This window comes from Carcharodon carcharias, chromosome 15 (genome assembly GCF_017639515.1).
Source record: "Carcharodon carcharias isolate sCarCar2 chromosome 15, sCarCar2.pri, whole genome shotgun sequence".
NCBI lineage: Eukaryota > Metazoa > Chordata > Chondrichthyes > Lamniformes > Lamnidae > Carcharodon > Carcharodon carcharias.
The window spans coordinates 44,403,869-44,692,226 of NC_054481.1; the positions used below are offsets into that span (position 1 = coordinate 44,403,869).

A 288,358-nucleotide genomic window follows, 5' to 3' on the forward strand; every position below is an offset into this window, starting at 1 on the left:
TGTCAAACTACTGCAATAATTTGACAAGCATAATTATGGACCAATCCAATGGAAGCCCATGGTTGCCAACACCCTTTTAGGGCATGGTACCTGAAGGAGGAGGAAGGTCACATATAGAAAACTTTATAAAAGGGAGAAAGAGGATGCTAAGTGGGAGGTGAAAGAAATTAATGGAGCAAAAGAGCCAGAGAGAGCAAGGCCTTGATTTTTAAGGAGAGAGGCACAAACATGAGTGACTGGAAGAACAGCCTGCAATGTTGGAAAAGGAAAAGTGTAGCAGTAATCCAGAATTAGATAGAGGGTGATTTACATAACAAGTGAAACTATTGGATGGTCTTGAATTAAAGACAAAGTTCTTAAAGGTCTCCTTGGGGCTGGGCACTAGTGGAGTTAGGTGGAAATAGGGATGATGATAGTAATGGGACCTTGGGCCACTGTGTGCCATATATGTAGAGCTGAAGAGGGCTTTCATCAGAAGGACTTCTGAGAAATCAATCCTGGAGGAAGCTAAACGGACAATAGTGTGGAGATGAAGAAATTCAGCCTCACAATAGATGATGGTGGCAAGGACGTTGAGTTAGACACTGTCAGTACAAAACAAAAACAAAAACAGAATTACCTGGAAAAACTCAGCAGGTCTGGCAGCACCGGCGGAGAAGAAAAGAGTTGACGTTTCGAGTCCTCATGACTCTTCGACAGAACTTGAGTTCGAGTCCAAGAAAGAGTTGAAATATAAGCTGGTTTAAGGTGTGTGTGTGGGGGGCGGAGAGAGAGAGAGAGAGAGAGAAGTGGAGTGGGGGTGTGGTTGTAGGGACAAACAAGCAGTGATAGAAGCAGATCATCAAAAGATGTCAACAACAATAGAACAAAAGAACACATAGGTGTTAAAGTTAAAGTTGGTGATATTATCGAAACGAATGTGCTAATTAAGAATGGATGGTAGGGCACTCAAGGTATAGCTCTAGTGGGGGTGGGGAGAGCATAAAAGATTTAAAAAATTTTTTTTAAAAATAATGGAAATAGGTGGGAAAAGGAAAATCTATATAATTTATTGGAAAAAAAAGGAAGGGGGAAACAGAAAGGGGGTGGGAATGGGGGAGGGAGCTCACGACCTAAAGTTGTTGAATTCAATATTCGGTCCGGAAGGCTGTAAAGTGCCTAGTCGGAAGATGAGGTGTTGTTCCTCCAGTTTGCGTTGGGCTTCACTGGAACAATGCAGCAAGCCAAGGACAGACATGTGGGCAAGAGAGCAGGGTGGAGTGTTAAAATGGCAAGCGACAGGGAGGTTTGGGTCATTCTTGCGGAGAGACCGCAGGTGTTCTGCAAAGCGGTCAGTTTACGTTTGGTCTCTCCAATGTAGAGGAGACCGTATTGGGAGCAACAAATGCAGTAGACTAAGTTGGGGGAAATGCAAGTGAAATGCTGCTTCACTTGAAAGGAGTGTTTGGGTCCTTGGACGGTGAGGAGAGAGGAAGTGAAGGGGCAAGTGTTGCATCTTTTGCCTGGGCATGGGGTGGTGCCATAGGAGGGGGTTGAGGAGTAGGAGGTGATGGAAGAGTGGACCAGGGTGTCCCGGAGGGAGCGATCCCTACGGAATGCCGATGGGGGGGTGAAGGGAAGATGTGTTTGGTGGTGGCATCATGCTGGAGTTGGCGGAAATGGCGGAGGATGATCCTTTGAATGCGGAGGCTGGTGGGGTGATAAGTGAGGACAAGGGGGACCCTATCATGTTTCTGGGAGGGAGGAGAAGACGTGAGGGCGGATGCGTGGGAGATGGGCCGGACACAGTTGAGGGCCCTGTCAACGACCGTGGGTGGAAAACCTCGGTTAAGGAAGAAGGAGGACATGTCAGAGGAACTGTTTCTGAAGGTAGCATCATCGGAATAGATGCGACGGAGGTGAAGGAACCGAGAGAATGGGATGGAGTCCTTACAGGAAGCGGGGTGTGAGGAGCTGTAGTCAAGATAGCTGTGGGAGTCGGTGGGTTTGTAATGGATATTGGTGGACAGTCTATCACCAGAGATTGAGACAGAGAGGTCAAGGAAGGGAAGGGAAGTGTCAGAGATGGACCACGTGAAAATGATGGAGGGGTGGAGATTGGAAGCAAAATTAATAAATTTTTCCAAGTCCCAACGAGAGCATGAAGTGGCACCGAAGTAATCATTGATGTACCAGAGAAAGAGTTGTGGAAGGCGGCCAGAGTAGGACTGGAACAAGCAATGTTCCACATTCCCCATAAAGAGACAGGCATAGCTGGGGCCCATGCAGGTACCCATAGCCACACCTTTTATTTGGAGGAAGTGAGAGGAGTTGAAGGAGAAATTGTTCAGTGTGAGAACAAGTTCAGCCAGACGGAGGAGAGTAGTGGTGGATGGGGATTGTTCTGGCCTCTGTTCGAGGAAGAAGCTAAGGGCCCTCAGACCATCCTGGTGGGGGATGGAGGTGTAGAGGGATTGGACGTCCATGGTGAAGAGGAAGCGGTTGGGGCCAGGGAACTGGAAATTGTTGATGTGACGTAAGGTGTCAGAGGAATCACGGATGTAGGTGGGAAGGGACTGGACAAGGGGAGAGAGAAGGGAGTCAAGATAACGAGAAATTAGTTCTGTGGGGCAGGAGCAAGCTGAGATGATCGGTCTACCGGGGCAGTTCTGTTTGTGGATTTTGGGTAGGAGATAGAAGCGGGCTGTCCGAGGTTGGGCGACTATCAGGTTGGAAGCTGTGGGAGGGAGATCCCCAGAGGAGATGAGGTCAGTGACAGTCCTGGAAACAATGGCTTGATGTTCAGTGGTGGGGTCATGGTCCAGGGAGAGGTAGGAGGAAGTGTCTGCGAGTTGACGCTCAGCCTCCGCGAGGTAGAAGTCAGTGCGCCAGACAACAACAGCACCACCCTTGTCATCGGGTTTGATGACAATGTCAGGGTTGGACCTGAGAGAATGGAGTGCAGTAAGTTCAGAGAGAGACAGGTTAGAATGGGTGAGAGGAGCAGAGAAATTGAGACGACTAATGTCACGCCGACAGTTCTCAGTGAAAAGATCAAGAGAAGGTAAGAATCCAGAGGGAGGGGTCCAGGTGGAGGGAGAATATTGGAGATGGGTAAAAGGATCCGTTGAACTGGGAGAGGACTCCTGCCCAAAGAAGTGAGCCCGGAGACGAAGACGGCGGAAGAAGAGTTCAGCATCATGCCGAGCCCGAAATTCATTGAGGTGAGGGTGTAAGGGTATGAAACTAAGTCCTTTGCTGAGCACTGAACTTTCAGCATCGGAGAGGGGAAGGTCAGGGGGTATAGTGAATAAACGGCTGGGGTTGGGATTGGAAGATGGGGTGGGGACGGAGGGACAGGCAGGGGTGGAGAGTCCTAGATGGGTGTTGGTGTCGATGAGTTGTTGGATCTTGCGTTCCTTAGCACTTGAGAGAAAGAGAAAAAGTTTCTTGTTGAGGCGTCGGATGAGCCGAAGGATAAAATGAAACTGGGGGCATGCGCAGCTTTGAAAAAGGGTATGGCGATGCTGCTGGAGGGAGAGGTCGAGTGTGTTCATATGGCGGCGCATGGCACTGAGTGTGGATTTCAGAATGTGACGGGAACAACAATCCGAGAATTGTTTTATGTCCCGGAGATACCTGTAATCCTGGGTGGGTTCGAAACATGAGGGGTGGAACTTCAGTTGAAATCCACGTGGGGTAAGTCGGAGATGGAGACAGTCACTGAGAAAGGAGATATGGCTGTGAAAGCGGGTTTTAGTAAACACCTTGTCAAACACCAGGAGGGAAATGGAAAGCAAGGAAGGTGAGCAGGGCAAAAGAGAGGAACAGAAATATTGTCGCAGAAAAGAACAGAACTTCTTCAAGGAGGTAGGCATTTCTTGAAGAGCAGTGGCAGTCAATTAAACACAGAGATAAAAACAAAAAAACTGCGGATGCTGGAAATCCAAAACAAAAACAAAAACAGAATTACCTGGAAAAACTCAGCAAGTCTGGCAGCATCGGCGGAGCCTTCCGGACTGAATATTGAATATTAGGTCGTGAGCTCCCTCCCCCATCCCCACCCCCTTTCTGTTTCCCCCTTCCTTTTTTTTCCAATAAATTATATAGATTTTCCTTTTCCCACCTATTTCCATTATTTAAAAAAAATTTTTAAAAAATCTTTTATGCTCTTCCCACCCCCACAAGAGCTATACCTTGAGTGCCCTACCATCCATTCTTAATTAGCACATTCGTTTAGATAATATCACCAACTTTAACTTTAACACCTATGTGTTCTTTTGTTCTACTGTTGTTGACATCTTTTGATGATCTGCTTCTATCACTGCTTGTTTGTCCCTACAACCACACCAACCCCCTCCACTTCTCTCTCTCTCTCTCTCTCCGCCCCCCACACACACACCTTAAACCAGCTTATATTTCAACTCTTTCTTGGACTCGAACTCAAGTTCTGTCGAAGAGTCATGAGGACTCGAAACATCAACTCTTTTCTTCTCCGCCGATGCTGCCAGACCTGCTGAGTTTTTCCAGGTAATTCTGTTTTTGTTTTTGTTTTGGACTGTCAGTACAAATGTGAGAATAGTCATTTGCATAAATGCAAATTAAGTCATGTTTTCCAAGTATTCAAAATGTGAGATTTAGTTCTAATTTTAAATTTCTACCCTTTTATTTCTCTGAATTCCTTTGAAACTGTTCAGCCTCCTTTCAACTTTACAATTTTGATATAAAATAGTGAACCTGACTAACACTGTATCACACAGTGAACCCTGCTATCACACACTGTATCCCACAATCAGACACTGTATCACATGACTGCAGACTAAGGGCCCTACTACAACACCCTGTATCCACTATCATACACTGTATCACACCATCGTACACTGTATCCCGCTATCACATCACACTACCACACTGTATTACTGTATTACACTATTACACACTGTATCTACTATCATACACTGTTGCCGCAATCACATAATGTATTCCACTCTCAAACACTGCATCTGTTATCACACACTGTGTCTATTATCACTTACTGTGTCAACTATCACACACTATATCCTGCTATCGTCACACACACTGTATCACACTATCACACACTATATCTGTGGTTACACACTGTATATGCTATCATATTGTATCACACTGTCACACACTATATCCTTCATCACACACTGTATCCCCTATCACACACTGTATAATGCTATCACACACTGTAACCTGCGATCACACACATTGCATATCACACTAGAACACGCTGTATCACACTACCTCACATTCTATCCATCAGCACATACTGTATCCACTATCACACACATTATAATGCTATCATGCACAGTATCCTGCTTTCACTCACTGTATCCTGCTATCACACCAGAACACACTAAATCACACAATACACTAGATCCACCGTCAAAAATTGTATCTGCCATCACACTTTGAATCCACTATCACACACAGCATCCTATCACACACATTGCATATCACACTAGAACACACTGTATCACATGACCACACACTATACCCACCATCACACACACTATCTATCATCACACACTGTATCACGCTATCACTGACAGTATCCTGCTATCATGCACTGTATCCTCTTATCACACACACTGCACATCACAGTAGAACACAATGTATCACACTGCCACACAACTATATCCTCCATCACACACTGTATCCACCAACACACGCTGTATCCGCCATTGCCCACTGTATCCACCATCACACACTGTATCCATTATCACACACCCTGTATCACGCTGTCACACACTGTGGCCGGAATTGTCCCAGATTTAAACTAAGTGTGGTAGTGGACGGGTAAACCGACATTTTATCCACTGGCTGCGATGGTGGGTTTTCATGCCATATCGTCACAAACCCAACATTATTTATACATTCCTGGGATGCACGCCATTTCCTTAGCAGGCGGGCTCTAATTTGCCTGCCCATGCCATCACCTCACTGCTTCATCATGCTGGGTGCCATATTTAAAGTCCAACCGCACACACACATCTCAGTGCTTCCAGCTCACAGCTACTGCAGGAAAGATATCCACAAAAGGCAAAAAGACTGCAGCCCCCAAGTTCAGCAGCGCATCACTGGAATGCCTTTTGGATGTCCCCTATCCCTGCTCTGGCTGCAGTGTGGACAGTGGTGTGACCAACCAGGCTTGGGAGGTGGTGGCAGCAGTGGTCAGTGCCTATGCCTTTCAAGACAAGACAGCCACCCAGTGCCACAAGAGGATGAAAGATCTCCTCTGTTCCGCTAGGGTAAGTCATTCTTCTCATCACTCTCAACTCACACACTCACAAACCCATCATACATCCACAGGGCCCTCACTCACTGCCAGTTCAAGGGACATCACCATTCACTCTCTCATACTTACCGTCATTGTCCTCATCCCATCCATAGGACCACTCATCACCCACACATGCCAGGCATACTTATCATCCAGTCTGGCAGGCATCCTGCTCACATTCTCTCCAACTCTATTCATGCAGGACAAGCTGGCACACAACAACAGGGAGAGGTCGCAGACCAGTGGATGAATGCCTGAATTCAAGGTCCTCATCGACTTTGAAAACAGAGCCATCCAGCTGGCCAGCAAGGATCTGGACTGGTCCTGTGCTGACAGTGAGGGTGGCGATGCTTGACCAAGTGAGGGTCCAGCAGTGCAACGTCCAGCAGACAACCATGCTGTGAGTGATGTGTCCTGTTTCACAGGCTACTGCCACGTACTAATTATCTCCCCTTGCTTCTGCAGGCTCACCCAGGAAACAGCCGACGGAGTCCAAGGCCCAGGGCCTCCCATCAAGCCCTAAGAAATCTCTGAAGAGGAATCAGGAGGCACCCTCCTTGAAATCCCATCATGGTGCTCACCCACACCCTCCACCAGTGCAGAGACCCACAACTCAGTGGGATCTAGCTTTAGAATACTCTCGGGATAACAATCTGATGAGTTCCCAATGTCATAAAACCAATCGCAGCATGTTGTTCACTCGTGCCACCAATCACATCCGATGCCAGTGGGCACTGAAAATTCCACCCAGTAACTGCCATCACACACTGTATTCATTGTCACACACTGTCATATACCACATGGTTCTATTACATACTAAGTCAATTTGTCTCAATACCTTTGCTGTTAAAGAACCACTGAGGTGGCCAAGAAAGGAAACTTAAGCTACAATGGTGACTTAGCATAAGACATCACCTTGGTAAAAGATTGAAGTGTGCAACTGTCTGGAGGATCATTAAAGTGGCTGATTGGAAATTTAATTGCCAGCTAGCACTCATTAAAGAGGCTGCTTGGAACTCTAGTGGATAGCTGTTGGATCCATTGCCCAGGGTTTGCTGGGCTAACGGATCCGGGTTGCACGCTTTGCTCGGAGTGACTGAGTTCGGACAGAGACAGAGAACATCTGGAGATAGTTGTTAGAATAAACACAAGCTGTTTATTTACAAACTAACTCTACAACTATTCTTGTGCGCTCACAACATAAAACTCTGTCTTCACTCTTCAGTGTCTAACTCAAGACTCTCCCATAGAGGTAGCACACGCTACTCTGCTATTGGATATTAAGATCATGTGACCTTACATTACAATACTTGTCTTAAAAATATATTACATCTCAGGTCACTACATCCCTCCCCCTTTACTGAAAAATACATTTTACAATTTTTCAGTACAACAAAGTTATTTACAGAGTTTAATTATTTACAAAGTCAGTCTCTCTGGGGGTTTCCTTATGCGTATAGAACGACTCAACCCTACAGCTTCTGAAGTTTGTTTTGGAGTCTCCCTTACTGAAGTCGTCTGAGCATCAGGTTCTACAGCAGGTACCGGTAAATTTGTTTCTTCGACTCTTTCAGGTGCAGTCGGCCCTTCAAACACATTTGTACTTGGTTGAGTTCTTTCAACGGGAAATTTTGATTCAGCCTTGAGCACTGGTGTAATCACTTCTGGATATTTGGCTTCTCCACTTCATATGTGATCCACATGTCTTCTTACTATTCGATCTTCAACTTTCACATGGTAAGAAAGAGGTCCCATTACAGCACTTATTTTACCAAACAACCATGCTGGTATTCCTCTAAAATTTTTCCACAAATTCCTTTGCTCCTACATTAAGTGTTCCATCCTGACTGTGACAATCATGTCCCATTTTCTGATTTACCTGCCTTCTTTCAACATTCCCCGCCAAGTTTGGCATAATTAAGCTCAGTTTTGATCGGAGATGGTGTTTGATTAACAGTTCATCAAGTGTGACACTTATTGTCGAATGAGGGGTGGTTCGATAGTGGAATAGAAATCTTGCTAATTTAGTTGCTATCAAATCTCCAGACAATTTCTTTATACAAGATTTGATCATCTGAACTGCTCTCTTGACAAGTCCATTGGAAGAAGGATGGTATGGAGATGTTTTCACATGAACAATACCATTGAGACTTGTAAATCGGTCAAATTCAGTACTTGTGAATACTGTTCCATTATCTGATACCAGCACTTCAGATAAGCCACTTATAGCAAAGCTTTGTCATAGCTTGTCTATTGTCACTGAAGATGTGGGTGACCTTACTTCGTATATATCCATCCATTTTGAATGTGCGTCTTTTATAAGGAGAAACATTGTTCCCATAAAAGGTCCCACATAATCAATGTGTACACGTACCCATGGTCTTTCTAGCCATTCCCAGGGGTATAATGGGGCTGTTGCAGGTAATTTTTGTACTTGTTGACACTGCACACAACTTTTTACAAGATTTTCTATTTCTCCATCCATTCACGGCCACCATATATAGCTGCACGCTATTGCCTTCATTTTAGAAATCCCATGACGTGAACTGAGAAGTTCAGATAACAATAGTTTTCATCCTTTCAAAGGAACAATTACACGAGCTCCCCACAATAAAATACCTTCTTGGCTGGTTATCTCATATTTTCTCTGGAAATATGGTTTCATTTAATCAGGTTCTTGTGCTTTTGATGAACCAGAAAGAACCTGATTTCTCACTTTGGATAAGACTGGGTCTTGGCTCGTCCAATTTTTAATATGATTGGCACATATCGGTGATGAGTTCAGGAAGTTTAATGACAAGATGTATTCCTGAGGAATTGGAACATCTTTGTCTTTTACCTACAAGGGTAAACAACTGAGTGCATCTGCATTTGCAATTTGACTTCTGGGTCTATGAATAAAAGGTCAAAGCTGCCAAGATCGAAGGTTTTAATTATGCTTCTATGTCTTCTTTCGGTGGGTGTTCTTCTTTCTGACACTAACTTTATTTTTGGCCTTCTTTTCGACTTCCATATTGGCCAGGCTAATCTCAGATGTAAGCTCAACTTGAGTAAACTCAGTGGTTGAGTTTTCCAGAATTTCATCATCCATCTGCTTCTTGGAAAATTCTGCGGCTTTTGCCTCCAAGGCCTCTTTGGTTTCACGTGGATGATTTTTCAGCTCTTCCATCTCTTTTTTGCATTGGTGCACTGCCTCCTGGAAAATTAAGCATTGTTGTGTCTTCTCTGACAACTCATCCTTCATTTTATTTAGAGGAGTGCAGAACTCTTCCTGCTTCTCTTCATACTTTTCCAGAGGTACACAGTTAGACAGGAGGGAAACTGGCAGTGTGTATAGGTCTTTCGGCAGGTTTCCACTTTTCTTTTGGAATCTCTGTGACAAATCAACATTGATTTTCCTCAGCCAGTTTCATCCTGGTATGCTTGGTCCTCTGCCTGCTTCCACCATCAAGGGTAATCTCACTGTTTGACCTTCATAGTTTACTGAGACTTTATATACACCCTTGGCTTGTATGCTTCCTCCTGTAGAAGTCTTTAATTTTTCAACAGTTTCTTCTAAATTCAGCTTATGCACTCCCTGATTCAAGTATTGAATAGTATGCTTTCCAATCACCGTAATAGCTGCACCAGTATCCACCTCCATTCTGCGAGTCTTCTCATTCACCCCAATGGTTACATAGTTGGCTCCATTCTTCCTACCTTTAAATTATACAGTGAATAGATATCAGCATCTATTACTTCAGGCTTTTCAATGCTATTTATTTCATTGGATTTTTCCCTTTGTTTGACAGTCTGTCTGATTCTATTTTTACAATTTCTCATGAGGTGTCCACATCAATGGCAGAAGAAACGTTCAATCTTTTAAAATTGTGTTTCATTACAGGGCTGTCTACTTCCATCTCTGATACTATGATGCCATACTTTTGCTGCTGAGTTTTCCTTTTTAATTTGCTTGCTAGCAGTAGCTGCTTCCTGCTTCAGAATAAAGCTCTGCACTTTTGCGCTCTTTTTGGTTGAAGCTCCCCGCCAAACATGGAGGACAGAGCAATATTGCACTTTTCGAATGGCTTCTGAGTCTCGCACTGCACCTTCCATTGCAAGAGTGACTTCCAATGCCTTTGGAAAATCTAGATTTGTTTCAGCCAACAATCTCCTCTGGATAGCATTTTAGTTTATACCGCACACCAACCAATCTCTAAGCATATTGTTGATTGAAATACCGAACCCACAGAATTCAGTTAATTGCTTCAGGCTTGCTACATAAGAAGCAACTGTCTTCCCCGCAGCTCTGATTCTTGAGCTGATTTAAACCTTTGTATGGTCACTGGCGGCTTGGGCTGGTAATGCTTTCTTACAAGTTTCACTAAATCATCAAAACTTTTGAAGTCTGGGGCACTGGGTGCCAACAGGTTTCGAATGAACCCATATGTCTTACTCCCACACGTGGACAAAAGGATCATGTGCCTCTTCTCTTCCTCCGCAATGCCATTCACCTGGAAGAAGAACACAGTGAGACCAGTTGTCCGAGGTTGGATTGAATGGCTCTACTCTTCCAAATTGCAGCATCTCTTAGGGAATTAATTCAATGGTCAGAAAGAAATTTTCTTTAATTTACAACTACTGTGTGAGGTATGGCCCCATCTTGGTTGTTCTGGTTTCCTTCATTTCCCTCTCTTGTTTTCTTACCTTGTCTTTTCCATGATTTTTCATGCTTTTACTCTTGCCACCAGTTTGTTGGATCCAGTGCCCTGGGTTTGTTGGGGGCTAAAGGATCCAGGCTGCACGCTTTATTTGGGGTGACTGAGTGGGTACAGAAACAGAGAACCCAGAGATCATTGTTTGAATAAACACATGCTGTTTATCTACAAACTAAACTGTACAACTATACTTGTGTGCCCACAACATTAAACTCTGACTAACTCAAGACTCTCTCACATAGAGGTAGCCCGCGCTACTCTGTTATTGGACAATAAGATCATGTGACCTTACTTTATAATACTTGTCTTAAAGGTACTTTACATCTCAGGTTACTGCAATGGCACTTCAATTAACAACCATTCCTAATAGCAACCAGCGGAATAGAAACAAACAAACTCTTGCTGAATATTTCAGGAGATAGTTAAAGCCATGCCCAGCTATCACTGTTGAGATTGACTAACAACACTGCCTTTGAAGAGGATTTTTGAGACGCAGCAGGAGAATTCCTGGGATATTTTTTCAAGACTTCACCAACCGCCTATAAATATCTTTGCCAGATATTCTCTCAGTACTTCACCGACAAAGACTGAATTTTGTGCTACTCTACCTTAATGGATATGTTACTGGAGTTACCAAGGGAAAGGGAATGGTTGGTAAAGGGCATCTTGCTGGGGGGTGCCCTCTGCTCTGCTTGATGATTTGGAGAAGGAGGTGAGACAAAGCAGAGCAGCACCTGCTGCTGAAGAAAAGAGGGACAGGGGGGACAGCAAGGTGAGGAGGGCTCTCAGCAGGATACCTAATCCACCCAGGGAATACAGATAGCAGTATTCCTGCATTCACCTGACTCAAGACCAGTGCACATGAGGAGGCTGCACTTTATCAAGGAGATCATTATGGATATTTGTGGAACAAAGACTCAGACATCACCTGTGGCAGTCAAGGATACAGTTGCGCTTTTCTTCTATGCTACCGGAACCTTCCAGGCTGCCACAGATGATATAAATCCTGAATCCTATCGCTCAATCCTCTGTGTACTTCCCCATAAGTTTGAGATTGGGGTTGGAGTGGGGGGGTCTCCGCAGTTCTATATGCTCTGGGGAAAGATTATATTTTACTCCTGATAGACAAAGAGGAGCAGAGACAGAGAGCTTTGGGGTTTGACATATTGCATGGCTCAGGGTGCCATTGACTGTAGATATGTGTCCATGCAAGCCCCTTATTTAAATTCAGAGACAGTCAAAAACAGGAAAGGATTCCATTCCCGCAGACTGGGATTTTTCAGGCCCATTGTGTCGGGAACCACCGCAGGAGATTCAGTGGCCCAGCCAAAAGTCCATTGACTTTCGACGGGACCAGACAATCCCAGTGGCAGGTGGGGCCTGAAAATCCTGCCCTCAAATGTACAGCTTGTTTATGACCACAAGTAGCATACTGTGCAGTTGAATGTTTGCAATCTAGGGAACTGTCATGGTGCATTTGTAATGAGACAGTCACCTGTTCCACTGATTTTTGAGTCCTAGGGTAATAGGCTGGTTACTTGCCATTTCTCAGAAGATCAATTTCCCAATGGCTAAATTGATTATTCTTCAGTGTTCTAGGCTTGGGACAGTCTTGCGGGCCCTCCTCTACAGCTTTAGGTACTATAAACCTGCCTCTTGAAAATATATAGTACACTGGGGACACTGAAGGTGGGACTCTGGAATTCAAATGGTTGATGCCATCCTGCCTCATATCGCTAGATTGATTTGTGGAAAGAGATGGCTGTCCTATGGGGACAGATTGAATAGAATCTCTATTCTCTGGAATTTAGAAGAATGAGAGGTGACCTCATTGAAACGTAAAATTCTGACAGGTTTGACAGGTTAGATGCCAAGTGGCTGTTTCCGTTGTCTGGAGATGGAGAAGTGATATTTTTCACTCAGAGGGTTGTCACTCTTTGAAACTCTCTATCCTAGAGGGCTGTGGATGTTCAGTCGATGTGTACATCCAAGAATGAGATTGGTAGATTTTTGGACAAATAGGCAAAGACAACATATGGGGATCAAGCAGGAAAGTGAATTTGTGATAGAAGTTCAGCTATGGTTTTTATTGAATGGTGGAATTGGCTCAAGGACCAATGGCCTACTCCTGCTCATATTTCTTATACTTTTATCAGGTTGTGAGGGGGAATAGACAACTGCCTGCCCCTAGGAGAGAATCAAGTATTGGAAGCCCAGTGTGACTGAGTGCAGGACCAATTTCTGCTTCTGAAAATCTCTGCCTGCCTTAAATAGGTGTAGAGGTACTGTTTGTGACCAATCTAAAACATATTCAGCCCCTCATAAACAAATAACATTTAGTCCCAAAAACATGATGAACTGATCAAGTATATTCAGTTGGCAGTGTTTCACATCTGTATTTTTTATAGTGCAATGTAAATCGTAAATGACAATTTCCAAAGACAATATATTATCAATGTATTAGCTGCTTATTATCATTATCATCATAAGTTCAGACACTCTTTATTTAGCAGTCTTTCAAATGTGGCACATAACTTGCAGTATCTGTAATTTTCTCTGTAAACATGACAATATAGTGGTGTGCAATCATGGGAACAAAATACTGTTTGAACAAGACTTGACAGAAACTTAACAGCTGATAGTGTTTAGTTGGTAGCAATTTCAAATGTCAGTTGAGCTTCAGTATGGCATTCTATACACAATAAGTTTAACTGAGGAGTGCTTGGTGGTGACTTTGTGTAAAAACAATTAAGGTGCCTGGTTTTCTCAGCAATATCTTCCCTGGCTACATAAAAATACCACGATAGCAAAAAGAATCTTCAAGAGAAGTGGACTGATCTCAGTTTCTTTCCTGCCGTCAGGTTCATAGGTATCTTTCAACACTTGGAGTGTACAAACAGATGCAATACTCTCACTTCTCTAGTAGGTCTTCTCAAGAAACAGACAAATCCTCAGAGAGCCATTAAGCTGCACATAAAGTGCATTTCCACGGTATTTTTAGAAACATCACCCACTTGCATTTGAATCCTTTCATTTCTAATTAATGATGTTAATGTGTATAAATAAATCTAGTTCTTTGCCCATACTTAGATATTCAAAGTGACAACCTCTTAAATGGAAGCATTGACACTCAGAGAGCAAAGTAAAACATTATTCATATTATGCTGAAGCTTTAGAATTTACTTTGGTAGCCCTTAATAGGCACCACTTAAAAGATAACAGTATTTCTGTAAATGTCTTAAGCTCTCCTGCCAAAGTAAAATGGGAACTACAAGAAGGAAATCCTAGGGCTATAGTATGAGTGCTGCAGTGCAGTGCCACATTGTGATAGGATATGGTTGCATCTGTGATTTTCCATGCAGCAAGTAACCCAATCTTGCAGGAAGGAAGGAAATAATGGCAAATTTTTGGTATCATTCATGGTATATTAATGATAAAGTGGGATTCCCATATCAGTTCAGTTACCCGTCTTTTCACTAAACAATAAATCAATCACTTGAAAAATGAAATAGAGAAAAGTACAAAATAATTTACCCAAGAAAATGACTAAAGTGATTTAGACATACGATAGTTGCTCTTTAAATCGCTATGTTTTAATTTTAATTGGAATATTTTGTATTTTGAGAAAAGGTCTATTTGAAATAATGTTTCACCTTACTTTTAAGCCCACTCTGTATGATACACAATTCCTCATCTGAGACGGTTGATCAATTATCAGCTTCCAGGCATCTGCAAATGCTGTTTTTGAGGATATCCTAAAGAACTACACAGGCAACCAATCATAGTCAGTGTTGCAATGCAGTGAAAACATGGCAATATATTTGCATGTGAGGTTCCAGAAACACAAATCAGAATCATGGCCATATAAGTTGTTTTCCTGATGTTGAGCAGGAGGAGAACTCCCCCCACTCTTTATTGATTTGTGCCACTAGACCCTCTACATCCACCAGCTGAAATGGGGCTGTTAGTTTCTTTTTCAACACCCTGACACACTGGTGGGAAGCGATGAAAGAAAACATCAAGAGGTTTTTCATCCTCAAAGGCGTCCAGAAAGCTAGAAAGGAACAGAGGGAAATGTCTCAACTCTGGAAAAATATGCAGGACCTGCTCCGGCTGCAGTCGATGGGGGTCGATGTCAAGGAGGAACTCCAAGAGGTGAAGAGCCAGCAGGCCTCGCTCTTTGTCTCGGAGGCTTCCAGGATCATCTTCCGTTCCAGAGTCTGCTCCGTGGAGCAGGATGAGACGTGCTCATGTTTCTTCTTCCAAAAGGTACACAGAGAGAGCTCTGTGATCAGCAGCCTGAAGGAAGAAGACGGCTCAGTAAAGTCATCTCAATCCGACATTTTGAGGATCAGCAAATCCTTTTATGCCGGATTGTATGACATGAAGCCCACAGACAGCATGGCTTCCCAGTCCTTCCTGTCCTCTATTACGAAGGTCTTAGATGACAGTACACAGGAGAGCCTGGACAAACTGCTAACTCCTGACAAACTGACTAAGACCCTTAAGTCCTTCGAGAAGAGTAAAACTCCCAGAAGCGACAGTTTGCCGGCGGAGTTCTGTTCGGCTCCGTGGGACTGGATCGGCCCGGACCTGATATAAGTGTACGAGAGTATGCTTCTGGCCGGCAGCATGTCAGAATCCATGAGGAAAGGCATCATCACCCTCATCTACAAGCACAAGGGGGAAAGGGAGGAAATTAAAAATTGGCGACCCATTTCACTGTTGAATGTGGACTATAAGATTCTGTCCAAGGTCATCGCCAATCGGGTCAAATCCGCTCTGGAATTGGTGATCCACCCTGACCAGACGTGCACTGTGCCGGGCAGGAAGATCTCTGACAGCCTCGTGCTGCTCAGGGATACGATTGCCTCTGTACAGGACAGGGGTGTGGACACCTGCCTCATCAGCCTGGATCAGGAGAAGGCCTTTGACAGAATATCGCACACCTACATGGTGGATGTGCTCTCCAAAATGGGGATTGGGGAGGGAATTCACAACTGGATCTAACTGCTCTGCACTAACGTCAGTAGTGCAGTCTCTATCAATGGGTGGGAATCAGATAGCTTTCCTATTAAATCTGGAGTCAGGCAGGGCTGCCCTCTCTCCCCTGTCCTGTTTGTGTGTTGCATAGAACCCTTTGCTGAGTCCATCAGGAAGGATCCGGGCATAAGAGGAGTGATGATCCCAGGCAGTGGAGGCACTCAGGTCAAAGCCTCCCTGTACATGGACGATGTCGCCGTCTTCTGCTCGGATCCGCTGTCGGTGCGCAGACTAATCCACATCTGTGACCAGTTTGAACTGGCTTCGGGAGCCAAGGTAAATTGTGGGAAGAGCGAGGCCATGTTCTTTGGGAACTGGGCTGACCAATCCTTTGTCCCCTTCACCGTCGGGGCTGACGGCCTGAAGGTGCTGGGGATATGGTTCGGAGGGACCGGGACATGTGTTAGAAACCGGAAGGACAGAGTGCCTATGATGCAAAGAAAACTGGGCATGTGGGAGCGACGCTCCCTCTCCATTGAGGGTAAGGACCTGGTCATCAGGAGTGAAGCACTCTCGCTGTGTTGCTGTACGTGGCGCAGGTCTGGCCCATTCCTCACTTCTGTGCGATGGCGATCACCTGAGCCATCTTTCACTTTATCTTGAGGTCGAAAATGGATCGTGTCCGCAGGGATGCAATGTACAAGCCTCTAGATAAAGGGGGAAAAACGTGCCCAACATCGCTCTCATACTGATGGCCACCTTTGTGTGCAGCTGCATCAAGCTGTATGTAGACCCTCGGTACGCAAACACCAAGTGTCACTACGGGCTGAGGTTCTACCTGTCCCCGGTGTTGCGAAGGATGGGTCTGACCACGCTGCTGCGGAACGCTCCAAGTAGTTGGACCACCTGTCCCTTGTGGGAAAATTTATGCGGAGAAACACCTTTGACCACAAGTCCATCAGGCAGTGGTTGGCACGTAACGTCTTAGAGGCCCTGAGGGAAAAGGAGAGGGTGGATCCTGTGGGATGGTTCTCCGAGCAGACTGTCAAAGTCATTTGGCAGAATGCCTCATTGCCAGAACTTTCCAACAAGCACCAAGATGTAGCTTGGCTGGTGGTGAGAAAGGACCTCCCCTTCAGATCCTTCCAACATGCCAGGAGCCTCAATCCCTCCACACGTTGCCCTTGAGGTGGCTGTGGTGGAGACGAGACCATTGTTCACCTCCTTGTGGATTGTGTCTTTGCAAAGAAGGTCTGGAGAGAGATGCAGTGGTTTCTGGCGAAGTTCGTCCTGAGCAGTTCTGTGACACAGGAATGGGCTGTTCCCAGCGACAAACACCAAGACAAACATCAACTGCAGCTGGAGGATCATCAACTCGGTGAAAGACGCTCTTTGGTCTGCCCGAAACTTGTTGGTCTTCCAGCACAAGGAGTTGTCCCCGACTGAGTGTTGCAGACTGGCACATTCCAAGTCCAGGACTATGTGTTGAGGGATGCACTAAAGCTTGGGGCAGCCGCCGCAAAGGCGCAATGGGGAAAGGTCGCTGTCTAAGACCTTTCTGCCACAGTGCACCAAGGGGCTGGAAGCTGTTGGGAGCCCCTTGGGCTGTACAGCTCAAAATGAATGTATACATTGAATATTTATTGTATTATAATTGTATTGAAGCACCTCAGAGTGCAACATGATGTATGTTGATAACTTCAATACCATTGTCTGATTGTCTGTAATGACCATATTGAAATGACTGTTGAAAAACATTCATTGAATGTATTGAAGCTCCTTGTGATCAATGTGTAAAAGTTAAATCTGATTGCACTTTTTTTGATGGCGATTTTGAAATGTTTTGTAATGTTCTTCCAGATAGTTTATGAATAAAGTATATTTTTCAAAAAAAAACATTTGTTCATTCTGGGCTTTGACTAAATTAGTAAAATTAAATTTGCTGAAAATAGATGTTTCTCCTGAGCATTTTTATTTATCCTGTGAACTGCTTGTTTTTATACGATATTCAATACTTGGCTGAGAAGGAGGAGGTGTCACATTTCTGATCTGTCTCTCTGGTTCAGTTTGTTTTGCATAACTGCCTGTTAAAATAGAGAGTTTGGGACAAATCAACCATATCTTTAGATTCCACAGGCTGGTCTTGGAGGTGTGCACATTCTCAAATGTCACATGACCAGCTGTCATGTGCTTAAATGGCATAAGATTGGACATCATGTGATCAAATGAACATTGCAATGTCTACAACCTGAAAAATGCATTTAGTGATCCTTGGGTGTCAATGGGACTGCTGAGGTTCTCCTTCTCTCCCCCCAATTTTCAATTGCTGGCAAGAAATAGGTGCTCAGCATTTGAAAATTGCCTCCCTCCCCCTTGCTGTAAGTTTTCCATTTTCTCTCCTCTTAAATGACATTAAGGCTGATTAGACACTAAAAACACAATGGCAGATTATTAGAAACATTGTATTTTAAAAATAGATAGACTGGCTATAGGTCTGATTTTTAAGTTACTATGTTTTATTATGCAGAACGAGGCTTCATCTTTTGCACACAAAAAGTCAGATACTGACATTATGAAACTTGACAGTATTAAACTCCCAGATTGTTGTTTTTGGGATTAATTTAATTAAAAAGTATCTAAACTATATTAAAATAGCCTTTTTAAAGAAAAATTATACATTTATACAACAGTACAAACCTGTCCAAAAACACTACACCCATTCAACCAATTGGGTTTCCCACGATTCCATGAATGGTAACATTCTGGGCGGAGCTTATTACTAACTGTCCAATCAGCGTAGAGTGGAAATTACCTTTTTTTAGCAACATTGCCCTGGCCTGGGAAATTTAAACCGTACGGAAAGCCGCGATTTTTTTTTGCACTCTTGAGTGATTGTATTGGAAGAGTTTGGTTAGTGAATGATTAGGTAGGTTTTTATTTGTATAGAGCTATTATTGGTACGGCGCCGTTGAATTATGCGTTGTATTAATTCTACGGATATTAGGTGTAAGATGTCAAGAAGCGTCATTTGTTTAAAATGTGCAGGTTTAGTTGTACTTGCAACTCAACTTGCGAGCTTCAGTGTGTAATCCGTTTGGTAATGAATATTCTATACATCTTCCGACAAGTAGCAAGCCCCTTACGGAAGGGAAAACAGACTAAGTATTCATTAAAGGAAGAGTTAAATCTTTAGTGTTAATTTGTCTGTTCTTTTACACATTCTGGTAGATAATGGAATGTTTCTAGATTTTCTGTTTATTTAATCGCTCAAGTTAGTGTATGCTACAATATTAATTTATGGGTAATACACTTTATGTAAGTTTTCTCTCCAGAATACAAATGAAAAGTGGCTTGAACTAGGATGTGGGTGCTAGTTGCTTCAGTGTTTATCAAGATGAAGGATACTGGAGAATAAGGCATCTTCTGTTTAGGCACAGCATTCCCTTAGTCCATCCACCTACACACCTAGCCCCAGGACCAACCCCAACCTCTGCATCACAATTGGAACAGCATGAACCTGGATTTGGTCACCTGTAGATTTAACCTACATTTACAAGGACATTGTAAATGAAATTTATCGTGGTAAAATTATAGTCTGTTATATAGTGATATAACTGCCCGTGACATTGATTTTATGGATTTAATTCTAGACAGCTGAATTGAAATCAGAAATAAGTCACATTGCAAGTTGTAGCTCTGTTAGTAGCATTCTGAATCAGTGGATTTTGGGTTCAAGTCCCACTCCAGAGGGAGTGCTACACTGTTGGAGGTGCTGTCTTTTGGATGAGATGTCAAACTGAGGCCTTGTTAGGGGAACATAGAAGAAGAGCTGGTGTCCTCGCCAATATTCAATCAACATCACAAACAAAAAATAAATAAATCCTGTCATTATTACATTAGTTTGTGGGAGGTTGATGTATTCAAATTAGCTGCCACGTTTCCTACATTGCAATACTGACTACATGTCAAAAAAATACCTTAACGTGCTTTAGAATGTCTGGTGGTGCGATGTAAATGCAAGTTTTTTATTTATTAAATCATACTAAAAGGTATTGATCTTGTTAAAAGGCAAATGGCAGATAGTTTAAGTGTGGATAAATCCAAGCTAATAAACCTGTTGGCATGATCTGACTCTTCATGGCAAGTCATATGATATTGTATGATACATGTACATCAGACAGTAAATGAAGCATTGTGTAACTGACTTGATCACATTTTGGAATTTAAAAAGTTGTAAGAAATTCATCTAATCTGTGTGCTTGGGCTCTGGACTTGTTCTCTGTAATGAAACTGGATGAATGGTATCAAAAAATTGTGTTGATGCCTGGAGTTAATCAAATATCAAAAACTTGGCTTTCAAGAGATATTACCTTTGACTGTTAGGTAGAGACCATGGTGTGGAAAGTTCTTCATAGTATGTAGAGAGAATGTTTCTGATGGAGTGAAATTATTTCTGTTGACCCTTAACGAGCTGCTTATTTTTTAGCTTCAAAGCTGTGTAAGTGGAGTTTTGTCATGGCACTGGAGTTTTTTCAGTATTCTATGAGAAATGTAATACCTTTATAAACTTTATAGAAGGATAACAGTAACTTGTTTGGAATTTTTGTGTTTGGCATTATAATTAAGATCTTTGCTAAAAACTGATCTATTTCACCCACACAGCAGGGAGTGTAGGGACTAATTTCCCAACTATGTGTAACTTGTTTTATTGTATGTTGTTTATTGTGAACTTGTACTGGTTCTCCATTCCTATGTTCACTAACCGTATCAGCAGAAATTTCTCTTCTCTCAAAACAAAAGTTACCCTTGTAAGTAGAAATCTATTTTAAAAGAGCGCATTTAGCCCTTATTGCAGTGGTAGTTGTAGATTGGCAGAAAACCAATGACATGTAGCTTGATTACTAGCAGCCCCCACCCCTATACCATGTTCTGGAAAGGGAAAGTTGGAGGATTACATGTACTGCAGATGCTGGAAATGGGTCACGCAGCATCTGTAGGGAAATGGGAGAAAGGTTTATCATTTTGTAAGAACCCTTTGGAACTAAAAATGGAATATTTCATAGTAGTTGGTGGTTTCAATTATTGAAATACATAAAGCCCACAAACTAGCTACTGGGCTCAGCAAATTACTTACTACCCACATAGGGTGCAACCCCAAACAATATCTGGAACTCTAACAACCAAACTCATAATCAGATTAACGGTCGTGGTCCCTTTTATTTGCAGTTCTCATCACATGAGCATTGAGTTATTTCAGTACATTGAACCACCCCCTCTCACTTAGTGACTTAATGAGCTATGTGTTTGAATGCACAATCTTTCTCAAATTTGATTGTATACATATGCCTAAATATACTATGAACACTTGAAATAGCTGACTGTTGCCTTTGCTTTACTTTTTATGAAATAATTGTACAATTAATGGTTATATTAACTTCAATAAAGTTATATCCTGAATTGTTAGGGAAGCAATGCAAGAATACATTTAAATCCAGATAATTAAAATTTTTAGTGCTTAAGTCAGGGATTGTAATTGTGATGCATTAAACCTACGCTTGGGTCACGAAGAAAGAAATGTGACTACATTATTAAATATGACCAATACATTGTTATGAATGGTGTTTTTTTTTCTCCTGAGATATTTTTGTATTTCAATTGGGTGCAGCCATTCTATTTCCTCAATTTCCCCCACAATTAAGAATTCTAGGAACAGGGTAGAGAAATCAGTAAATATATATATTTTTTAAATAGAACATGATGTGCCTTATTATTTCATATTGGTTTGCTGAAAAAGTAACGGCCTTAGTGTTTCACTAGCTTGTCTTCCTTAGCTCAGTTCTCTTTTTCACCTTGTAATAATAACAATGCTTTGAACTAACATTTCAATCTGCTGACCCTTCAAAAGGTGTTGCGTGGGTAATTGTTTACTGCTTTTTAAAATAACAGTTGTGAATTCTTAAACTTCATTAATACAAGTTTGCTGTACCTAATTGATCACAAATTGCACTTTTTTAATTCAGGCAACCAAGATGTCAACCACCAGTGAAACTGAGCATGAGAGGATGAAAAAATTCAAGAATAGAGGCAAAAATGTAGAGGTACTTGGGTTGGTTCTTGCATAGTATAGCTATTGATGGAAAAATACATTTCAATTTTCTATTCTTCATTTGACATTTAGTTCAAATTAGACCTAGAAATAAGACAGTCCAATATAACAAACAACTGGCTGGGTATGCCATCCAAGTGGGGTTTGTCTATTTAACAAACTTAATAGCGTGCAGCAGCAGAAGTGTCTACCTCAAATGTATACCTACTGGTTCAGTTTTAAATACTTCTAGGTACTTCTACCCTTGCCGCAGGAGTTTTCATTGCTGCTTTGAAACATTCGAGTGTTATCAAGGAGGGGTAACTGCCAAACACTTTATTCTTGAAGATTTCCTTGGTGAAAGGAGATATGGATAATGGTACAACATCATTGTTTTTGGCAAAAACATTGTTTGTTGGAGTGTACTGCAGAATTAGGGAATGTTTCCTCAAAACAAAGTGATAAAAGTGCCAGAGGTGACCATTGCTGGTGATGGCGAAAGTGAAACTAATTTTGGTCTGGATGGTGACGGAAGAAATCATACATATGCATTGGTCTCTGAAACTTCACATAAGAAAGTGTAAGATAAAAATTGGGTTTTAATATTCTTGGTGCATTGGTCTCCCAGGATTCCTCAGATTCCAGTGGCTTTGTGTTGGATTGGAAAATTGCAGGGATGCTGAACCTACATTGTATCGAGTGACCAATGTTGAGAAGCAAACTCTAATATTCTTAATAAAGGTGGCATTTGGAGAAATATTGAAATAGTTGGCTTGTTACTCCCTGTAACTCCCTTCAGACTGTCTATTCACTCCTGGAAAAGTCTATTGCTATATAGGAACTTATTGGGGATGATTATATTGATTTTTAAACTTGATGCCTATTGAAGTCGGTGATTGTATTTTGCATCAGTTACTGTGTCCAAACCACTGGTGGCAGTATGGTGCTTGACAACAAGTCACATATTTCCACCACTCCCCTGGCACTTTGTTGCCTCTTTGAACATCTCCACCCTGTTAAAACTCTTGTATTGTTTAATTTAAACTTTTTTTGCCCACTGCCCCAGACCCACCTCAAATGTATTTAATCAGTGACTTGTGCTTTGATTTTAATCTCCATCCCACTTCCCCTTGCGCCCCCACCCCCCTCCCCCCAGGTCCTCTGAATTCACTACACTCCCCTCTTCCCTGATCTCCCCAAATCTTTTCCCCCCCCACAGAAATTGACTCTCTCTTCCTGTTCTCTTACCACTTTCCTCCCAGCCAGGCTCTTGAGTTTCCTTCTAAACTCCTCTGCTTCATATCCTTCTGATTCTTTAGAATCTCCTTTTCAAACCTCACCCTTTTGACCATTTAGTCACCCCTACTAAAATCTCCTTTACTCTTTTTTTTAAGTTAGAACTTCTTTTTCCTACAATGAAGATGCAGCTCAAGTAGAATTTGTTTTATACAACTGTTAAATAATAAAGATTTGTGATTCCTGCAAGAAGATAGATCCTTGGTAATCAAGGGGGTGATAGGTTATCGGGGGTAGGCGGGATGCAGCTTTGAGGTTACTATCAGATCAGCCATGACCTTATTGAATGGCAGAGCAGAGCAGGCCTGAGGGGTCGAATGGCCTGCTCCTGCTCCTTGTTCGTACATTAGCCCAATATTTAAGAAGGGAGGTGGAACACATCCAAGGAATTATAGGGCAGTCAGCTTAACATTGGTGGTAGGAAAAATAATCAAATCCCTACCAAAGGAGAAAACAGAAAAACATTTGAGAAACAAAACTATAATAATGAATAATAAAGACCCAAGTCTTGCTAGATTGACCTTATCAATTTATTTGAAGGGGTAACACGAGAGAGTATTCAAGGGCAATGCAGTTGCTGTAATTTATCTAGATTTCCAGAAGGCTTTCAATAAGGTGGCGCATATTGAATGAGGTATGTACCTAAGGGGACAATAGCACTGTTGCTGGGTTAGTAATCCTGAGGTCTGGACTAATTCTCTGGAGCCATATATTCAAATCCCCCATGGCAGCTGGGGAAATTTAAATTCAATTGGTTAATAAATCTGGAATAAAATGCTAGCTTCATTAATAACAAAATGGTAGTTTCATCATTATTAAAAAAACTCATCTGATGTCCTTCAGGGAAAGGAAATCTGCCATCCATACCTGGTCAGGCCTACATATGACTCCAGACCCAAAGGAATGTGGCTGACTCTTGCTTGGCCATTTTAGAGGGCAATTAAGCCACTCAATATTGGTGGCTCACTAATACCTGATCAAGAACGATTAGGGATGGGCAATAAATGCTGGTTTTGCCAGCAATGCACATCTATCCAAAGAATGAATTTAAGGGTAAGGGGGGTAAGTAGCAGAATAGATAGCTAGTTGGATAGCTAGCTGTCGACGAGACAAAAAGCAGAGCATAGTTATTCAATGGCAGAGGGTGGGATCAGTGGTGGGAACATTAGTGCTCATCATTAATGATTTAGATCTTGGGATCAAAAACAAATTTCTAAATTTGCAGATGACCCCAAATTGGGAATGGAGCTGGAATATAGTCAATACTGAGGAGCACTGCAACAAATCACAAGATTAATAAACTTGCAGAATAGGCCTATAATTGGCAAATGAATTTCAACATGAGTGTGAGTTGTCATACTTGATAAGGAAACTAAGGTTGCATATTACTTGACAAATGAGAATCTAATTGGGGTAGAGGAGCAAAGGGATCTGGAAGTACAAACATACAGATTGCTAAAAGTAGTGACTTAAGTTAATAAGGCCATAGAAAAGCAAACCAAGTACTAGGATTTACTTCTGGAGGGTTAGAATTGAAAAGTGGTGCAGTTATAGTAAACTTGTATCAAAACTGGATTAGACCACACTTGGCATACTGTGTATAACTCTGACATATTCAGCACAGGAGGGGATGCAAAAAATGATTGACAAGGATGATATCAGAACTAAAATGATGCCTATCAGGAAAAGATTAACTAGCTGGGTTTCTCTTTTTCATGAAAAGGGGTGACATTATGAATATTTGATTGAATAGGGATAGTGTGCTTCCACTTGTGTGGAAGAGCAAAACAGTCTGTAGAAATCAAATGGGGAATTCAGAAGAAATTTCTAGACAGAAAGTTGAATGTGGAATTCTCTACCACAGGTTCAGGTGCCACCAGGAGTGGTTGAGATGAATAGTACAGATAATGTACAATTAAGGAGAGGTTGGATAAACATATGGAGGAGAAGAGAGTTACGTTGACAGATAGCCTTGGAGGAGGCTTGAGGAGGGAGTAAACACTGACATGGATTGGTTGGGCCAAATGGCCTTTTATATATTCTATCTCTAATTGCAGTATTTGTTGTAGACAAGTATATTGCCTCATTAAAGTCTAGAGTTTCTACTAATCTCTTGCCCCTCTTGCCTTCAACCTACAGTGTTGATGAGTTTCTACTCTGCAAACGTAATTGTTAAAATGATTGCGACTATTGGTGTTAAATGCATGGAATTACTGAAGTGAAGAGCAAGCAATGAGAACGTTTCGCTTTTGTGGTTTTAAATTTGGGAAACTTTTTGTTTTATTTCTACATAGTTACTGTTCTCTAGTCTTGATACTTAGTTTTTGCTTAAACCAGATACTGAGGAGGCAGAGAGTGGAGTTTTCTATTGAATTACGAAAAGCTAAAAGAGATGAACAGATCTTGAAGAGACGGAATATAAGCAATTTCCCAGATAGTGACCCTTCACTACAAAAGATTGCTGGAACTAATGTATGTATAACATTCACATTTGATTATACCTTCCTCGAGGAACAAATTGGCAGTTGAAACTATTGTAATCCTACTATTCTCAATTTTTCTTAGGTTATCTCATTGTCTTTACAAAATAAACACCTATTGTATCTGTTGCCAATTTTGATTCTTAATCTCCCCCAAGGAAGGAGTATGGCCTGTAGGGAAGTATCAAGTATCATTCAACACCATGGGATAGCCCAACTGAGACTAACCTTTGACATGTACCTTAACTTGGCATTCTGTGTCCCTGTACCAAAGCATGGCATAATGAATTTTTGGCTTTATGATCTGCCACATAGGTGGTTGACCTACAAATAGAAAATGAATCTACTATTGTGAGGTACAAAGTTGATTTGTACCATTTTAGATGTTGATGAGGACATCTAGTCTTAAAACTGGCTTAATGACGAAATGAAATTGACGATTCCATGTTAAAAATGTATCTTGATTATTTTATCCTTTATTTAAACTTCAAAATGTTGTTCTTCCCTCCCTTCAGGACCGTGCAATGACCATTGAAGAGATTGTGAAAGGAATAAATAGCCATGACCCATTACTACAGCTGCAAGCTACAAATGGAGCTAGGTAGAAGTGGTGTTGCTTCATCACACAGTGCACATACATTTTCTATCCCCATTTAGAAGATTGGAGGTGAAGTGCTTTGTCATGTTCAAATCAAAAAAGTCAATGGACACAGGGCATACAAGTCCATTTTTATTGCAAGTCTGGACCTGTAAGGTATCTGTGTGAATTTCAGGCATCATTAGTAAAAAAAAAAATACAAAACTTTGACTGTGATACCTCCAGTAACAAAGGTACTTGCAGCTTGAGAGCTAATATTTAACTCCAGGGTATATTCAGGTTGCCTAGTGTAGGGTATTTTTCTTCTGTTCCTCCTTTCAGTCTTTGTCTGAAAAGCTACAATCTAGACTTCATGAGAAGAGTGCTGATTGGTTGGCAAGCAGGCTTTGATTGATAGAAGTGGTGCCATGGAGAGTGCACCAATTGATGGTAACTGACAGTTAACTGCTGAGTGTTGTTTGAAATTTAAACTAGGCAGCTTGACCCTGATTGATCAAGACATTGCCCTGAGGAATGAGTCAGTGAATTACTGCATCTGTTTCAGCTAAACAAAATAACTGACAATGTGTGTACATCTTCTTTCTGTCTACAAACATATAGCTTTCAGTACACAAGTGCGCCACACTGCGAGCTCAACTGACAATCTTAAAGTGGTTGTCAGCATAATTCTTAGCACACTAAGGATTATTTAGCAAATGTTGTCCAATCGCAGAATCACATCTAATGTTGGACACTGTTTTGTGTTTTGCAAGCACGGGCTGGTTGGGCATGGGCTGTGCTTTCTGTTGCGAGCAATGGCTAGGACAGCTGCTAGGACATGCTGTTTGATACAATCTGCCAGCCTTTGGGACATATGGCATCACACTGGCACTGAAATTCATATACCACATTACTCATATGTGTGATAGGCAGAATGTCTTTTTGGCTTGACTGCAACACCCTGTTAGTGGAAAATAGTACTTGTGTTGCTGCATAGTAGCAGTGTGAAACGCTAGCTTCACCTGTTGCTCAAATTTTTTGAATACCTTACCCTTCCAGGGTAATCTGAGGTAGACTGGGCACTTTTCAGGGCTGAAAGTGATGGCCTTAGGCCTGTTCATTCGTTTGCATGATAAGTGTGAAATGATCTGGTCAGGATAGTCATTATCCTACAGGATGCCTTTGATACTTCCTATTTCAGCATCAAGCTTGCATGGTGAACAAATGGCTCGGGCCTAATCTACAAGGTTGCTGATAAGAGCAATCTTATGCTGTATGGAACTGTAAGAATCCCAAGATATTTTGACCAGTGAAGGTAGGCTTGCAGTAGACTGTGGTAGAAAGCCCCCTGTTAGATTCTCAACTAGTAAGTAAGGAAGGGGAATTCATTTGATGGCTCTATTTCAAAGGTGAATTTGAGTGCAGGACGGAGCCTGTTAAGACATGTAAGGAAATTATTACATGCAGCTGCAGATTTAAATATAGTGAACATATCATCCACATCTTGGAATTATGTGAGCGGTAGGAGGTTGGGTGTCATTCCATCGAAGACATGTTTCTCATGGAACCCAACAAAGCCTTTTTCCCTTTTAAAACCCGATGACAAATCTATTCAGCTGAAATTAACTGTGAGAACAAGATAAACCCTTTAAGTGAGGAATATTTAATGCTGGGAGTAGTAGAACAAACACTTGACTTTTCTACATGAGAGAGAAACTTTTTCTATTCTATCCCAACATTATGCCTTGACCCCACCCCCACCCCCAGTGTGATATTATCCAATTCACATTGATCATCTTGTAGATTTAATGAAATGTCTAAATTGGCCATTTGTGCAGTTATTTTCACACTCGCGTTGCAACAGACTTTGGTTCCATTCAAACTCTGGTCTTGGAGAAGAAAGGCTATTGCCTAATCTAGTCTTGGCAATTTCCCTTTAGGATGTGAGGTGTAGAAAGGAATTACTAATAGAGAAAAACAAAAGAGTATCTTTTGAACTCATTTTCCCCTTGATAGGAAACTTCTGTCACGGGCATGGAAACCTCCACTGGATGAGATTATTAAAGCAGGTCTAATTAAGAAGTTTGTTGAATTCCTTGGTCGAGATGACGATTCTATGCTGCAGTTTGAGTCAGCCTGGGCACTAACAAACATTTCCTCTGGAACATCAGCACAAACTGGGGCTGTGGTGGAAGGAGGTGCAATTCCACCACTTGTATGTCTCCTTTCCTCGCCATACATGCACATCAGTGAGCAAGCTGTGTGGGCCTTGGGTAACATTGCAGGTATGAGAGCACCAATTTTGCAATATGGAGTTTATTTATAAAGATTTAACTTTACTTTGTACTAAACCAATGGAGGTAGTAACTTTTTCAAACTCTTGCAGGTGATGGCCCCCTCTTTCGTGATGCAGTAATTGAATGCTCTGCTGTCCCCTCACTTCTGAGATTGGTAAAACCAGGCATCCCTGTAAGTCCAAATGGTAGCTAGTGGTCTATGATGTGTTTGCTTCAATTTAGTCTGCTGGTCAGAATGCTGTGCTTTAATGAACTGAATTTAGGTGTTTCTAATGGCTACTTGAATTAAATGAGGGAGAATTACTAGTTCAGCAGTTGTGATAAGGTTCTCTTTCTGTTCCTTTCTCCACTTCTCCCCTCTCCTTTCCCTTGTCCCTGTAATTGATGAATAAAGGGTGGGGGGTGGAAACATGGCATTTGTAAATTCTCCTTTATATCAAACCCAAATATCACCAGTGATATTCTCTCAAGTTGGAAGGCTGTAGGTTTAAACACTGTTCCAGGACTGTAACATTGGAACACAATGTACAGCATTGAAGGACTGCTATAATCTTTTGATGAAACATTAAGCTGAGGCCACCATCAGTGTGACAGAGATCCATTGGCACTTTTGGACATGATCAAAGTTTGCTGCTATTCTGGCCTTTAGTCACCCCGCAACTAACAATATGATAGCAGATTAATGAGTCATTCATTCATTGAAGCAGTCAGTGTCATATGCAGCAAGACCCTGGACAATATCCAAGCTTGGGCTGACCAGCAGCAAGTAACATTTGTGCTATGCACAAATGCCAGGCAATGACTCTCCAATAAGAGAACCTAACCTTCTCCCCTTTACATTCAATGGCATTACCATTGCTGAATCCCCCAATATCAACATCGTGGCAGTTACTATTGACTAGAAAGTGAACTGGACTAGCCATATAAATACTGTGGCCACGAGCAGATCAGAAGCTGGGAATGCTGTGGCAAGTAACTTGCCTCCAGGTGCCCTAATGCCTGTCCACCATCTACAAGACACAAGTTAGGAGTGTTGTTGGAGCTGCACTCAGCCAGGTGAGTGGAGAGTATTTAATCTCTAAAGAAGCTTGACATCATCCAAGACAAAGCAGCCTGCTTGATTGGCACCCCTTCCTCCCCTGCAAACATTCACTCCCTCCATTAGTGACATACAGTGGCAACAGTGTGCTGTATATAAGATGCAGTACAGCAACTTGCCAAGGCTCTTTCAGCAGCATGTTCCAAACCCATGACCTCTACACTTTAGAAGGACAAGGGCAGCAGATGCAAAGGAACACCACTTGCAAGTTCCCCTCCAAGCCACTCACCATCCTGACTTGGAACTATATTGCCATTCCTTCTTGTCCTTTGGGTGTACCTACATGGACTGTAGCATTTCAAGAAGGTAGCTCGCCTAGCCATTGCTGTTCACCTCACGTGAAAGAAATTTAAAGCAAAAAACAATCACTTCATTGCCAGTTATGACTTGTGTAAATTGGCTGGCATGTTTATTGACTAAATAGGTGACTGTATTTAAAAAATTACATTCACAATGGTCCTAATTCTCTCTTTGGAAATAGTTAGTCTGAGTCTAATTCTACTTTTAACATCCAGTTTTGCTTCATGATTTGGTTAAAACTTTCTCTTTTCTAATTCCCTCTTTCCCCTGCTCACTGTACTTGCATCATTCAGTTTTAATTAAATTCTAGGTTGGCTTCCTGCGCAATATCACATGGACTATATCAAATCTATGTCGCAACAAAAATCCACATCCACCTCTCCAGACAGTTCAACAGATCCTCCCCACGCTGGTTCAGTTGCTTCATTATGAAGATGATACCCTCCTCTCTGATGCTTGTTGGGCAATATCGTACCTGACGGATGGCCCGAATGAACGGATTGAGGAGGTGGTTCGCACTGGCATCTTGCCAAGGCTTGTGCAATTGATGTTAAAGGATAAGCTGGCTCTGTTGGTAAGTAATCTGATGCAAGTAGAGCTCCACCCTGTTTCACACCAAAGTTTTTGTAATTACTTTTATACAGTAGTGTGTTAAGAGAAAATGTCTTGCCTTCTGGTTATAAAATGGAAGTTTTGTGTGGAACGGAATCTGAACCATTAATGGTTTGAGGACTATAAGCAGTGTGAAAATTTGACGAATGACTACTTCAAATGTTGCAATGTGCCTTTGAATTTGATTGATAAAAAGACAGGAGTCTTTTGGTCTGGGATATATTCAGTAGGCTTTTGCTTCATTTTTACTACATCTTGCTGATGGGGCAGAACACTGGAACAAAGAACCATCAAGTTGCGATCAACTAAAATTTTGCAAGGGATTAAGCTTTCAAGATGATTTCAAAATCAATGTCCAAGATAGATACTTGTATTGGTTCTCTATTTCGTATGCTTTTGTGCAGTTTGTATATTTGTCAGTAAGTTTATTGCTTTTGATTTTAGTCTTTGCTTTAAATTTATGGTTTGTTTAACTATTTGGAAAAGTGTGTGTGTGCATTTTTGGGGGAGAGTAATTGCTTATCCTGTTACATACTGCTTATGTTCAGTGCCAATAAAGATGCAAGTTCTTGGGAAAAGGAGGTGCAGCTTTCTATGAAAGTAGATTCTTTCCCTCTAATTTCTAAGGAATTTGGAAGATGGTTTTATTGTGCTGATTGATTGAAGGCAGCCTCCAGTGCTGCCAACATGATTTGTGCTGTCACCATGTTTTGAGGTTTTGTTTATTCTGTAAGTGACTTGAAGATATATATCTGGAGATGTCTGTTATGGTTTGTTCCCAAAATCTAGCCTATGAGAGCACGTTACCCCATCTTTGTTTCGCCATGAGGAGGCAACTTGCCAATGGAGAGGCTGTGTACTGACGGAGAAATTTGCACATTTGACACTGCTATCCAGTGGTGTGGGTTGAGAAGCAAACTCACATACAAAAGCAGAAAGCATGCAAACTCTCTTCACCCACACCTTAGATGCGTCACATTGACCTGTTGGACCCTCTTGTTTGGGCAGCCTTGGGTCTCCATAAATTTTGCCCAGGCTTGTGCCCTAGTGAGTACATTTTAATTTTGCTGCAGATGGCAATTACATACTGGAGATGGCAATTACAAGTGGTCAGCCCAACTTGATTGACATGGAGAATGGATGCAATTACAGACTGCTTCTCTGGGGAGGGGGGGCGGGGAAACCATTATGTTCCAGTGGTCAGCCACCATTCACCAAGTTAGGATTAGTAAGGTGCTGACCTGCCATGTTCTCTGTTTCAATGGGTGCTTGGAGCTCTGAGTCTCTGCTGAATGAGTAGATGGAATCTGTTGCACTAGGCATGCAAATGGAACAAAAAAAGCCAACACTTCAATGGGCAAGCTGGAACTCCAGGATGCACAGAACTAATGGATGACTTGCAGCTGCTTGATCATGCATGTAAGATAGCTGTGCTTTAACTTGAAAATTGATAGGTTGAACATCGACATGGTGAGCCTGATCTTTTGCAGGGATGTCAACAGTGAATCATGAAAAGAAAAACATTGCACATTCATCTGGCAGGGGAAGAATTCTGAGGAAATATGAGCAAGGTGTAGGCTTTGCTATAAAGAACACATCTCAATGATTTGAACCCTAACAAATGGCTCAGAATGTGTTCTTTCCATCCACTAACTCGAACAGGGCCAGTTAACCTCAGGTGTATCTCTGCTCCAATGCTGTGATCCACTGCAGAGACAAAAGACCAGTTCTATGAAGGGCTTGACACTATCAGCAAATCCCTAAATCAGAGCATCTTGCCTACTAGGGGATTTCAACATGAGTGGGCACAGACTATGAGGCATAGCCTCTGGCCTGGGAAAGATGATGAGAATGGACCGAGACTACTTCAGCTTTGCTACTACCACAAGCTTTGTGTAATTAACACATCTCCGCCTTCATCGGCAGGGGTATTGAGTATAAAAGCTGGGAAGTCATGCTGCAGCTGGTTAGGCCACACTTGGAATATTGCGTGCAATTCAGGTTGCCACATTACCAGAAGAATATGGAGGTGTAGGAGAGGGTGCAGTGGAGGTTTATCAGGATGCTTCCTGGTCTGGAGGTTATTAGCTATGAGGAGAGGTTGGAGAAACTCTGATTGTTCTCACTAGAGCGATGGAGATTGAGGGGCAACTTGATAGAAGTTTACAAAATTGAGTGGCATGGACAGAGTAGATAGTCAGAAGCTATTTCCCAGGGTGGAAGAGTCATTACTAGGGGACATAGATTTAAGGTGAGAGGAGAAAACTTTAGAGGAGATGTAGGGGCAGGCAAGTTTTTTACGCAGAGGGTAGTGAGTGTCTGGAATTCGCTGCCAGAGGAGGTGGTGGAAGCAAGTACGATAGTGGTGTTTAAGAGGCAGCTTGACAAATACATGAATAGGATGGGAATAGAGGGGTATGGACCCCAGAAGTGCAAAATGTTTTAGTTTGACAGGCAATATAATCGGTGCAGGCTTGGAGGGCCGAAGGGCCTGTTCCTGTGCTGTACTTTTCTTTGTTCTTTATATCAGCCATACTACCTACCTAGATAAAAGCCAACCATTCCTCTATTCATTTGAACAGGTATTCTCTGGCATTCCCCCATGGTACAGAAGTGAAATGGAACATATAGTTTAAGAGCCATCTACAAAGCCACACTTTCCCAACATATGGGAAGCAAGAGTGGAAAAAGGCTGACTGGTTTAAGGTGAACATCATTGTGATGGAACCTGTCATTGAGTGTATGTGAAGGGCCATTCACAGTAAAGTCCAACAAACTGCTAGATGGTGCACCAATGTCTATTGGTTACAATTACAACATTGGCAGAATATCCAGATATCCTTTGACACTGGGAATGCTAGGGGTATCTATGAAGGGATCAAAATGGCATCCGATCCATCAGGAAAAAACACTGCTCCATTGAAAACAAAGGCAGGGGAGGTCATCACTGCAAAAATTAGTTGGAGAAATGGGTGGAACATGAGTTGCACTTTAGGGAGAACACGGTCACTGAGGAAGCTCCAGATATCATGGAAAGGCTGCCTGTCATGGTGAAGCTGGATACAGAATCCAAAATGGGGTTCACGGTCTAGATGGGGTTCTTTCTGGACCTTGTCTATTCTCTCAAAGCAAGCTGCTCAAGATTGTAGATTGTTAAAACCATTTATTCTTTATCTACAGCTGCCATATACGTATTAGGAACTTGGCACAAGGTTGGAACTTCTGCTCCCACCAGATCTGTTAATCGATCATATGATGTTACATTATTATCATGTGCTTCTGATGTTAATCCTTTACATTTTCCCCATCATACTTACATTCTCCTTCAAAGTGGAAGACTTGGCAAGTGAGTCATTGGCTTTGCTATGGGCAAAGTTTTAGGTGCTGATGCTATATCACCTGAACTTATTGAGCATGAGAAACTGACACTCCCTCAGCATCTGCACAAACCTGTCTCTGCTGAGGGGAGGGGGCAATGCCCCCAGAATATGCATGATGTGAAGATTGTGACCCTGTACAAGGACAAGTGACCAGAGATTGCAACAACCATTGAGGCATCTCCCTGCTGAGCATCATGGGAAAGTTATTGCCCTTGTCAGACTGCAGATCCTGGCTGAACACATTGGCCCTCCAATCGCAGCATGGTTTCACAACTGGGAGGTCTAGCATTGTGACATGATTTTCTTTTTCAGTCTTGCAGATAGGCCATTATATTTGTCATCCTTGATCTCACCAAGGCATTTGGCTATGTGAGCAGGTGATCTATTTAAGCTGTTGGAGAAAACTGGCTGCCCACCAAAGCTGCTCAATCTGATTTTTGTTCCACGACAACATGTTGGATATGGTCAACAATTACAGGGCAACATCAGAACCCTTTGAGATTTGCTGTGGAGTCGGGCAGGATTGTGTTCTGGGCACTGAAACTTTTGGGCGGATTCTTATCTTTGTTGTCATATGCTTTCAGGTCTTCTACAGAGCTGTCTACTTGCATACCAGAACTGACAAAGCTGTTTAGCCTTGCTTGCCAGAGATCCTAGACAAAGCTGTGCTAAGTCATCATCCATGCTGAAGGTGCCACGTTAGTATTCCATACTGAGGAATGCCTTCAGCATGGCCAGAAACTGAACTGGACTAGCCATGTAAATACTGTGGTTACAAGAGCAGGTCAGAGGCTGGGAATTTTGCAGTGAGTAACTAACCACCTGACTCCCTCAAAGCCTGTCCACCATCTACAAGGCACCAAATCCCAAGTGTGATGGAATACTTTCCATTTGCCTGGATATGTGTAGCTCCAACAACACCCAAAGTGTGACACCATCCAGGGCAAAGCAGCCCATCCACCACCTTCAACATGTACTCCCTTCACCACTGGTACATAGTGGCAGCAGCAGTGTGTATCATCTACAAGATGCACTGCAGAAACTCGCCAAGACTCCTTTGTCAGCACCTTGCAAACTCATGCCCTCTACCACCTAGAAGGACAAGGGTAGCTGTTGTATGGGAACATCATCACCTGCAAGTTCCTCTCCAAACCACATACCCACTATTCTGACTTGGAACTATATCGCTACTTCTTCACTGTTGCTGTGTCAAAATCCTGGAACTCCCCTAACAGCACTCTGGGTGTGCTTACACCAAATGGACTGCAGTGGTTCAAGAAGGTGACTCACCACCACTTTCTCAAGGGCATTTAGGGAGGAGTAATAAATGCTGGTGCAGCCAGTGGCACCCACATCCCATGAGAGAATTTTAAAATCAGCAAATGGCTGTCTGTCTCGTGTCTGTAAAGAGTTTTGTTTGACCATCAGCATCAAGATGCTGTACCACCATCTGTCAGTTGATAATGTGACGCTGAAGTTGGTTGGATTGTGGAGCATAGATATGTGAAACTCATTTGCTGCTGAAATCAACATAACAGCTGTAGCTTTTGGTGTGTGCGTACTGAACACTGAACCGTGTCGACACTACAGTGGTGAGACCTGGACAACATGCGCTAGGCAGGAGAAAGGCTGAACAGTTTCCACATTTGTCAGGTGAATCATCAGCATCTCTTGAGAGGACAAGGTCACCAACTCTGAGGTCCCAGAGTGCGCTAATCACATTAGCATAAACCAATTGCTCAGATGAATGATGACTATATCCAGAAGACTTTCTGTACAGTAAACTGGCCACTGGTTCCTGGGTGCCATATTACTGCCACAAAGGCTCCTGTAAGCAAGATATAAAGCTGGCAGACATTGGAGACAGTTGCTGAGAACAGTGGAAGAGGTGAATAGAAACAAAAAGCTCAACTGGCTGAGAAGGTGGCTCAGAGGCCAGCAAATCATGCACTTTCTCAGGTCTCTCTTCCTCTACAGCAAGTATGACAGGCCTGAGTGGAGCTCACCAGGTTGACCATCACAGCACAAACCATTGCCTTGCGACATGTTGGAAGGCTGCCACCCCATCTTATTTGTGATGTTGGCTTTCTTTATGAAATTTGTGTGATTTGTATTTTTGTTTGAAATGTGGAACACAATTTAAAATGCTACTCGTTTACTCGTCCTAAACAATAATTTTGAAATCTTAATTCCAAGTGATGGTTATGCCAAGTCAATAGCGGTCATAATTGTGTTTCAAGGTGGTAAATGTAAATGGTTACATGCTTATTCATTGGCAATAGTGAGATATTTTTTAGTAGTCAGTTCATCTAAGTTACTGAAGCTAGTGATTGATTTTTGCTATGGATGTTTTAGTTTTTCTTGGAGTGGTAAGGGCTGCAAAAAAGAAGTCTTAACATCCTCAAGCCTCGTGGATAGATTTGGCAGTTTTTTTGGAAGAACAAGATCTTGCTGCAAACTGTAAAGTAAGCAACTGTGACTGTTAGAAATCTAAATGTTGTGGAGTTGTGAATTTGTCCCAGGGAGAATGTCACTGATAAATGGAAGCTGTTTTCTTCAGTTACTGCTCAATCAATTTGTTATAGATGATAGCAACAAAACAACTTGTTCACACCTACTTATGTTGGGAAGTTCATTATCTTCTTCTGAGACACAGATGAGATGACTGTGTGTTAAGGGAGATCTAGAAACTAGAGAGCTGGTTGAGTAATTGGGCTTTTGAGTAGAGCTGCAAAATCTAAATCTGAATGCTAAGTCAGAATTATTAAATAGTGGGAAGAACTCTTGACAGCCCACAGACCTGGGGAAAATTTATTGTGCATTGTGAAGAAAAATTGAATGGATTTCACTTTGAATCTGTCCATTTTGTTGTGTAATAAAGCAGCCCAACTTTGTTTTGAGCCTTGCTGTGCCTGATCAGTTTTCGCTCCTGGTTAAAGAGACGATCTTATTCCTGTCAAAAGGTTCCTATTGTTAAAACTCTGGGTCATGTTGTCAAGCAAGCAGACATAGGGCAGTGCGTAAAAGCAGCCACTAAAAGCTATGCCTAGAATACTTGGGTGATTTTAGAAACAAAATTAGTATGCATGTACCACAAAATTAGGAAAGCAAATGGTATGTTAGCCTTCATAGCAAGTGAGCTAAAGTACAAGATTAAGGAAGTCTTGCTACAATCGTACAAGGCTTTGGTGAAACCACACCTGGAATACTGTGCATAGGTTTGGTCTTCTTTGTCTAAGGATAAACTTGTTTTGAGGTGATGCAGTGAAGGTTCACTACACTTGATATTTGGGATGAGAGGATTGTCTTGAGTGTAATGGGCCCATACTCCCTGGAATCTAGAAGAATGAGGTAATTCCTCAGAATATTGTGTGCTTCCATGAGTGAGAAGACTTGGCAAGAGTAGGTGCTGAGAAGCTGCTTTAGGTTGTCTGCTTGAAACCGGAGTGCATAGACTTAGGATAAGGGGTTGGCCACTTAGAACAGAGATGGAAGAAAAATTTCTTCACTCAGGATTGTGATCCTGCCATCCCAAACCTTTGGGTAGAAAATTCCAAGTCGATTGTTAAAATTTTTTTGACTCCTAAGGAATTCAAGGGATAAGGTGACCAGGCAGGAAAATGGAGTTTTGAGGTCCATGATCCTTTTGAATGACAGGGCAGCTTGACAACCATATGGCCTACTCCTTCCATTTATGACCTACAGACCCAAGTTTTGTAATAATGGATTCTGTAAATTTAGTCCAGCCACGCAGATTGTAACTAGTGAAATACTGAAGGTTTTATATACTTCAAAAGCCTTTTTTGAATTATTAAAGTCTGCTTCACAGAGCAACCAGAGAATTGCTCTTTCAGTTTTTCTAAACATATTGTAAACTCTCTACTGTATTTCTAGCAATGTGTGGATCGCTTGACTGGGTTTTCACATATCTGGGTGGGATGATCACATGCTTAAATCAAATACTATAACACGGATTTGAAGCATTTGTCAAGAAAATGCCCAAGGTTAGTTTCATTACGTGATGCTTAAGGTCTCATCATCCACTGAAGTGGAGACAGCATCGAATATATTGCCACTTGGATTGCTGGTTTACTGACCAGTTTATCAACGATGTGGAAGCTTTGTGGCCATCTGCAAGTAGTAATGGAAATGGTCATTAAGGCTGTCAACTTGACTTGCAGGAAGCCTTGAACAACCACTTGTTCCAAGTCTGGAGGATTTGCATCTCAAGCAAGGAACTGGTGTACCAGAGAGATATACTGACTCCAAATTACATCTTGTAATGTAGAATAAAGTTGGAATAAAAGCAAAGATCACCTTTAATAGTTGTAAAGCAATGGCCTGGTGATTATTGCATTTCTAATGGTTTTTAGAAAGTTAGCTAATCCTCGGCAAGAAGCTGTGCATGTGCTACTTGTTTGCTGGTTCTTCATTTGTGCATTTCCCTAATGCTCCCCCCTCTCTGGCATGTGCTTCCATTGAAAAGGAGCTCCAAAGACCAACTGGCTGGCTGTTACATGCCACAACATCCTGCCTGTGAGTGTGTATTAGCAAGATACTTCATATTGCTTAGACCAGTGCTTCCCAAACTTTTTCCTGGTGTGACCCCATTTAATGCCTCATTTTGACCCCAGAGTGAACATTTGGGAGATGAAAGTTGTTGAGCGGGTGGGGCTCTTCATGGCGAGGGGCTGGAAGAGTGAAGTAAGAGTTAAGCATGGAAGGAGTTGATGAAAAGACAGGGTTCACCTACCTAAGGTTTTTTCCCAGCAGCAATCAGGTCTCTGAGCAGTACATTAACTCTCTCCCATCAAGTAAGCAAGCTTTTAAAGCTTGCAGCTGTCTGAAATGACTCCTGGAGGTTACAACCCACAGTCTGGGAAGCCCTGGCTTAGACCAATGGCCATTGTTCCACTGAATGATTTCTTGCTCTTAGCTTTGAGGCCCAGTGAGGTTCAGCAGATAGTTGACTTAAAAATCAATCTGCTAGAGCAAAATTTTAATACTGTTGAGTATGATACAGCCAGAGAAGTTTTGCCGAGTTCATTCTGTCATTCAGAAGTGATGTCTTTGCAAAGTTTTTGAGTAGTCTGAACAAGTCCAAGGATCTCTAAACACCTGCAAGATGCCCACCAGTTGCATAACCTTGAGGAATCCTGAAATTGAAAGTCTTGAGAAATGGTTCTCCGCTAAATGCAAATGTTCTAATGCACTTGAAGTTTAGCAATTTATGGCCTAAGTTGTTGAATGAGATTAAGCAAGCACTTCTGAGAGTTTATTTTTGTGTTGGATTTCGTTCTGTCTGAGCCCAAAGTTTCAGGTGTGGTCTGCACATAGCTGCGGTGACAGATCTGACTTCCCATCCTGCAATATGCAAGGGCATTGAACATTGGGCACCTGGAATACACATTCTCAATAAAATTATTTCTGCTTTAAGAATTTAAAAGTGAACAATCTAGCTGCACTAGTATCTGTAATCGCATTCTAGAAACTGCCAGCACAGATGGAGGCCATTTGACCAGTTGTACATTGAAAGAGCAGTTAAGCCTAGTCTCATCCCCACATTTTATCCATAACCCCATTTTGGAAGCCTGCACCCTGTGAATAAAGTTTTTTTTTTTTGGTACCTTTTTAATCTGGTGGGAAAGGTGTTACTACACTTTTTGTGCAGTTGCTTACAGTAGCTGGAAGACAAATGGAGTATTGGTTGAATTATTTTTCCACAGTTGCAAAACTCTGGTCTCTGAACCATTGAAAATCCAGTGGAGTCCTTGAGTCTATCAGATCTGTTTATTATTTTGTTTATTTTTCTGTACCTGCTGATATCTAGCCTATTATTTAGGACACAAGTCCCTTCAAAACATGTCACTATTTTTCAAGGGTTCTCAGACTGACTCGGGCATACTGCTAGCTTTCCATGACATCACTTCCACTGACATTTCCTGGAATATTTCCAGCCAGGGTTGGCAAACCTAGTCACCAATAACTTTCCCAGCACTGATGTTGGGCTGACTGGCCTGTGGATTCCTAAGTTTTGGCCCTGTCCTTTTTCCTTCAACATCTTAGTCCTCCTGCACTACTACTCCTGTAGCCACGAGGACTGAGATTGTGACCAATGCATCTGTTCTTCCACCTTCTAACTCTTTCAACCTCAGAGGGTGTAGTCTTTCTGGAACATGTGACTTGGCAACTTCTGGTATTCTCTTCAGTACATTAAATTTGTTTGGAGTTCAAAGACTGCAGTGTCTTTATTGAACTGATATAAAATGGCAGCTTAGCTTCCTGCATGGCAGAGGTCACATGACTACAGTAAGCCAGTTCATGTACCGTTGCAGTTCAAAACCCAAACACCCCCCTTTTCCTAATGAACAACAGACAAATTTGCATGCATGATGTGTAACTGAGTTACCCACAATACACTTACTGTTCTCAGGCATTAACTCTGTCCTACTAGTCAGTCTCTGCACCTGCATTGCATTCATTGTGCAGGTCTCTTAATGATATGCATGCACGTTGTCATTGGCTGCTTGAGCAATGTTCTTGTCTGGAGAGTGTTGTTTTGCCCATGGCACTTGTTGTCATGGTAGCTGTTCTGTTCCATTGCTATTGAGGACCTGTGGACCTCTGCGATTGATGGTAGTTCTGAACTCAGTAGAACTGGTAAGATCCCTTCTCCCTGACCAGCCAACTGGTGAAGAACAGCTTTCGTTGTGCCAGTATATTTGGTTGTTCACTTCCACTGCATACGATCGAGGTGACCATTTCTCTATGTATGTCCCAAGTTTTCATGAGCTGACTCCTGTTTAGAGCATTGAAGGTTTGTACCCTGACTGGCTCTCCAATGCTCAGCTCTGGCAATGGTTTGGCAGCCTTCTCAAAATGAAATTTGCCTTTCTGCTGTTTCACCATGGTGTTTTTTTTTCTCGCACCTGTTATTACTTCTGGTTTTAGTAGCTTTTTTGCTATTGGAAGAGTAGTTTGTGTGCAGTGTGACATTAGTCTTTGGCCCGGACTACTTTCCATGCCTTCAATCAGTGTTCCTCCACTCGGATTGTCTCGCCTTAATTCCTTTATCCTTGCTAGATTTTCTTGATTTCTTTAGTGATTTTCACTGCTGTCTCAGCCTTTACATTTTATTAGGGATAGTGTGGAGATGATGTATAGTGTTGAATTTCCTAATCCTTTGTGAAATGGCTGAATTCTTCACTTGTGAACTGAGGGCCATTGCCACTAATCACCATGTCTGGAATGCCATAATGACTGAAGTCTGCTTTCAAGCATTCTTTCTCCTGTCATTGTTGAGTGCAGCTGGTCTAACTCACAGTAGTCAGAATAGCAGTCAACAGTGATAAGACAATCAGTTCCTGCTAGAGTGAAGAGGTTTACTCCCAGCTTCATCCGTGGTCCGTCTGAGATGTTGTGTCATCAACACCCCCCTCAAGCTTGTTTAGCTTTGTATTTGTTACAAGCACGGCATTGGCCTATGTGGTCTTTAATGTCATTGCTCATGTTTGGCCAGTAGAGCTCTTCTTGCATTTCTCAAACTTAGTTTGATTCCTTTATAGCTTGCATAGATGTGCTTCAGCATCTCCTCTCAGCTTCTTAAGGTATGATGACTCTTTCCTTTTGTACAAGATGCCACCTTGGGCTGTCAATTCATTTCTATGCTCTTGTGACCACAGGTGTGTCATGGATGCACTTGAACTATCCTCTCATTACTACCACTTGTAGCACTTGGAGAGTTGCATCTTGTTGGGTAGTTTGCTCGATTTGTGTAAGGTGCTTGCTTGTCAGATTCAATATCTGATGGGATGATGACTTCCAGAGCATGTCGAGCTGCTGCTGCACATTGAATCTGGAAGATTTTACATTCTGTTGGAGCATCTTCAATTTTCTTCATGGGGAGTGCTGCTCTTGACAGCAAGTCTGCGATGTACATCTGTTTCCCTTGCTTGTATGTCACATCCATATGATATCTCTAAACAAAGTATAAAGCGAATATCATTTTTTCCTAATATTATTGTGGGATACCGAAGCGTGTGTGTGTGCCCATGTGCAATTTAATTAAACTGAAGACAATCAGACTGCAAGGTTTAATTCAAGGGGATTAGGTGTTAAAAACAGGCATTTTGAAATGGATGAGCTAAGGCCAGTAAATAGATTAGAACTAACATTTGCATTTGTAGATAAGTTGAGAGGTTGTTTGTATTTCAAAGGGGAATTAGAAGGTGACAAAGATGTTTGCATCTTGTAGGTGTTCATAGGTAAACAAGTAATGGGGATATCATTTTTATTGATCCAAAAGCAAAGACAAGATGGAAGCATGAATGTTCTTGTATTTGGAAGAGGTTGAATTTCAATGAGGTTTTAAAACAATGGATTTAAAGATCAAAGGGGGAGAACATATATTTAAGGAAAGATTGAAAGCTGTATGAGTAACAAATTGAGATCTTGGAAGGTGGGCTGTGTGAAGACAGACTTGCGAAAAGCAGCCTCTTGCCACCCCAGAGAATTGCTTGCTTGTTCCAGAGTGCAAGGCATTGCTAAAAGCCTTGGATTTCCATTGTTGAGTGAGAGTAAGAGAGGAGCTGTGAAATCCCTCTTATGCAACAGTGGGTGTCTTGTGTTAACATTACTGGATGTTTTATAGATTAAAAATCTATTTGGACTGTTGCCTGGAAAAGAATGTTTATTTGAGAATCTAGCTAGGTAGAAATCTTATGGGAAATGTTAAGACTGAATTTAACTGTTTAATTTTGTGTGTTTTAAGTTTTCTTTTCTTTGTTAATGTTTTAATTTAATATTTAAAATCTCCAAGTGGTAGTGGAATCTTCTCGTAATAAAAATATATGTTGCAAATAATTGTGATAGCTTGGCCAAGTTTCCCTTTGGGATTTGGTCAGCCTGACAATTACCACCTGTCATATCATAGCAGTAAAACAACATTCTTTGCAGATGCTTTGGAGCAGATTGGGGTTTAAGAAAAATGCTTTGAAGTGGCTTGTGGCCAGACTGCACTGTTTGTCTCTCCCACAGCAGGTATTGTTGAAAATACTCACAAGCAGGCACTCTTTATTGATCTGATCATAGTGTTGTTCAGTTTGCGTTAGTGCCCTGGAAGCAAATGTGACTGTCCTGTTGCAGAATTGCTCCAAGACCTGTCTCGCTGGCATCACACTGCAAGGTGACCTCAGCATTGATGTCATAGTACTTCAGCACTGGTGTTGTCATCACTAATTGTTTGATTTTAGTGAAGAATGCTGCTTGTTCTGTGCTCCAATACCACTGCACTTCTGGCAGTGAGCTTGTGTAATGGTTCACACTCTGACAACAAATTAGGCAAAGATTTTGCTAAATAGTTCACTAATCCAACAAATCATTGCACTGCTTTCACTGAATCACTGCTACAGCCCTCACTGTCAGGATCCAGGCAAGGACCTTTTGCTGTTCGTACATGACCAATGTACTTCAGGCATCTTCAATTGCAATTTTCTTTTTCTTCAGGTTCATCTGGCAAGTGCTGTCTACATTCATATTCAATTCTGATCGTGGTTAGCTATAGCTTCTTCCATTGTGCCTCCACATCCATAAATTAGGTCAGTCATTCACTATGGCTTTCACCCTGGGAAGGTCACTGACTATCTGATACTGTCTGTATTGATACTCTTCTGGAGCCATGGAAATGCCAAACGGCACACACAACCATCTAGCTCCTGAACATCATCCAGAATGTAGTTAGAAAGTTGCTGCTTTCATCCAACTTCATTTGCCAGTAACCGTCCTTTGCATCTAGGCTAGTAAAGTTCTTCTTTGCCTTGGCAAGTTGTGGTAAAATTCTTTTGATGGTTGGCATGGGGTAGTGAGGTCTCTTTACTGCTTTATTTAGATCCTTTTGAATCTAAGCATACTCTCTGCTTTCCCAGTTGTTTTACTGCTATCATGCTGCTAATCCAGTCTGTGGGAGTTGTTGCTTTCTTGATTATTCCTTCTTCTTTTCTAGCTCTTCTTTCTTGTCTTTTAATCTTGGCTTAAGGGAAGCTGGAACTCTTCCCAGCAGATACTGAATTGGCCTTACATTCTCATCTACTTCTAGATAGTTTCCTGGCAGATACCCAACCCTTTAAATGCATCTTTGACTTCCAAATAGATCCTAGAGGAGTACAATGGTTGTGTGCTGAGAAACATTGTGAATGTTGGCACATTTTAAGGTTACCAGTCCAAGCTTTAGACTTGTTTCAGCTGAGATGAGTGGCTATTATGTCCCATCTATGATCTGGAACTCTAGATCTTCCTCCTTGCCATTGCAATGGGCTCTCGGGCTAATTTGTCCTCTCGGTATGGGTATCATGCCTTCATGTAGCCGTAACCTTACTTTCAATCACCACGTTGAGCCACTTTGCACAGGTCTGTGAAGGTTATGATGTTGCATGACTTGAGAATGTCCATCTGACCCTGGTTCACTTGATCGCTGCAGAAGGAGAGTAACATTTTCAAACCATTTATCACTGATAGACTTAACGGAACAAACCTGTTGTATGGTGCATAGTGCTTCACCAGACTCTTGCTGATATCTCTCCAGTGGCCACCTGTATGGGCTTGTTTGACTAGAAAGGTGCAAAATCCTTGTGTGCAAAATGATTTGGCTTCTTGAAGTTAAAACACTGTTGTCCCCACCCTAGGCAATCTTCCTTTTCCTTTGTATTATGTCCTCTGCAGTATCTGCATCCTGTCCTTTTTGTCTGCAACTGTTCTGCAGTTATGTAATGTGTCTCAGCATGTCTACTCTGTCATACATGTGCTCTAATTGATAATATTTACCAAGCTCCACATTTCGACACGTCCATTACTTTCCTGAGTATAAGTTTCATAAACTCTTCCAGTAGACTTGCTTTCTCCTGAGGGGTCTCGAATACCTAAGACAATTCAGTCGTTAATCAGATTATTTAGTTGTCCAAATTCATATGATTCTGCAAGCTGCAATAACACAATCACATACTGATCTATAGGTTCCTCTTCATCTTCAGCTCTAGTGCTGAATATGTAGCATTCATAAGTCACATTCACTCAGGTGGTCAAAGCATGCATTCAAGGCTTTCAAAATCTGCCATTTTGTTTTCTTTGTTTATCGGTTGGATTTAGGGTGGAATACAATTTGTAGCAGTGTTATTAATGTGACTACTCATATCGGCTCTTGCTTGGTTAATTTAAATCTGTTGCAAGCTTCTAGTTTTGCCAATGCAAGTGGAAAATCTGCCAGTTGTCACACATTGCCTTTCATTTCTACTGGAACAGGGATGGGAAAGCGTGCAACCATGTTCACCTACCTAGTATTTTCTCAGAAGGAAAAAGCAGGGAAATAAGAGCACTGGTCTGAAATGTTTTTTTTCCTTCTAGGTTACTTGCAGCCTTGGTTTGAGTTTGCTTTTCCTTGTCCATTTTTAGCAGATTTGAACATTGTGTGCCTTTCTGAGCTGTGGTTTCTCTGCAGCATTTTAAGGGTTTCAAAACTCTATATTTTATCTCCACTTCTGACACCATATTTCAAGTTCAAAGACAGCAGTGCTTTCTCAGTGTCTGTCTTTATTGAACTGATGTAAAATGTAGCTTGCAGAGAGCTTCCCTTATGGCAAAGGTCACATTACTACAGCAAGATAAATAGGACATGTAGTACAGTTACATTTAAAAACCCAGATGAAATTGGTGCATTAGTGCACTGAATACAGGGAAGTTGTGAGCAATTGAAGTTTTGGAATACAGCTTTAAACTACACTTGACTCCACTTCAGATTAATTCCTGGCTCTATAAAGTGAATAGCTTTTGAACAGCAATGTTGTTCGTCTGGCAGCAGGGCTGGGAGAGTAGAAAAGAGATGGATACAGTAGCCATGCTAGTCCTGAACCCTGGTTGAAGGTTGGTTTCCACTTCTTTGCTTCCACTCTCTTTCTTTTACCTATTTCCTAACTGTAGCAGAAACTTCCTTTTGTTACGTCCTCACAAATTAATTTGGTTTTGCAATCAACCTTGGCTTTTCTGTGTGGCTCAGTACCACACTTTGTGCTGGGGGCTCCATCTTATAAAGCATCTCCACAAATCAAGACATCCAATGATCTGACCAATTTTCTGCATTGACTTACAACCAGTGAATAATTGCAATAGTGAACGATTTAATGTGAAACCTTATTTTTGTATAGCCTTTTTTTTTCTTTTTAGACTCCTGCCCTCCGTGCTGTTGGAAACATTGTGACCGGAACTGATAACCAAACAGAGGCTGCACTTGAAGCAGGAGTTCTTGCCATTCTACCGAAGCTTTTGAAACATCACAAGACCTGTATACAGAAGGAGGCTGCTTGGACCATTTCCAATATTGCTGCTGGACCTACAATGCAGATTCAACAGTTGATTACTTGTGGAGTTATAGCTCCCCTTATTGAACTTCTGGAAAGAGTAAGTACTTAATCCCTCAAATAGTAGCAGGCTCAGCATTCAAGCTATTAAGTTTGGACAGACTTTTATAAATAATACTACCTGTGTACGTGAACTTCAGTGGATTTATACTGAAAAAAGTACGTCTTCTGAGGGGGTAACCTTTTGTCATGTTTGTCCAGGAAATCATTCCTGTTTGATGGCATGCATTGTAGTGGAATGTCAGCAGTCAAGAATCCTGACAAGCTCTTGGGAATTTATTAATCACTTTTTTATTCAGTCTCAGGATGTAGGAATTGTTGGCAAGACCAGCATTTATTGTCATACATTAGTTCACCCTGAAGGTGGTGATGAGCTGCTGAAGGTGCTGGTGGTGGTATTACTTCCATAGTGTTCTTGGGTAGGAAGTCCAAGGATTTTAACCCAGTAACAATGGAAGAATGGCAATATTAATCCAAGTCAGGATGGTGTGTGACCTTGGAGGTGATGATCCCATATCCTTCTAAATATTAAGATGTTGTGGTTTTAAGAGATGCTGTCAAAAGCCTTGGTAAATTGATGCAGTGCATCTTGTAGATGATGATACACATTGCAAGCAGGTGCACCAGTGCTGAAAGAAGTGAATATTTGAACTAATGGATGGGGTGTCAGTCAAGGGGGCTGGCTTTTCTCCTGAAGTTAGAGGGAACATTGCCCCCCACGTGTGCGCACCCCCCCCCCCCCCCACCTTCCCACACCCACCCAGGATGATGGTGGTTTGGTGGTGGTGGATCCAAAGGGAGGTGGTTTGATGTTCTCTCACTGGAGATGATTATTACCTGGAACTTGTGGGGCACAAATATTTCTTTGTCACTTATCTGTCCAGGATTTGCTGCATGTGGGCATAGACTGCTTCATTGTGTGAGGTGGTGAGAGAATGGAACTATTATTTTCTAGGTGACAGCTTTTATTAAAATAAGCAATCTACACAGTGGATCATTTTCTCTAGTGCTTTTTAAAGCTATGAATACCTTAATTTGAGACTGATCTTAATTGAACAAATCACAGGGCTATGGTGGGTATTACTAGATTTAATTACATGAGGAACCTCTGCAAGATTTGGATCTGTTTTAATTACCAACATTTTGATCATGGGGCAATGTTTGTCTTATCTTCCAGGGTGAATTTAAAGTACAAAAAGAAGCTGTTTGGGCTGTGACTAATTACACAAATGGTGGGACAGTTGACCAGGTTGTTCACTTGGTGCAATGTGGGGTGCTGGAACCTCTCCTTAACCTACTAAGTAACAAAGATGCCAAAATTCTTCTTGTGATCCTGGAATCCTTGTCCAACATCTTCCTAGTAAGTTGGCTGAAACTTTTTAAACAAGCCATTTAAAGCAAAAGTGGGGCCCATTAGGAGATCTTATGAAGGCAGAGGTACTAAATGATACTTTGCCCCTCTACATTTAGGGAAGAGAATTCTGTGAATGTCTAAGTGAAAAAAGAAGGCAGTAGTGATATTGGTATGTAATTCATGGTGGCAGCATTCAAAGTAGATACATCATTTCCACTAGGTGAGAAGCATCCTAGGTTGCTGAAAGAAACAAGGATGATAATAGCTGATGCTTTAGCCACAATTTTCCAATCCTCCATGGATAAGGTACAAGTGCTAGAGGACTGGATGATTGCAGAGGTGACATTCCATTCTGAAAAGGGGAGGCCCGTCAATCTACTGTCAATTGAGATTTTTGGAGACAATAGAGGAAAACATTAATTGACATTTGGAACAATAAGGGTTATTAAATGAAAGTCAGTTTGTTTGAGGCAAATTGTGTTTGACTAAGTGAGAGGGTTGATTAAGGTAGTGTAGTTGATATTGAGTATACTTTGAGAAAATACCACAGGTTTGTTCACAAAACTAAGTTAATGCGATTAAAGGGGCAGTGGCAGTGTGGATACAAAAATGGCTGAAAGAGAAAGAATAGTGGTGTATTGGGTGGAGATGATGAAAGGGCAGGGTTTCTCCAGAAAAAATGAACACCAACCTTTTTGACTAGTTTTTTTTTGTAGTGGCAATTGACCCTCAGCAGTCTATTAGGTCATGCCCACCAACAAAAAAAAGCAAAGACTTAAATGGGCCTTGCGGCTGTCAGAAATCTGCCCAAGCTTCATGGGAGCCATTGCTGCATTAGAGTTCACAATTCCATGACCCACAGTATGGGAAGCCTTGATCCAGAATGCATTGCCTGAAAGACTGGTGGAATTGGATTTGATAGCAACTTTCAAGATCTACTTATGATTATAGAATGCCTTTTTAACAGAGTAACATCCCAGGGTACTTCAAAGGAAAGTTATCAAACAAAATTCGACACAGCCATATATTAACGAGGGCCACAAAGGCTTCAGAGGCAAGTTTAACAATTGTCTTTAAAGAAAAAGTTACAGGTGATAAATGTTTGAAGAGGAACTGCAGAGAAGAAATGAGAAGATCTGGGGCATGGGATCAATAGGTTAGCTCTTTCAAAGAGGCAGTGCAAGTGCAATTGACCAAAATGGCCTCCTGTGCTGCATTGTTGCATGATTGTGATTCTCTGATTTAGGCATTGCTCTCATGCAGAAGCACAGCTTTGAATGTGTTATATAGGACTTGCATCTTAGCTTAACCCTTGAGTCAACAATAGAAATGCTAAAAAGATAGATTAAACAAACTAGGGTTGTATTCCCTGGAATTAAGAATGTTGCTGGCTGTTTTGATCAAAGCTTAAGATATTGAGGGAAAACTATTTGTTAGTTGGGGTCTAGGACTGGGGGAGATAGACAAAAATGAGAACCAGCTCTTTCAGGAATGTAGTAAAGAAACATTTCTTCACACCAAAAATAGTAAAAGTTTAGGATTTTTTTTCAATGGTGCCAAACTAATTGTTAATACCTTTGATTGATTTTGCTCAGATTTGAAATTAAGTGATATTGGGCAAAGGCAAGTATATAGAGTTGGATCACAGAGTCTTCCTACTCATTGAATGGTTGGAAAAGGCTTGAGGGGCTAAATGGCCTACACTGGTTCCTAAAGTGTCTCCTATTTGGCTGACAGCCAAGTCTACTAATTTGGGGATAAAAACAAAAAACTGCGGATGCTGAAAATCCAAAACAAAAACAGAATTACCTGGAAAAACTCAACAGGTCTGGCAGCGGAGAAGAAAAGGGTCATGAGGACTCGAAACGTCAACTCTTCTTCTCCGCCGATGCTGCCAGACCTGTTGAGTTTTTCCAGTAATTCTGTTTTTGTTTCTACTAATTTGGGATTGATTGAGCAGGGAAAAGATATGTAAAACGATGCACTCTTGCATTCTTTTCAAACCAGCTTTTAATTTTGACTCCTCTTGAATGACGTAGCCGCACTACAGACTAGCTTGCACATGTCATTTTTAAGAAAAGGAGTCACTGGCAGATCGAACACTCGCGCATACCAAGTCTTACAATGTACTTTTTGTTGCTAACTGTGACTTAGAAAGTTTGAATTCTGACTAGTCCAAAGGGAATCCGATGATTCTAACATAAAAATTCATTGTAAGCAGCAACTTTCCACTTGCCTTGAAAGATGTGAGTTAATGCTATCCTTGCTTTCATTCTTTTCATGAAAGGCTGGAGAACAGTTGGGTGAGACGGATAACCTATGTCTATTAATAGAGGAACTTAATGGCCTCGAGAAAATTGAGGCTCTTCAATTCCATCCAAATACCACGGTGTACAAAACAGCATTAAAAATAATTGAGAAGTACTTCCTTGATGAGGTAGGCACAAAAAAGTAACCTGGTTGAATATTCTAGCAGCAAACTTGTTAATGCTTGCACGCGTGCACACCGGAAAAATAAGTACTCGGGTAGACAAAAGGTGAAGACATTTGGTCTTTCCCATAGTAGGATTCCTGATGCTAATGTCATTAGAAAATCGATAGGTGAATTTGTCTTTTTCTAGATACTTTCGATTATAGTAAAGTTTCTTGCCTTTCGCAATTTCCTTAATTGTTCGTGTATTCGTTTACCCGCGCTTTGTATTTATATTTGTGAATCATTTAAAGGTTTAACCATTGTTTATATGAATTAATTCAAAGGTCATGGATTTTTTTTTAGCATACTGTACGAAAAGATGATTTGTAATGTGTGCATATCGCTGGTCAATTTGTGATGTACCAAATCTTGCTGCTGGTTTTATTTCTTAAATTGAGGTAGTTTTATGAATATATTTTACACGGTACCGCATTGCCCATTGTGCAATATTCGCTTATCCGCGTTTGCTTTCTGCGAAGAGAAGTCTCTGGAAGCGGATTCCTTCCATTAGTCCTGGCTTTGGGTATTTAATTGTCCTTTTTTTAAAAAAAAACGAAGCACCATTCCAACAGGGGTGAAAAGTGGTACCTGGAATGGTTGCAGCTTGAAGCGCAACCCGAACAGAGATTAACCTGAAAATGTCCCGAATCTTAGTCTAGAGCTGCAATAACAGCTCTGCTCAATTTTGAAATGTTCACCGATTTCGTCTGCCAGTTTTGAAGTGATTCATTTTTTTCTTAAATGAGGATTGCCTCTGTTGAAAAAATTTCAATACATCTCTTGCACTGCTCAGAGACACCTGTCATATACAGGAACCACAGTACAGTAACTGCACAAACCAATGCTGCCCTCACATTGCTGGAACCTATCTAATTGACTCCCATTGAAAATCGTGTTAATCATTCACAATTTTGCCATTGAGGTTACATGTGAAGGTAACCCCACGAATGGAGGGACTTTACTATCACTCGTACAGCTCATTGAGTATCTCTTTCTCTTTTTTAGTGAGGAAAAATAGTTCTTCATTACCAGGATTTTTGTAAGTGAATGTCAATTTTGTTCTAAATGAACAATTAGAGGTGAGTGGCCCTTTCTACTTTGAAGTGGGCCAGCTTCTCCAACCATTGTGGTTAGACCATAGTTGTGGTGGTAGAGATAGAGGAAGCAGTGAACGGGAATGTACACAATACATTTTAAATCTGAAGCACATTCTCTTCTAGGAGGAGGAAATTCCAAACATGCAGCCTGAAGTGACAAATGGAGAACTTTCATTTGAAGTGCATACTACTGAAGATAAATTTAGCTTTTGAAAAAATGTGAAGAAAAATTGTTAAATTATTGCACAAACAAGGATAAGTTTATCATCAATGTTTAACTCTGTTCCAAGTATTTTCAGAAATAAACAGCTTTTTGCAAAACTTTCTTTTGTTTACAGGCTTGTCATTTTGGAAAAAGCTAACAAATCCCAAGTTACTATCAAAGGGAAATTGCTGGAATCTATTATTGAGGTTTGGGCAGGTTACCCGGAAAATCTCAAAGCAATCGAGCAGAGTCCACATAGTTTTGTGAAAGGGAAATCATGTTTGACTAATTTATTGGAGTTCTTTAAGGAAGTAACAAGCGATATGGATAAAGGGGGATCTGTGGATGTGCTGTACTTGGATTTCCAGAAAGCATTTGACAAAGTGCATCAAGGGTTACTACACAGAATGAACTCATGGTGTAGGGGGAAACGTATTAGCATGAATAGAGGATTGGTTAGTTAACAGGACGCAGAGGGATAAATAGGTATTTTTCAGATCGGCAGGATATGATGAGTGGAGTGCCACAGAGATCAGTATTGGGGCCTCAACTATTTACAATTTATATCAATGTCTTGGATGAAGGGACTGGTGGTATGGTTGCTAACTTTGCTGATGACACAAAGATAGGTAGGAAAATAAGTTGTGAAGAAGACATAACCTATCCATGTCCCTTTGCAGACTCCTTAAGTGAGTGGGGAAAAAATTGGCAGATGGGATGGGCAATAAATGCTGGCCTAGCCAGCGATGCCCACATCCAATGAACGAAGGAAAAAAACACAAACACAGAAGTTGGATACAGATAAAAGTTATGCAATTTTACAGATTACAGTTATCTCAGACTCTAGTTTACAATCTCCAGTCTCCTGCAATGCAGGTCTGTAGTTTTTTGGATAGTTTTAATGCTTTAAAGTTGAAAGGAGGGTCTTGTAAAGCACAGCAGTCTAATTTCTAGAGGTTGGTTTGCAGGTCAACTTTAACTAGAACAGATTACATACTCTGGCTGCCTGATGTCTTGCAGCTTGTTTCCAAGTCTGATTTAATGGAATTGCCTGTAAACCACTCCTAGCTGATCTTTTTAAACAGACAAAGGCAACATGGCTGCCTTCATGTGGTTATTTTTCCAAATAAGGTGGGGTATTCATTTTGATTACACCTCCTGTGTTGTGGGTTAACACCTCTTGAGGGTTTGAGACAATCATCATGAGACAATGGGAAGGTGATGGGGACCATTCACTTCCATCTGCCACTACTTGAGTTTCGATCTTTCTTTCCCTTTTCAGTATGAAACATAAGACAGACAGTCTGGAAATTCCATAGCCCTTTTTTGTTTGGTCCATTCTTAAACAAAGCTGTGTGAATTCCCCAGATGACTGTGGAACAAATTTTGGTTTGTTCTGGATAGAGGTTAAAAACATTCTGAAACTTGAAATAGACTCCTTTTTTGTGGCATGTGTTTATTCTGCAACTTAGCCTTCCTTTAAGTATCCCATTGATCGATAGCCCCAATATAACAATATGTCTTCACTGTGTCACAGCTGGATCAGTCCTCTTTCTAAAGTCTCCCAAATTCCAGTCTAGTTCCATTTGTTTTTGTGAACTTCTCACTTTTCATTTGGACATTTGAATGTTATCATTGTATTATTCTCCAAAGGTATACACCCACAATTGAATCATTAACCTGATCCATTCCATTATTTATAATTAGGCTTAGCAATGCCTCTCTTTGTATGCCTATGGAAAAACTAGTTGCGGAAGGTGTCCTGTAACTATTTTAGGAGTTTCATTTCTTTTCCTTCATTTATGTCTTTTCTATCCCAATCAATGAATGAGAAATTGAAATATCCTGGAACAACCATTTGGATATTTCTGCTCCTGTTCTTGAACACCTTTTCATGTTCAAGAGACCTCTTTACAGAATGCGTTCCCTCCTCCTCCAATATTGTCATTCCTCTTTCTTACCTCTTTGGTTCCCTCCCAAAGATATAGCAACTCAGTTTTGTTTAACATACATTCCATGTCCAACCAAGTCAGTGCTATGAGATCTACACCTGTAATATAATTTGTCATTGAGCATTGTGATACATACACTTTATCTTTATTTTCCTGATATTTAACACCACTTCTCTTCCTTTTATTTGTGTTTTGTCCAAGTTGATACCTTGTTCCTTTTTCAGTTTTTCTACCTAATAACTGGTCAATTTGATTTTTGTCCATATGTTTGTTTCCACCAAGGAAATGGTAAACCTTGTCTGTTAATTATTCTTGGTTACTTGACTGATCCTATATCATCATAGATTGTGTCTTGTCTTGAATGAGCAAGTTGAACATCACAATGCATTGCTTTTAGTTGAAAACTTAATTGAATTTAAAGAAAAAAAAGCTGAGCAGGCAAATATGTCAACTCCAGTGGACAAGATAAGATTATAGCTCTTAAAGAAAATGTTGCAATTATATAGCACTTTTTATGACTTCATGACCTCCAAAGCACATTACAGACAAGTACAATTCGTTTGAAATGTAGTCACTGTTGCCAATTTGTACAAAGCAAGGTCCCACAAACTGACCAGACTATCCGTTTTTAGTTATGTTTGCTGGATAAATATTAGCTAAGAGACGAGAAAGAACTCCCCTAATTTCCTTTGAAATAGTACCTTGGGATCTCTTACATCCCCATTTGATGGCCTTGGTTTAGCATCTCAACCAAAAGATGGCACCTCTGACAGTGTCGCAGTCCCTCAGCACTGCATTGGAGCGAAAGTTAGTAACCTTGTGCTTTGCAAATAACTTTCAAATGAAATTGTATTTTCTCTTTGAATTTTTTATCACTATGGGCACTTATAATAATCTAACTTTCTTGCAAACGTCAACTGTTTTTCTCTTTCAGGAGTTTCAAACTGCTTCCAGCATTGAATGAAGATCCAATTGGTGCTTTGATTTAAACCAGAACAGCCCTTTTCTCTTTCAGTTCCTGAAAACAAAAAAAAAAATTCTTGGATTTTTGAATCTCTAGCACAAGGGCTTAAAAAGCAACTATCAGCAAAATTGCACAGCATTCATCAAGTTTTAATTGTTCACCTCTGGCATGTAGCTGAATCATGTGAAATTGTATGGGGAGAATCTTGGTACAAGAATTGATGAGGATCGCTCACTCTGTAACTGTATAGAGTCACTGTTTATTATGAAGGGATTTTCTTATGAGGAGAGGTTGAGTAGGTTGAGCCTGTACTCATTGGAGTTTAGAAGAATGAGAGGCGACCTTATTGCAACATAAAAGATTCTTAGGGGGCTTGACAGGGTGGATGCTGAGAGGTTGTTTCCCCTTGTGGGACAGTCTAGGACCAGAGGGCACAATCTGAGTAAAGGGTCACCCATTTAAGACAGATGAGGAGGAATTTCTACTGAGGGTAGTGAATCTGTGGAATTCTTTACCTCTTTACTGTAGAGGCTGGGTCATTAAGAATATTCAAGACTGAATGGACAGATTTTTAATCAGTAAGGGAATCAAGGGTTATGGGGAAAAGGCAGGAAAGTGAAATTGAGGTTTATTAGATCAGCCATGATCTCATTGAATGGTGGAGCAGACTCGATGGCCAGAATGACCTACTTCTGCTCCTATGTCTTAGGGTCTTATGCTGTTGAGTTTTAAATGGCTTATGTAATTAAAACATCTACTAAACCAAAAATAGAACAGCTTGCATTATGTCGGCACCTTCCACGTAGGAATTGTCTTAAGACACTTCACAAGGAAAACAGATGCTGAAAAGAGATTCCGAATGATGAGCAAAATCTTGGTCCAAGAAATAGGTTTTATAGAATTGGGCTTTGAGAGAAGTACAGTTTCTCTGGTTGGAGTTTCACAAAGCTAGCTAAAATGCACAATGCATCATGTTTAAAGGTTTAAATCAAGATGCCACATGAATTTGTGTTGAGCACTTTTGTAAGTGTACATGTGTCAGACCAACAGCTATTGAAGTTTCAGTTGTGTCTTGTGTTGGGAAAGATCTTTCAAATAAACTTTTTTTTGAAAACTTAATAAATCATATTGTCGTCAAGGAGAACATTGTTGTTTAATTTGAGGTATCAAGGAAAGTGATCTTAAATCAACAAAAATACCTGGAAAAACTCAGCAGGTCTGACAGCATCTGTGGAGGGGAGCACAGTTAACGTTTCAAGTCCGCATGACTCTTCAACAGAACTAAGGAAAAATAGAAAAGGGGTGAAATATAAGCTGGTTTAAGGGGTGGGGGTGGGGGTGGGGCGGGGGGAGAGACAAGAAGAGCTGGAGAGAGGGCCAGTGATAGGTGGAGATAACCAAAAGATGTCACAGACAAAAGGACAAAGAGGTGTTGAAGGTGGTGATATTATCTAAAGGAATGTGCTAATTAAGGGTAGAAAGCAGGACGAGCAAGGTACAGATAGCCCTAGTGGGGGTGGGGTGGGATGAAGGAATCAAATGGCAAAAAGGTAGAGAGAAAACAATGGATGGAAATACATTTAAAAATAATGGAAATAGGTGGGAAAAGAAAAATCTCTATAAATTATTGGAAAAAACAAAAAGGAGAGGGAAAATCGGAAAGGGGGTGGGGATAGAGGAGAGAGTTCATGATCTTAAATTGTTGAACTCAATATTCAGTCCGGAAGGCTGTAAAGCGCCTAGTCGGAAGATGAGGTGCTGTTCCTCCAGTTTGCGTTGAGCTTCACTAGAACAATGCAGCAAGCCAAGGACGGATATGTGGGCATGAGAGCAGGGTGGAGTGTTGAAATGGCAAGCGACAGGGAGGTCTGGGTAATGCTTGCGGACAGACCGAAGGTGTTCTGCAAAGCGGTCACCCAGTCTGCATTTGGTCTCTCCAATGTAGAGGAAACCGCATTGGGAGCAACAAATGCATGTGTCTACTGCATTCTTTGCTCCCAATGCAGTAGAAAAAATGGATTGGTTCATATCTCTTATGACCATTTGAAAGAATGCAAAAAAGACAATAGCCTGATGATATTAGTATTCCCTTTGCCCTGTTAAATGCTATATTCACCGCTTATTGCAGCTCCAAATGTCCCATCCTCTTCCAATATGCCTATGGAGGACTAAGCTTGCAATACTTTCCAGTTCCCCTTACCCCACCCACCGCTGTTCACTTGGATTCTGTCAGCTGTTCAACAATCACTGCCCCTCTCTGCAATTCATTCCAGTAGGCCTGTGAACAAGGTTCTGGCCCGCAATGCCCTCATTGTAAACCATTACTTTGGGATATTGTAGTTTTGTCTGTTACTTGGCTCATGGGTGGCTGTGGATGCTGGACTAATTGAAATTTTTAAGCCTGAGATTGATAGGTTTTTGTTAGATAAGGCTATATGCTGAAAAGGCAGGTAAATGGAATTGAGGTGCCATCTAATACAATGGAGAGGATGAAAGGCCTACCTCTGTTCCAATGTTCCTAGCACAGCACTCTTATACAGATACACAGGGCTGATTGTTTGCAATGTACCGTACGTATAGAATAACATGGAATTGTGGCATATTGAAGGGTTCAAATGATGTTATAATCTGTTTTAAAAGTTAAATGTTATGTTCTACTATACAATTATAGTATATCAGGAAAAGCAGTATGTATTTGTTTTTGGTGCCATGGAAACTGCAGGTGAAGCTAAAGTACTAAATAGTAAATGGGAATTGAACATTAAGAACAAAAGTGAACAGTAGCTTGAGTAGCATCACAGATTAATTTTCATTGTATTGTAACACTATTATTAAACACTAAATGATTCACTCTACAATGGCATTGGTGTGTTTGAGGGAATTATAATGAATCGTGTAAATGATCAGTAATATATCAGTGGCACACATTATCAATGTGGGGAATGTTACTGCATTCTATTTGGACTTTAAGATGATTGTACAGCATAAAATAACCAGCTGGGGATGTTCAAGGCTGTAATTTATATTTGGGGTTCAACGAGCTTGCGTTTCAGTTTTGTAACCTGCTTTCAGTTTTTTTTTTTACATATAGTACATGTGCTACATCAGTTACATTTTTTTTCAACAAGCTCTCATTTGATCATTCATAGCAGCATTTTGTGTTTCAGAAAATAGGTAGATCACTAGGAAAATGCTAATACACTCTGGTGTTAAAATAACAGGTTGCATAGATTTATACAATCTCCACCAAAAATGCTGTGGCATTCTATGACATTAATAATTAGAGAAAAATAGCTTTTGAGTAGATATATCTTTGAATGCTTGTCAATGTGCCAGAAGAATAGCCACATATATGCAACTGTCCTGATATGGTTGCATTTCAATAAGTTTTTCAGTTGTTTGTCCCTGAAGCCTTGAATTGCCTATATTCCAAAATTGTAAGACTACTGAGCAATGACCTCCTGAATTTCCCCCTCCAAATCTTGCAATGTTCCCAATATCAGCATCGATGCTAGATGACTTAAGTACATCAATGTATACTCCTTTAAGCAGCCTGTAACCTATGAAACCCTGTTAAGTGACTTTACGTATACGTTGGTCCCGTTCCTATGGTCCTATAGCAAAAACTACCCCTAATTTGTAGATCGAATGTGGGACTCACCACCATAAGGAGTAGTTAAAGCGAGCAGCATAGATGCAGTTAAGGGGAAGTTAGATAAACACAAGGGAGAAAGAAATAGGATATGTTGTGGGTTGGATGAGGAAGGTTGGGAGCATAATACCCAGCATCGACCTGTTGGGTTGAATGGTCTGGTACTGTGCAGTATGTACTTGATGCCTGTGTCAGTCCCTATTTACGTATTACACAGCATTAACAGCGTAAGTCATTCAGGCCAACTTGTTTACGCTCCAAAACAAAAACAGAATTACCTGGAAAAACTCAGCAGGTCTGACAGCATCGGTGGAGAAGAAAAGAGTTGACTTTGCTCCCAATGCGGTCTCCTCTACATTGGAGAGACTAAACGTAAACTGGGCGACCGCTTTGCAGAACACCTGCGGTCTGTCCGCAAAAAAGACCCAAACCTCCCTGTCGCTTGCCATTTTAACACTCCACCCTGCTCTCTTGCCCACATGTCTGTCCTTGGCTTGCTGCATTGTTTCAGTGAAGCCTAATGCAAACTGGAGTAACAGCACCTCATCTTCCGACTAGACACTTTACAGCCTTCCGGACTGAATATTGAATTCAACAACTTTAGGTCTTGAACTCCCTCCTCCATCCCCACCCACGTTCCGTTTCTTCCCAATAATTTATATAGATTTTTCTTTTCCTACCTATTTCCATTATTTTTAAATCTTTTATGCCCTGCCAGTCTTTCCACCCCACCCCCACTAGAGCTGTACCTTGAGTGCCCTGCCGTCCATGCTTAATTAGCACATTCGTTTAGATAATATCACCACCTTCAACACCTCTTTGTTCCTTTGTCTGTGACATCTTTTGATTATCTGCTCTTAATCACTGCTTGCTTGTCCCTATAACTACACCACCCCCCGATTTAGTCTAATTGTTTTGACTCTAAGAGTTACACCACCCCCCGCCCCCCACCTTAAACCAGCTTATATTTCACCCCTCTCCTAATATTCACTCAGTTCTGTTGAAGGGTCATGAGGACTCGAAACGTCAACTCTTTTCTTCTCTGCCGATGCTGCCAGACATGCTGAGATTTTCCAGGTAATTCTGTTTTTGTTTTGGATTTCCAGTATCCACAGTTTTTTGTTTTTATCTTGTTTACGCTCCACATAATCCTCCTCTTCCCCCCTGCTACCCTTCAATTAACCGCTTCAATATAACCTTGTATTCCTTTCTCCTTTGTGTTTGCCTAGCTTTGCCTTGAAAACATCCATGTTGTTTGCCTTAAATAGATCTTCTGGTAGTGGGTTCTACATTCTAACCACTCTGTGTAATGAAGTTTCTCTAGAATTCCTTATTGGATTTATCAGTTACTGTCTTATATTAATGGTTCCTGGTTCTGGACTTGCCTGCAAGTGTAAACGTCTTCTCTACTTCTAACCTATCAAACTGTTTCATAGTCATGAAGACCTCTATCAGGTTTCCTCCTTAGTCTTCTGCTCTTGAAGAATTTTGATGAAAGCAAAGAGTCATGAACAATGAGAATCACACCTTATCTCAATGTTACTGTTAGATGTGTTTGAGGAAAAGACTACAACCTCTCAGGACAAATCGGTTCCTGAACTTGTCCTCTAAAAGAACTTTTAAAAGGAGTTTGATGTATGGATGAGGATATGCACAGAGTAGGACTCATTGATTATTTTAATGCCTTGGATAGTTTTTTAATACATATTTTAATTAAAGTTAGATTTCTGCAATAGGATAATTTTAATTTATTATTATTACTCATTGCTTGTATGTTAATTACATATAAATGTACCCAAAATTAATTTCCATACAATGTGAAATTGAACTGAAATTGAATTTTCTAGAGAAAAAAAGCCCCAAGCTGTTTGATTCTTCCTCACAGGTATAGCCTCTCAATGCTGGTATCATTTTGTAAATCTTTTTTCACCTTTCCCACTTCCTCTATATCCTTTTTATAATATGGAGACCAGGTCTGTTCAGAGCATTTTAAGTGTAGTCTAACCATTTAATATAACTTCTCTGCTTTTCAATTCTAACCCTCTGGAAATGAACTCCAGTGCTGTGTTTGTTTTTTTAATGGCCTTATTAACCTGCATCAGCGAGAAATGGATGTTTCAAAAAATATTTTTGGGGAATGCTGTTATTCTGTGGAAAGGCTGTGTTTATGTGTGTGTGCATGTGTATGATTTAATTAAGCTGGGCACAGGTTAATAGGAGACAGGTTGTCTGGGGGTTTAAATTTGAAAAGGATAGAGTGTTAAGTTTGAGGTACAAATGAATAGGTTAGATCTAACATTTGCATTTTTAGATAAGTTGAGAGTTTGTTTGAATGTCAAAGGTGAGTCAGAGGTACCAAGAAACATGTTTGCATGTTGCAGGAGTTCCATAAGTGAATATAAGGGGGTGGGGGGAATATATTTTATTGACCCAAACGTAAAGAAAAGATGAAACATGAAAGATCTTATATTTGAAAGGATTTGAGTTTTGAAGAGGTGTGAGAACAATGGAACCTGAGAAGAAAGGGAAGAAGGTATTTTAGAGTTACTGTGGAGAGCTTAAGGGTGCTCTAGCTGTTTGAGCTGTTGGGCTGTTAAGTTGGAGTTCTGAGATGTAGCAGCTGGAACTGTGGCTGAGAGGATGCAGTCTGAAATAACCATCCAGTCAAGGCAGAAAAGTCTTAGGCTTCAATAAACAGTTTTATTCTGAAATGTGAATTTTCACAGCAGAATGGAAGTGTGTTACAGGACATGTGGTATGCCTTTATTGAAGTTATAGCAGTTTGCCTTTGGTAATATTACTGGATTTCTTATAGTTAAACACTTTTATAAGGGAGTGTTGCCTGGAAGGTGTTTGCTTGGGGTCTGACCAAGTAGAGAAACTTTTTGGGGGAATGTTTTATAAGACTAGGTTTAACTGTGTATCTGTAATCTTGTGTGCTTAAGTTTTCTTTTATTCGTGTTAATAAAGCTTTTACTTTCAATTTTTAAAATCCCAAAAGTGTTACTGGACTTCTTTATTGCTGAGATCAGTATGTTCCCTTCTCATTTTCAGAATACAAAACAAGGTTATGTCTCCGTAAGCCTACTTTTCCTCTGGGATTTGGTTTGCGCAACAATTAACATTGGCTGTGGTCATAATGATCACATTTTAGCAGCCTAAAAAGTGTTAAAGCATGTGAGTTTGCAACTTGAAGCAGTTAAATTCATGAAATTAATCTGACTCATTGTGGCAGTGTCATCTTAAAAGGGAGATTACATGAGTGATAAGAAAAGTTTCTTTTGGCATAAAAGCACTGCCATTGTTACTTGCCCTTTAGTTTCAAACTGTAATGTCAGCTCTTGTTTCAGTCTCCTTAAAAGGCACTTGGTTCTATGTCGTGAGCAGGAATATCACTTAAGCACATTGTATTGAAATGGATATGAAAGACTTCATGGTAAACGTTTTGTAGATTTTTGAAATCAGCAAGAAATATGATCCGAAGACAATATTTTAAACTCTTGTGGACTGATTCAGTCTTTATCTTCCAAATATTTATGCTATCAGTATCTTAATGTCGCTATTTACATATGTAATTAAATTTGCATAAAATTTAGCCTGACTCAGTGATATGACAGCATGATATTTACTGCCTTTTGCAGAAGACAAGAAAATATGATTGGCATTCTCAGTGGGTTACACCACAAATGAAAAGGCAACTATTAGTCTTGCGAACTGCTATGCCATTCATGCCACTCAAAGCTCATTGGGACTCAACTGTGCTTATGAATATTACCTTTTTGCTATGAATACAAATTAAAATTGCTGGGAGACACCAAATCATAACAAAAATATTACAAACGCTTCTATTATCATTTTGTGACTACACCATTTGTCCAGCAGATGTCACTAAACAACAACTGGGAATAGCAATCCTTGCAGATTTCCTTTCCTTAGTCCCCTTTACCATTGCCCTGCAATTTTTTCCTTTTTCATGTACATATCCACTTCCCTTTTGAAAGTTACTATTGAATCTTCTTCCATCACCCTTTTCAGGCAGCGCAGTACAGATTATCATAACTCGCTGTGTGCAAGTTTGTTTTATCATGTTGCCTCTTTTTTTTACCAACTTCCTTAAATCTGTGTACTCTTTTGTTATTGACCCTTTTACCAGTGGAAACAGTTTTTCCTTATTTACTCTCTCAAAACCTTTCATGATTGTTAACACCACTGTGTATTCCTCCCTTAAATTCTCTTCTTTAATGAGAATAATCCCAGCTTTTCCTGTCTCTTCACTGAAGTCTCACATCCCTGGTACTTTTCTAGTAAATTTTCTCTGTACCCTCTCCAACTCTTTCTCTGATCTGTGCTGAATCAGTTGGGTAGGAAGAGGGCTAATCCCAGAATTTTATTGCACAGTCCCCATTTGAATATTCTGGTAATCTTGATATGTATGACATACAATATATGTATTTTGGACCAGGTTTTGATCATACTGATCAATGCGCCATGTGTTCAGTCTCTGGAATTTTCTCAACTGCAAATCTATCCACCTTGCCAATTTAATAAATCTTGAAATATGTAACTTTGGCTTGGTTATTTTATTTTTTGGCACAGGGTATATGAATCACTTTAAATAAGTGTCACTTCTGAATGAGAATGGTCAATACTTGTCAGTCAAGTTTGAAATACAGCATAGCCCCAAATCAGCCAGGACTGTCAAATGTTTGAGAATGGCAAAACCAATTTATTTTTGTTTCAGTCAGGCAGCTATTTGGTACATGGAAAATAGTATCACAATACTTAAGGGAAGTCCACCTTCCAGCTGAAGGTCCTGTTTGCCTGATTTGGCACGCCCTGTGGGATCCAATCCACTTCTAAGGTCAGATAGCTTCAGATTTGCAATTGTAAAGACTAAGGGATGATTGGAACTTCCCCCAATTTAAACAACAAATTTTCTTAAATAACCAGTGTTAGTACTCCAGTACAGTACTGATGGAGTGCTACACCGTCACAGGTGCTGTCTTTCAGATCAGAGATTAAACGGAATGCATTTGTTCTTAGATGGCAGTAAAATTTCCCATGGCACTATTCAAAGAGGAGCAAGGGTATTCTCAGGTTATTCTTCTGACCAACATTTATTCCTCAACCAACAACTAAAAATAGATTAACTGATCATCACCATATTGCTGTTTATGGGATCTGCTGTGCACAGGTCAGCTGCTGCATTTCCTACATGACATCAATAACTAGGGGACATAGATTTAAGGTAAGGGGCAGGTGGTTTAGAGGAGATTTGAGGGAAAAAATTTCATCCAGAGGGTGAGGTTATCTGGAACTCGCTGCTTGAAAGGGTGGTAGAAGCAGGAACCCTCACAACATTTCAGTATTTAGATGAACATTTGAAACACCATAGCATATAAAGCTATGGGCCAAGTGCCTGGAATCCCAAACTGGGATTAGAGTAGATAGGGGCTTGATGACTGGTGTGGACACAATGGGCTGAAGGGCCTCTTTCTCCATTCTATAAAACTCTGATTCTATATGAGAGTACACTTTGAAAATACTGTATTTGCTGTTGCACTTTTTTCTGGAAAGTCATGTGAAATTGCTGTGTCTTACAATCTGATAACTGTGCCCAAATGTTTGCTGAATATTTTATTTTAAAATCTTGGTGCATCTTATGGTCTGGAAAATACAGCAATTAGTTGGCTGTAAAGTACTTTGAAATGAAAGGTGCAATATAAGTGTAAGTCTTTCTTGCATTTACGTTTCAGTAGACCAATTGTGGAAGTGGGACATTGGGAGACAGTGGTCATGTTATGAAACTTCTGGGAACTATATGCCCAACCAAGGTGGCTCTGGCTGCCTGCCTCCCCCCCTTCTGTGGTCTTGTCCACTACCACCTTTACATTTGGGGCCTTCTGCCACGGTGGGACTGTATGGGGTATACTGGGCATTGAAAATATAATTTAATCTTAAATTTTCCTTGTAGTATGGGTCAGATCCTTATGAGTAGCGTCCCTCTTTTTTAAAAAAAAGCTATTTATATTTGGCAACTTTGTGATGCATTAGAAAAGATAACAGGGTAACTTAAGATTGTTAAAGTGAGTATTGCCGAGCGTATGAGTAAAGTTAGACGCGCTACCGTTGCGGCATAAACCCACCATATGGGTAAAATTCTCCTGCTTTCAACTTCATGGGAAAGCCATGATGATAAAGCCATCCGGGTTACTCTGAGAATGATACACATGGCGCCATGACGTCAGCGCGCCACCGCTGTGTGAACACATGTGCACGGCACCGTGACGTCAGCGCGCCGCCGCCGCGGCACTGTGCGGGTGCGCGCGCTGCAGCCACCGTCAGTTGTGTCTCGTGCGAATGCTGGTTGTTGTCGGGCTCCTAGAGTGTTTACCCCGGTTTATAAATCACCCACTTCCTTAAAAAAAAAACAGAAGAAATCTATCTATCTCTCTATATATTTTTACTATTAGTGTACAGGAAAGGACCAACCTGCTGTGAAAAAAGGGGATTTTTTCTAAGTAATGTCGAATCCCGGAGCTCGAAGGAACGGGTCAAGCATTAAAATCCGGCTGACAGGTAAAAGAAGTTCAGTTCAGGCAAATGTTTGAAGTAATTTTTGTTGCTTACATATACGCGGAGGTTGGAAACACCAGGATGGAGGGAGAGAAGGAAGAGAGAGTTTGTGAAAGCAGCGCCCTGGTGTTTATTTGAGTTGCTCTGTGCCGGGCTGGCGGCGGCTTCTCCCTTTCAGTCCAGACAAGGGGACTCGAGCCACAGGCGGCGCATGCGCGCTGGCTGCTTCCTGTCCCAGTCAGCCATTGATGGGGAAATGTCCATCTCACTGAGGGCTCACATTTACAATATATACATAAACCAATTGCAACGTGATTGGGAAATGTGTAGCTTTGTTACTCTATTGCGCAACAGTGTTTTGAACTTCCAGTGTGTAAAACGGGATTTTGGAGAACTTAAAACACACCAAATATTGGACCCTCTAGTTGTGAACTTGGCACCTCGGACTGTCAAATGTATTGAGGTTTCAAGTGTAATGCTTCCTATTTGTGTTGTGAGTTTATTGAATATCACTGCAAACCAGACAAATACTGATGGTAAAGGAAAACTTAATCGTTAGTGTTCAGTTTAGTGTTAGATTGGTTAATTTTATAAATTTTTTTTATATGGCTAGAATGGAAACATCCTTTCAGCATCCACCCTGTCAAGTTCTCTCAGGATCTTATATGTTTCAATAAGATAATGCCTCAATCTTTGAAACTCCAATGGATACAGACCCAGCCTGTCCAACCTTTCCTTGTAAGATAACACCCCACCCCAGCTATAGGTGGAGTGAACCTTCTCTGAACTGCTTCTAATGCACTTATATTCTTTATTAAATAAGGAGACCAAAACTGTACACAGTACTCAAGATGCCCTATATAACTAGCAAAGCAGCCCTATTTTTGTATTCCATTCCGCTTGCAATAAACATTCCATTTGCCTTCCTAATCATGTGTGGTATCTGCATACTAATTTTTCCTGTTTCATGTACCAGGGCACCCAGATCCCTCTGTACCTTAGAGTTCCGCAATAACATGCTGCTTTTCTATTCTTTCTGCCAAAGTGGACAAGTTCACATTTTCCCATATTATGATCTATCAGCCAGATTTTTGCCTACTCAGTTAACCTATTCATTACCCTTTGCCAACTCCTTATTCCTCTTCACAACTTACTTTCCTGCCTATCTTGGTGTCATCAGCAAATGTAGCCACCATGCATTTGGTGCCTTCATCCAAGTCATTGATATAAATTGTAAATGGTTGAGGCCCCTGTGTGTCACTCCACACATTTTGCTAACCCAAAAAATACCTATTTATCCCTACTCTCTGCAACCTGTTAGCTAGCCAGGCCTCTTTCCATGCTAATATGTTACCCCCTACACCATGAGCTCTTATTTTACGTAGTAGCTTTTGATGTGACACCTTGTCAAATGCCTGCTGAAAATCTAAGTACAGCACATCCACAGGTTCCTCTTTATCCACATTGCTTGTTACTTCCTCAAAGAACTCCAATAAATTAGTCAAACATTATTTCCCTTTCACAAAACCATGTTGACTCTGCATGATTGCATTGAGATTTTCCACGTGTCCCACTATAACCTCCTTAGTAATAGCTTCCAGTAATTTCCCTACAACAAATGTTAAGCTATCTGGCCTGCAGTTTACTCCTTTCTGCCTCCTTCCTTTCTTGAATAGAGCAGTCACATTCACTATTTTCTTATCTGATGGGACCTTTCCAGAATCTATGGAACTTTGGAAAATTAAAACCAATGCATCTACTATATCAGCATCCACTTTTTAAGGCCCTCGGTTGAAGCCCTTCAGGACCTTGGGACTTGTCAGCTTTTAGTTCTAATTTCCTTGGAGATTGTAAATGTTTTAAGTTCCTCCCTCCCTGTCACCTCCTGATTCGTAATTATTTCTGGGATGTTACTTGTATCCTCTACAGTGAAGACAGAAGCAAAATATCTGTTCACTTCATCTGCCATTTCCTTATTTTCCATGATTAATTCCTGATTCTCACTCTGGAGGACCAATGCTCATTTTACTTTTTTCCTTTTTAAATACCTGTAGGAACTCGTACTTTTATGTTCCTAGCTAGCTTTCTCTCATACTCTAGTTTCTCCCTCCTTATTAATCTTTTAGTCATTCTTTGCTGTTCTTTATATCCTGTCCAATCTTCTGACCTGCCAATCATCTTTGTGGAATTATACGCTTTTTCTTTCAATTTGATACTATCTTCAACCTATTTAGCTACGGATTGTGTGTCCTTCCTTTAGAGTCTTTCTTTCTGACTGGAATGTATCTTTTCTGAGTATTCTGAAATATCTCCTTAAATGTCTTCTGCTGCATCTCTACTGACCTATCCCTTAACCTAATTTCTTAGTTCACTTTAGCCAGCTCTGTCTTCGTGCCCTCATAATTGCCCTTACTTAAGTATAAAATGCTAGTTTTAGATCCAGTCTCCCCACCGCACCCCCCAAACTGAATGTGAAATTCAATTGTATTATGATCACTGCTACGTAGGGGTGCCTTCACTAAAAGGTCATCAATTAATCCTGTCTCATTGCACAATACCAGATTTAGTATAGCCTGCTCTCTGGTTGGTGCTGAAACACGCTTCTCTAAGAAACTGTCCTGAAAACATTCTGGCAAAGGTAGCCTGGATGAGCTCACAATCTGGTTTGTCCATTTTATATGTAGATTAAAATCCCCCATGATTATCACCGTACCTTTCTCACAAGCCCCCATTATTTCTTCCTGTATACCTCATCCTACAGTGTGATTACTGTTGGGGGCCTAAAACCACTCCAACAAGTGACTTCTTACTGTTACAATTTCTCAAATCTACCCAAACTGACTCTACATCTTGATCTTCAGAACAAAAGTCATCTCTGTCTATTGTACCAATGTCATCCTTAATTAACAGAGCTACCCTCCACCTTTTCCTAGATTCCTGTCGTTCCTAAATGTCATGTACCATTGAATATTCAGGTCCCAGTCTTAGCCATTACAGAGAGACATAGCTGCAGAATGTCAATCAGATCATACACATTTATTCTGTTTTTGCTCTCAATTCATCTGTTTTGTTATGAATGCTATGTGCATTCAGAAAGAGAGCCTTTTAGTTCTATCTTCTTACTTTTTTGTAACCTCTAGCCTTATCTGTTGGTGCACTCTTAGGTTTGTACACTCTGTCCCTTCCTGCTACACTTTAATCATCATTTCCCTTATTCCTACCTTGCTCTTTTGACTTTTCTTCTCTGTTTAATTTATCAGATCTTCCCAAACTTGATTCCTTGTCCCCACTATTTAATTTAAAGCCCTCTTAACTGCCCTAGTTATACGACTCACCAGAACACTCGTCCCTGCACGGCTCAGGTGAAGACCATTCCAACGGTACTGCTTCCACTTTCCCCAGTACTGGTGCCTGTGCGCCATGAATTGAAACCAGTTTCTCCCACACCAACCTTTGAGTCACGCATTTAACTCTCTAATCTCATTAACCCTACAACAATTTGCTCACGTAGTAATCCAGAGATTATTACCTTTAAGGTTCTGCTTTTTAATTTAACCCCTAGCTGCTCATATTCCCTCAGCAGAACCTATTTCCTAGTTCTACCTGTCATTGGTACCCACGTGGAGCGCAACCATTGGACCCTTCCCCTCCCACTGCATGTTCCTCTCCAACCCAGAGCAGATGTCCTGAACCCTGGCACTAGACTGGGCTGGCAACACTGCCATCAGGACTCCCGCTCTCAACTACAGAGAAATGTTCCTATCTGCTGACCACACTGTTCCCTAGATTGAATGACTTTTTGCCTCCTAAATCACTGGTCATTACAATTATTGATTGTGATATCACAGGAAAACAGATAAGTGATTGGTTGGTGAATATTTTTCTCTTTTATCTTCAAAACTCATCTAATTTATTGGTACATAGTATCCAGATAACTTTCCACCTCCCTGATGCATCTCAAATGTTTGCAACTCGGCCTCCAGCTCAGTGACTCTGAGCCAAAGCTCCTCAAGCCACAGACACTTACTGCAGACATGTTTGCCCTCGATCACACCAGTGTCCAGGATCTCTCATTCTACGGTCACAACATGTCACCTGTCCTGACATCTTTATTATATGTTAATTAATTTATAATTAATAAACACTGTTACTCCCAATAACCTTTACTACTGCTAGTAAACCTTACTACAACCAATAAAATCTTACAATTACTAATAAATTAGATGAGTTTTGAAGATAAACTAGAAAAATATTCACCAACCAATCACTGTTTTCCTGTGATATCACAATCAATAACAATGCCTAGTGATTCAGATGAAATATGCACACAATTGTAGGAGATGCAAGAGGTGACTGCATCGCTAGAATTTGTGTTACTCAACATTTGTCAAATAAATCGTCCTGTTTTCAACAAGTCTGGGATAACATAATTGGTGTTCATCAGTTCTTGATATTTTTAGGTAAGATTGCTAACCTTTTACTTAAATGTCAGAGCTAAATGTATCATGTGGGACTACATGGACTCTGAAACTTCTTGTAATTATTTTGAATTGTTAGTACATTAAATCTGTATTTACTGCTTTGGACAAAAATCTGATTGCTGTGGCAGAAGATAAACAATTAATCTTACAAGTAAGGATTTCTTATTCAACTTTGACTTTCACTCATAATTCAGTGAAGTTGAATTCATCAGCATTTTCTGATTGGTCAAACTTCTCAATTCTTGTTATATACCTATTTAATGTTTTGTGTTAGCTAGTAATATAATTTAGTGTAATTTGGAAAAGATATAGTATTCCAAAGCGAATAATATGCCATATATTGTCCATTTCCTCAAAAATGTATATATAGAAGTTCAAAGTGAACCTCACATCCGGTATCAGTTAATTTTCACGTCATTTGCCACAACTCTTGCTCTCCATTTCCTCATTTTTTTTATTTTAGTATTTGGAATTTTTTTTCAAATTTCAATGGGTTTGCAAAAGAAAAGTTGTTTCTCTTGAACTTCATACCCATCATATCTTATTTCTTGTTATACTTAGTTGTTTTTATTTGTTATTGGAGTGTAACCCACCTTAAGTTACCTTGAGAAGCTGGTGATGGATCTTCTCCTTGAGTTAACTTAGCCCCTGTGATGATGGTGCAACCACAGCAGTATTAGGGAGGAAATTCCAAGATTTTCAGCCAGCGACAATGGAGGAGTAGCAATACATATTCAAGCATATGACTTGGAGGTGATGATGTTATCATGTATTAATGCCCTTGCCCATCTTGATGATCGAGTTCGTAGGGCTGGGAGGTGCTGTCCAAGTAACATTGGTCAGTTCATGCATCCTGTAGATTGTAGCTGCAGTATGTACTGTGTGCTATCAGTGGTAGGACCATGGGTATTGAGCTCAAATGCAAGGGTGCCAATTAAACTAACTTCTTTATTCTGGGTGGTGTCAAGCTTCTCAAGTGCTGCTGAGGATGTATTTATCCAGTGAGTGGTGAGTATTCCACCACGTTCCTGACTTGGAGTCTTGTAGATGGTGGGTAGACTTTGAGAATTCATAAACCGAGACACTCATCACACTCACCCTGGTCAAGGATGATGCCCTGCAGGAATTTGGTGATGGATGCCCTGGCCATCATCATGTTGTTCAGTCAGGGTTGTTGGCTGGGCCTTTACTAAGAGTGATCACAAGGCTATGGAACAGGGAACTGACTTTTTAACACTAAATCCCATGCTCCAAATAGTTCCCAATGTCTGCATCAACAAGGGATGACCCATTTATATCAATGTGTGCTTTATCAGTAGCCTGTACCTATCTCACATCTTCAGACTCAGCCTTACATAGGATATAAGGGACAGAAACAGTCCATTTGGCCCAATTAGTCTACATCAGTGTTTATGCTCCACTCAACCTCCTCCCATCTTTTCTGTAAATCTATCAATGTAACCTGCTATTCCCTTCTCTTTCATATACTTGACTTTGCATATGTGTTGGTATTTCTTGATTTTAAAAAAAAATGCCATCCGTGGGTTAGAAACTTTCTTTTCATGGCTGGCACCTAGGTTGAAATATAATTCAACCCAATGTGATGGAGCTCTGATCTGCAAATAAAATGGCTCTATATGAAATCAGCTTTGCCTTGGCCCTAACCTCTGGAATTTCTGCCATTCATCCTCTCTCTTGCTTGAAGGCATTCCTTTCAACTACCTCTTTGAAAAAGTATTTGGTCAGCTAGCCTGATCTCATTATGTGGCTTGACGTTAAATTTGTTTTATAACACTTCTGTAAAGTGCCTTGGAATCTTTTATTAAGTTAAAAGTGCTTTACAAATGCAATTCTATTGTCTGTACTGAATCTTGCATATTTCGTCTAGTTTTGACTGCAGATGGAGCTTTTCTCTTCTCAACCTTGTGATTAGCTTCCATTCGACCTACAAAGACCCACTCATTACATCCTTCCACCTTCCTTTTGTAATATCTCATCTCGGGATCTGCGCACACCTTGCACCAACCACACTGTTTGCTTCCAGACTCAACCTTACATGGGATATATGGCACAGGAAAGGGCCATTCAGCCCAATCAGTCCATGTTGGTCCACTCGAGCCTCCTCCCGTCTTTCCTCATCTAAATCTATTCATCATAGCTCTCTGTTACCTTCTCCCTCATATGGTTGACTAGCTTCCCCTTAAATGTATCTACACTATTTGCTTTAACCACTCCCTGTTGTAGCGAGTTTCACATCCTCACCACTCCTTGGATAAAGAAGTTTCTTCTGAATTCCCTGTTGGAGTCTTTGGTGACTGTCTTATATTGATGGTCTCTAGTTATGCTCTTCTCCACAGGAGGAAAGATTCTCTCTATCCACGTTATCAAAATCTTTTGTAATTTAAAGACCATTATTAACTCACCCCTAAGCCCTCTTTTTTCAAGAGAAAAGGTTTTCATATCCTTTCTTGATATATATATATATATATATATATATATATATACCCACTCAATACTGGTATCATGCTTGTAATACTTCTCTGCACCCTCTCTAATGCCCCATATCCTTTTTATAATATGGCGATCAGAACTGCATGCAGTGCTCAGTATTTGGTCCATCCAAGATGCGACACAGATTTAATATAACTTCCCTACTTTTCAATTCTATAACTCTAGAAATAAAGCCTAGTGTTTGATTTGCTTGTTTTTCTGGTAATCTTTTCATGCTAATCTGTGGTGCAACTTTAAGTGATTGGTGTATCTTTACTCCAAGATCCCTTTGTTCCTCTACACCACTTAGACTCGCACCTTCCAGGTAATAAGTGACCTCCCTATTGTTCCCACCAAATTGCACTACCTCACACTTATCTGCGCTAAACTTCATTTGCTAATTTAGTTATATCCTGTTGTAATTTTTTGCAGTCCCCCTCAGTATTGACTGTTTTCCCCCACCCACCAATTTGATATCATCCACAAATGTAGAAATTATGGCTTTTGATTTCAAAGTCCAAATTGTTAACATAAATTGTGAACAGCAGTGGTCTCAGCAATGATCCATGTAGAATACCACTTGCCACTTGAAATAACTGCCCTTCACTCCCACTCTCTGTTTCTGTCTTGAATCCAGCTAACAATCCAGTTTGCTACTTTTCCCCTGACTCCACATCGCATTACCTTTGTCTACTCTCTGTTACTGCCTCAAAAAATTCAATAAAGTTGGCCAAACAAGATTTTCCCTTCTAAAATCCATGCTGCTGAGTCATTATATCTTTTCTTATCTAGATGTTCTTTTATTCTCTCCTTTAGTAAGGATTCAATTATTTTCCCTGCCACCAATGTTAAACTGAGAGGTCTATAGTTCCATCCCCTATCTTAAATATAGGAATTACATTAGCTATCTGCCAGTCTTCTGGCATGACACCTTTCTCTGAAGAATTATTAAATATGTGTAGCATTGCCTCTGCTGTCCCTTCCCTAGATTCTTTTATAATCCATCTGGCCTAGGGGCTTTATCATCTTTGAGTTTTATTAGTTTGTTCAATGCATCCCTTTTTTTATTTTAAATACATTCATCTCATTGAGCATCTCATCATTCAATGTCATGTCCACCTCCCTGGTAAATACTGAAGTGAAATAATTGTTCAATATTTCTGCCATCGCTCTATCTTTACCCATGGTATTATCCTGTCCTTAATGGCCCTATTCCCATCCCAGTACTTTTTTTGTATTGATGTGCCTGTAAAATATTTTACTATTTTTATGTCCCTTGGTAATTTTATTTCATAGTTCCTCTTTGCCTTCCTAATTGTTTTTTGACATCTGTCCTAATGTCTTTGTGTTCCATCTTATCATGCACTGCTTTCTGCCTGTGTATTTAATGTATGCCTCTTTCCTGATGTGCAATTCATCCATTGAGTCTCACCAGTGTTTAGTTTGGTCTTTCCTTTTAGTAGAAAATATTTTCCCTGTTATTTTGTTCAACACCATTTTAAATGTTCCCCATTGTTGTTCTACATTATTGTTTGCCAATATTGTTGCCCACTTTATTTTCTCAAGTTTTATTCTCAGCCCCTCAAATCAGCTCCAACCCTCATTCAGATCTCTAAACCAAGGCTCCACAGCAATAATGATTGATGACATTTTTATTTTTGAAAACATCGTCACAAGCGTTTCATAGATTTAAAATCTTGTACAAATGAAAGAATGTACAAATTTAACTAATGGTCTTTTATGGCCTAGTTGATGCTGCTGACGAATAAAATATAGGACTTAGGTTTTGTTTGTCCGAACCTCTACAATCACAGTGGTTTCTGCGCTGGGCACCCAAGCTTCAGCTTGTTTAGGTGCTGGTGGAGAACTTTGACTATTGTGCTGTTCAAACTAAAGTAGTTCTTTCACACACAGGTAAGTTATGCTCCCGTACTTGCCACTAATAGGCCAGCTCTGTTGCAGAAGAACTGCATTACCCTGACTCATTCAACAGCATGGAACTGGAACATTTTAGTATTGGAACTGTCATGGTTTTCAGCCTTCTAACATACAACTTTCCCAGCATGTTTTTTTGCAAATTGTGCATCCAACATGTACATCAACCTCCTTGCAACTATTCCTTTGAGAAAACTAAGTTGCCTTTTTTTCAAGATTTCCTCCCCTCTTTTTTGCTCCCTCCTCCATTTGCTTACTTCTTCCTGTTATGTTCCTTCTATTTGATTTTTTTTGTTTCCTGAACCTTTAATCCCCCTTCTAAATGGTTGCTTCGCTCGCATGCCAATTCTGATCACTAAATTTTTCAGACCATTTTTCCAACAATTACCTAGAGTCCTTCAGGAACGTTTTCTTTTGCTCTAAAAAAGTGGTTGAAATAAAGACTTTTGGACTTTAGGTGTGAGTTGGCGAAGGACCTGAAAAAGCCAGCTTGTTGCAGCAATGTGAGGGAAGTCTGTAGGCACAAGCCAAAGTCAGAATTAGGCTTGGGAGCACTTGTGGAGGAGTGATCTGGAAAGGTGGCCGGCAATAACTGAATGATTTAACTAATTTTATCTGTTTTCAAGGAAAACTTAGTAAACAGTTATCCTAGATAAATCAGAGCTCAGATTGTGACCTCATGGTATCCATAGGCTAATCTCACCATTTAAATTGAACAGATTGCGGAACAGTTATTTATCCACCATTTGTAAAAAAAAATTACATGATAACTTGTCCTGTAGCTCATTAATTAAACAGTTATGCTCAGATCTGTTTATCTGTGTTAATTCATTCATGGGCAGTCCAGCTGGCATTAACATGCATACAAATATTGTAATCAAAGAGACAAGCTAATATTTTCTATTATGTTAAATGTGTGTGTTACTGACTGCACATGAAGGAGGTTAAATTTTGTGAAATTACCCTTGGACGTTTAAGTTCTGCTACTGCTAAAATACCATTCTTCAGATTGGTAAAACGTAAGTGATAATTTTTATTTGGGTTGGAGTCCAACTTGAAATGAAGCAAAATATATCAGTGAGTCACAGAGTAACTTATGGCACAGGAGAAGGCTATTTGGCTCATCAAGTCCATGCCAGCTCCCCACTGCGCAGTCCCACTCCCCCGCTCTGTCCCCTTAGCCCTGCAAGTTTATTTCCTTCAAGTGCCCATCCAGTTTCTGCATCCACCACTTTCGTGGGCAGTGAGTTCCAGGTCATTACCACTAGCTGTGTAAAAAGGCTCTTCCTCAGATTCCCTCAGCCTCTCTAGCCCAAAATCTGAAAACTGTGTCCCCTAGTGCTTGTACCATGAGTTTACGGGAAGAGCTTTTCAATGTCAGCCTTATCTAAACCTGTCATAATCTTGAAAACATCCATCAAATCTCTCTTTAATTTCCTTTGCTTCAAGGAGAACAGCCCCACCCTTTCCAACCTAACCTTGTAATTCAAACCCTCCCAACCCTGGAACCATTCTGATAAATCTCCTCTGACTGGTTACAGATTGTTTGCATTCTTATCAGTAGGAAATTTTTGATTGATTTTCTCGGTCCTCCCTCAAATTGTGAATAGCACTTTCTGCTAGAGCTCCTTGTTTCAATGAAAGCAAATTATTTTTATTTGTTTAAGGTTTGGACAAATAGTCCTGGGTTCTTCCTCTTGATGTTTAATTTGATTAGACTTACAGCTACTTCAGAGAAAAATATTAATTGAATGAGCGTCTTACCTTTAATCAAACAGTTGAAAATCATGTTTCTGTTAGTGTTTTAAAAATTGACTTATGAATGCTAATCTCCTTGAGAACTTCTGATGGTGACTGTGAAGTATCACAAGTTGATTCTGAGAAATATGCAATTAATGAGATACATCAGTCTCCTTAATGCACACTACTGTACAGCACTAAGGAATATGGAATAGAAAGTCTACTCCATTATGTTTACTGATTTTTGGCTGGGCAGCAATTGATAACAGTTGGTCTCAACACAGTGAGTTAGGGAATAGAAAAATGCTTGGCCACTTGTTCTTTCTCCCAATTACTGTCTCCTGAAACGTAGTTGGGAAAAAATACATTGTGGATGCTGGCTGGGAGTGGATTGGGTTTAACTATGATGCAGAATAACAATATTCACCATCTCGTCTGGCATGTGAATGTTATTTGAGTGGGGTACTGTAGGACTGCCAGAGCTCATAGAATACCAGAGAGAATTGAAAAGAGGAACATGGTGAAGAAGAGATGAGCAGCATCATACTCCTCCATGTCAGTTTTGTCAGTGCTAAACAAAATTAAGAATGCAAATAGTTTAAATGTTTTGATTCTCTTCTCCTGACCCCACTTTAAATAAACTGCTGATATGGAGATGAACTTGAGTTAATCTACTTCCACTTTTGTTGAAATAAACTGTGCTACAATATTGGGTGTTTTTTAATTAGGATGGCATGGTTTTAAATAAGTTAAATTGCACAGCACTTCCATTATTATTTGTTAATTGCATCTTTACCCGTCTTGCCATTGTTTGCAAAAGCTAGATCATAGCAAGCACTGCTGGGCTATGCTGTCCTCTGCCAGAACTGGCCGCTATTTCAAGAACATCTTAGAATGTAAAGAGAAAACACCTGACTTTTTTCACCATCACCAACCACCTCTGTAAACTCCTTCAGTGATGTGCAAGGAGCTCATGTCACTAAGATTGAGATTATCCATTCAGCTGCCTCTGCTGTTTCCCTTCCTTCCCTTGCGCACTTAAGGCAAACTTATTCCAAGGTGGCGAGAGCCAGCTTAACAGATAGTATTGACCTTAGTGACAAAAAATCTACCTCCAACTCCCATGCTTTTGCAAACTGCCACCCCATCTTCCATTCCCCCACAAGATCACTGAACTTGTTTGTGCTTCCATACTCTGTATCCATATGTCCTGCAACTCCATGTTTGGACCTCACCACAGCAGTTTTTACTCTCATCATGGTATTGAAAAGGCCATAATCAAAGGCACAAATGACATTTTGTGACTGATGTTCTGCACTCTCCATTCTTGTCCTTCTTGACATGTCTGCAGCCTTTGACATAGTTGACCACACAATGCTCCATTGTTATATCATTGTTGTCCAGCTGAGTGGGACTGCCCTTGCCTGTTTCCACACTTGCATTTGCAGTTGTTGCCTGAGAATTTCTTACAATGGTTTCTCTTCCTGTCCCTGCACTGTTGCCTATGGCACCTCCAAAGATCTATCCTTGGCCCCCTCCCTTTGTCATCTACATGTTTTACAAATATAACATCAACTTTCATATGTACGTTGAAGACACAGAACCTTGACTCCACCATCATTTCTCTTGAGCCTGGCAAACAGTCAAACTGCTTGTCCAGTATCCAGGGAGCTTTGGATTTGTTTGTCCAACCTTTCCCCCTCGTGGAAATGTACAGCAGTTTTCTCCTCTGTAAAGGCATCCCATTTTTCATTATAGTTTTACCCGATAATCTATGCACCTGCCTCAGTGAAATTGGCCCTCTCCAGTCTAGAACTTTTACTTTCGGTTGCTCCTTGTCGTATTCCCTGGATAACCTAAACCTTATGATACTATGATCACTGTTCCCTAAATGTTCTTCAACTGACACATGAAACACTTGACCTACCTAATTCCCCAGAACCAGATCCAGCAATGCCTCCTTCTTCATTGGACCAGAAATATACTGATTAAGAAAATTTCCTTGAACACACTTCAGAAACTCTTCCCATCTCTGTCTTTTAAATGATTGCTATCACAACCTATATTAGGATAATTAAAGTCCATGAATTGAATTGAATGCTGTAGCAGGCCCAATATGCTAAATGGCCTAATCCTGCTTCTGTTTTCGTAAAATTCAGTGAAAATGAGGAACATGAAATTATTGCACCTTTACAACTAAAGTTTTGCACCCAGTTAGTGTATTATTAGTTTCTAAACTAATGTGGAGATTACTCATTTGAGTGTCTCATTCTGAATTTATCAGAACTTGTTAGATTGCTGCTATATTTTCCCCATTGCTTGAAAAATTTAAAATGCTTTATTCTTACTGTTCAACCTCTCACTTCATTTTAGCAAAATAGTAATTTTAATGAAAATGTGTATTTGGAAATAGCAGAAAGGAAAGATGCAAACTTCCTTGAAGTGCTGCTTCAAAATGAATAAAATTTACTTTTGGTTTACTTACTCGAGATTTCCTCTATGTTGAAAAATATGTAAATCTTCCCCAGATATCAAAATGATTAAGTATTTTATAGTTGTAATCCTGAATTGTTAGCAGAAATGAGTAACCTGATTTTGATCAGAGCTTTAACTTAGAGATTGCATTTTCCTTTCTTTTGTTCTGTTTGCTTTGTATTGCTGAATAAATAAGCACAAACCCAATAGGCAAAAATAATGCAGCAAAATACCCATGTTATTGTTGTAATAAATAATTTGAAAATACAGCCTTCCATTGGAATGTTTTAGATAGAGATTTGCTTGTCTGACCTAGATTAGTTTGAATCATTTCAGTGGAATCTGTTACTGCAGTAGCAGTTACACAAGTGGTGCATGGGGATTACATCCATTGAGGAACTAAGAGTGCAGATGACTTTTGCTGCTGCATAAATCTGGGCCATCCATTAACATCTAAGCTAGGGCTCAGTTTGAATAAATTTAATCAAGTGGCTCATCAAACTTTCCTTTCTTAAAATGTGGTGTCAGACAATTTTACAAGTGTCTTACAGTCCATTTTTATTTCTACAAAACAGGGACTACCTAGTTTCTGATGCCTTGTCTATTCTTCAAATTTGACATTCCACCCTACATGAGCATTGAACTATACCAACCACAGTAGTACCAGGCTGGATTACTGATCCATGCGAAGTCAGCTTCATCTGAAGTTAGAGGCTAAAAATTGGTCTTGTGGAGATTTGGAATGTACAGAAAAGCCAGGTTTTCCCTTATTAGCCACTGTTTTGTAATGCCTGCTGAGAAACATGAACATCTCGAAGGGGAGGTGATTCCAGTGGTTGATTATCCCAGTGATACACATTTCACACTCATTTTTGATCCTTTCAGTTCAATTCCAGATGCCAAACAACTGATGCTGTCTTTCTTGCTGAGCTGCACATTTGACTACCTGACCTTCCAAAGCTGCATCAGTGGTAGTGCTGTCTCTTCCCCTTCTCTGGCATCTTTTCCTTCAAGCACCTCATTTTATTTCACCCTTCTTGCATCTCCTTTAAAAAAGCTTGTATACTCTTCCACCCAAGACTCACATGAGTTTCTTTCTAAAATACCCATTCTTCTTTCCTCTCTTGATGTCTGGATTGGGTAACTCATCCTTAGCAACTTCAATCTCAATCTCAGCTCAATTTATTTCCTCTCTTCTGAATTCATTGCCCTCCTGTCCTCCCTAAACCTCTGCCTCTACATGTAAAATCTCCTAACTGTATTCATGGTCACCCCCTTGCTCATCTCCCATAGCCTGTCTACTCCCATGTTCTCAATCCCTGATGAGGCCATAGATTCCACTTCTTATATTGAAGATGACTGCATTCCCTCCCCCCTTCTGTGTCTGAGCTAAAAAAAAATTCCCAAGTCACTTCTAACTTTACGGTCAAGCTCCCATTTGCTTGGCTTTTGGTCTTCCATTTGCCATGTTACTTCTGGAGCTGTTGATTTGCTTAACCACTGCCTTGCCTTCACCTTTGCTGCTCTTGTGTCCAGCTAAACCTTGATTCTTTTCCACCTGGGCTGGTGCCACAATATGTCCTCCATCTTTGCTCTTTCAAATCTGAGATACAAACTTGAGCTTATCTGGCGCATTACCGGTTTGGCCAATATTACAGGGTGTGCTTTTAAGCCTTGCTTTTCTCTGCCAGGCAGTCCACTATGTCAGGATCATCCTGGAAAATAAAGATAAGCCTGTCTCCTTAAAACATTCTTCATGGCCCATGCTTTTACCCTTAGGCTTCCATTCTTATCAATCCAATCATCGCCAGATCATCTTCAACAATAAACTTCTCATCTGGCCCTGACACTGTCACTTCTGGAGTCCCCTAAGAATTCATCCTTGGTCCTTCCAGTTCATCTACAGTGATGTCAACATCTACAAGCCTGGTGTCAGCTTCCAGCCTGACAACAGACAGTTTTACCTCTTCTTTCTCAATTCCCCCTCCCCTTCACACACTCGTCAGATATTCAGTCTTGGGTGAACTGCAGTTTCCATCATCAATGCATTGGGAAGATTGTCTTTTGTCCCTGACATCAGCTCAATACCTGTACCACTGATCTCGTTCACTGCCTCAACCACTTATATTTGATATCCCATATCCTCATGATCATATGTGCTACCTATTCCAATCCAGTGGTGACTATCCATTTCTCATCATCACTATCTTGTCCCCTTTTCTCCCCTTCTTCCTTACCCCCATTTTCTTCCCTTGTTCCCAACCCCTCTCCCTCTTCACTCTCTCCTCTCTCATTCCTCTTGCATTCAAAGAGATAAAAGCTGAGAACTAAATATTCAGGGGTATATGACTTGTTGAAAAGACGGGCAGGAAGGAAAGGGTAGTGGGATAGTTTTGTCAGTACGAGATGGAATTAGTGCGATTGGATGATGTAGAATTCATATGGGTGGAGGTAAGAAATAACAAGGGGAAAAAGACACTAGTGGGAGTAGTCTATAGGCCTCCTAAAAGTAGCTATACTATAGGTCAGAGAATAAATCAGGAGATAATGAGGGCATGTACAACAGGCAGTACATTAATCATGGGTGACTTTAATCTTCTTGTAGATTGGGAAATCCAAATTGGCAGAGGTAGCCATGAGCAAGAATTCATAGTGTGTATTCGGGACAGTTTCCTAGAACAATACGTTGAGGATCCAACCAGGGATCAGGCTGTTTTGGATCTGGTAATGTGTAATGTGGCAGGTTTAATAAATGATCTCAGAGTAAAAGATCCCCTAGGAAGCAGTGACCATAACATAGTAGAATTTAACATTCAGTTTCAGAGTGAGAAACTTGGTCGGAAGCAACTGTGCTAAACTTAAATAAGAGTAATTACAAAGGACTGAGGGGAGAATTGGCTGGAGTGGACTAGGAAAGAAGTTCAGCAGGAAAGGTGATTGATGAACAATGCTAGACATTTAAGAAACTAGTTCATGACTCACAACAAAGAAACTTATGAGTTTGGAAGAAGGATTCTAGGAAAGGGATAAACCAACCATGGTTAACCAAGGAAGATAAGCTAAGTATCAAATTGAAAGAAAAAACATACTATGTGGCAAAGATTAGTGGTAAGCCAGAGGATTGGGAAAGTTTTAAAAACCAACAAAAGATGACCCAAAAAATAATAAAGAGGAGAGAATAAACTTTAATGGTAAACTAGCAAGTAATATAAAACGGACAGTAAGAGCTTCTTTAAATATATGAAAAGGAAGAGAGAGGCCAAAATGAACATAGGCTCTTTAGAGAATGAGGCTGGGGAAATAATAATGGGGAACCAGGAAATGGCAGAGAAGTTGAATAAATACTTTGCATCCGTCTTCACAGTAGACGACACTAATAATATTCCAAAAATACTAAATAATCAGGGGGCAAAAGTGGAGGAGGAGGAAATAAATACAATAAGTATCACTAGAGAAACAACATTTAGGGAAACTAATGGGCCTAAAAGCGGATAAGTTCCCTGGACCTGGACTTGATGGGTTGCATTCTAGGATATTACAGGAAGTAGCTACAGAGATAGTGGATGCACTGGTAGTAATTTTCCAAGAATCGTTAGATTCTGCAGAAGTCCCAGAGGATTGAGAAATTGCCATCCTGTTCCAGTGGACGTGTCTTTCAAACTGCATCCATTATAATGTTAATCCAAAGCTCAACAGAAAATAAAAAGACATGTTCTTTACAACAGTCCAACAGATATAAAATGATATGTTCTTTACAGCACCTTTAAAATACTTAAACAGCCTTGCACACAAGTGATATATGGAACAAGAGGCTGAGGAAGTGCTGGATAAACAGTATCAAGGGTGACTGTCACAGAAAGGAATGCAGATAATTGAGGCAACCAGGCTAGTTCACAACCGACAACAGTGATGAAATTGGTTCGGCCTTTTCATCACTGCTGAGCTGATGGATGAGAATTTAGCAGTTGTGTGGGGAAATCCTGTATTCTTGAAAGAGAAGCTGGTATATTGATATTACCTTTTTGTAAGTAACTTTCTCTTATATTTACTATAAATTCCTCAAAAGCATGATAAACAATGAAAAAAATATGTGAATGTGTGCAGACTGAACCAAATAAAGGAGGGAATTTTACAGCACCCCGCCACGCAAATTTGAGGAAGGTGGTGGCATCTAAAATAGGATGGGTGGCCAACCACCATCTTCCTGCCCACCCCCAAGCTGTCCCCCCATAATACCAGGATGCTGCCTGGTCTGAAGGTTATTGGCTATGAGGAGAGGTTGGAGAAACTCAGATTGTTCTCACTAGAGCTATGGAGATTGAGGGGCAACTTGATAGAAGTTTACAAAATTATGAGTGGCATGGACAGAGTAGATAGTCAGAGGTGGAAGAGTCAATTACTAGGGGACATAGATTTAAGATGAGAGGAGAAAACTCTAGAGGAGATTTGCGGGCAAGTTTTTTTTATGCAGAGGGTAGTGAGTGTCTGGAATTCGCTGCCAGAGGATGTGGTGGAAGCAGGTACGATAGTTGTGTTTAAGAGGCAACTTGACAAATACATGAATAGGATGGGAATAGAGGGCTACGGACCCCGGAAGTGCAAAATGTTTTAGTTGACGGGCAATATGATTGGTGCAGGCTTGGAGGGCCGAAGGGCCTGTTCCTGTGCTGTACTTTTATTTGTTCATTTTTCTTATCTAAAAAGGGAGACAAAAACATCTACCTGAACATCTATCATTGGGAAAATGTTAGGGCCTATTATAAAGGGTGTAATAGTAGAGCATTTAGAAATGCATAATCTAACCAAGCAGAGTCAGTATGGCTTCATGAAAGGGAAATCATGCCTAACAAATTTATTAGAATTCTTTGAGGAGGTAACAAGCAGGATAGACAAAGGGGAACCAGTAGATGTAATATATTTGGATTTCCAAAAGGCGTTTAGATGAGGTACCACAGATAAGGCTACTTAAGAAGATAAGAGCCCATGGTGTTGGGGGTAGTATATTAGCATGGATGGAGGATTGACTAACTAATAGAAGACAGAGTTGGGATAAGGGGGGCATTTTCAGAATGGCAACCTGTAACTAGTCGAGTGCCACAGGGATCAGTGCTGGGACCACAATAATATACAATCTATATTAATGACTTGGATGAGGGAAGTCAATGTACTATCACCAAGTTTGTGACTAAGACAAAAAAAGGTGGGAAGGCAGGTGTTGAAGATGTCACAAAGAGTCTACAGAGGGATTATAGGTTAATTGAATGGGCAAAAATTTGGCATTTGGAATATAATGTAGGAAAATGTGAGGTTATGCACTTTGGCAGGAAGAATAGAGGAGCTGAATATTATTTAAATGGAGAAAGACTGCAGAAAGTTGCAGCACAGGGATTTAGGGGTCCTCGTGCATGAATCACAAAAAGCTAGCACACAAGTTCAGCAGGTAATAGGGAAGGCAACTGGAATGTTGTTGGCCTTTATTTCAAAGGAAATGAAGTATAAACATAGGGATATCTTGCTAAAACCATACAAAGCACTAGTTAGACCACACTTAGAATTCTGTGAACAGATTTGGTCCCCTTATCTAAGGAAAGGTATACTGGCATTAGAAGCCGTCCAGAGAAGGTTCACTAGGTTGATCCTGGGTACGGAGGGATTTTCTTATGAGGAGAGGCTGAGTATGTTGGGCCTGTAGTCATTGGAGTTTAGAAGATTCTTAGGGGGCTTGACAGGATAGATGCTGAGAGGTTGTTTCCCCTTGTGGGCGAGCCTGGGACCAGAGGGCATAATCTCAGAGTAAGGCGCCGCCCATTTAAGACAGAGATGAAGTGGAATTTCTTTTGAGAGTTGTAAATCTGTGGAATTCTTTACTGCAGAGGGCTGTAGAGGCTGAGTCATTAAGTATATCCAAGGCTGAGATAGACGGATTTTTAATCAGTAAGGGAATCAAGGGTTGTGGGGAAAAGACAGGAAAGTGGAGTTGAGGATTATCAGATCAGCCATGATCTCATTGAATGGCAGTGTGGGCTCGATGGGCCAAATGGCCTGCTTCTCCTACGCCTAGTGGTCTTCATTCCCTGTCTTGATTTGGTTGTCTCCTTGCTCCCTGGCTCAGTTTGACATGGAAAGTTCTGTGGTCATGGCTTTGTTTCTAATGCGGTGGGAGGTAACTAGTGTGTCAGAAATATAATGAAGCTTGTCTTGATGTTAGAAACTCATAGTTATACGGACAGGATGGGTTGGTGCTGTGGGCTTAATAAGTGTGAGAAATGCTCTTTGGCATTTCTTCATAGTGCAAAGAAATCTAAAAATGGCAACAAATTATGCTGTTCATCTTCCTTCTGATTTTAGCTTCCGTTGTGTCAAGGCTATTTTGATGCAGCTATGCAGGAATATGGGTGCTATGATTAAAGATTCTTGAAAATCATTGAAGTTTCCAGAAATGTACTTAATTTATCCATGTGCAGCCCCTGAAGTCTCCTGGTCTTTGAGATATGCAGTGAGAATCCATCTTGGTGCCAAATAAAAATATTTTGCCACTGATCTTTTTTTACTAGTTCACAAGATCCTAAATAGTCCCAGTTTTGAAGACTGAGTATAGATATGCTTTTCACAGAACATAAGCTAGTAGCTGTGGCTATTAGTAAGTAGTAATTGATGTAGTGGCACTGCATCTTATATTTTAAAAATATTAATATCAACGAAACAGCCATGTTTTTCCTGATTTTTATTTTTGTTAAGAAATATTTGATGTTTAATGTTATTCTAAATTGCACAAAAATGATGGGAATTGCATTGCAAGTTTGGAGCTGTGTTGTAGGTGGGATTTTGCCTTGAACAAATGAAACTTATCGAAATGAAATGACAATTTTGGAAGTATAGATAAGATAGATTAACATTTTAGATGCAGGCCATTTGCAACTTTTCCTTTTTGTGATCTTGAATTTTCCAATACAACTGTAATTGGATTAAAGTCTAGTTGTAATTATTCGTGGATGAAGTTATGACATTGGCATCCGCATCTAAATTACTACTTAAATCCTGTTGTACATTTTACTTTGGAGAAATGCAGAACAATGGGATGTTTGGAAGCCAACCAGCAGATATTTTTCCGCAGTGATGCACTTAACTAAATAATGCTTAGTAATTCAATGGCTGAATGGATATCCATCATACTTCCTTATACCAATATGAACATATAAATCTTTGTATAAGTAACACTAGATGTGATGGTAGATTAACTTTATGCAATGTGTGGGGATATCATCAACATTTGCATGTCTAACTTGGTTGCTTTAATTAAGGTTACATCACATAGACAATTTGAGTTAAACAAAGAGAGCGGGACTGGTAAAGTTTTGTGGCATCAGTGTCCTGTTTTTGACTGAACAATATAGCTCACGATATAAGATTGCTCTGAAATAAATTGATCTAAAGCAAAAGACTGCATCATGTTTGGTTAGGAAATTTGCTTCCATCACCATTGTGGCGTTGTAATCACGTACCTATTTATTTTGGTTAACCTTGCAAAGTTACTGCTTATAACTATAACTGCTAACAACTTTGATACAAAGCACTGTGGTAAATTCTATGATGAAGCACACACATTTTTAGCATGTGTACAATCAGTAGTGATGGTTCTCTGATGGTGGAGTATTTTTGAACCCAACAGTATTTTCCAAAGTCCATTTGTTGCCAGCCACAACATTCAGCTATCAGAAGGTTTGTAATAATTGAAGAACTTCAATGAAAGATAAGGGAGAAGACATTGCCCACCAAAAATACTTCTTGCAAATTATTTACCTCCCTTCATTCTGTTTTTCACCCTTCTACCTGTCCTTTTGCCCCGCTATATAGAGCTACATTATGGAAGTAGGTTGTTTAGCCAAACCAGTCCATGTTGGTGTTGTCCTTCATCGGAGTCGTAGCCATTATTCCATGTGACTGCCCTGTTCCTATATTCTTTTATTCTCTTTCCCAGCCATCTAACTAACCTATTGATAATGTTGATGTGGTCTCTGCTTCAATCATGAACTCTATTTGTGCATTCCACTGCTCTCTTCCTAAATGATTTGCATTTAATCTACTCAATCATGGAAATACACTGTTTCTACTTATTACATAGTATTTACAAAACAGAAACGGCCTGACAGATCCATGCTGGTGTTTAGGCTCCGCGTGAGCACTGCGCGCAGCAAACCCCCCCCCCCCCCCCCAACTTTCTTAATTTAACCCTGTCAACTTATCCTTCTGTTCTTTTCCCCCTCGTGTGTTTATCTAGCTTCCCCTTAAATGCATCTATGCTGATCACAATTACTCCTCATGGTTGTATATTCCCCTTTTCCCACAAATTAGGCATAGTTGCAGTTGGACCATAGGAACTGGATTAAGACTAGGCCAAACTAACTTCACACAGAACTGTTGTATTTACAGATCAGATTTCTGTTGCATTGCACTGAGTTGGATTTCAACCCAGCTTCTAGCAGTGAAAGGCCTGTTTCTAACTCACAGGCTAGCCTTTTATTATTTACCAAGAAAGTACCACCGTATACATGAAGTCACTATATAGTGTATCCTGTCACATCCCTCAAGTTTGAGTGCCTCCTATCAAATCATCCTGCAAATTGTGCTGTTTTCACATTAGGTGACCAAATTCTTTGAATTTGCTGCCTGGTATGAGAAAATGCATTCCTGTGAACTTGTATTCTGCTTCTTGTCTCAACAATCATCCCAAAGCGTGCTCAAATCTACATATATTCCCCAACTTGGTATTACTAAGATTTTAGATAGATTTACCATCACATCTCAATGTTTGTATTCTGTACCTGTTGCCATACTAGCTTTACTGTATTCATTTATCATTTTTACAGCTTTATACATTTGAGGTGCTGCTTTTAATCTCTTCTCAACCTAATATGCCCAGATCCTCTGCTCTTCCATGTCACCCAGCAATCCCCCATTTGAAGTACAATTCTTTTTTTAACTAAAATGTTTTAATTAAAACATTTGCTGGCATTGATATCAATATTCCCTTTGCAACTTCCTTTGGTCCTTACTTAATTACTATGCATAAAATTTTGTTATTGAACTTGGATACCACTATATGCTAAACCTATATTTCAAATCGCTGATGATCAGAAGTGATCCCAGAATAGATCCCCACAAGCCCCCCCGCCCCCGCATACTCCTCCTTGGACACTGCTATTGTATTCAGCTTGAGAAACTTACCATAATCCCTCTTTCTTCCCTCCTAACCGGTTATTAATCCATTTGCTACTGTCCCTCTAACTCCATGGCCCTGAATTGTCTCTAGTCTCCCATGTGGTACAATATTAATTGTTTTTTGAAAGTTCATGTTTAGCAAATCCACTGAATTTCTCCCTTGTCGCCCAAAGAAAAAACTCCTTTGTGTGGCCTCTTTGCCACTTTGTTGCAGCTTTGTAGTACACACTGCTTCAGATATTTCCACCATGTTTCTTTATTTCTTATCTTTCCTAATGTATCTAAAACAACAAATGTATTGTAGGAAAATCGAGTTTTTCCGAATCAAAACCTGCAGATTTTCACAGCTGATCTTGTGCAAGGTACTCCTATAAGACCACTCTTCATTGCTTTTTCCTTGTCTTCAAAGACCACAGTTACCACAATTGATAATGACAGCTCTTTAACAGTGTCATGCTTATGTTTGGACTGTGGGCTTATATATTTTGAAGAGGGAGAGTCAATTTTGACTTGATATTTAGTTAAACCATGCCAAATTGTGCATAATTTGTGACAGATGCAGCATGAACTTGATTGCTGCTGCTGGTGTCATCAGTCTATCTTGCTTTGCACTGTATTGTTCACATTCTGAGAAAAGCTATGAAAAAGAGCTCCAGTGCATTGTTCTCCTTCGAACCAGGGCAGAGAATGAAAATGGGTTGAGCAAACTATTCACGAAATTCTTCATAAGTTCTGTGAATTTTACAGGGTAATTATCCTACAAGAGAAAAAGAAAAAATACTTGCGTTTATGTACAGTAAAGCCCTGCTGTTTGCTGGGGTTACATTTCAGCGAAACCTCGCAAATGCTCGCAAATGGCAAAATTGCAAACGAGGAACATACTTTACAATGGGAGTCAATCAGATTAGTTCGAGCCATCCTAAAATTTGACATGTATAAAGGATCAAAGGCAATAAAAAGTATGCTCTTAATAAATTTAAAGAGAAATTTACTGGAGAAATTGTTTAATAAAACAAAACAAGAACAATGTAAAACAAAAATAAAAATACCTGGAAAAACTCAGCAGGTATTTTTATTTTTGTTTTGGATTTCCAGCATCCGCAGTTTTTTGCTTTTAAGAACATTGTAAAGTTTGTCACAGTGACAATACTTGAGAGTGGAGGCAGACTGTGATCAGGAATTAAATCGCAGCAACAAGGAACACCCACATGCAAACAACGACAGATGACGTACACACAGTGCACACTTTGTACTGCAGGAAATATGTTATGGACACCTTCAGTTCTTTTAAACTTAATTAGGCATTTTTTTATTTTCTTTCAGCATTTTCTAAAGTTGGCTTCTATTTTTTTATGTTTAAAACTGTAGATAAGTTGAACATTTGGGTCCTCAATGGCGGGGTCTGGTGTTCAAAGACTTTTGCAAGGATATGCGAATTCGCGAAAGAGGAAGTCGTCAATGGCAGGACTTTACTATTGTACATTTCATGACCACAAAGCACTTTATAGACAATGAGTTAGTTTTTTTGAAGCGTAGTCACTGTCGTAAAATAAGAAGCATGGAAATGAATTTTCATGCAGCAATCTCCCACAAACAACAATGTGTTAATGACCAAATAATCTGTTTTTCCTGATGCTGATTGAGGGATAAATATTGGTAAGGACACCAATGATAACTCTCCTCTTTTTCGGAGTGGTGCCATGGATTTTTGAGTCCAGCTGGTTCATCTGAAAGACTGTGTTAATTGTATAAGTTAAGGGTAAATGTATACAGGTGAGGGGCACTCATTGTGTAATTACTTATTGATAATCTTTTAAATGAAAACCAAATCAACAAAATTGGGAAAAATGAGGCACAGCCCCTAATTCAGGTCAGCTGTAAAACCAAGAACAAAGTTTTAAAGGAAACTTACAAACTTTAAATCAAAATGTGATTAAAGGGGTCAACAAAACACCCCAGTCCCCGCGGTCAATTACTTATTGATACTGAAGGTGGATTGTAGAGTTAGGAATTATACATTTGTAACGTCTTGCATTGTGAATAAATCTAAAACTTAGTAAAGATTAACTTCTTGTTCCCACCTTCACCAACAGCCTGTAAGAAGTTTAAGAGATGACGCCTCTGACAATGTAGCACTTCCTCTGTACTGCATTGGGTGCAGAGGAGGTTTACCAGGATGCTGCCTGGTCTGGAGGTTATTAGCTATGAGGAGAGGTTGGAGAAACTCAGATTGTTCTCACTAGAGCGATGAAGATTTAAGGGCGACTTGATAGAAGTTTACAAAATTATGAGTGGCATGGACAGAGTAGATAGTCAGAAGCTTTTTCCCAGGGTGGAAGAGTCAATTACTAGGGGACATAGATTTAAGGTGAGAGGAGAAAACTATAGAGGAGATGTGCGGGGCAAGTTTTTTATGCAAAGGGTAATGAGTGTCTAGAATTCGCTGCCAGAGGAGGTGGTGGAAGCAGGTACGATAGTTGTGTTTAAAAGGCAGCTTGACAAGTACATGAATAGGATGGGAATAGAGGGATACGGACCCCGGAAGTGCAAAATGTTTTAGTTGATGGGCAATATGATTGGTGCAGGCTTGGAGGGCCAAAGGGCCTGTTCCTGTGCTGTACTTATCTTTGTTCTAAATGTTGCGCTCAAGTCCTGGAACGGGATTAAGACCCACACCTTCTGATTCGGAGGTGATAGTGCTACTAATTGAGCCACAGCTAACAACAAGATATTTTATACACATTTACAATATCTGACATCGCAGTCATTCAGCTTTGCCAAATACTAGGTTCAGTTCTAGTCCATTTTTTTAAAAAAGAGAACCATTTATTTAGTTACTCACATCTTCAGTCAGCTTCTCTGTCAAATGCTTGCTTCATATGCTTTTTTTGATGCTGGTAGATTCACACCCTTGGTTTTATTTTCCTTTTCAACTGTTTTTGATAGCAACGCTGTGGGAGATAAGTAGTATATGTGAGTGGCTTCATTGTTCCCGTCTCCCTTTAAAGTCTCACACCAAACTCCTGGATTATTCAGCTAAAATAAGAACCACCTCAAAGTCTGGATGCCCAAAAGTATTTCATCGTCAGTTGCGTACTTTTGAAGTGTAAACACTGTTATAATGCAGAAAGGAGGGAAAGAGAATTGGTATCATCAATTTGTGCACTATAATGTGGTTGTTGTGTATTATTTTATTTGTAGAGTACTGTGAAGGTAATTGATCAGTTTTCTTTTACAAATTGGCATGCTTGCATCTCCATGTGAATTGGGTTGACATAGTTCAGTTCTAAATAATTTTTTGAGTTGGGATGCTAAATTATGTTAAGGGTAGCCTGAGATACTTTTTTTCTTTCTTTCACTTTTGTTATAACGTGGCAGGTGATGTGTGCCAGGCAGACCAAATCCACAAGGGGAACTTGGCCACACTACCGCAATAGTTTTGCAATTTGTATTTATTATGAGAAGGCTTGTGCACTGAATTCAGAAGTAATGAGTCCACTGACCATCTTTAGAGATTTAAAAAGTTAAATTAAAACATTTGTTAACAAAAGAAAAGATTTCAAGCACATACATAAGATTACGGTTACTTAATACTATAACAAACCGCAAAATTCCTAATTAACCTGACTCCCAATTGCATACCCTCTTTAAGGCAACAGTCCAAAATAGATTTTAAATTTAGATAGGTAATCCAGCATAGCCTTCTATCCTTCTTTCTATGTTTCTCTCTCTTTAATCTGTAAATTCCATTGTTCTATATGTCTTTGGAAATTTACTTTTCCCCATATTATGAAATGTTTCATGTAGCTAACATGGTCAGTACCTTTGGGAAAAATAAATATGCTGCTTGGCCTTGCTTATCTTGTTATATGTAAACATCCTACCACCCCTTTGAAACCTAAACAATCCCTTCATTTACCTAAAAATGCAAATTTCCTTCACACCCTAAATGCTGCCCTCATCCATGTTTATTCATCAGCATTTCAAATGCCATTTACACCTAACTTCTTTTGATAATTTCAATCTTGCAGTCTATCTGACTCCAATTCAGTTAGATCACACAGAGCCATTTACACACACTCATAAACCTACTTTACAATAAATCACAATAGTATTCTGAAAAATATGATAGTTTTATGACACTTTGTTCCCTCTTCCTGCTCTGCCACCTCAGGGAAATGCTTGGTCTCTACTCGTGAATACCTCTACTGAAGATAGATTCAAGCACAGAATTCACTTTTTACTGTATATAATTGTGATTGTGAATCACTGAGCGTTTAGTCATTTAACTTTCCTTCTTGGTACTGAATGTATTTTAAAAATTATTAATGAATAGCATTATTCTGCAAATTGCTCAATAATTTGATTTTTTTTTTGTTTAGAAACCTTTACCTTCAAAGACTGATAACCCAAAAGGAATTCCCTCTTTGTTAGTTGTTAGAACATAATACTCACAATCAAGCTTACAGTGTATCAACCTGAAATGGTTCTTTTTTTAAACTTGATGCAGTATTTTTAAAAGCTGAGACTTTTCAGGCATCTGTTGGTGTGCACCCATTTCATCTGAGATCAATGAAAGAAAAATCCAATTCGCTAGATCGCCTGGGGCAAGTTTCTGGTTTTGGAGAGTTTAATGATTTCTTGCACCTCTAATTTTTACTATTCCATATGCTACAAAGTAGGTCTTGATGTATATCAAAAGTCAGGTTTTTGTTTGTTGTGGAGCTGCTTTTTTCTATTCTCTATCTCTGCACACTTTTCCAAGCTATTTATTTTTGCTAGATTGCATCACTGTCTTCATATCACAGCATAGGCACAACGTTTTATTCCTTTAAAAAAAGGTGATGGTGTGAGTGAAATGTTGAGCTCCGTATTCTCTTGGTGGCAGTTGTGCATTACATTAAGGGACTAACAGTGAGTTCTCCAAACCAAACTATGAAAATGGGGAGAAAAAGCAAGCAAGAATACAAAATAGATGAAAAGCAGTTCTTTATTAATTTGTTTCTTGCATTATTGGTGATATCGTCATAAACAGGAATTCATTTTCACTGCCATTGGAGCATTATTGTAAATTACATTAATGGATTCTACGTTAGAATTTAATCAACAATCCAGTGATTGTTAGGATGCTGGGTGAATAATCTAAAGTGATTTGTGCAGTATCTTGTACTTTAAACAAAAAAAACTGGAAATACGCTGCTAGATTACATGACAGCTTCATGCCACAGCACAGGCACAGCAATTTACTCTTTCGAGACTACATGATGTTGGTGTGAAATGTTGTGCTCTGTATTATCTTGATGGCAGTTAACATCATTAACATCTGAAAAAACACAAAATAGGTGAATGTTTTGGATAGAGCGATAGGGACTCTTATTCAGAACTGGGAAGAGAAAGTAGGCAAGTCCCTCTATAAGACTGGCTAAAATGAAAAGGGAAGAAAAGAACATGTAAAAGTCACTGGTTAAATATGCTGGATACTGGTAAATAGAAGACCAGTGCATACATTTAATATCCTAAATATGGGTTTTTTAAAAAAAGCCTTGGAAATATAACTATATGTTAGAAACAGAAATTATCTTGATTAACTGAAAAGATGTGGGATCAAAAAAGCCAAAAGATGATTAAATAGTGGAGGCAAACTGTGAAATTTGGGAGAAACTGGACTGGCATGAAAACAGTGAAGACAACTAAGATCCTGAAAGAAAGAGCAATCTGCATTTATATAGTGCCTTTCACGTCACAGGACATCCCAAAGCACTTTTCAGCCAATGAAGTACTTTTGAAGTGTAGTCACTGTTGTAGGCAATGTGGCAGCCCATTTGTGTGCAGCAAGTTCCCACACACAACAAAGTGATAATGACCAGATCTGTTCGTGTGATGTTTGTTGAGGGATAATTATTGACCAGGATATTGGGGGAACATCCCCTGTTTTTCAAAATAGTTCCATGAATTTTTTACAACCACCTGAGAGATTATTGTTTTTTTCCCCAAAGACAGCATCTCCGTCAGTGCAGCACTCCCTCAGTGTTGCACTGGTATGTCAGCCTTGATTATTGTGCTCAAGTCCTGGAGTGGGACTTGAACCCACAACTTTGACCTGGAGGTGAGAGTTCTATGAACTGTGCCATGGGTGTCACTCACCTACTTGCTGAAATCATTGTTCAGGTGAAAAGCCTGTAGGAGAAAGAGGAAATGTTGTTCCTGAAGTTTCTGTTGAGCTTGACCTGGAACAGTGTTGTAACAAAGATGGTAAAATAGGATTAAGAGGTTAAAATAATGCTACTATATTTTTTGGCAGCTGGCAAAATTATACTGTGCCGAGATTACAGATGAGAAAGACCATTAATCCACCCAAGAGGGCTCCACAGCCCCTCCCCGCCACACTCGCTCTGTTGCAGTGTACAATTGTTTCTTTAACAATTCAGCAGCTTTTGCTTCCACTACAATATCTAATGGTTTATTCCATATCGTGAACACTGATTTTATGAAGAAGGTTTTCTAAAATGTCAGTCCTTACCAATGTCCCATTGTACTCTTACAGTTTGTTCGAGTTTGACCCTTTCCATCCCCTTGGCTATCCTGTATGCCTTTATAGGATCATCGCTCCGATGACTGACTCCCTTCTGAACTGTAAAGCCCTAGTTTGACCTGTTTTTTTCTGTATAATTCTGACCTTTTGCACTATGATCAGGCTAGTAGCTTTTTCTGCGCTACCTCTATTTCTTGGGATGTTTTCCTTGTGTCTTGAGGACCAGGACTGATTGCTGTATTTGAGTATGGCCAGACTAGAGCACTATACGGTTTGAATAAAAATTCCTCTGAGTTACAATGTTTTGATGATGCAGCTAAATTTTTTATTTACTTTGTTGATCGCTACTCAGTGCTTCCCCAGCTTTTTCTCAATGTGACCGCATTTTAATGCCTCAGATTTCATGTACCTCCTCAGCGAAAATTTGGGGGGGCGTGAAAGTTGTCAAGCCGAGGGTTTTGGAGAGGCTTCAGTTGTGGTGGGAGGGTGTGGGGGACTTTAGCTTTTGACTGGGGGTGGGGAATAGGAATTGAGTGTGGGGGGAGTTGATGAAAAGGCAGAGTTTCTCAAAAAACACCCCTACTTTTTCACAGACTCTTTGCAGCAGCAGTCGGGCCTCGGGAGTACAGTTGAGCTGTTAGCCACAGCAATTTTTGTTGCCTTGGAGCTTGCGACCTCAAAATCTCATCTTACTACCCCACTAGGGTCGCGACCCACACTTTGGGAAGCCCACCATTAGTTGCATATATAAGACATTGTATCTACTAAAATTCACAAACTTTTTTTCTAGCTTTAGCTGTGGCTACTGCTTTCCTTCCTATATGTAATACTTTGCAGTTTTCTGGAATAAATTTAATCTGCCATTATTCTGCCTGCACACTTTTATCCAAATGATTCTGTAATTTCTGAACACTTTCCTTTGATTCCTCTACCCTCCTCCCACCCCCATGCAATTTGGTGTTATCAGGAAATCTAACGATATTGGCCTTAAATTTCTGAGTCCAGGATAATAAAAATGTTGAAAAACAGTATTGGCCCCAACACCAAGCTGTTTAGCACCTAGGCCGAGCCCCAATAAAGCATCATCCACATAACTGAGAGAACACATTTTATATGTAATGCAAGATAGGAGATGACCCCACTGGCATCACTTTTAGTCAAAGCAAAATTGAGAATCAAGTACACAGAACTTGAGAGTTTTGACTTTGAATGAAACCAAAGCTTAGTTTTTACTGCCACACGTTCCTTCTATGACCATCAGATATGTCATAGGAATTTTGGTATTAAATTGGTGCATTTTACATTACTGCCAACTGCTTTATTTTAACTGTTTGTGTAGTAAGATAATCAGATTGCAAAATCTGATTTCTTTTTTCAATTGTTTTCTGATGTCAAAGTGTCTGCAAGACATGTCAACGCTGACACCAACCCCAATTACATATGTACAATCAAATATTCATCTTAAATGCTTGCTTAATTTTTGCCCTTAGGCAATAAATTTTAAGTGTAATTGCAAGTTTTCCCTTATTTAACTGGTCACATTCTGCTTTCAACCTCACAGTTGTATGACTGTTAGGAATATAACAAATTACTTTGAATCTATGGTAATTGACTCCTAATGCAAAACTAGTGCAACTTGTTTGCTATGTGATCTGGATTATTTTGTGTTTTGAATAGATTCACATATTTTATGCCCACTATTTTATCTGTATTCCTGAGATAATAACCCCCTAATTTATTTAATGACAGAAATCAACTAAAGTAAGTCGGGTCTTACCTCCATCTCCATGGCTGCCAGTGACAACACAACATTGTTGCAGCGTTAGATATTTTGGGCAAGGCAACTTAATTGTCCAGAATGTAGAGGGCTTATGTCACAGTGATATCAACCTGATTGTTGTCTGAAAACAAGGTCTGATGCCAAAAGTTTTATGTTAGTAATATAAAACCACTGGATTTTACAGGATAAAATTTCACAAAATTAGTTCCTTGGTCTTCTAAAAGTATACAATGAGTAGAGTATTATTTTACATCAGTTTCAAAGATAAACCAGTTGGCCTTTTAAGTATATTTTGATTTACTTTTTGAAGTATTAACCAAATTTCTCATTAACAGATTTTAAATGATGTCTGAAATATATTACTTATAATCTTTTCACTATTAATGATATTTTGTCTAATGTAGGAAAAAACTGCAGTGGGGAATAGGATTACTGTTATCGAAAGGTTGCTGACTATGAATTTATATTTGAAGGGGGATGGTGTTAGGATAAATATTTCAGTGGTTTTGAAGGATTTTCAATGTTGATTATGAAACTTGAGCTTTTTGTGTTGGCTTACAATGCCATTAAACATTTTAGTAAATATTCATATGCATTATTCTCTGGACATTGTGCGATTAATGCTTTGGGTCATTTACATATCTGTATTGCCATTGAGAGTGCAGAGTGTACCTATAGTTATTGTATAGTAAATTGGGTTTGATCAGGTTATAAATTAAGGGCTATAGCGATTTAAATCGATTGTCATTCGAATGTTTTTTTCATTCGCTCATTGGATGTGGTTATCGCTAGCAAGACCAACATTTATTGCCCATCCCTTATTGTCCTGGAGAAGATGGTGGTAAGCCGCCACCTTCAACCTCTGCAGTTCATCTGGTGCAGGTACAACCAAAGTGCTGTTAGGAATGGAGTTCTAGTTTTTTGATCCAACAACAACGAAGAAATGGCAATATAGTTCCAAGTTGGAATGATGTGTGGCTTGGAAGGGAACTTGCTGGTGGTGATGTATCTATGCGTCTAATGCCCTTGTTCTTCCAAGTGGTAGAGGTCATGTATAATCTTTAGAATGATTGACCTAAACAGAGTTGGTGTATTTGATGACCGCTTTTGGGCCTTCGGAGACGATGTGTTTGGCCAGTTCCCCTGGCAGCATGACGTGAATGGCACTCTGGATCTCCCTGGCTGAGATGGTGTGCTGCTTGTTGTAGTGAATGATGTGTGAGGCCTCGGAGGCAATGCGCTTGAAAATGTTGGCAAGGAAGGAGTTCGTATTACTCTTGGCCGTGGCTGAGATCCTGGTGAAAGGATGAACTTGGGTTAGCACCCTGGACGTGTAAGTGGAACAGCTGTGCTTGTGAGATTTCCTCCGCTTCTTTGGTGGCTTCTTGGTGACTTTAATCAGTGATTCCTTCGACGCCTTGCACTGCCCTTAGCCATAGCCGCCACCTCAGACGTTCCTCTCAAGTTGTGTAGAGGACAGTATTGGCAGGAGTCTTTGGCACAGTCTTTGTGAAGAGGATGTCACATCTTCCCATGAAGATACTTTCCATCATGTTGCTTGACACTACCTCCATGTTAAATGGAATAGAATCAGAACAGGTGTAGCAGTTCAAAACTGGGCACCCATGAGACGTTGTGGGCCACCAGCAGCAGCAGTATTGTATTCAACCAAAATCTGTAATATCTTGGCCCAGCATATCCCCCACTCTACTATTATCATTAAGCCAGGGGATCAAAAACAAAATACTGCAATTGTTGGAAATCTGAAATAAAAACAGATAATGCTGGAAATACTCAGCAGGTCAGGCAGTATCCGTGGAGAGCAAAACTGAATTAACACTTCTGATTCTAATGAAACACTGTTTCTCTCCACAGATGCTGCATTTTCTGTTTTATTTAAGCCAGCGAATCGAGCCTCATTCAAAATAGAGGTTGGAAAATTATTTGAACATTTACAATGCTAATGAATTAGTACATAAATAGTACTGTAATATCTTTGTGTTACATCACCATGCTCACCCCAGTTTTCAGACTGCACAATTTGAACATGAGTTTTGTTTTCTACTTTTTGACTAACTGTGATTTGAACAAGCTAGGACTAGTTTCCTTCTAGTCCTCCAGGGAGAATGGTGTTGGTGCTTCAAACCAGAACAGCAGATTAATGGGAAATTAAAAGCCATTTTCAAAATTAAATTCCAATGCCTTGAAAAGTAGACAGCTGGAGCCAAAAGGAAAAATACTGCAAGTTATTAAATTATTTTGAAAGAAAAGGATAAGTACTTTGAAAAACTGAGTTATCACACCTTTGGAAATGCATTCATCCTCCACAAATGTATGTTGTTCAAAAGCGGTCCAAAGATAGGAGCTACCCATTTTTAAAAAATTGCCAAGAATTTGTTGCAAGTTAGTTATTTTATGAAATTTCTACACAGTAACTACTTTGCATTATGCTTATTTAACACTTTTTAGATGCTTTTCCAGAGTTTCAATCAGCATTGCTTCATGTTGAACAAATCTAACATAGCTGTTAATGGCTCATTTTCCACAGTTCAGTTGTGTGAGAATTGGAGATCAGTTGCCATCCCAAGTCTTACTGATCCTGCTCTGATATTTGTATTTGAGTCTCTGAATGAAATGTTTTTGTATTTTAAAATATGACTCTGATTTTTATGCAGCTCTTTGATGTTGTTCTCACCTAATGGCCTTGGATTTAGCCTCAGCCTTGGCAAAGACAGCTTCCTCCTTTATCTGAGACGTTTTGATTTGGAGTTGCAGTGGTGGTGGCTGACCTGTAGATTGCTTTTTGAATTGGGGAGAATATGGAGGAATTTAGACAAAGAAAAAATATATCATTTTTGCTTTCCTGTTTTACTCTGCAGAGATGGAACACTTTCTGTATATAAAATGCTGCTTTAAAATAGATTTATAACCATGAAATCAGCAGATAAGTAGGTTTTGTTTTCACTGTCATGGATGTCTATTGTGACTTGAATATAATGTAAATGTAGTTCAGGTTAATTTGGTGCTGTCTGTTTTTCACAAGCAGCATGAAAGAATGTATTTGAAAGTAAATGAAAAGTGGTCTCCTGGCCTTCAAGGTCTTTTTGTGCACAGTCCCAGTATTTCAGCTTGGATCTTTCATGTGGTTTTTTCACCTTCTTGAGGGTACAGTGTTTCACCTGTTTTTCAGTGTGCCTTCAGTCACCATAGTCTTATTATAAGAGTTTTAAGATGCTGTATTTCTGTTCACAGTGCACTCTTCACTCTTCATTAGTTGATCAGTTTTCTCAATCAATAGCCAGTATCTTCCTTGCACAGCATGTTTTAGAAGGATTCAGTGTGTGCCTCTGTGCCCTTGTTGGCTTATAAGTGTAAGCCTGTCTCCATTAGTAGCACTCTAGAGGTGAAAAGAGGCTATACCTAGTTCCTTGAGTTGTGCTGCCTCAATGTCACATGAACTGCTATACATGGATGTTCGTCATCAATATTAAATGACATTTGTGGCTGTTAATTAAATATAAATTATGGGACCAACTTTTAAAAAATGCTGTGTATAATATTAAAGTTGAAAATGGATAATTATTTTTGAGGTGGGTGAATATCCAACTAGTGCAGGTTTGTGTGTCTTGTGCATTGCCACTATTGCAGCTATTGTAAAACTATTTGAAAATCTCCTTTGATTCTATTAATGAACAATTACATGGCATTTGGGGTAACTGGGTGAGTACGTGAGGGAGAGTGGAATAGAACAATATGTTGATGGTTGAGATGAAATTCCATCGAGCAGTGAAAGTTGTGCAGCAATGCAGAGATAGATTCCAACTCCTAACTTAGACTATGTCTGCAGAGAACATTATGAGCTTTATAGGATTGGATTGTGTCCTGGTGGGGAGAGCTGGAGTGAATGGGACAGAGAATTTGGAGGCCATGAATAAATATAAGTAGTTGCTAACAAATCAAAATGGGAATTCGGGGGAGGGTGGGGAGAGCATCTTTATTCAGTAACGATCATTTAGAACTTGCTAAAAACAAAAAAAATCTGCGGATGCTGGAAATTCAAAACAAAAACAATTACCTGGAAAAATTCAGTAGGTCTGGCAGCATTGGCGGAGAAGAAAAGAGTTGATGTTTCGAGTCCTCATGACCCTTTGACAGAACTTGAGTTCGAGTCCAAGAAAGAGTTGAAATATAAGCTGGTTTAAGGTGTGTGTGGCGGGGGGGGGGGGGGGGGGGGGGGGGGGGCACGCGGAGAGAGAGAGAGAAGTGGAGGGGGTTGGTGTGGTTGTAGGGACAAACAAGCAGTGATAGAAGCAGATCATCAAAAGGTGTCACAAACAAAAGAACAAAAGAACACATAGGTGTTAAATTAGTGATATTATCTAAATGAATGTGCTAATTAAGAATGGATGGTAGGGCACTCAAGGTATAGCTCTAGTGGGGGTGGGGAGAGCATAAAAGATTTAAAAATATTTAAAAATAATGGAAATAGGTGGGAAAAGAAAAATCTATAATTTATTGGAAAAATACAAAAGGAAGGGGGAAGAAACAGAAAGGGGGTGGGGATGGAGGATGGAGCTCAAGACCTAAAGTTGTTGAATTCAATATTCAGTCCGGAAGGCTGTAAAGTGCCTAGTCGGAAGATGAGGTGTTGTTCCTCCAGTTTGCGTTGGGCTTCACTGGAACAATGCAGCAAGCCAAGGACAGACATGTGGGCAAGAGAGCAGGGTGGAGTGTTAAAATGGCAAGCGACAGGGAGGTTTGGGTCATTCTTGTGGACAGACCGCAGGTGTTCTGCAAAGCGGTCGCCCAGTTTACGTTTGGTCTCTCCAATGTAGAGGGAACTGCATTGGGAGCAACGAATGCAGTAGACTAAGTTGGGGGAAATGCAAGTGAAATGCTGCTTCATTGAAAGGAGTGTTTGGGCCCTTGGACTGTGAGGAGAGAGGAAGTGAAGGGGCAGGTGTTGCATCTTTTGCGTGGGCATGGGGTGGTGCCAAAGGAGGGGGTTGAGGAGTAGGGGGTGATGCAGGAGTGGACCAGGGTGTCCCGGAGGGAGCGATCCCTACGGAATGCCGATGGGGGGGTGAAGGGAAGACGTGTTTGGTGGTGGCATCATGCTGGAGTTGGCGGAAATGGCGGAGGATGATCCTTTGAATGCGGAGGCTGGTGGGGTGATAAGTGAGGACAAGGGGGACCCTATCATGTTTCTGGGAGGGAGGAGAAGACGTGTCTCTCTCTGAACTTACTGCACTCCATTCTCTCAGGTCCAACCCTGACATTGTCATCAAACCCGCTGACAAGGGTGGTGCTGTTGTTGTCTGGCACACTGACCTCTACCTCGCGGAGGCTGAGCGTCAACTCGCAGACACTTCCTCCTACCTCTCCCTGGACCATGACCCCACCACTGAACATCAAGCCATTGTTTCCAGGACTGTCACTGACCTCATCTCCTCTGGGGATCTTCCTCCCACAGCTTCCAACCTGATAGTCACCCAACCTCGGACTGCCCGCTTCTATCTCCTACCCAAAATCCACAAACAGAACTGCCCCAGTCGACCGATCGTCTCAGCTTGCTCCTGCCCCACAGAACTCATTTCTCGTTATCTTGACTCCCTTCTCTCTCCCCTTGTCCAGTCCCTTCCCACCTACATCCGTGATTGCTCTGACACCTTACGTCACATCAACAATTTCCAGTTCCCTGGCCCCAACCGCTTCCTCTTCACCATGGACGTTCAATCCCTCTACACCTCCATCCCCCACCAGGATGGTCTGAGGGCCCTTAGCTTCTTCCTCGAACAGAGGCCCGAACAATCCCCATCCACCACTACTCTCCTCCGTCTGGCTGAACTTGTTCTCACACTGAACAATTTCTCCTTCAACTCCTCTCACTTCCTCCAAATAAAAGGTGTGGCTATGGGTACCCGCATGGGCCCCCGCTATGCCTGTCTCTTTATGGGGTATGTGGAACATTCCTTGTTCCAGTCCTACTCCGGCCCCTTTCCACAACTCTTTCTCCGGTACATCGATGATTACGTCGGCGCTGCTTCATGCTCTCGTCGGGACTTGGAAAAATTTATTAATTTTGCTTCCAATCTCCACCCCTCCATCATTTTCACGTAGTCCATCTCTGACACTTCCATTCTCTTCCTTGACCTCTCTGTCTCAATCTCTGGTGATAGACTGTCCACCAATATCCATTACAAACCCACCGACTCCCACAGCTACCTCGACTACAGCTCCTCACACCCTGCTTCCTGTAAGGACTCCATCCATTCTCTCAGTTCCTTCGCCTCCGTCGCATCTGTTCCGATGATGCTACCTTCAAAAACAGTTCCTCTGACATGTCCTCCTTCTTCCTTAACCAAGGTTTTCCACCCACGCTCGTTGACAGGGCCCTCAACCGTGTCCGGCCCATCTCCCGCACATCCGCCCTCACGCCTTCTCCTCCCTCCCAGAAACATGATAGGGTCCCCCTTGTCCTCACTTATCACCCCACCAGCCTCCGCATTCAAAGGATCATCCTCCGCCATTTCTGCCAACTCCAGCATGATGCCACCACCAAACACATCTTCCCATCACCCCCCCTATCGGCATTCCGTAGGGATCGCTCCCTCCGGGACACCCTGGTCCACTCCTCCATCACCCCCTACTCCTCAACCCCCTCCTTTGGCACCACCCCATGCCCACGCAAAAGATGCAACACCTGCCCCTTCACTTCCTCTCTCCTCACAGTCCAAGGGCCCAAACACTCCTTTCAAGTGAAGCAGCATTTCACTTGCGTTTCCCCCAACTTAGTCTACTGCATTCGTTGCTCCCAATGCAGTTCCCTCTACATTGGAGAGACCAAACGTAAACTGGGCGACTGCTTTGCAGAAAACCTGCGGTCTGTCCACAAGAATGACCCAAACCTCCCTGTCGCTTGCCATTTTAACACTCCACCCTGCTCTCTTGCCCACATGTCTGTCCTTGGCTTGCTGCATTGTTCCAGTGAAGCCCAACGCAAACTGGAGGAACAACACCTCATCTTCCGACTAGGCACTTTACAGCCTTCCGGACTGAATATTGAATTCAACAACTTTAGGTCTTGAGCTCCATCCTCCATCCCCACCCCCTTTCTGTTTCTTCCCTCTTCCTTTTGTTTTTTTCCAATAAATTATAGATTTTTCTTTTCCCACCTATTTCCATTATTTTTAAATATTTTTAAATCTTTTATGCTCCCCCCACCCCTACGAGAGCTTTACCTTGAGTGCCCTACCATCCATTCTTAATTAGCACATTCGTTTAGATAATATCACCAATTTAACACCTATTTGTTCTTTTGTTTGTGACATCTTTTGATGATCTGCTTCTATCACTGCTTGTTTGTCCCTACAACCACACCAACCCCCTCCACTTCTCTCTCTCTCTCTCTGCCCCCCCCGCCCCACACACACACACACACACACACACACACACACACACCTTAAACCAGCTTATATTTCAACTCTTTCTTGCACTCGAACTCAAGTTCTGTCGAAGGGTCATGAGCACTCAAAACGTCAACTCTTTTCTTCTCCGCCGATGCTGCCAGACCTCCTGAGTTTTTCCAGGTAATTCTGTTTTTATTTAGAACTTGCTACTGTATGGAGTGCTTGAGGCAATAGTCTACATGCGTCTAGAAGGAAGCTAGGGACAGAAGAATAGCTGGACATTCCAGTAAGATGAGGAAGGACTGGTGTGGAGCATAAATACTGGCACGGACCTGTTGGACCAAATGGTCTGTTTCTGTGTAATGTTCTGTGCTCATCAGGATTGCGTTCAATTTTACACTTTAGTACTTAATAAAAAGCCACTGAATAGGTAATTTTCACTAACATTTGGCTTCAAAATGCATATTTTTCTTTATCAAATTTTCTGACAATTTATACAGCTGTGACATTGAATTGTATTTAACAAAAAGAATTGGAGTAAAGAATGCAGCCCCTGAATCTTTCAAATTGGACCTTTTGTAAGCTGACTGAAGGAGTTCTGTGTCTTGGAAATGTAGCCTGCAGTGAAGTTTAATGCTGGCATTATGATTGTAAACAATTTAGAAGAGACCATTATATAATGTGACTGGTACAAACAGCACAAGAATTAGTTGCTGTGTTTTATTATTCGATGCCCATGGGAATGTCACTGAGGTTATTGATTGGTTAATGATCTAAATCTAATCTGTTTTGGTACTTATGTCTTTTTATACAGCAGTTACAAGTGGAGGATGGTGTTTGGGTTTCTTGGTTCTATCTTTCACAAATTAACATTTGTATCCAAACAGTTTCTCTTAGACTGACCCCGATGGTACTGTTGAAACTGCTATTTGCCCATAATAGTGTACAGTATACATGTTCCTCTGCAGCACTTCTGTTGAATTAGTTTGAGTGCTGGGGAGGAAAAGAGAGCATAACTTTATTCCATTAGTTCTCAAATGTTTTATTTTGTGCCATGTTAGTGATGGATTTAAAAAAAAACTATCCCTCCTTTAAGCCTGTCTGCCTGTTAGAATGAAGTGGGTGAGCATTTAAAATAGTAAATATTGACTTAACCACTATGTACTCATGACAGCCATTTTAACTGTAACACCGAGATGTGCCCTTTGAAGAGAGAGCGCACTTGAGACAAGGGGGTAGAAATGATGGTTCAGTAATACAAAGCCCAGGTTGGTATTGTGAGCAGTTCTGGGCACCACACCTTAAGAGGATGCTGTATAGGCTTACAAGAATGATACCTGGAATCCAAAGGTTAAATTATGAGGTGAAATTATACAAATTAGGGTTGTATTCTGTGAAATCTAGATGCTTAAGGGTAATTTGATCTAAGTTTTCAAGATATTAAGGGGAAGAAATAGGGTAGTTGGAGACTATCTTCACTGATTGGGGAGTCCAGGGCTGGGGGTCGTAGTCTAAAAATCAGAACTAGTAGACCTTTCAGGAGTGAAACTAGGAAATGTTCCTAAATGCAAAAGGTGGAAGAAGTTTGGAACTTACTTCTGTGTAAAGGGAAGTTTAATGCTACATCAATTGTTAACATAAATCTATCAATCTTAGATTTAAAATTATCAAAAAATATTAATGTGTCAGCCTTTTCTCTGCTGGTAACATTCTCACCTCTAAGTCACAAAATTGAGTTCAAGTACCAGGGCAGCGACTTGAGCACAAAAATCAGGCTGACATTCCAGTGCATATTGAGAAAGAGCAACACTGTGGGAGGTACAGTCTTTCAGATGAGATGATAAACTGAGGCCTGTCTGCCCATTCAGATGAATGTAAAAGATCCTATGGTACTATTTCGAAGAAGAGCAGTTGAATTGTCCACAGTGTCCTGGCCAATATTTATCCTTCGATCAGCACCACAGAAACAAATTATCTGGTCATTATTACATTACTGTTTGTGACAGCTTGCTGTGTGCAAACTGGCTGCTGTGTTTCCACATTACAACAGTGACCACAATTCAAAAGTACTTTGTTGGCTTTAGGACATTCTGTCATCATGAAAGGTGCTATATAAATGCAAGTCTTTCTTTTAAGGGATAAATGGCAAAGATGGGCACATGAAGCTCGGTCCCAGATCAGCCAAGGCCGCATTCAATGGTGGAACAGGCTCAAGAACTAAATGGTCTATCCTGTTCCTATGTTTTTGTGTATTAAGCTGTTTTGCAACATGTAACTGATATAACATATTGATGGATAATCTTATGAGAGGTGGTTTTCCTGAGAGTAAATATATTATTTATTTTCAGAATTTTGTTGTGAAAATTGTTAGGTAAATGTACCAAGGGATATGGAGAAAAGATGGTACAGATCAACCATGTTCTAATAAAACAGCAGGACATGTTGAAGGGACTCAGTGACCTGCTTATGTGCCTACATTCCCATGTCTTTGGAATTGTTTTGTATTTAAAAAAAAAAGTGTTTGATGGAATATTTGGATAAAAACAGTGTATTCATAATATTCTAGGTTGTTGGAATTTATATCTGGTATTGTATCATTGAGATAATTGCAAAACCAACAAATGAGCACCTAAAATAAATGTTGAATTATTAGAAACACATGAATCAAAATCTGCAATTTAATTAATGAGCTATTCTATAGGGCAGTATCAATAAATTAGACCATCATACCGATGGAGAGGAAGAAATCAAATCACCGATTTCCAAATCTAGCATCCTTGAACCCAAGGGTTTTCACAAAGTGATGTCAAAAGTTCTTCAAGGTCATCAGATTTCTTGTCCGTCTGTTTCTTGTATTTTCTTTCTATATTTGTTGACCTGCCTACATGCTATTTCAATTGTGCTGTGTATTAATACGAACACTTTATGTAATTGCAGGTGTCTTTTCAACAGATAACTGTTACTGTCTTTCAGAAGTTAGGACACGTGTGACAAAAATAAACCTTTATTTCTCTAATCTAGCATTGCATTAGCTCATTCATCTTGTCAATATGGAGTTTAATCAAAAAATCAGGTTCACTCACATAAAATGGTCAGGTTGTTGTCGTACAGTTGTCCCAGAATATAAAAATTAGCTTTCCACATTAATTTTCCACTGATGAGAGTCAGTGGCAGCACCTCCCACACAATAGAAGACTAACAAGAAAATTGTAGATGCTTTGTGCACAGCTTTCCGTGCATTGACATTAATAAATACAAAATTATGCAAAATACACGGCAATTTTCTGATGAACTGCCCTTTGTAGATGAGGCCTTTCTGATGCTGAAGTGCCTTGAAAAGTTCTACCAGCCGGCTGACTGGATGTCCATAAAGGAAGTGAATCTGTACAGTTCAAATAGAAGCTGTTTGTGCATCAGATTGTAGAAGTGTTTGTGTTTGCCTCAAACAAAAAGGTTGCCTCATTGTTGAATTATGTTTCTCATCTTTTTTTTATCAGGGAAGTCAGTTAGAAAGTGTGTTAATACAGGAATTTATCTTGCTTATATATTGGGGAGAGATGTAACATAAACATGAAAGGGAACAAACTTATTGAATGCATTTAAGGAAGTTTCTTAAAATTAGATGCCATACAACTGCGAAGATAACAGTTGATAGTCATTGTTATAAGTGAGACAACCGAGTTTTGCAGTCTGACACATTCCAAAGCCTGGGACTACTGCTGTGGGCCACACTCAAGCTTGGGCAGCTGCTGCAAAGGCACAATGGGAAAGGCCACTGTCTAAGGCCCTCCCACCAAAGGATACAGCGTGGAAACCGTGTAAGACCCCAGGGGCTGTATGGTTGACATGAAATAAAAATTATAAATGTAACCTGTGTTTTGTAAATTGTAAGTGTAATGAGGTACCTCAGTGTGCCACATAATGTAATGAAAGGAACTGATCCGTTTTGCAGTTTGTGTAATGTTAAATTTGAAATGTTATGTAATGTACCCGTACAAATTTTGAATAAAGTATATTTTTGGAAATAAGATTATTACAAGTAATGAATTAGAAATATGTGTAAAATGTGCAAGTTAAGCAATATTTATATTTCTTGGTCACAACCACAATCATTTAACAGACAACCAGATTCCCACTACCAGATTCCCATTACACTCTCCTACCTAGTCTGAAATTTTCAGCATTTGTCCATTAGAGCTTGTTACAATTACATATGAGTTTCATGGATTATTCAGGCAAAAAATAACATCAATTTGCTTGGCATATAAAAGACAGAGCGGATTCATACTATTAATATAATATGATTACACACTAAAATACAGATTAATTTCACAGCAAGTCACTTCTCAGAAATTTGAAGGTTAAATTAAAATACTGAACAGTTTCATATTGGACATTTATTTTCTAGGCCATGGATTGCTCCAGAGTGGAACTTTTGATTTCTTTCTGACGTAAAACATATATAAATGATTTTGAAAGTTAACACTTATTTTGTTCATCAGAAGCTGCAAGTAATTCAGTCAGTAGTATGGCCACCTCTGGTGAATATGATATAATGGACAGGGTTGCTATCTATCTGCTTTTGGACTGTACTGTCTGGATTTTAAGATGGCTGTCTGGAAAAATTTGAAATGTAATCCAAGCCACAGAAGTCTAGTTTTAAAATTGGAAGTTCTTTTTTGTTGAGTCACTGTCTGTGGGACATCAATATAATCTTATTGTCACTTTGCAGTAGATCATGTGGCTCCTTCCAGTTATTCCAACATGCTTTGTCATTTTATATGACCTATGATTGAGTGCAACAGATGGGAAATTTGTGAATGTGGTCATTCTTTTGAAATAACAGCTCAGCCCTATCCTCTTGCTCTTTGATTTTGGCAACTTTCATGCTGAATGCCAGTAAGTATAGTGGTTCTGCTTACAATTTTCAAGGTGGAATGCCTCCATCCCAAAAAGGCTGTGTTCGCTGCCAACGCTGTGCATGCGCAGTTGTACTGTTTTACTCAGTTACATCAGAGTGACAAGAGTAGGCAGCCGCCAGGAGCAAAGATGGCGTTGCTCAAATCATCACGGCCATTTTTCAGGCGGCTTGGTATATCGGATTGGCCTTGTTGCTTTTCTTTAATCAAATAATCCAATATAAAGAATCTAAAAATATTGTAAGATGCGACAATGTGTTTTTAGTCTTTTTTCATCCTTGTTTTTCAGCATTCTCCCTTTCAATTCACTATTTATTAAAAACAACTATTCTGATAAAACCCGTAATTGGACATGACACCAAAGCAGGTGCAGTCTTTCGGGGTTTTTTTTTCTGATCGCTGAATTACTACAAATTATTGATGGGCAGGGTTATGTGGAAAAAAGAGAAAAGTTTGTGAAGACGGATTAACCAATTGTCTGAATCCTGTCTTTATAACATCCAAGAACTGTATCAATACTCCACTGAGAACTGCATTAGAAAATCAATTAGACAATTTTTGCCCAAGTTGTGGAATGCACGGAGCTGAAATTAGTTCAGAAAAAGAGATAAGCCCAGCACTGTCCAGAACACTGGCGATGGTGGAATCGGACTGTTTGAATGAGAATGAACAAAACGGGGGCAACGATCGTGGTGCTCGGCACTTTTTTCTCTCTCACTTCAAGCAGCCACAAACAGGCGGATGCTGTGTTGACACATGCACAACGGGTACTCTGGATTTCTGTGCACGTACGGACTAGAGCACATGCGCAGAAGGATATTGGTGGCCATCTTGTGTGTTGGCAGGAGCCTGTGTCCCAAAAAACTGTTGGACAAAGTTGCATGGGTGTAACTGCATAATGCCTTGAGTTTCAAAAAGAGAGACTTTTTCTCCTCTCCAAACATTTTATAAAAGCGCAATAGAAGTAAAACTGCCATATTGCAATGTGAGGGTGCGAGAACAGCACCTACTTTTTTGCCCCTTGACATTTTTTCAACACATTGCTGTTTAAATGGCAGGAAAGTGAAGTTCAGCCATCTCTATTACCTAAGAATGAGGATTTGATAACAAAAGCAGTGCTTACAGTGACGAAGAGTAACTGATTATGTCTGACAGATGAGTATGATATAACATTATAGGTGGCATAGAAACCTGTGATGTGACTCAATCTTTTAAACATCAATGAACTGTAACAGTAACATATTTGTATCGCTACTAATGGTAACTTTTCATAATTTTCTTAATTCATAAATCTAGGCACAGCATGCACATCCACCTGGGGATTATTCACAATGAGACTCATTGTAGAAAGAAAATGATGATTACTGTGGGAGTTGAAGTGAGGTTGCAAATAGTTGATCTCAACCTATTGGCCAATTACTTGCTTGATCTGTATTAACAAAATGAACTCGTGTTTCTGCCGCTATTTATGGAAAACTTATTGGTTAGCTTCGTAAGTAGCAGCACCTCCCTCGCACCCCTCACCATTTCAACAATATAAATTAGCTAATATCAAGATCATTCAATTGCTGTAATATAATAGGCATGCAGATACATGTGTAAATAATAGATTCGAGAAAATAAGAACTGATTCCACTGTATTGTGTATAGATATTCAGTTTTTTGATGGCAATCCCATTTGAAATTAAAATAAAGTAGGAAACAATGCATCAGAATACATCCTTGTGCATTCCAAAATCAGTTTTATTTGCTGTATTAGATAGCCTGGTGTTCTTTTTGCCATATTATAATAATACTGAGGAACATTGTTGGCTCTAGTAATGTTTTTGCTTTTTTTCCCTTGATAAAGACCTTCAGTTCCAAATCTCCCATAAATTATTCTTCCCTGCAAAATTGGTGAAGCAATTGATCTGCTCCTGGTCTCTGCCACTAATATGGTTAGAAGCCAGTGTTTGACAGCAAGTGGAGATGATTTGCCTTTTTATCCTGTCTTTCAGCTAAGATGTTAAATGGAGGTCTGTCTGCCCTTTTAAGTGGATGTAAAAGATCCCATGGCACTATGCGTAGAAAAGTAGAGTTCTCCTTTATGTCCTGGCCAATATTAATTCCCTCAAACAGCATTTTTTTAAAAAAGAATTTGGTTATTATCTCATTGCTGTTTGTGGGACCTTGCTATGTGCAAATTGACTGCCATGTTTTCTACATTACAACAGTGATGACACTTTGTGCTGTATGTTGCCCAAACTTGTATTCGGGCCTAAGGCCCTGAAAAGTGCCTAGTCTACCCTAGCTTACCCTGGAAGGCAGGGTATCTCCAAAAAATTGAGCAACAGGTGAAGCCAGCTGTTTCATGCTGCTACTATGCAACACGTGGTATTTGCCACTAACAGGATGCTGCCGTCAAGCCAAAAAGATGTTCTGCCCATCATACAAATGAGTAATGTGGCATATGACTTTCAGTGCCAGTATGTATGCTAGGTATGTAGGCCATATGTGCCGAAGACTGGCGGATCATATCAAACATCATGTCCCAGTGGTTGTTTGCAATGGGCAGGGTACAGACGGTACCCAACCAGCCCGTGCTTTCAAAACTCAAAACACAGTGTCCAATGTTAGATGTGATACCGTGATCAGACAGAATTTGCTAAATAATCCTTAGTGTGCTAAAAATTACATTGAGAACCAATTTAAGATTGTCAGTTGGGCTTGCATTGTGGCACATTTGGGTGTACTCGAAACTACTATTAATACACGGCTTGTTCTTTGCAGGCAGAAAGAATAGATGCACACTGTTCCAGCTAACAATTAAGTGATAGCCATTCGCTGCTTTATTGCTCAGGGCAATGCCTTGACCAATCAGAGTCAAGCTGTCTGGTTTAAATTTCAATCAATACTTGGTAGTTAACTGTGAGTCACCATTAACTGTTTCATTCTCCATGGCAGCGACTCTGCCAATCAGAGTCCACTTGCTAGCCAATCAGCACTCTCTTCTCATACAGTATAAAGTCATTGCTTCCCCTGACATTGGTATTCTTGCGATTGTCCTGATGCATGCAGATGAAAAGTTTTGATAAAATGTCTTTTTTTAGCAATACTCAAGTTCTGTACTACCAAACAACTATTTGTAAAAAGAACTTAATTGGTTGTAAAGCATTTTGGTATGTCTTCAGACTGTAAAAGTTGCCATAAAAAGCTCTTTCTCTAGTCTGGTAAAGAATCACCTGGACACACCTCTCCGTGATGTTATGGATGAGATCGACAGATTATTTCTGGCCGGTCATGTACATACGGCATCTCCACACCCTGTCTAATAAGCTATTTGACTTGAAAATTTCAAGTTTTGTTTTTATCTCAGTTACCATATTCACATTTTTTCTTTCAGTGGCAACAGTTATATTTCATATTATACCTTTGATTATGTCAGTATAATTGTTCTTTCTTTGCCCTCTACTTTCTCTACAATGTCGAACTTCAGCATCTTGGCTCTGTCTTTTGTTTCACGTCAAGCTTTCTGCCAAGTCTTGGATTTCAGAGCTGTATAAGTTGCTGGAGCCATCGATATCTCATCCATTTATAGAAAGCAATTTGGTTATAGCTACAAGCTTGATGCCCTGAGGATAACTAATAGACTAACAGGATTAGCAAGGTTGACGTATTTGCAACTGGAAAAAGTGAACTGCTCACACTAGACATTTACTTTCAATGAAATTTTGAGTACTTGGCATTAATGATAGGTGTCATTGTGCCTGTGCTACTTCAGTTACCTGGTGGGGAGTTGTTAAACTGATTTTGGAATATCACAGCATTAAATTTAGTCAGCTAATTTAAGGCGCATTTTTGCAAGTTTTCATTTGTTTTTAATTGTTTTGAAGTTTGTCTTAAATGGACAAATTGGTGTTGAAAGGTATATTTGCTGATATCCGTCTGCAGTATTTAATGGAACCATAATGTTGTAACTTCAAAATACACGGAAAATGTGATGAAAGAATTGAAGGCACACCTATTCAGAAGATCAATACAGACGGGGGAGATCATTCAACCCATGTTCCCTCATCCTTGCAGAAAGAACCTCCAGTCCCTTCAATACAGCATCAGTTAAATAATTCCAGATTTTTTGACTTCACCACCTTATCGTTCCTGATTATACTCTGTATTTAAGAGCCTCCTGACAGCCTCTTATGTTTGCCTTTTATTAGTTTGAACCTGTATTCCTGAACTCTTTATTCCTCTGTTGCAGTTTGATTTGGAATAGTGTTCTAGATTGGACACTTCTATATTGTTTCTATCTTGTATGCCTCTGTAGAGTCACCTCCACTCAGTATTGAAAAGCCTAGTTTTGCCAACCTGTGAAGCTAGGGGTCAATATGTATTTTCTCTGCATTGCCTCTAGTGCTTGAATATCTCTCTTACTTCTCAAGTGTGGGAGTATGAAAATACTACTTAGCGTCTGACAAGAGCAATGTATAGTTTAACCATAAGTTCCTAAATGTTGTACTTACCTGTTTTGATTATATACCTCAGCGTTCTATTTGCCTTTTTGACTGCAGTTCTGTAATTATTGCATATGTTGAGTGCCAAGTTTCAGAAAAATTTCTAGATTCTTTCGTAAAGCCTTTACATCTCTTTCAGTTTTACCTTAAGCTATTTCAAGGCCATTCATTGAGTACCTATGCTCTCCATTTCTCTCCACATCCAATAGTTTACACTTGTTCAGATTAAATTTAATCTGCCATTAATTTACCTCCTTAGATATCTATTTACTTAATTTGTGGTTCTTTTAGGACTCAATAGCCTTTTGTAATTTATCATTAATGAATTTAACATGTTGGCAATTAGCTTTTGGAAAGAATTGAGGTAAATTACAAACAGTAGGATCCAGATTTTATCAGTGTATTTTTTTATCTCTGATTTTAAAATAAATGGATCAGTGTCAGTCAGGAAAACAGCCAAGTTTATGATTCCTGAACTAATATCTAAAAATAAATTACCTTGAACTCATTCTGTTTTGGTCCTGTTAACATCTCTTGCAGTTCTGACTTCTTTTCCTCTTACTGTTCCATTACTGAAAAAATTCTTACTGTTTTTTTCAGCGCCACCATCTATTCTTTTACCAGTAAAATAAATGCAAAATACCACAGATACCGGGAATCTGAAATAAAAACAGTGCTGGAAATACTCAGCAAGCCTGGCAGCATTTGTGGAGAGAAAAACAAAGTTACCGTTTTGAGTTGAATATGACTCTTTATATCATTTTTTTTCTGGTTCCTCTTTACTCCTCTCTTTATTTTGCTTCTGATTTATTGGTTTTATGTGTTTCAGTTCACACTTGTTCAGTGTGTACTTGTTAACTCTGTGTGCACAATTATCTTGCATCCTGAGCATTATACCATCATGGTATTCCTTTACGTTTTATCAATAATTCAAGTCTTAATTAGCCTCAATTATCGATGAAAACCTGCTCTGCCCATCATTCTGCTTAATGTTTTCCATGTAGCCTTTTTAAAGATTATTATCTAAGCTAATGGCTCTTGAATCTCAGCATTGACTGTATTCAGCAGTTGATGTACCTTTAAAGTGCCATCACCCATTCCTTGTCTGTTACCTGGATCACTTAGCATTACCAACTCAATACTGTGATGCTACTTAATAACCAAATGCATTACATTAGGTTTACTAAGTTGGATTCTGAATTATTTGGGTTATTCCAAATTTATGTTTATTTGGTTAATGTACCCCATTTTAATAATGATGCTGTTTTCAGATACTTTTTCATTTCTTTCTCAGGTAAGTTACCTGATGTGATGGTCTGTAGCATGCCTTTAATGTTAATTTTTGATGTTAAAGATCTCAATTGTATATTAGACATTGAATCGTTTTGCCACACTGAGTTTGTATTTAAAATAAGCTTACAACATGTTCCAGTTGGTAGATCCAACTTACTGTTTAACTGAAATGACATTAACTTTCTTTCTGCGAGCTTCCTCAAACTAAATAATGAACAAATCTTTATTTTACTACTTTTTTCAGACATATTAACCAAACATGATGAAAGGCTCCAAAAAATGCAAATATTAAATTAAATTTTCCAATTGATTTATCCGATCACATAGCATAATTAAATGAGACAAGGTGCCTTTGACCTCAGAAATTGAATTCAATCCTAGTTAGACTGATGATATGAGCATCTCTCCTTACTGATTGTGTTTAGTTTTACTGAAAGTAAGGAATATATAATTCTGTTCCAGTTCTCAATGTGCTGGAATCCTTAGATTCCAGCCAGAAATTCCACTAATTAAGAAATTCACTCAAAACAGTAAATTTTGGGACAAGTTAGGCCTTACAGCGGATTATGTCATTTCCAGTGTCCTGGTGGTTCAAAGAAACTAATTAGTTTTTTTAAAAAAGTTTCAGTGGGCTAAAGATATTGGCTCTACATAAAAATGAATGTTCATGGTCGGGGCAGTATACATTAACTTGTCTGGAGGTGATGCTGGTGGATTTCTTCATCTCAATGAGTTGGGAGCTTAATTTGCCTGAGCTGATGTGCCTGTACAATACAAAACTGACTTTGCTCTGCTGTTCTTTAGTCATTTAGTAACATAATTTCCTCTAATAATAGTAAGTGCTTTTAGTAGTTTGGTGCCAGCTATTTAAGATTAATGAAATGACTTATATGAAATTATGAGCTCCCTTTATGGTAAAATGATGGCTGCTTTGTTTTGACTTAGCAATTGAACAGCACCAGTTAATTTATGATTTGACTTTGGTGAACAAATAAATATCAATATATTAACTCTGAAATTATCCCTATTTTGGAATAGGACATTTTTGGTTGCTATGGAATACTTGTTTCCATAGTAGCATCTGCCTAGGGCTTATGATAAAGGTCACAATGTCTAGTTGTAGTTTTTGGATAATTAGATTTGCCCATCAGTTTTGAATTAGCATATTCATTTATATTTGAACAATTGTTAGGAGCTTTTGTGGTAGCCAATCCAATCATGTTTTTAGCTTCTATCATCTGAATGCAAATTCAATTTAATAATAAAACACAAAAAACTTTCCTTCAAGCACATTATTATTTTGTGGACATAAGTTAGTTCTGTATTTGTGAGGGGAGGCAGTGGTGTAGTGGTATTGTCACTGGACTAGTGGTCCAGAGACCCTGAGACCCGACTTTGAATCCCACCATGGCAGATGATGAAATTTGAATTCAATAAAATAATCTGGAATGAAAATATTGTTGTATAAATCCATCTACTTTTTCATCAATAACCTTAAGAAGTGAGGGTATTCGCTGGTGATTGCACAATGTTCAGCACCATTCACGACTTCTCACATTGAAACAGCCCATGTCAAAATGCAGCAAGACCTGGACTTCATCCAGGCTTGGGCTAACAAGTGGAAAGTAACATTCGTGCCCCACAAGTGCCAGACAATGACCATCTCCAGCAAGAGTGAATCTAACCATCATCCCTTGACATTCAATGGCATTATTATCGCTGAATCTTCTACTATCAACATTGTGGGGGTTGGTTACCATTGACTAGAAACTGAACTGGACTACCCACATAAATACAGTGGCTACAAGAGCAAGTTAGAGGCTAGGAATCCTGCAGCGATTAACTCACGTCCTGACTCTCCAAAGCCTGTCCATTTACAAGGCACAAGTCAGGAGTGTGATGGAATACTCTCCACTTGCCTGGATGAGTGCAGCTCCAACAACACTCAAGAAGCTTGACACCATTCAGGATAAAGCAGCCCATTTGATTGGCACCCGTTCCACAAACATTCACGCTCTCTGCCACCGACGCACAACGGTTGCAGTGTGTACCATCTACAAGATGCACTGCAGGAACTCATCAAGGCTCCTTAGGTAGCACATTCCAAACCCACGACTGCTACCATCCAGAAGGACAAGGGCAACAGACACATGGGAACAACACCACCTGCAAGATCCCCCCCAAGCAACTCACCATCCTGACTTGGAAATATATCACTGTTCCTTCAATGTTGCTGCGTCAAATTTTTGGAGCTTCCTCCCTAACAGCACTGTGGGTGTACCTACATCACATGGACTGCAGCGGTTCAAGAAGACAGCTTACCACCACCTTCTCAAGGGCAATTAGGGATGGGAAATAAATGCTGGCCTAGCCAGCGTCACCCACATCCCATGAGTGAATAAATTATTGTCACTCATTACAATTAAAATCATGGATTACTATTTGAAGATTTGTACTTGATGAACATTTTGTAAAATATATGTGCAGAGGCAGACAGTTGATGAGTTGAAACTCTGTAGATCATAGGAATGGTTGTAGGCCATTCAGCCCATTGAGCCTGCTCCACCATTCAGTTAGATCATGGCTAATCAGCTACCTCAATGCCACCTTACCCTGCTATCTCCATATCTCTTGATGTCATTAGTTTCTGTCTTGAACATGCTCAATGATTGAGCTTCAACAGCCCTCTGGGGTGTTGAATTCCAAAGATTCACCACCCACTGAGTGAAGAAATTCCTCCTTGTCTCAGTCCTGAATGGCCTACCAAGCTCGTATTATGGGGCAATTTTATCTGTTCCACATCCAGCACTTATTCATTTGTAATATTATTAGGAAAGGCATATTATGTTAAAAATGGAACTTTTGTATACTTATGTTTATCATAATATGGCAGAATTATGCAATGAAAATGGCTGTTGGGTGATCCTCAGCTGTCGTAGCTTTAATGTGTAGTACAATTGGGCTATGGAATAATGTGGTGTGATTTTGGTATGGAGAATCTCATCCCACCAGTTTCCCAGTGGTGGCTGAGTATTTGAGGAGGAAGAGACAAGTAAAGGACACATACTTCCTCTCAGACAAATTTAAGTTCCTGCAAGAGAATCTTTTATTAATTTTCAGCCGCATTGCATAATAGCACTCTCAAGTTATAATTTATAATCTCCCTGATTTGAAATTCTGAATATAACTGATGCACTGTACTGATACATTTTAGAGTGGCAGAACAGCCCAACAGAATCCCTGTGAAGAGTCACAATTGTGACTAATGAAGAATTTTTGGAAAGGATCTCCAAAGTAGCTGCAGGACATTCTTCTGGGGTAAGAACCAGAGGTGAACAACCAGAGGTCATGGTTCACATTGGTACCAGTGATTTAGGGAGGAAGGAGGATGTCGTCCTGCAATCAGAATTTAGGGAGTTAGGTATAAAATTAGCAAGCAGGACCCCGACATAGTCATCTCTGCATTGCTCCCAGTGCTACTTGCTAGTGAATACAGAAGTAGGAGGATAAGGCGGATGAATGCGTGGATAGAAAGATAGTGCAGGAGGGAGAGCTTTAGATTCCTGGGACGCTGGGACAGGCTCTGGGGAAGATGGCACCGGTACAAACTGGATGGGTTGAACCTGAACAGAGCTGGGACTGAGTTCTTTGCGGGATGTTTTGCTTGTGCTGTTGGAGGGCTTTAAACAAACTCAGCAGGGCGTGGGAACCGGAGAGAATATTAGAGAGGAATATCAGGGTGCACAAAACACTGGGAGAGACAGATAACACTAGAATAGGGAATAGTAAGTTAATAGGCAGAGTCGGGGTGAGGGAGAAAATAACAAAATCTAAATCAGGGTTACTATGCATGTATATTAATGCATGGAGCATAGTAAATAAGATTGGGGAGTTACAGATGGTGCATATTGCCATGTGGAAATATGATGATGTGGCAATAACAGGGACCTGGCTCAAGGAAGGGCACAACTGGGTGTTAAATATTCCTGGGTACAAGGTGTTCAGAAAAGATAGGAAAGGAAGGAAAGGAGGAGGGTTAGTGGTATTGATTAAGGAGAGCATTGCAGTAGAAAGAGAATGCCCCAGAGGGTTCAAGGATAGAATCAACTTGTCTAGAGCTAAGGAACAAAAAGGGTGCAATTACATTTCTCTGTGTAGTCTATAGACTGCCAACTAGTGAAAAGGATGCAGAAGAACAAATCTGCAGGGAAATTGCAGAGAGATGCAAGCATTATAGAGTAGTTAAAATGGGGGACTTTAATTGCCTGAATGTAGACTGGGACAGTGGTATGGTAAAGGGCAGAGAGGGGCAAAAGTTCTTAGATTATGTTCAGGAAAATTTTCTACAGCAGAATGTGTTCAATCCAAAAGAAAAAAATGCACTGTTGGACCTGATTCTTGGAAATGAGGTGGGCCAAGTAGATCAACTGTCAGTGGGGGAGCATTTAGGAGACAGTGATCATCATATTGTATGTTTTAGGATGATGATAGAAAAGGACGATAGGCAATCCAGAGTAAGAATAATTAACTGGACGAGAGCCGACGTCAATGGGGCAAGAATGGAGCTTGGCCAGATAGATTGGAACAAAAGATTGACAGGAAAAACTGTCGCTGAACAATGGGCTACCTTCAAAAAATAATTGGTTCAGGCACAGTCAAGGTATATCCAATCAAAAGGGAAAAGGTAGGGCAAACAAATCCAGAGCTCCCTGGATGAAAAAGGAAATATAAATTAAGATATAGAAGAAAGTGTGTTTATGACAGGTGTCAGTTTTAAGTACAATTGAGGTCCAAGAGGAATACAGAAGGTACAGAGGTGAGGTGAAAAAGCATATTAGAGAAGTGACGAGGGATTATGAGAAAAGACTGGCAGCCAACATAAGGAGGAATCCCAAAGTCTTCTATAGGCATATAAGTAGTAAAAGGGTGGTAAAAGCTGTAGGGCTGATTGGGGACCTAAAAGGGAATTTACACATGGACGACGGAGCCATGGCTGAGGTATTAAATGAATACTTTGCATCCATCTTTACCAAGGAAGTAGATGTTAACCAGGCCATGGTGACAGACAAGGAAACTCTGTCACTAGAAGGGTTCTAAATTGTTAAGGAGAAAGTGTTGAATAGGCTGTCTGTACTTAAAAGTTGACAAGGCACCAGGACCAGACGAGATGCATCCAAGGATTTTGAAGGAAGTGAGAGTAGAAATTGCAGGGGCACTGGCCATAATTTTTCAGTCTTTCCCAGACTTAAGTGAGGCACCAGAGGACTGGAGAACTGCAAACGTTACACCCATGTTTAAAACAGTTGTAAGGATAAGCGTAGCAATTGCAAACCAGTCAGTTTAACTTCAGTGGTGGGCAAGATTCCACAAACAATTATTCAGGATAGAATTAGTAGTCGCAAGGAAAGAAATGGGATGATAAGGAAGAGCCAGTATGGATTTCTAAAGGGGAAATTGTGTTTAACTAACTTGCTGGAGTTTTTTTAAGAGGTAACTGGAAAGGGCAATGAGGGTAATGCTGTTGATTTGCTGTTCATGGACTTTCAAAAGGCATTAGACACAGTGCCACACAACAGATTTGTGAGAAACATTATTGCTCACAGAATAAAAGGAACAGTAGCAACGTGGATATAAAATTGGCTGAAAAATAGGAAGCAGAGAATAATGGTCATGGATATTTTTCGGGCTGGAAGAAAGTTTGTAGTGGTGTTCCCCAGGGGTCGATATTGGGACCCTTGGTTTTCCTGATATATATTAATGATCTAGATCTTGCTGTGAAGGGGATAATTTCAAAGTTTGTGGATGCTACAAAACTTGCGAGTGCTGTAAACTGCGAGGAGGACAGTGTAGAACTTCAAAAGGATGTAGGCAAGTTGGTGGAGTGGGCAGATAGGTGGCAGATGAAGTTCAATGCGGGGAAGTGTGAGGTGATGCATTTTGGTAGGATGAACATGGACAGATAATATAAAATAAGGGGTGAAATTTTGAAGGGGGTGTGGTAGTGGAAGACATGGGTGTATATGTGAATAGATCATTGAAGGTGGCAAGACAGGTGGAGAGAGCAGTTAATAAAGCATATAGTATCCTGGGCTTTATTAACAGGGGCATAAAGTACAAGAGCAAGGAGGTTATGCTGAATTTATGTAAGGCACTTGTTAGACCTCAACTGGAGTACTGTGTACAGTTCTTGGCGCCACACTATAGGAAGGAAGTGAACACATTGGAGAGAGTGCAGAAGAGGTTTACAAGAATGGTTCCAGGGATGAGAAACTTCAGCTATGAGGATAGATTGGAGAGTTTGGGACTGTTCTCCTTGGAGAGAAGGCGAAGAGGAGATTTTATAGAGATGTTCAAAATCATGAGGGGGCTGGATAGAGTAGATAGGGAGAAGCTGTTCCCGCTCGTAAAAAGATCAAAAACAAGAAGGCACAGATTTGAGGTGAATTGCAAAAGAAGCAAATGTGACGTGAGAAAAATCTTCTTCACATAGCGAATGGTTTGGGTCTGGAATGCACTGTCTGGAAGTGTGGTGGAGGCAGATTCAATCAAGGCATTCATGATGATTAGATGTTTATTTGAATAGAAACGATGTGCAAGAGTATGGAGAAAAGGCAGGGCAATGGCACTTTGTCATAATGCACATTTGGAGAGCTGGTGCAGACACAATGGGCTGAATGGCCTCTGTGCTGTTAAAATTTTGTGATTCTGTGCACTGCTAGAGTGGCCTTGAAGTGATGGTGCTTGTGAAGCAGGGTTGAGGACAAGTTTAAGATGTCATGGAAAAAATTGTTATAGTTTGTGGTCTTGATGTGAATTAAAATTCAGTTAATTGTATCATTGACAAGAATTGTTTTAAAGACCAACATAAGGGAAGTTCTTTTTAAAAACTTCTTATTCTCCATACTCGCTGGGTCAAAATCCTGGAACTCCCTAACAGCACTGTAGGTGTACCTATAGCACGTGGACTGCAGTGGTTCAAGAAAGCAGCTCACCACCACCTTCTCAAGGGCAATTAGGGATGGGCAATAAATGCTGGTCTAGCCAGCGATGCCCACATCTCACAAGCTTTTGGCTTTTGCACATCCACATATGCATTAGAAAAGCTTCCCACTCACATTTTCGGTACATCCTGCCTTTATCTCGAGTCTCCTAGGTTTTTTGAAAAAAAGCTGAAAGCACATATTATAATCAAGGTCACTGAGTTACATTCATCGCAGAAAGATGGTCAGAATCAGACAGTTGGATTTTCAAAGTATTACTAGAATTAAGGGAAGAAGGATCCAGTTTTCCAGTCATGAGTGGCCACAGATAATAAATAAAACGGCATATACTCTGAGGGACCATGAGGAATATCGTTAGAGGCCTGCCAATTTCTGAATCTCCGTGGCGCTGCTCATGGTAAAAGTAAGAGGATGCACTGGTTTATAAGACAGGAACAGTACACAATGTAAAACACGTTATTGTACTCTGTTGCTAAAATGTAGATGTGTCTACACCTTTAAGCGTAAAAGTTATTTCTTGACTAGAAATGCTTGATCAATTTAAAAACGAGTCGTGAAGTAAAAGCCATGGATTTTTAAAAATATTCTGTAGCAGAATTCTCCACAGAAAACTTAGAGCTGATGGAGAGCACAGGGTTCAAAGCAAAGTGGCTGAACCCCAAGGAAGTAGGGAGCAGGTATCATAGTGCCAAAAATGGTACTTGGATATCTTCAAGAATAATGAACTGTGCCATGGTGACCTTGGGAGTAGAAACTGCTTGAAGCCTCAGCAGCAGCAGGGGCAATGAAGGAAGCATCTGTTTTTTTTTAAACATAAGTTATCTGGAAGGCTTGTAAAAGGTAATGCTTGCTGCCTACCGTAGGCTAGAGGCAGACCTGTGAGAGATAACTAAAATAGAAGGTATGGTAAGAATCAAAGGATGAGTCGAGGAATGATGTTGGCAGAAGGATGAGCCAGTTTGGTTGCTGAAAGGTGTTTGGGACAGCAGAAAAATCATTTTCAGAGATGTCTTCAGATCAGTGAAATATGTCAGGGTAAGTTGGTAGTTGTGATGTTCTGAACAAGAGTGATATGGACTCGAAATATTAACTCTGCTTCTCTCTTCAGATGCTGTCAGACCTGTTGAGTTTTTTCAGCATTTTCTGTTTGTATTTGAGATGCTTCTTTGATTTTGTTCACTCTTGGTAGTTTTTTTTGACATCTATACTGCCCTGTAATTTTCCTACTTGTTCAACAATATTTGAAGGATTCAGCATTGTTTAATTAATTTGATTTGTTGCTTTTAATGAATAATTGATTAATCTGCACAAAGTAATTTGGAGCATTTGTTTTTTTGTTTCTCAGATGTCTTGTGCTGCTGCTTCCCTCCATTTCTGCTTTTATTCTCTTTCTTTTTCTCTTTGCATCACTTTTTTAATTGTTTGTCCTCCTTTCTATCTCTGTTTCACTTTGTCTTTTGGGAGAAAGTAAAAATTTAAATGGAGGGGACATTAAAAAGCACAAAAATAATTTGGTGCACAAATTGAAGTATGTTCCTGTGAACAAGTTATTAAAATTGAATTTAGTTTAAACCCTTATTTTGGATATTAGAAAATTTAACTCACTGGGTGGGGGATGGCGAATGTGGGTAGGAGAATGGATGGAGAATAATACTCAGAAGTATTTTGATTTTATAGGAATCCAGTGGCTGAATTGTGCAGTTACAGAATGAAATGTTATCACTATGAAATAGCAGCCAATGTGATATTGTGTGATACAGACTTCTGTTACTGTTGAGCTAGATAATTGTCTTCATATGTTGAGGGAATGAAAATTATCAAGGAAATGTTGATATTTTCCCTGTTGTTGTTTTCAATGCATAAGTATTCCAGGAGGCATTCTTCATGTATTCATGATCTATCCTGCATGTAATCAACTTGAAGTTAATTTTGAATTTTCTTGTGGAAAGGCAATTACTCATTTCTGACATCAGAGCACTAGCAATTGGATTCTGTCCTATTTCTCTCTATCAGCACAAAAAGGACCAAAGTGAGAATAAATGTATAGTTAAAACCTATAATTAATGTATTGTAATGGAAAGATTTCAAAACTGGGATCCTGGACCCTACTGTTTTCTACCCATACATCCTCATGTTTCTGTATTTTTTTAGGAAGTGTTGACACAAACAAATTATTTCTTTTGCTGCATACTGATGAACATTTTCTGCAACGATGGCACTGTTTTCTTTTGGTAATTGTCTTTATAAGTGAGTCAATATTTGCAGGAAATACTCCAAACGGAAAAGTTTGAAACTATTGTTAACTTGAGGAATTACAAAGCAGCACTCCAACCTTGATTCCGATGATAGTGATGCACTATTCAACCTTTGCTTTCAAAGTTTTTGAGTTATGCAGAATCAATCCTGGGTAACCTCTATCCCTCTAACTCTGGCTTACTCTGTCTAGTCATATCACTCGTGTATCATGAAAGGCTTACTATTAGTATGTAGTCACTCTATAATTGACTCATAACCCATTTAAAAAATAACTAACCTTGACTCATGAGTTAGTTTTTTTTTATTCATTCGTGGGCTGTGGGCATCGCTGGCTAGGCCAGCATTTATTGCCCATCCCTAATTGCCCTTATTCAGAGGGCAGTTAAGAGTCAACCACATTGTTGTGGATCTGGAGTCACATGTAGGCCTGACCAGGTAAGGACAGCAGATTTCCTATCCTAAAGGTCATTACTGAACCAGATGGGTTCCATGTTATTCCATTATCAATCATCTGTCACTTGTCAACATAAAGAATAGTTCAAAATTTTCAACATTCCAGCTGAACAATTAGAACCTTAAAATTGATTTATCATGAGCTGCATTTTTAAGCCCATCCTGATTATATTGATGCATTGTATTAAATCATGTGAACGTGTCTGTTGTGAGCACAGTTGGGATTTAATTTTCTCTACTGTAGTATAAACTGAAAGCGTTGTTTTTAAGGTGGCCCTAAATATTTTGCATTTTTGATTTAACCTTTACTGTCTCCTATCCTGATCATTGGTTCCATCTTCACTTCTGCAAGCCCGAGCAATGCAGATTTTAGCGTATCTGGCACACAACTGGTTTACCATCTACAACTTGATCTAATTGAATCACATCAAACACTATTGAGCTTTATTGTTCTCCGTCATAACTGCTGACTACACCAAAACCACCTTGGAGAGCAAAATTAACCTGGCTTCTTTTATCTGATACAAACCAGTTCCTTAACTCTCTTTCCTTTACCACTGTCACCCTCAACGCCCACAAGTGCAAGGACCAAGCAGTCATTGACATATTTGTGACTAAGGTTGAGTCATTCTGTTCAGCTGCCCATGGTGCTTCCCCAATTTCCCTTACTCCCTAGGTCAAGCCTTCCTTCACTCCCTTTCCAAGCTCATCTTATCCGTGAACCTACCCCTGCTTTCAAAACCAACACCTCTTCAAAAGGACCTACCCTTGAATCATTTGTTCCTGCAAACTGCCACTCCATCTTCAACCACTGTTTCTTCTCCAGTCTTTGAAAATCCTTGCCTATCTTTCCCACAACCCCAAGTATTGTATGAATTTCTCACTTCAGGTTCTTGTCCCTGCCACAGCATTAAAGAAGCCAAAATCAAAGTAGAAACTGACATTTTCTGTGACTTTGATGTCCACATCCCATGAAATGAAAACACTGGCAAAGCCAGCATTTACTGCCCATACTTAATTGCCTTTGAGAAGGTGGCGGTGAGCTACCTTCTTGAACTGCAATAGTCCATGTGATATTAATTTACCAACTGTGCTTCTCAATAGGGAGTTCCAGAATTTCACTCAGCAGTGATGAAGGCATGGTGACTTATTTCCAGGCCAGGATGGCACATGACTTGGAGGGGAACTTGTAGGAAGGTAGTGTTCCTGTGCTCTTGCTGCACTTGTAACAGGTTAGGAAGATGATGCATTTTCCTTCTTTGTTTTACTTGCACCCTCCAGAACCCTTGACATATCTGACCACACCATCCTCCTCTAATCCCCTCTCCTCCTTTGTCTAGCTGATAATACTGTCATGGCTTGCCTATCCAACAATGGCTTATCTTTCTGTCTTGCATCATTACCTTTGGAGTCCATGAAGGTTCTGTCCTTGGCCACCTCTACGTTTTTGTCTATATGATACCACTTAGTGACATCATCTGAAAATATAGGGTCAGCTTCCACATGTATACTGTTGTTATCTAGCTCTATCCCTTGACTTCTTCTTTGATCCTTTCAAAACCTCTTTGTTGTCACTCAACCTTCTGACCATGCGGTCTCAGATGAGCCGTATTTTCCTCCATTTAAAATGAGAAGGCTGAAGACATCATTTATGGCCCCTTCCACAGCTTCTGTACTCTTTCCATTTGTTTCACCCCATCCCTGGTCACTGTCTCAGGTCGAAGAAGACTATTCGGAACTTCACTCCCGTATTCAAACTAACTTGAGGTTCGGAGCCCATATCCTCCTTCTACTTCCACCATCAAAAAATTGTCCGCTGCTACCCATCTTCTGCTGAATCATAAAATGGATGCAGCATAGCAGAAAGCTATTCTGCCTGTAAAGCCCGTGCTCTTTCTCTGCAGGCACAATTTAGCTCATCCTATTCCCTGATCCTCTTCCTATAACCTTGCAATTTCTTTTCCCTTCAGATGCTTCTCCAATTCCCTTTTGAAAGCCATGATTGAATCTACCTCCATCACCCTCTCAGGTAGTGCATTCCAGATCATAACCACTTTTTGCGTGAAAACACTTTACCTTGTGTCACCTTTGGTTCTTTTGGAATTCACCTTATATTAGTGTCCTCTGGTTCTTGACCCTTCTGCCAAATGGAACAGTTCCTCTCTGTTCTGTCTCAATCCCTCATGATTTTGAACACCTCTATCAAATCCTCTCTCAATGCCCTCTTTTCTAAGGAGAATGGCCCCAGCTTTTTCCAATCTATCCATGTACCTGAAGTCCCTTCCTTGTCCCTGGAACCATTCTTGTAAATCTCTTCTTCACCTTCTCAAAGTCCTAATTCCTTCCGAAATGTGATGCCCAGAACTGGACACTATACTCCAGTTGAGGCTGAACCGGTGTTTTGTAAAAGTTGATCATAACATCCTTTCTTTTATACTTTTTCTGTCTCTATTTATAAAGCGCAGGATCCGGTATGCCTTTTTATCATTTTCTCAACTTGCCCTGCCACCTCCAGTGATTTGTGTACATATACCCCCAGATCTCTCTGTTTCTGAACTCCCTTCAGAATGATTTTTTCAGTTTATATTGCCTCTTTTTGTTCTTCCTACCAAAGTGTATCAGTTCAAATTTTTCTGCATTACGTTGCATCTGCCATGTGTTCATCCATTCCACAAACCTGTCTACGTCCTCTTGAAGTTAATCACTAACTTCCTCATAGTTCACCATACTTTCAAGTTTTATGTTATCTGCAGGTTTTGAAATTGTGGCCTGTCGATCCAAATCCAGCTCATATCAAAAAATATAGTGGTTCTAGTTGCAAGCCCTAGGGAACTGCATTGTATACCTTCCCCCAGTGTGGAAGAACAATCGTTCATCAATACTCTTGATTCCTGTCATTCAGCCAACTTATCCATGCTACCACTGTCTCTTATTCTACGGGCTTCAACTTTGCTGACAAGCCTGTTATGTGGCAGTTTAGCAAACACCCTTTGGGAGTCCATGTGTGCCTCATCAATCCTCTCTGTTACCTCATCAAAAAAATTTTAAGTTCTTCCACATGATTTGCCTGTAACAAATTTTGCTGGCTTTTCGTAATTCTCCACATTTGTCCAAGTGACTTAATTTTGTCCTGGATTCTCATTCCTTTTTACGAGCTTTTTTGATAGTACTGAATGTGAATATTGCTGAAAAAAGAGACAGGTCAAAGCTTTTCATCTTGCACTCATCAGGACACTTGCAAGAATGCCAATATAAGGGGAAAACAATCATTTATACTGTATGTGAAGGGAGTGATGATTGGTTGGCAAGTGGCGTTGCCGTGGAGAATGCAACACTGATGGTTAACTGCCAAGCATTGTTTGAAATTTAAACCAGGCAGCTTGACCCTGATTGGTCAAGGTATTGCCCTGAAGAATGAGTCAGCGAATGGCTGTCACTTATTTTGTATAGCTGAAACAAGCGTCATGTGTGTACATGTTCTTACTGCAAAGAACAGGGCCCTGTGTGTTAAAATATGTAACTTGCAGCAAATACGTCATACTGAGCCCGACTGACAATCTTAACTTGGTTGTCAGCTTAAGTCTTAGCACATTGAGGGTTATTCAGCAAATGTTTCTAATTGTGGAATCACACCTAATATTGGACACTGTGTTTTGAGTTTTGAAAGCACGAGCTGGATGGGTACAGTCTGTAGCCTGTCCATTGCGAACAGCGGCTGGGACATGTAGTTTGATACGATCCGCCAGTCTTTGGGATGTCGGGCCTACATACCTAGCATCACACTGGCACTGCAAAAAGTGGTGTATGAATTTCAGTGCCAGTTTCAGCAGAATAAAATAAGTGACAACAACTCGCTGACTTATTCCTCAGGACAATGCCTTGACCAATCAAGGTCAAGCTGCCTGGTTTAAATTTCAAACAATGCCTGGCAGTTAACTGCCAGTCACCATCACTGGTACATTCTCCATGGCAATGCCACTTGCCAACCAATCAGAACTCTCTTCACATACAGTATAAATTGTCATTTTCCCCTTATTGGTATTCTTGCGAGTGTCCTGACGAACAACTTAGACATGTCTCTTTTTTCAGCAATATTTGATTTTTTTTTTTAACAAAGGTGAAACGCTTGCAATTCTCAAGTTGTCTGGGATGTCTTCCATATCAAAGGAGGATTTGAAGGTTGTGACCAGTATCTCCATAATTTCCACTTTTACTTCCGGCAGCATCCTTGAATGTATCCTATCTGGTTCTGGTGACTTATCACATAAACCTTTTTAATTCCTCTGCTTTATCAATTTTTAGCCCACCTAGTATCTCAACAATCTTCTTTATTGTAAAAGCAGATGCAAGGTGCTCATTTAGTACCTCAGCCATGCCCTACTTTCCATACTTAGCTCTCCTTTTTGGTGCCTAATTGGCCCCACTCCTCTTACAACCCTTTTACTATTTGTATGCCATAGAAGACTTTGGATTCCCTTTGATATCAGCTGCCAGTCTGTTTGGCTGTCTTAGTTCCTTTTTCATATTGCCCTTTGAACTTTCTGTATTCAATCTATAAATATTTCTCACTTGTTTTAAGAACCTGTATTTTGTCATATGCTGTATTTTTCTGCTTCATCTTACTCTTTATCTCCTTTCATCATTCAGGGAGTTCTGGCTTTGGTTCCTGTACCTTTCACTCTTGTAAGCACGTACCTTAACCATTCCCAATCCATCTCGTCTTTAAAGGAATGCCATTGTTCCATTCTAGTTTTGTCTACCAGTCTTTGATTCCAATTTACACAGGATAGCTCTGCTCTCAACCCACTGAAATTGGCCCTCCTTCAATACAGGTTTTTTACTCTAGATTGCACATGTCTTTTTCCATAGCTAATCTAAACCTCATGATACAATGATCATTATCCCCTAGATGTTCCTCTGCTTACATTTCATCCACTTGACAGAACAAGGCTGAGAGTGGAGCAGTCAGAGATGACAAGGCTAAGAGTGGAGGGGGAAGAATAAGATTGAGAACGGTGTGGTTTGGGAGGGTGAGGCTGGGAGTGGCACAGTCAGGTAGGGCGAGGCCAGGAGCAGTAAACATTTAATGCAAACAATCTTTACCATATCAATTAATTAGTATATAAGCTTGTTATGAGTCTGACTTCCCTTATCATTGAGTTGGGGTGGGTAGCTAAGAACTATGAGTCTTGACAAGCCCCAAGAGTTTCCGCGCATGTGTGGATTGAGAGCTGGCTGTGCTTGTGCAGCCCAGTGTTTAAAGTTCTCCTGGCTGAGGACAAAGGCCCAGTGCACCTTCAAGGAAAAAAAAGGTGCAAAAACCGGGAGTGACCAGGAAAGGGTCACTGCACCTGGAGAGTCCTGGTTCAGGGTACAGGGAGTGGTCCCAAAGAGGGAAACAAGGGAGAGGGGACAGGAGTGGTCCCAGAGAGAGAGAGAGAACCGGAAAAGGAACCGCCAATAGGAGGAGACCACCAGGAATCACTGGGGAGAGGAACAAAGAAAGGCTCCAAGTATTAAAAGTGCTGTGGATGGCATGTTTCAAGTAGTGAGGGCTCGAGAGAAGCCCTTGGAGACCTGCAAAGGCAGCAGAAGCTTGGTGATTTGGTGCTGCAGGCTGCTGGAGCAAAGATAACCCTTTGGAGCAGTAGTGTTCTGTCTAGTATGGCTGAAGATCTGAAGTTGTGCTTGTGAGTTGGTGCTGGAGTGCAGACTCAGGAATCCAGGGGAATGTCTTGGGCGACACAATTGAAACCCTGTGAGGTGAGCCATCATCGAGGCAGTCTGAGTTGTAACAATCTGTGAAGAGAATTCCAAGGCTAGATCTTCAAAGGTAAAGACTGGACTGCCTCGTGAGATAGACAGTGATTGGTTGGCTCATAGCATTTACTGACGTCTGGGTGTGTTTCTGAGAAATTGTGAGATATATCTTGGTTGCATTTGCCATTTAATATGTGGGTGTTAGACCACAATTTGCTTGTTAATCCGCTTATACTCCAACAATCCGGGTTAATGTAAGGTGAAAGATATTGTAAATTGTTTTATCTTTCTGACCTTGTATAGTAAAATTTATTTTGTTTATTCAAAAACAATGGAATCACGTGACTTTATTCTCTTAGCAAGTGACTTGGATCTCAAACTTTGTCCACTTTAAACAAAAAGTTACTGGCCCCTAACCAGATCACACCAAAGACTTGAGGGTCTTGAGCAGGATTATAACAAACTAAAAGTAAGTCTATTTGACAAAATATACAGAATTTTACTCATGTCGCATGTTGTATAGTTTAGCAAATACTTACAATCCGTGTTAATAAGAAGTCAGATCTGGGGCATAAAGTTGAAATTGAATGAAAAGGGATAGTAATGTTTAAAAGGTTCCTAATTTTTAATTAAATAAACATTTAATATACCTAGAAAATAAAGTGACATAAGCATAAATGAAAGACGTGTTGATGAGTAGCTGGTGAGTGATTATTTAAATCTTAAGTTTATTTCTCTTTACTTTTTAGACTATTAACTGAATTGAGTATGGCAGAGATTCTTATCCTTATGAAATGCACATCCTGTTCCATGTGGAAACTCCAGGATACTCTTTTGGGAAGGCAGCCAGAGCCAAGTCCATGGCACCATGTGTTACAAAGCTATGCAGAGAGGGGAGGAAGAAGATAGAGCAAGAAATAGTGATGGGGATTCTGTAGTTACGGGTACAGATAGACATTTCTGCAGTTGTAACCATGCTTCCAAGATGAAAAGTGCCTCCCTGGTGCCAAGTTCCAGGTTGTCACTGAGCATCTGCGGAGTGTTTTAAGGTGGCTGGTGGAAAGAGTGAACAGTCAGAGGCCATGGTTATATTGGTACCAGTGACACAGGTAGAAAGAGGGATGAGATCTTATAGGTGGAGTTTAGGCAGCTAGAAAAAAGATTTATGTGTAATACCTTAAGGATTGTATTCCTGGTGCTACATGCTGGAAGTATGGAAATAGGAAGGTAGCACAGCTGAATGCATGGCTGGAGAACTGGTTTAGGAGGGAGGCCCTTAGATCCCTAGAGCATTGGGACAGGCTCTGATGGAGGAAGGACTTGTGCAGGCTGGACAAGTTTCACCTGACCAGAGCTGGGACTAATGTCCTTGTGGGGCTGTTTGCTAATGCTGTGGGAGGCGATTTAAACTAATTTGACACTGGGATGGAGAAACAAGGTGTGCATGTATCTAAATAAATGGAGAGTGGCAAATAAAGTTGGTGAGCTGCAGCCACAGATAGCAACATGGAATATGATCAGAAAGTGCAGTAAAAGCGCAGCAGGTCTGACAGCATCTGTCGAGAGAGAAGTAGAGCTAACGTTTCAAGTCTGTATGATTCTTCTTCAGCATCCTCAGTATTTTGCTCCTATCTATGGAAATATGTTGTTGTTGTAATAACAGAGACCATGTGCAAAATAGGACAGAACTGGCCATGAATATTCCTGGATTTATCTGTGGAATTCACTACTTCAGAGTGCATTGGATGTCGGGATGCTGAATAAATCTAAGGAGGAGGTAGACAGATTTTTAATTAGTAATGGGTTGAAAGGTCATGGGGAGAGGGTGGGAAATTGGAGTTGAGGCTGAAAGGAGATCAGCCATGATCGCATTGAATGGCGGGGCAGGCTCGAGGGGCTGAATTGCCTGCTCCTGCTCCTAGTTCTTATGTTCTTATGATACAAGGTATTCAGGAAAGACAGGGAAGGAAAGAAAAGGAGAAGAGGTGGCAGTATTGATTAAGGAAAATATTACAGTGCTGGGGAGAGAAGGTGTTGTGAAAGGGTCAAGGAATCTGTTTGGTTAGAGTTAAGAAACAATAGAATGCCTTTACGCTACATGGGTGTATTCTGCAGACCGCCAGCTGGTGGGAAAGATATAGAGGAGCAGGTTTGCAGGAAAATTAGAGATGCAAGAACTGGAGAGTATTTATTGTGGGTGACTTTGATTACCTATTATAGACTGGGATAGTAACACTGTGAAGGACAGAGAGGGGAAGAGTTCCTGAAGTGTATTTAGAAGAACTTCCTTAAGCAGTACTTCTCCAGCCCAATGAGGAAGGAGGTACTACTGGATCTGGTTCTGGGAGATGAGGTAGATCTCTGAAACCCTTGTCGGCGCCTCTGCCACCTCCAAATTTGACTTTTCCAAAGCACGTTCAGCCAGTCTCCCCTTCATATTCTGTAAATTTCAGCTCATCCAGGGTCTATTACTCCTTTCCTAATCTTGGATCATTTTCTATGTTAAATGCAAGAGCTATTGGAAATGCATGATTCGTTAGAATCTCGATAAACAAATGTATAGGAAAAGATTATCTAATTCATCTAAACCTACTTCTTTAATATTAATTCCCCATTTCTTATTCCTCTCTACCCCTCCCCCAACAATGAGATGAGAAAAAAATGCACAATATCTAGATATGTGTAAAATAACAGACATTCTCTGGCTTCAGCACATAACTGATATGTATGCTGTGTGTAAAGTTGCAGACTAATTCATTTGTTCTAAGATTGAATTATAGCTTCCACAAGCTCCTTTATAGAATACAGGCTAAATATCTGTTCTACCAAAGGATTCCTATACACCATAATGTTTCAAATACATTAGTTTTGTTATTTTCTGCTAGCTTTATTTTTGTGTTGCACTTTTCATGGGGAGTCTAGTTGTAATATTAAGCTTTTAATCTGGCCTGTCCATAAAGCAAGTTCCTTGGTGTACTTGCTGGGAATGTGGTCAAAAGAAGCCCTGAGGTTAGAGGGTAGTAATCTCTGTCAGAGGTTTGTTTAGATTGAGAGCTGCTAGCTCCTCTCCTCCTTGTGCAACAGTCTCGCCAGGTACCTGAAGGAGCTTCAGGTTTTTGACCCAGAGAAATTAAGGAACAACAATTATTGTTCCAAGGCAGGATGGTGTGTTTCTTGGAAGGGAGCATGCAGGTGGTGGTGCCTCCATGCATATGCTCCCCCCGATCTTCTAAGTGGCAGAAGTCACGGGTTTAGAAGGTGCTGCCACTGTACAGTGGTGGTGGAGTAAGTTTAAGGTGGTGCATAGAATGTTGATCAAGTGGGCTGGTTTGTCTTGGATGTTGTTGAACTTTTTGAGTGTTGTTGGAGCTGCCCTCAACCCAGGCAATTGGAAAGTATTCCATCACACTCCTAACTTGTACTTTGTAGATGGTGGACAGAGTTTGGGAGGGGTGCTGGTCGGGGACAGGAGATAAGTTAGCCATTACAGAATTCCCAGCCTCTGACCTGTTTTTGTAGGCACAGTATTTATATGGCTGTTCAAGTTCAGTTTCTGATCAATGGTAACTCCCAGGATGTTGGTGGTGGGGGATTCCGCAGTGGTAATGCAATTGGATGTCATGGGGTGATGGTTAGATTCTCCCTTGTTAGATCATTGCCAGGCACTTGTGTGGTGGGAATGTTACTTGCTACTTATTAGCCCAAGTCTGAATATTGTCCAGGTCTTGCTACATCTAGACATGGAACTGTTTCAGTACCTGAGGAGTTGCAAATGGTATTGAACACTGTGCAATTATCAGTGAACTTTCTCACTTCAGATCTTATGATGGAGGGATGAAGCAGTTGAAGATGGCTGGGCCTCGGACATTACTCTGAGGAGGTCCTGAAGTGATGTCTTATGGGCTGAGATGATTGACCTCCAACAACCACAACCATGTTCCTTTGTGTTAGGTATGACTCCAACTAGTAGAGAGTTTCCCTCATGATTCCTGTTAACTTATTTCTGAAAGGGCTCCTTGATGTCACCCTAGGTCAAATGTGGCCTTATCACAAGGGCAGTCATTCTCACCTCAAATACTTTCTTTCTTTTTGCATATACTTTAAAGATTCTCAGTCATCAGATGGTGTTTTACAGAAAGAATGTTATTTAGAGTGAATGGTCATTTTCGAAGTGTAGGAGTGGTGATTTCCAAACCAGGATGGTGGGTGGCTTGGAGTGTAACTTCCAGGTGATGGTGTTCCTATGTATCTGCTGCCCTTTTCTTCTAGATGGTAGTGATCGTGGGTTTGGAAGGTGCTGCTGAAAGAGCCTTGGTGAGTTTTGGCAGCGCATCTTGTAGATGGTACACACTGCTGCCACTGTTTGTCGGTGGTGGAGAGAGTGAATGTTTGTGGAATGAGTGCCAATCAAATGGACTGCTTTGTCCTGGATGGTAGCAAGTTTCTTGAGTGTTGTTGGAACTGCACTCATCTAGGCAAGTGGAGAATATTCTATCACACTCCTGACTTGTGCCTTGTAGATGGTGGGCAGGCTTTGGGGAGTCAGGAGGTGAGTTACTCACCACAGGATTTCAAGCCTGTGACCTGCTCTTATAGCCACAGTATCTACATGGCTAGTCCAGTTCAGTTTCTGGTCAATGGTAACCCCTAGGATGTTGATAGTGGGAGATTCAACGATAGTAATGGCATTGAACATCAATGGGTGATGGTTAGATTCTCTCTTGTTGGAGATAGTCATTGCCTGGCACTTGCGTGGCCCGAATGTTACTTGCCACTTGTCAACCCAAGCCTGGATAATATCCAGGTTTTGCTGCATTTGGACATGGGCTGCTTCAGTATCTGAGGAGTCGTGAATGGTGCTGAACATTGTGCAATCATTAGCGAACATCCCCACTTCTGACCTTATGGTGGAAGGAAGGTCATTGATGAAGCAGCTCAAGATGGTTGAGCCTCAGACACTACCATGAGAAACTCCTGCAGTGATGTCCTGGGACTGAGCTGATGGACCTCGAACAACCACAACCATCTTTTTTTGTGCTAGGTTTGACTTCAAACAGTGAAGAGTTTTCCCTTTGATTCCCATTGACTGCAGTTTTGCTAGGGCTCCTTGATGCCACACTCAGTCAAATGCTGCCTTGATGTTAGGGGCAGTCACTCTCAACTCACCTCAGGGGCTCAGCTCTTTTGTCCATGTTTGAACCAAGACTGTAATCAGGTCAAGAGCTGAGTAACTTTGACAGAACCCAAACTGAGCGTCATTGAGTAGATTATGGCTAAGCACATGCCGCTTGATAGCACCATTGATGACCCCTTCCATCACTTTATTGATAATCGAGAGTAGACTGATGGGGAGGTAATTGACCGGGTTGGATTTGTCCTGCTTTACACATACAGGACATACCTGAGCAATTTTCCACATAGTCGGGTAGATGCCAGTGTTGTAGCTATACTGGAACAGCTTGGCTAGGGGCACGGTAAGTTCTGGAGTATGAGTCTTCAGTACTATTGCCAGAACATTGTCAGGGCTCATAGCCTTTGCAGTATCCAGTTCCTTCAGCTGTTGCTTGATGATATGTGGAATGAATTGAACTGGCTGAAGACTGGCATCTGTGATGCTGGAGACCCCCGGAGGAGGCCAAGATGGATCATCCACTCGGCACTTCTGGCTGAAGATTGTTGCAAGTTCTTCAGCCTTATCTTTTGCATTGATGTGTTGTGAACCATATACTGTATATACTTGTGTAGAGACCAAATCTTGAGACAAAAAGTAGAGGGTTAACTTATACATGAGTAATATTTTTGAGGGGTTAAAATCTGCATTTTCTTTGGTACGGGCAGAGCAAAGCCACACTCAATCGCCATATTCCACTTTAAGTGATTAAATTCTAAAATATTCACAAAGTTTAAGATTTACCGAGGGCCCTAACTCTCTACACAGTATTAGTATTGTTTTGCGCCTGGGCTGACAGAGCCTGCATGACCTGATTGGTGCCATTTTGGAGCGGCCTCTCCCACTCACCGAGATTCTATCCCACCTGATGCTTCCCTGTCTGAATCCCCCACTCGCTGCTTCCTTGTCCGACACTCACGCTCGCCACTTCCCTACCCAACTTTTCTGCTTGCTACTCCTTTTGCTTGCTTTCTCCCTCTTGCTGCCCCTCTACTGAACCCTTGTTCACAGTGAGGTTTGGGAAGAAAGCAGCAAGTGGGAGAGTTGAGTAGGGAAGTGGCAAGTGGGAGAGTTGGCCTGCAGGTGAGAAGGCAAGCAAAGTGTTAGGATTTTTGGGCAGAAGTGGGTGAGGGGGGGTGTCAACCTTTACACGAGATCGACTTTTACTCTAGTATATACAGTAGTTTCTCCAAAACAATTCTAGCAGTAAATGAGATCGTAGCCTGAAGAAGAGTTACTAATTGCTGTTGTCATTCTAAAACATACATGTGCATACATCTCCACAAAACACAAATTTACATATTTTACCTTACAGTATAGCTAGTGCACTGGAGAATATTCATTGAGAGCAACTAAGATTGACTTCATTTTGTACCTCAGAAACTTTGGCATCCCATCCTGAAGGCATTAATTTTCATGGACTTAAAACTATCACAGCTGTTCAGCGAATAAAAATATAATCTTGTATATGAAAGTTTGGTGACATGTACATTAAGTGCTGTTTCATTATACTAAAATCAACGTTTATGGGTATTACTGGGTTCCTTCAAAGGTGAGCATATTTAGGGTTTGCTTGTGCTTTGACTATCTGCTAAATAGTATCTGTTGCAGTAGCAGCTGCTCCATTTGAACTACTGAAAAGCTAACTTTATATCATAAAGGGTTTACAAATGGATGTGAATTGCTAATAGACCATAAGATGTAGGAGTAGAAGTAGGCCATTCAGCCCATCGAGTCTGCTTTGCCATTCAGTGAGATCATGGCTTTTCTAATAATCCTCAACCCCATTCTCCTACCTTTTCCCCATAACCTTTGATTCCCTTACTGATTAAACATTTGTCTATCTCTGCCTTGAATATACTTAATGACCCAGCCTCTACAGCCCTCTGCGGTAAAGAATTCCACAGATTAACTACCTGCTGAGAGAAAAAATTCCTCCTCATCTCTGTTTTGAGTGGGTGCCCCCTTAACCTGAGATTATGCCCTCTGGTCCTGGACTCTCCCACAAGGGGAAACAACCTCTCAGCATCTACCCTGTCAAGCCCCTTAAGAATCATATATGTTTCAATAAGGTCACCTGTCATTCTTCTAAACTCCAATGAGTACAGGCCCAATCTACTCAACCTCTCCTCATAAGAAAATCCCTCCATACCCAGGATCAACCTAGTGAACCTTCTCTGGACTGCTTCCAATGCCAGTATATCTTTCCTTAGATAAGGGGACCAAAATTGTTCACAGTATTCTAGGTGTGGTCTAACTAGTGCCTTGTATAGTTTTAGCAATAGGGAAGATTTCCCCATTTTTATACTCCATTCCCTTTGAAATAAAGGCCAACATTCCATTTATCTTCCCTATTACCTGTTGAACTTGTATGTTAGCTTTTTGGGATTCATGCACAAGGACTCCCAAATCCCTCTGTGCTGCAGCCTTTTGCAGTCTTTCTCCATTTAAATAATATTCAGCTTCTCTATTCTTCCTGCCAAAGTGCATAACCTCACATTTTCCCACTCGATTAACCTGTCTATATCCTCTGTAGACTCTTTGTGTCATCCTCACCACTTGCCTTCACACCTATTTTTGTGTCATCCACAAACTTGGCAATAGTACATTCACGTCCCTCATCTAAGTCATTAATATAATAACTGAGGCCCCAGCACTGATCCCTGTGGCACTCCACTTGTTACAGGTTGAAATGCCCCCGTTATCCCAACTCTGACTTCTATTATAAAAGCAAAGTTCTGACGAAGAGTCATACGGACTCGAAACATTAACTGTGTTCCTCTCCGCCAATGCTGTCAGACCTGCTGAGTTTTTCCAGCTATTTTTGTTTTTGTTTCTGGCTTCTATTAGTTAGCCAATCCTCTATACATGCTAATACACTACCCCCAACACCATGGGCTCTTATCTTATTAAGTAGCCTGATGTACAGTGCCTTAATGAATGTCTTTTGGAAATCCAAATATATTACATCTACTGGTTCTCCTTTATCTACCCTGCTTGTTACCTCCTCAAAGAATTCTAATACATTTGTTAGGCATGAAGCCATGCTGACTCTGCTTGATTATATTATGCATATCTATATGTTCTGCTATTACATACTTTATAATAGACTCTAACATTTTCCCAATGACAGATGTCAAGCAAACTATAGTTACCTATTTTTTGGCTCCCAGCCTTTTTGAATAAAGGTGTTATGTTGGCCGTTCTTCAATCCTCTGGGACTGTTCCAGAATCTAAAGATTCTTGGAAGATTACTACCAATTACTACCAGTGCATCCACTATCTCTGTAGCTGCTTCCTTTAATATCCTAGAATGCAACCCATCAGGTCCAGGGCACTTATCCACCTTTGGCCCCATTAGTTTCCCTAATATTTTTTCTCTAGTGATACTAATTGTATTTATTCCCTTCCTGCACCCCCCCCCACCCCACACACTTTTGCTGCTTAATTGTTTAGTACTTTTGGAATGCTATTAGTGTCTTCTACGTGAAGACTGAAGCAAAGCATTTATTCAACTCCTCCCCTGCCATTTCCTGGATCCCCGTTATTATTTCCCCAGTCTCATTCTCTAAGGGGCCTGTGTTCACTTTGGCCTCTCTCTTCCTTTTTATATATTTAAAGAAGCTCTTAGTGTCCATTTTTATATTATTTGCTAGTTTACTTGTTAGTTTTCCCTCAAAGTTTATTTTCTCCCTGTTTATTATTTTTTGATCATCTTTTGTTGGTTTTTAAAACTTTCCCAATCCTCTGGTTTACCACTAATCTGTGCCACATACTATATTTTTTCTCTCAATTTGATACTAACCTTAACTTCCTTAGTTAACCATGGTTGGTTTATCCCCTTCCTAGAATCCTTATTCTTCCTGAGATATATCTTTGTTGAGAGTCATGAACTATTTTCTTAAACATCTGCCATTGTTCATCAACCGTCTTTTCTGCTAAACTCCTTTCCTAGTCCACTGCAGCCAACTCTCCCCTCATTCCATTGTAATTACCCTTATTTAAGTTTAGCACAGTTGTTTCTGACCCGTTTCTCACTCTCAAACTGAATGCTAAATTCTACCATATTATGGTCACTGTTTCCTAGGGGATCCTTTACTCTGAAATCATTTATTAAACCTGCTTCATTATGCATCACTAGATCCAAAATGGCCTGATCCCTGGTTGGATTCACAACATATTGTTCTAGGAAACTGTCCCGAATACACTCTATGAATTCTTGCTCATGTCTACCTCTGCCAATTTGATTTTCCCAATCTACATGAGTGCTTGTACTCACAAAGAAGCTGTTAGTCACCTTATTCTGGGTATTTCATCAAACATTTTGAAAAGGGGAGGCATTCTTCTGGTTGTCAGTAATTGCATATCAGTTTCTGAACACTAATTTATCACCTCCGTTATGAAACATGAAACTTGACTTTGTTTCAACAGTGATGGTTCTTTTTAATATAAAACAAGGTTTATAGTTCTATTACTGTAACAAAGAAACTATTTACTGAGAAGTGGCCGTATAGGAAGTAATTTGTGTTTATATATTGCTTTTTAAGTCCTCTGCTATACCAGAAGCACTTTACAACCAATTAATTACTTTGAGTGTAATCACGTTTCTTATGTAGACAAATGCAGCAGCCAGTCTGTATTCAATGAGGTCCCACAAACAGCACATGAGATGTGATTAGATAAATTGGTTTGATTAAGTTAGTTGAAGGATAAAAATTGGCTAGGACAGAGAGAACACCCCTGCTTTATTTTGAATAAGATTAGGACCCTTTGTATCCAGCTGAACAAGGCCCATTGTCTTATCAGACAATGCAGCACTCTCTGAACTGCACAAGTGCCAGTTTATGTGCTCAAAATCGATAACCGACATCCTGACTTATCGAGGCTTGGCCTAAATAGCCAAGTGGTTATGGTACTGGGTTTGTAACCCCAAGATCAAGAGTTCAAATCTCACAATGGCAAAACTATGAAACAATGTAACTTCATCTGAAACAGATGGAAACGTGTTTGTACTCGAAAGAGTTACACAAGCATCCATTGATAATCATGTAGAATTATGTGAGGAATGTACCATTAAGAAAATCCTGACTTATCTGCTGTAGCGCTGCTATTGAACCAATTCATACTTGAGAAGAAACCAACAAATTTTGCATTCAGTTCAGAGCCATCTAGCTGCTTTGACTGGTAAAATGACTTCTGCTGCCGTACATGGCTAATTTGTAAAGTCTATGATGCGAATTTCTGAAATTAGCTGGAACTTGACACGTTGACTGATGCTGGACACCACTGGATGTCACTCACAAAACCCCAGATTCGATCCCTGATCATAAACTTACTGTTTATATGTGGCTTGAAAGCTGATTTGTGTAGAGAATCTCAGTTTACACATTTTAATTGTCAAGCCAGGTTTTCAAGCAAATTCCAAAATCAACCTCCAGAAAGACTCCACATACAGAACTTTGAGCAAACCCTTTACAAACTTGACCCATACCCTTTGCCACCCAAATATTATTTTTTTCATTCAGTTAATAGCTTGTGGAACCACCTGTATATATCTGAAAAACTGACCATAGGTTAAAGGAATGTCGGTCGTTGCTAGAATTCTGGTTTGTTTTTCCTCTTTTACTTTAACTTCTTATGATTGGAGTTACTTTGCCAGAAGATTCACCACACTTTCTTGCATCTATTGATAATACACCTTGTATCAAAATAGTACATTATTTCATCGTTTAATAAATATTTGCAGCGGAAATGTTTAGATTATGTTATACTCCAGAAAATATATTCGTACTTTTATAAACATCATGCATAACATCCATCAGCTATTCAGAACACTAATTACAAACCACCTGTCCCTCATTCTGTTATACACCATTCCAGTTTCACGGTGTTCTTTCTATTTGCATTTAGAGTTGCATTATTATGTATGGTTAAAATAAAATGAAGAGAAATATTAAATAAACTTACCAAACCCCTGGTCAGGACAGTTACAATCACGCACTGTAAAAGAACATAGGAAGATGGCATACATCCATTTAAAAAGTGTAGTACCAGAAGACTGGCAGATAACTAACGTAATACCTATTTAAGAAAGGAGCTGGATCATATCGAGGGAGCTTTTTTGATTCATCAACTTAACATTCATGGTAACAAAAATAATGGAATCCCTACCAAAGGAAGAAATAGAAAAACAGCTCGATTGAAAATCTAATAATAAATAGTCAGCATGGATTTCAAAAGGGAAAGCCTTGTTTGACCAACATTATTGAATTTTTTGAGGAGGTGACAGAGTACAGAAGGGTGCTGTAGTTGATGTAATTTACGTAGATTTTCAAAAGACTTTTGATAAGGTGCCATATAGTAGACTAGTAAGATCAGAGCATGTGGAGTCAGGGCCAAGGAGCATAGGGGTAAAGAGTAATTATTCGGAGAGGCAGAAGGTGGATAAGGGAGTCCCACAAAAATCAGTAAAAATGACCATTGTTCACAAGCTATATTAACCATTTAAACTTTGGAATTAAAAACACAAATTCTAAATTTGCAGATAACATCATATGGTGAAATGGATTGGTTGGGATTGTGGGGAGATTATCAAAATAAAAGGAGGACTGGTACAAATTACAAGAGAACATGAAAAAACATGCAGAATGGGCATATAATTGGCAAATGAATGTCAACACATAAATGTGAGATCTTACAGCTCCGTAAGAAAAGTAAGGAGGTCACGTTTCAGAAAATAAAAATCCAATTGGGGTAGAGGAGCAAAGGGACCTGGGAGTACAGACACAAATCACTCAAAATAGGATGTGAATAGGTTAATAAGACCATTTGAAAAAGAAAGAAAACCAAGTATTGGAGTTATTTCTGGAGGGATAGAATTGAAAAGGTGAGAAATTATACTAAACTTATTTCAAATCTTGGTTAAACCATGTTTGGAGTACTGTGTGCAGTTCTGGAGGTCATAATATAAAAAGGATACAAAGGCATTGGACCAGGTACAAAAATAATTGACAAGGATGGTATCAGGCATTACCTTACATTCTTATCAGGAAGGATTAACAGGTTGGGTCTTTTTTCTCTTGAAAAGTCAAGACTGAGGGGGGCAAAACCTAATAGAGGTTTTGATAAGGTAAACATGGAGAAAGTGTTTCCATTTGTAGGGAAGAACAAAACTAGAGGTATCAATGCAAGATAGTCACTAAGAAATCAAAGAAGAAAAACTTTACCCAGAGAGTAATGAGAAAGTGAAACTCACCGACACAGAGGGATTGAGGCGGATAGCATAGAAATGCATTTAAGGGGAGACTGGATAAGCATATGAAGGAGAATGGAATAGAGGGCTATGTTTTAGATAAAAAGAGGACTGAATGGAGCATAAATGCTGGCATGGACTGGTTGAGTTGAATGGCCTTGTTTCTGGCTATATATTCCATTTAATTCTGTTTCATATAGCTTTTTGCTTAAGTTATGGAATTGAGGATTCCCCCCCCCTATTGTGTTGTGTGGCACTACCACCATGCTAAATGGGATAGATTTCAAACAGATTTAACAACTCAAGACTGGGCAACCATGAGGCTCTCTGGTCCATCAGCAGTAGCAGGACTGTGTTCAACCACAATCTGTAACCACATGGTTTGGCTTATCCCTCAGCCTATCATTGCCATCAAGCCAGGGATTAACCCTGATTCAATAAAGAGTGCAGAAGGGCATGCCAGGAGCAGCACCAGGCATACAGGACCATTTTCATGCCAAACAACATAAGCAGCAAGTGGTAGATGGAACTAAGGGATTCCGCAACCAATGGATCAGATCTAAGCTCTGCAGCCCTGCCACATCCAGTCATGAATGGTGGTGGACAATTAAACAACTCACTGGAGGAGAAAGCTCCACAAATATCCCCATCCTCAATGGTGGAGGGGCCCAGCATATCAGAGCAAAAGATAAGGCTGAAATATTTGCAACAATCTTCAGCCAGAAGTGCCGAGTGGATGATCCATCTTGGCCTCCCCAGCATCTCAGATGCCAGTCTTCAGCCAATTCGATTCACTCCAAGTGACACCAAGAAACGGCTGAAGGCACTGGATACTGCAAAGGCTATGGGTCCTGACAATATTCCAGCAATAATACTGAAGACTTGTGCTTCGGAACCTGCCGTGCCTCTAGCCAAGCTGTTCCAGTACAGCTACAACACTGGCATCTACCCGACAATGTGGAAAATTGCCCAGGAGTGTCCTGAACACAGAGCAGGACAAATCCAATCCGGCCAATTAACGCCCCATCAGTCTCCTCTCAACCTTCAGTAAAGCATTGGAAGGGATCATCAACAGTGCTATCAAGCAGCACTTGCTTAGCAATAACCTGCGTACTGGCACTCAGTTTGGGCTCTGCCAGGGTCACTCAGCTTCTGACCTCATTACAGCCTTGGCTCAATCATGGACTAAAGAGCTGAACTCCAGAGGTGAGTTGAGGAGTGACTTGACATTATGGCAGCACTTTGTTGGTGTGGCATCAAGGAGCCCTAGCTAAACTGGAGTCGATGGGAATCGGGGGCAAAACACTCCACTGGTTGGAGTCATACCTAGCAGAAAGGAAGATGGTTGTGGTTGTCGGAGGTCCATTATCTCAGTTCAAGGACATCACTGCAGAGGTTCCTCAGGGTAATGTCCTAAGCCTAACCATCTTCAGCTGCCTCATCAATAACCTTCCTTCTATCATAAGGTCAGAAGTGAGGATGTTCGCTGATGATTGCACAACGTTCACCATTCATGATGCCCCAGATACTGAAGCAGTCCATGTCCAAATGCAGCAAGACCTGGACAATATCCAGGCTTGGGCTGACAAGTGGCAAGTAAAATTCGCGCCACACAAGTGCCAGGCAATGACCATCTCCAACAGGAGAGAATCTAACCATCACGACTTGACATTCAATGGCATTACCATTGCTGAATCCCCCGTTATCAACATTGTGGGGGTTACCATTGACTAGCCATATAAATATTGTAGCTACAAGAGCAGGTCAGAGGCTAGGAATTCTGTGGCGAGTAACTCACCTCCTGACTCCCCAAAGCCTGTCCACCATCTGCAAGACACAAGTCAGGAGTATGATGGGATACTCTCCAATTTCCTGGATGAGTGCACCTTCAACAACACTCAAGAAGCTAGACACCATCCAGGACAAAGCAGCCCCACTTGATTGGCACCCGTTCCACATACATTCACTCCCTCCACCACTGATGAACAGTAGCAGTAGTATGTACCATCTACAAGATGCGCTCCAGAAACTCACCCAGGCTTCTTAGGCATCACCTTCCAAACCCACGACCATTACTATCAGGAAAGAAAGGGCAGCAGATACATAGGAACACCACCACCTGGAAGTTACCCTGACTTGGAAATATATCACTGCTCCTTCACTGTCACTGGGTCAAAATCCTGGAACTCCCTAGCAGCACTGTGGGTGTACCTACACCACAAGGACTGCAGGGGTTCATGAGGACAGCTCACCATCATCTTCTCAAGGGCAATTAGGGATGGGCAATAAATGCTGGTCCAGCCTGCGAAGCCAACATCCTGTCAATGAATCTTTAAAAATTTGGAATAAGAATATGAAAATGAAAGTAATACAGGCTTGAGATATCAAGTTGTGCCTGAATAAGTATTATATATATGTCTGAATCAAAATTACTATATTTCTAATGACTCAATTTAGGCAATTTATTAACTGTCAGCAATGACTCATCCAACTGTTTTAAGGTATCTCATTCTGATCAATGCATTCAATGTTTAACTTTGCAAGTCAGCTGACCTTTTGCTTTTATTTCTTTATTTTGACTGCTGCAAATCTGAATTTTTAGTGACGCCAAGTGGTGGAATGCAGACTTGCAGTACTAGTCAGATCTCAGTTAAGTTCCTGTGGCAGGCTTCAATCATATTGCACTGAGAAAATCTTTTTTAATGCTCTTAAATGGAAGTTATTAAACAAAATAAATGGAATTAATTTCAAAACTACTATATTATTTATGGCAGACTGTTGGCACTCATTGTCATTCACCTGATGAATGACTACTTCAAAATGGAGCTGAGGTTTACTGTGTTTGTGAATCTGTACCTTAAAATGAGTTGTTATTTTTGGAAAAGGGGGTAAAGTTTGAAGGAAAAAATTACATTGAATCTCACATTTTTGTCTTCCAGTGTTGTGTGCAAAAAATCTGGCTAAGAAGGATTTCTTCAGTAAGTATTAAACTTTGGTTTCTATAATTCTACTTATGAAAAGGGCTGACTCCTCAAACTTGGCAAATTTGGGTCCCATATCATTACATATACAACAATAATTGAACAAGGGGAATGGAGAACAAACCTCGCTGGATTCAAAATTGTCAGCTGTTGCTCTTTGCAACCATTAATTGTAGCTGAGGTTAACTAGTGTTCCAAAGATGGGATGTTCCTAAAGTTCATGTGCAGGACTACCTTTTGTGAGGAGAGTTTACATTTTTTGTTGGAAGAGACAAGATAAAGGGGGATTGGAATATTTCAGGCAGAGGTGTTCCCTCTTTTGCAATCAGATCTACAGTATTCGTGGCAAGAATTGGATGATAAAGTCAATGTTGTGTCCCAGGTCTGTAGGTAGTGGGAGCAGATGAGGAAGAAATTCTCTGGCATGGAGAAAAGTGCCAAGATAAGATTGACAACTCAACTTAATACTAGGCATGACACAGGCACCAAATCCCAACATACTGCAGCACCCACAATGACCATGGGAATCACTAACATGATTTCTTGTATCCTGCATGTCAAAACCGCCATAGTTGTGATACAAACATATGAATGAAAAGCAGAAATACACCAATCGGTCCCTCAAGCCTGCTCTGCCATTTGTTAAGAAGCTTCAATCTGAATAAGGCTGGCATGGAAAAGGCTTCCAATAGCACACTCAACTGTTGCATGTAATGCCAAAAAGTCAAAATGCCACTTGCAATCATCCATTTGCACTAGGTGGAATGAAGGCTGGGCACTGGTTTGCCTCTCAGGTCAGAATCATGTGCTGAAAGCTTACATTTTGTCTGCTTTTAAGGTGGAGGTTGCACACAATGATAGAGTGTGAAAGCACAATGGCATTGGCCTTGCCAGTTTGCGGTGTCTGATTTATTATGAGGAGGCAACTCAAGACATCATTAGGATGGAGGCCAATAAGACCAGGGAGAGCTTGGTGGCTTTTGTGATAGGCCAGTGAAACAAGTATTCTCCAACCTTTTCTATTCACTTACCTTTCAAATTCGTTCACTCAATTCATGTCCAGGAGCAACATGGCACTCAATTGTTTTGTCTTTGCTACTGTGTGCAGGACCATTTGTAAATTGCACCATGCCAACTGTTCTTTTCTTTTTATGTAGGACTTCCCAAGATGCTGTGCCTGCCACCAGGGACAAGCAGGAAGCCAGTAATTCACTTGAGCACCCGTCAAGCACTCCTGACCTCACAAGCACCAGCTCAGATACGCACACCATAGGATAATCAGGAAGAGCAAGTTTATGTAATAGTAGAGGGGCAATAAAATGAAGAAAAGGCTAGGATTAGATATTGTGTACTGCAGGACCCATAGATATATACCTTACTGAGGCTATATGTGTAAGAGAAACACATTACGTAGCTCTTTGAGAATGTTTGAGGCTCCTGCATGGCACGTTCGAAAATTGGCATAAGTTCAGTTCTGTTATGTCATGTGTAAAAACATAGCAAACTTGCAATCCATCATGCAGCTAGTTGCAATTTTTTGCAGGGGATAGTTGTTCAAAACACAGATGTAGATTTCCTTGTTAAAGATGTTACCATGGCTATTGAGTTCCTGGGTTTAAATTTCCAGGAGGCCCAGTTCTAGGTTGTAAATGCTAGGGGTGTGGTTTGAGAATACCTTGTTGTGGAACTTCACAGTGAAGTTTAATATTCCCACACAGATCCAGTTTAGTGATTTGCAAAGGAAACCCAGCAACTGGGATAAATCCCGAGCACACTTGATTACCTTTCAAGGTTATGCCAGATGATCCACCCATTCCAGTTGTAAATTGGCAGATAACTAACAAGAGCTGGAAATTGTTGAAGGGTCATCTTGAGACCAAGCATAAAGAAGTTCAGTGCCATAGCTATGAATTGAGTTCTCCATTCATGAGCAACAGGCTATTATCACATTAACTCATCCCACTGAAATAGCACCTAGAAAGTGAAGAACATTAGTTGGGAATTGTCATACTGCGTCAAGCATTGGCAAAGCAAAAAGTGAAGCACTTATGTAACAAATATAAGTAGAGAAATTAACTGCTTGTCAAAAGGAACATGTTAATGCTGTCAGCAGTGCAGCAAAAACACAGATGGCAGAGTTTGTGATGATCAGGCATAGCATGTTCATGGTGCTAGTATATCCTGAGGACCATGCAGCTGTTCATGCAACATCACTTTTACAGTCTTCCTGAGTGCCCATCAGTTTCCCCCCATTTCTCAATTTTTCTTTTCCTCCTCCTCCTCAATGCTGACTCTTTGTCCTCTTGTTCTAAGTCAAATTCCAAACATTAATCTAGAGACCCCACTTACAGCAAATTCTTGACTTTAGCATTTCTGTTTATGAAATACTCTGTTTTCTGATCACTCTGTGCTTCATACTCAAGTAACTGGTACAACCTAGTGACAGCCACCCCAATGCAGTGTGGATAATAAAGAAATATTTTACCAGATGTAGTTATGTCTGGGTTTGAAGACTTGCGTCTTAAGCTCAAGTGGGTGTCAAAAATAGCTGTATGCAGTTTGTTCTGTCTGCCTCAACAAGACTAAAGAGTAGAGTAGGGAACCCAAGAAGTGCTGGTTTTAGACTGGTGAGTAAAGCCAAAGGACTGAGGAACACAAAAAAGCAAAAAGTGTCATAGGACTAATTTACATAGGCTTGGCTACAATTGGGAACTTCAGAGAGGCCTGTACACGCTTGGGCATGTACCAAAATGAGTTGTGGGGAACTTTTGACTGGTGAACTTGATGCCACTTCTGTTAGTTTGTTAAATTCAGCGAGATGTCCTCGCAGAACGTGGGGATAAGCTTGGTGAATGCCATCGTGGAATCATCCCTTACGTCTCTGCTGGAATCCAGAAACCTAACTCACTTAAAGAGTAATTTAAAATTAAATTAAAACCTCGGGAACAATAGGGATTTCTTTTTCAATGTACAATGAAAGAATTGCAGTGACATTTATGCACCTATGTAACGAGCAACATTTGGGTTTATAATTTCAATTGGGGGCTATTAGAAACTGAAATGGAATCAACATTATGTATGATTGTACACTGAGATAAAAGCACAATATTGCAGATGCTGGAAATCGGAAATAAAAACAGAAAATGCTGGTAAAACTCAGTAGGTCTGGCAGCGTCCGTGGAGAGAGAAACGGAGTTAACGTTTTGAGCCTGTATGACTCCCACCTATCCCTGACCTTCCATTTTGCTCCACCTGCTTCACCCCCTCTTAAACAGTATAAAATCCAGCACATTACTACTTCTCTTTAGCTCTGAAGAAGAGCCATACGGACTCGAAACGTTAACTCTGTTTCTCTCTCCACAGATGCTGCCAGACCTGCTGAGTTCTTCCAGCATTTTCTGTTTTTATGATGAGTAATTGTGTTCAATGAATACTTTAGATTTCCTTTTAGGTATTTTTGGTCAGGAATGAAGTTTCCAACTATTTGAAATGTTGCTAGATTATTAGCAGTTTACCTGTTTTAAATAAGGTTCTTTTGTTTTGCCTTGCATAGGATTACCTGACCCTTTTGCCAAAATTATTGTAGATGGCTCTGGACAGTGTCACTCGACAGACACGGTGAAAAACACGCTTGATCCAAAATGGAACCAACACTATGACTTGTGAGTGCAGTTGAATCTGCAGCTACCATTTTATTTTTGGAGTGTCTTGTAATTCTTAGGGCTTACTATGCTTTAAATTACTTTTTAATTAGATAATTTAATCATTTTAAAATCACAATCATTATTTAAAAGGACAGAAATCTAAAAAAATGCACCAAAGTGTTTGAATCAAAGGGGATTGCCTTCATCTACACAGAATGGTAAATTACTAATCTATGTAGAAGCACTAAATACAAAATTTAATGTTGACAATGCTGTACTTGTATTTGGATACGGGCCAATGGAGAGTAATTGTAATTGTAGTAGGACATAATCTGGTGTTACATTTTACCTATTTTCATTCTGTTATCAATTTTAATTGGGTATTTTCAGAATATAGGATATGGTTGCTTTGTAGGAATTAAATTACTGATCCAGAATATCAGACTAGACTCCTCCTGCCGTTCCATCTTCCTCCATCGTATAAATGTTAAAAGTCATGAGTTTATGCTTCCTCACTTAACGTTTATTTTGCCTTGTACTATTGAAAAGTTTTTCTCAAAAACAACAACAACTTATATAACGCCTTTAAAATAATGAAATGTCCAAGGCACTTCACCGGAACATTAGAAAACAAAGTATAACACCGAGCCATGTAAGGAGATTTTAGGTCAAATGAGCAAAAACTTGGTCGAAGAGGTCAGTTTTAAGGAGTGTCATAAAGCAGAAAAGTGAGTCAGAGAGGTGGTCGGGTGTAAAATGTTTGAGTTATGCAATGCACACACCTTCATGAGGTCACTAGGGATTGATTCTCTGGAGCTTAACTTATTGCCCAGTTTTTTTTTTTGAGTTCTATCAATCAGTTAACAAAACCTGTGCTCTGGTTAATGGAATTGAAAGAATTGACAAATTAATTTTGTACTGAATCTAAACTAGATAAAACTTAATGCCGCAAACTACTTCTGGACACTTTATTCTGACAATTTGCAAAAATGTAGGGGTTTAATCAGATATTATAGCATCAAGACACAATTTTAGCTTACTTCTGATTGTTGAATATGGGGTACTTCAGATATTGCAATTGCTAAATGAGATTTGGTTAAAAAAAAAGTGTGCTGCTTTATGGTCTTACATCATCATTGAAGATGATTAGCATTTTCAATGTAGGACAGTTAGCTGTGATTCAGTGACTGGTCCATATTACCTAAAATATTTTTGACTAATACAGTGATCGTTAAATTGTTGTTCTAAAGAACACAATGACTTTTTCATCTTTGATATTTGTCTTAATTATTTCAATTACCATGGCCAAACATTGAACCATTCCTGAAGCTTGCTACCAGATGATGGGAGTGATCTGACTGTGACTTGATGTTGTCAGTATCTGTCCTATGCATTAAAATGGCTGATGATGGTTTTGTTATGATGCAGCTAGAAGTGAATGTAAATTTCACATAAAAATAGTCACTCTCAGTGTTTGTGAATATGGCTTGTTTGCAATTTGAAGAGGTTATGTTTATATGCAACTAGACTGTCTTGCGTGTTGTAGAATCATTGAGTGATATAGCACAGGAGGTCATTCAGCCCATCATGCCTGTGTCAGCTCTTTGAAAGAGCTATCCAATTGATTCCACTTCCTGTTTCGTTCTCCATAACCCGGCAACCATAACCATATCCTTACTTATTTAATTCTCTTTTGAAAATTATTTTCGAATCTGCTACCACTGACCTTTCAGGGGTGCATTCCAAACTTGCAGTATAATTTTTCTTTTCCTTGTGTCACCCCTGGCTTTTTTGCCAATTACCTTAAATTTGTATCCTCTGATTACTGACCATTCTGCCACTGGAAGCAGCTTCTGCTTATTTATTCTATCGAAGTCTTTCATGATTTTGAACAGCACTATCAAATTCCTCTTGACCTTGTTTGCTTTAATGAGAACAACAACAGTTTGTCTGGTTTCTCCACTTAACATTTCTGGTACCATTCTAGTAAATTTCCTCTGCACCTTCCCTAAGGATTTGACATCCTTCCTAAAGTGTCGTTCCCAGAATTAACCTCAATACTCCAGTTGGGGCCTAATCAGTGTTTTATAAAAGTATGCAACTTCCTTGCTTTTGTAGTATATGCCTCTAATTTTAAAGCCTTTCCAACTTGGCCTGCCATCTTTAAACACTTGCACATGTACACCCCCTTTAACATTGTACATTAGCTAATTCTTATTCTTCCTTCCAAAATGAATCAGTTCACACCTTGGGTTACAATTCACCTGCCATGTGTCTGCTCGTTTCACCAGTCTGTTGATGTTTCCCTGTAGTCTGTTATTATTCTCATTATTGTTTGTTTCCAGATTTGTGTCATCTACATAATTTGAAGTTATGGTCTTTACATCCAAGTCCAAGCCATTGATATAAATCAAAAAGATCAGCTGTCCTGACATTGACCCCTGGGAGATATCCATACACACTATCCTCTAGCCTGAAAAGCAATCGCTCACCACCACTCTCTGCTTTCCGTCCCTAGGACAATTTTCTATATCGTTGGTGTCCCTCTAATCCCATGAATTCAATTTTAATACCAGGCCTGCTAAGTGCTGCTTTTCAAAAGCTTGTTTAAAGCCTATGTAGATCTCATCAACCTTTTCTGTTTCTTCATTAAGTTGGTCACACAAGTTTATCAAATCCACGTTGGGTTTAATTTATTAATACATATTTTTCAACTGCCAATTAATTTCATTCTGGATTATTGTTTTGTAAAAGTTTCCCCATCAGCAATGTTGTGCAGATTGTCCTGTAATTGCCAGGCTTATCCTCCCATTTTTTGTACAAGTCTGAAACATTTGCAATTCTCTATTCCTCTGGCACTACTCACATGTCTTGGGAGAATTGGAAAATTGTTGCCTTTACTTCTATCAGCAACCTAGTATACATCTCATCTGAACCCAGTGACTTTTCTACTTTGAGTGTTACCTATCTTTAAGAACCTCCTCTGCACCTAATTTTATCCTATTGAATATCATTAGTACTCCCCCCTCTCCTGCTATATTGGCAGCATCCTCTCTCTTATGAATACAGATGCAAAATAATTATTAATACCTCAAACTTCACAAGAAGTTTTTGGTCCCAGGCCCACCCCACCCTTCCTTTGTCTATACTTTACTATTTATGTAGATAAAAAAACATTTTGTTCTTTTAAGTTAGCCCACAATCTATTATCACATACTATTTTTGCCCCTCTTATTTTATTTGTCAGTTCTCCGGATTATTTTGGATTCAGCGGAATTATGAATTTGACATTTATCATTGAGCTTTTTTCTGTTTCATTTTAATCTTTAAAGCTTTAGTAATTTAGAGGCTCTAGCTTTGGGTGCCTTTCTGTTCCCCTTGTGGGAATGTGTCCAGCCTTTATCCAAACTGTCACCTCTTTGAAAGCTTTCCATTGTACATTTACTGTTTTATCTGCAACTCTTTATTTTCGCTGCACTTGGGCCAAATCAGTGCATTGAAATTAGCCCTCCTTCAGTGGAGCATTTTAACATTTGATTTATCTTTGTCCATTTCCATAACAACTCCTAAACCTAATGCTATTGTGATCACTGTTTCCTAAATGTTGCCCCACTGAAACATGCTCCACTTACCCTACTTCATCGCCCTGAACTAGATCCAGCACTGCTTCCTTTCTCATTGGGCTGGAGACATACCGATCAAGAAAATTCTCTTGGATGCATTTCAGAAATTCATTTGTCCCTTTACACAGTTATTATCCCAGACTGTATTCAGGTAAATGAAATTCCACTTATTTCACAATCCCATAACTAACAGAACAGATCAGATCAGATCAAAGCTTTACAGTCCTGTTATGTCCAGCCATGAATGGTGGTGGACAATTAAACCTCCAACCAGAGGAGGAGGCTGCACAAACAAACGCACCTTCAATGATGGGGAGCCCATGACAGGTTGTCATGGAAATGGACAAAGATGAATCAAATGGTAAAATACTGCACTGAAGGAGGACTAATTTCAATGCACTGATTTGGCCCAAGTGCAGTGCAAAAGACTTGCAACCACCTTCAGCCACAAATGCTGAATGGAGGACCCATCTCAGCCTCCCCCTGAGTTCCCAAGCATCATAGATGCCAGTCTTCAGCCTATTTGATTCTCTCTATGTGAAATCAAGAAATGGCCTTTGTACAGGATGCAGTGAAGGACATGGGCCCTGACATCAGCTCAACTGTAGTACTGAAGACTTGTGCTCCAGAACGAGCCGTGCCCTGAGCCAAGCTGTTCCGGTACGGCTACAACACTCGCATCCACCAACAATGTAGAAAATTGCCCAGGTGTGCCCTGTCCACAAAAATCAGGATGAGTCCAAACCATCCAAATGGCACCCTATCGATCTACTCTTGATCATCAGCAAAGTGATGGAAGCCATCAATGGTGCTATCAAGTGGCACTTACTCAGCAATAACCCGCTTACTGATGCTCAATTTGGGTTCCGCCAGGGCCTCTCAGCTCCTGACCTCATTACAGCCTTGGTTCAAACATGGACAAAAGAGCTGAATTCCAGAGGTGAAGTAAGAGTGACTGCCTTTGACATCAAGGCAGCACTTGACCAATTGTGGTATCAAGGAGCCCTAGCAAAATTGAGATAAATGCAAATCAGGAATGATCTCTCCATTTGTTGGAGTCATACCTAGCACATAGGAAGATGGTTGTGGTTGTTGGAGGCTAATTATCTCAGCCCCAGGATATGGCTGCAGGAATTCTTCAGGGTAGTGTACCAGGCCTAACCATCTTCATCAATGATCTTCCCTCGATTATAAGGCTAGTATTGGAGATATTTGCTGATGATTGCAAAGTGTTTAGTTTGCGCAACTCCTCATACTGAAGCAGTCTGTGCTTAAATGCAGCAAGACCTGGGCAACTTTCAGGCTTGGGTTGCTAGGTGGCAAGTAATATTCACAATACACAAGTGCGGGGCAATGGCCATCTCTAACAAGAGAATCTAACCATTCCCTAGAAGTGCAACAGCAAGACCATCGCTGAATCCCCCATCAACAACATTTTGGGAGTTACCATTGACCAGAATCTTAACTGGAGTAGTCATATAAAAACAGTGCTAAAAAAGCAGGTCAGAGGCTTGGAATTTTGCAGTGAGTAACTCACCTCCTGACTTCCCAAAGCCTGTCTGCCATCTTCAAGGCACAGTTCGGGAGAGTGTTGGAATACTCCCTACTTGCCTGGATGAGTGTAGCTCCAGCATTACTGAAGAAGCCCAACAATCTCCAGGACAAAGCAGCCCACTTGACTGGCATCCCATCCACTGACTTAAACATTTACTCCCTGCACCACTGGTGCACCAGTGGCAGCAGTATGTACCGCCTACAAGATGCACTGCAGTAGCCTGCCAAGGCTCCTTCGACAGCAGCTTCAAAAACTGCGATATATACTACATAGAAGAATAAGAGCACTAGATGCATCGGAACACCACCATCTGCAGGTTCCTCGCCATGACACACACCATCCTGATTTGGAACTATATTGCTGTTGCTTCAGCATCGCTTTGTTAAAATTTTAAAACTCCCTTCCTAGTAGCACTGTGGGTGTACCAACATCATGTGGACTACAGTGGTTCAAGAAAGTGGCTCCCCACTACCTTCTCAAGAGCAGCTAAGGATGGGCAATAAATGCTGACATTGCCAGTGATGCCTACATTCAATAAATAAATAAAAAATAAACTACTCTGTAGTTCTCCCACCTTTCTGTAATTTAAGTGTAAATTTGCTGCTCTCTCTCCTTCCCACTCTTGGTGGCCCATATTATACACCCAGCATTGTAATAGCTCCTCAATTCCTTAATTCTAACCAAATTGGTTTCTGCCATTGTGATGATGCACTTGAGGATTCATTCCACTGCTTTAATAGTATCTTTGGTCAATCCTGCCACCCTTTTTTACCTTCTGTATCTTTCATGAATATATTGCAGCCAGGAATATTAAATGCCTTTCCTCCCCCTATTTCAGTCATATTATTGCCACCATATCATAATCTCCCATGACTACTTGCATCTGCAGCTCACCAACCTTATTTACCACGCTCCCATGCATTTACACACATGCACTCCAAATCTATTCTAGTGTGCCTTGTATTTCCCTGGTCTGGTCCATCCTCTTTTTGAACTATTCTTTTTTCAAATATGCCTGTTTCTATCAGTCCTACTTTATCCTGTTGCTTCTTCCAAAGCCAAATAGTTTAACTCCTCCTCCCACAGCAGTAATTAATATGTAATAAGTCTGTCAAATGGGGAAAGCATTGTTGGAGACCTTTGGGAAATTTCAGCATCTGATGTTGTTTGTGGTGATGCTTTTGTTTTCATACTCATAACTTCTTCCTTTTCAGGTACATTGGAAAAGCAGACTCAATTACTATAAGCATATGGAATCACAAGAAAATACATAAGAAACAGGGAGCTGGCTTTCTGGGCTGTGTTCGGCTGCTATCAAATGCCATCAGTAGGCTAAAGGACACTGGCTGTATGTAGTCTGTCTCTTGATAATTTTTTTTGGCAGTAGAACTAATGTATAAGCAAGGATTAACTAACTAATTATTTGAGTTTAATTTTCAAGCTTTCCTGGCACTCTAATAGCCTGGTACTGATGGGATGAACTTCACCTGATCCAAGATAATATGTTAGTTTGGGATCTTTGTGATTGTGGAGTATTCCAATGGAGGAGAGAATAGCAAAAGAGTGACTGTATCTCCTTACTAAAAGTGTGTCAGCAATTGGAAAGTGGCGATGGGCTACTCATTTTCTCCTTTGTTTTGTGTAGGTGACCTAAGTTGTGTTGGAATTCCTTTGGAAGAGAAAGCTGGATCTATTTAAAAACAGTCAAAGAACTTGCATTAATATGGTACCTTTGATGACCTCAGAATTTCAGAAAGCACTTCATAGACAATGAAGTTCTTTTTTTGTCATCTGGTCCCTTGTAATATGGGTAAAGTGGCAGTCAGTTTGTAAATGGAATATCACACAAATAACAATTAGATAAATAAGTAAATAATCTGTTTTTTTTTTGCTAATGATTGAAGTGTAAATATTGACTAGGTAACCAGGAGAACACTTGGTTCTTTGAAAAGTGCCATGGGATATTTTACAACCGCCTGTGAGAGCAGAAACAGCACACGTTTAATACTGCACTGAAGTCTCAGCATAGATTATATGCCCAAGGTTCTGGAGAGGGACTTGAATTGATGGCCTTCTCACTGAGCCAAGAGTGCTGGCATTGAGCTAAGGCTCTGTACAAAGTGGCACAACTTTTTTTATACCTATTTATTCTCAGAATTTGGGTGTCATTGGCAAGGCTGCATTTATGACTTATCCCTAGTTGCATTGAGAAGATGGTGGCCAATTCTTTGAGCCATTGTTGTTTTTGTGCTGAGAGGTAAGAAATTCCTAGAAATTGACTCACCAATGATGTATGTCAAAGTTGGGATGTTGAGTGACTTGGAGGGCAGTTTGGAGGTGGCTTTCTACTAACGTTGCTGCTCTTGTTCATAGAGACGCAAAATTTATCCACAGAAGGAAGGCATTTGGTCCATCTTGTTTGTGCCAGCCAAAAAGAGCAATCCAGCCTAATCCCACTTTCTGGCTCTTGGTCAATAGCCCTGTAGCTTACAGCACATCAAGTGCATACCATTGTTTTTTTAAATACAGTAAGGGTTTCTGCCTCCACCACCATTTCAGACAGAGTTCCAGACCCCTAATGCCTGTGATGAAAAAAATCCTCAATTTCCTTCTATTCCTCCTGCCAATTACTTTAAATTTATGCCCCTGATTATTGGCTTCAGTGCTAAAGGAAATAGGTTCTTCCTATCCTCTATCTAGCCCCCTCATAATTTCTCAATTAAATCTCTCCTTAGCCTCCTCTGTTAGAAAGGAAATAACTCCAGCCTATCCGATCTTTCCTCATAGCTAAAATTCTCCATTTTTGATAACATCCTTGTTAATCTCTGTACTCTGTCTAGTACAGTCACATCCTTCCTGTAATATGGTGAACAGAACTGTAAGTGGCAGTCTAACTGTGGCCTAACTAGTGTATTATACAATTATAGCATAACCTCCCTGCTCTTACATTCTATGCCTTGGTTAATAAAAGGAAGTAACTCCTATGCCAATTAATCCACTTATCTACCTGTCCTGCTAACTTCAGGAACCTGTAGGCATGCACTTCCAGGATCCCTCTGTTCTTGGACACTCCTCAGTATCCTACCATATATTTTGTATCCCCTGGCCATGTTTGCCCTCCCCAAATGCATTACCTCACACTTCTCCAAATTGAATTCCATTTGCCGCTTTTCTGTCCAGCTAACCAGACCATTGATATCTTCAATTTTTTTTTCTTTTGGATAATTATCCAATTCTCTTTTGAAAGCCATGATTGAATCTGTCTCCACCACACTGTCAGACTGTGCATTCGAGATACTAACCATTTGCTGCATAAAATAAAGTTTTTCCCTCTGTGTTTTGCCCATTTTTCCTCCTTCCTTTTGCCCACCACATTAAATCAGTGCCCTCTGGTTCTTGACCCTTCTGCCAATGATATTAATTTATCCCTATCAATTCTGTCCAGATCCCTCATGATTTTGAGCACTTCTATCAAATTTCCTCTTGACCTTCTCTTCCCTCAGGAGAAAAGCCCCAGCATCTCCAATCTATCCTCGCAGCTGAAGTCCCTCATCCCTGGAACCATTCTCTTGAATCTTTTCCGCACGCTCCTAAATGACTTCACATCTCTCCTAAAATGTGGTGCCCAGAATTGGACACACGACTCCAGTTGAGGCTGAACCAATGATAAAAACAAAAAACCTGCGGATGCTGGAAATCCAAAACAAAAACAGAATTACCTGGAAAAACTCAGCAGGTCTGGCAGCATCGGCAGAGAAGAAAAGAGTTGACGTTTCGAGTCCTCATGACCCTTCGACAGAACTTGGACCCGTTCTGTCGAAGGGTCATGAGGACTCGAAAGGTCAACTCTTTTCTTCTCCGCCGATGCTGCCAGACCTGCTGAGTTTTTCCAGGTAATTCTGTTTTTGTTGAGGCTGAACCAATGTTTTATAAAAGCTCACCATAACTCCCTTGCTTTTGTACTCTGCCTCAAGCCCGGGATCACGTATGTTCTTTTTAACCACATTCCCAAATGGCTCTGCCACCTTCAACGATTTGTAAACCTATACCTCCAAGTCCTTCTGCTCCTACACCGCCTTTAAAATTGTATCCTTTATATTGCCTTTCCTTGTTCTTCCTACCAAAAGGTATCTCTTCATACTTCTGCCACATGTCTGCCCGTTCCGCCAGCCTATGATCTTTTTGATGTCTATCACTATCCTCCTCATAGTTCACAGTAGTGGGAGTGGGTGACGTGGCCAATGCAGGTGTTGATGTGGATGAAAAGAACTATGTTATTGTTGACTGCTTTTCTTTTTGTTTGTAAAGTTCTCAGTAAGGAGCAATAACTGTGTTAATCGCACTACAAAAGGCATTGCTTCTTTCCATGCTCGTATCATGGCCTGTCACTTGTTTTTTCAAATCTTCGGCTGACCTGAAGAGATCTGCCATCATTTTGGTTGTGAATTGAGCCTTTTTAGGCTCTTCTTCCTGCTGTAGCTCCTACTCTTGTTTGGGTTTATTTAATTTCATTAGTTCAACCATTTCCTCCATAGAGAGTTCCTCTTGATGAAATTGAAGCAACTCATCCACTTCAGCTGTGGTCATGTCTTCAAATCCCGCCCCTCCAACTCGTTTTGCTAAGTCAACAATCCTAGCCACTTCAGCATCCACATTGGTGAACCCTGTGAAATCATTTACAGCTTCAGGCCAAACTTTTTTCCTGCAAGTATTTATGACTGAAGCTCTAACTTTATCCCATGAGCCCTTAATTATGCTTTGCTGCTATAAGGATCTTGAGTTCCTTCCAGCAATCACAGACTGTGGTTGAAGGGTCTGTTTCCATAAGATGAAGGATGCAGCTGAAACTTTATCGGGTGTAGTAAGCCTTGAATGAGGCAATGAACCCCTGGTCCATTGATTGGATAAATGAGGTCGTATTTGGGGGTAAAAACAAAATGTCAACACCTGGATGGCTCATTGCGAGAGGGTGTGGATGCCTAGGTGAATTATTGAGGATTAGTGGGACCTTGAAAGACAGACACTTTTCCCTCAGATAAGTGCAGACCCCTGGCAGCAAGTATTTGGCAAACCAGTCCCAACTATGACTGCTATAACCCAGGCGTTGCTGTTACCTTTCCAAAAGACTGGCAGATGAGATTTATTTTTCCCTTTGAAAGCTCGAGGGTTTCCTGACCTATAAACCAACGTTGGTTAAAGCCAGCTAGTACATAGGAGAAGTGTCAGCCTGTCCTTCGCTGCTTTAAAACCAAGAGTTGTTTCTTCTTTTGAAATGTAGGTCCTATTTGGCATCACCTTCCAGAACAGGCCAGTTTCTCAGGCCAGTAGACCTGCTCTGTACGGTAACCTCTCTCCTCAATGTATTCCTGCAGCAGCTTGGAAAACTCTCCCGCAGCTGTTTGGCCAGCTGAAGCAGCCTCCCCCACCAACTTCATATTATGCAGCCTGAAATGCTTTTTAAAGTGATCGAATCATCCTGTGCTGGCTGAGAATCCTTTGGAAGTCAGAGAGGCACCTTCTGCACCACCTTCATTGTGACTGGTGAAACCAGCACTACCCTCTTTACTACTCTTTATGTGTGGGAATTCAAGTGCTTTGTTTTGAATAATTGGACCATTAGCTGAAGTCCTCTGGTGCTGGTGCTCTATCGACATGTTGAGAAACTTCTCCATTTCCTCTAAGTGTGGACCTCTTCTCCTCACAAAAGTTAACTTGGCAGTACGACTACCAGAAAAACTAGCCCTTATTTTTCGTCATACTGCTTAATGTACCTGATTGTAGATTCATTCAGAGTATTCCCTGGCCAACATAGTAGCACTTGCACCATTTTTCAGTCTATCTAAGATTGTGACTTTTTGCTCAAGTGTCATCACTTTCCTGGGATGATTTTTGTTTTGCTCCGACTCACTCATTTTTAGTAAAGTGCTGTACTGTACCTGTACTGCAAAATACTGGTTAGGAGTTACTGTACCCTGTAAATCACAGCAAACCATGTGCAGATAGAGATGGTATATGTGCAGTGCGCACTTTCCACGTGGGAAAGACAACATGGAAGCAGTCCTTTTTACGGCCTCTGAATTCAGTTTTTTATTTAACCTTTCAGGACCAACATGTGTTTAGTTGAGAAGTTTAACATGTTAAATCGCGGATGAGTGAAGATTTGGTGCTGCAAACTGTGATCAGTTGAACAAACATTCGCGTGGGTAAACTAATTCACGATGGAGGGGGTCGCGAACAGTGGGAGTTGACTATACTTCCAAGTTTTGAGCCATCTCTAATTTTGAAATATGCCCTGCACACCAAGTCTAGGTCATTAATATAGAACAAGAAAAGCAGTAGGTCCTAATACTAACCTCTGGGGAATTCCTACAGTCCAAAATACAACTGTTCATGACTACTCTGAGTTCCTTGTCACTCAGCCATCTTTATATCCATGCATCCATTGTCCCTTTTATTCCATGGGCTTTAACTTTGTTGGCAAACCTGTTTTGTGGCACTTTAGCAAACACTTTTTGGAAATCCATGTGCACCACAGCAACCTAATTATCCTCATGAACCCTTTCTGTTACCTCATTATAAAATCTCAGTTAATTCAGTTAAACACTATTTGCCCATAACAAATTCATGGTGGTTTGCCTTTTTATCCCTCCCTTTTTATTCCATCTGAATGTGCTGTAACCGGGAATGTTGACCTGCCGTTCCTGCCCTTTAAAACATGTTTCAATAATAGCTATAATATCATACTACTTCTCACTGGTAGAAATCACAGTGGATGGAAATGCAGTCTTAAGTAACCTGGGTGAGTTACTGCAGTACATCCTATAGATTGTAATAACTACAGCCACAGTTTGCTAGGAATGGAGGAATGGCTATTAGTCCAGCAGCAGTGACACCAATCCAGTAAACTGCACTGTCTTGGCTGGTGTTGAGCCACTTCAGGTGGTGTTATTTCTGCAGCAATCCAGGATGAATTGTCAGTATTCAGTCACACTCCTGACTTGAAACTTGTGTATGTTGGAGAGGCTTTAAGAGGGTCAGGAGATGAGCCACTCATAGCAGAGTCCTCATCCTCTGCTGTGATTGTGTAGCCATGTTTGTTGATATGACTGGTCCAATTCAACTTTTGATCAATGCTGATCCCCAAGATGGTGATTGTGGGGCACTTGGTAATATAGATACCTTTGAAGGTTGAGGGGAAATGGCTGGAATTTTTCTTGTTCGAGTTGTTTATTACTTAACACTTACGTGATGCAAAATGTTGCCTGTTACTTGTCAGCCTATACCTGATCATTATCTGGATCCTCCTGTAAGCTGGCATGAGTTGCTTTACTATCTGAGTTTTGAATAAAGCTGTATGCAAGGTAAACAGCCCCAGCTCTGTGGGCCTTTGTGGCAGAGGAAAGTTCATTGATGGAGCACCTGGACAGGGTTGGGCCAAGACAACTACTTGTGTAACTCTTGTGCTAATGTCCTAGCAGCCTGGATAACTGACCTCTGACAACAGTAACTTTCTTCCTTTCCAACAGGTATAACCTCCATCCACTGATTCATTTTCCCATTGACTTCAATTTTGCTCAGACTTTTTGGCGCCATTCTTGGTTGACTGCTGCTTTCATGCTGAAGGCAGCTACTCTTGCCTCTCTCCTGGTATTATGCTGTTAAGACCATGTCTGGATAAAAAAAAACTTCCTTATTTTTCATGTAAAAGCAAACAAAAGATGCTGGAAATAGCCATCTGGCCAGGCAGCAACTGTGGAGAGAGGAACAGAGTTAAGTTTCAGGTCTGGCCATTTGTCAAACCTGGAATAAGTCAGAGATATAATAGGTTTTAAGCCAGTAAAGAGGCAGGGAGGGAATGAAAATGTAAGGGAGGGTTTGTGATGGGGTAGAAGGCAGGAGAGGTTAAATGATGCAAGGGATGACAGTGCACGGCAACAGAAAATGACAAGAAAAGAAACAAAATATGAGTCTGGGCGAACGTGTAAATGGGAATAGCAGAATCATCACCAAAAGTTACCAACTGAAAAAAATAGGAGCAGAGGTTATGATTTGAAATTGTTGAACTCAGTGCTGAATCCAGAAGGCTGTAAAGTACCTCCTTGAAAGCTTAATTCTGTGCTCCACTCTCATTCTGATCTCAATGTCCTCTATCTCCTGCACTGTTCCAGTGAAGCTCAGCGAAAGCTTGAAGAACAGCATCTCATCTTTCAATTATATCCTTTACAATTTTCTGGACAATTTTGGTTCATAACCTCTGCCCCAATTTTTTTCATGACAGCTGTTGATGACAATTCTGCTATTCCCTTTACACCTCCTCTAGACCCATCTTTTGTTTCTTTACTTGCTCCATTACCACCTCCTTTTGCTTTGCGCCATTATCTCTTTTGTCATTTCATCTTTCTTGCCTTCCACCCTTCACATCTCACTTTTGTTCTTCACCCACCCACCCCCTTAATGCCCAACTTTCCTTGCATCCATACTTACTTAAAATCTGTTAAATCTCTAACTTTTTCTAGTTTTGATGAAAGGCTATCAACTTGAAATGTCAACTCCTATTTCTTTCTCCAAGATGTTGCCTGACCCACTGAATATTCCCTGGATTTTCTCTTTTTATTCCTTATTCCCCATTTGCTCAACCTCCTGATAGAGATGAACAGAGGCGAATGCAACATCTATTGACCCATTTAAGACATCTCGCACATTAGCCAACCAGGGGCAAATATAATCTTCTTCCATACCAACCCTTATTTTTTAGGCACACCTGACTATTCTTTATCCCTTATTGATGTTAAGTGTTCCATGAGCATTTCATACAGTGAAAAGTTACCGATTTCTCAGATTTATTTTTGAAACTTTGCGTGTGCCTTTTTGTTGACTGATGGTTCACAGTCTGATTTTTGGCCTTGCCAACATTGTTCCATTTCTGTGCAAAGCTTAAAGGGAAAGGAAAATCTGGAGGAAGGATTTTATGATCAAAGCTATAATAATGACAATTTAATTGTTGATTTACATTTATTGTCTGTGGAGTTATCAGTTGGAGTTGCCATGCTTATTACTTTGTGACATCGATGGGAATCTGCCTATACATCCTGAAGCCCCTCTGTTGACGATTAGTTGAGAGATGTGAGGTGGAAGGGTGTGAATTTAAACAGGCAAAAGAGCCCATCCTGGGCTCCTTGTCTACTGGAATCCACTTATTGGCCTAGACGCAGAGTAGTATGTTTTCCTAGGATGAGGACCTCAGAATATTACCACATAAAATGTACACTTGTCTCATACTGTATTAAAACTTTCAGTATGCTGCTATAAATTCCTGCACTCTCACAGTTCAGATAACAATGCACCCTCTTCTTTTTTGTCAGACCAGCGGTTAGATCTATGCAAGCTCAATCCCACAGACAGTGATACAATACGAGGGCAAATAGTAGGTAAGAATTTAATTAAACGTTTAAGGTTTATTCAGCATGTTCACTGATAAATCCTTGTGAAATAACTGTTTGCAAATATATGTGTACCAGAATTGTTTTATTAAAAGTACTGCATTACATACTGAATTTTGCCTATTGTGTGTGGAATTGCTTTGGTGGACCAAATGACATGGACTTGGGAATACAGCTAGATATCTGGTGAAGGACTTGTTCTACATTACACTTAATTTTGTCTCCTGATGGCTAATGGACTGAAGTGCCTACAGAAATCAGAGGCTGGAATAGAGAGAAACAGTAATGATAGAAATGGTAGGAAAGATGAAGAGCAGGAAATCAAGTAACACAGCTAATATTTTCAGTTGGTTGTTAACAATTCAAATACCATGTCACTCTGTGCTTTAGTTTACTGAGCTGAGCTGAATTAATTAATGGTAAAGTGTTTAGTTACATTATTACCCAGCAAAACCCAGCCCTAATAAATCTAAATATATAGGTTCCATCTTCCTGCAGGCTACATTCTTCAATATTTGCCAGCCAGGAAATGCTAGGAATGAGATTTATGATTGAACAGATTTAAAACCCGCTTAAAGAAGCAGAACTGATTACTTTTAAGAGTGATGTTAACAATATCAATTATATTTTTAAATCAAAATTCATATGTGCCCTTCCTATTGACAGATTTGTTTACAGAGCGTAGTACCATTGAATTTATGATATTGTCATTTTATAAGAAAAGTCTTTCTGTGCCAGCTTTTTGAGTCCAAAGTGTAATTAGTTTGAATGGAATCAACTAGTACGTTTTGGCAGAGGCTGACAACAGCAAAATACTCAGTTCTTCCCTATATGAGCTGTTTTTCTACAAGAAGAAATTGGGAATTAAAACACATTCTGTGTTACTGTATGTATCTAGTCCATGTTATATCTTCACTGTGTGTATTTATGGTGGCACTGAGTATAAAATGTAGAAAGTGTTTCCTGTATCACATCTCTTCCCTTTCTATTGGAAGTGAAAAATACTCATATTTATTCCAGCACCACCCATACCCCCTCCATTTACCACAGGTTCATAGGGACCTAATCCTAATCCACTGAGAAGTTTTGCGATCACCTGTGTGACCTTATCTCGTCTTCTCACCTGTATAAAGATAATCCCACCTCCTGATGTTTGTCCTTTACTTTTCAATGAGCATTTTTGCTGTTGGTTTCCCACTTGCTGAATATTTGGATAATAGTTTTTGGTGCTGCTATCAAATTTCTTTCCATCTCCCTGGTTAGATTTTTCTTTAACAAATCATAATTTTTGTTATGGATGTCACACTGTCCAGCACCATTTAATTTAAACACAGATGCATAAGTGCTTAGTGGAGTCATTACATAAGCACAGTGCTTTTGATGCTTATCTTTTGAAGAACAGAATTAATGTTGTCTTTGTTGCTGAGGCAAGATGGCCTGGGAGAAAAATTGGTACCTGTACCAGAGAGTACTTGAGGTCAACTAACACTGTTCTGTGGAGGCATCATTCCACCAGTGTAGTATTAACCAGTGCTATATTTGTTTGGTACTGGCTAGTAGCAGCTATGTTACTTTACTGCACGTCCATTATTGACAATGAGCTACACCCTTTTTAAAAGCTCCACTGTACAGTAATATGGAGGAAGTGAGTTGTATATCGGGTATCTCAGTTATCATTGGGTATTGAATACTTAGCCAGTATTTTATTAATGATATTGTGGGTTTGGGTACAGTAAGTTCTCACTTAAAGTTGTAGTTGCTTAACTAAAAATCATGACTTTAAGTGAAGCGACTTTAAGCGAACCATATTTTCCCATTGTAAAAGATGTAGTTGTGTTCTGTAGGACATTCCTCATCAGAAAAAAAGTGAAAAAGATTATATCCTGTAAGTTGAAATACCTTACAAAGACATTGCTAAATTCCTAAATTGGTAAATGAAATAACTTTTAAAATAAAATAAATTTAAAAATGTAAAAGGAATTTGGCAACTTTCTACTTATAGTACCTCCTGCTTGCGGGAGTTCCTGCTTGTTGCTGATCCTGCTTCGTGAACCCCTCGCTCGCCACACATCCCGCTCTCTGATCCTCCTGATCACTGCAGACTCTTCCTCCCGTTGACCTTCCAGTTTGGGGCCTCTCCCAGTCCCTAACCCACCCTCTTGCTGCCAACTCTCCAACTTGCAGCTTCCACTGCTTCCTGACTCACCCTCTCGTCGAACTTCCCGTTCCCTGACTCTCTCACTCACCGCTTACCTCTCTTAAACCCTCGCTGTAAGCTTCAACTGTCAAAGCTGTTCTTCCTGCCTCTTGCCGCTCGTCTCCAAAGCCCCCGCTCAAAGCAAGGGTTCAGGAGAGGAAAGTGGTGAATGGAGCATTTTAAAAATAAAAACATCCATTAAAACAGCCCCAGCTTGGCACTTCTGCTCTGCCAGTACCTGCACTTTCACAACCCTGGAGCTGTAGCTTCAGAGTGGATCTGGATCTGGACCTTGAATGAGAACGCAGGTTCAGGAGAAGGAAGGGGTGAGCAGGAGAGGTTTGGGACCAGGAGGTTTGGCAAGAGGAAGGATTGGTGAAAGGGTGAATCAGGGAGCGGGAGAGACTACAAGTCAGAGGGTGGGTTAGGGAGTAGGAGAGGCTGCAAGTTTGAGGGCAGGCAGTGAGAGGGTGGGTTAGAAAATGGGAGAGGCTGATCAAGTCACACGGCCTTACATCAGACCAATGGGAAACAACTTTGAAACAAATCTTGCTATGCTAAATGAGAACACAGTCTCCATTGACTGACCAACATTAAAGTGAAACAATGTAAAAGGGGTCAAAGTTAAACGGGGACTTACTGTATCTAGTTCTCGAATGTGAAATAAATTCCGGATTAAGTAGTTAAGCCAGGGCAACTCACCCGTGATTAAACTGTCTACTTGTAACGAAATATATAGATATAAAACTTTTCTCCTGTTTTTGCTTCTCTTAAAGTCTTTAATGTCATTTTTAGCATGTGAAAAGTTAAAATGTCTGGCAAGCTTTAGCTTCCAGGGCCAAGACTGTCTAACACTGATGCCGCACTGGGTTAAATAATGATGACAGCTTGCGTAGACTAGACTTGTGTTCCTTTGAGTATAGATTAAGATGAGCTAACTGAGGTGTTTAAGATGCTTTAAGGGTTTGATAGGGTAGATGGAAAGAAACTGTTTCCTCTGGTCAGAGAGTCCAATACAAGGGTGGAAACTTAAAATTAAAGCTCTCTATCCAGGGGAGAAATCAGGAAACACTCCTTCACACAAAAGGTAGTGGTAACCTTAAACTTTCTCCTTCCAAAAGCTGTTGAGGCTAAATCAATTAAAAATGTTAAGACCATGGTTGATCGATTTCTGTTAGCTGAAGGGATTCAGAGATATGGAATGAAGGTGGGTAAATAGAGATAAGTTATAGATCAGCCATGAACTAATTCAATGGTGAAGCAGACCTGATGGGGCTCAATGACCTACTTTCCCTATATAACACAAATAAATTATTCTAAGATGTGTTTTTTTAGATGAATCTTGAGTTTCTGTGATGACCTAATAAAAAATAAAAGCACTGCTTAGTGTAGTCTTAAACTACAGGTTTGATTTCTGTTGTACCATGCTAATTGTTTCTATTGGCTTCAACACATAGGATTGAGGGGGTAGGGGACGGGGAGAGTCAGCTAGAGTTCCCACACTTGATAGTTCAGTAGCCTTTTTCTTTATTCTTACAAGGGACGCAACCAGCATTTGTTGCCCATCCCTAATTGCCCTGAACTGATTGGCTTGCTAGGCCATTTCAGAGGGCTGTTAAGAGTCAACCATATTGCTGTGGATCTGGAGTCACGTGGGGTAAGGGCGGCATATTTCCTTCACTAAAGAGCATTAGTGGACCAGCTGGGTTTCTACGACAATCGATGATAGTTGTCATGGTCACCATTACTGAGACTAGCTTTATATTCCAGATTTAATTGAATTTAAATTCCACAAGCTGCCGCGGTTAGAGTTGAACCTATATCTGGACCTCTGGATAACTAGCCCAGTGACATTACCATTATGTCACTGTCTCCCCTTTGCTGGTAGGAGAGTAGGATTAAGCTCATCTTTGCTGCCCTTACAACCCCTACAGTCTAAAACTCAAAGTTGGATGCTGGTCTGAGGTACTGAAAGACCACCATTTTGTTTGGAGATTCACAGAAACAATGACAACAGTTTTATCAATTTTGGTACCAGGTTTGTTTTGCTGTCTCCAGGATGTGGAGACTTCATCTTGAAGACTTTCTGTTGCATAATCTACATAAAATTTATAAAACTAAATGTTGAATTTTTTTTCTCTTCCAGTAAGTTTACAAACGCGAGATCGAATAGGAACTGGTGGCCCTGTTGTAGATTGCAGAGGACTATTGGACAATGATCTACCTGAGGGGTGAGTAGTGACTCTTTTCCTTGGACGGCTTCTTGGAGGAGATTTAACCATGAACACAATTTTATAAAATGAAATAATTTTCTGAAATTTTAAATTCTCTCAATAGTTAGTTTAGACATGTTCCATATATTCCAAGACCCCTGTCACAATAGAAAAAGTACTGGTTCCAACATAGCTTATCCTTGTTAAGATTCTTCCTATGTGGTACTACTTCAACGTCTTGTGCTTAGATTGGGGTTGTCCTCCTTGGCGGTGAGATGCTAAGACAAGATTTGATAGAGGTGTTTAAAATCATGAAAGATTTCAATAGAGTCGATAAGGTGAAAATATTTCCAATGGCTGAAGGATTGATAGCCAAAGGGCACTGCTTTAAGGTGATTGGCAAAAGAATTGGGTGCAACATGAGGAAAAACGTTCTTGCACGACGAGTGGTTAGGATTTGGAACACATGTCTGATAGGGTGATGGAAACAGATTCAATAGTAACTTTCAGAAAATAATTGGTTAAGTACTTAAGAGGGATGTGGGGAAAGAGCATGGGAATGATTACTCTTTGAAATAGTCAGTGCAAACTCGATGGGCCAAATGGCCTCCTTGGTGCTGTACTCTTCTATGCTTCTTTGATGGTGATTTGAATGTCTAAATTGTAACTTTCTACACCATTAGAATATAAAATAAACTAATTTTGAATTAACATAGTTATTATGCTCATTACAAACGGAGATATTAGTATTCATATGGCCTTTTCAACAAAAATGGTCGGTCTGAAAAATGCATGAAAATTTTTGAAGGCAAGCTAAATTTCAGACTTTGCTGAATGAGAGATAATCTCATTGAAACCTACAAAAGGGGCTTGATAGACTGGTTGCTGAGAGATTGTTTCCATTGGTTGGAGAATCTAAAACACGGGGGCACAATCTCAGGATAAGGGACCAGCCATTTAGGACTGAGATGAGGAGAAATTTCTTCACTGAAAGGGCTGTGAATCTTTGGAATTCTCCAACCTAGAGGGTTGTGGATGCTCCATTGTTGAATACATTTAATGATGAGAACGACAGATTTTGGTCTCAGGGAATTAAGGGATATGGGGAGCTGGCGGGAAAATGGAGTTTAAGCCCAAGATCAACCACGATCTTATTGAATGGAGGTGCAGGCTCAATGGGTCATGTGGTCTACCCCTGCTCCAATTTCTTATGTTCTTATCATGTATAATGATAATCCAGAGAGGGATAGTGAAAAGATTTTTACTTGGTGTTTTAATGGCCCAGATCCTCTGGTGTCCGAGTAGTTGGAAACCTGAAAGATATCTGCGGGACCCATTGGATGTCCCAACGTAAGCACATCCCCAGTATTAATTCGGGAATTTTAAACTTCCGATTGCCAGTTTTTACCTTACCCGGATTGCTTTGTGATTGGCTAGAACCATGCAGACCTGGGCTGTTTGCCCTATACTTATCCTGGTTTTTACATGGATTTACTTAAGAACTTTTCATAGCAAGTATAAAACCAGCAAAACTCTAAGTACATAGAGTGTCAAAGCACTCCAGAACCCATAACAATGCTCACTCGCCAACCCCTTTCATCCTCCCATGCCAGACAGTGCTCATCCCCACTCCCCCGACTGATCAACTGATCACCCCCACCCCTGACCGCCCCACCCAACCGACCACCTGACCCACTAGTACTGTAAAAAGGGGGTGGGCATTACTTCCCCCAATGCTGCTGCACTACACGGAAGGGACTCCAGGAATGCTGCGCTGCAGACGAGAAATGCACAGCTCCAAACTTTGATAAATAAAAAGGAGCCACTCCATGGAAGCTCCGGCCCAATATCTTACAGTGGATATAAAGTAGATACTTGACAGCTGAATAAAAGAACAGTGCTGCCAGATCATGGTCAGAATTATCTTTTGATTATTCAGTGAGCACAGATCTCTAGAAATGATGAGAATCTGGCACAAATGCAGCCACACCTAGAATACTGTGAACAATTTTGATTTCTGTACTAGAACAAGTATATCCTGGCTTTGAAAATCATGGAGGAAAGAAAAATAAAGTCGATACCTAGCTTAAGACAACTTATTAGGAAAAATTGAGCAGCATAGCATTTTTTTCTGGACAAGAGAATTTTGTTTAGGGGTCCCGGATGTGCAACTAAAATCTGTAATTTGAGTAATTATTCCATGCAAACTTATGCTCAGTGCTTTATACTAATTCATAGTTTTTTTTAATGAGCATTTCTACCTAGTTCACATCTCTACATTCACTGACCTGCGGCTTGTGACTCTTGTGAATGGAACCCCAGGAAATGAACACACAAAGTGGTCAAAGACTTGCAGACTATTTTGTCAGGCAGTTAAATGAAGTGAGAATCCATTTTCTCTGCACAAAGAAAGGAGTCAACACCTCAGGAGGAAAGAAAATTGGTGCAAAGATTTAATCTTTTTAAATTAAAATAACACTATAAATTGTTTTAGATTGGTAACTCCTTTGTTAACATACAAGATAAAGTAATTTCGTAGGAATTTGTTAAAGTAATAATGCATTTTATGCTGGCATAATTTCTAGATCATAATGGTTATATATTTTTCAAAAACACAGGAAGACCATGGCATAAATTACACCATAATTGAAAGCTTTGTACTTCATTTCCTTTTTGTTACAATAAATTGACATTCCTAGCACTTAACTGAATTTAGGGCATGAATTGTCATATCTGATTAACAAGTTTGAGTATCTTTCTTCAAAATAACTGGGAATGGCAATTACTTAGTGAATAATAAATGTTCTTGAATTTGTTTGACTGCTTAAGCCTTTTCAGAATCTCAATGTTGCATTGTATAATCAACAATACCCTAAGTAACTTACGAACATATGTGTATGTATTCAGAATCTGTTATGTGAAATGGTTATAATGATTATATCTATTTACAAAATTATTGGTTTCTATCATTTAGCTCATATCTCAACAGGCTATAAAAAGTTACATTTATTGAAGTTACATAATTGCACATCAATAAGCATAATTCCTGACAACTTGCTTAGGGAAACATGCTTCTAAACATTAACAGTTATAAGTTCAAATTTCTAGCAATTTTTGATTTCCCTTTTTATTTCTAATGTTTTGTAAATTGCATTTTTTACTATAATATGGATAGATGCTGGAAGAATTTGTAACATATATTTCCCAATTGCATTATTTGCCTTGTCTCCAGTGAAACAGAGGAAAAAATGCGCTTAATGCGTACTCCTTAAAGCTAGCTGCTTTAGTTTTAATTCAACATTTTCAACAATGTTATAAGACATGCAGTGACAGTTGATGGGTACTACAACTTTATTAGGTCTGCATTTGTACAATAATTATTCTGTTAGTGGCAGTATAGTAGCTATGGAATGCTCTTTGAATAATGTACCTAATTTTATATCAGGCCACTTTTTGAAGATTCTGGACCTGGAAGGCCGCTAAGCTGTATTATGGAGGACACCGTACCATTTACAGACATGACAGGTGCTGCGGGTGGAGGGAACTGCCAACTGATAGAGTCTCCAAACCAGGAACAGAGACTTCAGACACAGCGCATCCGAAATTTTGGGGTTCGAGTTCAAATGCATACGCCACAGAGCCGGCCTCAAGGCCATCAGTCACCTGTATTGCCAGAGGGATATGGTAAAGCTTGGATTCAGTAGTTTTTTTTTGACTGGTATTCAGAGGGGAGTGCTAAAATCAAATGCCCATTTTGGATTGCCAGTAAATCATTGGTACTTAGAAATACACTTGCATTTATGAATTTGTATTCAATATTTGTATTCAATGCAAAATGTACAGATTTCTATTCTCACACTTCAAACTGATGGGTATGATTTCCAGACTTTTTAAAAAATAGACTGATTTATTTCTATTTCTGGAACATTTGCTTAAATAACAAATGATTAGTCAAGATTTTAGCAAACTTGCCTGTTTATTGGTTTGGACTAGAGAATATAGATGAGGTAATGCCATCATGTTACTGAACATTAATGAAGTGAGTGAATACTGGAAGATCTGTCCCCTAAAACTTCTCATACGACCATAGCAGATCCTTCTGCCCATTTACCACCCCCTGTACCGTTGTACAGGGCTCAAATAATTGTGTGTCAACATTCTTGTTGGATAGCTTAGGGCTTGCTTTTCCCCTCATATCCACCCAATCTAATACATAGCTTAAGATAAAATAACACCCCAGTTTGATGACGTCTTCATCCAAATAATGGAGAATTGTAGAAGAAGGGAAAAAAACATCCAGACTAAAGCTCCCTTAATTTGTATTCTGATTTGTTGACCCTAAAAATATGTAAATGTCTTTGGTTTGGATCGGTGTCCTTGATTTGCAGATTAGTAAGTAAAGAGGTATGCTTGATGAAGCAATGGAAGAATGGGAAATAATACTTTATGTGCTTCCTAGTGACTAGACATAGAGAAGCATTAACACGAGACAGCTTCATCTTTCTTGGGGTACGAATGATAGGTTACGCAGAGCACCTAAACAGGAGTATGGAGATAATACAATTTAATTCATGCTCCCTTTTGCTTCATGCCTTCAGCCACCATCCCCCCCGACCCCCCCCCCAACCACCTTTCTCTGATATCTTAAGAAATGTTAACCAGATTAGTGATTCCCGAGTTCCTGTTAAAAGTGAAGAGCACAGTCAACATGCTATATTACGAATATTCCGTATTAGTAAACCTGAACATTTGTATTGTATTTTTCCTCACATTTTATAAATGACTATCTCATTGCACTAGTCATCCCAACTCACTTAATAATGAAGGGAAAACACATCTACATTGTTGATGCACTCAAACAGGCTTGTCTCAATAAATTAGATTTAAAATTAATTTGCAGAAAATTTAAGAATCTTAATCAGCACATCAGCTACAATTTCTCTTACCAGAAACACAAACTTGGCAAATTATCTTAATTACAAATGTAGAGAAAATGGAATTAATACAACACATATTTAATTTTCATGTTTTGTGCAACTGGAGTCCATGCTCAAGCTAAATGTGTTGATTCACTTGCAGTGCAGGTTCTACAACTAGAGAAAGATCTAGTTCTAAATTATTGTCTGTTTTCAGAGCAGCGAACAACTGTACAGGGACAGATTTATTTCCTGCATACACAGACTGGAGTCAGCACTTGGCACGATCCTCGAATTCCAAGGTTAATTAACAAAATTTAATAACATTTGCCAAACAGTTCCTGCTGTATAGATAATTTCAATTGTTCTAATTTGATTTGTAATTTGTTTGTGCAGAGATCTTACAAATTTTAACTATGATGAGCTCGGTCCTTTGCCTTCTGGGTGGGAAGTCAGAAGTACAGTGTCAGGAAGAATATATTTTGTGGACCACAACAACAGAACTACACAGTTTACAGATCCCAGACTGCACCATATAATGAAGTAAGCTATTTGAAGCGCAATTCACCTTTATTAAGAATGACTCAATTATTGTGATGCATAAATATCATCACACATAGGTACTAATTTCAACCATGGGAGAATATTGTTGAATTGAACCTTTGCAGTAGTCCATATTACCTAGGCATCCGTAATGGTTTTAAATCAACAACTTTCTACTAAAGTTTAGGCTCTGTTGAAATCACCTCACTAGTTAGAAAGTAGGTTCCTGAATAGTCACATATTGATTTGCAGGTTAGCTAACAAAATCACAATTACATAGGAAAGCTTGGACAATGTTGCATCTTTTGATGCTGGAAAATTGAAGATCTAGCAGCAGTAGATAACATAAAGGAGATTGGCCTTTTAGAGGACGCATGGCACCATCCAGCCAGAGTGCAGATGCCCAGAGTTATGTCACTGTGAGTCAGTGCACTCGCCCAACTCCCTTAGACCTGCCTGTAAATGATGAAAAATATGATAGATGAAAGAACAAGGTGAAGATGAGTATGTTGCTTAGTTCTGCACATATTTTTTATAGTGCCCATAAGCCATATTGCAAATCTGAAATGGGAATTGCTGTACCCTGTACAGGTATCATTGAAGCAATGTGCAGAACAACGTACTTGTTCATTTTAATTTTTTCTAAAGATGGAAATGGCAGCCAGGAAATATCAAACAAATGTCAAAGTACTCACCTGCTTTTAGGGCTGTCTGTAAGGTTGGCATCCAACGCCATCCCATTGTTCTTGCTGCACTAAGTAATGCAGGCACCATTGACTACTTCCTGAATAATGGCCACTAACATCCATGATGATGTTTTTATGGCTACTTACCACCTGAACATTGATTGAGTGAAAACCCGTCCTTTCGATGAAGGCCATGGGGTTGATATGAAGAGCCCTGATGCCTTCATTAGTATTTTGTACAACTCAGCACATGAGAAAATTCCCTTGTACATGAAAGCTTTGTATCTTGTCCCCTTGGGTGCCTCTTTTTCACAGGAGGTTATGGAGGTATTGACCCTTGCAAGCATAATCCTACCAGTTCCCTGAGGCCTCACTTTTGCACAATATGCTTGATAAAGCTATTGTCTCTTTGGGTAGCTTGGAAGAATGCAATGGCATGAAAACTTAATGCTTTTGTATCAGTGGGAAACATTTAAAGAAACAATTCAAAATGCTCAACAAAATGCATTCCATTGAAGAACAAAAACTCAGCAAGAAGGACCCAGCCTGTGTCTCACTCATGAAGTTCAAGATCGTATTAGATTAAAAGAAGGGGCTTACAATATTGCAAAAACCAGTAGCATGTCTGAAGATTGGCAGTGTTTGAGAAACCAGCAAAGGACCACCAAAAAATTGATAAAAAGGGAAAAAATAGAATGAGAGTAAATTAGCCAGAAATATAAAAATAGATTGTAAGAACATTTGTAAGTATGTAAAGAGAGCAGCTAAAGTAAATGTTGGTCTCTTAGAATCAGAAAAAGGAGAAATTATCAGGGGGTACAAGGAAATGGTGGAGGCATTGAACAAATTTTTTTTGTCTGTCTTCACAGTGGAAGACACAAGTTCTTTTTCAGACATAGACGATAACCTAGGCGCTAAAAAGAGTGAGGAAATTAGAGAAATTAATATCAGCAGAGATAAAGTATTGGAAAAATTTAAGGGATTAAAATCTGACAAATCCCCAGGACCTGATGGCCTACATCCTAGGGTTCTAAAAGAGATATTTGCGGAGATAGTGGATGTGCCAGCTATGGTTTTTCAATATTCCTTAGATTCAGGAATGGCCCCACTAGATTGGAAGTTGACAAATGTTACATCACATTTCAGGAAAGGAGGGAGAGAGAAAATTGTGAACTACGGACCAGTTAACTCTTGGGAAAATGCTGGAATGTATTATTAAGGCAGTCTTAACAATGCACTTACAAAAGCATAGTATGGTTAGAACAAGCCAACATGATTTTACTAAAGAGAAATCTTGTTTGACAACTTTAAGGGCTGAACCTTCCCCCCGCCGGGTTGGGGGGAGTTGATGGGCGGGCGGTTACGTCACACTTCCGATCGGCGCCTCCAATTGGAGGCACTCCGCCATTTTATCTGGGCAGGCCAATTAAGGCCTGCCCAGCGTGACGTCTGCACAGAGGCACTATGCACTCCCTGGGCAGTTGGGGGGGTTGTGGTGAATCCCAAAATCGAGAGTGTGCTTTTTCGCGCATGCACACGAAAGAGCGCACTCATCTCAGCCTCAGGGAGATCGGCTGTAAATGTATAAAAGATAAAAATAGAAAAATAAAATTTCCCTTACATGACCACATGTCCCCTCATGTGACAATGTCACATAAGTTGGGACATGTCCATAATTTTTACAAAATCTTTATTAAAGTTTTTTAAAGCCTACATGAAACCTCATCCCGCCCATGGATGAGGTTTCATGTTTTTTCTAGCTCCCGCCGGGGTCCCTGGCCTGCCCGCCAACCTTAAGATTGGACAGGCAGGTCCTTTAATTACTTAATTGACCCTGTCAATGGCCTCAATTGGCCATTGATAGGTCGGTGGGCACACAGCTGATTTCGCTGCACCTCCGCCTTCCTGAAAATTTAAATGGGCCGCAGTGACGTCAGGAGTTCCCCCTGACGTCACCGCGTGTCATTTTACGTGTCGGCGAGCGGGCTCCACCCCTGCTCGCTGACTCGTAAAATTCTGCCCCAAGAGTTTTTTTTTTGTGGATGTAACTTGTAGGGTAGATAAAGGGGAACCAGGAGATGTAGTATACTTGTATCTCCAAAAGGCATTTGATGAGGTGCTGCACAAAAGGTTAAAAGGCAAAATAAGGACACATGGATAGAGGATCAGCTAATGGACAGAAAACAGAGAGTGGGCATAAACAGGGCTTCTTTAAGTTGGTAAGCAGTGAATAGTGAAGTGCCGCAAGGATCAGTGCTGGGGCTTCAGCTATATGCAATCTTTGTTAATGACTTAGCTGAAGAGTCAGAGAGTAATGTATCAAAGTTTGTTGATGATACCAAACTAGGTGGAAAGCTGTGGGGAGGACACAAAGAGGCTGAAAAGAGACATATACAGGTTAGATGAGTGGGCAACAAGATGGCAGATGGAGTATTATATAGGGAAATGTGAAGTTATTTACTTTGGTTATAAGAATAAAAAAGCAGAATATTTTTTTAAAAGGTGAGCAACTTTTAAGTGTTGATGTTCAAAGAGACTTGGGTGTGCTGGTACAAGGAACACCAAAAGTTAGCTTGCAGGTGCAGCAAGCATTTAGAAAGGCAAATGGCATGGGAGTGCAAGAATATAGAAGTCTTGCAACAGTTGTACAGGGTTTTGGTGAGACTGCAGCTGCTGTACTGTGTGCAGTTTTGGTCTCCATGTTTAAGAAAAAATATACTTGCATTGAAAGCAGTACAGCAAAGGTTCACTGAACTGGTCCCTGGGATGAGGGAGCTGTCATACGATGAGAGGCTGAGTAAATTAGGCTTGTATTCTCTGAAGTTTAGAAGAATGAGAAGCAATCACATTGAAACCAACAAAATTCTGAAGGGGCTTGATACAGAAGAGCAAGGAATTTATCCCTGGTGTCCTGGCAAATATTTATCCTTCTAGCAGCATCACAGAAAACAAATTGTCTGGTCATTATCACATTGCTGCTTGTGGGAGCTTGCTGTGCATAAATTGGCCATCGTGTTTGCTACAATGCAACATGACTACACTTCAAAAGTACTTCATTGGCTTTAAGACATCTGGGGGTCATGAAAAGCACTAGATGAATGCAAGTTTCTCTTTTCTTTGTAAAGCTCTATGGACCTCCACTGTTCTTAACTTTTCAACATTTAAAAAATATTTGGATATACTTTTTTTTTGGTCCAAAGTGAATGACTCCACACTTGCCTGTGCTAAAATCCTTCTGAGTTTTGTTCACTCAATCGTGTCTCTTTGTAACTTTTTGTTGCCACCTACACGACTTATTATACCACTAATCTTTGTGGCATCAAGGAACTTGGATATATAGCTCTCTGTTGCATTAGCTAATTCATTAATAAACGTAGTGTACTCTTGATGCTTCCTTATAGCAATCCATCTCAGTTGAAGGAATCAAGCCAGCCGTTGCCAGTGCAGACAGAGGCACCGGTGGATGAAGGGGAGGGAGAATGGTCTGTCCCAAGATGCGAGCGAGATCTAGTACAGAAGTTGAAAGTCCTGAGGCACGAACTTGCTTTGCAGCAACCGCAAGCCGGGCACTGCCGCATTGAAGTCTCCAGAGATGAAATCTTTGAGGTAACATTGATATGTGTATTTTAAGAGTGTGTACAGTTAATATCTGTGTTTGTATTTATCCCAGACAGCTTTGAAAGATGCATTTTATGAAATATTTTTAAGAAAATTGTTAAATTATGTTCTGTTTACAAACAGAAAACTTACCTGTAGTTTGTTCTGTTTAGGAATCATATCGACAAGTGATGAAAATGAGGCCAAAAGACTTGAAGAAGCGTTTAATGGTTAAATTTAGAAGTGAAGAAGGTCTGGATTATGGTGGAGTTGCCAGGTGAGATTTATTTACACTGAGTCCAAAGTCATGTAATTGTTAACTGAGAAAAAAGGATAGAACACGTTTGCAACACTACACTGTCGGCAGATCTACAGTAGTGGCAGACCGTAGCAGCATTCAATTACAGGTCAACCATGGTGCAGTGGTCAGTTGATGGCACTAAAATACACACATCAGCCGCAATTTGAACACTAACTACTTTAGTGAACAGATAAGGCTTACACCACCAGGTTAAGAACACCCCCAGAGTTCTCAGTACTGATTTCAGAGAATGTGCCATGTTCACACTCCCGAGTTCAGAGAATGAGGAGGGCTCTCACGCTCCTGAGTTCAGAGATTCTCTGAGGCTGAAGCATTTACTATTTTGCATAATTTGAGCTGCAAGGATGGTTCAGTGAAGCGCATTTAATTCAAGGAGAACAGGTGAGGGTGATGTCATTGCAAGTGACATCCCTAGCATAACAGTAGGGCCTGCACTAAGAATGACATCATGAATTGGTCAGGTTCACGAGCAGAAAACTGAGATGGTTCAAACGGAACCTGGAAGTACCCACACTATCACTAATCACACCATCAAACTAAACACTGGATGAGAGCGGTGGTGGCTGATGCGCCACGCATTATTAGCAGGTTTATTGCAACGGAAGGGTGGTGGTTGAGTGTTACCTTATTTTTTACAAAGTGAGTAGAGGTAGTGCCATGGTTTCCTGATTTTGTCCAGTACAATGATTTCACTTGCTGACCAAATGCCTGGCTTTCCGAAAAATCAGCTCATTGCTGTTCACTGGGCAGAGCATGATCCAGGTTTGGGGTGGGGTAAGGGGAGGAGAGAGAGAAGGTGGTGCAAATGTAAAGACATTGAAAGGACGTGATCCGTTCTAACAAGTGGGAAAGAATGTTATCGTTCATTGTTCTAACTTGGAAGCGTTGTAGGACTTCAAAAGGGCATATGAAGGTTGATGAAATGGGTGGGCAAGTAGCAGATGAAATCTAATGTATTGATGTGTCAAGTGATTCATTTTAGTAGGAAGAATGCAGAGTGACAGTATAAAATAAAGGGTAGAATTCTAAAAGGGTACAGGAGCAGAGGGACCTGGGTGTATATGTGCATAAGTCATTGAGGGCGGCAGGACAAGCTGAGAGCTAGGTTAATAAAACATACAGCATCCTAGGCTTTATTATTACAGGCATAGAGTACAAAAGCAAGGAGGTTATGTTAAACCTGTATAAAACACTGGTTCAGCCTCAACTGGAGTATTGTATCCAGTCCTGGATGTGAAGGAACTAGAGAGTGCAGAAAGCTAGTATGCATGTACAGCAGGTAATAAGGAAGGCAAATGGAATTTTGGCATTTATTGCTAAAGGAATAGAGTATAAAAATAGGGAAGTGTTGTTGCAACTGTACAAGGCATTGGTGAGACCGCAGCTGGAGTACTGTGCATAGTTTTGGTCCCCTTGAGGAAGATGTAGTTGCATTGGAAGCGGTTCAGAGGAGGTTCACTAGATTGATTCCAGAGATGTGGGGCTTGTCTTATGAGGAGAGATTGAGCAGTTTAGGCCTAAAGTCGCTAGAGTTTAGAAGGATGAGAGGAGATCTAATTGAGATATATAAGATGCTAAAGGGGATAGACAAAGTAGACGTGGAGTGGATGTTTCCCCTTGTGGGGCATTCTAGAACGAGAGGCCATAGTTTTAGGCTAAGGGGTGGTAGATTTAAATCAGAGATGAGGAGGAATTACTTTTCTCAAAGGATCGTGAATCTGTGGAATTCACTACCTCAGAGTGCAGTGGATGCTGGGACGCTGAATAAATTTAAAGAGGACATAGACAGATGTTTAATTAGTAACAGGTTGAAAGGTTCTGGGGAGAGGGTGGGAAATTGGAGTTGAGGCCGAAATGAGATCAGCCATGATTGTGTTGAATGGCGGGGCAGGCTTGAGCGGCTGAATTGCTTACTCCTGCTCCTAGTTCTTATGTTCTTATGATGTTAAAAGATTAATGAAAATATTTCCGAGGATGAGGAACTTCGGTTACGTAGATAGATTGGAGAGTTGGGACTGTTTTCCTTGGAGAAGAGAAGGTTGAGAGGAGATTTGATAGAGGTATTCAAAATCATGAGGGGTCTGGATAAAGTAATTCGGAAAAAACTGTTCCCATTGTTGGAAGGATTGAGAACAAGAGGGCACTGATTTAAAATAATTGGCAATAGAAGCAATGGAGACTTGAGGAACAACTTTTTTACGCAGCGAATGATTGGGATCTGTATTTCACTGCCTGAGAGTGTGATGGAGGCAGCGTCAATTGAGGCATTTAAGAGGGAATTGGATTATCATCTGAAAAAGAAGAATGTGCAGAACTATGGGGAGAAGGCCAGGGAGTGGCACTAGGTAAATTGCTCCTTCAGAGAGCCAGCACACATACGATGGGCCAAATGGCTTCCTTCATGGCTGTAACTATTTTATGATTCTGTCACCCAGTCTGGATCACTGTCTTCCACTCCCCACCCACAGTGTTCTCTCTTTGCTCCCAACCCTGAGTTGCTGACTGCCTGGCCCCGTACCCCGACCTGAGCTTCTGACATCTGCCTCACCGAGATTCAGATCTTCTCCCATCCTTCACCCCTGAGTGCCCACATGGCTCCATCTAGGCACTTGTGCAACCACAAATAACTTACACATATGCAGCTCTGGTGGAAGAGTGAGACAGCCTTCAGCCAAAGGTTCCACATAATTGTGCACATGCACAGGAGGACTGATATATCTTGTGTGGTTATAGTTTGATAATTTCCTAGACGAATAGAATTCAAAAACAGAGAAATTATGTTAAACCTACATAGAACCTTGCTTAGACCACATTTATTTGGTACGTAGTATTGATCTGCATATTACAAAAATGATATAGAAGCAAAGGAGAAAGTGCAAAAAATAATTTACAAGCTTGATACCAGAGAGGGCAAAACTAGCAGGGAAATCCCAACAGCGGGGGCTCTTTTCTCCAGATAAGAGAACAAGGGACCTTTGCGATTATGATGGAGTTTGGCAAAGTAGCAGATGTTTCTACTTGTGAGGGAGTCCAAAACTTGGGACTATAAATATAAGGTAATCACTAAAATCCAGTAAAGAATTCAATAAAAACTTCTTTACCTAAAGGGTGGTGGGAATCTGAAACTTGTACCACATGGAGCGGTTGAGTTACAGAAGGGAGAAAGGAGTAGAAGGATATTTTGATGGGGTGAGATGAAGTTAAGTGGCAGGAGGATTGGAGGAGTGGAGCATGCATGTGACATAAAATGGTCTGTTTATGTGTTATAAATTGCCTCTAATTTTGGAACTGGGGTTGAGGTTATTAAAAGTAAGTCCAGGAAAAAATCTTCATGTAGACAAAACATGAATAATACTGATCCAGAAAGCCATAGGTGTAAAGTCAATTGAGGTGTTTAAAAGGAAGTTAGATCTTTATTTAAAGTATAAGGATATTCAGGGCTGTGCACAAAAGACCAGGAATTGAGATTATAAGGATAGAGTTGCCAGTTCTAATAACATTGAAAAGCTGGCTTGATGACCTAAATGCCCTACTTTGGTTCTGATTTTACAGTCCTGATTACCTTCAAATATCATTTGTGTTTTCTTATTTCATAGGGAGTGGTTGTATTTGCTTTGTCATGAAATGTTGAATCCTTACTATGGACTATTTCAGTATTCAACTGATAATATCTACACGCTACAGATCAACCCAGATTCTGCAGTTAATCCTGTGAGTATCTGAAGTCACAGTGAGAGTTGAATAAAAGCAAACTGAATAGGAATATCCTGTGTTTTCTTAATGTTCTGCAAGTGATCAGAATGTAATATTGACCTTTTATCCATATAGATTTCCTCTGTAAGTATGTGCAACAAAATCCAACTGCCAGAAATAACTGCATGTATATATTTTGGATGGCCTCTATCTCCCATTCCAAAAAGAAACTTGGTTAGATAGAAGAGTCAGACTACTTAGACCTGGTAAATTACCCCAAAACCATTTAATTTCTGTTGAATTATAATCAAGGAATTGCATTTGTTTCTCTAGAAAATTTTAAAGTTTTCACTATAAGAAATTTGTCATGGAAGAATCTTGTAAGAATATCAACCAATTACTGCTCAACTAAATTATTTGGTGCCTATGCTTTTCCCAGTCTCCTAAAAGATTGACTTGAAACATTTGCAAAAATCCAAGTGGACTTGCAGATTTTGGATTTAATTTCTTCACTTTCATGCTGGAAATATTCCTGTTTGTGTTGACTCTTAATAAATAGTTCTAAGATTCTCTAGATAATTGTGTTTCCTAATTTATTTGAGAGAGATGAAGAAATGGGCATCAGCTTTAAATGTGGCCATGAATTTGCATGTTTGATTCTCATTAAATTTCAGTGGTTTCTTTAATGATTCAAACCATGCAACATACAACCATTTCAGTGCATGTATAGATTTCGCAATCTTTCTGATCATCTTTTTAGATGTTAATTTTCCTTTGGGATTAGGAAGATTAGTTTGAAGGAATATATTAACAAGCATTGCACTCCAAACTCTGTTCAATGGGCTGTGATGATAGAGTACATTGTACGTGGCTCAACAAAGATGCTATAGATATGATACTCTAAGTAGCCTTCTCAAATTTCCTACTTTGATATGTTTGAATCTTCTCAAATGTATTTTTGAGCAAAGTCATCTGGGCATTTTAGCAGGGAAATATTCTGTTTCTTGAAACTGGTTCATTTCTCTTATTTAGCACAGTTCTAACATCCATTTATTATCAATGTCTTCATGCTGTGGAACCATTTCAAGAAAGCTGCCGCTGCCATGGAATACATCCATTTCATTTTAGAGGCGGTGTCCACATCACTGAACTAACAGCAAAGTTATTCCGCATACACAAGTATATTCATAAGTTGAAATTCGCGACTCTACTTAAGGTTGGCTTAACTTCTGCAGTGCCTGAATAAGGTACCTGTATGTGACCAAGCAAGAAGCCACATTATAGGCCTATATTTGTGGCACATAACCCAGCTGTGGTCAGTGACAACTATGCCTTCCCCCTCCAATAGCATTTATGCTTTGCTGTTGCTGGTGGCGCTTCTGCCTCTATAAGTGCGAGTGAAAACCCCTCTTTAGGTCAGTTATGATGACCCTGAAGGCAGCAGTGCAGCCTTATTCACTTTACTGAGCTGCTTTTGAAATCATGGCTACTGGCAGTGATGCTGTAAAGTAATTGGAGCATCATTTTCATTGATAATGGTCAGTTAATTTGAGTAAAAGACTGTCTCTTTCTTAATCACAGTTCTTAATGAATTTCTACTTGATGATAGCCCTAAACTGAATATATTTTGGACTATTGAGAATAATTTCTATTAGACTGGTTGTATCAGCTTAATTTAATTTCTGGCTTGTCTTGATATTCTTTTGCATTAATGTTACATAATTCAGTGAGCCGTTAGAGAAGATTGATTATATGAATGTTTCTGGTGCTTTTGCTTGTCAGCCACAGGATGGCAGCATTTTACTTTTTAATCAAACAAGTGAATATTTCTTCTACAGGAACATTTGTCATACTTTCATTTTGTGGGTCGGATAATGGGACTTGCCGTATTCCATGGTCACTATATTAATGGGGGTTTCACATTACCATTCTACAAGCAACTGTTGGGTAAACCTATCCAGTTATCAGACTTGGAAACTGTTGACCCAGAATTGCACAAGAGCCTGGTTTGGATCCTGTGAGTTGAACTAATGGAATAACATAACTGAATAATTGACTCTTGAATTTTTCCTTCTTGACTAATGTCTTCCTGGCTGCATGTCTGGACATAAAATAACTAAATAGAGGTTTGAGATTGCTATTGAGATTAAGGAAAGGTGCATTAACTTTTCCTAGGAATAGATTTTACTGCAGATAATTAAAGGAATTAAAATTATACCTTTTATAATCTGAAAAAGAGTTGGTGCATAAAGGGAACTGTTGATAGTTTAGTTCAGAAACTGTTAGGTGTGTGTCATGATCTCATAAACTGTAAGGGATGAAGGATTATACGGTTGAGACTATAGTAATTTTAGACCTTTAATTTAGATTTGCCATCTATATTTTGAGATTTTGTGTCTATTTAGAGTATTATGGTTCTGTAAAATTCTCTATTTATGCGCATGTTAAGTATTTTGTGGTGGAAGATGGAACATATTAATCAGGGCTTGCTTAAGGCTTTGATGCATCTACGCATCAGCACTAACCATTGGTATAAGTAGGATGGTAGTATTTGAAGCCTGTAAAGAAATTGTGTTGTTGCTTTAAAAGAACGCAGAAAGCTGTATTTGATATTCTATCAAATTGTAAATAATAAAGGTATTATCCAGCCAATTGCTTCAATAACTTTTTTACTGTTACAGTGAAAATGACATCACACCTGTACTTGATCATACATTTTGTGTTGAGCACAACTGTTTTGGTCGGATTATTCAACAAGAGCTCAAACCAAATGGCAGAAATGTTCCTGTAACAGAGGAGAATAAACGAGAATATGTAAGGTAAGTGGTTTATTTTTCTGCTATTGTTTGGGGGAGTTGGGGGCTGTACTGCTCCTTGATGCAAAGTTTTGAAATACGCATTCCGAGGGAGTGCCAAGTCGTGGCTCATGACATTTTTATCCCTGGATTTTTAAAACAATGCATCTTGATGAGGTAAGTAACATTATGTCTTGAAAAATATTTTCTCCTGTCATAGAAAAATTAGGACTCTGATTTTACACTTCAGCTTTCTGACTCTTATCTAGAGTCATTTCAAGGAATTTCTGCACCCCCAGACTGATTTTCCATCAAGAAAAAACCCTGGCTGAAGTGCCAATTGAACCAAACTCACCAGCATTTATTTAATTTTTACTCATTTAATAGTTACAAATATAACTTGCTAAGTATCACTTTAAAAACAAAAGAATAATAAGAAGGAACAACAGAGGTTAATGAAAAGCCATCAATTAAATAAATTGGGTAGATTGTCCATTGTTTTAAAGTGCATTATACTTGGGCTCCTTTTACATTAAAGTAGTTGTTTCCAGAGGGAGAGAGTTGAGCATATTCGCATCCCAAATACTAATGGCCATTTAGGTTATTCACAATCTCGTTTATAGTCCTACAATCCTAAAATACAAAATTGTTTTGGGAGCCCAACAGTACAATTAGCTCTTTGAATAAGGCACACAAAATCCATTCTGACATTACTTGGCTGCTTTCCAGTTTATCCTATTTTGCTTTTTGTAACCTACTATTTATAAAAATATAATTTCTATCTGTATATTGTTTAGAGTTCTCAACATTAACATTGGCTATACATTATTTGCACTTTATTTAGTCTTTACATACAGGTCTGTTTAAATTGGTCTGTAATTTTTACAGATTTAAATTCCAATATATGTGTTTGTATTTAAATTGGTCTGTAATTTTTACAGATTTAAATTCCAATATATGTGTTTGTATTTATTGTATTTCTGACTTGACCCCATTAATCCATCTTACCTTATGTTCAGGCTTTACGTGAACTGGCGGTTTATGAGAGGAATCGAGGCACAATTTCTGGCTTTGCAGAAGGGATTTAATGAGCTTATTCCACAACATCTACTTAAACCTTTTGATCAGAAGGAAATTGAGGTAACAGACTTGTTCACATTTAGTAAAATATGGCTTTAGATAGTTGAAGAAAGAAATATTTAATGGTTCCTAATTCCCAGTCCTCTTTCCTTTCTGGTCAGTCTGGTACCTGACATGTGAGAACTCATTATCATGATTGAGAGTCTAGAAACCAAGCCCAGCTACTGAGGAATTTTAATATGTAGAGTTTCAATTTGCCTGATATAAGGTGCATGCATTGCCTCCCATAGAGCACACCACACTAATCTAAGATTGGAGTATTTGGGTGCACGTTGAAGAGACATGAGGCCTAAGAGCTTTTTGTGCATGGATATTGCTGATATTTAACTGGGCTAAAGCCATGCAACTTATCAGCACAGTGGTAAGCTTCCCACTGCTTATCCAACCAGTCCTATTATATCTGGTAAACTGATCTGGTTGGTCAGTCATCATTTGCATATAGAAATACTCTGAGCCTGTTTGGCAGAGGTTTGTTATTATGGAGTTCATCATTTGTGTCTTCCTTTATAATTTACTGACAATGCTTTTTGATGCTAATTTATTATAAAGTATAAACACTGACTTTTTGCCAATATGTGCTTCAAAATTGTTTAGATTTGCCTATTGATGAGATGTTAGAGACACCAAAGTTTAGTTTTAAAATTGTATGGTTGAATAGCAAAGTAGACAGTAGTCATCTAATACTTACAGCTGATAAATTAGTTAAGTTTAGCTGGTTTTGCCAGTTGAGATTTGCTAACCATTTGCATGTGTAGTTTTGTGTGAGAATGTACTGCATACTTAAGTGCAACAAATACTAATCCTTTAAATATTCTGTGGATACAAGAATATATGCTAACAGAAGGTATGCATCTGAATTTTTCTTCCTGCAGCTGATTATTGGTGGGTTGGGAAAGATTGACATAAAGGACTGGAAAGCTAATACACGCCTAAAGCACTGTACCTCGGACAGCAATATTGTGAAATGGTTCTGGCAAACAGTTGAGATGTTTGATGAAGAAAGGAGAGCACGGCTTCTTCAGTTTGTGACCGGATCTTCCCGGGTACCTCTGCAGGGATTCAAAGCACTACAAGGTGGATATCATATAAATCATAATTTGCTGTGTAAGCATGTTTTGCTGCTCTGGCTTTAGTATGCAGCACAGGTGTAAGGTGTATTGTGGACTCTACTAAATAAAGTAAAAACTGTAAATGATGATACAGTGAAATTCATATATGATGCATTGAGTTAGACAACTAAATTTGTAATCAACAGACAGATATTGCTGACTAGATAAAGAGCAAAACTAGAAATTAATAAGATTCTGTATGTTACAAAATTTATATTAGGTTTAGATAAAAATTGCCTTGCAAATACATGTGAATTTGGCCCATTGGTTACACTCTTGTCAGTGTGAGAGATGGTTGTGGGTTTACGCTCCTCTGGGGCTTCAGCATTAGTGAGGGAGTATTGTTGGAGGTGCCATTTTTTTAAATAAAATGTGGTACCAAGATGAATGTAAAATCATAGAATAGAACCATAGAATTGTTGCAGCACAGAAGGAGGCCATTTGGCCCTTCAAGCCCATGCCAGCTCTCTGCAGGAGCAACTCAGCTGGTCTCACTTCCCCACCTTGTACCTGTACCCCTGCAATTTTTTTTATCCAGATTATGTTCAAATTTTGTTTTGAAAGCCACACTCTCAGGTAGTGCATTCCAGATCATAGCCCTTGTGTGTTTTTAAAAAATGGTTTCCTTCATGATGCCTTTGGTTCTTTTGCTGTTCATCTTAAATTGGTGTCATATGGTTCTTGACCCTTCATCATTTGTGGAACAATTTTTCTTTATCTGCTCTTTCCAGACCCATCATGTTTTTGAACATTCTATCAAATCTCCTCTTGACCTTCTCTCCTCTAAGGAGAACAGCCCCAGCTTCTCAAATCTATCCATGTAACTGAAGTCCCTCATCCCTGGAACCATTCTTGTGAATGGTACTCTGCACCTTCTTCAGTGTCTTCCCATCCTTTCTAAAGTGTGTTGCTCAGAATTGGATGTGATACTCCAGTTGAAGCCAAACCAGTGTTTTATAAAAGTTCATTAATACTTCCTTGATTTTGTACTTCAAGCTTCTATTTATAAAGCCCGGGATCCCATATGCCATATTAACCACTTTCTCAACCTGCTTTGCCACATGAAGCAATTTGTGCATAAATGTCCCAAGGCCCCTCTGGTCCTGAACCCCTTTTAGAATTGTACCTTTTGTTTTATAATTCCTCTCCTCATTCTTTCTACCAAAATGTATCGCTGCATTAATTTTCATCTGCCACATGCCTGCCATACCATCAGCCTATCTATAAATATCTCATGCAGCTATTCAAAGAAAAGCAAGGGAGTATCCCCACTGTCCTGACCAACATTTCTTGCTGGTCAACACCTCCAAAAACGGGTTAAGTTAGCATTTATGTTGTTGCTGTACTTGAGAACTTGTGGTGCACAAATTGGTTGCTGCCTAGATTGAACAGATTGTTGAGCTTTACACCTGGTTGACCTGGTTTAGCCTAATAGAATGCCTGGAAAAGTGGATGTAATCAGTGTAGATTTTTGTGCAACTGAAGATGCTGGCTGCCAGTATTCAGTTGGAGGAATTTGGCACTCATTCAAGACGAGATGTTAGGCAAGTACTCTGACAGTACAGTGGCTGTTGATGGGCCTGTTGAGAGAAATGAGAGAATGGAGCTGGGTATCATTATTGAGATGATGTTGCCAGGAACAGAACGTAGATGAGGAAGAGAGGATGTGGGCAAAGATGGACCTTCTTTGAATCCTGATGTTGGTGTGGGGCTGTGAAAACAAGCCATTCTTGGAGATACATTGACTACTGATTGTGATTCTGATTGTGACTGATAGTCACAAGAAGGTATTCTAATAGAACAAGGCAATAGAGGAGAAGCATTGGAAGGAAGATTGTATAGCCGATAGTAACTGTGGAGCATTAAGGGGGGATAAAGCACCATGATAATAGTCTCAAAGGTGTCATTTGTGACTTTGGTTTGGTTTGTTTTGGTGCTGTGGAAGATGGAAACTAGACTGGAGGGAGTTGAACATGAAGGTTTAGGAGAGACTGAAATAGAACTGGAAAGCAGAAGAACCCTAGAGATGATGAAGGGATTTGAAATGTGTAAGTGGATTAAACAGATAGATTGAGGGAAGGATTTTGAGGGGATGAGAGTACTGGTGAGGAGAGGGAACCATTAACATGTCAGGTAACATAGGAACCAGTAAAGCAATTACAACAGGAAATAAACTCAGAATAAATAGTTTACAGCATAGTTAGGTCAGATCAGATACGCCTAGAACCCTTAAAGAATGGAAAGAAGCAATAGATAGGACTGTTGTGTATATTAAAATAAATAAGAGCTTCTTAATAAATTTCATTATTCCTATTTGAATGACATAGAAACTCACTTTATTGATCAATAACATAATTCTGAATGCACTGTATGGATTCTAATCAGGATACCTTGACAGAATTTATAACTTTAGTTTTTATTTGTAGATAATCAGAAAGTGTATGTACAACAACAACTTATATAGCACCTTTAATGCAATGAAACATCCCAAGGTGCTTCACAGGAGCGTTATAAAACAAGGTATGACATCGAGCCACATGAAGTTTAGGTCAGATGACCAAAAACTTGGTCAAAGAGGTAGGTTTTAAGGAGAGCCTTAAAGGAGGAAAGCGAGGTCCAGAGCTTTGGGTGTAGGCATGGCCATCAATGATGGAGGCATGAAAATTGAGCTGCATCAGAATTAGAGGAGTGCAGGTATCTCGGAGGGCTGTGGGTTGGAGGAGATTAGGGAGATAGGGAGGAGCAAGGCTATGGAGGAATTTGAAAACAAGGATGAGAAGTTTAAAATTGGGACTTTGATTTACTGGAAGCCAATGTAGCTCAGTGAGCTCAGGAGTGATAGGGGAACAGGACTTGCTGTGAGTTAAGACATGGCCAGTAAAGTTTTAGATGACCTCAAGTTTATGGAGGGTAGAATTGAGAGACCATCCAGGCGTGCATTAGAGTAGCCATGTCTAGAGGTAACGAAGGACATGAATGAAGGTTTCAGCAACAGGTGAGCTGAGACAAAGGTGAAGTCAGACGTTACAGAGGTAGACATAGGCAATCTTAGAGATGGCACAAATATGAGGTCAGAAGCTCATCTCGGGGTCAAATATGACAACAAAGGCTGCATACTGACTTAATCTCAGACTATTGCCAGGGAGAGAGATGGGGTAAGTAGCTGTGGAGCTGAGTTTGGAGTGGGACCAGAAAACTGTGGCTTCAGTCTTTCCAGTATTTAATTGGAAGAAATTCTGCTCATCCGGTACTGGATTTCAGTCAAGCAGACTGAAGGAGTTGAGAGAGACAGCAGTGAGATAGAGTAGGGTGTTATCATCGTACATGTGAGAACTAGCACTGTGCTTTGGATTATATTACCAAGTGGAAGCTTGTAAATGAAAAATAGAAGGGGCGGGAGGGTGCGCAAGGATTCATCCTTGGGGGACACCTGTGTGGGAGCAGAAAGAAAACCCATTATAAATGATTCTCTGGCAACGAATAGATGGATAATAATGGAACCAGATGAGAGCAGTCCCACCCAGCTACAGGACAGTGGAGAGATGTTAGAAAAGATAGTTTCACTACATGACTGCATCACCTATTGAAGGAGTTAGTGAGAATGAAAAAGGAGCCCCAGAAAATCAAAAAGTAGCCCTCAAATAAATCTCAAAAAGCCCTCGAGAAAGAAAATTATTTTGACCCTGTGTCCAATTGTTAGTGAAAATCCAGAATTCTAGCCTTATGATGGAGCAAAGGTCATAGATGAAGAATCTGAAGATGGTTGGGCCTAGAATACTGCCTTGACGAACTCCTGCACTGAAGCCCTGGGGTTGAGATGATTGGCCTCCAACCAATCAGAACCATTTGCCTTTGTGCTGCGTATGACTCCAATCAGTAGAGAGCTTTTCCACTCATTGCCATTGACTTAAATTTTACTTGGTCTTAATGCCAAACTCTGACAACTGCTACCTTGACATAAAGAGCCATCACTCTCGCCTCATCTCTGAAATTCAGCTGGTTTGTGAATGTTCAGACCAAGTTTGCAATGAAGTCTGAAGTCCAGTGGTCCTCACGGAACCCAAATTGGCCATCACTGAGCACTGTGCCCCTTGATGGCACTGTTAACAACCACTTTGTTTTTTTAAAATTCATTTACAGGATGTGGTCATCGCTGGCTAGGCCAGGATTTATTACCCATCCCTAATTGCTCTTGAGAAGGTGGTGATGAGCTGCCTTCTTGAACCGCTGCAGTCCCTATGGTGTAGGTACACCCGCAGCGTTGTTAGGGAGGGAGTTCCAGGATTTTGACCCAGTGATGATTGAAAGTAGGCTGATGGAGTGGGAACTGGCCAAATTGGATTTGTCATGTATTTTGTGGGCACAGCATTTCGGGCAATCATCCACTTGTCAGGTTAATGCAAGTCTTGTAGCTGTATTGGAACAGCTTGGCTAGCGGCTTAGCTATTTGTGGAGCACAAGTCTTCTGCATTACAGCTGAGATGTTATCAGGGCTGGATCCAGTGCACTCAGTCGTTTCTTGATGACTTTTGGAGTGAACCGTATAGGCTGAAAATTGGCGTTTGTGGTTTGAACCTCAGGAGGAGGCTGAGATGGGTTATCTACTCAATGCTCTGGCTGAAGATGGTTGCAAACAAATTAGTCTTGACTTTTGCACTTGCATGCTAGGCTCCACCATCTTTACAAATGGGGTTGTTCATGGGCTACTTCCCCTGGTTGTTTGTTTAGTTGTCCACTGCCATTTATGACTGGATGGAGCAGGATTGTAGGGTTGTTTTCTAGTACTGAGCATCTTGTACTAGAAATGTTGAGCTATCTATTATCCACTTTCATATATCTGTAACCAAGTCAATAGTTTGCAATTATATCCTTCAACCCATGATTATATAAAATGTCTTGCCTGCTTTCTCAACATATTCAAAAATGACAATGTAACACATTGGAAATATATAATTATAGCCTTTGAAAGTTTTTTTTATGTTATATTTAGTGGCAATCTCTTTATGAACATCATAAGTGTACACCTTTAATGAATTGTTGACCTACAGCTAATGAACTTGGCTTGCTACCCTTGAGCTATAGCAGCATTGTTCAATCAGGAGACCGTAATTTATTCTGTAACTTTATTCCAAAAAAGTTAGTTGCTTAATTGTTTAATTGTCCATTGCCATTTATGATTGGATGTGGCAGGATTGTAGGGTTTTATTCCAGCATTGGAATAAATATTCTATTATTGATAATGAGCTATCTATTGGCCAGAAATCAAATACTGCAGAATTTGCTTTCTCCACTGGTTCCTTGGATCGTGGTCATTTCACTGCTGTTCTGTGTTGTGCTTTTATAGCATACATGAAGAAGTGCAATGGGTATTGTGTTTGCCATGAGCTAAATTCATGCTATATCTAGGCTTTACTCGAGAGTCCTTGATCCTGACAGTAAGCACAAAATTTTTCATTTGACTGAACCTCTTTCACCTTGCACTTTTTAAGGATAAGGGTACTCCATTGCTTATCTTCTACAAAGTTAAACCTGTTTTGTTATTTGCTGTATGGTTTAACTAGATTTTGTATTTGTAAGGTTCTACAGGTGCTGCAGGCCCAAGACTTTTTACCATCCATCTGATTGATGCCAACACAGAGAACCTTCCCAAAGCACATACTTGGTGAGTTTCTCTGTTATCGAAGTAACTAGTATTCAAACCAGAGTCATATATCTGAGACCCTCCAATCAATTGCTTATGAATTGTATCATTCAACCACAATTAATTATTATGTAAAACTTCTTGGCTGCTTTTCCAACATATTCAAAAATGACAATGTAACACATTGGAAATGCATATTTATAACCTTTGATAGTTCCTTAGTTTATAAGTCATATATAGTGGCAATCTCTTGATGAAGGCCCTAAGTGTACATCAATATCTTCAATGAATTGTTAACCCACAGCTAATGGATTTGGCTTGCTGTTCTTGAGCTATAGCAGGATTGTTCAATCGTAAGATCCTAATTTATCCTGTAACGTTGTTCCAAAAAAGTTACTATTAAATGATAATTAATTAGAACGATCTATTCAGTGGATTTGCTTTCTGATCCAGTGAGTAATTATACTTTTAACTTAGCTCCACATAACAAGCTAGCAATAGTGCTCCCCCCTGCCAAAAACGAACTCTGTGTCATTTTAAGATCATTTTTCATTGCCTAAATGAACTAGCTGATTTATTACTTGGATCACCAATGAATGTAATCACATGTGACCAACATTGCCTCTGTTTGCTGACTGTTCCCTCTCTCTTCAGTTTTAACCGTATAGACATTCCTCCTTATGAGTCCTATGAGAAGCTTTACGAGAAGTTGTTGACAGCAGTTGAGGAGACTTGTGGCTTTGCAGTGGAGTGAAGTACATGAATATTTGCTTTGAAGTTGTTAAGAACACTACAGAAAGGAAGTTCTATGAGCTTCTTGTTGAGCAGCGCACTGTATGATCAGGAGAACTAACAATTCGCTCACATGGTTACTATAACTTACAAGTGACATAATGATGCTGATCAACTCAAAAACGGAAAGGTGTTAGGATTTCGAGAAGAGCAAACTAGGAAGCTCATAAGTGAAGAAGATACTGTATCTGTAAGACAGAAAATGGACCTGTTTCAGTTGTATTATACATTTTTAAGTTGTGTGCTTGAAACTTTATTTCAAGAACTTTGCACAGTGAAAGAGGACAGATCCTTGCACATTTCACTTCTTCCCTTCATTCCTTTCCCTTTTTGCCCCACCCCACTCAAAATAGTTGTCCAATGGAGACTTTTCATTCTTCCAAGTGCTGAAAGTAGCATTTAGAAATACTGGATGTTAGATGAGAAATAGCTCTGTTTATAGCTACAGTGTTCCTTTTTTTATCAACTCTTTCAGCGCAGGCAGTAGCTATACTTGCAGTGTGTTTTAATCAAATCAGATTATTTTTAACCTATATTTTGTTAAGAGAGTTATATTCCTCCACTGTATGCTGAGTAACTTTTTAAGAATATTTACAAATATATATATATAAAAAATACAAAACATTTTGTTCCATGAGATGAACCTTTGAGTACTAAAATCACGTTTTGGCTGTAAAATTAAAATTATCACATTAAAATTTTGTTCTTAGAACATTTTGAGCTAAGAAATCATGTGGGTCTTTGCATTTCTGGAATTCCATTTTATAATACAAATAAAATAGAATATCAGTTTTACAGAATTTAATCATTAAAAAAAGTCTGCATATGTTGAAACCTGAAAGTGTCTTTCAGTACTCAAAAGATTAATCCAGAATTGTCATTTCCATAGGAGTCCGGCGTTGAAAGAGTTAATGGGGAAATAACAGGCACTGTTTGTAGCAAATGGTGCTTTTCCAAGTCCTTTTTTTTTGTAAATGTGGTTTATCTTTAAATCTGCTTTTTTTTTTTACTTTTATGTTCAATGCTAAGGTGGGAACCTGCAATGGCAGTCTATCATGAAATGCTTAAGTTTTGTAAGCAAAAGTCAAGAAATGTGCCAAGTGTGAAATTGGTTGACTCATTATTAAATTAGTTAACCAATTAAAACTATCAGTAGATTAGGCAGATCAGTGCAGAACCTTAAATTATGAAATCTTTGTATGTTGACACTTGCATCAATGTCTTTACAATTTACTGCACCTTTTACAAATTCTGCAAGTTTTGTCTTTTGTTTCTAGATGTTAAATTTGTACTTTGAAAATTATTTTCAGGTTATTTTTAATGAATTAGCATTTTTATGGAAACCTAAATAAGTGAAAAGGAAGTTATCTATATTGTATTGGCGATGTTGACTGATTTAAAGAGAGTACTGCAGCTTTAAACAGAAATCATTCATGAGTTGATGGCGACCATTGTTTTTATAAATTCCAGTCATCTGTACTTTTTTAAAGAGACAATATTCCTTTCCTTTGATTTTGTTAAATTATGTACCATATATTTCAAACTAAAATTGTGTGATCCCAAACCAAACCAATTTGATGAGAACCATGGTGTAAATGGCTGTAGAAGCTAATTGTTTTTATATGTCTGGTAACTTACAGAAATATAACCAATACCATGTTTATTTTAAGCCCAACACCATTCAGTTATGGGCTTGAGCAAAATCATATCGACACATTAGTACCTTTCCTACATGTCTCTTGATCTATGCTGAAAACCATAGGTACTTGCTCTAAAGATGTTTTCCAAAATGTATTTTAAAGAAGCAGATTTTTGTAGTATTGTTTTTATAATTCAGGAGTGAGCAAGATTTCTACATTCACCAAAATCATGGCTTTGAATTCACAAAGATAGTAATGTGTTGAATGAGTGTTGGGTAAATTCAGAAAAGAATAGTCTTATTACACTGGTTGATGTTCACAATGAAGATACAGACCACATTTAATCCCTTAAAATCAAGAAGGCATAAAATCAATTTTCTTGTTGGAAACAAGGTTCTATCTTCCGCATTATTGAAGCATACCTGAAATCTCATAGTCTCAGGTGGTAAAATTGTGCTAACTGCGTGCGTAGGGCTTTCAGTGCAATCACGTTTAGTAACTCTTCAAAGAGGTTTTTGTTCCTCTGAGATTGCAAAAAAGTAAGTTGCAATTTCAAAGCTGTCCTTCATCAAACACAAAGTTTAAGAGTGGCATCTAATTTTGAATGCCTGTCAACCATAGTTTTGCTTGTACTGTCAGATTTCAGAAGCTACCTTTTCTGTTTTGCTCATTGTACTATATTTGTGCAGCTTTTATCTCTCAAGCATTCCTAATATTTGAGTCCACATACAGTGAGTCATATAATTTAAAGTGTGTTTTCCAAACAGTAGTGATTAACCATGGTATGAACAGAGCTTTCAAGGTTGTTTTGATAACTATGTCAAAATGTTGTAATATTCTAATATTTATACTTTTGAAACCCTATATTAGGCTTCTTTCTGTTCTAATCTTAGGTCATCACAAAGGGGTCGAGATCCTCCCTAATCAGGCATTTTACTTGGATAAGCAATATTAGAAAACAATGGCATGTGAATGGTTACTCTGTTCTTTTTAAACAAATTAGTTGTTTTACTGTAACCTTTTAACTTAGTAAAACAGGCAACTGTTAGTAGCGTTGACCACCCTAGCTGTCCAAGTTAATTAATCAATGTACTTTAGCTTTTAGTGCATCCCAAGATATAGATTTTTGAAATTGGACATTTTGAATCACAAATTTCTACTTAATTTTCCATTTGTTTGAAGCCTCAAAAAACAGGAGAAATAAGTGTGACTTAAAAGAAGCTGTATAGTCCCAAATCAGAGCTAAAATGTTGGTATGCGTAGAGAATTATTCAGAGACTCATTTAAATTGATACTGAGTTTCAGGATATTACCACAGTTTTCAATTCAAATTCAATATTTGATCTTTTTGTGAAGAGTTTATCGGCAAATGTTTTGACATAAAATTGGCATGGCCTTCAGAAGTTGTGCTGTAAAGAATAACCTATTACATTTATCACCAACTTTGAAAGCATATGTCAAGTTGGTAATATTACTAGGAGACGTAACACTTCTTTGTGCACTAAACCATGGCCCAAAATTATCACAAAGCTGGGCTTTCTTCCTGAAATTCTTTATTATCTATAATGTGACATTTTTTGTAGAGAAACAAGATTCCATCTTCTGTTTGCCGAATTGGGACATTGCATTCTCTAATCATGCTAATTAGTAATACTGCAGCTTTTAAACGCCAGGCCACAGGAAACTTGCAATTTTTTGCCTAGATTTTTCCTGCACAGTTGGGAGAGGCATTCCTTAAACAAACTGCATAAAACCTTTTTAATTTGGGAAGTTTTGGTATCCTTCCACTGTATACACATACAATTGCATTGCAAACCTTGTAGTACTGTATGACTTTTTTTGCCTCTTCCCACCCCAAAAAAAAATCAAACCAAGGATAACATAAAATGAGTTAAGACAACCACAACAACTTTTCTGTTGTAAGCCTTGGAAGAAGACACACTTTCAAGAATGACAATATTCAAAGATTGTAGTTCTGAAATATTTTAAATCCCATAATACAAATATTTATGTTATGCTTTTATGTTAGAAATTCAGATTGTAATTTTGGAGCATAAAGATGAATCCAAGGATAGTGATTCTTCATTTAACTACTAAATGGCTTGCATGAATAACAATTCATTTACAGAAGCCACAGTGGTGATGGAAGACTTGAACATGTGACATTATAGCACTTTAAAGTTAAACACTAACATAGTTATCCAGAGCTCCTAAGTAAGTAGATGTCAAATATAGCTGCGGCATCACAAATTAACAGGCAGTTAAATACAGATTGCTGTTTGTACTTAGGTTGGTAATAAAGGAGAAACTTGAACGTTTCAAATAAAACAAATTCACTGCAAGAGAAATATTGGTTGGAGGGATTTGGGGGAGGAAAGATTTTTAACCAATAAGGTCTAGCTAACTGGTGAATCTTAACTACTGCATAACCATATAGAAGCAAAAGCCTTTTATTAATGTGGATTTTATATAGAATGTACAATATGTTTCCACTTCTGAAAGAAAGAAAAGTATGGATTCCATGCAAACTACAGTGTAGTGTTTTGTAGTTTATGGAAAACACGCTTTTCACAAGTTAAATCTGCATCTTTGTACATGTTATTTTGTTGGGGGATGGGAGGGCAATTGGAGAACATAATTGCAAATAGGTTGATTTTTAGGTTTCATTTTTTTCCTGAATTTGTGTATGATAAACTCAGCAGCAAACAAACAGTGCTTTTTTTTTAAATCAAAAATAAGAAAAAATATTTGTAATTGGGAAAGCTTGGTGTTTAATTCCACATAATGCAACAATGCCAATTAAGGAAAGAAGAACTTGCATTTATGTTGCACCTTTTTGCAACCTTGGGCATCCCAATGCACCTTTCAACCTATTGAAGCGTAATCACAGTTTTAGGAAATGCGGCATTCAAATTGTGCACAGCAAGGTCCCACAAACAAAATGAAATAAATGTATGCATAATCTACTTTTATATATTGGTTGAGAATTAGCTGAATCAGTGTGTTTTTACTTAACAAATGAAGTGGCCATGTTGTGTGACCTGATGTATCCTGTTCATTTTGTAGAGAAGAATAGAGTGGAATTTGTTTTTTTTTTATAAAGATTCTTTTGCTTTAGGGAACTTAAATGTTGGATTCATCATTTTAGAGGTAATAACTGAATGAACCTGAAAACCAGAATTTATACTCTTACATGATGCAGATCAAATACTGGCCAGGATTTTCAGTCGCCTTTGGGAGCAAAAACACGAGCAAACATCTTTGAAAATAGTGGTCCAGGCAAACGTGTCAATATCCCGACACATCCAGGACATGCTGGAATTTTCAAAGTGAGGGGTGGATGGGCCGGGAACTGCTCGCCTCAAATTAACTGCCTTTTAAGTTCTTTAAGGAGCTAGTTATGTGCTGGGGAACACCAGAAGTTGATTTTCAATTTGCAAAGTGCCAAACCCGAACAGTCTGGTGCACAGCTGTCAGGTTCAATGCAGGGATAATTAAGTATTTTTTAATAAATTTTTGCCACTGTGGATTTTGTTCCAGATTAGGTGCAGTACATTTTAGTTGGCCATTTGGCCACTTTTGTGCATGGTGAGGCTGTTGACCCTCTAATGTTCTGCTTCCTCTCTTCTGCAAGGTAGGGCAGGCCCTGTAGTAGCTGCCGTCTGCCTTTGACATTCATGCTCAACAGACAGCTCCCACCTCCTGGCAGAGCACACACCACTAATTGGCTGCCAAGTTTGCCACTAGCTCATTTAGGGCATTTACATTTGAAGATTGCATCATGTGTGCGACACCGATGTGGTGCATGGTCAGGACCCGGAAATTATCTGGGCATCAGGTTCCTTCCCCCGGATTGAAAATCAAGCCAATTGACTAAAATGAAAGATGCTTCCAAGTCTTTCCTTGAGGGAATTTATGTCCATTTGTCAGAACCCCAAATTTAACAAAAGAAAGGATTGCATGAATCAAAATGAATTTCACTGCTGTAAAGAAAAACGGGAGAGAAGACAAATGTCCTGAAATGTGGCTGTTGCTACCAAATATTCCTCTGTTGTAATAGAAATGCCTTTCTGGTTGAATTCAAGTTTTCATTTTAGTTATACTTGCTTTGAAATAGATCTTCATTGTGTTCTGACTGTGATGATGCTGGTACCACTACTGATGCTGGAAAATCAGAAATATAGTACGAGGAGGTTATTAGGTTTTTGTTTCCAGTAATTATGCAAAAAATGTTAAACGGCTTGTTTGGCAATGTATGTTGGGGCATACTTTGTTAGATATTGTAAAACAAAAATTCATGCTGTATCCATTTATTATGGTTGTGTACAATGACCTATAGGTTTTAAAGTCAAAATCCCTCTCCTGGGTTTTGTTGCAGGGGGCAGAAGAACAAAGCGTGTTTATTTTTTTCTGAACAGATTGCATCATAATCTATTTCCAGCTGAAACACTATAACTAATATAATTACTTTACAAAGATTATATCTTAGAGAATTAGTAGCTGATTTGTTTATTGTTATATTTTGCCTCTACCTGCAATGTATGCTTTCCTGAGATTGAGGGGATGAGTTGGAAGAAACTGGTCACTAGGGATGTAAATAGTATAGCCTCCAATGAATAACCTTCACTTCTCTCTTCTCCATTCTGTATGAAGCACCATACTTAATGTTTCCTTCCATGAGACATTTATGATTGGAATCTTAATCTTAGATATGAACTGAATCATTCAGAAGTGGTTGCAGTTCCAATGCTGTATCATCTGTGATAGTTCCAGGCTCCTTGGGTGTAACAGTCATTGGGCACTTCTTCTGTACGTACTAGTATTCCAGTAGTAGTTTGATAAATTGTCAATATCATTTATGAAAGTAGAAAACTGCAAGTGAAACAGAGAACCAAGTTCAGACCTGCTGTGTCTGTCACAGAAATTATTCCATGCTGTGGAGATGTTTAAGATGCAACGTAGTACGGACTGTGACAAATAGCCTTTAGCTCCCTTGTCCCCTTTGCTTTTCCCTCTTCCCTGATTAAAATGAACAAGCTATTATTTCTGAGCACTAATGGGAATTGTCACAATACATTTCTTTTAGTTGTTGAATTTTGCTGTGTTGAATTTATCACCTTCCATTTTATTGAAATACGTTCCTAGCACACTTCTGTGTCTCCTTACAAATGCCACAGTATTTATGGAAAGGAATGGGCACGCGCTGCTAAAAACGGGGTGTGACTCCTTGATGATATCCTGTTTGTGAGAAGAAAAATCAAATTGAATAAGAATGGAATCTTTGTAATTTGATTTTGGGTTAACTGATTCTTCCTGAAAGAATTCTCATCAATACTGCCATTGGTACATTGCGAAATTTCCCCAGTTGGTATGTTGTAAAATTTTTGCTGTACAATTATTAGTGTAGATTATAATGTACGGTAAACTTATAAGAAAGGAGTAAGATCTGTATGTTGTAGCACTGTATTTGAAAAACGAGACTTGCCTTTTTTCTCCTTACAGGAAAGTAATAGTTTGGGCTATAACTAGATAGTGGTTATATTTGTAAAATTATAATATTTTTGGAGTTATAAAAGGAAATGATGGAAAACCTGAACTCAGACTTCAAGAAAAAGGTTGCTAAATTGATATATTATGCCTTTAATATCCAAGTTTCTTCACCAAAAAACATTAAGGATTGTGTTTACACTCTTCATTTCATTTCTTCATCCTCAATGACTAAGTTCTCCAGCTACCCAATGTCCATTGGCTCAGACAAGAATTTATCAATTAGGACGCAAATATGCTGGTAGATGAATTTCCAGCAGCAGACACTGACAGCTAACGTGATGTGATGTAAGTAATCAATGGTGAAAGCCCATTGATGCTAACATTGTTTTCAAGCTATTTCTAATCCTTTGGTTGTGCAAAGTAAAACACTAGCATTGCAGAATCAATATCTCACTATTAATCTAGGGTTATGAGTGTTGACTGTAAAATTCAAGGAATTTTATAAGACATAATATGTGTGGATTGAGAAAAACAATCGTGTGTGTATTTACTACATCTACAAAATGACCACAAGAATTTTCTAATTTGTCCCCTGAATTTGTATAGTGACAGGAATGATACTGCAATAATCGTAGCTTCATAGATTTTTGGAAGGTGCCATATCAGCCAACTTTATTTCACTTTTCATTCCTTTGTTGTAATATTGAAAGTATTTGTGCCATTTCTTACATTGCTTGCAGTAGTTTAACGACTCTGTCTTGTGCTACAATACACTTATACCTTTGTCATCTAATGTAGAACTTTACCTGCAAGAGTTAGAGGTTCTACTATGACTTTTGTGGGGGGGTTTTGAAATCAGATTTTTTTTTTTTAAGGTGTGAAAATAGCACTCCTGAAGGTGGTGATGCTCTGGTGGTCAAATGGTTCGAAGTTGCTTTGCTCCAGTCTTGAAACACCCAGGCTTCTACATAAGAGATATGTCCCTTTTTTTCCTGAAATAAGCATTCTGTTGCAAATAAAATTGTTTTGACACATATTTATTAACTAGTAACTAATCTGAGAAAAATTATTGCTGTTTTACCTTTTTCAATGTTGCTGCTAAAGTCTTACCTTTTTAGCACCAGTTTTGTTGTGAACAATGTACAAAATCTTTGTTTTAACTGTGAATTGAAGTATTTTTAATTATTGACTGTATTGAATAAGGTATGGACTGAATTTGATGGCTGATAATTGAAAGGATGTTGGACCCGACGCCACATTTGTTTTTGTTCCATGCAATAAAATTCAAATTTTAAACACTTCCTGCTGTTTTGAATTAATCAGATTGATATTTCTTTTAAAAACCTGAACAACTGAATAAAACATGTCTTGGAATTCAGTAATTATACAAAAGATTTCAATGAGCGTTTTAAGCTTTTTTCAAATATTATATAATTCACTGTGAATTGAACTTTCATATTGCAGTTCATTAGATATGGGAAATTATTCAGTCATTCTAGTTCATTCATCCAGGAAAAAAACCTATTGATTTTATCCCCGTCACCGCATCCAGCTGTTAAATGACCCCAGGATTTCTCCCTCCACTGTCTTGCCTAAAAGTTCATTTCATACATTGATCGACCATTATAAAAGTTTACCTTATTCCTCCTCATACAACTGTCACATTTTTAAATCTTTGGTTCTTTGCCTCAACACTGGTCATTAGAAACTTCATGGGACAGATAAACAGTGGTTCTCTGAATTCAGAAGTGACAGAGCAACAAATAAAGATATCAATATCTCTTAACATTTTATGATTGTGAGTAGTTCAGATTACTATTTGACATTCATTCTTTGTATTTCACCCTCTCCATTACAGACAAAATTTCTTATAATCCTTCAGAAGGTAAATGGGATCTCTGGAGTCAAGATGGTTCATGTCTCAAATTGGAGCCCAGTCGCCCTTCTGTACAACAGAATCAGTAATTTGGTTACCTGAGTAGGCAGTACACAGTACTCCAGACCATTGTTGACTGAGTAGTTAACCTGGTCCTTAAGAAGTAGATGAACATGTCACTATGTGAACCTTCCCACCAGGCTCTAGATAATTCTGTGAGCCTTAATCACTATGTGACTGACAAAGGCAAACTATCATTTCTTGACCTGTCTGCGGCCTTTGACCCAGTTGATCACACCATCCTCCTCCAATGCCTCACTACTGTCACCCAGCTGGGTAAGACTACACTTACCTGATTCCACTCTCATCAATCTAATCGTAGCCAGAGAATCGCCTTTAGTGCCTGCTCCTTCCATTCCTGCAGTTACCTCTGGTATCCCCTGAGAATCTATCCTTGGAATTCATCTATTTCTCAACTACAAGTTGCTCCTCAGTGATATAATCTGAAAACATCCCAATTTCCATATGCACATTGACAACACCCTGTCACCACCTCTCTTGACCCCTCTGTTGTCCTTAAATTGTCAGATAACTTATTTGAGTGAGCAGAAATCTCTTCCAGTTAAATGTTGGGAAGGCTAAAGCCATTATCTTTGGTCCCCACCAAAAACTCTGTACCATTGCCAGCGACTCCATCTCCCTCCCTATCAACTGAGGCTGCACCAGACTGTTTGCAATCTCAGCATCATTTTTGACCCTGAGCTGAGCTTTTGTCACATACCTGAGTCACCACTAAGACTGCCTATTTCCTCCTTCGTAACATCACCCATCTCTGCCCTTGCCTCAGCGCTTCTGCTGAAACCCTCATCTGTGCCTTTGTTACCTCCAAACTTGACTATTCCCCTGACAGCTCCCACATTTTACCCTCTGTAAACTTGGGATCATTCAAAAGTCTGCTGCCCATGTCCTAACTCGCGTGAAATTCAATTCACTCATCACCCTTGTGCTCACTGACCTACACTGGCTCCAAGTTGACACCTCAACTTTAAAATTATCATCCTTGTTTTCATATCTCTCCACGGCCTGGTATTAGGACACAGCAGATGATGTGTGCCAGGTGGAACAAATCCATAAGTGGAACCTGATCGCGCTAACACAATGGTTTTGCAATTTGTATGTATTTTGAGATGCGTACACTGAATTCAGAAGTAATAAGTTCATCAATACTTTTAGAGACTTTTTTAAAAACTAAAATATTTATTAACAAAAAAAAGATTTCAAGTACATACATAGGACTACAAATTACTACTATAATAACTCCTAAAATTCCTAATTAACCTGACATCCAGTTACACCCCCTTTAAGGCAACTGTCCAAAAATAGATTTTAGATTTTAAACATCCAGCAAATTAACACAATACCCTGGACAGTGGAATTCCAAATGGCTTTCTCCAGGTTCAGTTTCGGCAGGCAGCAGACTTATGCACAAATGCTGGAGGCTTCATTAAGGCTACTTCACACACTTCTGTTAGATCTCACAATGCCTTCTTCTGACACATAGCCTTTTTCGCCTTTATATTTGTTATATCTTTTTTAATATGTAAATTCTATTATTTCATATATCTTTGAAACTATCTTCCTCACAATATAAAAACTTTAATGTTGCTACCATTTATTGTCAATATCCCTTGGGAAAAATAAACACATATCTTTAGCTTTGCTTATCTGGCTATTTGTAGACCAACTGAAATCCCTTTGAAATCCAAATCTCCCTAATCTATCTGAAATTGCAAATTCCCATCACACCTTACATGCTGAGCCAACATCTATGCCTACTCATTAGCATATCAAGCACCTAGCTTCTTTTGATGAGTCAAAGGCTGCAGTCTACTTGACTTCGAATGTAATTAAACCACACACAGACAGACCTAACTATTTACCCCCATAAACCTACTTCACAATAACCGGAAAAATATTATGAAAATTATTATTTTCTCATGGCACCTGGCCCCTCCCAATCTCTATAATCTCCATCAGCTTCACAACCCTCTCTGTGCATTTCTAATTCTGGCCCCTTGAGCATCCCCAATTTTAATCACTCTGCTGCTGGTGACCATGCCTTCAGTTGCCTAGTCCCTAAGCTCTGGAATTCTCCCTAAACTTCCCTGCCTTTCAATCTAGTTTTCCTCCTTTAGTACACTCCTTAAAACCTACCTCTTTGATCAAGCCTTTGGGCATGTGCCCTCATGACTCCTTATGTGGCTCGTTGTCGTATTTTGTAAGGATGTAAATACGTTGGAGGCAGTTCAGCGAAGGTTTACTAGACTAATGCCTGGAATGAGTGGATTTTATGAGGAAAGGTTGGACAGGCTAGGCTTGTATCTGCTGGAGTTTAGGAGAGTAAGAGGTGACTTGCTTAAAACATATAAGATCCTGAGGGGTCTTGATATGGAAAAGATGTTTCCCCTTGTGGGAGAATCTAGAACTAGGGGTCACTATTTAAAAATAAGGGGTTGCTCACTTAAGACAGATGAGATTTTTTTTTCTCTGAGAGACATGAGTCTTTGGAAAACCCTCAAAAAGCTATGGAAGCAGAGTCTAAATATTTTTGAGGCATAGGTATTTTGATACTTGATAAGTAAGGGGTTGAAAGTTTATTAGGGTAGGCGGGAATGTGGAGTTGAGGTTACAGTGAGATCAGCCATGATCTTATTGAATGGTGGAGCAGGCTTGAAGGGCCAAGTGATCTATTCCTCCTAGTTTGTATGTTTTATAATGCTTCTCTGAAGTGCTTTGAGACATTTTATTATATTAAATGTGCTATATAAGTTGTTTTGCAGAAGTTTTTCAAGCTCAAGAGCTGCAGAACTAACATTTGTGTGACACAGATCTGCAAGTATTCAGGTTCTTTCCCATTACAACTTGAGTCCCAGAAGAATGGCATTAACAGTGGATCCCTGTTGCTGTCCACACTACAGAGCTGAATTTGTGCTGTCAGTAGTGCTCGTGAATGCAAAGACAATGGGCAGAATTTTCCCAACTTCCCAAGGAGCCAAACAGGGCCCATTTGTGTGTTGGGACACACATTGACAGCGGGAGTTGGCTTTGTCACAGCATTGGCATCCCATCTTGAGGTTCTCCAGCCAATCAGAGAGGGTGGATAACATATTCATTTTGTCAAAGGAAGTTTCTAATCAAAACACCTTATGAACCATTGGCAATGCATGCCCACCTACTCCACTGGGAAGGAGATTTTGTTCCAGGATGCTGCAGATGTAATCAATGACATTCTAAGAGTGCATGAGGCACTCATAGCAAGAGAGCTGATCCTCTGCTTGTCGACCTTGTGTTGGGAATCTCACCATCTTCCAGCTGGATCTTCATGCCTATCCCCTCTGCCCCTTGGTGAGTTATTGGGCTGAGGAGAAAGTGGCTGCTGCTGTTGATGTTTCTTCTCTTGTCCCTCATCAGAGGTCATGCAGTGGTGAAAGCTAGCAACAGGGAAGCATAGCTGAATGTGAGTGAAGTGCTAGACAAGTGAAGTGCTTTCAAGAAGTTGACAATCATCTGTCAAGCAGCTAACACCCTGTCAGAGAAGAAGTGCTTTGGATAGCAGCATCTCACCTGGACTTGACTGGAACTCTTCAATTTCAATGAGCAAAGCCTCAGCTTGCCAGTTTCAATGAAGAAGCTCTCCCCATTGCACATTTACCTTGATGAAAGGTCTGGAAACAGGTGCCTCACTCTTAAATCCAGAACGGAGGGTTAAAAGAGTATTTTATTAACTCTTTTAAGTATCTTAATTGATTTTCCAACGCAAGATGATGTTGGGGTACCAAGCCAATGTCAATTTTAGGGGATTAAATTGCCCATACGCATGCAAACACATCTTCCCTTGCCTGGGGAAATCCCTCCCAATAAATTGCTATCTTTAGCACCCCTATTACCATAAAAATACTTCAAAAATGCTCTTTGGCGCATTACTATGGATATTATGTTCAATGTAGCTAATGGCACATTTTCTTGTGACTAAGTACAGCCACTCTTTAAATCAATAGGGAAGATTTTCCCTTCTATGCTGATGTGAAGGCTACCCTGCTGGCAGCACATATCTGGAGCTTCATGTCTAATTTCCCATATGCACAAAGTGGAAAAATCACTTTAATTTTTAAAAAATTGCAAGAGTCCCAGCAATAAACAAAAAACGAAAAATCCAGTTGAACCACACTTGCTATCTCAACATTTCAGCATAATTAATAAGAGACAACTTTTGAAGCTAAAATCATCGTGCATTTGGTCCCTAGAAAAGTCACTGGGTTTCAAACCTCCAACCTTTGCTACTTTTTATTCAGCACTACCGGTCTCAGTTTTGCTGACTGCTCATTACATTACCTACTGCTCCCTGCTCTGGAAAATACTCATACCACTCCAACGGTGATACTAATCCCCAATAAATTCCTATCCTGCTCCTTGGAAAACTCTACTAAAGAGTGCAGTGCAAATGAATGCAGCGGCCACCCAATCAGAGACCTGCCCTGCAGTGAATGGTTTGCCTGATAGAGGACATGAAAATTAAGTCACTTGGAAAATTGGGACTATTTTCTTGCAACAATGTAGACTATGGGATGCTGTAGTAAAGTGTTTAAAATTATGAATAATGGGGCAGGTAGTGTTTTCAGTAGTTGTGGGGTCTGGGCAGAGATTTAGAAAAGAGACCAATAGAAACTTATTAAGGCAAAGCTTTGAGGCTGTGGACTGCACTTCTACAGTTAGCAGTAGAGGCAGAAACTATTTCAAAACTTAGGATTTAATTGGATAGGCGGATGAAGGAAAAGAATTTGAAGGGATATAGGAACAAACTGGGTAAATATTATTACAATCTGTCCCTTATGTGGGGGGTAAACACCAACACAGACTGATCTGGCTAAATGACCCATTTCTGCTTTGGAAGGTCAGAGTCACACTTGTGAAAAAGAAGTCATATGCAGCTTATGAGCCACATGTCAGCCAGCAGCATCCCTGAAGATTAGGTGATAATAGCTGGGCATTCTGTGGAGAAACATACCAGTATGGTGTGATGGGCTTAGCTTAATCCACAGCTCTTGCCAACTTGCACCTAAACTCTTTAGCCTTGGCTTAGTGGCATTATTTCCACATTGAGAGAGTGCGCACAATATTGTACAACTAGAGAAGCATGGCAGGATTTTTATACCTCCATCCGTGTTGGAATGAAGCTTTGTGGGCTTTAAAAATAACAGGTGGGACCCGATTCTTGGATTCTCAACACCATTCCTGCCACTGACAATTTTTAGCAGTGCAGGTAGTGAGCCCTCTTGCAGCACTCTCAACCTTACTGGCTCCATTGTGAGGTTGGGCATTTCAGACCCCCCTACAATTTTGATGATGTCAGGTGACGTGGTTCACAGCAGCTCAGAGGAGTCATGATTCATGGGAGATCCCTAGTCTGGAGTCAGGAACCTTTTGACAGATAAGTTCAAAAGGTGTTGCCAACTTCACATGTAATAATGTAATGCTGCATGATAAGCCAAATATATTTTTAATGCAGTGATTGATGATAGAGTTTTGCTCTTAAAAAATAAGTGACCATTAAATTGACCAGCATTGTGAAAGTGGAAAAGCTTCAGATGCATTTAAGTACAATATCCAATGGGTAAAGCATTTCTCTCCTTTGAACAATAATGATATTCATATTTGATTGTGTCAATGGTCCCCTGTGATTTATTCTTTTCACTGATTGCATCTGTTCCCTGCATTAAACCCGAACAGATGGCTGAGCTCTTTCAGTGACCTAATGCACTCAGTTCCAGAAGTTTTGTTTATACATCTATGCAATGGATTCCTAATATGAATTCCTGGTTGATTTCAAACCCCACTATTGCATTCGGGTCAGGTAGGGTTTTTGATAGTCATTCCATAGAATCTCATTATACCTACTTGGCTGAACTCCAAACCCCACTAATGGATTCATCTCAGCAGGGGTTGTTGACACAGCTGTCAAGGGGACTGAGAGTTTATTTATCTTGACAGTTTTATGACCACTTAGAAAAACATAATCCTAAGTGATTTTGAATGGCTGTTTGTTTATCTTGACAGTTTTATGAGAATTTCAGAGACTTCCCAATGTTATAAGGGTTGAGGAGTTCTGTACATAGTGGATACTGGGTGAGTGGGCATGGGTGGGGTGGGAATGAGGGAGTTTGAGGGTGAGTGTGAATGAGCATGTGGGTAAGGGGTGCATGGAGGATATGGAGGAGATATGAAGGTATTGGGATGAGTGGGTAGCGAGTGATAATAGGGGACCTCTCTCATCTACTGAACTGGGCTAATGTCCCAGGGAACTGAGGCGGGCTTTCTAATCTGCCTTCCTCGGTATCATTCCAGTTCTGTTTCTGCCTCCAGCCTGCTTCAGGGGGCAGTGGCCTCTTTTTCAGCCCACCCCTAAGTTGCAAATGAGATGGGCGGGCACTGCCAGGCAGGAGGTGAGATTGCAATATCGGGAAATAGCCCTACTTGCAATTCTTGCCTCAAATGTGGAAGTGCGGGCCCCAGCATTTCAGCTTGAGCTACAACAGTTCCCCTTATCATAACTCATGCAGAAGGTGGTGGAAATTTCTTTGGGAACTGAGAGTTTATTTATCTTGACAGTTTTATGACCACTTAGAAAAACATAATCCTAAGTGATTTTGAATGGCTGTTTTGTTTATCTACAGTTTTATGAGAATTTCAGAGACTTCCCAATGTTATAATAAAGGTTGAAGAGTTCTGTACATAGTGGATACTGGGTGAGTGGGCAAAGGGGGGTGGGAATGGGGGAGTATGGGGGTGAGTGTGAATGAGCCAGCTTCTCTTTGCCCGCTAATTCTTGGATTTTCCAGCAAAATGTCACCTGATATTCAATGCATCCATCAAAATGAAAGGAAATATGCCATTTGCATCTCAGTAATGCCAAGAGCGGTGGAAGCCCTGATAGTCATGGCATCCAGTGTTGCTATGAGTCATTGAAAGGAGTTTTCAATTTGAAATTTTCTGCAAACTAATAGTTTCAACTCCCCAGCTCAATGACCCGAGCAGTTCTCAAAACCATCACACTTTCCTTGGCTACCCAAAAGGTTCATCTCTGCACCTCTTGCCTCCAGTCAGATTCAGTATAGAAGCAGAAAAGCTTGTCTAATAAAATGGAAATGACCCTATCTGCAGGAAATCACCTAGGGTCAGGTGCATTGGTGTGATGGGCAGAATTCATACTTCAACAAGAAACTGTTATTATGACCGAGCAGTTGGTAAAGCTGAGTTGTTTAAAAATCCCAGAGGGAAATTTTAAACAATGATCATAACCTATAATTTTAAGTGTTATGTTTGAGATGTAACTCTAAATTCAGGACCACCAGTTCTCGAGGTTTTACATTAAACTAAATGAAACATTTTATTAATTAACATAGATTAAAATATATACACACATGGCTACAAATTACTACTATCATAACTTCTAACAAATTCCCTAACTAATCTCCATCAAGGCAACAGCAACCCATAGGCCTGAACCTTCTGGACGGCGTGATGGTGATGTCGGGTGTGCGTCCTGACGTCACCACGTGCCAAACTGATCTTCAGTTAGGTGGGCGCGCATCGGAGTCGGCTGTGCGCCTGCCGAACTGTCAAAGGCCCATTGCAGAGCTAATTAAACTAATTGTCTGGACCAACTATCCAACCTTAAGGTTGGCGGGCAGGCAAAGAACCCAGGCAGCCTTCGCGTTTCACATGAAACCTCATCCACGGACAGGGTGAAGTTTCATGAAGGGTTTATAAATCAAATAAAATTTTTCATTAAAATTCATTGACAAGTCCATGAGGTGACATGTCTGAATAATTTTTACTATTTTTTTTCTAAGTTTGCATAATGAAAATAATCTCCTTGAGGCAGCCCCATGCCTCGGAGATTTCTGCGCTCTTCCGTGCGCATGCGCTCGCAGGCCCTGACTCTCCCTCCTCCCCCCACCCGCACAGGGAACGCTGAGCGCTTCCGGGTGCATGTCAAACTGGGCGGGCCTTAATTGGCCCGCCCACTTAAAATGGTGGCACGCAGCTGATCGCCGATACTAATTTTATTGCTTGGTATCTGCTAGATAGGTGTCAGTTTTCACCCCACCTTGAATGTTCTATTCAAAAAAGTGCAAATGCACACTACCTCTCTTACATATTAAAACCAGTGCACATCAAAGCACCGAGACAACTGACTTTAATCCACTTAAGACACGCCCACAGACTAAACCTCTATTTTAAAAGAAAAATATTTTCTAATAATATATGCATTAATAGCTTCATGACATTGTATCATTTGAGTTTAATATGCAAACTCCAATACATGATGATGAATTTGCACACATTTAGTATCCAGAGAAGCAAATCACATGCACTGTATTTTTGCTGGTATTGCTCAAATAATGTTGAAAAAGTATTAGTGCCATGTCTAATTTAAATTTGAGGTGGAGGAAACAGTGAGTGGCACAATGCATTCATCATTGCCAGAGCTCTAGGTTTGGTATGGGCTGGACTTGAAGAGATGGAAGTCTCTTAGCTGGTTGTATTTGAATGGGTAGTCTCAATCCAATGATTATAGCACAAAATCACCTTTGCTCACCCCCTCCCACTCACTTCCCTAATTTGGCACTAATAATATGCAATACTGAGGCATCAGAATGGCTGGCTTTGAAAATATGTGTTAGGAAATTTTCTCCTGAGGTTGAGACTGAAGCACATTGTTGGGGCAGAGTGGAGGAGACTTTGCACTGAGCTGTGCTTTACATTGTTTTTACTGAAAACCGACCTGGTAGTTCTTGCTGCTAACATTAGGTGCCTATAATGTGTAATGCTCTAAAAACTATCACCTCAATGCCCACAAAACATGAGATTCACACTCAAAGGCTTATTGACCTTGCAACTAAAGCTGTAGACAAATGCTATATGATGAGGTATTGAATTGTGGTTTTATCCCTCTAAGTATTGTTCCAAACTCATAAATAACTAAACATTTGTTAAGCTAACTTGGAATTTGTTTTCATGTTTCTTTACTTTAAGATTTCTTTTATTGATTTACCCTCTCCAATATTCTAGTTAGCCACCTGGATCAGCTTTCCCATGTTCATGAATTTCATTCCTTATGGAAAGAGTATATGTGGAATTTCTTAGTGCTGACAAAATAGAATGGTGTACACAGTGAAATCCTGGGCTCTTAAAAGAAGTAGCTGTAGAGAGAGTAGATGCATTGGTTGTAATTTTCCAAAATTCCATAGATTCTGAAAAGGTCCCATCAGGTTGGAAAATAATGAATGGAACTCCCCTTCAAGAAAGAGAGGACACAGAAAGCTGGAAACTACAGGCCAGTTAGCCTAATATCTGTCATAGGGAAAATGCTAGAATCCATTATTAAGGAGGTTATAGCAGGGCACTTTAAAAATCAATGCAATCAGGCAGAGCCAATATGGTTATTGTGAAAAGGAAATCATATTTGATTAATTTATTAGAGCTCTTTGAGGACATAACAAACAAGCAATGTGGATAAAGGGGAACCTGTAGATGTGGTGTACTTGGACTTCCAAAACGTATTTGATAAGGAGCTACATCAAAAGTTACTGCACAAAATAAAAGCTCATGGTGTAGGGAACAATATATTATTATTGGTAGAGGATTGGTTAGCTAACAGGAAACGGAAAGCAGGGATAAATGGGTCATTTTTGGGTTGGCAAGCTGGAACTAGTGGAGTACCACAGGGATCAGTGCAGTAGCCTCAACTATTTACAATCCATATCAATGACTTGTGTGAAGGGATGGAGTGTTTGGTTGCTAAATTTGCTGATGACACAAAGGTAGGTAGGAGAGTAGGTTGTGAAGAGGACATAAGGAGTCTGCAAAGGGATATAGATAGATTAAGTGAGTAGGCAAAAATTTGGCAGATGGAGTATGATATGGGCAAATGTGAACCTGTCCAATTGGCAGGAAGGATAGAAAAGCAATTTTCACAGACAGAATTTACCTGTTTTTTTACTGCCCAGGATCAGTGTGCCTTGAATGTGAGGGGTGTGTGTTTTCTCACCCTTAGATTGCTTACCCCAATTTAAATAATTCCAGAAGCAAGCTTTTTGTGAATTTTAAGGAAGGTATTTATTATTACTCATTTTCCCTGGTGGTTTAAAATGCAATGTCTCACTCCCTCGACTCACCCACACTATCGCTCACACAAAGATTAGATATAGATGAGGAAAAAAATACAATTGCAATATATGATTGCTTCAGTCTCTTGTGGCATTTGCCTTTCCTCGGATGAGTTGATGCTTTGGCTGAAGTGAAGGGCTTGTAAAGCTGAGGATTTTCAGTAAGCTGTGAAACCTCTTGTAGTTGACTTTCCAGGAGGTTGGTTCTCAAGTGAACTTGAAGTTAGAATAGGTTGGGGAACGTCTCCCTCCCACTTTCATGCTATGGCTGTTTTATTGCCTTGGCTGCTTAGTTGATTTGCAGCTGGTTTGATGGCTGTCAGATGGATCTCTGTCTCTGAGCAACTTCATGCTTAATTTTTAAAGTAGACCACAAAATGGCTTCCTCACCATGTGACTTGTACAAGCTCACAGTCCTTCTTCCAAAAAAAGTGATGGTGTGTATTGACTGCACCTTCTATGTTGTTGTTTGACACTTCCAAATTCATCCAGTCTGGGTTGGCTGAGAGACCATCATAACACAATGGAAGGTCGATGAGAATCCACTTATCTAACACACATTGAACTTCTATGTGTCTTTTGCCTGTGGTGAAACAGAACGATGAGCCGGTGCATCCTTAAACAAAGGGAAGTGTGAATTCTCTGGATGGCTGTAAATGTCTATATATTTGCTTGTGACTCAGGACTGTCTGGAGCTCAGAAGCTGCTAATATTGATTTTTCAATAGTTTGGTTTGATCATTGTTGAAAGGTTTCTGTACTTGTCAGACTCATATCTGGCCGACACTTCGTTTATAAAATTGCAGTTCTATGTAGCACTGTTTCCAATAGCAGAAAAAGATGCCTCAATGTTGATTTAAGATACTGTGACAACTGACAATATGTGACTAAAGGACTGCTTGGATACGTAAATATTTTTCGCAAGATGAAAGGAATTAACTACTGAACATCAGCAATAAATTTTGGGCCTCATTTTTTAGCAATGAGGCCAAAATAATCTTGGCTGAGGCAAATCATTTTTCCTGAGTTCTATTTTTTTATTATGGGCCAAAGTTCTTATGGTGCACAGCATTTAGTATAGATCAGTTTCCTTATAGTATGTTGTATTGTTCACATACAAGATATAATTTCTCATAATGAGTAACACTACATCTGTTCTTAATTCAAAACTGTTTAGCTTGTTAGTTCTGAGAAATAGGCTGTATATAATCCATGGAATTATGTGTTTTTTGTGAACTTGGTGAAACATTTTTGTGTGGCATCTCATAAATTCGACACATGCTATTGATGCTTGATATTTTATGGAATGATAGTCTGCAGATAGTTCAGAGCTGGATATTTTGAGAACTGTCTCAAATTCCTCTAAAGCTCAGTGATAGATCCCTTTAAGCAAAATGTAAATTGCTGAGTACAGTTGTCATCAGGAGTATCCAGATAATAATAGAAAGAAGTGTGAAGAAATTGAAGATATTTTTTAAAAACTCCATGATCCATTGCACTGGGAAAAATTATATTTTGAAATTCAACCCATCCTTGAGCTCAAAGGGCACACTGGTATTGCTGAGGACTAAGTTGACACAAAAGTATATTTTCTGGCAGTGAGTAATATGAGTAGTGGAGCAGTTAAAACAGGGAGGCCCAATATCTTTAACATGATGAAATACAGATAAAAGGCAGTCAATAGGGTATTAACATAAATAATGAAGACGACAGCAAAATTGCACTTGTACAGCACTTTTAATACAGCTAAATGGCCAAGACCACTTGGCCACTGAGAAAACGCAGGGGAGATAACTGACGATATGGTCAAACAGATTGAATTTGAGGAGCCTCTTGAAAATATGGAAGGAATTTGACCAGTAGGGATATGATGGTTGAAGACTGCACAGTGCAGGGATTGCCACAAAACAAACCAGAATCAGAAAAGCCAAGGATGCAAGCTGAGGCATCGGGCTAGAAGAGGTTTCAATGGTGAACATTTCTAACAAAGTATATGCCACTTCTCCGGCAGTTCAAAGATCACCATTAACTCTACTCCCAGTATTGGCAGATCACTTTAAATGACCTTGAGGATGGAAGATTGGGAAATTGGATCCAAACTGCACATTTCTAATTAAGACTGGCTAAAACCCTCATTGGCCATTGGGGAAATTTTTCACTTAGGGGGATATTAGATCAGTTACCCATTGTACACCTCTCTCAATTTTAATTTCTATTGAGTTACCTATTGCTTGAGTTACAAATGCCTGTGTAAGCATGACCTATAGTCTTTGACCTTTCCTACAGACAACTGGATGCAGCAGGATAGGACCCTGGGCCTTTTACAGGTTGCAGGTTTTCCCCCAGGTCTGGGGTAATATTGACTGCATTCATGTCACCTTGTAGGCTCCTGCACTTGTGCTCATTGCCTTCCTGAGTGGCGAGGACCTCCACTCCACCAATGTGCATCAGGTGTGTGGTCATCTGCAGAACATGCACATCCGTACTTTCTTTCCAGGCAGTTACCATGATGCTTCTTATCAGACATCCTCCAAGCCGGTACTTTTGATAATCACTATGCAAAAAAGAGCAAGGAAGTTTCTCCCCTGTGTCCAATGTTTAGCCCTCCACCCATGTCACTAAAACAGATTTGTGGGCATTGTGCAGCAAATATTTAATTCAATAATAACACATGGAGGTTGTTCTCTTCAAGGGAGTCATTCAACTGTCTAGTGAAATCGATATGTAATACAATAGTGGTCCAAATCTTTTTTCTTGTACAGAAAGGCTGCCATTGCCAGGCCGATATGGTGCAATTTGGATTATGAGGAAGTTTTTATTCAGCTTCAGTCATTGTGTTTATGACAAGGATTTCTACCCGTGATAATGCATACTTTGTATAATTAACAGCCTGGACTAAGTTTGCCCTCAAACACATAGCTGTCTGTATGAGGCAAAAAGAGAATGGATAGGTAGATGTGGAGTTGTTCTCCCTGAGTAGGGTTGACAACACCATTGGAATGCCTGTGGAATGTAATATTCTTCCTGAATTTGTGTCTGAGCCAAAGGAGTGCGTGCGAACTCCAATGCCCACAGACAGTGAACAGGCAAACCCAAAGCCCACAGAGGCTATTTGGTTCAAACTAAGCATAGAATGAGTCATTCTTTGCATCTAATTACCAGCTTATAAATCATTCCAAAGCAAATCTGCCTGATTAACCCTTGGACTATCAAAATTGTCCTTTGTTTATGGATTGGTTTGCAAGTGAAAGTAATGGAGTTCTTCAGTTAGAAAATGAATCAAGTCCCAGTAGAGGATGATATTGACTTGTGGTAAATGTTAGATGCTTCTAGATTATTAGTATTGTTCCAGTTCTTTGTTATAACATCATATGGATAAAATGTAAATAAATATCTGACCACACCCTGATATAAAAACAGAACAACTTTCAGTATTTTCTCCGTAACATTGGGATTTCAGGACACAATCCTTAGGCTGACCTGATATCCCTCTTCTTACCGTTTTGATTAGGAACGGTTGTCGGTAGGAAAGGTCAAAGACCATAGGCCATGCTTACACATGGGCTTTTGTTACTTAAGCTATAGGTAAACTCAGTGGAAGTTCCAAATAAACTTGTATTGTCAGCACTGCTAATTTTATTTTCCTTTTTCCAATTTATGTTGGCTCTTCATGGCACAATTCACAGTGTGAGAGAATCGTTGTGGGAGGCAGATGGTAAATGTCAAGCTGCCCAAGTCCCAGAGGGAAACTTGAAGCAGCTGCCACAACTGTTTGCAATTTGTACTTATTTCGATAAGCGGGCTTTGAATTCAGTAATAAGAAGCCCACCAAGTCTTTTGGTTTCTTACAAAATAAAACCAAAAGTCCAAAATTTGTTAAGTGCAGAATAACCAGTCCTTGACCTCTTCCCAAACCTTGGAAATGGTGCCATCACCAATTCTGCTGTTCCTTGGACACCCACCTCACAAAGGACCAGGAGTTTTGGAGAAGCACCTTGTGATTTTTATGGGGACCCATGCAATTTTTTTTATGACACATTCCATTTTGCCATTTTTTTTAATGGTACAATAATCAATTGCCACTAAGAAACCAGAATTGTGCGGCCCACTTATGTTATTTTGATATCCTGGATTGGAATTAAGTCTTTTGCACTATATACGTGTCCTTGAAACATGGGACAGGTGAGGTGTATGTGCATTATTTCTGTGGGAGTCAGCATCTGAACAGTCCTGCCTTGGGCCCCTTGTCTCCTGACCTTAGTGTGGGTGGCAGGGTGAGGCGAACAGAGAAAGCACCCACAGCCTCCATCTCTGGATTTCACGCCATAAAAAGGGTCCAGTGACCTGAATCATAAGAACTAGGAGCAAGAGTAAGCAATTCAGCCCCTCGAGCCTGCCCCGCCATTCGTCACGATCATGGCTGATCTCATTTCGGCCTCAACTCCAATTTCCCGCCCTCTCCCCATAACCTTTCAAACTCATTACTAATTAAAAATCTGTCTATCTCCTCCTTAAATTTATTCAGCGTCCCGGCATCCATGGCCCTTTGAGAAAAGTAATTCCTCCTCATCTCTGATTTAAATCTACCACCCCTTAGCCTAAAACTTGGCCCCTCATTCTAGAATGCCCAAGAAGGGGAAACATCGCTGCACATCTACTTTGTCTATCCCCTTTAGCATCTTATATACCTCAATTAGGTCTCCTCTCATCCTTCTAAACTCTAGCGAGTATAGGCCTAAACTGCTCAATCTCTCCTCATAAGACAAGCCCTGCATCTCTGGAATCAATCTAGTGAACCTCCTCTGAACCGCCTTCCTCCAGTGAGGGGACCAAAACTCTGCACAGTACTCCAGGTGCGATCTCACCAATTCCTTGTACAGTTGCAACAACACTTCCCTATTTTTATACTCTATTCCTTTAGCAATAAATGCCAAAATTCCATTTGCCTTCCTTATTACCTGCTGTACCTGCATACTGGCTTTCAGCGATTCATGCACGAGGACATCCAGATCCCTCTGCACTGAAGCATTCTGAAGTTTCTCTCCATTTAAATAATAAGTCGCCTTTTTATTCTTCCAATCAAAATGGATAACCTCACACTTATCCACGTTAAACTCCATTTGCCAAATTTTGGCCCATTCACCTAAAGTGTCCAAATCCATTTGTAAATTTCTTATTGCTTCATTGCAACTTACTTTCCCACCAATTTTGGTGTCATCTGCAAACTTAGCTCTAGTACCTTCTATCCCTGAATCCAAATGATTAATATAGATTGTAAGTAGTTGGGGCCCAAGGACTGAACCCTTTGGCACCCCACTAGTTACAGCTTGCCATCCAGAAAAAGACCCATTTATCCCGACTCCCTGCTTTCTGTTGGTTAGCCAATCCTCTATCCAAGCTAATATATTACCCCAAACTCCGTGTGATCTTATCTTGTGTATCAATCTTTTGTGTGGCATCTTATCAAAGGCCTTCTGGAAGTCTAGATATACTACATCTATAGGATCCCCATTATCTACTTTGCTTGTCACATCTCCAAAGAACTCTAGCAAATTAGTCAAACACAATTTACTCTTCATAAAACTATGCTGACTCTAATGGATTGCATTTTGACTTTCCAAATGCCCCATTACCACTTCCTTAACAATGGATTCCAACAATTTCCCAAAGACAGACACTAAACTAACTGGTCTATAGTTTCCTACTTTCTGCCTCCCCCCCCTCCCCCCCCGCCCCCCCCCCCCCCCCCCCCCCCCCCAACCTTTTGAATAAGGGCGTTATATTAACATTTTTCCAATCTACTGGAACCTTTCCAGAATCCAAAGAATTTTGGAATATTATAGCCAATGCATTCACTATATCCGCTGCCACTTCCTTTAAGACCCTGGGATGTAGGCCATCAGGTCCTGGGGACTTGTCACCCTTTAATCCCAATAGTTGGCTCGGTAGTTTTTCTCTAGTGATGGTGATTGTTCTAAGTTCTTCCTTCCCTATATCCTCTGTACTACCTGTTACTATTGGGGTGGTACTAGTGTCCTCCACTGTGAAAACTGAGGCAAAATATTGATTAAGTGTCATTGCTATTTCTGTGTTCCCCACTATTAACTCCCCAGTCTCATCCTCCAAGGGACCAACATTCACTTTAGCTACTCTCTTTCCCAATTTAGCTACCCTTCCCCGGATCGGCTTTAGAAACGTTTACCCTGGCTCAGGAATTTTGGGCTTTGAGTCTGAGAAAAATGCTGAATGTCCAACGCTGCTATCATAATTGAAAGTAAAGGAGAGGAAAGGACAAGTGAAATCAAGAACTAGCTTCTACATTGTTTGAGATGTAAAAGCTTGTAGGAGAGAGGGAAGTGGTTCCACAGTCCTGGGGAAATAACAAGCCTTGTTTTTAGCACATTCAGCACACAGGAAGGGAAAAACACACGTAAGATACAGAGGCTAAGCCAGGCCACTGCCTGAAACCGGTGAGATGCAGCAACTGACCAGCAGATGGCAACAGAATAAAAGCAAAATACTGTGGATGCTGGAAATCTAGAACAAAAACAAAAATACTTGGTAAAACTCAGCAGGTCTCACAGCATCTGCGGAGACGGATACAGTTGACATTTCCAGTCTGTATGACCCTTCATCAGAACTAAGACATATAGAAATGAGATGAAATATATGCTGGTAGAAGGGGGTGGGACAGGAGAGCTTGATAGGGGGCCAGTGATAGGTGGAGGCCAAGAAGAGACTGCCAAAGATGTCATGGACAAAAGGACAAAGGGGTGTTGATGGTGGTGATATTATCTAAAAGATGTGTTAATGGGCACATTAAGGGAAGCAAGCTAGTGACAGATGGCCCTAGTGCGGGTGGGGTGGGGGGAAGGGATCTAAATGGGCTAAAAGGTGGAGATAAAACAATAGATCAAAATAAATTTAAAAATAGGAGGGAAAAGAAAAAAATATAGTGTAAAAAAATGATAAATTATTGGAAAAAGGGGGATCGGAAAGAGGGTGGGGATGGAGGAGAGAGTTCATAATCTGAAATTGTTGAACTCAATATTCAGTCCGGAAGGCTGCAAAGTGCCTAGTTGGAAGATGAGGTGCTGTTCCTCCAGTTTGCGTTGAGCTTCACTGGAACAATGCAGCAGGCCAAGGACAGACATGTGGGCATGAGAGCAGGGTGGGGTGTTGAAATGGCAAGCGACAGGGAGGTCTGGGTAATGCTTGCGGACAGACAGAAGGTGTTCTGCAAAGTGATCACCCAGTCTGTGTTTGGTCTCTCCAATATAGAGGACCGCATTGGGAGCAGCGAATGCAGTAGACTAAATTGAGGGAATTGCAAGTGAAATGCTGCTTCACCTGAAAGGACTGTTTGGGCCCTTGGACAGTGAGGAGGGGGGAAGTAAAGGGGCAGGTGTTGCACCTTCTGCGGTTGCACGGGCAGGTGCCGTGGGAGAGGTGTAGGGAGTGATGGAGGAGTGGACCAGGATGTCTCAGAGGGAATGATCCCTGCGGAAATCTGCCGGGCAGGGGGGTGAAGGGAAGATGTGTTTGGCAGTGGCATCATGCTGGAGTTGGCGGAAATGGCGGAGGATGATTCTTTGAACGCGGAGGCTGGTAGAGTGATAAGTGAGGACAAGGGGGGCCCTATCATGGTTCTGGGAGGAACAGGAAGGTGTGAGGGCGGATGCGCGGGAGATGGGCCGGATAGGGTTGAGGGCCCTGTCCCTTTACTTCCCCCCTCCTCACCGTCCAAGGGCCCAAACAGTCCTTCCAAGTAAAGCAGCACTTCTGTGATCCTGGGGACCTCCGGAGGAGGCCGAGATGGAAGTGCATTGTAGCAGAATAACACCAGCCTTACAAATGGTCTGTGCCACCCTCAATTTAAAACATATTCCTAAATGCTCCCATGTTTATCACTCATTTATCTGATCACATATACCGCTGCTAGTGTTCATTTGTGCATTCAATACATCAGAACAGACATCAGTTTTAAACTAATTTTATTATTGTCAAGAATCCACACAAGCAATTAAATTATCTTAGAACATACAGCAAATGCGGCAAATATTTTCTCACATACTAAAAAAATGCAGAATATATTTCTTAAAGCCACTGCACTGTTGAACAATCCTTAAATCAGTGCACTGAAGGTCCTACAACTAATTTGATATACAAATAAAATCACCAAAATAATTATCATAATATGCATTTGCTAACATTCCACTGCTTAATATTTTTCTTCACACAGTTACATGAAAATGGAAACATTTTAATGCTTTTGTGACAGCATAAAATATCTACACCATTTGTCAATAGCCCCATTTAGTATTAGATTATTTCAGTTGTATCATCATTTTTAATTATGGGCATTTTGTTACTTTAATCCTTCTTAAAAGATGCTGCACAGTAATCCCACAACCCTGTCAGGACAAACCCAGGCTCACTCACGGCCATGATTAAAGATTTGTGGCAGCTGTTTTGAATCCATTTAATTTGACAAGGTGGGCTTTTTCTCTGTCCACACTTTGGGGTAGATCTTGACTTTGTGTGATGGTGTAAAATGGCTGATAGGGAGTCGACAGCCTGCTTTACATCTCTCCCCATTCTTATTTACTTTGAAGTCAATGTAAACAGAAATCATAAGAGATATAAAATGGGCTGTGATTCACCATCATCCACTTAATACTGTCACGTAAAGTCAAGATCTACTCATTCTCTGCCAGAGAATTGTAACTTGTCAATAAAAGATCCAATTATTTCTTTTTAATGTTTTATTGACTATTTTTTCTCTCATCCCTAATTTCTTACAGCCATTATACTTTGGTTGGGATATATTACAATGGGTGGAGCCAGATAACATCGCTAGAGTGTTGAATGAATACTTCACATCCATCTTCACCCAAGAGAATGAGGATGAAGGTATCGAACTCAGGGAGAAAGACTGCGAGGTTCTTAAGCAAATTGATATAGGGAGTGACAAGGTATTGGAGGTGTTGACAGGCTTAAAAGTGGACAAATCTCCAGGTCCGGATGATTTGTGTCCCAGACTGCTGAGGGAAGCAAGGGAGGAGATCGCAGGGGCTCTGACCCAAATTTTTAATTCCTCTCTGGCCATGGGGGAGGTGCCAGAGGACTGGAGAACAGCTAATGTGGTTCAGCTATTTAAGAACGATTGTAGAGATAAGCCAGGGAACTACAGGCCAGTGAGTCTCATGTCAGTGGTAGGGAAACTACTGGAGAAAATTCTGAAGAAGGGAATCTATCTCCACTTGGAGAGACAAGGTTTGATCAAGGATAGCCAGCATAGCTTTGTCAGAGGGAGGTCATACCTAACAAATTTGATTGAATTTTTTGAGGAGGTGACCAGGTGTGTAGATGAGGGTAGTGTAGTTGATGTGGTTTATATGGATTTCAACAAAGCTTTTGACAAGGTCCCACATGGGAGACTTATAAAGAAGGCAAATGCACATGGGATTCAGGGTAATTTGATAAGGTGGATTGAAAATTGGCTTAGTTGTAGGAAACAGAGGGTGATGACAGAAGGATTTAGTGACTGGAAGCCAGTGTCCAGTGGTGTACCACAGGGATCTGTGCTGGGTCCCTTATTATTTGTCATTTATATAAACAACATAGATGATTATGTTGGGGGTAGGATTAGTAAGTTTGCGGGTGACACAAAGATTGGCCGGGTGGTTAACAGTGATGTTGAGTGTCTTGGGCTACAGGAAGATATAGGTGGGATGGTCAGATGGGCAGATAAGTGGCAGATGGAATTTAACCCTGAAAAGTGTGAGGTGATGCACTTTGGAGGGAGTAATTTGACAAGGAAGTATTCAATGAATGGAATGAGACTAGGAAGTTCTGAGGAACAAAGGGACCTTGGCATGTGTGTCCATAGATCTCTGAATGCAGAGGGCATGTTCGTGGGGTGGTGAAAAAAGCATATGGGACACTCGCCTTTATCAATCGAGGCATAGGTTACAAAAATAGGGAGGTCATGTTGGAGTTGTATAGAACTTTGGTGAGGCCACAGCTGGAGTACTGTTTGCAGTTCTGGTCACCAGATTATAGGAAGGATGTGATTGCACTGGAGGGGGTGCAGAGGAGATTCACCTGGATGTTGCCTGGATGAAACATTTAAGTTATGAAGAGAGGTTGGATAGACTTGGGTTGTTTCCGTTGGAGCAGAGAAGACTGAGGGGACGACCTGATTGAGGTGTACAAAATTATGAGGGGCATGGACAGGGTGGATAGGGAGCAGCTGTTCCCCTTAGTTGAAGGGTCAGTTACAAGGGGACATAAGTTCAAGGTGAGGGGCAGGAGGTTTAGGGGGGATGTGAGGAAAAACTTTTTTACCCAGTGGGTGGTGACGGTCTGGAGTGCTGCCTGGGAGGGTGGTGGAGGTGGGTTGCCTCACATCCTTTAAAAAGTACCTGGATGAGCACTTGGCGCATCATAACATTCAAGGCTATGGGCCAAGTGCTGGTAAATGGAATTAGGTAGGTAGGTCAGGTGTTTCTCACGTGTCGGTGCAGACTCAATGGGCCGAAGGGCCTCTTCTGCACTGTGTGATTCTGTGAATAGGTTTGGCCATTCTATTAGATCATTGCTGATTTGTACCTCAGCTCCATGATGTGATGCCATGCGCACTGGTCTTTTCCAAAATTGCCATTATTTATGGGCAAGGTTTGATAGTGTTTCTCTCAAATCCAACCATATCCTTGCGGCATCCATATACAATTTTCCAGGGGGATTGCTGGAAAACAAATAGAAGTGCCAACCTGAACAGATATTCCCCTCTCTAACCCAAGGTCCTGAAGCCAATTAAATGACAACATTGTCACCTAGATCAACTAGTGTGGATCAAATTCAGGACCTCCCCATTTTGCATGATGCAGCTATACCTTATGTAAACTTGATGAGAAATCAGGAGAGCTTAAGGAGCTGATTTTTGCTCAGTTTGATGGCATTGTTATATTTGATATGACAATATTTAATTATCATGGCATCATACAGCACAGAAGGAGGCCATTCAGCCTATGGTGCTTGTGTTGGTTCTTTGAAATATTATCTAATTTATCCCACTTCCCTGTTCTTTCCCCACAGCCTTCCATTCCCCCCCCCCCTTTCAAGTCATTTGCACTTGTGCTGCAGCTTTAGTGTCCATACAGTAACATGACTAGTTTTTCCAAACATGATTACATAGAACATTGCAACTGAGTACTGGAGCAAAGATATTCACAGTAAGAAGGATGTTGTAAGTAAACAATTCCAAGCGAGCAACAGAATATCATCTTAGAACACTTTGATAGTATTTTTATACATGAAACAACTAACTTTATAAAGCTGAAGAAATGCCACATGTTATTAGGCATGTACAAGGCCTTTTTGTCTCCTCAGATTCACTGGTTACGGGCTGCTGAAGATGATTGTGGTTCATAGCTTTCTAGACTTCCTGGCAAATATACCAAAGTTACCTATTGACAGGAGATTCTCAATCTTTTCTGTAGGTTCGCTGCTGCAGGGGACAAAGATGTCTGGAAGCACAATCTTCTGCATTAGTCTAGCAAATAGCATTGACTACAGACTGCAAGTTGTGTTCAGAAGTGGTTTCCAAGAAAGCAGTTCTATTTCCTGTCTTGTATGATTGTAACATCTCCGTTTAGAATATAATTGAACATATATTTCTGCCCCCTAAAAGGTTTCCTGTCCTATTGGCTTTTTCATAAGGCTGCATATAGTGACACCCGAGTAGAAATGATTGGTAATTCCCATGTCAATCAAGCCTAGAGACCCCATTAATGTGACTCAGATTGATTTTACCCACATGATTTGTTTTATGCAACTAACCTCAATTCACTGCCATTTACTGGAGAAGTAATCTTGTTTTTATCAGGAGATCTTGCTGTTGTTTCAGTCGCGATTTCTGTCATTTGTAGACCCTCTGCTTAACTGGACTCAACTTTCTAAGTAAATAATAGTTCATTAAGACTCTGTTTAAGTAGATTCTGTTAGTTGTATGCTGAGTTAATAGATTGCTTGCTGTACATCCAACCCCTCCTCCAACTTATTCACTGAAATAGTGGTGTTAATATTCGCTGTGTTTGTGAAAACAAGTAGTTACGTTGACTTTGTAGGCTGTAGGCTTACACAAAAGTGGAAGAAATTGGCTTAGTTGGAATGAAAATAACACTTTTGGATGAGGGAATTTCTATATCAATACCCTTTAATTAAATTGTTAACAAAAATTTTTTTTTATGGGTTTACTAAGCCATTTGTTTGCCGGTTTCCAATGGATTGAGTTTTTTGAAGCTCAAATATATTGTAATGAAAAGAAACTCATAGTTTGATTCAGTCCAACTACACTTAGTGTGAATATCTTCTGCATTTAGTGTGTAAACAATTGTGGATCCAAGAGATTTCAACCTACTACTGCAACTGCCACTGCTTCTGATGGGACAGCGCGTAGAGCTAAGGCAGGTTGAAGGTAGGGGAGTACCAGTAGATTTAGCTGGAAACTATTGGTTGAAAATGGGCAATACTCTTAGGAAGAAGTATGGCTCGTATAAGATATTCCTGCAATGAAATAGAAAAAATGTAGTTTATTTCACATGGTAATAATGTGATAAGTTAACTGTGCTCATTCTGATTTTAAAACACACAAATGCATAATATAGGCAGTGTTCTGCAAAAATACTTCAAACAGATTTAAGATATGGCATTATTTACTTTCTTTTGACTCTATTAAGTTCCTGCAGCTCCATTTGAAACTACCTATGGTCTGCTTTAATTAAACTCTCCTTCTACTTTTCTCAGCAACTGAAATTTCTAAATTCTAAAATAAGAGTGCAAGCAAAATAGTAACATGATTACATTTATCATTAAATTTTCCTTAATGATTTTTAATGCCTTTGTGAATGTTTTTTTTAAATATGTGAAGACCTCAACCTCTGTCAAAGACTTGGACTTAGCTCTGGGCAACAATATCAGATCAATGATCTGCGAATGGAATTTGGATTGTTTAACCTGATGATGTGGAGTATACATAATTTCTCAGGATGCTTCAGTAATCTGTAGTGCTGGAATGTTTCAAAGGCAATGGGGACTGAATTCTTGAAGATTTTATTTCAGGCAAATGAATGCATTTGTATAAATATACTAATTCTTCATGCACCTGTGGACAGGAATATCTGTTACCGTGTTTTCTTTGTTGACACTTAGTGAGGAAAACAAAAAAATTATTCATCAGGAATGGATTGATGTTTGTGGCTGTTGAAAATATTATTAAAAATCTTGTTTGGATCCATTTTTGAGGCTTTAGGAAACTTACATTTGGTAAAGACTGTGTGCAGAAGAACTTATTAACAGTACGTTAAAGAGTAAATTTTCTCTTGCTGTACTCCTGGCAAACACTGGAAATACATATCAGGAAATTGTGCATCCCAAGACAGTGATTTATTGTCCATCAATTTTAAGGAACAGAAAATTTATGCTGAAATGCTTTACAGGAGGAGCATAAGAACAGGAACTGACTAACAATGGGAAAGTGGTGGGCAGAGATCCTTGAGGGTACAAAGTGGGCTATGGATGGGTCAAGACTGGAGGCGGATGGGTAGGATATGACGAGGGTTGGGGCCTGACTGCACTGTTTTAAAGGGATTGTCAGCTATTTGTACTTTGATTCTGCTGGGCCCCATTCCCTTACAAGCCTATGAAAGACTGCTCCCAAAACAGCTAGATGCCAGCAACCTCCATTACTGAGAGTTTCCCCTCTGATGTTGAATGCTTATCAGTCTTGCTGAAGGGGACCCCAAATCCAAACTGCCACTACCAGTTCCCGAGATCTGACTCAGTTGCTAGCACTCTTGCCTCTGAATCAGAAAGTTATGTATTTAAACCTCATTCCAAAGACTTGAGCACAAAAATCTAGGCTGGCGCTCCAGTGCAATACTGCACTATCAGAGGTGCCATCTTTCAGATGAGGCTTTACTGAAGCCCGATCAATCCTCCCAGGTGGATGTAAAAGGTCCCATGAAACTATTCGTATAAGGGAAATGGAGTTATACTCAGACGTCCTGTGATAACATCACTGAAAGAACAGATTATCTGGCCAGTATCTCATTGCTCTTTCCCGTGTGAAAATTGACTGCTACATTTTCTACACTTACAAGAGTGACTACACTTCAAAGTTAGATCATTGATTGTAAAGTGTTTTGGGGGTGTTGTGAGGTTGTAGCAGGTACTATGTAAAGGCAAGTCTTTCTAAAATCCTCAGGACCACATTCCCAATGTCTCTTGATACCGAAACCACCCCAGTGCTCCTAGGCCTTGTGATGTCTTTAGATTACCCCCTCAGATACTGGGGTTGAATGTGTTGCAGTCATTATCATGTACAAAATACCTTTCTTTTCACACAAAAGTCTTATTTCTTCAGAGTACAGAGCCCATCCAGCATACTTGGGCATACACAAAGGCTAGGCAGCATGAGAATCATACACAAACACACAAGCAAACGCACAAGCACATTCACTCACCTATTTTTGTACCTGGCTGTTGACCAGAAACAATCCTTCCTCAGTGGTGTCAGATGCCACCTTTCTCCCCAGAGCTCCTAGGACTTCCCAATGCATTGTTCACTAAACCATTGGACTGCTCCCTAGAATATTAAGACCCTGGTGCCCTCATGATAATACTGCTAAACCCTGAACTTCCTTCCATTGATCCCAGATATCAAGGTCACTGTAACACTAATGAATCAATCCCCACTAATGCTACTCAGTCTACAGTCCTTATGTTCATAAAATACCTGACTCATTATCAGAAGCATTTTGGGGGTATCTCATATTTATTAAATTCCTTGAGTTGGTAATTCTGTAACACCACCAGTCCATTGCCTAAAAGATATACCAGCCCAAAGTATCCTTCAGGCCAGGGATGGCAGTTGCAAAGGGAACTACTAATGAGAGTTGGGGCTGCAATTCAGGGCAAAACCCTATCAGCCCCATTGGAACTCCTGGCACATAACTTTAATTGCTAACACTTAAAAAAAAGTAACTTGAATGTTGTAAACAAATAGTCTCTTTGAGAGAAAAAAGTAACGAAAGAAGATTGAAGGGTCTTTCAACACCTACTTTTGAGGGAATGAGTGAATGGAGAGGATGGAGGGTTAATGGTGACAAGATAGACAATGGGACAAGGGCAGAGGATGATTTATTTATTTAGTGAATGCATATCCCTGAGGCCACGCAATAGCTGCCTCATTTGCTGAATTAAGGTGATTAGTCTGTAGAGGAGACACGACTCGGTAATGTGCAGCATTGTTTCTGTCCCTCCACACGTGCATAAGGGGCTTGTACTGAGGCTCCAGCAATGGAAGTTGGCTGCACAGGGGCCCTGGCCTGTCCTGAACCTGTTTAGCAAAGACCACTTTTTCTGTGGCAGTTCAAAGCCTGCCATTTAACAGATTGGGTTTGTCACAAGGAACTTATTAGTGCCTTCCCGTGTTTCCCATTCCTTGATCCAGAGGATGTCTGCTGGTAGACCTTGCTCAGGAACTCCATATGGGGCACCGTGATGAAAGGTGGGCAGTAGGTGGGGTAAGCGGGTCATCATGGAGCGGTAAGTGGGGTGCAGATGTTTTCAATCAGCTTGTGGATTTCGTCAGTCAGCAAATATGTCGGGGAGTGATGTTTGCGAGGCCAGGAAGTCAGGGGAGGGGTGTTGAGCAGAGAGTTCCAGTTATGATGTGCATTGTTGCGTTCAATTGAGTGTCAACAAGATGTATGTGTGTGATGATCTTTGCCAGACAGGCCACAGCACAGTACTCTGCTGTGGAGTACGATAGTGCTGAGGTCCGGAATGCTGTGGCAGCAGCACCACATGTAGATTGAATCTATAGCACAAAGGATAAGAGAGAAACATAGAAATGAGATTGAGCACGTGGTAAGAGGGGGAGGGCATAATGGTAAAAAGAAAGGAAGTGACGGGTGAATTCTCTGCCTTTCTGCCTCTCTCTCCTCCTTTAAGATGCTCCTTTAAACCTACCTCTTGGACAAAGCTTTTGGTCATCTGCCCCAATATCTAATATGGCTTGTGCCAAATTTTGCTTTATATGCTCCTGTGAAACACCTTAGGATGTTTTACCATGTTAAACATGTTATATAAATGCAAGTTGTTATTGGTGAAGGAAGTATAAATAAATGGTGAGTTAGCGTGAGAAGGGAGCTGATGAGGGCCATGGTTTCCCCAGAATCCCCACTCAGTTGGTTCCTTTGCCAGACATACCGGGCACCACCACCTCCCACCTAGAAGAAAGAAGAAACTGGCAGAGAAGCAGGAGAGTGTAGTAGAAAGAAAGGGAAGAGAAAAAAAGGGACAGAAGTAGACTGGGACAGAAAAGTGGAAACTCTGAGACAACAGCACAGTACCCTCCAACAGTATTCTCTGGCTCATATACTAGCAAATTTTATGGGGTAGTCTATTTCTATTTTCACATTGGCATCATTCCTGGTGTTGATAGATCATGGTGTTCCCACAGAAGGAATGTGATTATGACTTTAATTTCAGCAAGTTCATCATTAAACCCTTTGCAGTTGACTACCATGAAAATATATGACTTGTATTTTGTAAGATGCAAGCAGCTAGGATATCTTAGTGCTAACCAGCCAAAGTGCTTGAGGCAACTCACATTTTCAAAATGATGGGAATCTCGCTGCTGATTAGAAACATAAGGCTGCTTAGCATCACCCCCTATATTCTAACCCCTGCCAAAAAAAAATGTCATGGACACTTCCAGTTCTATATCACGAGGGACTTCTTGAGAAGAGACAACAAAGAGAATTCCATTGCCTTGCAACCTCTTATTTTCCCATTACTTTGAGATGAAGATACATTGGAAGGATCTGTGGTACATAAATATCTAACTTGTAACTGAGAAATGTTGCAACTGAATTTTCTTGTGAATGAGGTCCAATCAGCAGCACCCCTTCAACATGCAAAAAACCACAAAAAGCTGTTTCCATAAAGAGATGGAACATTTATTTATGGTATTTCACTAATGAGACAGTTTTCCACAGCACTTTCCATAATAATTATCAACAGTCAATATGTAAAAGAACATCTGAGCACTTCACAAAGGGAGAGATCATCAAGAGGTTAATAGAGAAGCAGCTGAAAGCAGAGTCATAATGATAATTTTTAGAGAAAGAAGGAAAGGAACCTAACAAGGCAGTGTGATTTTGAGAGGAAATTCCAAAAAAAACCCCGCTGAGCAGTAACCGGCACAAACCCCCAATTGAGTGAATGGGATACAGGCAATAAGCAATTGAACAGGGTTGGAGGATGGAAGGGGTCTGTTGGGACATTCCAATGGTGAAGATAAGCTGAGCAAAATCATGGAAAGATTTGAAATCAAGGATAAGAACCTTGAAACCAGTGACACGGGGGACAGAGAGCTTGGTTAGGGTTAGTGATAATGATTGTGCAGCACTCTGTGTTCAAGAATCTTCAGCCAAGCTAATCTGGATCAACTGGAGTTTGTGAAAAGTGGAGGAAATTAAGCCAAGAAAAAGTATGAGGGAGATAAGTTTTAACAGTAAAGAAGGAATAGTTTATGGATTCTGCCAAGGAAGGGCAAGGATGGTTAGGGAAACAGGCAATATTACAGGAGAAGGCAAGTGCAGGAGAAGAGGTAGGAAATTTCAGCTTAGGGTCTCGTAGACCACCATAATTACACACCATCATGCAACCAGTGGGTTTGATGGTTTAGAGCCAGAGGGATGGGTGTTGACAGGACCAAAGAATGATGGCTTTTATTGAGCTGATGGAAACTGACTCATTCAAGACTTGATATTAATAGCTCATAATAGAAAAATTTGTAAGCATTGCATTGGTACAGTTTTCAACCTTTCAATTCCGTGCTCTTGCTATGATTACTGAACTGATATCTGGCACCCAGAAGATGGCATGCAGGTGACCTGCACAGAGGCTCCTCAGCGACTGCTTGAATATCTCATAAATATCGGCGATGTTCAGGTTGTTTGTAACAAGCAGCCTGTGTTTAAAAATCAACAAGTTATTCAGTGCCACATCTAACACTCTCAACTTGTGCAGCATAAAAATCATGGGATAATTTTGACATTGGATAATAAAAAAGGGGATAATCAATTCAGCTGTTGCACACCTCAATCATTTTAAACTATCACCCAAAGTCAAAATAACTTGATTGGTCATTAAAAAAATGTTATATATCTGACATTATTCTGTAATTCATTTTCTGGTAAACCATGAACCCTTGATGGCTAAGTGAGTAGCACCATCTCCTGGTGCACCATGAAGCTATATCTACAAGAGAGCCAGGTTGGCTCGTAGTGTCTGTGCTGAGTTAATTTGTCTCAGCTGACATAAGTTTTGGGTAGAAGGAAAGCAATAAAAGCGGACTCCTGCTTCAGATTGGCATCTGGTGACTTCTGAAAAGGGTGTGAGTGAATGTTGTGTCAAAGCTGTATTATGCTTAATGTGATGCCCTTTGAGGGTGAATAGCTTATTATATTACTGCCTTGGGTCATACATGAGGGTACCAGATGGTTGTGGTTGCCAATGGAGAGGACTATAAATCATTGTGGATTCAATGTATTCAAATCTTCTGACAAAAATTATACCTCCTCTCCCATCTCCTTCAAATTGAATCAAATAAAGGGCTAGCATATTTATCCATTCTGCATTTCCATTCTACAACCCTAGATGGTTACTTTGTGCACTTAACTCTTCCTTTATCAAAACAGTCATTTATTTGAGTATTCCTGTCCACATTCATTCCTAAAACCCTCATCCATTCTTAACCAGAATGGAGTTAGTTAATTCCACATGTTGCTTAGGAAAGGAAATCTGTTGTCCTTACCTGGCCTGGCCTATATGTGATTCCAGACTTTCAGAAAAGTGCTTGACTCTTAATTGCCCTCTAAAATGGCTGAGCAAGCCACTCTGTTGCTTAGGTGATGGCTCACCTGCAACCTCCTCAAGGGAAATTAGGAATGGACAGTAAATGCTGGCCTTGCCATTGATGCCCACATCCTGTGAATGAATAAAAAATATCTATTTTCCCCCTGAAAGTTTGCTCTAAACCTTTTCTCTGTGAGCAAGAGGACAGAGAAAATCTTTTCATCTGTTTTTTTCTTGAGGCTGATTAACATTGTACTCATGTCTTCAAATTCTTGAGACAAATGTCCTCCATTAGAACTGCTGAACATGTTTCATACACAGTGTTGCCTCTGTCCCATTCTGTTTGCCAATTCAGTTTGGTCGTACTAAACCTATACCAAGATAATTACGTTCTAATGATCCTCCGCTAGCCAAATATTAAAGGGTGAAGTCCAAAGTTTTTCCTTGCCTTTGTGAAAACTCTTTATTTGTTACAGTGTTCCAATCCATTACCTTATAGAGACATGAACGTGTAAATGACTGTAATAAGTTGGACTCATTCAAGAAGAAAGATAGTTAAACACAGACTGACATATTTTGTGGAATACTTAATATTAGAAACTGCCAATAAATTAATTAAGCCTTTGATAAAATTAGAAATTTACTAAGCTTTGAAATTTCACTTTGGCAAAACAGTAAGTCTCATACCCTTCGAAAAAGCTGTTCTAATATGAATGCTAAGCAGATTTCAGTTGTTTTTATGACTTTTAAAATGTATAATCTTCACATTTTAAGCGTTTTTATCCTTACAATAAATTTAAACTATAGCAGAGACCTTGGCTTGTGCATTATGTTTGGTTGTAGCTGTATATTTTCTTGACTGAAACACAGTCGCATTAGAGAAAATGTTAGAACATTTATCGATAATTTTAAAATGGTTTTGACGTAAATCGCACATCTTTCCTTAAGTAAAGACCATTGGTCTCTTCCCTCGCCCCCTAGACCCGGACACGTTACTTTATTTAATTTGTCGTAACTAATAATTAAATTTCAACGTTTTGCTTTAGCTAAAGATACATTTTCCTCCTGAAAGTCTGCGAGCAAGAGAAGAGAGAAAATCTTTTTCAAATTCCCCAAGCTTCCGACCAGACAATGGGCGCCTAGGTTTAAGTCTCCATATCGGATAGATGGGATCTGTGTTGTATCCTTCAAATATATTAGTGAATTGAATGTAGCACTAAACCTATTTAGGGAGTTTCTAGAAGTTTGAAGCAAAGCTTAAAGATTAGAAAATCAGTGGAAATCGATTATTTTTCAATTACGATTATGTTTTCACACTCCTTTCGTCAGTTTAGTCGCAATCTACCACATTTCTTGATTACCGAGTTTATTCATCTCACCTCTAAACAAAGGACAGAGTCAACATTCCGTATTGTGATGTGCAGCAAAACAGAATGAGCAGCTGTACTTTATTACCCAACTAACATTAAAGTAACATTTGAAGAGCAGCTTTGCACCCTTTAAGTAGGATGTGTACGTTAATTTAAGCGGGGAATCCTTTTTACTTAAATATTTAGCTGTCAAAGAAAATTATTTAGATACTGCAAAGTTAAATTAATTAAACATTTTACAAAGTGACCCAGCCGTAGAGTATATAGTTATAGAGAGAGAGAATAACATTTAATTCAAAATACAGTATTTAGATTCATGTCTGCAATGCCTGGTGATTCAATTTTGGTGAAATATGCAGCTTCAGTGAAAGTTTCAAGTTTTTCAAACTGAAATAAATATTTTACCCTTACTCATTGCTTCTATTGTTTTAGCTTGTTGGATATTTATGTCTTTGACTGGTCTAGCCTCGCCAACAGTCAACACTCCATACAGTTTATTTTGTTACAAAGTAATATTTATTCCTGCATATATTTGACCGAAGTGCCAAACGATTTTGCTGGTACCCGAAGTTAAGATGAGGTGTAGAAGAACATGTTAACACCAGCAAACTGGCGTTAATTTGTTGTTGGTTACCAGAGTAGGGTGGTCTTCCAGTTTTGTTAGCTTTATATCCGGTTCAGCATAGCCTCAACGAATGCCCAGGCAAATTTTGAAATTTCAAGCCTTTTAATGTCCTGGCGGGCCATCTGAACTAATTCTTCATGTCACAGAGCTGATTAGCCCAGGCATTTTTTTTAAACTAACAATTGGAGGCTATGAGAAGATTGCACTCCATTCAGTTAACTCTCACTCCCTAGCTCAGTTTTTGGCTCTCTTGTCTCTTAACACAAAAAAGTTGTGGATTCAAAGTCCCATTCCCGAGACTTGAGCAGAAAATTCTAGCTGAAGTTCCAGTGGAGCTTTTTTTCCCAATGATATCTTTAAACCAAGGCCCCATGGGCCCCTTCAGGTGGCCCTACAAGCTCCCATGGTACTATTTCAAGAACAGCAAGGAGACTTGTTCCCAGTGTCCCAGCCAACATTTATTCCACAGCCAGCATCACAAAAACAATTATCTGGTCATTGTGAAATGTTGATGGGTGGAAATTGGCCACTTGTCCTTCCTACATTGTAACATTGATTATACTTCAGAAATTGCTGTAAATTGGCTGTAAATTGTTTTGAGATCTGCTGAGTAAGTGGGAGGCCCAATACAAGCAAACTCTCTTTCTGCTGAAGTTAAGGCTGCAGCTATAGGTCTACAGGGAATGTGACAGATACCTGGAAGATCACCGTACCTCATTTTGAAATTACACTAAGATCAGTTGTGATCTGTTTCCTATCACAGAATGACAGAATTTTAACAGCACCGAAGGAGGCCATTTGGCCCTTCTTGTCTGCACCGGCTCTCCAAATGTGCATTATGACATAGGGCCATTGCCCTGCCTTTTCCCCGTACCCCTGCACATTGTTTCTATTCAAATAATCATCTAATACCCTCCTGAATGCCTCGATCGAATCTGCCCCCCCTCTCCTCCCACACTCCCAGGCAGTGCATTCCAGGCCCAAACCAACAGTTAGGTGAAAAAGTCTTTTTTTCATATCACATTTGCTTCTTTTGCAATTTGCTTTAAATCTGTGCTTTCTTGTTCTTGTTCCTTTTATGAGTGGGAACAGCTTCTCCCTATCTACTCTGTCCAGCCCCCTCATGATTTTGAACATTTCTATGAAATCTCCTCTTAGCCTTCTTGTCTCCAAGGAAAATAGCCCCAACCTCTCCAATCTATCCTCATAGCTGAAGTTTCTCATCCCTGGAACCATTCTTGTAAACCTCTTCTGCACTCTCTCCAATGTGTTCACATCCTTCCTATAGTGTGGTGTCCAGAACTGTATACAATACTCCAGCTGAGGTCCAATCAGTGTCTTATATAAATTCAGCATAACCTCCCTGCTCTTGTACTCTTTTGAAGACTGAGCAATGCAGCATCCTCCAGGCAGGAATGTTTTACAATCTTAACAGAACCAGGGGCAGTTACTGCCCTTCTATTAAAAAAAATGAACAGTAAATTTTACAAAATGCTGCTTCCCACTGGGGTTGTATGACAATTTGTGTAAACTTAAACCAGCATGAAAGGCATCTTGATTTTTTAGCAAGGTACTAAAGTAATAGTGGAATTTCTTTGGACGTTATTTACATGGATTTCCAGAAAGCATGTGATGAAGTCCCTCATATTAGACTGTTAGCTAACATTGAAAATTATGGAATTGAAGGCAAGTTATTGACCTGGTTAGGACTTTGGCTGAGCAGAAAGAGACAGAGAGTAGTGATAATGGGCAGGTATTCTAATTGGCAGGACATGACCAGTGGTGTCTTGCAGGGATTTGTGTTGAAGCCTCAACTATTCACTATACTTATTATCAACTTGGATAAGGGAGTAAAAAGCCATATATCCAATTTTGCAGTTAACACAAAAATGAAAGTATAAAAATTATAAAGGAATATTAATAGATTAACTGGGCAAAACTGTGGCAAATGAATTTCAATGTAAGCAAATGTGAGGTCATCCATGTTTTGGCTGAAAAGGTTAGGACAGGATACTTCCCACATGCTGCAAACAGAGAAACAGTGCAGACTTAGGAGTCCTTGTAGAGATTGTTTATATATCATGAACCATACAGAAAATAAACAAAAAGGCTAATAGGATGCTGGCCTTTATACCTAGAAGATGAGAACACAACTGGGCAGAAGTTATGCTACAGTTGTACAAATTTAGAGCACACCTGGAAAACTGTGTTCAGTTCTGGACACCACATCTTGGGAAGAAAAGGTTGGTCTTGGAGAGAGTGCAGAATAGATTTATTATAATCTATAATATCAATTATATTGTTAATGTTAAGAGAAAAAGTGTTGGGTATTAATTGTCTTTGAGCACACATAAACAGGGGATAGCTGGGATACTTGGGGATTGGGAAGAGAGCTGTGAGACTGAATAAGTCAATAAACTCTGCAACAAAGAAAACTGTCCTGGTTATCAAGGCTTAAATAATCAGGAAAGATTGCACAACCTTGGGTTGTATTCGCTGGAATTTAGAAGTTTATGTGGTGATTTGATTGAAAATTTCAAAATATTATGGGAAACTGATAGAAATTATTTCTGTTTGTTGGGGAGCCTAGAACTAGAGATGTAGTCTAAATATTAGAGTCAGGTCTTTCCAGAGTGAAGTTAGGGAATACTTTCACACAAAAAGGGTTCTAGAAGTTTGGAAATCTCTTCTGCAAATGGCAATTGAATATAAATTCATTGTTAATTTGAAATCTGAGATTGATGGATTTTTTGTTAACTAGAACTATTAAAGGATATGAGGTCAAGGTGGGTGTACAGAGTTTGATTATACAGGATTTTATAGAATGGCAAAACAGACTTGAGGAGCCAAATGGCCTCAGTGAATTTGACAGTCATATCATGCACGGCCTGACTCAAATGTTTTACCAGACTTTTGTATCAGTATTTATCCAATACTCGTTGCATCAGTTTTGAATTGTTATTAAGGCAGCACTGATATACTGGTTGTATCAGTTTGGAAGTGTTATTAAGGCAGCACCTATATACTGGTTATATCAGTTTGGAAGTGTTATTAAGGCAGCATCTATAGCATAGCATGTGGATTCATGTGCAGCATAAGTACACCACAGACCAGTTGGGTCAAATGGCTTGTTTCGATGCTGTAAAGTCTATTTAATGGAGTACCAGTTTGACTGATCAGAGTTGTGGGAACAGGCAGTGGGGTTCCACACTATGACTTGTCCTTGCAATGCTCCAACAATGTTAAATGTTAATGTCTTGTCAAGTGCATTGTTAAGATTTGTTTAATGTCATGTCAATTATATTGTTATGGTTAAGAGAAACATGTGATGGGCATTAATTGTCTTTGAGCATATATAAATAGAAAATAGCTGGGACCCTGGGTTGAGTGGGAGGAAAGCTGTGAGATTGAACAAGTCAATAAACTTTGTCAGCAGAGGAAAGCTCTGTGTCTTCATTTTGGCTTCACCAACCAGCTTGGATCCTATTAACAAAACTATTTGGGATAAAAGTAATCCCTTGTTTTACACTTCTAGTTCAAATATAGCTGCTCTCCTGTGTTCATTGTGACAGATATGGAGGATACAAAAGCCGAGAAAATGCTCAGGAATCAGGTTGGAACCAGATTAGTGAGCTATACAACTGAACACCCAACAAGCTTGGTGTAAAAAATGAAAGTGCTAGTTTGCCTGTAGCCTGAAAATACCAGGTCCTGTACCATCACTCACAAATAAACTATCAAAATTCAATTCACAATCTGAAGTAAACATTAATCAATGTTTTTTAATGTTCAGTTCAGCCCCAGTATTACATTGTTATTACCCAGTCATTATAAACTCTGATTTTCTTTCATTTGTAAGTAGCTATTGGTCAGATTGGTACTTTAAACACTGATAAAAGCGTACAATATTAAATGTTATTATTTTTACAAAATGGAAACGTTCAGATATCCAAACAAAGCAATTGAATCATTTTTTAGAATAAAAAAGAGTATTTTTAGAATCTTAGAGCACAATATCATCGATCTTGCCTGCGCTGGACCTTTGAAAGAACTGTCCAATTTGACCCACTCCTCTGTTCTTTCCTCCGAGCCTTGTAATTCTCTATTGAGTATTCATATTGTATTTGCTTTCACCATTCAGATCATCACAACTTGTCAAAAAAAGTTCTCCTAAGCTCCCCTCTGATTCTTTTGTCAATATTAACTAAACACAATGAAACAACATGTATAGCAGCCTTTGACAAGTGGCTGTAAACTACTAACCTTCGATAGGTATGGGTCAGATGCAAATATTGTGCTTTTTAAATATTTAAGACAAGAGTTGGTGACCCAATCTAACATTCTAAATAAATGTTAGTTAATTTGGGATCACTTTTTTTTCCCTCAGATTAACATTTACTTTAGCACTCCTTAAGCCAGAAGAGTCAGAATTCTGAATGGTCTTTACTGCTACTTATGTTAAATTAGGGTAGAGCCACAATTTGCCTCAAAGCACATCATGTACAATATCCCTTTTGCAATGCTCTATCTAAATTGCTGTCTGCTTTTCACAACAGTGTTTTAAAATCATACACTTTAATCAGTCAAGAAAGCAAATGTTTCAAAGAAGGACCTTCATTTATGTATCACTGTCATCCCAAAGTGATGAAGCACAGTCACTATTGTTATTGAAATGGCACAACCATTATGGGCACAGCAAGGCCCCACAAACAGCAATGTGATGATGACCAGATAATTCTTAGTGAAGTAAAGTTGAAGGATAAACACTGGCAAGGATACTTGCATTCCTATATTCTTAATTAATGATGCATGGGATGTTTTACTTGTTTTAGTCTCATCCGAAAGACAGTACCCTCCACAGTGCAGAATTGTTTTAAATAAATCTTGTGTGTTTTACAAAATAACTTTCTGTAAGAAATAACAGAAATTTGGTATTGAAAAAAGTTACTTATTAAGAGTCACTTGTTTAAGTCAAACCAGATTTTGTTAAGTCATGTATTTTTGCTCTTAAAAAGGAGCCTGTATTTTAAACGGAAGGTTATCTTCCCAGGCTCTCCTATTTAACAGACTAATTAGGAAAACCAACCATACCAAACATTAGTTCAATTACTTTATATGATGTGGAGCGTGATAATATCACCCATGCGTACACATGATACGATGAGCAGCGAGATAAGATCATCCTTGGTATGTTGAGATGATCCATTTACGGGAAGAACCTACTTGAAATGGGAAATGAAAAATAATTAAAAACAAATTGCGCGTATATATAGATATATACTCACATTTTAAACTGTACCAGCCTCCTTTCTAGTCCTCTTTAGTTGTGTGACACATTATCTGTGCACTGTTGACTCCCAGAAGACACTGATCTTTGGGATGAATTCCTGTAGTGTTTCCTTTGTGAGAACTCCAGGAATTTCCTTTGCTGATTTCTCACGTACTCCTTGTAATTTTTTGTCAGTAAGGTATAGAGGAAAGGGTTGATACAACTGTTGCCGTATGCCAAACAAGTTACAAAAAAATTAACATAGGCAGTGGTTTTGGGAGCAAGATTTGCAGTTTCGTTGTAATAGAGAGTGAACAATTGCCATACCCAAAAAGGCAAGAAGCAGACACAATAGGCAAGGACAATAGTCAAAATCATATAGAGGATCTTCTGTTTGGGGGACCTCTTCACTTCTCTGTTGTTGAAAGTCGTGGTTTGGGACATCCAGTAAGTACGGGCCAACTTTATGTACAAGAATCCAATTACTATCCCTGGAGCCAATATACAGGTGTGGAAAAGTACAGTCAGATAGACTTTGTATGCTTTTTGTGGCCATGTAGAGTGGCACATACGTTTTATTGCCCCATTCTTGTCAAATTCTCGGAGATCAATCATTATCATGCTTGGAAGCGCGAGGACAAAAGACATGAACCAAACTGCACAAGTAATGATCCTTCTGTAGGCCCTGTTTCTCCTCAAAGTATCCAAAGGTTTGACCACTGCCAGGTATCTCTCAGTGCTCATAATAGTCAGGATGAAGATGCTGGCCTGCATGGTCAGAAAGTCTAAGCTGAAAAGGATCCTACAGCCAACTTCTCCAAAGTACCAGTCCTTCATGAAGTAGGTGCACACCACAAAGGGGATGGTGGAGAGATAAAGAAGATCAGCGAAGGCCAAATTTACAATATACACATACATGGAACCAGTAAACCTCATGGATAGGGTCATCACCACCAGGATATAGACATTACCTGCAATCCCCATCAGGCACATCATGGTCAGAATGGTGCCAAGCAGTAATGTGATCAGTGCCTCATTCCTTGACTCGGAGACTGAAGACGAAGAGTTTACAATAGAGGAAATGTTGCTCGGCGTCTCAGAGAAGATCGCCTCCATGCTTCAAATCCTGTTCGTCTTAAATTGGATCTGGTAAAACTAAACGCGTTTGCTTCAATTCGTTCACAACGAACGCGAAGCTCACCTGGATATACGGGCGATCAGAAGAATAAGTCAACCAGTCTGTTAATGCAACTGTTTCACAATATTCATAATACAATCACGGAGTATCCACAACCATTTCAGAAAGCACCCTGTTAAATACTTGTACATTCAAACAAGTGATGGCTTCAAATAAATAACAAGCTGTGGACTGGGTGGTTATATTGACTAAAAAGATTGTTTTCATTCAGCAATTGATTGCAGCCCTTGCAACGAAACTACACCCCGATTGTGAATACTGTGGATTTTCCATAAACTGAAACCTTCAAAGCAAACACTCTACCCATAAGTATATAATCTGCCAAAAGTGGCTGAATGTGACCGATGCCAACAGATAGCGTTCAACTCTTTGGAGATCTTGCAGCGTGGAGGGAGCGAGTCTCAATGTCCCGAAAACAGAAACTCAAAAGGTGGCGGGACAGATGTGAAATCCTTGAAAGGTTAGAATGCGGTATCATCGGAAGTTTTTCCGACAGCGCACCTGCTTAAACATTTTGAAACCTCAATAATGCACAAAGCCAAATGTTTGAGACTCACCGCTCCGGCGTTGCTTGAGAAGATGTGAAACGTGTTATTCTCTGTTGCAATGTACACACTTTAACCGGCAGTAAGAGTTTGGCTCTGAACGCAATGCTTTGCAGTGGGACAGCATCTATGTGCTGGCGTCTTTACACACGGTAGCTGAAGTGAAGGCAGATAACAAACTGCCTGGCTACACATCACCCACTCTGCAGCTGAAGTCTGGAAAGATGACAGCCCTTTGAGACCTGATATAAGTGGAAAGGCTCGACAATAGTCGGTATGGTCTTAGTTTAATGTAAAAGCTGGGAGAGGGGGAGGAGGGCTCTCTGTGTCTGTCAAAGACAACGTGGCGGAGGTGGGATCTGAATTTTATCAGACAGTGGTTTGCAGAATACCGGGTTATTTGCTTTGACTCTTCCACGTCTTACGTTTGATAATGTCAGGACAATTGCCACTGGCAGGAGAGTCAGGAACCAGAGGACGCAGATTTAAGATAATTGGCAACAGTACCAGAGAGGAAAGTAAAATCTTTTTTAATGTTAAGTCAGTTATGATCTGAAATGCACGGTCTGAAAAGGCAGTAGCAGCAGATTCGATAACAACTTTCAAAATTGAGTTGGAAAAATACTTGAAGAGGAGAAAATTACAGGGCTGTGGGGAGAGAGCCCTGGAATGACACTAATTGGATAGCACTATCAAAGAGCATGTACAATCAGGAGGGGCTGAATGGCCTCCTTCTATACTATGATTCAATGATTTTCAGCGATTAAATTATGGCATCAAAATCAGCATTTATTTGCAAGGATAGTTATATTTCTAACACTGTTCATTTAATTACCTCAGTACCTTTAATGCGGCTTTCAAGAAAAAAGAACACGAACAATATCTAGGTTATATAGGGACAGCACCCCTTAAATTGAGATGAAGCAGTTTTGGGCATACAGTCCAATGAAGTTAGATCCTAATCTAACCCTTTGGTGCATTGCAGTTTATCAATGTGAACTTTCATCGGGGAGAAAATCTCACTCACTGACCTTTACACCAGGTGCAGTACAATATTCCTATTTATATAACACCTCACCACAGTGACATTCCTCAAAGCACTTAGCTCAAAATTACTTTTACACTACAGTAACTTACACAGCAGGTCATGGAGCTGGTTTGTGCAGAGTATCCAGGCCATCCGTTGGCCGTCCTGTAGACTTTTTAAACTTAGAATCAATGTTTGTTTTAACTTTAAGCGAAAATGGACAACACCTTTTTCTGCTTGATACTGAAAATAGCTTGGAACACAGTGGAATAATAAAGATCACGTTATAAATGTCATATTTTCGTCTGCAGTGCAATTGTGTTAATTTGAGTTATGAAAGGGAAAAACATCACTAGTAGCTGGATTTGCTTACAATATGAATAATCAAAGAACAAATTCCAGATATGTTACCCACTTCATGAATATGTCATGAAATGCTTACATCAAGACTCTGAACGTGCGATTTAATTCACAGTACATATGTATATATGTAAGGTTGTAGTTATACTGTTTGTACATGTGATCTTAATCTAAAAATATTCCTGACACACTTTTTCCAATTAACAAGTCTCACTATTTTTTCAGCTTTTTATAAGCAAATCAGCTTAGAATGGATATCTTGTCCACTGTATCTAGTACACTAATATGGTTCTACAGTGAACATCTGTTCCATTATTTCACATTTTCTAACTATTAGCTTGTGTTCATTACTATGTGAATGCATCCTAGACGTTAGGTCACTGGCAGTTGGTTGTTCACCTCTTTATAGTGCATGCATATATTTTTCAATAAGCACAATCAGAAAGTTATCATTAAACTTTTTTCTCTGTAAGAGCTAATAATTTGAGATCATATTATGGCATTAAGTGGCCCTAGCAAAACTGAAGTTGATGAGAATCAAGAAGAAAAGACTGCACTGATTAGAATCATACCTAGCAAAAGGAAGATGGTTGTGGTTGCTAGAGGCCAATCATCTCAGTCCTGGGACATTGCAGCAGGAGCTCCTCGGGGTAGTGTGCTGGGTCCAACCATCTTCAGCTACTTCATCAGTTGCTTTCCTTCCATCATAAGGTAGGAAGTGGAATATTTGCTGATGATTGCACAGTGATCACTAATATTTGCAATGCTCAGATACCGAAGCAGTCCATGTCTGCATGCAGCAAGATAATATTCAGGCTTATGCTGATAATTGGCAAGTAATATTCAGCCAATGGTGCCAGGTGATGACCATCTCCAACAAGAAAGAATCTAACCAACTGCTTTTGATGTTCAATGGCACTACCCTCACTGAATCCTCTACCATCAACATCCAGGGGCTTACAATTGACTAGAAACTGAACTGGACCAGCCATATAAATACTATGGCTACAAGAGCAGGTCTGAGGCTAGGAATCCTATGGTAACTCACCTCCTGACTCCCCAAAATCTCTCCACCATCTATAAGGTAGAAGTCAGGAGTGTGATGGAATTCTCACCACTTGCCTGGATGAGTGCAACTCCAACAACACTCAAGAAGCTCGACACAATCTAAGCCAAAGCAGCCTGCTTGATCAGAACTCCATCCACAACCTTCAACATTCAGTCCCTTCACCAAAAGCACACAATAGCAGCAATGTGTACCATATACAAATGCAATGCAGCAACTTGCCAAAGCTCCTTCGATTGTAGCTTCTACCACCTAGAAAAGCAAGAGCAGCAGTTGGCTAGGAACACCACCACTTGCAAGATCTCCCCCAAGATGTCCCCCATCCTGATTTGGAAATAGGTCGCCATTTCTCCATCATTGCTGGGTCAAAATCTTGGAATTCCCTTCCGAACAGCACTGTGGTTATATTTACACCACATCGACTGCAGTTGTTCAAGAAATAGCTCATCACCAAATGTCCGTAGATCCCTGAAGTTGCAATACAGGTAGATGAGGTGGTAAAGAAGGCATATGGGATACTTCCCTTTATTAGTTGAGGCATAGAATATAAGGGCAGGGATGTTATGCTCGAACTGCATAAAACTTGTCAGACCACAGCTAGAGTACTGTGCACAGTTCTGGTCCTCACAATACAGAAAAGATGTAATTACATTAAAGATGGTACAAGGTAAATTTATTATGATGTGACCAGAAATGATTAGATAGATTGGGATTGTTTTCTTTGGAGACAGAGTGGTGATTTAATGGAGGTGTGTAACATTATGAAGGGTCCAGATAGAGTGGATAGGAAGGACTTATCTATCTTAGTAGCGAGGTCAATAAACAAAGGGCATAGATATAAGGGTTCAGATCTTCTGATCAGGATTGGAAATCCGATTTCTGACTCTGATCAGACAAAAAATGCACACTTACCTTCCATCAATATTTCAGGGTAATCTTCCAATAGAGGATCCTTCACATCTGACCCAGTGCAGCAAACCTTATAGGGAGCAGTGCAGAGAATCCGCATAGAAACCACACCCACTTTTTATGGCACTAGATGCTTTATTCTGGTAAGTGAAGAGTTTAAATATCCCCAAACTGCTTTGAAAACAGCTACAGAGAGAAGGTAAGATGTGTAAGGTAAGTGGGTAAAGGGGCCAGGTGACAGGTGAGTAGGGGCAAGTGGTAAGATGTGTAGGGTGGTAGGTGGGAGGTGGGTCAGTGGGAGTTGGGTCAGGTCAGGGGCTAGACAGGTTGGGTCAGGAGCTTGTTAGGTCAGGTCGCGGAGAGAGTCGGATGGTGGGGGCTGGTTAGGTCGGGGAGTCAGAGAGAGTGAATCAGGTGGTGGTGGCTAGTCAGGGTGATTTGGGTGCTGGGGGCTAGTCAGGCAAGGTGAGAGGGGAATTGGTGTCGTGTGGGGGGAGGCAATGGTAGTTGGGACACAGGGTAATCAGGTAGTGTCAGTGTGAGTGATTGGGGGGAATAAATTGTATGGTTACCCAAGTGTTAGACCAGGTTTCTTCTGCCTAACATTTCCTTGGTTACTATTCTGGTAAGTAAATCGGAATGTCCAAAATCCCTGACTCTAACTCAGAGTCGGAGACTTTTTTCTGGAAGTTCCCTGGAGCAGGGGAATTGCCCATTGGAAGTTTAAACTTCGACCATCTGGAGACTGGAAGATCTGGGCTAAAGTAATCTAGAAGGATTAGAGGGGATTGCTGAAAAGAGAGGCATGTTGCTAAAGTTTTTCACCTTGCACTCATCAGGAAAAGCACAAGACTGAATGAATCAAACAGTCACAACAATTTATACAACAGGAGCAGAGGGTACCGATTGGTTGGCAAGTGAACTCTGGCAGAAGAGTTATCATTGAGTTAATAGGGACTCGCCACTCTCACTGATAATTCAAAAACATATTCCTGAAAAAACAAAACATTTTGGATGCTGGAAATCTGAATTAAAAACAAATTATGCTGGAAAAACCTAGCAGGTCAGGCATCTGGGGAGAGAAACAAAATCAATGTTTCAAGCTGAGCCACTGTCATCACCAACAGTTCTAAAGAAAGATCACTCTGTTTCTCTTCACAGATGCCTGACCTGAGTTCTTCCAGCATATTTTTGTTTTTATTATTGAACATATTTCTTTTGTTTTCAGAGAATGGATCCTTTTATATGAATGTATGTCACTTCTAGCAAATGTAAATGAGCTACGATACGAGCTCGACTGATTATCTTAAATTGGTTGTTAGTGTAAATATTAGCTTACTCAGGATTATTCAACAAGTGCTTCCCAGTTGTGGAATCACATCTAACAGTAGACATTTTGTTTTGTGTTTTGCAAGCATGGGCTGGTTGAGTACAGCCCGTACTCTGCTTATTACAAACAACTGAAGGAACATGCTGTTTGATTCAATCAGCCAATCGCTGGGACGTATGGCCTACATACCTGGCATTGCACCAGCATTGAAATTCATACAAGACGTTGTTCAATCATGTGATTTCATGTTGGGCAGCACTTGCTAAACAATCCTGAGTGTGCTAATAACTACACTATCAACTGATTTAAGATAATAAATCCAGCTCGTAATTGGTTCATTTACGCTTGCTGGAAGTGACATGCATTCATACTGACCCACTCTCTGCAAACGAAAGGAATATGTTCAAGCTGTGTGCCTTTTCTGAATTACCATGGAATTTGGAGAGCCTATAATTCCCTGTTGCTTTCTCCATGTCAATGCTTCGGCCAATCAGAGTCAAACTGCCAAATAATCAGCACCGTTTTCTCCTTTAGTATAAATTGTTGAGATTGTTTGAAATTTGCATTTGTCGTGATGAGTGCAAGACGAAAAGCAACATATATCTCTTTTCAACATTATTCAAGATCTGTGCTGCCAAGCAACTGATTAGAGGGTAGTTGAGAAAATCTTTTCACCCAGAGCTAGGTGGGAGTCTGGAACTCTCTGACTGTAAGGGTGGTAGAGGCAGAAACTCTCATCACATTTAAGAAGTACTTGAAGTGCATTTGAAGTGCAGTAACCTAAAAGGCTGTGAACTAAGTACTGTAAAGGGCGATTACATTGGGTAGGTCTTTCCCAATTAGCACAGACACGATGGGCCAAATGGTCTCGTTCTGTGCCATAAATTTCTATGACTCAGTGCACTGTGTTCTTATCTATTAATCCGCAAGAAACTGCTCAATCCATTGATTTCTCTGTCAATTACAAATGTAATTAGTACATGGACCCAAAAAGGTTTTCATCTTATAAGTATGGGTAGTTTCCACTTGACATGGATAAATTTACAATTTGAATTAAATAATACCAGGAACATTGGTTCTTATGGATATTTCAGTACGTTTATTCAGGGAATTGTTCAAATCTCATCTTGCAACATCAATGAAACAATGAATATTTTGTAATTATACATAAACCCAAGGTGAAACAAATATGAATTAATTGGGCTGAATTATGTGGAAGTGGCTTTTCTTGCTCGATTCCAGGCTGACATTTCTTTTGCATAATCACAGCCCAATTCAGTCTTGAATATGCAATAATACTGGTTTTTGTACAAATTTATTACTTGATTCTGGTTTATGATGCAGTTTTTCTTTCACTGCTCAGCATAGTTGCTTATAGGAAAAAATGTAATTTTAGTCCATATTAAACTAAAGAATTTAAAAAAAATAATCACAACGGTATATTTCTATATTGTATCCATGTCTTGTTGGCATACAGTTCCTGCTCTCAAACATCACTTTCTGTCTTTATAATTTTTGGTAATTGTTTTGGTGCAGGATTAAAATTGAAAGTACATATGTAATCACTTATAATAGGAAATTCTTTGCGTAAACTGGCCCTGTGGTGAAGTAATCAATAGCCAAAGCCTTTAGGTGGTGCTATAATCCCACTGTAGCCTGTACTGCAGTCTCCTTTAATGCACATGAGCAATGCCAGGGGAGATCTGCCCATCCTGAGAATAAATTATATGTTAGATATCCCTTTTGTTCTTCCAAATAAATACATTAACCTTTTATCTCATTTCGGATTTCCACTCAATCAGCCAACATTTTTAACACCATAACTTAATATTGTAAAGACTTGAATATAAATTTTCCCATTCGGTGGTCAGTGGACTGATTGCCCAAGTACTTTTAAAACGTGGCGCACTATGTGGGAATTAAATTGGTGCTGGGTCAAACCAATTTAACAGCCTGGTAACATGAACCTCATTACTAGTTTTAATGTGTTCATAGTTCAGATCAGGATCATAAGTGAGTTATGATTATTGTATCAATACACACTTGAAGCCACTTCACATTAATGTAAAAATATGCCAGTATTATTTCCCATTATTAATAACATTAACAAAGATTTACAGACTTCTTCCCATTGACTCCATTAGTATATTTTCCAAGAGCTTTACACCAAAATATTTATATTCAGGAAGAACTTTGAGTGGAAATGGTTTGGCAAGGGATCTGCACTCACCTTGTCTGCATTGTGGGGTAGATTCACACCTGTATTGTAATTTTGTTATTGTCTTGTGTGTTTTGTTAATTTTAATGTAAAAAAGCACAGAGGTGCTTATAGCAAATACTACAGCACTAAGCACTTGCATTTCTTCCTTAATACATGGAATACAACTATTCTTTACTCTGTCTACACAAGACCAGTTCTTTCTCAGTGTATCTTGTCTGTTTATAGAAAGAAGATTTAACTCACTTAATCCTTAGCTTAGAATCAGTGAATCATTAGCCTCTCGTTAAAGTATCGTTGTTTATTCCGAGCTTTGACTTTTAAATCTGATAATAAGGACAATAGGTTGCTCATAAATTCTTAACTTTAAATAAATTTAAATTCTGAAGTTACTTGATTCTCAAAATGAAGAATCTAAGTGCTGAATGAACCACTCCTCTATGTTATGCCATCTAAGGGTCAGTTATTTAAATGTGTATTTCTGCTGGAACATTTTGCCTGACCAGCTGCGCATATTGGGGATTTACAGATGTGCTGCCCATTATTTCCCTTTGATTAAAATTAATTAGTGTCTGCTTCAAGCAATCTGAGTTCAGGGTAAAAATGGCCTGACATAAAATAGGGCTGCATCAACTTCAGCAATTTGTCCTCCCTCTAATCTCAGAATAGCACCATTACCCTCCATCCCCCCATCCCACCCTACTCCCCTACTTCCACCAGCCAGTGGACTAGTATGAATTTTTCCATTTGACAACATTATGCTACTTAATTAGTTCTGAATTATGGCCAGTTTTATGTTTTGACCACAGGACTAGATTGAGATTCCCTTGATGTGCTTTTCCTATGAACTTCATCACCTACCAATAGAAATGATTTGGATTTCCTCAGTCTGGGCTAAATTCAGAACCCAATTCAGGAGATGAAATGGAAATAACTGCCCATTAGAGATGGGAGCAGGAATAGACTACACGGCCCATCAAGCCTGCTCCACCATTCAATACAATCATGGCTGATCTTGGTCTTCAACTCCGTTTTCCTGCACATTCCCCATACCCATTAATTCATTGATACCAAAAATCTGTCTATCCTGACCTTAAATGTATTCATTGACGGAGCATCCACAACCTTCTAGGGTAGAGAACTCTGAAGATTCACAACCCTTTGAGTGAAAAAAATTCTCCTTAATCTCATTCCTAAACGATCAGCCCTTTATCCTGAGACTGTGCCTTGTGTTTTAGATTCCCTGACCAATGGAAACAATCTCTCAGCTTCCAATTTATCAAACTGCTTCAGAATTTTGTAAGTTTCAATGAGATCACCTCTTGTGCTTCTAAACTCCAGAGAATACATTCCCAATTTATTCAGCGTCTCATAGTACGACCCCATCATCCCAGGGACCAATTTAGTGAACCTTTGCTATACTGTCTCTAATATAAGTATATCCTTCCTTAAATGTGGAGACCAAAGCTGCACACAGCATCCCAGATACAGTCTCACCAAAACCTTGTACAACTGCAGCAAGAATCCAAGAGTGATTGATTAAGATGTTAAGACAGTAGAGGGCACTCTTTTCAGATTGAGGGAAATCATTGAAATAATTCTAATTTATTGTTATTTACCTAAGTAAATTTACCAAATAGCTTCTCTGGTCTTGGGTATGGGCATAATTTATTTGTAAACTGGACAGGTATTTAAATACTGCTATAGCTTTTAAAATATTTTAAAAATTCATTCATGGGATGTGGGCGTTGCTGACTCGGCCAGTATTTGTTGCCCATCCCTAACTGCCCTTGAGAAGATGGTGGTGAACTGCCTTCTTGAACTGCTGCAGTCCCTGTGGTGTAGGTACACCCACAGTACTGTTAAGGAGGGAGTCCCAGGATTTTGACCCAGTGACAGTGAAGGAACGTTGATATATTTCCAAGTCAGGATGGTGAGTGACTTGGAGGGGAACTTCCAGGTGGTTGTGTTCCCATCTATCTGCTGCCCTTGTCCTTCTAGATGGTAGTGGTCATGAGTTTGGAAGGTGCTGTCTAAGGATCCTTGGTGAATTCTTAGTAAGTTAGTTTTGACAAACTGTAATAAAATACTGTCTGAGTTTGTGACACATGATGATAATCCATAGGATCCACCTGAGCATTCATATCATGACTTTTTCTGTTCATTTTTAAAGATTATTTTATGTAAAGTTATTAATTGTTGTTGTGGTGTCCAGTTTGTGCTTGGAAACTCCTGTTTCAGAGGTATGGGTTGTCTGTCATTAGCCAAAACCAGACTCTGCTGCTTCATTCTCAGCGGCCTTTTGAAAACCTGCCCCTAAAATAACACACGTAATACACCACAACAATTCAGTTTGATAATATTGTATCTCCATGGTGGTATATCTGTGTTGTCTGGAACCTGGTCTTCTGTTTAGCTGCTACTCTGGCCTATCTCTTTCAAAGCCATTACACAATAGCTGCCTGTAGGAAAAGTGTAAATAGATTCCTAACTCAATTAGAAGTTAATTATGTGTTGACGTTTCGAGTCCTCATGACCCTTCGACACGTCAACTCTTTTCTTCTCCGCCGATGCTGCCAGACCTGCTGAGTTTTTCCAGGTAATTCTGTTTTTGTTTTGGATTTCCAGCATCCGCAGTTTTTTTGTTTTTATATAGAAGTTAATTATTGTAGGAGATCTTCCTGGATTGCCAGCTGTGTGGCTCCTCTCCATATTATCTTAACAGTCTTCCCTGTTTTTCTCAAGTTCAGATGAACTAGCAGGAAACTAACAGGTTTGTCACTTTTTGTATGCTTTCTGAATCATTGCTCAGGATGATTTTTTAGTGTATCACGTAAGGTTGGAGTCTGGTTATAGATCTCTCAAGACCTTTATAGATAGAGTAAATGGTGCCATGGAAATTTCAGATTTAGAATCTATAAAACAAAAGAAATAATAGTTTGGAATTATACGTCATATCTCACCAGCAAAACAATGAATTACAAACAACTGAATTTATTCAGTAAAATAACAACTCTCATTTGCACAGCAGGTTCAGTGAAGAGAAGGTCCCAAGATGCTAGACAAATTGAAACCTGCCTGCTCTGGTTCCATTCCTTGTGACTCCGGAAGGAGTAAGGCTCAAGGGTAATTTTGTGGGGAGGATAATGGATGGGTGTTTGGGGGCATGATGTGGATAAGTGTGAAATGTGTGCCTGCATCATCTGTTGTTTGTAAATCAGAAGGGATTATGGGATGAGGCGGAGGTGGAATGTGAGAAGGAGGGTTGGGGTCATCTTCAATGGTTTCAGCCACTGCTGGCTACGGCCTCAGCTGTGGCCACTCCAATGACTATTGGCTCATTGACAGGGGTACAGAAATGCAGCTGTGCCTGTCCCCCACTGGCTAATGTCTGTTGCCTCCAATAATGTGCGACTTGTCCTGCAAAATAGAGACAAGTGTGTCAGTAAGTGTGGTGCCATGTGTTTGAGTGATATGGCTCTCATAGTTGAATAGGTGGTGATATGTGGCATGTGCTGAGGGTGTTGGTGTATTGAGCACTGCGTGAGTCTATTGATGCAGTTGGTGGGATATGTCATTTAAGATATATTCACTGACCTTGACCACTTTTGTGAGATCGTTGAACTTTTTACAGCACCATATCCAGGTGCTTGGGGGTTGACTCCAGCCATTTACCAACACAGCTATCTAGTCCCACTGCTTCGACAAATTTTGTTTGGAGGGTTCTCCTGACCCCATCTAGGTAGATCACATCCTTCCTCCTCCTCCTTCACCAAGGTCTCCAGTATAGTGTCAGAGAGCCTTGGAGCGTCATTGTTGCACCATAATTCAGTTTTCTTCCTGTTCAGACTCTCTTCCACAAACAATTCCAACTCCTACTCCATCCAGAATGTACTTCCCCTTTTAGAGGTGTAGGTTGTCTTTAAGTAGTGCAGTCTAGCTTTAACTTGCCTCACACAAACTTGGGACCTCTGCTGAGGCGTGCAGCCACTCAACATCATGTATAGGGCTGGCTGCACGCAACAGTCATTTAAATCAGCAGGCAGCACTATGTTGGCACACTGCCTGCAATGGAAGCAATGGGCGTGGGTTAATTGAACATTGCAATCCCGGGCCCGTTTGTGGGATCTATCCAATTTTGTCCCGGTTGTTCTTTAATTCAGTTAATAATAGTTTTTAAAACGCTCTAACTTACCAGACTCCATGAAGGATCCTTTGCAAACATCTGTACCCACTTTGCTTACAAATAAGCTGCAGATTTACAGAGTGATTCATTGTCAATGGCACTCAGACATATTAATTGCAGCCAAAATTTATGGAATTGGCAGTAAACATGTGTTTCATAGTAAAGGATGGACATTTAAAGCACAAATCTAAAGCTGCAAATATAAAATATTTCAAGGTTCGTCTGTCACCCAACATTGGTTTTCTTTGATCATTGGTTCTGAATATGTGTGAAGCTGAAAAATCACATATATAAGAGTGAGCTGGTTTGTATTAACAGTGTGTATTTAATTAATTAGAAATTTGTAAATTCACTGTTATATAATTGCTGCAAAATGAAGCTCAGTTTCATCCGACTGAAAACTTTGACGAACAGGAAAAGACCATTAAGCTTATTAAGCCTGTCACATATCTTACTACATCATTTCGTGCCTTCTATCTAAAAACTCATCTTATTTCCTTCTTGAAGTCATGATTCCACAGCTCGCCAATGTTTCCTTGGCTTGTGTTATAGTTGTCTTCATTCCCAGGCCTAGAGTATTACTGTAGCTTATACTTCAGCTCAAACTTAGGACCTCTCAATTATTGGCCACTTCCCATGATTCAGTCGGGGATTCCTTCCATTACGATAATGGAGGTAATTGATATATTGCAAGGGATTTTACCTATTACTGTCCATTCGGATCATTTACAAACATGCTGTTGAGGCATTTATTACAATTTAATAATTTAAAGAATGCATGCATCAAAGGTGTAAAAGTTAACATTCACCAGATAATATTGCCATGTTCAGGAACATTTTCCGGGAGAGAGGTTAACAATAAATGGGCTGAGACAGTTGCTGATTGTGGTGTAAGGTATCACATGTAACAATCACTGCTGTTAGAATTTTTCCCATGACATAGGACTCTGGTTACCATGGATATTTTAAAAAAATCCAATTTATTATTATATTACACAATTATGTGCATACTTTTTGCTATTTTCATCCAGTTAATGATCAGAAATTAACAACTACTATTTTTAATGTAATGCTTTATATGAGCTACTTAATTTGGATAGTGTAGAGAGTCAGCATAAAACAGAATTCATTTCTCTTCTAACCAGCCTTAATCATATGAATTATTCTAAGTTTATACTTGCTGCAATTTATTTAATTGGATCAATTCAACTGGTATTAAAGTGACAGTTTCAGATATGGAATGAGGCATGAGCTGGCTGGGGCAGTGGGTTGAACATTAACCTTCAATCACAGGGGAGCTAAGTTCAAATCTAACATTGGACTGAAAGCCACTTGCTTCTGGGGCTTTGTGAAATGAGGTTGGACAATTGAACATGATCTTACAGCAGGAATTTGCTCTAATTGGCCTAAAGATAATTGGTGTGTATGGTAAGATGAAAAAAAACTGCACAGGTGCAGCAGGCTGTGTGTTTTTTTTATGTTGAAGTGCATTGGAGGAGCTTTGCTATGTACCTGGCTATATATACCTCACCTGAGAGTGCTTGATGCTGAGACACATTGCCTGAGTGGAAAGTATTCCATTCACCAGCGCTGATGTTCCTCAAGTTAATGAGTACTAAAAAAAAATGACCAGTTTCCTCATCAATAATAAAAAATGTCCTGATTAGGACCAGAAATAGTCTAGTGATGGAGAGGAGGGAGGTAAATAAGAACACCACTTCTATTCCCCTTCTGCACCTCCACCTCTTTTCTCTTTACTCCTCCTCGTCCCTTCATTCCTGTCATCATGGCTGTTTTCATCTCTCTGCCCTCGCAAAACCATACCCTAATCTCCAGCACGCCTTGTCCTTCATACTGGCCTGCACCAATCCCAGGCTTCACTCCCTCTTAGGTAAATGGACAGCTTACCTCTGTGCCTCTCTTGACATCCTCCAAGGGGCCTCCTTACAAACAGCAGTTGCCCCATCCTACCCTCCCACCAACTTCTCTTCCCAGTGTGCCTGCTGGGGGCTAATCTTTCCTACCCTTTTCCTGGTTCATTCACCCTTCCCAATGTTGGCCCTTTGGACTCGCCAGCAAATCAACTATCACAGCCCCCCTACTCACCTCCCTCTAGGGGATGTCCATTCATTTGTGAAAAGGCTCTCACCATTTCTGAGCTTCTTCTAGATGATTGTGTTAACTTCATGGCTTTGATGGAGACCTAGCTGCTGGGAGATATGCCTTCTACCTAAGTGAAACCTCCTAGCCTGGCTACACCTTCCAAAAACTGCTCTACCTTGTCTGCTGTGGTGATGCCAGTGTGGCTCTTAGCACAAAATCACACCTTGGTCTGCCCTTTATTCCTCTGACAAATTCTCCTCCTTTGAACAACTCATCTTGTTTCATCCCTTTATCTGTCCTTTAAAATCCTTGTTCTCTACCACCCACCCAAGTAGAGTGCCAAATTTTTCACTGAGATGTCTTTACTGATATCCTCCCGCAGCCTCTACACAGAGTGACTTCTCCCTCAGTGATTTCAACTTCCACCTCAACTCATCATGCTGCCTCTCCTCTTGAGTTCCCTGTCCTTCTAACCTCTTCACCACTCTCTCCCATATGGACTCCCCGATCCATATGCATGGACATCCTCTCAACCTTGCCATTTCATGTGACTTCCCTATTCCCGTCGACATCCCTAATCGCTTTGTCATATTGTTCATCATTCACATCCCACTTCCCCCTCCTAAACCCAGGTCTCCACCCTGGAAAAAACTCTTACCCCAAGTCACTTACCTCGGCACTTCCGAATTCTCAACTGTCTAGTCTTTAGCCCTCCATTTACCAGAATGTTTCTGCAGCTACCAATCAATCTGCTCGACCACACCCTCACCACCAACTTTGAAGGCTTTGACCCCCATTAAAACCAATACTCTTCCTCATCCAGGTAACTCCCCAGGTCTGACCATCATCCCCCTCAAGTCCAAGCAACATTTATGACAGACAACTGATTTCGCCATTCATCGTTACATCTGGCTGGACCACGTAAAGTGGATCCTACTCTTGTCTGCCAGAACTGCTCACTATTCCAGGATTATCCTTGAATGCAAGATAACGCCTGTCTTTTCTTCTCAACCATAACTATCTTCTTAAATTCCTCTCCCTTGCTTTTGGAGGTGAGGGCAGAGGATGTAAGTGTGAGGAGCTAAAATGAAAAGGAAATAAACTGGAAATATTCAGCAGGTCAGGTAGCATCTGTGGAGAGAGAAACATATCAGTTTGATGACTTTCCATCAGAACTGGAAAATTAAACTGGTTTTAAGCAAGTGCAAAGGCAAAGAAAGAGGGAGGGGAGGGAAGAACAAAAGGGAAAGTCTGTAACGTGGTAGGAGGCAGGAAATATTAAATGACAAAAGGGATCATCGTACAAAGCAAAAGAGGATGATAATGAGACATGTAAAGCAACAAGGGGCAGAATTTTATGGCCCCTCCCGCCAGTGGGATTTTCTGGCCCCGCCAAAGTCAATGGACTTTTGAACAACTTGCTGCATTATCCGGCCCTGCCCTCACCCCTGGCATGACAGGGCCATAAAATTCCATCCCAGAGATGTGTGTAGAGGGGATGTAAATGCAGAAGCAGAAACAGTACCAACAACTGTTTTTCATAAAAATGGGAGAGGTGGTTATGATCTGATCTGAGACACCAGAGTGGGAGTGAGACAGAGAACTAAAATGGCAAGCAACCAGAAACTCGGAGTCGCACTTACGAAAGGAACAAAGGATTGTTAACATTCCTCCTTTGCTTCACAACAATCTGCTTCAAATGAGCGCAAAATGGACTTCATTGATGTCTAGCATGAGTGATTGGCTCAATGAGACACACAATGACTTTTTAGCTTCTATTTCTATCTTTCAAGCTCTGAAAATCATGCTCCTTCATACGCTATATTTTGCCTATATCAAAGCTACATGTCACAGATAAAACCTCACAATATATCTCTTCCTGAATCCTTTGAAGACTGATAATTCATGTGAGCAGTTGCACCCCAAAGCTACTTCCCTTAAACAAGAGTTCCTGACCTTAATGTTCTTAATATCTAATAGTGGACAAACTATATTAATACTGACTTTTCTATACTGTGGTTAAGGTATTCCCCCTACGTTTATTACACTAGCCAAAGTTACACCTTAATCACTGATGGCTGATGTCATTCCTGTCACTTATTTCCTTGCACAAGCATTTCTTGTATATAACACTCGGATATTAAAAGCAGAAGACATGCCGTGCTTTCCTGTAACAGCACTTCAAAGCCATCCTGTTTACGTTGGAAAGCCTGTTACTCCACAATACAAAAAGAATTGATTAACCCTTAACTTTCCAAGTGCCCAACATACGACTTTCCACATGTCTAACAGTGTTCAATAAAGCAATCAGCAAATATGCATTAATGTGTAGAGTGTATACCTCCCCACTTGCATGTAGAGGAGACTGTGTTGTAATACAGGGTATACCAAACCGAAAGAAGTAATTTGCTGTTTAATCTGAAATGCGTGTTTGAGGCCCTGTATGGTGGGAAAGGGGGAGGTGAAAGGACAGACTTTACATCTGCTGTGCTTGAATGTGAAGGTGCAGTGGGAAGAGTAGGGAGTGTTGGGAATGACTGAAAAATGGAGTGGGGTGTCGTAGAGGGAACAATCCCTTAAGAATGCTGAAAGGGAAGAGAAGATATGTTTGGTAGTTTGAGGAGCTAATGGTCTTCTTTATTAGGATTGAGATCATTTGTTCCACTATCCCTGCTACTTCCCTGTCTTTCCCTAGTCCACTGGGCCTAACTTACCCTAAAGCTCCCCTCTGCCCCAGCCCTTGTTTCTCTCCTATCACCTGTCGTGCCCTTTCCTGCTCCCTTGGCCCTTTTCCCACCAAATTGCTGATTCCCTTCCTGCTTTCCCGATTTGGTAACGGTGTCCTCTCCTCAAGACTGTTCCAATCACCTTAAAATCTGCTTTCATCATCCCTTTCCTCAGAGAAAACACCCTTGAGCCATTTGTCCTTTCAAATTACCATTCAACTTCCAACCTTCCCTGCATTTCCAAAGTCCAAAGTTTGCAAATCTGTGCAAACCTTCCCTTCAACTCCATGTTTGAATCCCTCCAATTAATTTTCTTCCCTGCCAAAGCATTGAAAAAGCCCTTATCAAGGTCTCAAATGACACCCTATGTGACCGCATCAATAGAAAACGACCCTTCCTTGTCCTTCTCAACTTATCAGCAGCCTTTGATACAGTTAGCCGCATCATCTGTCTCCAACACCTTCCTTCTGCAGTCCAACTGGAGGGACTGCACTCAGCTGGTTCCATTCCTATATATCCAACCATAGCCAAAGGGTTATCTGCAATGGTTTCTCTTCCAGTTCCCACTTTGTTACCTCTGGAGTTCCCTGAGGGTCTATTTGCTTACTGGTGCTCAGTTTGGGTTCCACCTGCATCACTCAGCTTCTGACCTCATTACAGCCTTGGTTCGAACATGGCCAAAAGGGTGAAGTCCTGAGGTGAGGTGAGAGTGACTGCCCTTGATATCAAGGCAGCATTTGACCGAGTGTGGTATCAAGGAACCCTAGCAAAACTGAAGTCAATGGGAATTGGGGGAAAATTCTTCGCTGGGTGGAGTCATACCTAACACAAAGGAAGATGGTTGTGGTTGGAGGTCAATCATCTCAGTTCCAGGACATCACTGCAGGAGTTCCTCAGGGTAGTGTCCTCAGCCCAACTATCTTCAGCTGCTTCATCAATGACCGTCCTTCCATCATACGGTCAGAAATGGGGATGTTTGCTGATGATTGCACAATGTTCAGCACCATTCGCAACCCCTCAGATACTGAAGCAGCCCACATACAAACGCAGAAAGATCTGGACAATATCCAGGCTTGGGCTGACAAGTGGCAAGTAACATTCACGCCACAAAAGTGCCAGGCAATGACCATCTGCAACAAGAAGGAATCTAACCATTGCCCCTTGACATTCAATGGTATTACCATCATTGAATTCCTCCACTATCAACACCCTGGGATTTACCATTTATTAGAAACTGATACTGAACTGGACTAGCCATATAATACTGCAGCTACAAGAGCAGGTCAGAGGCTAGGAATCCTGTGGTGAGTAACTCACCTCCTGACTCCCCAAATCCTATCCACCATCTACAAGGCACAAGTTAGGAGTGTGATGGAATATTCCCCACTTGCTTGGATGAATGCAGCTGCCACAACACTCAGTAAGCTTGACACCATCTAGGACAAAGCAGGCCACTTGATTGGCACCCTTTCCATAAACAATCACTCCCTCTGCCAACGATGCATAGTAGCAACAGTGTGTACCAGCTACAAGATGCGCTGCAGAAACTCAACAAGGCTCCTTAGGCAGCACCTTCCAAACCCACAGCTACCATCTAGAAGGACAAGCAGATAGATGGGAACACCACCACCCGGAAGGGATGGGCAATAAATGCTAGCCTAGCCAGCGCAGCTCATATCCTATAAAATGAATGACAAAAGAATTCTTGGCGCCCTTCTATTTTGCATCTATGTGTTCTCCTTGACGACATCATCCAAAAACACAAATGTGGTTTTTGGCTATGTAAATAAAGGAAGAACTGAAGAACTTGCATTTATATAGAGCCTTTCATGACCTCAAAACATCCCAAACACTTTACAGCAAATGAAGTACTTTTGAGTGTAGTCACTCTGGTAATGTAGCAAATGTGGCCAATTGGCACATAGACAGCATTGGTACCATTACCAACAGGTACCATATAATTGATTTTAGTGATGTTAATTGAGGGTTAAATATTGGCCAGGACACTAGAGAATTCCTCTACTTACTTTGAATAGCTTTATGGGATCTTTTATGTGCACCTGAGAGGGCAGTTGGGGTCTTAGTTTAATGTCTCATCCAGGATCCAAGGCATCTTCAATGATGCCGCATTCCCTCAGTACTGCACTGGGAATATCAGTCTCTGAAGTGGGACTTGTATCCACAACATTCTGACTCAACTGAGAATGTGTAAACCATGGTTGACACTGGCTATCTAATTATCAATGACTAACAAACTAGGAAGAACATTTTAAGTTTGACTGCACCATTAAATTCCTGCATTGGCCCCCAGGCCAGCTTCAAAGTGTCTCCCGAAGATATTGTGAATATAAACGCCAGCAATTTTACAAAAGGTAGCTAAGAATATTTTTGAATAAAAAACACACTAATTTTACCACTGTATTATGTCTAGTTTTTTTCTAATGGCCGCTTTCCCTCAGCCACTATCAGGGGTGAATTGCAGGAGTAAAGCTGGGCTGGAGGAAGCTTTCATAATGGGAAGATTTGCATTTTTAATTTTTCAGTTTTATGATGTATTCCAGCCCTCCTGTACAATAAAAGCTAATGGGAAATTGACACTTTTTTTCAATGAAGCATAATTTGACACTGATATTACATACATTTCTTTTCTAATTCAGGCTGAAGACTCTGCTACCAATGTTAAGACCAAGGCTGCATGACAGGCCGAGAGTTGTAGGGTGTAGGTGGAGATGGAAGGCTGGAGGAATTATAAAATGAGGGTGAAGATTTTAAATGCAGTGCTTTTGGAGACAGAAAGGCAAGGTAGGTCAGCAAAAATATGGTTTGTTGGATTTAGTTCAGGAGAGGATGTGGCTAGTTGAATTTCAGACAACTTAGAGTTTATCAAGGGTACAGGGTAAAGGGCCGTTAAGGAGGACATTAGAGCAATCAAGCTTGAATGCGAAAGAGGTATGGACAAAGGTGTCAGTGATGTTGGAGCTGAGGTGCATTGGAAGTGGGCAGTGTTGCGTGGGAAATAAATAGTTGTTCATGGTAGATGGCTTTGGTCTTCCTGATATCCAGTTAGATGACATTTTGCTTGTCCACAAGGGTGTCTGACAGGCAGCACAGACACAATGACAACACCTTGGAAACTCCATACCTGCATGTTGAATTTTCAGTTTGAAAGGCATCATCCATGATCTTGGATTGGGCCAGGAGTCAGCCATCTGAATGCTGAGGCCTGAAGCTCCTCCAGCATTGGGCTTCAGGCCTTATTTCAGTGTCGCACACAAAGAGAGAAGAATGGTGAATAATATTGGCCAAGCTCCAGGCTTGCCCTAGAATCAACAGCAATTAAATACTTGATTTCCAAATTGTGACCACAAGTTTGCATCTTCTGTATCAGGTCCAAAGCATATCAATGCTTATTTGTTGGATGACAACACCAAATAGAATATGCAACACTTGATAGCGAGCAAACCAGGAATATTTGAGGACAATGATGATAAGGATACATTTCCTTTTCCTATTAGTGATGTTGATCATCTACCTCATAAAGCTGATCACACAGAATCACAGCATCAAATTTGTGTGGAACAGGCTCAATGGGATAGTGTCTGCAGGGTCCAAAGTGTATTATATATTAAACGTTTTTATATTTTGCTTTTTCTGAGTTTATTTTTCTATGTTGAGTTAAGTCAGCCTTCTAAAAATGAAACATGTTGAACTTCTATCCCTCTGTTACAGGGTGCAGTACGATGGTCATTACTCCCCTGAATTTTGCTCACTACTTGCATTCTCCTGCACTGTAGAAAAAACAAAATGCTTGTACTTATGTAGCAACTTTCACAGTCTCAGAATGTCCCAATGCACTTCACAGCCAAGAATAATTAAGGGCAACTGGGGATGGGCACTAAATGCTGGCCTAGCCAGCAACGCCCACATCCCATGAATGAATAAAACAAAGTACAAACACTATGGGCTAGAAATTTGGTTGTAGATCTTCACCTTCAGCAACTCTACAGAGGCTTACTGCCACTGTTTGAGAGTGTGATACACTGCCAGATGATTCCTGCAAGGCTTACACAGCGTTGCAACAGGAGCAGGGCACATGCAGAAGCATCTCCTGCATGCTCAATAAGTTATTTTAAATTGCCTGACAAATCTGTTAGAATTCTTTGAGGAGGTAACGAGTAGGTTAGACAAAGGAGAGCCAGTGGATGTTATCTGCTTGGACTTCCAGAAGGCCTTTGACAAGGTGCCGCACAGGAGGCTGCTAGTAAGATAAGAGCCCATGTTAGAGGCAAGGTACTAGCATGGATAGAAGATTGGCTGTCTGGCAGGAGGCAGAGCGTGGAGATAAGGGTGTCCTTCTCAGGTTGGCGGCCGGTGACTAGTGGAGTTCTGCAGGGTTCAGTGTTGGGACCACAACTTTTCACTTTATACATTAATGATCTAGGTGAAGGAACTGAGGGCATTCTGGCTAAGTTTGCAGATGATACAAAGATAGGTGGAGGGACAGAAAGTATTGAGGAGGCGGGGAGGCTGCAGAAGGGTTTGGACAGGTTAGGAGAATGGACAAAGAAGTGGCAGATGGAATACAACGTGGGGAAGTGTGAGGTCATGCACTTTGGAAGGAAGAATAGAGGCATAGACTATTTTCTAAATGGGAAGAGAATTCAGAAATCTGGAGTGCAAAGGAACTTGGGAGTCCTAGTCCAGGATTCTCTTAAAGTTAACTTGCAGGTTGAGTCGGTAGTTAGGAAGGCAAATGCATTTATTTTGAAAGGACTAGAATATAAAAGCAGGGATGTGCTGCTGAGGCTTTATAAGGCTCTGGTCAGACCATATTTAGAATATTGTGAGCAATTTTGGGCCCCGTACCTCAGGAAGGATGTTCTGGCCTTGGAGAGCGTCCAGAGGAGGTTCACGAGAACGATCCCAGGAATGAAAGGCTTAACATATGAGGAATGTTTGAGGACTCTGGGTCTATACTTGATAGAGTTTAGAAGAATGAGAGGGGATTTGATTGAAACTTACAGAATACTGAAAGGCCTGCATAGAGTGGACGTGGGGAAGATGTTTCAATTAGTTGTAGAGACTAGGACCCGAGGGCACAGCCTCGGAGTAAAGGGAAGACCTTTTAGAACAGAGATGAGGAGGAACTTCTTTAGCCAGAGAGTGGTGAATCTATGGAATTCATTGCCACAGAAGGCTGTGGAGGCCAGGTCATTGAGTGTATTGAAGACCAAGATAGATAGGTTCTTGATTGGTAAGGGGATCAAAGGTTACGGGGAGAAGGCGGGAGAATGGGGTTGAGAAACTTATCAGCCATGATTGAATGGCGGAGCAGACTTGATGGGCCGAATGGCCTAATTTCTGCTCCTATGTCTTATGGTCTAAAATCATAGGTCCGGAAGGTTAACTGAAGATGGGCCCTCCTGTTCAGCACTGTGACACCTGACACAGGTCATTTCAACTGCAAAATGAGTGAGCCAACAAGAATCGTTCATTGCTCCAAGCGAATTATAATAAGCACTTACAACACACTAATTTCATTTTGCTGCCTCCATGATCCAGCTCTAATCACGGTAACACCCAAAAATGTCATCCTAACAACAAACACATTTCATTCTTGTGAAAGAAAATTAATTCCTTCTGTTGGAGATGGCAGGCTTTCCAGATATTAATTAACTCACTGATGCCTGATTCAACAGCCAAGTAAACTAGTTTCATAAAATAACTTTTGAAACAAATTGCACTTTGAGAATTTCTACATCCATATATAGGTTACTTCTTCATGCACTGGGTTTGCAGAGGTGTATAAGGAATCACCTATAAGATAACTTCACTTTAGGATGATGTTTAGGTTCAATAATTGTTTAATTAAACCTAAGAGTTTAGCGGTAATGTCACTGGATTAGTAATCCAGAGGCCCAGACTAACGTTCTAGGGACATGGGTTCAAATCCCACCTCAGCAGCTATTGAAATTTAAGTTCAATTAATAAATCTGGAATATAAAGCTAGTGTCAGTTGTGGTGACCATGAGCAGAATTTTGCCCTTGATGGGCGGGCAGGCCCCACCAGCTCGGTGGTGGGCGGGCAGCCGATCGCCGTCGCCGAAACGGGCCCCACCGCCATTTTGAGTGGGTGGGCTGCCCGATGGGAAGTGCTATGCACTTCCTGTGCGGGAGAGGGATTCCCCAACTGTCAAAGTGCGCTCTTTCACATGTGCGCGCGAAAGAGAGCACAGCTCCCTGAGACTAAGTGCTGTCTCAGGGAGAGCACTAAAAGTTTTATAAACTTAAAAAATAGAAAAATAAAAAAAATATTAACATGTCCCCCTCATGTGACAATGTCACACAAAATAGGACATGTTAATAAATATCACATAAACTTTATTAAAGTTTTTAAAAACAGACATGAAACCTCATCTTGCCAGTGGATGAGGTTTCATGAATTATCAGAAGCCCGCTGGAGCTCCAGGCCTGCCCACCAGCCTTAAGGTTGGACGGGCAGGGCCTTTAATTGTTTTAATTATCCAGTCAACGGCCTCAATTGACCATTGATAGGTCGGCGGGCGGACAGCTGAATATTTAAATGGGGTGGGATGACGTCGGGGGCTCCTCCCGATGTCATCCCGTGTCGACGAGCGGGCCCCACCCCCAACTCGTCGACGGAAAAATTCTGGCCCGTGAAACTAGCTTGGATTGTTGTAAAGACCCATCTGGTTCACTAATCCCATTTGGGGAAAGCAACCTGCTGTCCTTACCTGGTCTAGCCTACATGTGACTCCAGATCCACAGCAATGTGGCTGACTCATAACTGCCCTCTGAAATGGCCTAGCCACTCGGTATCAAGGGCAATTAGGGCGACAAATGTTGGCCTTGCCAAAGATGTTTGCAACCCATCAAAGGATACAAAAAATGAAATTGACCTGAATTCCACCTCAACTTGTGAAAAATGCTTAAGTTTTAATTTTTCAAAACCTTGTTAGTTTGTAGCTCAATTAATATGAGTGCATCACTTCCTTTAATGTCTAAAAGTAGGAGAAAATGAAAGAAGCTACATAGCATCTACTAACAAGGGTCATTGGAAGTTGGAACATGCTATAGGATGATCAGATTTATCAAGGATCTTATGGAATGTTGCCACTGGGTACATAGGGCCAAATGTTGGATAAGGTCCGTTAGTGGTAGTGGGGATTGATATGCATGACCACACTGTGCCCATTAGGGTGATGTAGGTAACATACAGACTTCGTACTGCCTGCTCAGCTCCATGATAGTGATGCCAGCACCAATTAAAACTACCCTTCATTTCTTAAAGCCAGTCTGTACTTTTTAGAGGGGTGGTGCATTTTGGCTACAGCATGTGTAGGTAGTAGCTGTGAAATCAGAAGGAAGAAACAGGAGCAATTGAACAGCAGGTGAGAGAGGCGGCTCTTTGATTCAGCACTGGAGGCTTTAGCATTGGAGCTGGAAAGAAGGAAGAAGGTCGCCTACCCACAGGGTCAGAAGGCCCTCCAGACAAGCACTTAGAATGGAATGGGTGCAGATAGGCACAGAGGTAAATGCCAGGAGTCTGGCCCTTAGGACTTGACTACAGTGCCAGAAAAAGTTCAATAACCTTGCTGGCAAGGTCAAGGTCAGTGAATGCAAATTCTAATTCTACCACTTACTCACCACATAACTAACCAAAAAGCTCTACTTAATGGACCATACCCCCATCGCTCACCCATCAACAATCTCTCGCAATCAGGGCACATGTCCAACTTTCAAATGCTCCACCTTACCCTCACACACTTACAACTGCTACAAACCTCAAGTCCACATCTCACACTTTCCAAATACTTCCAGTTATTCTTCTAAGACAGGTTCATCAACCAAACTCTTTGCAACACTCTGAATGACATTCTCTCCTCTCTCTTGCAGGACAAGGCAGCACATAACAGGAGGGAGCAGGAAATAAACAGTGGGGGTCAGGCACAGCTCCATACTCTCAACCAATGGGAGGGCACAGCAGCACTGAGACCATCCAGGACAATGCTGTGTTCCTTGCCTTATGCACTTTCTCAAATCTCATAATCTGGTATGAAATATAAGCTGCAAATGGACAATGAGCCTCTTGCTTTCTATTGATCTGCTTTCCATCACCCCAATCCCCATTCCTCTGCATTTATGTTTTCAGATGTCCAGGAGCTGGCTGGCCAGTGCAGCCTCACAATGAAGGGTGAGAAAAAGAGCACATGTCTGCACAAGAAGCATCATCAGCTCAGCTGCTGGCACTCTGCGGACTTTAGAGGGCAATATAGAGGTGGGATCTTCATGTGATGAGTCACTGGGCACAGGTAGCTGCAGCAAGGCCCCGGGGAAAGGATAGAGTGTGTACCAGCTCACCACAGAGTGAGGCTGAGTTGAGCTCTGCTGTAGAGGAACTCAGATGAGGATTTTGATGGGACATTGTACAGACAAAATATGCACACAGAAATACTTGGTGGATTGACAGGCTTGACAGACAGCCTGTTGTCAACTAGCATCAAGCTAACCATCAGATAAAAAACAGTTTAATTCACACATATTTCAAATTTTAGTCATTTTCCCAAGCTAGTGCACCCCCTTGCATGATCAACCATACTTTAATGAGACACAGATTGGATGGGCCAAAGGAACATTAATTGTGGCTCTTTGTACCCACATTAAAAATAAAGAGCAGGTGTTTTATTCTCAGATGGAGTTCATTAGGGAGAATCAATCATTAATAAAATTGAAAACAAAAGAAACTCAAATAGTCCAAGTGACCATAAAGCTACCATTTGGATATTACTAATACCAACTTTTTCCCTTTTTACAAAAGCTTTACTGTTCAACTTTCAAAAAGGTTTTTTTGTGAGATTAGTAGGAGGTATAAATACATGTTTACCAGACTGCAGCTACTTTATGGGGAATTGGCTTCCCTTGTATCAACCAGGCACCAGACCCAGACCCCCAACCATCCAATTAACTGGCACTTCTGCATGAAGTTTCTTCATTTCTCACCTCCCTTCAAAACTACAAACTATTCCAGACAGTGCCACTGTGAAAAGGAGAAAGGTCAGCCAAGAGCCCCGGCCCTGTTTGCGCAGATGGCAGCTGGGTCCAAGCTGGCTCGAGGCTGATTAGCGGCTGCCCAGGGCCTGCTTCTGGCCTCTTCTTTAGTTACACTAGTGCTGAAGGGGCCATGAGTACATTCTTGGTACAGTTGGCTCCCCTGGGCCTGCCTTCGGCCTTGTTACTGGGTTTCTGGCTGCCTCCTCAGTTTTTTTTTTTCATTTTTGACTTCTTCTCCTTGGCCTCCTCTCGATACGACTGGTAATGGCGGAGCCAAAAATCTTCTGCACAGCAGAGGCAATGGCACTGGAAGCGGACAGAATAACTGCTCCAGCTCCTCCAATCAGAGATATCCTTCCCTCCTTTGCTGATCCTCCAATCGTAGATTCTGTCTCAGGAGGATCAACAAAGTCAGGTGGGAGAGAATCTGTGATTGGACGATCTGGAGCAGCGAGCATGAGAGAGACAGAATCTGTGATTGGAGAAACTGCTGCTCACAGATTCTGTCTCTCTCGCACTCATTGCTCCTCCAGTCACAATTCTGCATTATTTTCCCACTCTCAATGAGACTCCTGCGCCTGCAATTGTTCAGTGCTGTTTGGACTAGGGACAAGCCATAATGTAATAACGTAGGCTTCTCCAGCAGATTGATTTATGTGGGACTCCCCTAGGGAGGAGTGACAAAGACGCTGTGGTATAAAAACCTGCTGCCCTCTCTCTGAGTTCTGTGATCATCTCCTTAGTGAAGCTTAGCTGCTGCAGGCACTATTCCTGGGTGAAGTGGAGGTAGGAGCAATGCAGACTGAAGATCCTGCATGTGTGTGGCCTGCTATTGAGAGCCCCCCTGCTCCTCCCAGCCTACATCTTGTCCTCTTTGCTAAAGCTCAAGAGGAACTGCAAATATGGCACCCATAAATGGGAGCAGGCTTTCTGCTCAGACCCACTTCTCCAAAGGTCCAGCACCTCTCCCTTCTGACTGGAAGCAGAAGTACTGTACACTATGTTGTTGGAGGAGTTCATACAAATTCTAACTCTGCAGCATCAAAAGAAAGTCTAAAGCATCTCACCTGGATGTTGGATCGTGATCCTTTAAAATAGTGCTAGTGGGGTTTGGGGCAGGCGTGGGAGGGTTCTTCATGCACCTGAGCACATGTTCAGCAGTGTGTGTTTCAGAGGACATTATTGGGACCTGCCAAGTCCAAAATGACAGGTTGGTTTCCAAATCAGTCAGGTGCTGAATGAAGTCATAATCTGCTCGCTCTGCATGGTACCAGTGGACACCCTGCCTAACATGGCAATTGGCATGGGCCATGACAGAGGTCACTGGGAGTGAAACCCCTGACTTTTTCTCATCTCCTGGTTGCCTGTGTTGAGCTGAATAGAATTCTTATTTAAAAGCAAAATACTGCAGGTGCTGGAAATTTGAAACAAAAACAGAAAATGCTGGAAAAACTCAGCAGGCCTAACAGCATCTTTGGAGAGAGAAACAGAGTTAACGTTTTGAGTGCATATGACTCTTCTTCAGAGCTCTGAAGAAGAGTCATACGGACTTGAAACGTTAACTCAGAATTCTTATTTACTTATCTGTCGATTAAACATGAGTTTGCTCACAGTGAGCCAGAGCAAAGGCTGCTTTATGAAAATAGGCATATTATCAAAAATTATGATGGGGATTGTGGGACAGGTAAAATGTTACTCAAGATAAGTGTCACACTTACAGGAAATCTGAGCAATATGCCAACATTTTAATATATTGCTGGCAGATCTCTTGAGGTGTTGTTCACAGTGAGTCACAAAAGCTGCATTATGAGATTATCAACAAGTATGGCCTGAACTGTGTGAAACACATCGCTTTTAACATACCATAAAACAACATATAACAAATATGTTATAAATCTCTGCTATATTCTTATTGTAATACCAAATATGAATGTATCGTCATTTGCTGTAAGTCAAAGTCCAGTTTCAAATAGTTGGATAGGAATTTGAAAATGTGTATTAGGGAATTAACCCCCTTCTCTTAGATTTATGGAGCTTTATATGCGTAATAATATAAACTTTCTGTTTTAAGTTTTGTAAGGGTTTAGAGAAAGAGGAATAATGGATGAAAGACAAAATTAATATGAATGGGATTATTAAGAGTGTATCTGTGGAAAAATAAAAATAAATCGTTGGGCACTTGGGAGACTTTAAATAATTGTTTGGATGTAAGTTCCAATGTTAGCCAGGATTTTGGCATTTCAGTGCAGTAGGGGGATATCTGCTGGTCTCCCCACCAAGAGGATCCTCATACCTACCTTGCTCCTGCCTTTGTCATTGGACACCATTAGCAGGGGAGGCAATGGTGGAGTGGGGATATGGCAATACACCCACTGCCCGAATTTCCCCTGCTACTTCTGCTCCTGATTCACCTGATGGCGTGGGATAAGTGGAGAAAATCCCAGCCCACACATTTCTCAGAGCAGACATCAACATTTCTGTTAATATTTATCCATAAGTCCCTGAAGGAGCTAATCAGCTGCTGTTTAATAACCAAGCTTTAGGCCAAATTACTTCAAGCTTTACTTTTTGAAGTAAGGCTTCTCAGGGAATGGTAAAAATATTTAAGTGAAATGACAGTAGCAGAAACAACAAGGGCTACAAGAGTCAGTCAGTTGTATTTATTGATGTTTTAAAATGAGAATTCCAGAAACTTGTCAGTTTCAGCAAAGTTTTTTTTTAAAACCTACCCAAGTGGAACGCAATCCATGTTTGTCCATTGCATCCTGGATTGATGTTCTGTCTTGCGTACCAGTGTCTCGCCAGACACAGCTGGGAACTATTTTCTGGTGCTATTGTTGATGATTACAATGGATTATTTGAGAAATATGAAAGTACAAAACGTGCTGTCTTGTCCAAACTATGGTTAGGTTCAATGATTTAAGGATGAAGACAGAATGTTGCAAGCATCCAACTTTTAACCCAATCTCAATTTGGCAGCACAACAGACACGCAAACTTACTCCTGCTCAATCACAGCCTGCAGGTTATAGACATTTTCTTACTTTCAATTATTGAGAGTGCTGAAAATCATTCCTTCCTTTGCAGAAAATTTCTGGCCAGAAAGAAATTGATGCCTGGCCAAATCTCTCAACTTCCAGCTCCCTCTGCAACAGTTGCTTTTCTGGTTAATTCTGGTTGATTCTAAGGAATCATACATAACATAATCACCTTATTCATGCATAACATCAATTTAAATTTTATTATCACTCATATATAGAATTATATAGAATGTAAAGCACAAACAGGCAATTCAGACTAACTCGTTCATGCTCTATATAAGCTTCCTCCCATCTCTACTCATCTAACCCCATCAGCATATTCTTCTCTCATACGTTTATCTAGCCTGCTTTTAAATTTAGCTATGTTATTCAGCTTAACCATTTCATGTTCTAACAACTTCTGCAATTCTAACTAAGAAGAATCTCCTGAGTTCTGAATTAGATTTATTAGTGGCTATTTTATATTTATGGCCTAAGATAAAAGCAAAATACTGCAGATGCTGGAAATCTGAAACAAAAACAAAAATAGCTGGAAACACTGCTGAGACCTACTGAGTTTTTCCAGCTATTTTTGTTTTTGTTTTATATTTATGGCCCCTAATTTTGTTCTCTCTCACAAGTGGAAACATCTCTATACTGCCGTATTTAAATCCCTTAGTTGGATCAATTGGCATAAATGTTGTTGAATAGGTGATGAAAACAGTTTGAAAAAAGACCAACTTTGCAGTCAGTGGAATTTAGATTTCTGCTCATTAGCTATACCTTTTTATCAGGACCCACTGATGTCAACAGCCATTGTGTGAGGTATTGTAAGAAACAATCTATGTTGCTCTCCCATTGTTTTCCATTGACTCAGCAGTGTACAACATTTATTGGACCTCCATGTTTGATTTCCAAATTTCTTCAACTAATAATGTCCAGAATTTTGTCATGAGAAAAAGTCTTGTTTGCATCCTCAATATTGTTCCCCAAATTTGAATCCTTCTAGACAGATGGAAGGGCATAAGCATGTTCAAGGGTGTGTGAAACATGAGGCTTACAAAAAAAAGCTCATTGACTTGTTCAAATTATGTTTGTCAAATAAAAGTCACCCCTTATAACAGAATCTGCTGACACCATCATTAACATTATTAATCATAGATTACAGGTTTAAAGTTGCTATGTTGTTTTGTTGCATTTTTCTTGTCTGCTGCTGTTCCTGTCTCACTTTAAATGAAATGTTTATTCTGTACCTAAAAATAGTTGAAGAGCAAATGATGAACTTGGATAAATGAGACATTTAGATTAGATGCCATAAGAGGCACAGAACTAGAAAGTGGCAGGCTAGGGTAAAAGGAAATGGACTCATGTGTGCAGGCGTATAACAGAGTGGGAGAAGACATCTAGCCCATATATCCACAATATTCATTTGGTGCATTTCTAACCCTGAATCCCGTTTGTTGACAAGAACCTGTCTAATCTCTTCTCTAAACTGCTTAATTTGTTGCATATACTTAGCATTCTTTTTATATATAACATTCGAATTTTCTTTCATCGTCCTTAATTTGTGAATATGACCTCTTCCATAGAAGCTTTTGGATCCATTTGTCCAAATCTTTCATAAACATATTGCCTCTCAGTCTTTTTCAAGAGAATAAAAAGCCCGTGATTGTCAATCTTTCCTCATATGTGATTCTTAAGTCTGGGGTCAACCCTATAGCCCTTCATCCAACGCTTCAAGTATATTTCCATTTAGCACACAATCTACATTAACCTTTCACCTGCCAGATTGCATAACCTTACACTAAATTACATCTTACATTACTCTGCCCACTGATCAAGCTTGTCAAGATCCTTTTCCATTAGTATACATTGATATTTGTCATTTGCCACTGCTCCCAACTTGGACACTTTGGACTTTGTTCCTTCCTCCAATTCATTTCTAAAAATTATAAACAGCAATGGCTCCAGTACTAAACCTTGTACCGATCCCACTGTTAACTGGCTGCTGGCTAGATACCTGGCCATGCACTATTTCTCACTTGCATCCAACCAACCATTTAAATTCCTTTTTAATACATTCCCATCTATCCCATGAGCTTGGACATTATGTAGCAGCTTATAATGTGGGAAACTGTCAAATGCCTTTCAGAAGTCTAGGTACATCCACAGTCTCTTCCCTGTCTACTACACCAATCATCTGTTCCAAGAAATCTAATAATTTAGTCAAGCATGATCTTTCACTCCCAAAACAATGCTGGCATATCTTGGCTCATGCTCTTCAAGATGCTAACTTATATCATCCCTCAAAACACTTTTTCAGCAGTGATCTTTTTCCTCTCTTTGAAAGATGAGTCACATTTGCTTTTTTCCAATCCTTTGGTGTTTGTCTGGAGCCCAGCGAATTCTGAAAAATATTTTCACAAGGACTTGAATAGGTTTGTGAGCATTGTTTTACGGGAGAATCATTGGTCTGTCCAAATATTCTGAATTTATACATGCTCACTCTCAGCTGTTAGTATTGTAATTGACTGATGTGTTTCTCTTGACCTATATAATAGAAGCCTGCTATTTCCCAATTCTCCTCCTTTTCATTTGCGATCCCACCACATTTTGAAAGCAAGAGCTTCTGATGTCCAGATGGTGCCCTCATTGCGGTTGTATGCCAACTGCTATAGTTAATTAATTTGTCAATGCATAATAATGCAGTTGTGCCTTTTTCATATTATGGACTAAGTATGAGTCCAAGACTAGTATTTTAATCTTAAATAAGGGCAATTATGGGGGCATAAAAACACAGCTAGCTAAAGTAAACAGGCAAATTAGGTTAAGGGATAGATCAATAGAGATGCAGTGGCAGATATTTAAGGGTATATTTCAGAAGGCACAAAATAAATACATTCCAATGAGAAAGAGGAATTCCAAGGGGAGCACCCACCATCTGTGGTTAACCAAACAAATTAAATATAGTATCAAGCTTAAAGAAAAAGTATATAATTGCACAAAGATGGTAGCAGATCAGAAGATTGGACAGAGCATAAAAATTAGCAAAGAATGACCAAAAGATTGATAAGGAAGGAAAAAATAGAGTATGAGAGAAAGCTAGCTAGAAATATAAAAACAGATAGTAAGAGTTTCTATCGATAATTAAAAAAGATAAGAGTTAACAAAGTGAGCGTTGGTTCTATAGAAAGTGAGTCTGGGGAGGTAATAATGGAAAATAAGGAGATGGAGGTGAATTGAACAGCTAATCTGCATCAGTCTTCACAATAGTGGGTACAAGTAACATCCCAGAAATAGTTGTAAATCAGGGATTGAAAGGGAGGGAGGAATTCAAGAAGATTACAATCACCAGGGAAATAGTACTTAGCAAATTGTTAGAACGGCGAGTTGACAAGTCCCTGAGTCCTGACGGATTTCATCCTAGGGACTTAAAAGAAGTGACTAGTGAGATAGGTGATGCGTTGGTTTTAATTTTCCAAAATTCATTAGACTCAGGGAAGGTTCCATTAGGAGGTTGGAAAATAGTTAATGTAATTCCTTTATTCAGAAAGGGAGGGAGACAGAAAGCAGGAAACTACAGGGCAGTTTGCTTAACATCTGTTATAGGGAAAATTTTAGAAGCCATTATTAAAGACATTATAACAGGGCACTTGGAAAAATTCAGGGTAATCAGGCAAAGTCGACATGGTTTTGTGAAAGGGAAATCATATTGAACCAATTTATTGCAGTTCTTTGAAGAAGTAACAAAAGCAAACCAGTGCATCTACTGTATTTAGGTTTCCAGAAGGCATTTGAAAAGGTGCTACATCAAAGGTTATTGTGAAAAATAAAAGCTCATAGTGTAGGAGGTAACATATTGGCATGGATAGAAGATTGGCTAGTTAACAGGAAACAGAGAGTAGGTCTAAATGGGCATTTTTCTGGTTGGCAAGATGTTATGAGTGATGTGCCATAGAGATCAATGCTGGGGCCTTGACATTTTACAATTTATATAAATGATTTGGATGAAGGGATCAAAGGTATGGTTGCTAAATTTGCTGATGACACAAAGATAAGTAGAATAGTAAGAAGTGAAGAGGACACAAGCAGGCTACAAAGGGATATAGATAGGTTAGGTTAGTGGAAAAAGACCTGGCAAGAGCCAGGTATAATGTGTGAAAGCGTGAAATTGTTCATTTTGGTAGGAAAAATAAAAAAAGAAGCATATTATCTAAATGGTGAGAGGTTGCAGAGCTCTGAGATGCAGGGGGATCTAGGGGTCCTAGTGCATGAATCGCAAAAGGATAGTGTGCAGGTATAGCAAGTAATTAGGAAAACTAATAGAATGTTATCATTTATTCCGAGGGAAATTGATTACAAAATTAAGGAGGTTATGCTTCAGTTATACAGGGCACTAGAGGCCAATCTGGATTACAGGGTACAGTATTGGTCTCCTTTTTTAGGGAAGGATGTAAATGCATTGCAAATAGTTCAGTGACGGTTTACTGAACTAATACCTGAATTAGGCAGGTGGTCTTAGAAGGAAAGGTTGGACAGGCTAGGCTTGTGTCTGCTGGAGTTTAGCCTCTCAGTGCTTAGTTCTTAGTTATCTCTCAGTCTGCCAGCAGATACTTGTTGAGAGGTTCTGATATGAGTATTGCCAGACATCTCCTGAGATCTTAACCAGAAATGTACTTAAATACCAACACAGAAAAAAACAGCATGCACAGTCCAACAGTGAGTTTTGTACTTAAAAAGGCAATGTTCCTGTTTATACTGCATATTAACAATCAAATATTAACATTTAGACTTGTTTTCAAATTCCTCCATGGCTCTGCCCCACCTATCTCTGCACTCTCGTCCAAGACATCAGGGCTCCTCCAATTCTCGCTCTTGAAGATCCTCGATTTTAATCACTCCACAATTGGCAGCCATGCCATCAGTTGCTAAGACACTAAGTTCTGAAAATCCCTTCATAGACCTCTTCACCTCTCCACCTCTCTTTCCTCCTTTGAGACACTCCCCTTTGAACAAACTTCCATTCACCTGCTCCAATATCGGTCAGTGTCAAGTTTTGTCTCATAGTGCTCTTGTGAAGCGTCTTGGGATGTTTTACTAGGTTATGGGTGTTGTCTAAATATTGGTTGTTGTTGTTAAATGTAGATGGAATTTTTAAATTTAAAAAAATCACACACATATAAAGTTTATGGCATCATGCTATTTTTAACACCGATAGTTTTGTACTTCAAAATCATGGAATAATGGAACCTATAAGATTGGAAATGCTTTATTGTCATTGCACTTCTACAACAAAAACTCAGAGCCTCAGGGTGAAAGGCTATAGGTTCAGGTCCCATGCCAATGATGTTCCTTTTTCTTTACTTTTAACCATCTTAATATCACCAAAAATCTGTTCAAAAGGTTATCCACATGTTTTAATTAATGTTTAAACTAATTTTCTGAAATATAAGATTGTCTAGATTGCTTTCTCCTCATAATGATCATCCTAATACACCATTCCTGCTACCTGCAGATGCAGAATCTAGCATCATAAAAAGGATACTTCCTGGACATGGTGCAACTTAAATATGGCCAATTTGTATTACTCTGTATGTCTATTGTGCGACTTACAATTGTTTTCCATCATAGTGGTTACCCTTTGTGACAATGTGCGACCGATGTTTTCTGCAATCTGATCCCCTGTTTCTTTGACAGGATAGTTAGGTCTCTGTGAGGTAGGAGACTGCTGTATGTTTATAAGAGCCTCTGGCGGGTTAAGGTAGTCCTCAACCTGTGTAATTGAAGGACCATGAAATGACCCAGCCACAGCCGGCACCAATTCTACAGTTTGTTTGTATATATCATCTTCCACCTCCCTTCCACTATTCCTCCTCCTCCTCCAGGTACCATGTGCTAAGAAAACATTGGGACCATGGACTTCCATTGGATTGGTCCATCATTATGCTTGACAAAGGACTGCATTGGTTTGCCATTGCCTTCTGCAGTGTGGCAGACCAGGAAACTCTCCCGCTCTTACCACCTGCCATCAGGGGTACTGGAAGGATTTACAGGCTGATAATCATCCTGTTTGGCCATGTTATGAACATACCTACTATGGCCATCAAGTCCTGAAGTGGGACTTGAAACCAGAGCTTCTGGCCCAGAGGTAGGGATGCTACCACTGCACCTCAAGACCTCTCCTTTCACTATTAGGTGGTCTATAAACCACTATTATTAGTGTGATTGATCCTTTATTATCTTTTCTCTCTAATCACATGGATTCTATTTCTGTCTTACTGATGGTTTGTCACTTCTTTTTAGTGCCGTTGTAGTATCTATAGGCTTGTGTATATTTGTGCTGCAACACAGTCTTTGATAGATCCAAATTCCTGCCGCCGACCAGAAAAGTGTCAGGAGCAGTTGCGCATGCACCAGTGGCCGCAGTGTAGGCCAAGTATATGTGCTCAACTGTTACCAACACTTATCCAGTTGGCTGCAGGATTTACAGTGTATCTATAAAAGATACATCTATTCCACCTCCCTCCTTTCTCCCAGCCTTATTTTTTCTAGATATGTTATATTCTGCAATGTTTAATTCCCAGTCCTGATTTTGCTGTCTTCAGACTTCTGTAACCCTTAGGATGTCTTGTTCCTCCCAACATGTTACCGCCTTCAATGTCTCCATTTTATTTATACACTGTGTATGGCTGTACAGCCAGTTTAACACATTTTTAGAAGCAGTTCCTTTTACTTTACTTTTAACCATCTTTTTACACTCCTGTGCTATAATTCTATTTATTCCTTGGCCATTTGCTCACTGGGATCATTTAACGTACTCTAGGCTCTGAGGCAGTATATATCACACATGTTAGAGCGTACAAGCTTAAGAGTGAGCCAGCAGGTAAGACTAAAGGCTGCGAAAATAGTAAAGGGACAGAATTAAAATCTCTGTATCTTAATGCACATTGTATTTGTAACAAAACGGATGAACTGAGAGCTTAAATAGAAATAAATATGTATGATCTGATAGCCATTACAGAAACATGGCTGCAAGATGACAATGGCTGGTACTGGAATATTCAAATGTACATGACATTTCAGAAGGCAGGAAGCTAGGAAAAGCTGGTGGGATAGCCCATTAAAGATGACATTAGTAGAATGGAGAGGAATGGAGTTAGTTCTAAAGATCGAGATGTATATTCAGTTTGGGTAGCGATAAGAAATAGTAAAGGTAGGAAGTCACTTGTGAGAGTAGTTTATAGGCCCCCTAGCAGGACTGGGGATACAGGAAGAAATAATGGGGGCTTGTGCCAAAGGTATGGCAATAATCACGGGTGATTTTAACCTACATGTAGATTGGACGAATCAGATTGGCAAAGGTAGCCCAGAAGAATAGTTCATAGTGTTTTCAGGACAGTTCCTTAGAGCAGTTCTACAGCCAAACGGAGAGCTAGATCTGGTAATATGCTAGTGAGACAGGATTAATTAATGACCTAGTGAAGATGCCCATAGGTAGCAGTGATCATAATATGACTGAATTTCACATTCAGTTTGAGAGGGAGAGGAGTGGATCTAAGACTAGTATTTTAAATTTAAATAAGGGCAATTATATGGGGGTGTGAAGACAGAGCTGGCTAAAGTGAACTGAGAAATTAGATTAAAGGATAGGTCTAAGGAGATATTTCATAACACCTAGCAATGATACATTCCAGTGAGAAAGAGAGATTGTAGGGGAAGAATGCCTTATCCATGGCTAGCTAAAGGAAGTTAAAGATAGTATCAAATTGAGAGAAAAAGCATTCAATTCCACAAAGATTAGTAGCAGGTCAGAAGATTGGACAAGAATATAACAAAAAGCAAAGAATCAGTAATAGAATAATAAGGAATGAGAAATTAGAGTATGAGAGAAAGCTAACTAGAAATATAAAAACAGAAAATAAGAGTTTCTACAAGTATTTAAAAAGGAAAAGAGTAATTAATGTGAGTGTTGGCCCTCTAGAGAATGAGTCTGGTGAATTAATAATGGAAAATAAGAAAATGACAGATGAATTAAACAGATATTTTGCATTGGTCTTCACAGTAGAGGATAAATAACATCCCAGAAATAATTATGAATTAGGAGGTGAAAGGGAGGGTGGAAATTAAAAACAATTACACTCACCAGGGAAAATACTGAGACTATTATTAGAATTAAAAGCTGAAAAGTCCCCAGGTCCTGATGGACTTCATCCTAAAGTCTTAAAATACGTGGCTGTTGAGAAAATAGCTGCATTGGTTTTGATTTTCCAAAATTCCTTAGATTCTGGAAAGATCCCATCAGTTTGGAAAATAGCAAATGTAACCCCTCTATTCAAGAAAGGAGGGAGACAGAAAGCAGAAAACTACAGGTCAGTTAGCTTAATATCTGTCATAGGGAAAATGCTGGAATCCATAATTAAGGAAGTTATAGTAGGGCACTTAGAAAATCTCAATGCAATCAGGCCGAGTCAACATAGTTTTGTGAAAGGGAAATCATGTTTGATTAACTTATTAGGCCTGAATTTTTGCTACATCGGGTGGGCTCGATGGGAGTGGGCGGAGGCGGTCGGGGAACCGACTGCCACCCGTGATCGGCTCTGCACCGTGATTTCATGCAGACGGGCCAATTAAGGCCTGCCCTGCGTGGATCGCGAGCAGTCGCGCTGAGTGCTGCCTGTGTGGGTGGGGGTAGGAGGGAGGGTCGGGTCTAGCACACAGTTCCCGCATGCATGTGAAAGAGAACTTCAGTCTCCCTGAGGCCCGGAGCTGCCTCAGGGAGATTGAATTGCTTTTTTAAAAAATTAATAATGACATTAAAAATTTAATGAAACATGTTCCCTCATGTGATTGTGTTACTTGAGATGGGACATGTTTCTAATGGCAAAAGAAAGTTTTTATTTAATTTGTATTAGCTTAAGGAAACCTTACCCCACTTGTGGATGAGGTTTCCTGAAAAATGTAAAGGCCGCTTGGCCTTTTTGCCTACCTGCCAACAGTAAGATTGGACGGGCAGCGTAAAATTCAACTTAATTACTTTGTTAATGGCCTTAATAGGCCTTTCAATTATTGGCAGGTAGGCAGCTGACTCTGGCGCATGCCAATGAATGAAATATCGTGCAAGTTTGTGATTACTTCGGGACACACGCCCGACATCTTCCCGCATCATTTTACTTTCCAGCATGTCGGGCGTGTGCCCGCATGCCGAAGGTAAAATTCTGGCCTTAGACTTCTTTGAGAAAGTAACAAGCAATGTGGATAAAGGCGAACATGTGGATGTGCTGTACTTAAATTTCCAGAATTCTTGATAAGGTGACACACTAAAGGTTACTACACAAAATAAGAACTCATGGTGTAGGGGGTAACATACATGGATGGCTGACAGGAAACAAAGAGTAGGGATAAATGAGTTATTTTTGGGTTGTAGGATGTAATGGATGTAATGCCACAAGGATCAATGCTGAAGCTTCAACTATTTACAATCTTTATCAATAGTAGATAAAGGGACCAAATGTATAGTTGCTAAATTTGCTGATGACACAAAGATAGTTAGGAAAGTAAATTGTGATGAGGACATAAGAAGCCTGAAAAGGAATATAGATAAGTTAAGTGAGTGGGCAAAAATTTAGCAGATGGATTATAATGTGGGAAAATGTGAACTTGTCCACATTGGCAGGAAGAATAAAAAAGCAGCATATTATTTAAATGGAGAGAGATTGCAGAACTCTGAGGCACAGAAGGATTAGGTGTCTTAGTACATCAATCATAAAAAGTTAGTACGCCGGTACAGCAAGTAACTAGGAAAGCAAATGGAATGTTGGCATTTGTTACAACGGATATTGGAATATAAAAGCAGGTGTGTTTTACTACAGTTGCACAGGGCATTGGTGAGACCACATCTGGAGTACTGTGTACAATTTGGTCTCCTTATTCAATAAAGCACATAATTGCATCAGAAGCAGTTCAGAGAAAATTAACTTGACTGATTCCAAGATGAAGAGGTTATCTTATGAGGAAGGGGTGGAAAGGTTGGGCCTATATCCATTGGAGGTTAGAAGAATGAGAGGTAATATTGAAACATAAGATCCTGGGGGGACTTGATGGGATGGGTATTGAGAGGATGTTTCTCCTTGTGAGAGAGACCAGAACTAGGGGACACAGGTTAAAAATAAGGGGTCTCCCATTTAAGACAGAGATGAAGAGAATTTTTTTCTCTCAGAGGGTTGTGAGTCTATGGAACTCTCTTTCCTAGAGAGCAGTGGAGGCGGGGTCATTGAATATTTTCAAGGCAGAGGTAGATAGATTCTTGACTAACAAGGGAGTCAAAGGGTATTGGGGGTAGGCAGGATAGTGGCATTGAGGCAACAATCTGATCAGCCATGATCTTATTGAATGGCAGTACAGGGATCTAATGGCCAAACGGCCTACTCCTGCTCCTAATTTGTATGATTGTATGTTCCTATATATAATTGTTATAAAGTAATGGTAAGATATAATGGGTGGAATTGACTGTGCCCGCTGGCATCGGGCATGCTCGGTGGTGTGAGTGGACAACATGGCAAGAAGGCCAGAAATGGATTCCACAACGTCCGCTTAGCCCGTCGATGGTGGGACGCGTTTCCCACCATCGGATGTCGGGAACCTCATTGTCATACATCTGTATATCATTTTAAGGCCAGCCCACTGGAATCATCACCCCCACTGGATCATCTGCCCACATAGGCATGCAATCATAGTATATATAAGGTATGCACTTGGCGGTCTGCACTTTGAGGGGAACTTGGAGCACTCGCCTGGGTCGCTTAATGGACTTCAAGGTTGAGGCACGTTGGAGGCATGGGGGCAAGGGCTGCCCTGTGGCTGAGGCAGCTTGGGGGTGGGGGCAAGCGCTACCCTGCAGTTGAAGGTGGGGGTGGGAAACGGCCACCCATTAGGGAAACCTTATATAAAGCGACAATTCTTCTGCAGCTGAGATTATTTAGATGTAGCCACATTGACATGCTTGGAGTCGGGCCTCTAGCTTATCTGCCCACTAAAGCAATGCAGAGACATGCAAGTGCCACAAAATGCTCCAGAGCTTTTCACAACTTGGGCACAGACTGCAAACTAATGAGCATCTTAGTGAACTGCAGAACTGTTAGGTGACTGGGCACATTGTATAATCTCCTTGCTAAAGCTGACCATGGAGCATTCACTTTTGGAGATGCTCACAGCCCCTTGCAACGTCATCATCCCGGTTTAGATCACTCTCCCCCATGGTTCAAGCTAACAGTGCAGCCTTACAGCATGGGTTAGGAGAATGCCTGTTCCTGAGCTGAGAGCACATCATGCAGTCCAAGGGGCAAAGCTGTTGCTAATTGGTCAGGTGGAATGGTGTGGAGGAAGGGGTTTCGGACAGCCATGAAGCGCACTAAATCTGGCCATCCAAGTGGTGGCAGTACTCTCTGGGATGTGTTAAAGGGCCTTCAAACTTAACCAAGAGAGGTTCTTAGTATACCCAAGCTAACCCACTCGTCTCTCCCTTTTATCCTGTAGCAGGAGTACATTAGGAGCCTGCTGAATAAGCTGTATACCTTGTGGCATGCAGAGAGTGCAAATGATGGAGAAGAGAGTGTTGGAGGTGCCTGGTTGCACAGAGGGAGGAGCAGCACCCTCAAGAAGAAAGGGCAGCTGCAGCTCCAGCAAGCATTGCTGAAGAGCCACAGCGAGCTGTTGCTGGTCGGCGCCTAGCTAGACCCAGGGTCTTTTGACACCACTTTTCATTCCTGCAGATGACCAAGAACCAGTGACGCCAAAGACTGCGCGTGTCTAGGGAACTGGTCGGTCACCTCTGCCAGCTACTGCAGGATTTGATACCACAGGAACATGGAGGGCATCCACTGCCAGTGGCCGTGAAAGTGACCATGGCACTTAATTTCTATGCTAGTGGCTCCTTTCAGGGTTCCACAGGAGACTTCTGTCGTATATCACAAACCTCCACCTACAAATGCAACCATGAGGTCACTGATGCCAACTTTGTGCGGGCACACAACTTTGTGCATTTCGCCCAGGACCCAGGATGCAAGAACCAATTGGATTTGCCCAGATCTTGGATTTCCCACAGGTGCAGGGTGTCATCGACTGCACTCATGTGGCGCTCAGATCTCCATCGCAACAAGGGGTCAACTATGTCAACCACAAGGGCTTCCATTCACTGAATGTTCAGCTGGTGTGCGACCACCACAAACACATCCTGCAGGTCTGCGCACGGTTTCCAGGGAGTGTCCACGACTCCTACATTCTCAGTTGGTCTCAGATCCCTGACGTCTTCCAGGGTCAACGGAGGTTGCAGGGTTGGCTCCTCGGGGACAAGGGCTACCCACAGAGGTGGTGGCTGATGACACCAGTGCAGGGGCCTCAGTCTGCAACAGAGCAATGGTATAATAAGGCTCATGCTGCAGTTCACAGCTTGGTGGAGCAAACCATCAGGATGCTGAAAATGAGGTTCCAGTGCCTGGACCGGTCTGGTGGAGCCCTGCAATACAGTCCATGGTGGTTGCCATCCCAGCAGCGTTGTCGTCTGCTGTGCCCTGGTGCTGCAATAGGGAGACGAGCAGGCTGAGGAGGAGATGGAGGAGCTGGAGGTCTCCTCCGATGAGGAGGACATCGATGGGGCTCATGGTAAGTGGGACCTTCCTGACGGTGGACTCCCTCGAGGCCACCGCCCAGAGACTTATGTTATCCAATGTCCCACCCTTAGTCCCTGATAAGCTCCTCCTCCCCCACCTTTATCATCTGGGTCCTGCTCGGCCTGAAGGATGCCAGCCTTCGCCACGTGTATTCCTTCCGGTGCCAGGTTTTCATTCGCCTGGCTCAGGAAGAATGCACGGAGAGGGGCCGCCTTCCATATCTTCTGGTTGGTGGATGGCACGCAGTACCACGCCTGCAAGGGGGCAGGGCATTGTTAGAAAGAACTGCTCCATCTCCAAGACCGCCAATATCACCCAGGTCGCCGTGGCTGGCACCGCTGTTCCACCCCCACTACTGCTCCATCTTACTCCCCATAAGGGGAGGTGAGGCCGGCGCCCAACATTACCCCAGCTGCCGGTGAGGTGTGGGGACAGACCCTGCGCCGGAAGAAGGCCCAGTTTATGGAGGAGGCCTCCCAAACCCCTCAAACCCACCCTGATCCCCAGACCCCCAAGGACACTGGCTCAGGGGAAAAAACATCATCTGGCTTCAGCGACATGACAGCACATGCTCCCGGGCCTGTGTGCACCTCCGTGCCATGTGTTGGGCCCAGCGTCGTCCCTGCGTGGGTTCCTGGGTCCAGTGGCGATGGGGTGTGTGACCCCTAGCTGGTGGTATTCCTTGAAAGGGTACACCTGCCAAAGTCCCAGAGGGCAGAGGGTCTGGAGGGGCTGGACGAAGTGCGGAAGCCTCGCAAATGGAGGTCTCCCCAGCCTACCCCAGAAGAGGCATCATCCCTCATAGGGGGAATCACTCCGCAACTCATCCTCCCCCAGTGAAAAGGTGGTGGTGTCTCCACACCACAAGCCCTTGTTCTGTTCTCTCGGGATGGCGGGGGGTTCACCTTGCCACGATCCCTTGAGCAGGGCCCTCTGCTGGGAGGGGGGGGGGGGGGGGGGGGGGGGGGGGGGGGGTGGGGGGGGCGGGGGGCGTTTGCGGGGGGATGTCGTTGCTTGCACTCCCCGAGATGCTATCTGGCCCACCAGGGAACTGCAGCAGTCTGCCCGCACCTTTAAGGCCTTCCGTGCTCGGTGGGCACCGTGGGGACTGGGATGCTTTATTACTCCCTTTAATCACATTTTGATTTAATGTTTGTAAATTTCCTTTGAATTTTGTCATTTGTTTTTGCAGTTTCTCTTTAAGGGGCTGCTTCTAATTTGTCTCTGATTTTGTTAATTTAGTTTAATTATTTGTAACCAAAAGAGTTACATCTTCTTGACTTTCCTAATCCTGCTGCTATGTCTTGGTGCTTCCTGGGCATCCACAGCGGAGGTGGAGGCTGCCTGCTGACTGACACCCTGTCTGTGATGACATTGACAGGTGTTCTCTAGAGGGCTGAGACTTGCAGGGCCCCACCTGTATGTTCGGGGTCCTGCTGTGTGGTAGTGGCACCTTCCTCAGCCTGTGGAGTTGGAGCTGCTGAGGTCATAAGAAGAGGGAATTTGGATGGGCCAGACACTCCCAGAGTCACATGGATGGCCCTGGGAGGGAGAGTACACCTGCTGATCCTCCTCCTTATGGATGCCCAAGGACCCCTGGCTGACTCCTTGAGGAGAAGGGGTGGCTGGAGTGAGATCGGGCTGCCTGGCACCCCTCTCGAGTACAGTGTTGGAGGCCAGCTTTGGCATTGGCGATGGAGTTCAGCCTCTGCAGCAGTGCAGGACTGATGTCCTGGACCAAGGTCTCCATGGTGGCTGCCATCCTACCAGTGTTGACCTCGATGCATTAGCATGCCAGCGCTATCACATCAGACTGAAGGCAGATGGACTCCTCCATTGTGCCTTCCAATCTGAGGAGTGCAGCAGACATCCCTTCCTGATGTTCCCAAGCTTGCCATTGCAGCTCCAGCAACTGTGCCATGACCGAGTCCAGAGGCTCATCCTCTGAATCGGACTCAGCAAATTTCTGGCCTCCAGCTGTCCTCTGAGTGCCAGGGACCTGGGAAGTCCCTGCCTCTGCCTGCTGTGGATTAGAAAGTGCGATGTGCTCACCAGATTGCGATCCCAAATCTACTCTAAAGCTTGGTCTCACTGAGGTGTGTGTCTGCGCTGGTGTAGGGTGTGGGTGAGCGCTGTGACAGGATTCCAGATTCCTCTTCAGAGGTTTCTTCGTGGCTTGATTGGAGGCCCTGGGTCATGCACTCGCTTGGCTGTTTCCCAGATGTGTCTGTGAAAGCAAGGAGAGATAATAAGTGCATGGCAGTGGCCTGTGAAACAGGACATATCACTCACAGCATGGCTGTCTTTTCGATGTTGCACTGCTGGATCCTCACTTGGTAAAGCACCACTGACTTCACCATCAGCACAAGAACAGTTCAAATTGTCATCGGCCAGCTGGATGGCTCTGTTTTCAAAGTCCGTGAGGACCTTGATTTCAGGCATTCCTCCACCGGTCTGTGACTTCTCGCTGTTGTTGTGTGCGAGCCTGTCCTGCATGAATAGAGATGGAAAGGTTGTGAGCAGGATGCCTGCCAGGCCAGGTGATAAGTATGCCTGGCATGGGTGGGTGGTAAGTGGTGCCATGGATGGGATGAGGACAATGAAGATGTGTGTGTGAGAGTAAATGGTGATGTCCCTTGAACTGGCAGTGAGTGAGGGCCCTGTGGATGTGTGATGGGTTTGTGAGTGTGTGAGTTGAGAGTGATGAGAAGAGTGACTTACCCCAGCGGAACGGAGGAGATCTTTCATCCTCTTGTGGCACTGGATGGCTGACCTCTTTTGCAGAGTATTGGCACTGACCACCGCTGCCACCACCCCCCAAGCTGGTTTAGTGATGTTGCTGCCCATCCTGCAGCCAGAACAAGGGTAGAGAACATCATGGCTGACCTCCACTGCATCCTAAAGGTGCTCAAGGGACATGTCATTGAAACTGGGGGCTGCAGCCTTCTTGCCTTTTGGGTCCATGTCTTCCGTGCAGCAGTCATGGGTTGGAAGCACCATGAGGTTTGCGCATGGCAGCACTTTAAATATGGCTTGTGGCGTGAAGCTCTGACAGGGTGATGGCATGGCAGGCAAATGAGAGCCTTCCTACCATGGAAACGGTGTGTTTCCCGGGAATACATAATTAATACAGTGGGTTTGAGACGATATGGCATGAGAAACTGCCATTGCGGCTGGCGGGTCATTTTAACCCCCCTCTACCGCACTTAGTGCAAACCTGGGATGAGCCCGCCCAATATCTTGTTATGATCATTGCACATTTTGTGGCACTTCAGCCAAGTGCTCTGAGTGCTGGTCTTTACACGTAGTGTATCTCCTGCATTCTATCCTGACTAGGGGTTACCAACTCCAGTTGGAAGTATTCCTGGAGGTTCATCACATGACTCACCTCTAAACACTCCATGCAGTCAAAGTTTCTTTTGCCCATCTCCAATTTCCTTTATGACTAATAACCAAAACGACTTCTTTTTAATGCTCTGATAATTTTTCTTCGGGTTGCAGGGTGCAGAACATTAATCTGTCATTTCAGGAGATTCCAGGATAATCCTGGAGGGTTGGCAATCCTAATCCTGGACTACTTATTTTGCGAGTTGGTGATCTTCTGTGGGGAGTAGGATCTCTCTCTTTTGATGCACAAGCTCTGTGTGAACCCATCAGAAAAAATGGCAATCTTTGCCTCCTTACTGGTTCTCAACATCCCTTCTAATTTCACTGCTGTGTGATTATGGTATGAAAATGAAACCAGTAATGGGAATAGAATTTCCATAGGGGTTTCCTAATCTCCTGTCGGAACTTTCAACAGATGGTCACAAGAAACCCCCAGATGAATGACAATTGGGAGAACTTCTAAGGAAATTACTGGTGGAGGTTTCACCATCAGCATCCATGATTAAAGTTCAAGGATGTTAATGGTATGTTAACTATATTGTTAGAATATACAGGTGAATGACATTGTTTAATTAAGTACTTGGAGCACATATAAATGGGGGATGCCCCTTTATGGTGCTGTTAATTTGTTTATTAGTTAATTTGTTTATTTTATTAGGTTCTTTAAAAAAGCGCATATAAATTGGGGATAGCTGGGACACTGGGTGGGTGTAAGGAGAACTGTAAGACTGAACTCAATAAACTCACCCTATAAAGAAAAGCACTTTTTCTTGGTTTTGACTTCACCAACTGGCTTGGATCCAATTAACAAAGGGAATTACCTAATGCACAACCAGTAAAGACTACCTACTCAGGAAAAGTGATTCCTGGGATGAGATAGTAGAATGGACATATATATACTCTGGAGTTTAGAAGGATGAGTTTGGTCTCATTGAAATGTGTGAAATTCTTAGAGGGCTTGACATAGTAGAATCTGGGAGGCTGTTTCCCCTGGCTGGAGCATCGGGAACTCGAGATCATAGCCTCAAGCTAAGAGGTCAGTCATTTAGGATATGATATGTATAGATACACAATTTTCTTCATTCAAAAGATTGTGAATCTTTGAAATTCTTCACTGCAGAAGGCTATGGAGTATATCCAAGACAGATTGATAGGTTTTAGGGGAATTAAGGGCATGGGGATAGAGTGGGAAAGTAGACTTAAGGTAGAAGATCAACCATGGTCCTATGGAAGGTGGAGCAGCCTCAAGGGGCCGTGTGCCCTACTCCTCCTATTTCTTATGTTCTTTTGTTCCTATTTAACTGTATTTACTGTCCAAAGGCTAATGCGATTTAAATGCCTTTTAATTTACTGCCAGCTGTGTAATGAAGCATCCAACTGGATATCATCATCACATTAAACAGATTAGCAACAGGAAATGACCTCCTTGACCTTTGGTTGTGAGTCCTGCTTGATTTCCCATAGTGGTAACAGACTCAAACGTAGCGTGAAATTCCTGCCTTGGTTAAGAAATGCTTTAGGCCAATACAAGCTTTGTTTTTTTTTAACCAACGAGGTTATAAAAAATGTGCTTTTAAGAACCCACACTCTACACCAGGTTTATTGCCTGGACAATATATTCGTTATCCCTCCCAAGCAAAATAAATAGAAACAAAAATGGTCAGAATAGGGTTGTGAGGTGCAAGCTATCTGACTCTGTGCCTGTGTTTTGATCTTTGGCACAGCTGAGTGACTTTGGGCTACCCGTTATATAGGCCCTCGATATCCTTAGCCCTCTTTGCAAGGGCTCCGGATAGGTATAACACATCCCAAGTTGCTAGTCTCAAGCTGGCAATGCCTGTATTTGGTGGGTCAGGGCGTCAGCACTCCTAGACCAGTCCTGTCCCTGGCAAACTCTGCGCTGGGAAATACGTATCAATACACAGGCACAGCTTCAGGCCACTTAGACCAAAACCTGTGGGACTAGTTACGGGACTCGGGGCTTTCTGGTTGCTGATATGCAGTTTGGGGAAAACAATCAAGAGTGAGGGAATGATCAGGAGAAGTCAGGAAGTGATTGGAAGGACGTGGCAATTGGGAATAAACAAATAAGACTGTTGGCTTGAGCATCAATTACAAATTCCGATGGGGAGACTGCTGTGAGCCTTAGATGTTCTATTTATAGAATTTTTTGGTAGAATTGTTGAGATTCTGCAGAAATTATTTCCTCATAATCTTAAAATCAGAGCTCAGCTCTTCAGAAGGGAAATCAGGAAACACGTTTTTACATGAAGCAGAGTAGAAACCTGGAACTACCCCGATCCCCAAAAAGGCTGTGATTGCTGAGACAACTGGAACTTTCAAGACTGCGATGCTAGATTTTTGTTTGGTGAAGGGATCAAGGGCTATGAATCTAAGGTGGGTAAATAGAATTGAGGTACAAATCAGTCATGATCTAATTAAATAGTGAAGCAGGCTCAAGGAGCTGAATGGCCTAATTTTGATCCTAAGAGGTGCCTTCCGAAAGTTGTGTGTTTAAGGAACCAAGCATGAACAAAATGACTTCTTAAAGCATTTTTTTACTTCTGAGGCATGCTTCGTGCAACATTTCACGCCTGAAAGTTCTTCATGTATGATCAATTACTGCACTTGGAAATGCTACAATTGCCACTATGGAGGCAAACACGGAAGCTATTTTTTCTACAACAAAACCCTGTAATTATACATTAGCATAATAATTGTTTAGGTAGATTAAACGACAAACACTATAGAACGTTTAAATGCTGTGCAATATTTTCAGAAATAGATAGAAGAGACAAGAGACAGGACTGGTACCAGAATTATAAATATTTTGTCAATAATGTTTAGTTTAACGGGAATTAATGAATTATTACCCGTAATGCAGTCTTTGTAAAAGTATACCTAATGTTCCACATTTTAAATGTTTTGAAAGCCATTCAATGTGAGAATCAGTTTTAACGTTCTTGCGATGATTCGGAAAGATACACGTGTAAAACCCATTTGTAGAAGAGCTTGTTTACAGAACTAAGTATGAGGGCCTGGGTGATGCAGTGAACGAACACATGAGTCTTTCAATCCTGGGATCTGGTTTTGAGTTCAACCCAGAATGATGGGCTGAAGGTAGCATGATTAATATTCCTCCCCACTTTATAAATGAGTCTGCTTGTACTTCCACATTCAGCTGTTTAATATAATTGGGACATGCATCAGGCAAGCGACATGCCTGAGAATGGGCTCATGCCAATTTGACAGGAGGAGCTTCAGCCATATGACCATCAGCAGCTGAAAGTCACACAAGCTCAGTGGCTGCAAGCTTGGCTCCCTTTGCTTTGCTGGCTGGATATGTCTTGCTGATACCTTGTTTCTAGTTGAACTATGCTAAAACCATGCTATGCTATGCTGTGTGGTAGAATAATGGCATTACTAGATTAGTTCTCAGAAAGATGGACTAATAATCTGAGAATGTGTATTTATGTCCCATTGTAGCAGTTTGAGAATTTGAATTCAATTGAAACAAATTCTGGAAATTAAATCTGATATCAGTAAAAGTGGCCATGATAAAAACTGAACTGGTTCACTAGCATTCTTTGGGGAAGAAAACCTGCCCTCCTGATCCAGTCTGGCCTAGTTGTAACTCGAGTTCCACACCAGTGTTCTTGACTCCTGGCGAGTCACTCAGCTATATCAAGCCAGGGCAACTGGGGATGGGCAATAAATCTGGCTTTGCCCAAATCCCAAGAATGAATTAGGATAAAGGATGGCTGACAGTACCTTTGTGTTAATGCCAGTGAGGTGTTGCTTCAGGAAGTGGTGTGTGGGAGGGAAACTCTCTTCCCCACCATGGCTGTAACTTTGCCAATGGTGTGAGGTGAGGAATTTGACAGGAGGTGATAGACAACATAGCTACAGTGCAGGAAAAAAAATCAACAACCTCATCAGAGCAAACAATAGAGGCAGGGGTCACTCCCCTTCTGCTGTACAAAATCATCTCATCCTTCCCATCCTTGCCCTCCCTTTCTTTGCACTTTTCCATAACTGCCAAGCTCCACTGTTTAATTGCCCATCTCAAGTCCTTCTGTAACGGGTGTTCAGCAATATCTGCTGACAACACCTTCTCTGACCTGCAGCTTTCTGTCCTTCAGTACCGAACAAGGTGCAACTTCACACATATAGGCACAGCCCATGTAGACATCACAGGGGAAAATTTGATTATTCCTGTTTTTGGCCACAGAGTTTGAGATTCTCGACTACCTTGTGTTCAGCCCTGTTAAGACAGGCAGCATGTAAACTTTGTACTGCCTCTTCGTTTCAGTGATTTCAGAATGGAACCCAGCACTGAACTTGCTGCTGGTTGGCTACATGCTCAGCTGGGGGCCCAGCAGTGTGTCTGTCTGGCTTCTGTTCCAGCTAATTTCCAGCTCTTAAAGGCAATCAATCTCTCTTACAGGAGAGCTACACTCATGACACAATAGCTGCTGCTAACAGTGCAGGAATTGGCTATAAGGCGAAGCATACAAATAAAGCAACAGGGAAGAGGGCACTCCTGGGTTTTCTGCTGTAGCGCTGGAGGCCTTAGTACAAGAGGTCGAAAGGGAGAGAGAAACAATGTTTCTGCAGGAGGCCACAAGGCCCTCAAGGCAAACCCTAAAAATGGAATGGGAGCAGGTGGCCAGGGAAGTCAATTCATGGACCTGGCTCCAAGAACCTCAGTGCTGGAAAATGTTGAATGACCTCACATGGTTGGTGAAGATCAGTGAATGGACCCTCACATGACATTTCCTACCCATTGCACACAAACCTCTCAA

General features: G+C 40.5%; 3 protein-coding genes across 7 annotated transcripts; 2 read left to right on the plus strand and 1 right to left on the minus strand.

Moving 5' to 3' along the window:
• The first annotated feature begins 21,995 nt into the window (after positions 1-21,995).
• On the plus strand, positions 21,996-51,633 carry LOC121288369 (importin subunit alpha-5-like). The gene is made up of 10 exons (XM_041206923.1): positions 21,996-22,064; positions 25,685-25,819; positions 26,343-26,428; positions 28,421-28,689; positions 28,791-28,873; positions 30,411-30,674; positions 46,303-46,536; positions 47,674-47,856; positions 50,138-50,287; positions 51,544-51,633. The coding sequence occupies exons 1-10, from the start codon at positions 21,996-21,998 to the stop codon at positions 51,631-51,633; spliced, it is 1,563 nt and encodes a 520-aa protein (XP_041062857.1).
• Positions 51,634-64,513: 12,880 nt separating this feature from the next.
• smurf1 (SMAD specific E3 ubiquitin protein ligase 1) lies at positions 64,514-193,880 on the plus strand. 5 transcript variants are annotated; one of them, XR_005945285.1, is made up of 18 exons: positions 64,514-64,772; positions 144,364-144,402; positions 147,959-148,067; positions 154,442-154,575; positions 162,590-162,655; positions 167,011-167,095; positions 170,523-170,761; positions 172,211-172,295; positions 172,390-172,536; positions 176,624-176,828; positions 176,993-177,096; positions 180,738-180,852; positions 182,673-182,851; positions 183,516-183,653; positions 184,649-184,769; positions 185,642-185,843; positions 188,305-188,398; positions 191,456-191,540. XR_005945285.1 is itself a non-coding variant. In XM_041206146.1 (18 exons), the coding sequence occupies exons 1-18, from the start codon at positions 64,718-64,720 to the stop codon at positions 192,271-192,273; spliced, it is 2,208 nt and encodes a 735-aa protein (XP_041062080.1). In that variant the 5' UTR covers positions 64,514-64,717; the 3' UTR covers positions 192,274-193,880. The 5 variants fall into 5 exon arrangements, 3 of the variants coding, with proteins under 3 accessions (XP_041062080.1, XP_041062081.1, XP_041062083.1); XR_005945286.1 differs by having other exon boundaries at positions 191,465-191,532; XM_041206146.1 differs by lacking the exon at positions 188,305-188,398 and adding an exon at positions 192,174-193,880.
• Positions 193,881-237,793: 43,913 nt separating this feature from the next.
• On the minus strand, positions 237,794-238,858 carry LOC121288371 (urotensin-2 receptor). The gene has a single exon (XM_041206924.1). The coding sequence runs from the start codon at positions 238,856-238,858 to the stop codon at positions 237,794-237,796; it is 1,065 nt and encodes a 354-aa protein (XP_041062858.1).
• Positions 238,859-288,358: the final 49,500 nt, after the last annotated feature.

Excerpts from the sequence above, each read along its gene's own strand:
- LOC121288371 (XM_041206924.1), bottom strand. The coding sequence starts at position 238,858 with ATGGAGGCGATCTTCTCTGAGACGCCGAGCAACATTTCCTCTATTGTA.
- LOC121288369 (XM_041206923.1), top strand. The coding sequence starts at position 21,996 with ATGTCAACCACCAGTGAAACTGAGCATGAGAGGATGAAAAAATTCAAG. Across the intron at positions 25,820-26,342 it reads AAAAGATTGCTGGAACTAAT|GACCGTGCAATGACCATTGA; the intron begins GTATGTATAACA and ends CCCTCCCTTCAG. Across the intron at positions 28,874-30,410 it reads TGGTAAAACCAGGCATCCCT|GTTGGCTTCCTGCGCAATAT; the intron begins GTAAGTCCAAAT and ends ATTAAATTCTAG.
- smurf1 (XM_041206146.1), top strand. The coding sequence starts at position 64,718 with ATGTCGAATCCCGGAGCTCGAAGGAACGGGTCAAGCATTAAAATCCGG. Across the intron at positions 180,853-182,672 it reads CAGATTCTGCAGTTAATCCT|GAACATTTGTCATACTTTCA; the intron begins GTGAGTATCTGA and ends TTTCTTCTACAG. Across the intron at positions 184,770-185,641 it reads TTGATCAGAAGGAAATTGAG|CTGATTATTGGTGGGTTGGG; the intron begins GTAACAGACTTG and ends TTCTTCCTGCAG.